Source organism: Eschscholzia californica, unplaced genomic scaffold, assembly GCF_041429995.1.
Source record: "Eschscholzia californica isolate CP2 unplaced genomic scaffold, dmEscCali1.0.p SCAF_2, whole genome shotgun sequence".
Classification (NCBI taxonomy): Eukaryota; Viridiplantae; Streptophyta; class Magnoliopsida; order Ranunculales; family Papaveraceae; genus Eschscholzia; species Eschscholzia californica.
The window spans coordinates 4,678,755-4,905,391 of record NW_028238309.1 but is presented as its reverse complement, the minus strand read 5'-3'; the positions used below and the strand labels follow the sequence as shown (position 1 = coordinate 4,905,391).

The window sequence follows — 226,637 nt, the reverse complement described above, 5'->3', positions numbered from 1 at the left end:
GAACTTGAATTAAGGCTGATAGTAGCTCCAGATGTATCTGTAAGGAGAGCCGATAATTTTCCGATCTCTGAATTCTTGATAGGACGAGAAAAGTGAAAGTTTCGTACATCATCACTGAAACGATCCCCTAAATTTTCTTCAATGGTTGCATATTTTTTCTTTGTTGCTCTCCATAGAATGGGAAATCTAGATTTGAAAAGGTCCAATTATCAAACCAAAAACTAATCTTGTCTCCTCTGTTAATCTCTTACTTGGTGTTTTTCTGAATTTCTGGAATCATAGTGATGGCTTTCCATAGACCTTTATGCTTTGATGTTTTCTGTTCTTGAGGGAACCAAGAAGATGGAATGCCCTTATACTTATCATCAATAACTTTTCTCCATAGGTTTAGGGGCTCATTATCATATCTCCACACCCATTTGCCATCCATTTTATTTTGGTCCTAATTAATAAATCGGACCCCTTAGCGAATAATTTGACTAATTTGCTGACTTTTTAAGTGTAAAAAGTGGCATAAATTTCCGTACACGCGTAAAAGAAACTGTAATTAGCTTCTCATTTAACTGTACTTAGCTTCTCATTTATGCTATTTGTAACAACAAAATAATTTGGGTTATTTCCCTAATGGCCCCCTACTTTGTGACCAGCTTCCCGCCTGGCCCCCTACTTTACAAGAAATACCCATATGGCCCCCTTCCGTTATAACACCGTTACTCTCTCTCTTCCATTTCTTTTCTCTCTCCTCCAACATGTTTTCTCTCTCTGCCACCTCGTTAAAACCTGCCAACTCATCATCTTCTCCGGGAAGGTCGCCGGCCGACCAATTTCCGGCCGGCGACCTTTAAACCTAAAAAAAAAAAACAATTTTTTTTTTTTTTTCATCTCTCCTCTCTCTCTCTCTCTAAAAATTTTTTTTTTTTTTTTCACCTCCCTCTCTCTCTCTAAACTCCGGCGAAGGGGGTTACCCTTCGCCGGAGGACCTTTAAGGTCTGCCGGAACAGACCATGAAGGTCTGTTCCGGCAGACCTTGATCTGCTCGAGCAGATCTGGAAGGTCTGCTCGAGCAGACCTTCATGGTCTGTTCGAACAGACCATGAAGGTCTGTTCGAGCAGACCTTTAAGATCTGCCCGAGCAGACCTTGATCTGCTCGAACAGACCATGAAGGTCTGTTCGAGCAGATCAAGGTCTGCTCGGGCAGACCTTTAAGGTCTGCCGGAACAGACCATGATCTGTTCCGGCAGACCTTAAAGGTCCTCCGGCGAAGGGTAACCCCCTTCGCCGGAGTTTAGAGAGAGAGAGGGAGGTGAAAAAAAAAAAAAATTTTAGAGAGAGAGAGAGAGGAGAGATGAAAAAAAAAAAAATTGTTTTTTTTTTTTAGGTTTAAAGGTCGCCGGCCGGAAATTGGTCGGCCGGCGACCTTCCCGGAGAAGATGATGAGTTGGCAGGTTTTAACGAGGTGGCAGAGAGAGAAAACATGTTGGAGGAGAGAGAAAAGAAATGGAAGAGAGAGAGTAACGGTGTTATAACGGAAGGGGGCCATATGGGTATTTCTTGTAAAGTAGGGGGCCAGGCGGGAAGCTGGTCACAAAGTAGGGGGCCATTAGGGAAATAACCCAAATAATTTTAAGATGGATATGATGAGCCGACTCCACATAAGAGGTGCTGATGTGGGGATTTTAGGTGAAGCTTTTAGAAGTAATATGAGAAAAAGATATAGACAAGAGAAGGAGGAGGGTGAGGAAGAACAAGAACAGGGAAAGGGAGGAGGAGGAGGAGAATGAGGAGTAGGAGAGGAATAAGGTGGTGATTTTGTGGTGGTTAGAGTGATAGTGATGAGGGTGATGGTGATGGAGAAGAGAGACTAAACACAAACCTTTCAATTTTGGAGTTTAAGAAAATTACCGGCACATTTTTTCCCACCCAAATCCTTGTATGCTCCATAACCAAAAGAAAATTCCTCGAAGCCCCGACCTTAATTTATCATGAAGAACTTTTTTTGCATTTTTCTTATATACTTAATTACAAATTGAAAAAGATTAATCATTATGATGACTATGTCTCTAATGCTTTCTCCCTCTTATTTTCCACATCGAACTTGGATATTCCTTATCCCCTTACCGATTATCTCCCTATTGACCGACTTTTGTCTTTGCACAAGATTTTCTTAGCTTTCGTGCTTTCCACCACTTGACGCATTTCCTTTTGCAAAGCTATGACGTCCCCTCACTGGCATGAGGCCATGGATGAAGAAATCAAGCTTTGGAATATAATCATATTGAAGAGATACTCACCAAAAAGCTAATGTTGTGACCAATCAAGAGCCATCTCTTTCGCATTATAGGTTGGGGCATCCATCCAAATCTATTTTGATGCAACTCAAAAATGAAGACAAGATTCATTTCAACTCTGAATATATGGAAAAGGTTTGACAGTTTTGTCAACTTGCCAAAAGCAAGTGTCTTCCTTTTTCCAAATCTCCATGTAAAACAAATTCTCCACTGGAGCTCATTCACTAAAACATTTGAGGTCCTGTTACTACTTCTTCTGGTATTAGATATTATCTTCTTTTTATAGATGATTACAACAACTTGATGTGTCAAATGTTTTCCTTCATGGAGTATTAAAAGAGAAAGTGTCTCTACAAAAATAAAAACTAATTCCGACGGCACTAAACCGTCGAAAAAAAAAAGAAAACTCCGTCTTAAAATAGGTACTCTAACGTTTGTTACCTGTCAAAAAGATCGTCAGAAATAAAGACGTGGAAATACTCCGTCTCTCTGCCTTCTGACGATCAGAGTGAAAATCATAGTTATTAGTAAATAGGTACTCGGAGAGCTAATTAGAATCTTTCTACTAATGCTATTTCCGACGACATATATAAATATAATCGTCGGAGAAACTATTTCCCACATAAAACGATAAATGAACATCTTATTGAACAAATGGCTTCCTCAAATGGCTTCCTCAAATGAGGTATACACATTTTTCCTGAAAATAAATGAACATCTTATTGAACAAATCATTTCCATTTAAAATAGTATAGCACTAGTACTTATTACAAAGCCTACTATTACTACTGAATTAGAAATTAATTCAAATTAGTACCATAGTGTTATAAATATTAGATTTATGGTGGATGACCACCACCAATTGTAACTCTCACCACCATAGGTTTTCCACCATTACTTTGTATTCAAGCTCCATTATTGTGTGCATATTGGATGTGTAACTCATCTAGCTAAATGTCTATATAAAGAGGTTACTTGCTAATGAAGAAGATGGATCAAACAATGTATCATAGTACTCAATATACCAATGTACCAAAGTAGAGAAATTCTCTACAAACATATGAATGCAATTCTAGTTCTTCTTGTCTACAATCTCTTGGTTAATATATTTCCATTCTCTTTCTTCTTCCCTCCTTTATTTTTCACAACACGTTATCAACACGTTATCAACACGTTATCAGCACGAATTGCTCTATGATCAAAGGGAGGAAGAAATTATCCACCACCTTGAGCAAAACATAAACAAATAAATATTGGTAAGATTGATCAATTCTTATTGGTAAGTCAAAAGGTATTTGGATATGGCCAGCGCTTTGGGGAAAGCTAAAAAGTTTCCGGGGTGTGAAGACTTGGTCAAAAATTGGTCAAATTTGTTTGACAATTTTATTTAGGGGAAAGCAAAATAGCTTCTCCACCTCACCTCTCTCTATCTCCACCTCACTTTTCTCTCTCCACCTCACCTCTATCTTCTCCGATTAGGTCGCCGGCCGGAAAATTTTCCGGCCGGCGACCATTAAAATTTTTTTTTTTTTTCACTCTATCTCTCTCTAAACTCCGGCGAAGGGGTTTCCCTTCGCCGGAGTCCCGGTCTGTTCTTCAACAGACCGATCTGGCCTGTTGAAGAACAGACCAGATCGGGTCTGTTGAAGAACAGACCAGATCGGGTCTGTTGAAGAACAGACCAGATCGGTCTGTTCTTCAACAGACCGGAAGTGGTCTGTTCTTCAACAGATCCGGCGACCGGACTGGTCTGTTCTTCAACAGACCACTTCCGGTCTGTTGAAGAACAGACCAGTTCCGGTCTGTTCTTCAACAGAGCGGAACTCCGGCGAAGGGAAACCCCTTCGCCGGAGTTTCTAGAGAGAGAGAGAGAGTGAAAATTTTTTTTTTTTTTTTTTTTTAATGGTCGCCGGCCGGAAAATTTCCCGGCCGGCGACCAAATCGGAGAAGACAAAGAGGTGAGGTGAGGTGGAGAGAGAGTGAGGTGAGGTGGAGATAGATTGAGGTGAGGTGGAGTGTTTTTTTTTATTTCCCCTTAAAATTTATTTCCCCGGAAAATCTCTAAAATTATACATATTCCCTTTAAAATTTCACACCCCGGAAACTATTTAGCTTTCCCCAAAGCGCTGGCCTTGGATATTTCTTTGTTGTATATTCAACTTTTCTTATTATTCCTATCTAACCATAACCATTGATTTTATGCTTGTTGAGACATAATAAACTATATCAAAAGGATATGAGAATTACATAGATGATAATGACTAAAGGGTTAATATTGCAAACTAATATGAATGTAAATCCAATTCATTCTATGGTAAGGTCAAGGTAAGTTTTGTCTTCGAAAATAAATTAGTATTACTCCTATATCTAATGTTTCATTTTGCATGAATATATCGTAATGATGAAAATGTTGGTATTGATCAGTTAATGAAGATTTTTCCTAAGAGGATATTTGATCATCAAAATTTCGTTAAGATCAAATTGAAACATCTATTTGTATATGAGATTACCAAACCTGAAGTTTGGTGTATATACTTCTTCTAATCTAGACAATTCTAAAATAATTGCTAGAATAAGAAAAAAAAAGAAAAATCTCAAAGGTTTATCCCTTATGAGTTGGTAAATTGTCACCAAAAAGGGTACACCCTTTGGAAAACAAATTTATATGTGCATTCCTGAAGAATGACAAATGCTAATTTTTCAGTATTGAAATTATTTTCCTTTGATTATGAAAGGATTATAATTAAACGGTGATAAGAAAAATCCTACACCAAGTTCATATTGGAAATATAGTAACAAAATTGAGAATCTCATTTTACTATACCAACATATACTCTGATTAAATTTGAAAAAGTTCTTCATGGTGAAAGACAACTACTTTTTGTGAAATTCTTTTAACGAGAATATAATATCACAATTTTGGTTGTACTTGTATTTCAATAAAATTTTCATCAAGTGGTGATAATATTTTCTTCCGCGTCTTTGGACGACGATGAGTTTTAAATTCTTGGAAAATAAAAATTGTTGAATATTTGATTTCATATTACACCTGAAGATGTAATACACAAAGAAAGTGACGATGGATTTTAATAGAAAAAATCGCATGAAGATGACATCTCACATGTGATCAATCACACCTGAAGTTGTTATTAGAACAAATTGCTCACACCTGAAGTTGTGATCAGATAACAATTTTGGTCCAACAGATCATATGATATAAAAATATAAATCAAAATTTGCCTGAAGCAATTGACTCTCTTTCCATCTTTGTCACAACCTTGAAGTATGTGCGCACATGACGTATGATTTTTATTATCAAATAAGATGAAAATCTATCGACATTAGGGGGAGGAAGTCCTATAGTTAATGTCATAAAATACTTGAAAGTTGTCCAGTTTCCCTCATTTAGAATCGATAAACGGAGAATTTACTACCTCCAAATATCAATATCTTTTGGAGCGTAATATGCTCGTATACGGATAAAGGTCATGAAAAATGATCAGAGCTAATCAAAGTAGCATATACTCCTAGATACTGGAGAAATAATTTTATTAAAGAATCCTCCTGAAGAGGCTATAAAATTATAAACAAATGTGAATCATATTCCTAATAAAATCTTCAGATAAGGATATGTCTAGAAAGATACATCAATCTTTTACATTGCCACATATATGAGGTCATCGAACTATGTACGTTGTGAGAATTTGAGAAATCAAATAAATCATTTCAGACGATATATTTCTGAAAAGTATCTATTGAGAGCATATTGATTCAGAATTAGTAATTTGTCAACTTTTGATGAGGTACTTCATTACATGTGGATTTTTCTTACAAAATAATTAAGTCTTCGGACATGAAGTTGAAGCACCAACCAAGAATTACCCTGAAGGTAATAAATTAGACATATGTAAGAAATGTCATTTAGTCTATAAAGGATTTGAAGTCCACTTATAAAATTTCAATATGAATTACAAATCCTCGAATTATATTATGAAGTATTTATAAATCCTATTGTGTCTCCTGAAGAGTTTATCAAAGTTTGACAGTAGAGTAACGAAAAAGATTATTCGAGTAACGAAAATCTTGAAAATGAATATATTTTGAATTACTCAAAGGCTATAAGCTTCAAAGCAACTCATATTGTCTTAACTTATCATATGTCATGAAAATTCAGGTCTTGAAGTACCTAATATAGTACAAACAATACATTATGTGTGTTGTAATGTGGTTTTAGAAAACAACCATCATTCATATATAAAATGTCAATCGCGTTGTACTTTTTTTCCTTCGTCAAGGTTTTGTCCCATCGGGTTTTCCTTGTCAAGGTTTTAACGAGGCAACTATGCATATTGAAAATCGTTATAATTTGTTTAAAAGTTGTAGTCTTTTTTCCTTCGTTCAGGTTGTGTCCCGTTGGATTTTCCTGACAAGGTTTTGGCGAGACAACTAGTCATCGAATGATGAGTTTAACACCTATTATGTGTGTGAGGTGGATTGTGCACAAAATTTATAATACACATTGAAATGTGATTAGTACATTTATTTTTTAAAAAAAATATTATAATTATCTTATCGGTGTATATGACAAATACGAATCACTTAAAAAGTGAGTTCAACTGAAATCCTTGGAGGATTTAACAAACTTCAATCTTAAGTGTGCATAAACTTTGAAGCATTATATGGATGCAACATGAAATGTCAAATGGTACTTATTATATTTTTGTGTATATATGTCAAAAGGAAGCTGACAATAGAAGGTTGAACAACACCCTCAACCTTCATGAGGGGGAGCAGGTTTATGAAAACACTGCATACTATATTTTCACACTGTACTCTTTTTTCTTCGTTAAGATTTTTTTCCCACAGGGTTTTTCTTAACAAGGTTTTAATGAGGCAGCTTATGTGGACATCCAATATGAACAGATAGATAGAATTTGTACTCTTTTTCCTTCACTATGGTTTTGTCCCATTGGGTTTTCCTAGTAAGGTTTTAATGAAGCAATTTTTGATGCAGTGAAAAATATGGTTTATGTTCCTAAATAAAATCCCCTGAAGAAGATATGTCTGAAAAGAGACAATGACTCTTAATGTGATACAACACTTGAAAATGATCAGCTTTTCTCACTTGAAATCAAAATATAGAGAATTTGCTATCTGCAAAATATTAATAGTTTTCAAAGCGTAATATGCTCATATAAGAAAAAAAAAAGATCATGGAAAATGATCAGAGCTAATCAAAGTAGCATATACTCGTAGATAGTGGAGAAATAATTTTATTAAAGAATCCTTCTGAAGAGGCTATAAAATTATAAGCAAATGTGAACCATATTCCTAATAAAATCTTCAGATAAGGATATGTCTAGAAAGATACATCAATCTTTTACTTAGACACATATATGAGATCATTCTACTATTTTGTTGTGAAAATTTGAAAAATCAAATAAATCATTTCAGACAATGTATTTCTAAATATAATATTGATCCGGAATTACTCTAAGTAATATTGGTCAACTTTTGACGAGATACTTCATTACTTGTGGATTTTCTTACAAAATAATTAAGTTTTCAGACATGAAGTCGAAGCACCAATTAAGAATTACCCCGAAGGTAATAAAGTAGACATGTGTAAGAAATGTCCTTTAGTCTATAAAGGATTTGACGTCCACTTATAAAATTTCAATATGAATTGCAAATCTCCGAATTATATTATGAAGTATTTATAGATCCTATTGTGACTCCTGAAGATTTTATCAAAGTTTGACAGTAGAGTATTGAAAAAGATTATTCGAGTAAAGAAAATCTTGAAAATGAACATATTCTGAAATACCAAACGGCTATAAGCTTCAAAGCAACTCATATTGTCTTAACTTATCATATGTCATGAAAATTCAGGTCCTGAAGTACCTAATATAGTTCAGACAATACATTACGTCTGTTGAAATGTGGTTTTAGAAAACAACCATCATTCATATATAAAATGTCAATCGCGTTGTACTCTTTTTCCTTCGTTAAGGTTTTGTCCCATTGAGTTTTCTTTGTCAAGGTTTTAACGAGACAACTATGCGTATTGAAAATTGTTATAATATGTTTAAAAGTTGTAGTCTTTTTTCCTTTGTTCAGGTTTTGTCCCGTTGGATTTTCCTGACAAGGTTTTGGCGAGACAACTAGTCATCGAATGATGAGTTTAACACCTATTATGTGTGTGGGTGGATTGTGAATGAAATTTATAATGCACATTGAAATGTGATTAGTACATTGATTTCACAAAATATTATAATTATCTTATCGATGTATATGACAAATACGAATCACTTAAAAAGTGAGTTCAACTGAAATCCCTGGAGGATTTAACAAACTTCAATCTTAAGTGTGCATAAACTTTGAAGCATTATATGGATGCAACATGGAATGTCAAATGATACTTATTATATTTTTGTGTATACATGTCAAAAGGAAGCTGACAATAGAAGGTTGAACAACGCCCTCAACCTTCATGAGGGGAGCAAGTTTATGAAAACACTGCATACTATATTTTCACACTGTACTCTTTTTCCTTCGTTAAGATTTTTTTTCCCACGGGGTTTTTCTTAACAAGGTTTTAATGAGGCAGATTATGTGTACATAAAAGATGTGCATGAACTAAGAATTTGTACTTTTTTTCCTTCACTATGGTTTTGTCCCATTGAGTTTTCCTAGTAAGGTTTTAATGAGACAATTTCTGATGTGGTGGACATCCAGGGGGAGTGTTATAAATATTAGATTTATGGTGGATGACCACCACCAATTGTAACTCCCACCACCATAGGTTTTCCACCATTACTTTGTATTCAAGCTCCATTATTGTGTGCCTATTGGATGTGTAACTCATCTAGCTAAATGTCTATATAAAGAGGTTACTTGCTAATGAAGAAGATGGATCAAACAATGTATCATAGTACTCAATATACCAATGTACCAAAGTAGAGAAATTCTCTACAAACATATGAATGCAATTCTAGTTCTTCTTGTCTACAATCTCTTGGTTAATATATTTCCATTCTCTTTCTTCTTCCCTCCTTTATTTTTCACAACACATAGTTATTATTTTTTTACTCAATACACCCCATAATTATATATTAATTGGGTATTATCATTGAGGGCACTCTGGGGGAGGTTTACTAAAATCAGGTTTACAATAGTCATAAATAATGTACCCCTTAGCTTTTTGATATGCCATTTCTTGATCAGGATTAAGTTCCTTATACTTGTCTCTATTCCACCAAAGTTTTGAAGAGGAACAAAGTTGAGGATTATTTGAATTGAAAGTAGAAAGAGAACATCCATCAATATTGAACCCTCTAAAGTTAGCTGTGAATGGTGCATGATGCCAATCAATCTGTCCTGCCCAACTCTCTGCATTCCATATACTTGCCTCAATTTGCATTGGTTTTGTTGGGTAGTCTACACCAATATTTGTTTTGTTCTTGTAAACCCTAATTGGGGTATTGTCCACATAAAACCTGCATACCCGACAACATATATACAAATGGTAAGAGTTGTGGATTTGAATAATGTATTTCGAAATAAACATAGTTTATGCATACATAGTTTCTCATGAGACTAGAGGATTGTTTGCAGATTGGCCACGAGTTGTTGGCATAGTCAATCTATGACCAATCCGCTACACGAGTCACAACGCTCTCATATGAGAGGTGTGTATGTACGAACTTGTCAGTTGTCTATATATAAAAGTTGCAGAGTTACCACAAGTTGTTGTTAGAATCAATCAGTTGTCAGTCTGCATCACAAGCCACAACCCTCTCATGTGAGAGGGATGTATACACAATTGAGTTTCTCTACGTAAATACGTGTCTGTCGTCTGTACACAGATACCTGTCGGTCGCCTCTAAGTAGATATGTGTTGGAGAGAGAGGTAGTAATATGAGTTTTAGTATTCTTACACAATTTGATATGGGTTCCAAAGGATTTTATATGAATGATAATCTTCAGTAGGATCAAACCAAAGAGCCAATGATTGTTCTCTGCCTCCTACTCCATTTACAAAAACATTTGTTTGAAGTGTGTTTGGGAACCCTTCTTTATTACCCAAAAACTCAAAATCCATGATCATCTCCATGTGATGTTAGCTGCATGCATACATGCATGATGTTACACTACAAAAAAAAGGCATATTCGGGACGGCTAAAAACCGTCCCAAAAAGGGCAAAACCGTCCCCAATGGAGTACTGGGGACAGATTTTTTCTGTCCCAGAAAGCGGCGTCCCAAATACTATTTGGGACAGTTGTGCCGACGGATGGCTTCTGCCCCAAATATTTTTCCGGGACGTTTTCTTTCTGTCCCTATGTTAGCGATTATTAGGGACACTAATTAGCTGTCCCTAAAAGTTTAGCGAGAATTTCCTTCCATTCGCATTTGGGACAGTTAATATCTGTCCCTAAAAATTTGACAGGAATTTCTGTTGTATGTTTTTGGGACAATTAATAGGCGTCCCTGTAAGATAGGTGGTAGTTTTCTATTTCTTGTATCTAATACAATTAATACCCAAACTTACAAATTTGGTGGGAGTCATCCTGTTCATAATTAGTGGCACAAAAGAGAATTTTCCTTCTGACAATTTAAAAAACACAAATTTACATGAACATTTTTAGACAAGTCCCTCGACGAAATTCACAACCCACGGAAAAAAGTTCAACTAAAATAAGAGAATAGACTAATAACTATTTCACATGAAGATAAAATTCTATTAAAAATAAGCTACCCTAACTTCATCAACCCATCTTTTTTTTCATGTTGTAGGGGAAAACATAGAAACACCATTAACATATCATCATCTTAGCAATGCTCCATCCTATCTCCTGCGTCACAGACAAAAAATAGAAGATAACGAAAACTATTAGTTTATTACCTTTTTCAAAATTCAGGGCGCGGCAAATATACAAACATGCCATAACTTCTATAAAATTGTTATAGCAAAATATTCACACAAAAAATTCTCTTAAAAGCTATTGCTTCATAATTAGTTCGTGATTCCTACTCCAGTAATCTAACGAACATATCATCACAGTTCTTTTGTGTTGCATTAAGAAGAGAGTTCTTTTACATAACAATGACATCTTATTGAACAGGAAGCTGGCCTCTAGACAACGCAGTAGTTCTTATTATATCAACTACGTAAACAGGGATAGCAAGTAATTTAGATGATGGATCATGTGTTTGTTCAATTGTGGACCCTCTAAATCACTCATTTAGCAACAGGGGTAGCAAGTAGCTGCAACCCCTTGGGCTGCTGCGATGCAGCAGCAACTACTGTAACCCCATGACCTGCTACAACGCAACAACATTTACTTTTGGAGTCTCAAAGTGTCTTAGTCCATTACTTGCTATATTGATGGATACAATAAAATGTCACTCCCATCTCTAATCAATGTAACTAGAAATAGCTAAACAATGAACAGTAAATGTTATGTGTACCGAGGGTTGCGTTCAAAGTTAATGTAAGCTACAATAGCATCCTTCTCAAGAAAAGGTTCTCCTAACATTCACCAAAGATCAGTTTAGGTTTTCGTTATAATCAAGATACCATCATCTAATCTACCTATTGGTATGTGAGTGTAGTGTCTGTTTTCTAGAGACAAATTTGTTTGGATGTCCTTCAATTCATTCGAGACTTGAACAAAATGCAAACTAAAGAAGAATACGGTCATTGAGTTAAGAGCTAGATGTAGACACATGTAGCTGTAAAAGGATTACATAGGTCATTAATATTAGTTGACATGATACTACATACCGAATCCTATTCCTATTAAGTACGTATCTCCCCATCACGAAGCTGTCTAAAATAAGCCCTCGTCTCGTCTAATTAAATTCATTATGTTAGTACAAAACTATATATTAGAGAAAAACAAATAGTAATTCTCACTTCAATGGCGTGTTTTGCGAAGTTCTTTGATCCATCAGCTATGGTCCCTACCCAATCGAATTTTGTTCCGCCCCTTCCATTCTTATAAGTAGTTTGCTCTTCATTCTCAGCCATCTACAGTGAAAAGGATTAAGGATGCAAACAAAAAAAATTAAGAAAAGATAAAATTAGATATCTAATAAGCATCAATACAACACTATACAGTAAAGTATAAATGTTGCTCCAAATAGCATCTCTAGTGCCAGAATTGTAAGTACTGATTAACATAAAAGTTACAACCTGCTTCTAGCTAGCTAACATGCTTAAATTCAACCTCTAGATGTTGTTTGAATTGGCTCGGCTGTCAGTAATTCTAAACAACAGAGATTTAGTAATCTTACCAACAACAGATCTCAATGAATTAATATCATATACTCTTAATTGATTAATATAAAGAAGAAGAACAAAAACAACAACAAACCTGGTTGTGGTTTTGCTGCAATTATCCTAGTCCTTGAACAATCAGAGTTATATAAACTCTCAAACTGATATTTGCAGCCAAATCAAGTTATATAAACTCTTAATTTGAAGAGAAAGATGAAGACTATGAAGAAAAACAAACCTGGTAACAACCGCGTTATATAATCTCAGAAACTGAATCTGTTTGCTGCAAAATCAAATTAAGGTTTGAGGTTATAAACTCTTAATTGCTAATTCGACAGTGATTTTTTTTTTTTGCATATATTAGCAGGCTAAGGGACCCAAAACCCAATAAGAGTACAAGGACTTGTACAAAAAAAAAATGAGACTAATCTATCCAAACAAACACAAAGTTTCCAAAAAACTAAATTATAAGCTATAAACCAACCCTGTTTACATAGCCAAATAACATTAGTACCCACGATACAACTATAAGAAAGTAACATGAAAAACTCATAAATCATGTATTACTTTAATTCAAGAGACCCCGACTTTATTATCATCTATTAATTTCTACAATTCCATAATGAATTCATGCGGCAGCAATTCTTCAACTCCACTAGTTGGTCTTGTTCTAACCAAGTAGTCATCAACCTTTTTGATCTCTTTATATACATAAATAATGGAAACAAAAGAAACCATCAACTGCTTTGTGAACTTACATAAAAACAAAGAATTCCATGGAGGTGCAACCTCAAGGTTAATCAACAAGTCACTAACCTGCTTTGAATCACTGTTTATTATAACTTGTGTCATAATAACCTTTTGAGCAAGTAAAAGTCCTAAATCCACACCTTGCATTTAAAGATACAAAACAACAAGTATCCATGTATAAAGATAAACACTAATTTTATCAACAACCAGCCATGTCCAACAATTACCACGTTTCTTGGAAAGTCCCGAAGATCGAAATACAACATATATATATATATATATATATATATAAGATTTCAACATAATCAGAACAAGAAAATGAATTTGTCGAAGAAAACAAACAAATAATTTTACCTTTGCACTGAAGTAGCAGCTAAGGAAGCCATAAACTCTTAACAACAACAAACCCTAATATATTAATGTCATAAACTATTAATTTATTAATTTGATGAAGAAAAAAAAGAACAACAAACTTGGGGTGGTTCTGCTGCAAAATTCTGGTCTTGGAACAATCAAATTGAATAAACTTGATTCAAAATCGAATTAGGTTTATGTGATAAGCACTTAGTTGCTTAAATTGAAGAAGAAGAAGATGAATATGAAGAAGAACAATAACCTGACTGTAGTTTTGCAAGAAAAATTGGAATAGTGGAAGAATCTGAGTTTGTTAAACACTGAAACTGAAATGATTTTCTGCAGAACCTAACTAGGGTTTCGTGTTACTCCAAAAATTCTTGATTGATTTATTTGAAGAAGAGGATGAAGAAGAAAAACATACCTGGTGGTGCAAACCGCACTATGATGCCGCCAGAAAAACCCTAGAAGTAGAAGATAAACAAAGAACCCCAAGAGAGGGATCGAACAAGAGGAAGACAACAAACGTAACCCTAACGAGTAGAACAAGAAGCCACTGGTTCTCTGTTGTGCTAGAGGGGAGAGAGGAAAAGAGGAGAGAAAAAAGATGAAAATTAAAAGAGGGTAGTTTTTTTAGATCCCAAAAAAAAAAAAGCGAAGTTTTTTCTTTTTGATAATAATAAGAGGGAAGTTAGTTTCAACAAAAAAAAATAAGAGGGAAGTTGTGTTTTTGTTTGCGCCATTGGCCGAAATTTTGCGCCACTTTTCAATTGTCCCTATTGAAATTTTATTAGGGACAAATAGTAAAAAATGGTCCCTATCATAAATATATTAGGGACAGACGTAAAATTGTATGTCCCTATTGACCGTTTTTTTTGTAGTGTTATTAACAACTATATGCATAGATCATCCAAAAACATGATGAAAAAGAGAAACATGAAATAATATAAACACTCACATAAAAAGCTGCAATAACTCCTATAGAATTCATATTAGTTAACTTCATCCTAAAACGGAAGGATCCTGAACTATAACTCAATTTTGATCCAAACCCAGACCCTATACACAAATTTGAATGCACAAAATAATTACAAATGGTGTAATAGTTTACACCTTAGACAAAGAAAAAGTGTTTTAACTAAAAATAAATAAATAAACCTATACCATATTTACGTGTAGTGGGTAATGGTGTGAGTACATTTTTTAATTAATGATTCGCGAGAAATAATAAATAAAAAGAAAAAGTAAGACCATTCTGTTTCGCCAAAAGACCCACACCCAAGTTAGTATAGTTGTGTAATTCGACCCAACTTGATACTAGAGATTTAGTATACAGGTGTTGATTTATAAATAATAACAGATACAAAATTCAATTCTGATTGGTATACGTAAGAGTAGAGACATGACCGACTAGTTGAAATACCTCCAATAATTTGCCACCAATAAAAATTTAGTAAATTCAATTTAGCTAATGTAAAAATAAAGAAATAGTCATTAATGTTATTAACCAGAGGATTCATCCATGGAAAGTTGGACAGTTTTTCCTTGATTAAAAGTTGAAATATGACTATCTCCCCAAGTAATTGCATAATTATCAAGAAAACTACTACAATAGTAGTTCCCATTCCTTGTAACTCCATATGTAATTGCAAAAGCCCTATTATAACTAAACACAAACACAAGTAGTGAGAAAAAATAACAAGATAAGGAACCCATTTGTGAATCACAAAAACATATATATTGATATCTTTAGGGTTCCCAAATGATGACATTGTATAAATGGTATTTATATGTAGAAAATGATGAGTTTGATGAATATTTTAATAATGAAGAAGCCCACACTTACATGCATGAAGAGTATAACCTGTGGAGCAAGAAGTGTGACCTCAGTTTTCATTTATTTTGGCAACCTCTTCTTAGCCTTTTTGAAGTTGAGCCATGCAATGGAAGTTACCATGAAACTGATGAGGGAACAAGCAACTATGCAAGGTTATCTTTTTTTTTCCTTTCCTTCTTTTAAGGGTTGTCTCCTTTCACAATCTCATAAAAGAATTTTACCAAAATTTTAGAATATGGTCACTACCAAAATTTGGTGCCCACTACCATCTAGTTTGGTGGTTGGACACCCCCTCTTTATACTTTGAGGTTTTAAGTTCGAATCTCATTGAAGTAAAAATCTATTATGTATGAGTTCGGGTATAAACTTTTAACCAAAAAAAAAAAGAGTTTGGGTATATATAAGACATAAGTAAGAGTAAATGGGTATATTATTCGGATTGGAATGGGCGAAAGAACAAAATCTCAAGTCAATTATCATTGAAAGCGACAATATCAATCTGATCAAGCACATCAACAATAAAAAGCATTCAGTCCAATGGCAATCTCTGATCCACATCCGGAAAAGTCGTGAAATCAGAAGGAATTTCGAGGTGGTTCAATTCAAATATACTAGGAGAGAACTCAATCTGCAAGCAGACAAGTTAGCTAAATGGGCTAGAAAGAAAAATAGAAATAAAAAGTGGAAAAATGTTCCTTGTATTTTAGTTGATAAATATTGTAATAACGTTTTTATTAATTAGTGAAAGGCTAGTTTCAACAAAAAAAAAAGAGTAAATGGGTTGTCATCTCATGCCCCGTACACTACAAAAAAAAAAAAGGTTATTGCCGACGCCCCATACCGACAGAAGAGAAACGGTCGGCAGTAAAGATAGTGACGACGGTTTTGCAACTACTCGTCGGCAGTAGTTGGTTTATGCTAGAAGTCGTCTGCATAGGTCATTCCGTGAACCGCCCGTGTTTTCCAGCTTGCCGACGTTATTTATTTCCGTCGGCATAAAAAAAATCCACGAAAATTTGGCGCGTCGAATTTCAATAACCCGTCGGCTAATGATTTGACTCAAATATCATTTTTTGGCGGAAAAAAATACGCGTTGTGGGGGGAATTTCCGCGAAATCTTATTCCGACGGCGTTTTGAGATCCGTCGGTGATGTTTTGATCATGGTCGACGGTTTTTTTTCTTTTTCGTCGGTAGGAGCCCCACATAAGTCGTCCCCCTTTTTTCCCCTTCCATCGGCAGGAGCCCCACATAAGTCGGGCCAAATTTGGCCGACGACTTTTCTTATTTAGTTATAGTAGTCTAGATCGTTTTAAGTGTTAAAATTCACGTTTTGTTCCAACTCTTCACTGCTTGTATGCTGGCTTTGGGGCCCTTGCCCCATCAGATTGGAATTAGAGATAGATTAAGAGAGGGAGGAAATTTGTTATACTTTCAATCTAATGGAATAGTTTTGTGGCTTGTACAACACTTTATATTTGTCCAGCGCCCTAATTTAGGTCTTGCGATTACGATTTTGTTAGTCAAATTAAATAGTAAATAATTTGTTCGGTTGCTTCTTTGTGCAGGTCAGTTGGTGTTTCAGAGAAGAAGGATTGATAAGATACTTGTTGAAGATCTGATTTTTTTTCAAGCTCCTTGTTTTCTAAACTAGTTTTGCAATTTTGAATCTTCAAACTTTTCATAGTTTTCTTTTCATTAGACAATGGGTATTATGAAAAATATGATTTTTTTTTTTGTTGAAGAATGAAAAATATGACTTGTTCTTCAATGTGTATTACAAATTTTGATAGTTATGCAGGTTATTATTCATTATGAAAAATATGTCTTTATGGATTACCTTGTGCAGCAACGGGTATAAAAAATATATTTTTAAAAAATTCTTTAACTATTGCCTACGGAGACCAAACCGTCGGAACAATCAATACGTGTTTTAGTAAGGCCCATGCCGTCGGCATAGGTCAATAAATTCGCGGGAAATGGGGTTCCATGGAAATTATCTTTCTTACTGCCGACGGATATAAATTTATATCTATAAATTTATAGGAACCGTCGGCAAAAACTACCGATGACAAATTTCAGTCGAGACATTCGTCGCGACATGTTCTCCCGACGCCTCTACTGCTGACATTTTTCATGTCGTCGGTAAGAACTTCTCCCGACGGAATTTATCAAATACCGACGCTTTATTACCGTGGGCAATATTCTCGATTTTTGTAGTGATACGATGATGGCCTTAAGAGTTATATATGACACTTAGGAATTAATCCACAGTTTTCCTCATAATGAATGAACATCTTATCAAACAAATCATTTTCATTTAAAATAGTAAAGTACTAGTAAGTATTACAAAAGCCTAGTATTATTGGTGAATTAGGAATTAATCCAAATTACTAGCATAGTTATTATTTTTTTACTTAATACACCCATAATTATATCTTAATTGGGTATTATTATTATTCAGGGCATTCTGGGGGAGGTGTATACGCATCAGGGTCAGGGGTACAATAGTCATAAATAATGTAATTTTGCTTAACTCTTTCATATGCCATTTCTTGATCATGATCAAGTTCCCTATACTTGTCTCTGTTCCACCAAAGTTTTGAAGAGGAACAAAGTTGAGGATTGTTTGAATTGAAAGTAGAGAGAGAACATCCATCAATATTGAACCCTCTAAAGCTAGCTTTGAATGGTGCAGAATTCCAATCAATCTCTCCAGTTCCCCAATGGTCTCCATCCCATAGACTTGCCTCAATATGCATTGGTTTTGTTGGGTAGTCTATACCAATATTTCTTTTGTTCTTGTAAACCCTAATTGGTGTTTTGTCCACAAAAAACCTGCATACCCAATAACATATATATATTTAAGGTAAGAGTTGTCAATTTGAATATTCTATTTAGAAATAAACAAAGTTTGTGTATACATAGTTTCTCATGAGATGAGATGAGAGGATTGTCTGCAGATTGGGGACGGGTTGTTGACCAACCCGCTACTAATCCTTTGTACGTGTGTATATATATCAGCTATCTGTATAAAGATGTGTCGGTCGTCTGTAAGTAGATAGATGTCAACCGGTTGTACTGTTTGTACATAGATACATGTCCGTCGTCATATAGATGTGGGAGACGAGGTGATAATACGAGTTTTAGTATTCTTACACAATTTGATACGGGTTCCAAAGGATCTTATAAGAATGATAATCAGCACTAGGATCAAACCACAGACGTATGATTTGTTCTCTTCCTCCTACTCCATTTACAACAATATTTGTTTGAATAGTAATTGGCCACTCTTCATTATTAGCACCACCCAAGAACTCAAAATCAAGCTCATCATTATCATCTCCATGTGATGCTAGCTACATACATAACGATCGCCTATTTATGACATCAAAACATGATGAAAAGAAAAAACATGAAATAATACAAGTACTCACATAAAAAGCTGTAACAACTCCTGTAGAATTCCCACCAGGTACCTTAATCCTAAAACGGACCGATCCTGAACTATAAGCCAATTTTGATCCGAACCCAGACCCCACTATACACAAATTTGAATGCATAAAATAATTTCAAATGGTGTAAGAGTTTAAGCCTTGAACAAAGTGAAATTATTTTAAGTAAAAAAAAAAACTTATCATATATTTATGTGTGGTGGGGAATGGTGTGAGCCAGGGCCGAGCCAGTATTTTAAATTAGACCGTGCTAGCCTAAAATTACTATAGAGTGTATTTTTTGTTACAATATATCCACTTGCAAACTTCAATTTAGGAGCAACTTTATAGTGAAAAATTGTACATTTGCCTATCACGATGAAAACATATCTCAACTTTCTAACTCAATTCAAACCTAATATTGGCATGTCCGTACGTGTTTTAGATGATAGGACCGTAAAAATCCAACTTATGTGCACAACAAATAAAAAATTTAAGAAAAATTAATAAATTAAAGTTAGCTAATGTAAAAATAAAGAAAGAGTAATTAATGTAATTAACCAGTGGATTTATCCAGGGAAAGTTGGACAGTTCTTCCTTGATTGAAAGTAGAAATATGATCATCTCCCCAAGTAATTGCATAATTATCAAGAAAACTACCACAGTAGTAGTTCCCTGCAATCTTACTAACTCCATATCTAATAGCAAATGCCCTATTATAACTAAACACAAAAACAAGAAGTGAGAATAAAGGACAAGAACGAGATAAGGAACCCATTTATGAAACACAATAACATAAATATTGATTTCTTTAGGGTTTCCCAAATGATTACATGGTAATGGTATTTGTATATAGAACATGATGAGTTTGATGAATATTTTAATAATGAAGAAGCCCATACTTACATGAATGAAGAGTATAAACTGTGGAGCAAGAAGTGTGTGTAAATTTATAATTCTATATATTTTTTCGCATGCCTCTTTTTTTGCCACTACCTTTTTGTTTCCCATGACTACCGTGGCCATCCATTTTTGTTTTGGTCGTAATAAATTGGATCCGTTTGCGAATAATTTGACTAATTTGCTGATGTTTTAAGTGTAAAACGTAGTATAAATTTCCGTACGCGCCTAAAAAAAACTATACTCGCTTCTCACTTATGTTATTTGTAACAACAAAATAATTTTACGATCGATATGAGCCGACTCCACATAAGAGGTGCTCATGTGAGGTGAAGCTTTTGAAAGTAATACGAGACAAGAGGAGGAGGAGGAGGAGGAGGAGGAGGAGGGAAAGAGAGGAGGAGTGATGGAGACCATCAAGATGGGCCTCACGGCCGAACTAGTTAGAGGGCCTCATGGCCGAGCCCATTAGGTTAGAGTCTAGGAGTTTCCATGTTTTAATATTTCCTACTAAGTCTAGGTTTAGAAGTTTCTATGTTTGAGTATCTTTGATATTTAGGAATCCTAATTTGAGTCTATCTAGAAGTTTCTAAGTTCCTATAAAAGGAAGTCAGGTCTGTCCTTGTTATTCAGATCAGAGAATATTATGAATGAAGTTTATTGTTAATCAAGTTTATCGTTTATTATTAATCAAGTTTATCGTTTTATTGCTTTTATCGTTATTTCATCAGTTTTATTTCGTTAGTTTAGTTTAATAACAATGGTGGATTCCATTACTTTTACGCTTCCGCGACAATCTACATCAGCTGGTATTCAGAGCTTTAAGAATCTGGGAACAGATAATTTTTTTTTAAATACTTCTCATCTTGAATGTTGGAATAATCTTCCGCGTTTAGGTTGGGATCCTTTAAGAGATGCACAACAACTCTATGTTGATCGAAAAGATCAAAACAAAATTAATGTCGATTCCAAAATTCCTATGTTTGATTATCAATATCATATAGATTTTTGGATTCAACAGATGGAAGATTGGTTTATAAACCAAGAAGTCCATGACGAAGATAAGGTTTTTGTCATCGAACAACACTTGTCTAAAAGAGTCTATGAAAAATTCAACGAGATGCAATGGAGACTCATTGGTCAAGGAAAAAAATTCGTCGACTATTGGACTACATTGAAAAACATCTTTAGATATGTTTTTCTTCCTTTAGATGAAATCTTTTCATATGTGGAGACAAAGATTGAATCCAGTAGACAGTTCTCGAATGTTATTTCGGTCACCGTGTTCGATGGTATTGAAGAAGAAGTTCTTGACAAAAAGAATAAAATTTTCTCAACGACGGAGGAAAAAGAAGAACAAAGTGAATTATCCTCTTTTAGCTTGAAAAGGTCAGTTCATTCTAGTTTAGATTTGATTAAGCCATATTCGAGTTTGGTTTATAAGCAACACGAAGATGAACGTGGGAAGATCGTTCAAGTGAAGAAATTCAAGGTTGATTTTTCAATAAAGTTTTATGTGGTGTTTGTGATCTTCTTCATCAAATTAAAAGATGACGGGAGATGTTGCAATTTGTTGGAAGTTTCTTTCCTACATTTATTTTTGCAAGATTCTTTGCAGTATGAGATTGAAGCTAGTGATTTCGTCCAAGTGGGTGTCCTTCAACCCCAATGCACTATTCGCTCGAAGTGGGAATTAAGGATTGCATTGTTGAGTCTCACTTGAGGGCAAGTTCGTTCTCGGTCGGGGAGTATGATGGAGACCATCAAGATGGGCCTCACGGCCGAACTAGTTAGAGGGCCTCATGGCCGAGCCCATTAGGTTAGAGTCTAGGAGTTTCCATGTTTTAATATTTCCTACTAAGTCTAGGTTTAGAAGTTTCTATGTTTGAGTATCTTTGATATTTAGGAATCCTAATTTGAGTCTATCTAGAAGTTTCTAAGTTCCTATAAAAGGAAGTCAGGTCTGTCCTTGTTATTCAGATCAGAAAATATTATGAATGAAGTTTATTGTTAATCAAGTTTATCGTTTATTATTAATCAAGTTTATCGTTTTATTGCTTTTATCGTTATTTCATCAGTTTTATTTCGTTAGTTTAGTTTAATAACAATGGTGGATTCCATTACTTTTACGCTTCCGCGACAATCTACATCAAGGAGGATGAGGAGTAGGAGAGGAATAAGGTGGTGGTGTAGTGGTGGTTAGAGTGATAGTGACGACGGTGATGGTGTGGAAAAGAGAGACTAAACACAAACCTTTCAATTTTCGAGTTTAAGAAAATTACTGGCACATTTTTTTCCCACTCAAATCCTTGTGTGCTCCATAACCAAAAGAAAATTCCTCGAAGCCCTGAATTTAATTTATCATGAAAAAATTTTCTTGCGTTTTTCTTATATACTTACAAATCAAAAAAGATTAATCATTATTTTATTTTTATTTTTTTTATCCATCGGAAACATTTCCATCCATAAGTGATAAAATCACGATGTGCATGGACGATAATTGTTATTTCTCTCCTATGAAAACTTCACGAGAGTTGCATACCTTTAAATGCACAAGTGCCTCATGAAGGGAAAGAAATTGGACTAGACACAGATGCAAAGGATCCTAAAGATCCGAGAAACTAACCCCTGAAGGGTTGACAAAAGGATCCTAAAGATCCGACTAAAAAGACCCTGAAGGCCGACTAAAGAAAATTACAGTATTAAGAAAAATAAAAAAAGAAAGAACCGCCGATGCTATCACCGGAAAACCGCCTTCATCGCCGGAAAACCGCTGCCACCACCGGATAACCGCCGCCACCACAGAAAAACCGCCACCAGTGCAAACACCCACCGTCCCGACGAAGAGGCCACTCTGTGTCATCACAATTATCGTAGATCTGAATTTTCCCCCAAAATAACAAACGAATTGTGAGTCGTTAGCCATGAATACCGACTGACTGTCAATCATTTAGTCTGAATCAACTCAGAACTTAGACCTTTTCCCTTGAGTTTTAGTATAATGACTCGGTGATGAACGAGGATGAGAAGTTTAATTCGAAAATGGCGGTGAATCTATCTTATTTGCCTTTCCTAACAACAACAAATTTTCCTCATTCTTCTTCTGCTTTTGATCAGAAACCTAAATTCCAAAACTATATAATTCAAGAAAACCTATTTTTTGGAATTAGTGTTACACAATGATATTTGAATTGAACAGGAATTAGGTTTAAGGATCGCCGTCTCCGATCGTTAACAAAATATATAGAACAAGAAAGAAAAGGATCTAAATACTATATATTATTAGAACAAAGAAAAAGAGGAATCCGGCGAAGGGAAGACCCTTCGCCGGAGAAGCCAACTAGAAGATAAACTCAACAAAGAAACGGTTAGGGCAGGAGAGGGAGAGAAAGAGGGAAGCAGTTGAGAGAGGCTTCACATTATTAATCATTATTAGTATAACTAATTTATTTAAGGGTGCTTCTAAAGGCACCTGGCCAAAAGGCTGTTAGCATCCAAAAAATTTGTTGACTCGCGTAAATGACTTTTGACCGATTTCTCTATAAGCACCAATTTTTAATGTGGGTGACGTTCACCTTCATTTGCTTACTAAAATTTTCTTGTTATATATCCAACTGTCATTATTCACCAAAACAAAAATTATTTAATCTCAACCGCACATCATCTAACTCTATCAAACTCAAACCACACACCACTTAACTTAACCACGGGTAATTATTTTAAGCCCACCTTATCCTCTCTCGATCGTCTCTCTCCCGAACAAGGAAAACACCTCTCTCTCTAAAAACTTTCTCCTTTTGATCTAAAAGCTTCCGTCAATGGCGACTCCATAGATCTTGCTTTCTCTCTCTAGAATTATCAGCCCATGTAATTGTAGTAGATCGTTTTTTGACTTGACTTTTAGTTGTAGTAGTAGCTGGTGGTGGTGGTGGGGGGGGGGAGAAGAAGAAGCTGGTTTTAATGGCGTACTCATTTCCTGAAGAGGTATTAAACATCTATTTTCGTTTGTTCAATCAGATAAAGATCGAAACTCAATTTCTCTAGTGTGTAAATCTTGGTATGCGATTGAGAGATGGTGTAGAAAGAAGATCTTTATTGGAAAACTTATGCTGTTAACCCTAGAAATTTAATTGGAAGGTTTTCTGATGTTCGATCTATTTTTCATCATTTGAGAATTCCTGGTCGGCATCATCTCCCTGATCCGAACCCTCAATCGATAATCTTGACAAGTACATACCCATATGATTATCTTGACCAACATCCTCATCCCCATAATAATTTGCATCATCAATTTCACCATTAGAAGAATTTGACATCTTTGTTCTCTGTGTATTGAAATACTCACAGATTGACCAATCCGTAAGTATGTGAAGAGAAACGGATTAGCCAATCCGTGAGTATGTGAAGAGTAAGGGATTGGCTAATCCATGACTTAATAGAAATGGGTGGATTGGTCCAGTCCGTTTTAGGGCATCGTTTTTTTGTTCGAAATTCTGGTTGGATTTTGTGAGAGATGGACGGTGCCAACATAGTTGGACAGTGCTAATAGAGAAAGGAGCGGTGCCAACATAGTTGGACGGTGCTCAACGTAGTTGGAGCGGTGCTAATAGAGAATGGTTAGGGTTAACTCCACTTCACCGGTGCCAACATAGTTGGACGGTGCTAATAGAGAAAGGAGCGGTTGAGCTTGATGCTAACAGAGATGGATGCTGACAACTATTTAGCCTGGTGCCTTTAGGAGCACCCTTTATTTAATCCTTAAATAAAATGCTGTAACAACTCCTGCAGAATCCTTGTTTGGTAATTTAATCCTCAAATGAAAAAACCGTGAACAGATAACAACTTTCATCCGAACCCAACCCCAATAATACCCAAGTATTTAGCAATAACCGCAATTAGTAAAACTAACCCATTTGTAACTATAATTACTATTGAAATTCATTTGTCATTCAAGTATGACCGCGGATGTGGCTCAGGTTGTTAAGGAGCCCCTTTTCTCTGTTTTCATGAAGCCAGTGTCTTCAAATAGTGTGGTTGGTACGAGCCCTTGGTCCTGTGGGTATGGAAGGAAAGTAGTGCAGAGGGGTGGAGTTCGAAATAGGGAAGCCCTTCTTTAACCGGTCAGGCGAGAGCTTTTACCCATTCATTCATTTGTTAATGTGTTAGGATTTCATGCTAGTTATGGTTTTCTTATGTATATAAATTTGAGACGGGTAGATGTCCATATGCCCACGATGAAAGTCTAAACAACAAATCATATTATTTAACCAAGTTATTATAGGAATGATTTCCTTTATGCAATTACCATATATTGTCATTACTCTCCTTTCGTTTGCATATTTATACATTATTTTATTTGTAAAAACGACAAGATATAAGGTGAGCTAAATAAACCCTGATTAGAAACATAAAATAGGGTTCGAGCCTAAAACATTTGTACTCAATTACACTAGGAGGTTTAAGGGGGGATAGGGGCATAGGCTTCCTCAAATGAGCTATACACATTTTTCCTGAAAATAAATGAACATCTTATTGAACAAATCATTTCCATTTAAAATAGCACTAGTAATTATTACAAAGCCTACTATTACTACCAGTGAATTGGAAATTAATCCAAATTAGTACCATAGTTATTATTCTTTTACTTAATCCACCCCATAATTATATATTAATTGGGTATTATCATTGAGGGCACTCTGGGGGAGGTGTATACACACCAGGGCTACAATAGTCAGAAAAAATGTACCCCTTAGCTTTTTGATATGCCCTTTCTTGATCAGGATTGAGTTCCTTATACTTGTCTCTATTCCACCAAAGTTTTGAAGAGGAACAAAGTTGAGGATTGTTTGAATTGTAAGTAGAAAGAGAACATCCATCAATATTGAACCCTCTAAAGCTAGCTTTGAATGGTACAGAATTCCAATCAATATGTCCTGCCCAATCTGCATTCCATATACTTGCCTCAATTTGCATTGGTTTAGTTGGGTAGTCTACACCAATATTTGTTTTGTTCTTGAAAACCCTAATTGGTGTATTGTCCACAAATAACCTGCATACCCAATAACATATATATTTAAGGTAAAAGTTGTCCATATGAACATTCTATTTGGAAATAAACAAAGTTTATGTATACATTGTTTCTCATGAGATGAGAGGATTGTTTGCAGATTGGGGACAGGTTGTTGGCATGGTCAATCCATGACCAACCCGCTACTAATTGTCACAAACTCATGTTAGGTTAATCCCACATTGGTTGTGGAAGGGGCATGGTGTGTGTTAATAAGTGCGGGAGAAGTCTTACCTCTTGAGTTAGCTTTTGGGGTAAGAGAGGCCCATGACCACCCAACAACCCACTCATATGTGAGTGTGTGTATGTACAAGTTTGTCAGTTGGCATAGTCAATCCGTGACCACAATTTGTTATTGCACGAGTCAATCAGTTGTTAGTCTGCCACACAAACCACAATTCTCTCATGTGAGAAGGATGTATACACGATCGAGTTCATGAGTCAGTCGTCCGTACATGTGTGTGTGTATATATATATATGTCGGTCATCTGTACGTAGTTAGTAGTCAACCGTCTGTACTGTTTGTATATAGATACATGTCGGTCCTCATATATATAGATGTGTTGGAGACGAAGTGATAGTATGAGTTTTAGTATTCTTACACAATTTGATATGGGTTCCAAAGGATCTTATAAGAATGATAATCAGCACTAGGATCAAACCACAGATCCATGACTTGTTCTCTTCTTCCTACTCCATTTACAAAAATATTTGTTAGAAGTGTAATTGGCGTCCCTTCATTATTAGCATTACCCAAGAACTCAAAATCAATCTCATCATGATCATCTCCATGTGATGTTAGCTGCATGCATAGTGCATGATGTCATTACCAATATCCATAGATCATCGATCTAACAATCATCGATTTATGACATTAAAACATGATGAAAAGGAGAAACATGGAATAATACAAGTACTCACATAAAAGGCTGTAACAACTCCTGAAGAATTCCGACCAGGTATCTTAATCCTAAAACGGAAGGATCCCGAACTATAAGCCAATTTTGATCCAAACCCAGACCCTATACACAAATTTGAATGCACAAAATAATTTCAAAGGGTGTAAGAGTTTACGCCTTAAATAAAGTGAAATATATTAACTAAATAAAAGAAAAACAAGCTTATTCGTATGTTTATGTGTGGTGGGTAATGGTGTGAGTAAGGGCGGAGCCAGGACTCTAAATTAGACTCTGCTAACCTAAAATTACTAGAGTGTATTTCTTTTCTTTTTTTTCTTACAATAGATATCAACTTGCAAACTTCAATTTAGGAGCAATTTTATAGTAAAAAATTGTTCATTTTCCTACCACGGTGAAAACATATCTCAACTTCCTAACTCAATTTACATCCAAAATTGACATGTCAGCACGTGTTTTAGATGATGGGACCGTAAAATCCAACTTAATTATGTGTACAACAAATAAAGAATTTAAGAAAATTTAATAAATTAAAAGTTGTTGATGTAAAAAAAAAAGAGTAGTAATTAATGTAATTAACCAGAGGATTCATCCAAAGAAAGTTGGACAGTGTTTCCTTGATTAAAAGTAGAAATATGACTATCCCCCCAAGTAATTGCATAATTATCAAGAAAACTACTGCAGTAGTAGTTCCCATTCCTAGTAACTCCATATGTAATTGCGAATGCCTTATTATAACTAAACACAAAAACAAGAAGTGAGAATAAAAAACAAGACAAGGAACCCATTTATGAAATACAAGAACAGGTATATTAATTTCTTTAGGTTTCCCAAATGATCACATTGTATAAATGGTATTTATACGTAGAAGATGATGAGTTAGATGAATATTTTAATTATGAAGAAGCCCATACTTACATGCATGAAGAGTATAACCTGTGGAGCAAAAAGTGTGTGAATTTTATAATTCTATATAATTTTTCCTCTACTTTCAAACTGCATGTCTATTTTTTTTGGGGGAATACTTCTTTGTTTCCCATGACTACCTTGGCCATCCATATTTTTTTTTTAATTGTTCAGCGTGCCATCCATTTTTTATTTTGATCCTAGTAAACTAGATCAGTTAACGTGAAATTGTGAAGGAATCAGGGAACAAGCAACTATGCAAGATTATCTGTTTTTTCCTTTCCTTCTAGTTGTCTCCTTTCACATTCTCATAAAAGAGTTTTACCAAAATTTTAGAATATAATCATTTCCTTTGAGGTGGTTGCATCACGAAATATTGTTTTGGTGCCCACTACCAATTGGTTTGGTGGTCGGATACCCGCTCTTCATACTAGAGGTTCTAAGTTCGAATTCTATGGAAGTAAATAAATAAGACAAAAGTAAGAGTAAATGTGTTGTCATGCCTCATATGATGATGGCCTTAAGAATTATATATGACCCTCAGGGTCTAAAATGTCTGTGAGATCGATGGTAAGTTATTGAGCTTAGTTACATATAGCACTTGGGTCTAAAATGTTTTTGAGATGGTAGGTATTGAGCTTATTCAATTTATAATGTAATATGTTCATTATGATAGTTATTTAAGCTCATCAAATCTAAGAAGTAATATGTTCGATTTCGTAAAAAAAAAATGGATTTCATAGTTTATTGATTTTGGGTTATTAAAGTATAAATAATGTAGTTGGTACCGTAGTTTAGTTAGGTTTTAGACAACCTCGGGTAAGAGTTTAAATTTGGAGGGGGCAATTTTTAAAACTATAAATTTTAAGAGTTTAAAGTTTTAATTTTTTCAAGTATAAATTTTTAAAAGTATAAATTTTTCAAGTACAAATTTTTAAAAAGTATAATTTTAAAAGTATAATGTTTTTAAAAGTTTTAAAAGTATACATTTTTTTAAAGTATAAATTTTTTTTAAAGTTTAAAGTATAAATTTTTTTAAAGTTTAAATTTTCAATGTTTTAAAATTTTTAAAGTTTAAAGTTGGTTATTAAAGTATAAATTGTTTTTTTTTAAGTTTAAATTTTTTTAGTTGGGTTATTAAGTAATAAAAAAAAATTAAGTTATTTCGACAAACATAAATACGAGGTCATGACTTTATATTCTTTTGAGTTTGGGCATAAACTAATGTTGACTGCACCTTTGAATTTAACTAACTGCCCATATAATTAATTACATTAATTTTTAGCATTTCCCCTTAAAATCTTAAAATCTGTTTAGGTTAATTAAACGGACAAAGAAGAACACATCAGTTGATTCTTCCATTAAGGTTCACTAATTGAATTCATTTTTAATTTTGATTTCAAAGCATTAACTTGGGTTTCTATTAAAGTAACTTATTAAGATTATTAAGAAGTTAAAGCTTCAAATGTATTACTCATAATGGCTGATAAAGTCTATAATTCTGTATTTTCAATCCAACACCATCCTTGTTTTACAAATTTTAGGTTATCTTAATATGGGTTTTTTTAATTTCTTATTTGTATTTCTGTAACTCCTGAATTGATTGTCTTGTTAATGTGTGTTAGAGAGAGATAGAGATCTAGGTTACCCAAAGAAGTAACACCAACTAAGAACGGATGCAAAAAAAATGAGGTGTTTAGAGAGAGAAATAGAAATGAATAATAGGGGAGGTAAAAAGAGTAATAGCTTACTCAGGATTCTTAGGGTAAAGAAGCTAGGGCTTCCTTATGTCTTGGCATCTTGCTCCATTTTCTTTCTTGTTGGATTCTTAGGATCCTTCCACTTATCTCAAGTTAAAGTCACGCTTACTCTTATCTATTTAAATGAGTATTTTTGAGGTTTTTTCGTGCGATCAATGCATATAAATGTGTGCTCGTCTTTGTTTATGTTCTTTTTTTCGGTGTTGAATCGTTCATTTGCTTTTGCAGTATCTTAATTCTCATCAGAAAACGAGACTACTCGGATCGGTTGATGACGACAAAGAATGGGTATCATATGGAGAGACTGGAGATTCGTTTGTCTCTTCAATCCCATTTCAGGTGCTTCTTTGGCCATCTCTTAAGAATTAATCTAGTCTAGTTCTATCCGAAATGAGTTAATGATTACAAGCGGGAATGTGCTAAAAATTTGGTTGCTTTCTACGTCGAAAATGCAGGTTTTGAGTTGGAAACCTCTCACACTATATTTTCCGCAATTTGCTACTGAAGAACAATGTAGAACTATAATTGGTGTTGCAAAGCCAAGAATTGAACCATCTATGTTGGTTTTACGAGAGGGAGAAACTGTTGAAAACACCAAGAATGTAAGAACAAGGTATTTCTTTCCAGGTCTTATAAATTTGTAAGAACGTAGAGCTATTAATTGGAAACAGTGACCAATTTCTTGATAGTCCAAAACACATGTCTCAGGGCTCGGGGGAATTGTCTGGTTGGGTAGATGTATGATTTGTTCTAATAGTATCTTTGATTTACTTCTAAAAGTTTTTTTTTGTTCGTTTGGTGATGGTTTTTTATTTGAAATTGTCAACGGGTGAATGGGCCCGACCCCGTTTGGTGATGGTTGATCCTTGTTTACTAATGTATTTTCAGTTCAGGCGCATTTATTAAACCATCTGCGGATAAAACTGGAACGCTGAGCCTTATCGAACAAAAGATTGCAAGGGCTACAAGGATTTCATGGAAACATGGCGAGGTAATATTTTCCACGTTTTTCTTCTCTAGACATTCGTGTTCTTTTATAATCTTTCATCAAGTAATGCCCTTGTTAGATGCCTTCTTAAATCATCTTCAGTTTGTTCATGTTCCGTTCGTCTTTTTATATAAATTTGTTGATATGTGATATTTCATTCCTTCGACGGTGCTATTTGCCACTGTAAACCGTAACTTTGACCTTAGAGCTAAAATGAACATTGATGAATTGTTCATTGACGTTGTAATCTAATCAATTTAACAACTTCAGTGTTTTATCGTATTAGTCATTGTAAAACCTATCTTTACTCCGTTTACTTTGTGTATTGAATGTGTAATAACTTTTACTCCTGCTTTTTAAGTTTTTATACGAATTTTCGTTTACAAGAATTATTAGCTCACAACTAATGTACTTTTTCCGCATCTATGTGATTAACAAAATTTATTTATACTTAGTTTCTTATCTGTGAATCGACCATTATTTCGAGCGTACTTCGCAATAGATTGAGTAGGGTAAATGTTGCATGTTGCAGGAATTGTATGTCATCCGATACAAGGTAGGGCAGAGGTTTCTTTCTCATTATGATGCTTTCAGCCTCGAAGATATGGCCGACCGAAAGAGTCAAAGGGTAAAATTCTAAGCAATAACAATATTGGCGCATTGCTTCTTCTTTCTTATTCGAAATTGATATTAACACATTTCACGTTTTCACTGATATTTTATTTTCTTAATATCAGAACTTCCTGAATAAAAAGTTTAAGTTATATGTCGTAAGGTCGTGAAACTGTCGAATAATAGCAAAAGCTCGCACATTTAAAATCTCAAATATTTCAGAATGTTTTTTTGATTCGACTAGTAATCGGAAGAAAACATTGTTAATTAGTCTCAACAATTTCTGGTGTTTAGATCTATTATCTTTAGTTTCTCTCTGTTTTACTAATCTTCAAAGATGATATAATTATATGTGAAAAACATTTATCCAGATAGCTTCATTTTTGTTATATTTATCGGATGTCGAGGAAGGAGGAGAAACCGTCTTCCCTTTTGAGGTAAGATAGTAGGCCAAACTTGTACCGATGTATGTTATGATTATACTGATTTTGTGGTCATATTGAATTTGTGACCATATTGAATTTGCAGAATGGATTGAATATGAACTCTAATTATGATTTTGAGAAATGCATTGGTCTCAAAGTGAAACCGCGCAAAGGCGATGCCCTCTTATTTTATTCTACGTTCCCGAATGGAACAAGAGATGAGGTAATTAATCTTCTTTATATTTTTTGTTGGTAACTAGGTTCTTTCTAAATTAGTTCATTACATTTTTTTCTCATTATTTGAATCTGACTCGTCTACTCATCTAAATTTGAATCGTCTAACTCATATGGCTCCGAAATTGGCCAAAGTCAGTTATTTAGACGAGTGAGACACCATAAGTCACATAAAAATGAAGAATCGAAACAGATTTCATATCTAACTTGGGAAAAATTACGCACTGCCTAAGATGGACTTTTATCCATAACCAATTTTCCATATCATATGTAACACTTTCGCCTTCGGTAAAACTACCAAAGGCCATATCGCTCTATAGTCATAGTGATGCTCTTATTCAAACGCTTCAACCATTTCTGCTTCAACCATTTCTGAGCACCTCAAACTTCAGTTCATTTAATCATTCCTGTTTGAAACTTATTCTGTTTTGTGTTGTTTTCCAGATGTCTCTACATGGGAGTTGTCCAGTGATTAAAGGAGAGAAATGGGTAGCTACGAAGTGGATCAGAGATCAAGAACATATAGATTATGTTTTCGACTTGTTCTAGTCGTATACTTTGGTGTTTCCAAAATGATAATAAAACCCACACTGAAATGGTATGAAATTAGTGATGTTTGTTAGATTATATTCTCATCAACCATCTACAACCGTCACAAACCACCACCGTAGTAACGTGAATCTAAATAATGCAAAAGTAACCAATCATTATAATAGTGTGTTCAGAAATGAGACTGATATTGATTGATTTTGTCTCTAAATTACTTGATTGATAGTTCAAAGAGAGATATGATTACAAATTTACCTGGATTACAATTTGTTCAAAACAAAAAAGGATCACAGTATCCTTTTTGGGTTATTTTATTTTTTGCCGCTCGTTTCTGACTTGTGTTTATTCTTTATGTCCTCGTTATAACTTCAAGATTGGGCTTCTTTTGCTATTTTTCTCAAAGTTGCATTTAATGGATGATATTTTCTTTTGTTTGTATCCTATCGTTTCCTTCGTCTTTATCTGAAAAGTGGTTAGTTATGTACGGGTGGTTGCAGTTTAACCCACTGTCGACGACTACATCGATATTTTTTTTCTTCTTCTACTACCACCACCACAACAAGCAGTTGGTCGGCACGACCACTACACTGTATTTCTTCCTCTCGTTCTCTATCTTCCGCTTTCTCTCTCGTCCTATCTACTGGGGCTGAAATTGCAAATGCTGATAATGCATTATAATAATTATGTTATTTTGTTCTTCAACTTGAAAACAAAAATCATTTTCCTTTTTAAATATTTTTTGTTTCTCGTATAATATGTTATGACTAAAATTTAATAGTATGAACAAGCAGAATACAATATAGTTGTTAAATGAATGTCAGCAAAAGCGGTTTTAATGGGCCTAAGGTTAGCTAAAAACCATTCACAAAGAAGAGTCGTGATAGAAGGACATTCGAGCTCGATTATAACAGCTTGTCAATCGAAGAATACTAGTATTCCTTGGCAAACTCGAAATATAATCAATGATATACATAATGAAGCACAATTGTTTGATAAGGTGGAATTTTCTACCATCCCTAGAGAGCACAATGAGATTCCTCATTATCTAGTTAAGGAGGCTTTCGTACTTAACCTTTGTAAGTAGTGGGAGGAATTCAATCCCCCACAATGCATTGTAAGAGTGTTAGAATTTGAGCTAATATCAAACGTAGCTGAAAATTTGAATGAATAAAGAAGGCTAAAGCCGATTTTATAACAAAAAATTTCTCAAATAGCCCCTAACTTTGTGATCAGCTTCCTGCCTAGCCCCTAACTTTATCAAATATTCCCATATGACCTCTTTTTTCAATTACCATTAGCACACCGTTAACTAGTCATCACCTTCTTTCCTCCATCTCATCTTCTCGCTCTACTACCTCATCTTCTCGCCACCTCATCGTCTTCACCAGAGAGAGAAGATGAGATGGAGGAGAGAAGGTGATGACTAGTTAACGGTGTGCTAACGGTAACTGAAAAAAATACCATATGAGAATATTTGATAAAGTTAGGGGCTAGGCAGGAAGCTGGTCACAAAGTTAGTGGCTATTTGGGAAATAAAAAATCGAAAACATTTAGTATATGAGCAAACAAAAGTTTAAGAAATTACGTGTAGTTTCGTCACGAATCACGCGTGTGTTTCACTAAATAAAAAAGACAATTAGTGGTTGGGAAGTTTTATAAGGCCTCCCCAATTTTGTTAAAAGGCCTCCCCATGAACCATTTTCGATTTCTAAATTATCACTGAGGGAAGGCTTTTTAACAAAAATGAGGGGCCCTATAAAATCTCCCTTACTGGTTAACGCCATTTGATTTAGCGGTGAAATCCTAATATCACTAAATAAACGTGGGTCCATGTCAAATTAACCCTTTTTCTTTTTATATTAGGGTTTTCCTTGAGTAAGATAGACGATTACACAGACGAGTCAATCAACCGTCAAATCAACTCTACTATTTCTGGCGGGAATTAAATCTTCTCGGACTTCAAGTCTTTATCCAATATAGTTTACGATTAAACGCTTTGATTTCTCCCCCTCTCTCTCTCTCTTTGAAACTCCACTGTCTTTTCAAATTATAGAGAGAGAAAATTTTAAAATACCGAGAGTAAAAGTTGTAAAACCCTAAAATTTTTCTTATAACTTCTCACTAAACCCTACTTTTAAGCTTCAAATATGTCTGGAAGTGTTAAGAAGGAGGAAGATAAGAAGTCAGCTGATCAACCCTCGCCTTTTGTTAATCTCAAGGTTAAAGCAAACAATGTAAGATCATCTCTCTCTTTCTCTCTCTAGATTCTGTTTATTTCCCTCACTAAAATATATAATTGCCAAGAAACATTCCTAAATACACTTGTTAAATTTCAAGATTAGTTGATTATCACAAAGATAAAAAGTAGTATTTGATATTCATGACCTAATTAAGTTCACCATTACTGGTAATCACATTTCACTAGAGTTCTTCTCTAGTTAGTTCCACATTGGTTCTTGTGAGAATAGTCCCACCTTGGAAATGTGCACTCTAACAGAGAAGAATAGAATGGCTAGATCATCCCACTCATTGCCGATTGATTTTGTGTCAGTCGAAAAAGAAAAAGAACATGTGTTAGGCTAAAAAAGACGTCCCGTGTGAGGAGGCGTGTGAGAATAGTCCCACATTGGGATCAGGCAGTCTAACAAACAAGAATACATTGTTGGGGTGTGCTACGATGACAAAATTCTTGACTTCATGAACAAAATTCTTGACTTGATGAAAGACAGTTTGACTTTAATCTCTGTAATGTCTAGGTCCCCTCCACTCATTGCCACTTGATTTTGAGTTAATAGTTTTATTGTTATGTTTAGTGAACTTTTTTTTCTCTCTATAGGATGATAGTGAGACATACTTCAGGCTAAGGCGCAATACCCAGTTGAAGAAGCTTATGAATGCATACTGTGAGCGCAAATCCGTCGAATTGAACACCTTTGTTTTCTTATTTGATGGCCACCAAATCCATCCAAAACAGACCGCTGACGAGGTAAATATTTCGTTATCAATCTTCTTTCTTGAAGAGCCATTATTTACTGTTTCAATCGAAAAACTTCAAATCTTCAGTAAAAGATGAACCTATGAGAAAACATAAGTACCCTCATGTCAATCTCATATTGTCTGGTTTTATTTTTTTCTTTGGATCTGACTCGCTTCAGTATGACTTACTTGGATTTGAATGTCCGAGTCTATGTTGGTTTGCTTGTCGCACGATCGTCTTTTCAGTTATTTTAGCTAATGGGTTATTTGCTCAGACTTATTGTCTGACTTAGATTGACCCAAAACCATCATGAATTATCCATTCAGACGAATTAGACAATAGCATTCTGAAAGACTCTTGTGAACTGAGATCTTGACTCAGATCCTAAGAAACATGACTGTTTTCCCTTGGATATTCATCGTTCTGATCCTAAGAAAGTACTCTATTCATCTGGGTGATTCACTTCAACTTTCTATAAATACATACATATATGCACATTTTGGAGTTTTGATCTCAATGTGATGATTTTCGTTTAATTAGTGCAGCTCGAACTGGAGGATGGAGATGAAATTGATGCCATGCTTCACCAGGATGGAGGTGGCTGGGTATATGCCATACTCTAAAGATAAAACTACGAATATTAGAAATGAGAACGAGAGGTGCAGTGAGATGTTTCTGAGGTTTATTTACTAGAATTTGCCTTATTAAATATGACAACAAAGAAACAATTGGGATAAATATGATGACTTATGAACTCAGTAATTAGTATCAAGTTTAGATTGTTGCAAATCTTCCTTTAGTTCATCGATTAGTTTGATCGATTGTTTTCTTTCATTAAACAAACAACCAAAAAATCTAAGTACCTGCTCCTCAACAATACAAATTCCTATTCGCCCTTTTCTACTCGTAAAAGATGATAAATTTCAAGCTGGTAACTGAAGCTTCTCATTGTTCTTCCAGCAGCATTCAGAGTAAGAGAAGAAAGTTTCAAGTTCAAACAAAAATTGGGTAAGTTTTTAGTTCTTTTGATTGAGTATGATCGTGTTCGTACCTATGGAAGTAATAATAAAAGAAATCAGCATATAATAATGTTTGAACAAGGCCAGATACCTAAGCTGCAAAAACAGAGCAATCAGAAAGGATCAAAGTCCTATATCAGTAATCAATTTGTATGAAAATACGAGTGATTTAGAGTTTGGCGTATACTTATCCAATGGACAAAGTGTTGTTCGGTGAAGTAACGATAAATCCAGTTGAGAATATAGAAAGCTCGGCAAGCACTGCATAAATCAGATCAAAGAAAAAATAATATGAAAAAGAGTATCTTCGTCTAAACTTAAGATATTGAGTGGTTGATCTTAGATAATACCAAACATATACCCAAGAATGGCAAAAGTAGTTTACCCGAGAAGAAAGACATATTGTCCTGTCAAGTTATCGATATTTCTTGTCCTCTGCAAAACACAAGCTGTGGAAGTATTGCAACAGCCTCCAAGTATAAAGAAAATGTCCACATTACCTACTCCAATTAGCGTGTTGCACAAATCAATTAATCGAAACGAGAAAAGAACAAAAGATAGAAGGGCTATATGAATTTGTCATATTCTAGTGAGAATAATAAACACTGAATCACTGATACTAACAGATACTCCGGTAATAAGTTATTAGTGAAAGCAAGATTCATATATACCTCCTTGAAGGCGAACCTCTCATTGATAACAAGGGCCAATAGAAGGCATGGAATTACAAGAAATGAATAGCAGAAGGTGTCTTGTTCTTTATCATATGATCTATGAACAATCTGTAGTGAAGGTAACTTCCTAATCATTGTTTTAACTTTTTCAAGTACTTAACCCTTATTAAAAGTGAAGTATATGTTTAGTTGAGTAGACAAACCATGTAGTTCAGTCAATGGGCTTGACTACAAAGGTTATCGTGGAAGATCCCTCTGTTCGAATCTTGCCTCTCCAATCTTGATGATATTAGCAGATTTAGGAGAATTGGTTATAATTTGTTTGCCTCTATGACTATATATCTAACATGGAACCGGGTAGTATTGTTTGATGTCCATTTGATGTAGTTGGTATTTCATTGCCAGTAACTATATAGATGTAACTAGAATACATTTTATTTACATGCAGTACTATAATGTCTAATTTACTGTATGGTAAACTTTAACACTCTTGGTTACCTTGTGCAGCTAATCTTCTACACATATTCAGCTTTATAACTTTTCACTCAGCCACAAAGTAAGAGTGTAAGACTACATGCAGTTGCTTCAAGCGAATCAAGCCAACAACAATGACTACTTGTAGCTAATCTTAAATTTTGTATGTTGAGTACATACTAAAACTTTATACTTTGTAAACTTTGGATATCTATTGTTTCTCTTTTTTGAAAGAAAATGCATTAAACTTTAGAGTCTATTACAATAAACAAAGTAGAAAAACAAAATTACAACAAACCAAGTAGGAAAAACAAAGTCGTCTATTTTGCAGTGGACGCGGTTAAGCCTTTGAACATCATCTTAGACATTGATATCTACATTTTCTTTTGTTGATGTGATTTTGTGATGATGTATTTTAACTCGAATAATTTGTTTTTTTTTTTATTTCTAGATTACGCAACTCTCTGAAACATATCTACTCTTTTGGGTTTAATCTGTTTCAGAAAGGTAGACAAATCATGTAATTTTTTTTTGGATGATGATTTTTGTAACATAAAGAATAGTTTGATGTTTTTATTTCTTGATTATGTAACTCTTGGAACAGATCTACTCAATGAGTCAGAGAAATGTTTTTATTTCGGGCACGTCTCAAGTTCAATTGCTCCATTGATGAAAGAGAGAAACTCTTTTAGTTATGTAACTTTTGTTATTAATATTATAATTGTGTAATATTTTGTTAAACATATAATTATAAATGAAATTAAGTTGGTTATTGTTTATTGTTTTATTTTTCTTTAAAAAACCCGAGCCCGTTCCGCCTGTGTCGCCGAAGCCCGACCATGCTGGCGGGCACGGACGGGCTACGGGCATCACAATGGGTCAAGTGTGGCCCCGATCTGCCTGAAGGTCTATAGTGGGCGTCAAATTCTCGTGTCCGATGCGCCCGAGAGCGGCTTAAAAGAGCCCGCGGGCGTCCGAGCCCGACTTAATCCCACCCCTAAATAGGGGTACCTAAAGTATATGGAGCGCCTTTTGTAGTGCCCCCACCTAAATAGTGGGTGTAAATAGCATTGGTCTTTATAGGACCCTCTTTTAATTCCCTAAACCCTACGCCCCACTTTGCCACTTACCTTTTTTTTTCTTCTCAAGCAGCAGCCATGAGTATAGAGAGGGAATGAGAGTTTAAGGGTTCCAGAGAGAGAAAGGCTAAGAAGGAAGAGAAGAAGTAGGGCTTGGAGTTTAGAGCTTGGTGATTGTTTTCTTTGTTGTTCTTCACTTGGGCCTTGATTAGCTTGGGATCTAAGGTAGATTTCTATCTCTCTAGGGCTTGAATAGCCATTTTTATAGATAAACCTAGACATACTAGATGAAACTACAAACCCTAGATTTTAGTATTACTTGAACGTAGATTAGGGTTCTTGACACAAATATATATATATACTAGAAGTAGTAGATTTATATTCCTACAAACTTATTTTTAGGTCACTTTGAATCTCATCTATGTGTTAGATTTTGAGGATATTTGCTATAATGACCTACTTGATGAACCATACAATCTACATTTACACTTTCATGCTAGATTCATGTATTACAATGATATTTAGGGCTAAACCTCTTTATTTGCCATGATTTTAGTATATAACTCTTATATTAGATGCCTCTCACTATTGGACAATACTCTTTATATAGATACATGAACATGTGCTAGAAGTCAACGTGATATGCGAATTTTAGGCTATTATCATCATTGATTCATTACTTGCAAACATTATAAATATGCTAACGAATATGATTTTGATTTATGTATGTTGTGGTGTGATGCTATTATATGTGTGTGATGTGATGGAGTTGGTGGAGAGTTGTGAGAGTTTTGTGGTTGGTTCGACCCTCTCTACCGGATGTGATATTGGTATGGAGCGTATGGGGTCGGCGCTAACACAATGGATGACCTTGTGGACCACACTCTCATACAACGTGGATACCAACTTGTCATATTGCTTTTGGTTGTTTATTACAAATGGTGTGATATTATGTATGTGTGACGTGATGGAGTTGGTGAAGGGTTGTAAGAGTTTTGTGGTTGGTTCGACCCTCTCTACCGGATGTGATATAGGTATGGAGCGTATGGGGTCGGCGCTAACACAATGGATGACCTTGTGGACCACACTCTTACATAAGGTGGACACCAACTCGTCATGTCGCTTTTTGTTGTTTGTTGCATTGTGGTACACTTTATTTCTAATGGTCACAACTCGGATACTATACTTGGACATCTTTACATGATATGTGGTTGTCTATTTGTTTTGGTAGCTCTTGAAACTGTCTATTGGGGCTTTAGAGGTTTCGAAATCTACTTGTTGGGGTCTGACCCAACCTTTTATTTTTCAGGACAAGGAAATCGGGAAGTGCCACCTGCTTGAGTCATAGTTAGCCTTGGAAGAGTTTCTTTAGTGGTTTTTCTTTCTTTCTTTAGGTAGTTATTTGGAGTTGTATCTCCTACATACTTGGTGTTATTTATGTTTTATCTTGTCCGACATTTGTGTCGATGATTTAGAGACATCCTGTGAGTTTTGAGAAACTTGGTAAAGTTTCAGTAGTTGATTTATTGTTACTTTTTGAGCTTCATGTTCGATACTATTTGTCTCCTTGATGAGTATATCGTATATGTTTACTGTTCTGCGAAGAAATGATTTAAGTTTAGGTTTTTATGGCGGCCGACGTGGAAATCTGGATTTGGGGTGTTACACCTTTAGACCTTCACTTTTGATAGCGGAGATTCTCTCACGGTTTTTCTTGATAAGATGACGACAGCAGGGCCAGTCCTAATATTTTGGAGGCCTGAAGCGAGTTATCAGAATGTGGCCTCTTTAGGTTTTTCATGATTTTTATACAAACGTATATTTACAAGATTTTTTCGGTTGCAATGGAGATTATCTATTATTGATCTCAAGTGACGATATTTTGATTGCCATTTTAGAGTCCTAATAAATCTTATAATGTATCTAACGATAACTAATTGCACTTTTGTACTTATGTCAAATTGAGTAGGCCAAGTCGATCCACCCAATTCTCGCAGTAAAAAATTTCTCAGAGGTAATGAAGGTTGAATCTCTTATTTTGGACTAGTTAGCCTATTTCGAACGGTTACTCTGATGAATTGTCTGTTTCTTTTACTCAGGTGTCTTCTAAGGAGTTGAGCACGAAAAACGGATTAAAATCGAGAGAAAGACGTGTAACACAGTATTTCAGTCATTTGGTGGTAAGAATATTGTGAAAATTTTGTCCAATTTTGATGCTCGGATGAAAGCAGAGTCCAAGATGAACCCAACGGTGAAAACGGGAGTCAAATCAGGTTCCGAATGAGGAAGTTAGTCCAAGTCAAAGAGCAGAGTCAATGAGGGTTGATCAAATCAGCTAGCCGACACGTGGCACACAATCTGACGATTACTTGAATTATTTTGGTACATTGGAAGGCACGAGTTGGTCACATTCGGCATCTATTCTGGACGCTACTTCCGTGTCACACGGTGCAAGATAAGGCCGTAGCCTACGAAAGATCTAACGGTTTCCGATACACGTGAGCGATGAAAGACATAAATTGATTGGGTTCGAGGCACACGCTGAACAATTAAAAAAAAAAAGAAAAAAATAGATTGGGTCCTAGATTGAGAGAATATATTTCTTCTTGATCCACTCAGCTGGCAGATTGAGAGAATATATTTCTAACGAGATAGAAGGAAAGAATAAACAGAGAGAGAAAAGAGATTAACTGAAAGATAATATTTTCAAAACAGAGAAGGAATTACAGCTCGATTAGCTATATATTTTGGAGAGAGGTCGAGATTTAGAGAGGGAATCGGGAGATGAAGAGAAATTATCTTCTCTATTGGGCCCCAGTCATCTCATGGGCCAAATCAACTCTAGTCTTTCTGGCGGGAATTAGATCTTTCTTCAAATCTTTATCCAATATAAAGTAGTAGTTTATAAAACCCTAACTTCTGAATAAACCCTACTTTTAAGCTTCAAATATGGCTCCAAGGGTTAGTAAGAAGGCTTCAAATATGTCTGCAAGGGTTCCTAAAAAGGAGGAATATGAGGAAGAAGATATTAAGCCGGTTATTATTCCTCTCAAAGTTAAACCAAACAATGTAAGATCATCTCTCTCTATCTCTCTCTAGATTTTGTTCATTTCTAGTGCAGTTGATTTTCACAATGATAAAAAGTATTTTATATTATTATTTTTTGTTTTTTTTTTAACCTAAGTTAAAGAACCAATCAAATGGACCTAAAGCGCAACAATACACTCAACAACACACTCAACAATACACTCAACAATACACTCAAGGGCCTCAATCATCATCACATATTAATCTCAAAGCTAATGCAAACAATGTAAGATCATCTCTCTCTCTCTCTCTAGATATTGTTGTACACAAGATCGGCTAGTTTAAGTGATTTATGTTTGATGTTTACTTAGAAATATCCAATGACAATATGAGATTGTTATTAAATTTTTTTTTTATGTACTTTATAAGAATGGTGAACGATAATTTGTTAGCATATATTGAGAAAAATATATTTGATATAATTGATAAAGAGATTACTGTGCAATTATTTCAGAAGATAAAAACTCGTCATGAACAACTATAGGTATGAGTATATGAATATGATTTTATTTTCGCTATTGTTTTATTGCTTTTAAAATGTGCCCACACAGAGTATAATTCCTGGCGTCGCCACTGGACCCGCTTTCGCCACTGGACCCGCTTTCGCCACTGAACCCGCTTTCGCCACTGAACCCGCTTTCGCCACTGAACCCGCTTTCGCCACTGAACCCGCTGAAGACACTGAACCCGCTGAAGACACTGAACCCGCTGAAGCCACTGAAGACACTGAACCCGCTGAAGCCACTGAAGAGCCTCAATCGTCTTCTTTTATTAATCTCAAGGTTAAAGCAAACAATGTAAGATCATCTCTCTCTCTCTATATATATATATATATTATGTTCAATTCTAGTGTTAGTTGATTATCGCATAGATAAAAAGTATTTTTTTTTATTTTTATTTTTTGAACCAAAGGAACCTAAAGCGCAACAACACACTGAAGAACCTAAAGTCTAACTATCTTATTTTATTTATATTTTTATACTTTAATAACCCAAATTCAATAAACATAGAATCGAACTTATGACTTCTGGGAATTTGGAGTTTAGGTGTTGGATATTCATGACCTAATTAAGTTCACCATTACTAGTAATCACATTTCAATACAGTTCTCCTCTAGTTAGTTTCTTGTTGGCTCTATTATTTTGTTTAGTGAACTCTCTGTCTCTTTGTATATATATAGGATCGAAGTGAGATAAACTTCAGGATAAGGCGTAATACTAAGTTGATTAAGCTTATGAATGCATACTGTGAGCAAAAATCTATCGGATTGAACACCTTCGTTTTCTTATTTGATGGCCGCCAAATCCATCCAAAACATACCCCCAACGAGGTAAATCTTTTGTTTTCAATCTTATTTCTTGAAGAGCCATTATTTACTCCTTCCGTCTCGAAACTTCAAATCTTCAGTAAAAGGTGAACCTATGAGAAAATACAAGTATCCTCAGGGTCAAAATCTCATATTGTTTGATTCTTTATTTTCTCATTGTTTGGATCTGACTCGCTTTAGTATGACTTATTTGGATTTGAATTGTCTGAGTCCATCTTAGTTTGTTAGTGGCACGATCGTCTTTTCCAGTTATTTTAGATAATGGGTTCTTTGTGTCAGACTTATTGTCTGACTTAAATTGACCCAAAAACCATCATGAGTCATCCATTCAGACAAGTTAGACAAAAGCATTTTCAAGGACTCTTGTGGACTTAGATCAAACATGACTATTTTCCCTTGGATATTCATCCTTCTGGTCCTAAGAAAGTACTCTATTCACTTGGATTCACTTTAACTTTCTACAAATAGAAAGACATACACATTTTCCAAGTTTTGATTTCAATTTGATGGTTTTCGATTAACGGGTGCAGCTCGAAATGGAAGATGGAGATGAAATTGATGCTATGCTTCACATGCATGGAGGTGGCTGGGTATATTCCATACTCTTAAACCAAAAGTATGAATATTAGAAATGAGAACGAGAGGTAGAGTTAGATGTTTATGAGGTCTATTTACTAGAATTTGCATTGTTTGAATAGCACAACAAAGAAACAATTAGGATAAGTATGATGATTTAAGAACTTGACAATTAGTATTAAGTTGAGATTGTTTACAAATCTTCCTTTAATCCATCGATTGGTTTGATCGATTGTTTTCTTTCATTAAACAAACAATCAAAAAATCTAAGTACCTGCTCCTCAACGATACAAATTCCTATTCGCCCTTTTCTACCCGTAAAAGATGATAAATTTCAGGCTGGTAATTGAAGCTTCTCATTGTTCTTCCAGCTGCATTCAGAGTAAGAGAAGTAAGTTTCAAGTTTAAACAAAAACTGGGTAAGTTTTTAGTTCTTTTGACTGAGTATGATCTTGTTCGTACCTATGGAGGTAATAATAAAAGAAATCAGCATATAGTAATGTTTGAACAAGGCCAGATACCCAAGCTGCAAAAACAGAGCAATCATAAAGAATCAAAATCCTATCTTAGTAATTAATTTGTATGAAATTATGAGTGATTTAGAGTTTGGGGTGTACTTATCCAATGGACGAAGTGTTGTTCGATGAAGTAACGATAAATCCAGTTGAGAATATATAAAGCTCGGTAGCCACTGGCATAAATGAGAAGGAATTTTTTATGAAAAAGAATGTCTTTGTCCGAATTTAGGATATTGAGTGGTTTATCTAGATAATACCAAGCATATAACCGAAGAATGGCACATGTAATTTACCCGAGAAGAAAGACATATTGTCCTGTCAAGTTATCGATATTTCTTGTCCTCTGCAACAACACAAGCTGTGGAAGTATTGCAACAGCCTCCAAGTATAAAGAAAATGTCCACATTACCTGCTCCAATTAGCGTGTTGCACAAATCAACTAAACGAAACGCGAAAAAGGAAAGAACAAAAGATAGAAGGGCTAATGAATGTGTCATATTCTAGTGAGAATAATAAACACTGATACTAACAGATACGTATTAAGTTATGAGTGGAAGCAAGATTCGTATATACCTCCTTGAAGGTGAACCTCTCATTGATAACAAGGGCCAATAGAAGGCATGGAATTACAAGAAATAAATGGCGGAAGGTGTCCTGTTCTTTATCATATGATCTACGAACAATCTTATGGCTTCTCATGTACCAGACTATTGAGAATGAGCTACCCAGGAATATCAACTTCATAAGAGTATTATAAACTGAGATAAAATTGGTAAAAATGTCCAGATACCGAGTAGCAAAAACTAGAGCATAGAGTTCTTGAGTTTTCAAAGAAACTCCTGCATACAAAAGAAAAAGATCAGTGGTTTCAATCCCATACACTCACGACAGTTAATAAAAAAGCTAACATGTTTTTTCCATTCAAAACTTGTTAGGTCCTCCCTCCTTCCTGAGAATGCATTTGAGATTTTCCTATGATATCTACGAGGCCTTTCTCTATCGAAAATATGTTTTACCCCGACTCTAATAACATTTTCTATCCAAGGAAGATACTGGTGCGAAAGAGATCATAACTATTTTTCGTGGCACTATGGTCTACGGGCAAGTCCTTAAAGAACTTCATAGCCTTCAACTAATTCACTATAAAGACCTCCTGCGGTCCTGCCTAGTAAAATGCTACTCTCGGGACCTGGTTTTATGTGGCAAAGTACTGTCGATTATTAATTTGTTATACTGTGGTTTCCTACTCACTGCTAGGCTTTGTGAAAGCGAACATTGATGTCCATCCCAGGCAGCCCATCCGACGAAGCAATCTTGGATGCGCTGTGCTTGGATGCACTAGTATTCCACATGCTAGCGATGAGATGAAAACCGCCCCCGTTCAGTGGTTCACGTGCCACCACAATGGGAATGGCATCGAAAGAGTGACCGGAACGTGTCCCTGACTATCTCTCTCGAAATAAATCATTTCAAGGATACAATGAGAAAGATGATTTAGCTAACTCGAACGAAATAAGCTCTCTATTCTGTACTAAATCTTGTTCAAATTTTTCTTCTTCCTCTCAATGCTAGTTTTGCTAACCCCATACCCTAAATTAAAACTAGCATACAAGATGTCTAATCACATATGGTGATCATCAAGCGAAGAAAATCGGATTCAAGCTCGTGTTTATCCAACATAAAGAAGTTCAATTTGCTCAAACAAGAACAAAAATAATATAAGAAAATTTTCAAAACCAACAAAATCCTCAATCTCATAAACCAATAAATGGATGATTTTGCAGGTTCCATATCGTCAATCAGTCACCAGAATCACAAATTTCATACAAATTCGACATATCCCAAACACAAAAAAGCACAAAATTTTGCCCTAATCATAAAATTAGCTACCCTTTAGAGAGAGAGAGGGTACCAGCACAGGATTTAATGGTATGAATCTTGAGAAGCAGAACAAGAACACTAGCGAGATGAGTCATGTCCCCAGCTAATCTGAATATATTCATCTTTGAATGTTGTTTAGTTGAATCAATTCAATCAAAATTAAAACAAATTATGAAATGGGGAATTAACAGATCGATGAAAAACAAAATTGAAAATGAAATCGTATATTAGATCTTCTTATTCAATTTGTTTTTCAAATACGATCTGTTCTTCGATCAATTGATCAGATTTTTGAAATGTTTATTTAGGGCTTCTTTTTCCTCCTACAGAGAGAAGGTAAATTGGTTCGAACCTTCGAATGACATGTCTGATAGAATCTCATAACGATTGCTGACGTGGATTGTGGATGTGTCCACGTGGATGACGATAAAAGAGTTGACCAAATGAAGATTAGATACCAGTTTAAACGTGGGTGAACGGGTGATAATTGGTTATCTTGTTAACGAATATGGACTGACGTGGTCACTCTCTCGAATAAGTGAGCCCACCATAGGTTTTTTTGGCCACTGTTTGTGGAAATCAACCAAGTTTCACGGGCAGCAATAAGTTTTGGGTGGAAACAAACTTTTATTTGTTTCTTCCAAACATCACCTATTCAATTTTTATCTTTTCTTCTTCTCCTCTACCTCAACTAAAACTCCGACAATCTCCACCGGATTCCGGCAACTTCTGCCATTAACGCCGGCGACCCTCTCTCTCTCTTCATCCTTTCTCCCTCTCTTTATCTTCTTCCCTTTCTCCTTTCCCTCTCTCTCTCCTCTCTCTCTCTATCTCTTCTGCCAAAACGAAAATCCCATCTTATACTGAAGATGAAGAAAACGAAAATCTTGTTGAATCTGAGGTTGCTAGGAAACTCCCATCCTATAATGCTCCCTGAATCTATAATGAAAGATATTCCTACATGTTGTGAAGAAGATAATGATCTAGGGTTTCCAAAATCTCAGAAGATTATTGATAGGGAAGATGATTATAAGAGGAGAAGATTGAATCGCGTCATTTCTCCTGATAGGTATGATGCTTTTGCTATGTGGGGTCAAACTCCTGATGTTTCTGTTAGGACTCATGCTGATGTTATGAAGGAGAAGGGTTTTGGGAGAAAGGGATGAAGAGAGATGATGAAGTCGCCGGCAACATCCGACCGGCGACTTTCTGCCGGCGACTTCTGAGGTGCGTTTGGCTTGCATTTTTTTTATTTTGTACTGTCTTCCCCGAAAAATTTGCTGCTTTCCCAAAGCGATGGTCTTTCATACAAATATTACAAAACGTATACTCAACTCACCTATGAGACTCTCACTTGAACCGCATGTGAGAGAAACCCTTGTTTTTCTCTCCTCTCACATCTCCAGTCACGTGGAGAGAGAAATCTTTGTTTCTCTCACATGCGGTTCAAGTGAGAGTCCCAGAAGGCGGGTTGTGTAGCCTTGTTACAAATATTAGTTGATTTTCTGCAAACAATTGTCGGTCTTCCAATAAATAGTTGTTGCTTTCTAAAATTGTTGTTTGTTTTCTACAAATTGTTGTCTGTTTTAAAGAATTAGATATGTTTTGAGTTATGATGATGTTTTCGATCTATTATGAATCTTGATGAAGCTTTAGTAATTTTTTATCACTTTGATATATATTTGATGTTTTCATATTATGTTTGTGATGTTTTGTAAATCATATATGTTTTCCAACCATCTATTTGTTCGATAGAAACAATTGTTTGTTCGATAAATATTGTTGTTTGTTCGATGCAAACACTTGTTTCCTCTATAGAACTAGCTGGTTGTTTGATGGACACAGTTGTTTGCTCTATAGAAACAATTGTTTGTTCGGTAGATACAGTTGTGCTCGACGGAAACTATTATTTACTTAATGCAAACTGTTGGGCCAATAAGACAAACAGGTAACCTGGGAAAGGAATGAAAATGAAAAATGAGAAAAACAATAAACAATCAGCAGTTTGTGTAAGACAAAACCATCGGTTTGTTAAGTAGTTTGTTCAAGACAAAACCAGTCTTAAATATGTATCATATATCACCAAAATAAATTAAATATTGAAGCAACAAGCAATTGTTTATTTACAACATGAAACAAACCACTATTTATTTTCACCAAACATCGACATGTTTCAGTAACAAAATCGAGCAAACTAATGTTTGTTTCAACAAAAAATGAAATTATGACGCATATATATAGGACACAAATGAAAGCAAACTTGAAGACGAAGCAGCTTAGACTTATAAACAGAATTCACCATTTTTTTTTTTTGTTATTCTTCACAATTTCTGCACATGAAATTTTTCGCCACTATGAAAACAGTGGTTTGATTTATTGCCATTACCAATCTTTTTTTGGTCTAATATGTCACATATTCTTCATCAAGTAGATTGTTAGCATTTATCTAATCAAGTTAGGTTTAAGCTTAAAATGATAGAAAGTGGACTCATATGAAACAACTTCGTATAATACCAATTTTATTTGTTTTCTTTGATTGCACAAATTGATGAAAAACTACAAATACAAAAAGTAAAGCTGAATCTAAAGTGGGTCAATATGTGTGGATTTCTTATTTCCTGTGCTAAATTGGCACGCTTGTGAATCTATAATATAACCACACTACTTTCATAACTTGTTAATTGTTATGTTTAAGCTTGTGGTACCCAACTTTTGGTGATGCTAGTCATATGTTTTCGGGTACTTCACTACATTATTAGAAAATTAACCATGTTAGCTAGTAATGTATCCTCCGGTAATGGTTAAAGCAGATTTCTAATAAATTGTCGTATCATAACTTCGATATGAACCACAAAATCACGTGAAAAAAGAGTTGAAATAAAATTACATAAATTTTGAACTACATGAAATGTGATAGTGTAAATCGTATTAGTAATGTGTCCTGCAATTATTTAAATTTTTAAACTCAAACAAAAAACGGATGCTAAGTTTAGCTCAAAACTACATGTACTCTTTCAGAACACCTCGAATCTTATTAAATTTGACGAGACCAGACATTTGTAACGTGAACTTTGAATACTCCTTCAAAAGGAAGTGGTGGTCTCACACAAGAGGCTCATCCCCCACTTTCATTCAAGATCGAAAATGCACATTCCATTGTTGGTGTGTGTATCACGTGCACATGATTAATAATATTAAAAGCTAAAGTGGACTAATTTTTTTTATAGCTCACAAGCTACCTAACTTAAGATGAGACATAGGAATTGCAATAACGGTCCATCTACCGAATTCAGAGAAAGATGTGACAAAAGACAAAGACAAGCCATGTTTTTGTATCTACCTACCTAAACATTTATGAACCCCTTCACATGATCCCCTTCACTCATTCAATTATCTTAACCACATATATCCCTCACTTACCCACATATCTTATTACTAACCTTACAATTTCATGAATATATATCCTAACAATTGTAGTTTTGTGTAGCTAACCTATATGGGAATTCAATAATAGTTTGTGTGTCATGTGACAATTAGGTGGGAGTTTGCTTGCCTTAGGAAGATGAATAATTTGGTTTTGTGAGACCTTGTTTTGCCTTATGAATCGAAATAATACTAATAAGTTCTTTATATACTATGTCGTATAACAAAAAACAACAAAAGTAAATACGGAGAATATAATTATTTAGTTCTACAACATGTAAACGACTTGTCTAATTATTGACTTTTTTTTTTTTTGATGAAAGTCTAATTATTGACTTGATGTTTTATGAATGTGAGACAAGTCTTTTTTTTTTTTTTTTTTGTTGAAAATGTGAGACAAGTCTTAGAAAAACAAAAAAAATTATTGAAATGACTGTAAAGTACGATTGAATATTGACCTAATAATTGTATTTTACTAGACTCCAACGATATCTAACAAATTTGATATATGCTATTTGATCCGAAAATATAATCGATCGCGGGCTGAAGGATGATGTGACAGACACCTACTGGACATATCATTTTCTATCTCTCCGTGAAGCTTGCACAATAGGTGTTGTCCACATCAGCCTTCGCTCTATAATAAGTCTTATTTTTCGGGCGAAACAACATTTTTCAACCTATTTTGGGTCACTATTTTCTTGGGATTTTATTAGTAAAAGCTTTTTTCAAATTAGAAATGTCCTTGTGAAAGTGATACCAAAAAAAAGACTAGACAAATACAATAGAAGAAATAGATTAGTGGATAATCCCATAAACAAGTGAGTTAAAGTGGATAATCCCATAAACAACTGATCTAAAGCAGTTCATTTCTTTAATGGGTTTCTCTCTCTAAAAAAGAAACAAAAGTGGGGAAGAAAACCAAAAGAATAAAGAAACACACAGAAGAACATAGAAAAGAAAGCGAAAACTACTTGCCCATATTTGTGCTTTATTGCACATTTATCAAGTACTAATCTCATTAACGGATAGTTTGATAGCTATGTGATTTATTTCTCTCTCCTTCTTTCCTTGCTTCTTCTTCTTCATCATCATCAGTTCCAGAGACCAAATGGATAATAATCCCAACGACTATAAGTAAGTTTGAACTTAGTTTTGAGGATTTGGGTCTGTGTTATTTCTCTGTTTTGGTTATTAGTTGGTCTGATTAGATAGTTAGATACCATAGTTTGGGTATACTTAATATGTTTCATTTGGGTTTTGTGGAATTTGATTTGGGTTTTTTTTTGGATGAAGTATTGATTAAGTGAGATGGGTTTTGGTTAATTTGAGTTTTGGGTTTTAGGGCAATGACTTAAGTGAGTATTTAGTACTGGTTCTAGTCTTGATGAATCCTTGGGTAAAGTTCTTCTAATTTCAGTTAGGGCAATGGTCATTATACTGCATTAATGATTGATTTTTCTCTAAGAACTTTTTGTGTTCTTGTTTTGTTATTAAAGGCTTGATTAACTTAGGTTTATTCTCTTTGTTTAACTTTCTTGTTATGATACTGTTCAATCTTTTGTTGTTATCTTAGTGATTAATTTGTCTTTGTCTTGTCATTTAGTCATACTTTTTGTTTTTAACTATTTTCATTTGTACTATTAATGAACTAATACTATAAAATTTAGGGTTGAATATGAGATTAGTAGACCTAAGTTTCTTTTGTACTTGTGGAATGATTAACTTTTATATCAAACTTTTTGTGATTTGATTTAGTTTTTTAGTGTTATTGATGATTTGTACTACCATGAAACATTGTTTTTTAACTTAAAATTTGTTTGTGGAAAATGGGTATTAGTGAGCTTTGTGAATGGAACGACGATTATTATCTTCGGAAGGATTCCGATCTTGGTAAGTTATGTTGCTCTTTTGTTAGTTTAGTAAGATGTAGTGGAGTGACAGTCTCTAATGAGCATTAGGCCATTTTTTTTGCTTTATATAGGGATCTCAAATTGTCTATGGAGCGGAGTAGTAGACCAAAATGAAGATGAGTTCCGCTACATGTTTGAAGAACAAACCCCTATTAAGTCATATGAAGACTCGCCTTACAGCGTTGCCGATAGTGGGCGTGCGTCTCTCTCTCTCTCTCGCTTTGCATTCCTTGTTTCACGATGTTGTTGAAAATATAGTACACTCTATTTTATTCAATTTCAGGAAGCATTAGCAAACAAATGGTAGAGTATAGGGAGTCTTATACTCAAGTAAAGAGGAGGCGGATGCTACAGTTCGACAATGTCAAAGACCTGCGTCTTAGCAATGAACCGACCTCGTTACCGCTCATGAAACCAAAGGTTTGTAACTAGGAATGGTAGTGTCCGATGCTTGACCTACGATATGATACTTTTTGCTTTCGAAATTGAGGTCTGTCAATTCATTTTGTTTAGATTTTCCTCAAAATTTTTAAAGAAGTATTGATGGATGGTCATTCAGGACAACGAGGAAGAGATGGAAGAAGTTTTGCCAGAAAAGCAGAAGTTTATTTCGGGATACCTAGGTTGGTCTCTTTCCGAATGAATACATAGTTATAAACTGATTATTTTATAGGTCCTTGGCTTTATTATTCTAATTATATTTTCTACAATAGAAGAAAGATATGTCTCCTGCAACGAAAGTTTGGATCAGTCGTCTGACTTGTGGCTTTCCACTTGCTTTAATGATGGAATGCATTTCAACTCCAATGATACGTAAGCTCCCCTATTATCTATATGTATGTATTAGTACACTTTTAGTGTTCAGTCACCTTAAACCGATTATTCCTATAAATTGATTTGCAGGAGTATTTCTGGGGTTGTCGAGGATCAAATCGACATTCCAGGTGTGTGGAGTTGTATTTTTTCGTTAATGTATTGTTGTATGGTCCTCTTTATTCGAAATTAAACCCCATTTCATATATCTTCTATCTAGAATATCTTAATGTCCCACCCGAGACACAACCTGACATGGCGCAACAATGTATAGCTCCACCGACTCTTAAAATTTCCAAAGGTATTATCCATTATCAATCTTCTACGGGTATTCCACTCTATTTTTCGTCAACCGTCGAGTATATTTTTGACAAACTTAGGTAGTAAACTTTACATGCCTTTAGGTAGGAAATCTTACATGAAGACTCCAACAAAGATTACTTCTTCGGTTGTCTATCCTTTTGCCCTCATTAAACCATGTGGTGTTGATGGAGATGTGACCCTGAAAGAAATAAACGAGCGGATTTGTACTCCACCTTCGTCAAAATCAAAGCTTAATAAGGATGAAGAAGCTTCTCCTTCTTATCCTACTTCAGCTTTTTCTGGGAAACCTGTCGTCGTTAAAACTAAGATCCGCACTGAAGGAGGTAAAGGCAGCATTACAATCATGAGAACCAAAGGTTGAAGATATACTTCCTTGTATCTTCTTTCTCTCTCTGTCACTTTTTTGTGGGGTTTTGGTAGTTGGTTGATTTTTGTTCGATGGGTAAGTTTTGTTGTGATTAGCTTAATACCAATGTGTTTATATTTCAAGTTCATAGAGTTAGTGCCTTCTCAATGAAACTAGAAAAAGGATCTTGATGTCTAAATGATCCTCTTGTTCTTGTGTTTAGTGTATGTACTCTACCCGTATGTGTTTAATGTGAATAGTTTGTTTCCTTAATGCCTTAGTTTTTATTTTCCTTCGTCCTAACTTAGAATCTTATATAGGTTCATAACATTTGTTTACTTACCGGTCAGTCGTAAGTACTTAAAACTTGGAAATGTTGCTCGAGTAATAGCGCCATTATTTGAAAATTTGGCTTGCATATCTTGAATGGACGCTCTCAGGGAAGAAATCAAATACGATCAATTTTCCGTTGTGGAGAAAATAATTTCGATGTTTCTGTATGCGTTCATACTGATTGTATATCGTATATGGGTACTATTTGAAACTGTTGTCTTTGGCAAGTTATCAAGTAGAAAAAGTTTATACCTAGCCAATTTTGTATAGATACAGGTCCAAGATGGCAAGATCAAACTGGTGAAGAAGCTAAAAAGTATAGAGTTTTGTAGTTCTCTTGAATAGTTTAGTATTTTGTGTTTCTTATCTCTCTCCAGACAGAGTGGACTTTCCATGTCTGTTTTTCTTGTTGCCCCCTTTTTGCTTTAGCTTTTGGCTTTTGAAAATGAACTAATCTTCCCAACAGAGAGAATGACAGTTTTTACTTGGTTGGGGGAGAGGTAAGGCAGGAAGTTCTAAAGGTGCGTCCCCTTATTGCGGAAGGCGCCACCAGGTACCCCATTAAGTCTAATGTACCCGAAGAAGAGAAGACCGTGATTGACTTTTTCTCCAATGAAAATGGAAATGAAGACGAGAGGTTATTTGAGAGAAAGAGAGAGGGAGAGATTTCAAAGATAGACAAGAAAGATTAATCTCTTTGCCGACCACCATTATAGATATCTCTTCTGCCAACTAACAATAGAGAGGATATATTTTTTTACTCACTCGTATACTCGTATTGTCCCTTTTTTTCTTAAAAGACAAACCTCCTCGTACGCTTCAAAGCCTTTGAGGAGTAGAGTGAAGGGCGACAACCCCTGAACCCTTCCTAAAAAAAAGGGCTCTTCAGTGCTCGTTGTTCCATCAGGTTCAAACCCACATTTCAGAATGTTTCTAGAAGCGACAAACTTGAAATGTTGAGCTACATCATTTCTTGTGGTTTGGATTCTGTGGTGAGCAGTTTTAAAGGCCCCTATAAGTGTTATAGGCGGCTTCCTCAAGGCAAATTTGGTAAGGAGTAAAGGAAGGAGGCGCCAACAACACTTATGAGAGGCCGTTATAAAATTTCCCTTCTCCAATTTCTCTGCCTCTAAAATTGAAGATGAATACGAAGAAAGATAATGAAGCTAGAGAGAATGATTAATCAAGGATAGTTTTGGAAATTTAAAAAAATATTTAACAGGCAGTAGACGAATTGTTAAAGAAGTGATCAAATATAAATTTAGGTAAAACAAGGGGGCCAAACAGTAAACTAGTCATAAAGTAGTTGTTAATCAAGAATCAACCCTTATCATTTGGGTGATGATATTGATATCAGGTCCACAAACTGGTGTAAAATAGGTGTAAAGAAAAAAAACCATAACCGAATAGTTTATCAAATGGTACGAAAGTAACACGAATCCCGAGGAAATCTAACAAAAAAGTCAGGGAAATCCAATGGTCATTTGTGGCGCGAAGAAGCAACATAAAGAAAACCATTGATCTTTAGCTGTATCATCTTTCTCTCTCCTCTGTCACACTGTTCTTCTCTTCAAATCGATCTCTCAATTTCCCCAATTCGTAACTTCCGGTAACGATTGGAAGATTTTATTGAACATCACGATCGCCGGTGACTCTCCGATCTGAAAAAGTTCAAGTGGATTAACAAAACAAAGATCTGAATATCTGATGTTTCATTTGCTATCTTGATTATCTCGGTGAGAAAATTATCAAGTTGTGATCTTATTCTTGTTGACGAACTCAAGATATTGCCTTGAATTTCTTCTATAGAGGTTTTAATTATGAGAATCCATGACGGAATCTTGAAAGAGAAGTTTTGATTTTAGTTATATGCAGTGTTTGATAGGATTTGAAGGTCTGGCGATTGAGTTTCTAGTTTCTAGGGTTTTAATGTGGTCTGATGAACGAATTGGTGAAGGATTGATTGATTAAGTGTTCAGTTAAGGGGGGTTTGGGAGGAGGATTATTGGAAAAGTTAGGAAGCACTGGGGGCGAATCAGTCTCGTCAGAGCCCTGCAGAGGCGGGCTTGGGATTCTGGTTCTTTCTCCGCCCTAATGCTCGTCGGAAACCTCTTACGCTTGAATTCTTACCTCAGATGGATTTTGTAAGTAGGCACGCCACTTCTTCTTCTTCTTCTTCTGAAAACCAGACTTCTTCTAATCCATCATCATCATCGGTTGCTTCTAATTATCCAACCGAAGAACTTGAGTACTTGGCTAGGTATTTAGTAATCAAGCATTCTTGGCGTGGTCGGTATAAAAGAATTTTATGCATTTCTAATGTTTCGATTATTACTTTGGATCCATCAACACTATCTATTACCAATTCATATGATGTTGGAACCGATTATGAAGGGGCAGCTCCGATTTTAGGTCGAGATGAAAGTTCTCAGGAGTTCACCATTAATGTTCGAACTGATGGTCGTGGAAAGTTTAAAGCTTTTAAGTTCTCATCTAAGTTCAGAGCAAGTATATTGACTGAACTTTATAGAATTAGATGGAATAGAGTTAGTCCTGTTGCAGAATTTCCCATACTTCATCTCCGTCGAAGGAATTCGGAGTGGCTTCCTTTTGTAAGTTGTTATACCTTTTGCTTATTCGACTTCTTTTTACATATAATAGAAATTTATGCAGATTTTCATGTTAGTAAGCACAAAAACTGAGCTCCCAACTAAACCTTTATTTGATGAATCAATAATTACTTGGGTATAGGAAAACCTATTCAATGGCTTCTCTTATTATCTCATGTTTTTTTTAATGAAGTGATTTAATGTTTAATATAACCATCACCACCCATTGAGGTGGTTCGTGTGCACTGTGCATTGGACTGTTTCATAATGTACTTTATGGGACAAGGTTTATTGCAGATTCAGTCTTTCAACTCCTAAAAATCACATTGCCTCGTTTACTATGCCGCAAAAGTTCCCGACTACTCCTTAGGGGTAACCGGCTAGTCGTAAATCTCATTTTGTCGGCGAAACTAGTTATGCTCACCTTCCTAGGTTGTCAAACCGAATTTCGGAATGGTGTCCAACTTACTCGCTAGATGTCTAAAGTAATCACCGACTGGGTGCTACCTATATTGTATTAGGCGAGAGGCGAGGCGAGACAACAAGGCTACCAACTCGCCTAGGCGAGCACCTCATGACGACCTTCAATTTTCCTTCTTTTTCTTTTACTTATATCATTCCTAGAACTAATTGGAAGAAGAATAAGGAGAAGAAGAAAAGAAGAAGATGAGAGTAAGAAGAAGAGAAAAGCTTAAGAACAAGAGAATAATAACAGAAGAGTAAGAGAAGAGGATGAAAATAAGAACAAAAGATTGAAAAGATGTAGAAAATAACAAAAAGACTAAGAAAAATAAGAAAAGTTTCCGTGGGGTATTGTTTCTCTCTCCTCTTGGTCGAAATAGTAAAAAATGGGATTTTCATCTTGTTAAACCCTAAAACTTCAATTGGTTGGGCCCTGAACAGGTGAGTTAGTAAAATTTCAATAGTTTGGGCCCTAAACTGTTGAGGTTATGGTTAAAACATTTATTTGCAGCGGCCTCCTCGCCTCAGGTCGACTAAGGCACTCCCTCGTCGACCTGATTGCCTATGCACAACCTAGGGAAACCATGGAGGCTCGCATCAAGGCGAGTCAAGCCCTCTCCCAACCTTGCACCTTGGTTGCTTAGGCGCCCCTTTGACAAACATAGGATACTAAACTCTATTTCATGCTGTACTCTTTTATTAGTATAAATATATAAATATTCGTCGTAATTGAATACTTGAATAGTAGTTATCAGAATTGTAAATTAGTAGATGCACGTGGATGGTGGAGTGGATTCGAAGCAAACCACCTTACGGAATATAATTTATTGTTTATAACTTTTAGCATTGGATAGAATTGTTGAATGGTCGATGAACTGATCAGGAAGAGTTAGACTGGATATTTAGTGCAGTTATGTGGTAATGATATAAAATAATTTGTTATACTAGAGATGACTTGTTCCGTGTCATTACTCTGGCAACACTTCATTATAATGAATTGAGATATTTGTAATATAATTGTTGATAAGCTTATATACGTTGCTAGGAGCAGTTATGGCTAGTAGTCGACTAGTTCCTCATAGTTGCTAGTCCTTGGTTGATAGCATCCTGTTCCGACTTTTATGCCTTAGCTTGTATTCTTGTCCATAAATTCTGAGCCGACAGTAGAGGCTTAATTAGATGCCACACCTTCTAACAAAATACTCGTAAGCTGGATAATATTTACTTCTTTACCTATATATATGCATATTGTGACGCAAACCATTCAACTATAAAGATTATACATGGGAAAAAGTAAACGAAAAAAAGATTACACATATTTCCTAGCTTCTAGACTCGGGAAATGAGCTTAACTTGATTTTGAACTAGTTCAATAAACCCCAGCCAGATGTGAAGGCTGTATGTGAATGCTTATATGACCTTTACCACCTTATCATTTGTTGTTTTACTTTCAGTTAAAAGCATTTTGGTTTAATGGGGACTTTGTTCTCTATACAGAAATTGAAAGTTACTGCTGTTGGAGTTGAACTTTTTGAATTACAATCTGGAGATCTCCGCTGGTGCTTAGATTTTAGAGACATGAATTCGCCTGCCATAATTCTTCTAGGTGATGGCTATGGGAAGAAAGGTATGGATCACGGAGGTTTCGTTCTTTCCCCTTTGTATGGAAGGAAGTCCAAAGCTTTTCAAGCCGCACCTGGAACCACAAACAGCGCTATAATATCATGTTTGGTTAGTCATCTGGAACTGTAGATAGCTCGCGTTGATACAATTTTTTGCTTTTTGCAAAATCCCTTTAAGGGGCACGTTCTTACTGTTTTCGTATATGTTTAAATTTCAGAAGTATCTGTTTTTTTTCTGTACATTCAGATTATACATCTTATTATCTTTCCATTTCTCCTCCCTTTTTGGCCCACCTTCTAGACTAAAACTGCAAAATCCACGGTTGGGGTGTCATTATCAGTGGACAGTTCTCAGTCACTTACTGCTGCAGAGTACATCAAGCAAAGGGGTACGTGTTTTCTGTTTTTTCTGCATAGTTATTCTTATATCCCGTATACGTATAATCACTGATAGCTTAGTCTAGTGGTGATATATGATGTTGTTCCATGGCAAGTTGCCATCAGTTTTTTTTTAGTTGCATCAAAACCCTGTATTTGTTGATTTCCCTTTGTTCTCTCATAGTTGTATGTACCTCAATGCTGTTTGTTTGCCCCTTAATTGAGAAAAACTAAAATGATACTGATAAATTAGCCGATGGAAGTATTAAATAGCATAGAGCCAGACTTTCAGTATTGCTTGCGTGCTGCATTTGTCCATAAAAATCAGTTGTTCAAAATTCTCGCGCCCTTTTACTTTCTTTACAATTTCTGTGTTATTTTACTTTCTTTACATAATAATGCTTCTAATAATTATTTCTGTGGTTCTTTCTTTACAATTTCTGCGTTATTGAATTTATGATCTTTACTTATTAAATATTGTAAAATTGCAGGAAGAATAATTTAGTCCCATCTTATTTTTAGCCTGTAGGTCTTTGCCCATGTGTAAATTGTAATAATAACTTGATCCGGACATAAAATTTCTTATGAACATTATCTTCCTAATTATTGTGGTTGTGTCACAAGCAATGTTTAAAAAGGTGCATAAGATGCGCACGCCTCGACGCCAAGTATAGGTGTACCTCATCAGAACTTACACCTCGGTTTTGTTGTAACTTCTTATGCTTTTCATTAACTTCTAAAGGTAGTCAAAAGGGTAGATATGACAAAAAACATTCGTATTAACTTTACTATGAAAAATTAATTTTCTGTAGTACTACAAACAAGTTTAATAAAATATACTATTAATAGAATACTATATTAGAATATAGGAAATTGAAGATACGCCTCGAGGCACTACCTCGCACTATCAGAGAAAACCTGATTGAGGCGTAAAAACACTTCTTTAGACATTGTTCACGAGATGGGATCATTGACTACAACACTTTGTCTGGTGTTTGTGTAGGTCCTCTCACTTGCGATCTCAAGCTTTTTATACCTGTGATATAGGAATATGCCATTGCTGATGGTGCACATTTTTTCTGTCTCACATTCTCATATATGTGGGCCTCTAACACAAGTGACACGACTAAAACTAGTAGGACTAGTTTAATTTCCTATCCCGAATACAGTTTTCATAAAAATTCAACAACTGCCACCTGAATCGTGGTAAGTTGGCTAGGAACTAACATGATAAACTTTATGTGTCAACATATGGGGATTGGCGAATACTTGAACCAAGGTTGGCGTTTTCATTTTGAGTAAGGCCATCTTAGTTAAGAATAATGACAGCTGCCGTCAGCTGAATTAGTTACCGAAACTTCAATGGATTTTAAAAGGTTAGAACCAACAGATTCTAACCCAGTTTTCGTGAATGCAGCCAGAATTTTGATTATAATTTCTAGTTTCTGTTGGCAATTGGATGTTTAACTGGTTATGGCCTCAATAGCACAAGTACTTCCATCAGAAGTGCACATAATTTGGAAATTCTTTTTCAAAAGAAAGAGTTTTTTTTTTTATCATGATGTTGTAATTTTTTTTTTTGAAGAAATGAATTAATATTGAGAAAGGCAAAAAAAATTACAAAACGGCGAGGCCTAACGATCTGGCAAGAGGAACCGGACCCCTCCTGACAACCCGGCTACTGTCTACTAACCAGATCCAGGGGTAGGGTCCGGTCAAAAAAGGGAAAAAGAAACAATTACAACAAAGCCAAAAAACTGTCCCATGTTTCCACCATGCTATTGAACGTATAAGTTTTGGCCCACCCGTAGAATTCTCTGATAGAATGGGAATAGTATGGGAATAGAAACTGTTCTATAAATGATAGAATTCTCTTTACTACCGTTATATCTGTATCTCTTTCTGTACCAATAATCCTCTTCACTGCAATATGCAGCGAAGGAGGCAGTTGGAGCGGAAGAAACGCCATGTGGAGTGTGGTCAGTTACACGATTGCGGTCTGCTGCTCATGGAACAGCTAATGTGGCACCGTTGAGTTTGATAATTGGGCATAATGGCGGACTTGGGGAACAAGGTGATTTTAAATATCGTCAATTAATTCTTACGAAGGCATCACTCGTTGAAAGACGGCCGGAGAACTATGAGGTAAACAAATGATTGTATGAATTTTACTTCCCAGCGCAAACCTGGTTGCATGAGTTCAATATAAACCACATTATATCTAGAGTTTAGACTAAACAACTGAATCCTATTACTGTCCAATCCTTAGTTCCTACCAATGCTTGGCTGTGGAGTTCAATGGTATATTATTCTAAGGGTCTTGTTGGTGTGTTCTGCTGTGATTATCTTTTTGTGCCCTGACATTATTATATTTGTACTGTTGCAATAGTTTCTTTATCTCGTAGAAATAGTCAGAGGGTTAATATCTGCATCAACTATTTGTTACTGGTTAGCGTGTTCACCTTGCCCCAACGTGGTCCAGTGACTTACATCTCTACTAAATTGCAAGACCTTCCAGCACTAGTCTACAGTCTGAAATACAAACCAACTAAATAGTTTCATGGCTTGAATTGAATTAATTTGAAACATGGCCCAATGCACATTCTAGCCGTTCTTTATTTTTTCATGCTATGGAGGTTAGTCTTGCTCTCACAATTCCATTGCCATTGGGAACATAAGGTGCTAAACTTGCAAAATATTGCAATTCATTTGGAACCTGTATCTATGCTTCCATGTTTCTTACTCCAAATAGTTCCGAATGATTTCTTGATAAGTATCATGTCTGAGGATCCTTGTTGGATGACTGCAGGCTGTGATTGTACGCCCTCTATCTGCTGTAAGTTCTCTGGTTCGTTTCGCCGAGGAGCCACAGATGTTTGCAATTGAATTCAACGACGGTTGCCCCATTCATGTAAGCTTTCTGTATACTTAAATTTATATCATGTTTCTGTGAGGGGGATGGAGTGGTGTACCACGAGAGGGATTTTCTAACTTATACAATTACAATTTCAGGTTTATACTTGCACATCTCGCGATAGCTTACTTGCTGCAGTTCGGGATGTTTTACAAACGGAAGTAGGGAGATATGTTCTCTTTTGACGTTGGTTGATTTGTTACTTGTATTATAGGATTTAGGTCGTGACCATGTAGTCTCAGTTTTTAAACGTATTCTTTTCCTTTGCCGTTTATAATAGATAGGTCAGTTGTATACCTTTCTGATTTAATATACTGCAGGGTCAGTGTCCAATTCCAGTATTGCCAAGATTGACCATGCCTGGTCATCGTATTGACCCCCCTTGTGGCAGAGTCTACCTCCAACTTAAGCAGCTTCCTGTTGTACCACAACATGCTGTAGCTGACATGGAAAGTGCGTCCATGCATTTGAAACATCTAGCTGCTGCTGCCAAAGATGCCGTTGCTGAAGGAGGTTCTATTCCAGGGTCAAGGGCTAAACTATGGCGTAGAATAAGGGAATTCAATGCATGTTTACCTTATAGTGGAGTGCCTCCTACCATAGAAGTAGCTGAAGTGACATTGATGGCTTTAATTACGATGCTTCCAGCAACTCCAAATCTTCCTCCAGAGTCGCCTCCACCGCCATCTCCATCACCAAAAGCAGCTGCAACAGTTATGGGCTTTATTTCCTGCTTACGTAGGCTGCTCTCTTCAAGAAGTGCAGCTTCACATGTAATGTCATTTCCTGCCGCTGTTGGAAGAATAATGGGTTTGCTGAGGAATGGCTCAGAAGGTGTAGCAGCTGAAACAGCAGAACTTGTAGCTGTACTTATTGGCGGGGGTCCTGGTGACTTCAATTCACTGATGGACTCAAAAGGGGAACATCATGCAACAATTATGCATACAAAGTCTGTGTTATTTGCACATAACAACTATGTTACCATCCTTGTCAACAGGCTGAGACCTATGTCCGTGTCACCTTTATTATCAATGTCTCTTGTGGAAGTTCTGGAGGCTATGCTTTGTGACCCCCACGGGGAGACTACTCAATATACAACCTTTGTTGAATTACTAAGACAAGTGGCTGGTCTGCGGCGTCGTTTGTTCTCATTATTTGGGCATCCTGCTGAAAGTATAAGAGAAACAGTAGCTGTTATAATGCGTACAATTGCCGAAGAAGATGCAATTGCAGCAGAATCCATGCGCGACGCTGCTTTACGTGATGGTGCTCTCTTGAGACACTTATTGCATGCCTTTTTCCTTCCTGCTGGTGAGAGGCGTGAAGTTAGTCGTCAGCTTGTTGCCCTTTGGGCAGATTCATATCAACCTGCCCTTGATTTATTATCTCGAGTTCTTCCTCCCGGGCTTGTTGCCTATTTGCACACACGGTTTGATGGAAATTTACCTGAAGATGAACGGAGTCAACCTAATCAAGAAGCTCCTTCAATGAGGAGAAAACAGAGACGCATACTTCAACAGAGGAAAGGCCGGCCTATGAGAGCCGCAGCGTTTCCAGAACATCTTTCACCTTCTGCTAATAATGTTGAAGTGCATGAGTTAAGCACGGAAGGTGTTGGTGCTTTTAGAGGATCAGACAACTACCAGAGATCAGCTATAGAGCCCACTTCTGGGCAGGTTCCAGTTGTTCACCTATCGCGGCCTGCAGCAGTTGGTAACTCAACAAATGATTCTTCTTCAGCAGCTTTTCAACAAACTGATCATTTGGTTTCTGTGACTTCTGTCGATGCTCCGTCAGTGTCTATTTCCGAAGGACCAGATTCAGACACTCCAGCTTCTATTGATTTTGATGCCAGTATGGTTGGTTCCACAGGTTTGGGTCTTCCTGCTCCTGCTCAGGTCGTTGTGGAGAACACACCCGTGGGATCTGGCAGGTTATTGTGCAACTGGCCTGAATTTTGGCGAGCTTTTAGTCTAGATCACAATCGTGCAGACTTAATATGGAATGAGCGTACCCGGCAAGAATTAAGAGAATCTTTACAAGCTGAGGTTCATAAACTAGATGTTGAAAAGGAACGTACCGAAGATATTGGACCGAGAGGTACTTCAGCTGATGTTACAAATGGGCAAGAAAGTGTACCTCAGATTTCGTGGAACTACACTGAATTTTCAGTTGGCTACCCCAGCTTATCCAGAGAAGTTTGTGTAGGTCAATATTATCTTCGTTTGCTGCTTGAGAGTGGCAGTAGTGGGCGTGCACATGATTTTCCATTACGTGACCCGGTTGCATTCTTTAGAGCACTATATCATCGGTTTTTATGTGATGCTGACATAGGACTTACAGTGGATGGTGCTGTTCCTGATGAACTGGGTGCATCTGATGATTGGTGTGATATGGGAAGGTTGGATGGTTTTGGCGGAGGTGGAGGTTCTTCAGTTAGAGAGCTGTGTGCAAGGGCAATGACAATTGTATATGAGCAGCATTACAAAACAATAGGCCCTTTTGATGGTACTGCTCACATCACAGTTTTGTTAGATAGGACTGATGACAGAGCTCTAAGGCACCGCCTACTTCTTCTACTAAAGGTATTACTCGAGAACTTCCGAAAATCTAAGTTACCTTTTCTCCTTTTTGCACATTTCCTTGGTTTGCATGCTATTATCACAACTATTCTATTTGTTTGCCAGAGGAAACATACTGAAAAATATATCGGGACAAGCTACGTCATTTAGAAAAATTGTGTACAATCGTGTAAAATCATGTAGTCCAGGGTTGATCTGCTAGGAAGGAGAACTGTTGGAGAATTTTCTTTTCCATGTTGAAGTAAGGATAGACATATTAGATGCTTTATTGTCTAGACTTCGATTCACGAGATAGTGAAAAAACAGATAAGCTCACCAACAAGCTGCGTTGCATGGATACATCTTAATATTTTCTCCTAAAGGTTACTTGGATACTTTTTGTCACTTCAGTGGGGTTCAATAAGAGAGTTTGTATCTACTCCCTCCAACCCATTTTGTTTGACCTTTTGGGAAATTCAACTTATTAAGGGGAATTATTGTTGACAACAATAAGTACTTTCAAAAATGTCCATGTTGAATTTAGAGTGTTTCATTAAATACAACATTGGTAGAAGTGTAGAACCAATTGAAACCTTTTTCTTGGCATTGAAAATGAAGGGTAATTTTGGAAATGTTATAATACTAATAATTAAATGAATTTTATATAAAAAAATGGACAACATTTTGGGACATCCATAAAAGGAAAAACACCCAAACGAAATAGTACAGAGGGAGTATATCTTTTGGTGCACGATGTAGCAATAGTCGATCATTTATAGGTCGTGAAAATGTTGCATACAGAATTCGAAATGCATTAGGTATTTAACAACTTGTATCTACAACGAAATGATAGGCTATTCTAATATAGTCTCCGTATGACCAAAATATGTTTCTTTTTTTCTCAGGGCCCTTATATTGCCAAAATATATCTATCAATTATCACGTCTCTTGTACTTGTTATTGTAGACTTTCTTTTTTTAATCCAAGTTCACTTCTTAGCTTTTATATTCAAGATGATCTGTTGGTTTTTTCCTCTTTAATTTATTTATGGATTTGGATTGGGTTATGAGGATTTAGCCATTGGATTTGCATGGGATACAATTATATTCATGTGACATTGAGGAAACACTGTATAGTTGCTCTTAGTTTTTCCTTTGTTGCAAATCCCACTTTGTTCATAACCGAAGTTTGTATGTTTTGTTTGAAGATGAACTAGCATATGGTTTTTGGCACATGCAGGCCTTAATGAAGATTTTGCCAAATGTAGAGGCTTGTGTCTTGGTTGGTGGTTGTGTATTAGCTGTTGATCTTCTTACGGTAGCGCATGAAGCTTCTGAAAGGACGTCCATTCCTTTGCAATCTAATCTCATTGCTGCGACTGCTTTCATGGAGCCTCTCAAGGAGTGGATGTATATTGACAAAGAAGGTGCACAAGTTGGACCGATGGAGAAGGATGCTATTAGGAGGTCCTGGTCTAAGAAAGTTATTGATTGGGCGACCAAGTGTTGGGCTTCAGGGATGGTTGACTGGAAGAGATTGCGTGACATTCGAGAACTTCGTTGGGCATTGGCTCTTCGTGTTCCTGTTCTAACTTCATCTCAGGTATTTTATTTTAAATTCATGAAATTTAAGTGGCATTTGGTTTGTGAGATGGGAAACAAATTATTGTTCTGAACACACAGGGAGAAAATAGAGTTTGAATTGTATTTCATGGTTATTTTAAGAAGGAGATTTTGCATTCAATCTTGAATTCGACAATCGGCATAATGTATAACAACAGAAAATAACTTATCTTTGGTGTTTGGTAAACTTGCATCTTTCATTTAACATTAAGTAATTTAAAAACGGTTGGTAGATGTAATAACGAAAGATTACTAAAATATTGTGAGTAGTGAGAACAACTGTACGCCTACTCTTTTGAGTTGTATGATGTTTCTTATTTATCTTGATATGATTATTTTATTTTCAAACCTGTATAGTGGTATCCTGAAGAGTCAAATTCATTTGTAGGTTGTTGTCACACGTCTCAAGACATCATTCTGTAATTATAGTGGGGAATTATATCAATTATAATTAACATGAAGTATGTAGACTGTCATAACCTGCTAGAATTTCTTTTCTTTGTGGGTTTTGTTGGATGTATGAGTTGGTCCAAAACTACAGTTGCTGAAACTCAATTAATGTTACCTATGTTGTCAATGATTCTCAGACGGCTATGATTCTCTTCTTTGCTACTTTATAGTGTTATAAAATACTTTCAAACTTAAAGATACATTGTGTGTTTAGGTTGGGGAGGCTGCATTGTCTGTATTGCACAGCATGGTATCTGCACATTCTGATCTAGATGATGCTGGGGAGATAGTAACCCCAACTCCAAGAGTAAAACGAATTCTGTCAAGTCCTCGTTGCCTCCCACATGTTTCACAGGTAATGTTCAGGTTTCAGAAGGTGTGATACTGGATTAATATATCGGGTCAAATCTAAGTATCTAACATAGAACTACATATTGTTATTACTATTCCAGTTTATATTATCAATAATATGTTGTGCGAGCAACATAAGTTTGTACTGTCTGCCTGCCTGCCTATATTATATCCTATTTTTCCTAGTGGAAACTTAAAGTTTCCTGCTAATTTTAAGTTACACATGTATTGAACTTAAATAAAAAGAAAAGCATGGGGAGTATGATTTTCTGTTGTCTGTAACTACCTTTCTTATTATGCAAAAAAAAAAAACTACCTTTCTTAATTTCTTTGTTCATTCAATGGTAAATAAAAGAGATCCTTGTGCAGTTGGCCCTTTTTGATTTTCATTTTGCACCGTTAATATGAGATGATACTAGCGCTGGAAATGGTGGATTCTATATGAAGTTAAGCTAGTTTTGTGATCCATTCCGGCTCGGACTCACATCATTTGATGTTTTCAGTTCGCTCAACTTGCTACCAAGACATGTACAATCAATCAAGGCAATTGATGGTTAATGTGATCAGACTCTGCTCTGATAACTTTGGTTTTTAAGCACATAATTCTTTGATACACATTGAGCTTATCTTTTATGTTAGTGAGATTTTGCAGTTCCAAGTTCCAACTCTCTCTTACGACTTACCAAAGCTTTTCTTATAAAAACGTACAGGCTCTGCTTACTGGGGAGCCAAGTGTTGTTGAAGGAGCTGCCGCTTTGCTGAAGTCTGTTGTAACAAGAAACCCCAAGGCAATGGTTCGACTTTATAGTACAGGTGCATTTTACTTTTCTTTGGCATATCCTGGGTCCAACCTCCTCTCAATTGCTCAACTTTTCGCTGCAACACATGTCCATCAAGCATTTCATGGTGGGGAAGAGGCGTCAGTTTCCTCTTCTCTTCCTTTGGCAAAGCGTAGTGTCTTGGGTGGGCTTCTTCCTGAATCTCTGTTGTATGTGTTGGAGCGGAGTGGTCCTGTTGCATTTGCCGCAGCTATGGTTTCTGACTCTGATACCCCAGAAATAATCTGGACCCACAAAATGCGAGCGGAACATTTGATCTGTCAGGTAATTCGGAATATCACATTCATCTGATCTGTCAGGTATCTTTTAATTTTGTTGTAAGTTCCTCTTGTTTGCCGATATCATTTACCCTGGGATTCTATTGAGGAGATCACCTTTTCTACCAGGTTCTGCAACATCTTGGAGATTTCCCTCAGAAACTGTCCCAGCATTGCCATGTGTTGTACGATTATGCTCCAATGCCACCAGTGACTTATCCGGAGCTCAGAGATGAAATGTGGTGTCATCGATACTACCTTCGTAACTTATGTGATGAGATACGATTTCCTAATTGGCCAATTGTTGAACATGTTGAGTTTTTACAGTCACTGTTAGCAATGTGGCGTGAAGAGATAACTCGAAGACCCATGGACCTTTCTGAAGAGGAAGCTTGCAAAATACTTGAGATATCCCTCGATGATGTATCAGGTGAGAATGCAGATAGGAGGAAGTCTGCAGAGATGGATGGTGAGATCACATCCAAGCAGATTGAGAATATTGACGAGGAAAAGCTTAAGCGCCAATACAGGAAGCTTGCTATGAAGTACCATCCTGACAAAAACCCTGAAGGAAGGGAGAAGTTTCTTGCTGTACAGAAGGCATACGAGCGACTGCAGGTATAAATTAGCCAGTGTGCTTCAAACTGGTCTCTGAGAATTTTTATAATTTGCTTATGGGTGGGAGCATGTCTTTCAGTAATCTCATTACAAGAAACAACACCCATTGGAGACTTTAATCAACAATTTTGGTCATCCTAAAGATTCACATGAATTCACGAGCTTGTAGCTTGTCTAAGAGAACTATATAGCTATCGTGATTTCTAGATGGGGTTGAGGGTTATCTTATCTTACCTTTATAGTTAGAACTAGATCTTCATTTTTCCTTGAAGTAGTCTAAACTTGTTCCAACCAAGAAGAAACTCTATGCGTCCTACTTATACAAGAGTTGTTTTCGGATGTCAATGCAGTAATGCTTGTTAATGCAGTTTTTCTTGATCTTACAATGAAAACTAGGTTATGTGCATTTATTCGGTGTGTTAGGATTATATGGTGTATATATATTCATATACATTTGCGAACTTCCAACACCTATTGAAGTAAACTGCTTTGCTAAAACGCTAATAGAACCTTTAGGATACGATGCATATTTTAAAAAATTTCCAGCATGGAATTGCTAAGAAACTAATATGATGAATCACCTCACTGTCACAGCTTTGCTGTATCCGTAGTCTTTTATGGCACACCTTTAAGTTCTGAAATGATTCCAGGGTTCATCTATGTATAATCTTTATAGTATAGGTTATGCCTATACCCATACAATTACTGTCAATTGCAGACATTTTTTTGTGGCTTGCGTGTCAGAGCACAGTGAAGCAAACACATGCTTGTGTGCTCAGTCTTTTCACAGTTTTCCTCCTGAGAAATTACTTTTTAACTTTGAAGTAGTTTTGCTGAATGATAACCCACTGGCACACCATTTCAGGCCACTATGCAAGGATTGCAAGGCCCACAAACTTGGAGGTTGTTGCTTTTACTGAAGGGACAATGCATACTATATCGCCGATATGGGAGTATCTTGGAGCCCTTTAAATATGCAGGCTACCCAATGCTGCTAAATGCCATCACCGTGGACAAGGATGAAAATAACTTTCTTTCCTCTGATAGAGCACCTCTTCTTGTCGCTGCATCAGAGCTCACATGGTTGACGTAATGCCCCCACCAGCATTCTTTTAGTTCATTAAATGTTATGCTTCTCAAATAGATATTAATGACCCTCATACAATCTATGCACTTTTCTTATTTTAGGTGTGCATCCTCTTCATTAAATGGCGAAGAATTAGTGAGAGATGACGGGATTCCACTTCTTGCTACTCTTCTCTCTCGTTGCATGTGTGTAGTTCAGCCAACTACTCCTGCAAGTGAAAATTCTGCTGTCATTGTTACAAACGTTATGCGTACATTTGCAGTTTTAAGTCAGGTTGAGGCTGCCAGGATTGAGATGCTGAAGTTTGGGGGACTAGTTGAGGATATTGTGCACTCCACTGAACTTGAACTTGTGCCTGCAGCTGTTGATGCCGCTCTACAGACTGCTAGTCATGTTTCTGTACAATCTGACTTGCAAGATGCTTTGCTTAAGGCTGGTGTCTTATGGTACGAGACTCTCTCTAAAGTTGCTATTTGTCGAACAACTTACATTTATCCTTTCGTGATCTGTAAAATCAAGTAGTACCTATAATTGTTGCTGCTTTATGCTGTTGAGTTCGTAGCTTGTTCAAATATTTTCATCCTCCTTTTCTACTAGCACTTAGATGCTGGTATCCAACCTCATCTGTAGTTTTTCTGGAGCCCGACCTTGTCCTGCTTTCTGGCTGATAGTCTTTTTGAAGGTTATCATTTCAACAGTCAAGAGATCCCATTTTTCAGTCGCAAAATGATAGCTTGGAGTGAATGGTGAGAAGGACAAGACCAAATAATCTTTCAATCTAAACAGTCTTTCTAGATTTGATGCTTCAGATTGGATAATTCTTTTTTTTTTCAACGATCTCCTCAGAATTGAGAAGTTACTTCGCTGAAAAGTATGATTTGTTTCACCATCATATGGGTCTAATATCCTCACGTAACTTGGGGATTCTAACTACATGAGCAGTTGGAACAAACCCCAGTATAGCACGGTCCTGCTCACTTCACACAAAACAAACACTTAGATATTTTTTGTCTAAAGATAAACAGATAGATATCGGTGTATGGGATCTTTAGATACTTAATTATGACCGCCATAGTCTAATCTCAATATGAACAAAAGTTTGTTTGATTTGCAGGTACCTTTTACCTCTGTTACTTCAGTATGACTCAACTGCTGAAGATGCTGATGTTACGGAGGCACATGGTGTTGGTACAAGTGTCCAGATTGCTAGAAATTTGCATGCTGTTCGTGCCTCGCAAGCTCTGTCCCGTCTTAGTGGTTATTGCACTGATGGAATTTCAGCGCCGCATAATCAACCTGCAGCTGACTCCATCAAAGCTTTACTTACACCGAAGCTTGCTAATATGTTAAAAGACCAATCACCGAAGGACCTTCTGTCTTGCTTGAACACAAACTTGGAGACCCCAGAGGTAAATTACCAAGCTTTCACTTGTTGTATGGTTCTTTTTAGCATACATTCACTATTTATTAGTAATATCAAATTAGCTGATTGTCATTTTTGTAAATTCGCCTGCATTAACTGATGTAATAGTACATGATACTTACATATGATTTTACATTGGCAATGACCAAACTCTGCTTTTTAAGAAATATTCAATATTTCAATCAGTGCAGCTTTATCAGTGTTTGTTGTTCGTAGATTTTTGTAATTTGTCTCTAGTTCTTAAAAGAAGCTAAGACGTTATTGGCAGCATTTTTTTAGAAGCCCGGATGGTTTTTTCATTCTCAAAAGAATGTAACCTGCACAACTTTTAGAGTATCACTAGTCAATATGTGAGTGTGGTTTGACCTAAAGCGCACAAACTAGTTCGACCAATAATAGTCTTGCTGTTATTATCTTTCATTCTTGGTGATTCCTAAAATGAAGCTTCCATAAGTTTCTAGAATGAGCATTGTAAGTGGGAAAATGACATCATTAATTACATTGTTACAGATACTTTTCTACATATGGACTTATTATTCTCAGCATATGTACCTTCATCCCTTCTTAAATGTTCATTGTTGTTTTACTGCTGAATAACACAGATTATTTGGAACTCTTCAACCCGAGCAGAACTGCTAAAATTTGTGGATCAGCAACGTGCAAGCCAGGGCCCTGATGGTTCCTATGACTTGAAAGAGTCCCATGCTTTTGCATACCAATCACTATCAAAAGAGCTCCATGTGGGAAATGTTTACCTGAGAGTATATAATGACCAACCTGACTATGAAATCAGCAATCCAGAGGCTTTTGGCCTTGCTCTTGTTGATTTTATATCAGGACTAGTTCATAATCAAATTTCTGTAGATGTGGATGTTCAGAACAAAGCAAGTGTCAGTGAAATGTCTGTAGAGTCAGCCGAACCTCAAAATGACTCAGTTGATGGTCCAATTCATAAAGAAAGCTCTGATCCTGATTCATCAGCAGTTAATGATGAAGAAGTAACTAGCAAAGAGGATCAAGAACTGATCAAGAACCTTCAAATTGGGCTGACTTCTCTTAAGGTAAGTTATTAACATTGCGGTGGCGTAGTTTTTATTTCATTTTTTCTGAAACTTCATTTTATTTTTTAATTGCAGAATTTGCTGACAAGCAACCCAAGTTTAGCCGCAATATTTTCTAGTAAAGAACAGCTGGTTCCTCTCTTCGAATGTTTTTCCGTGACGGTTGCATCAACTAGCAATATTCCTCAACTTTGTCTCAGTATACTTTCTCTCTTGACCATGTATGCCCCGTGCCTTGAGGCTATGGTTGCAGATAGTACAAGTCTTCTCCTTCTACTACAAATGCTGCATGGGTCTCCTACTTGCCGGGAGGGGGCTCTTCATGTTCTTTATGCCTTGGCAAGTACACCAGAACTTGCGTGGGCTGCTGCCAAGCATGGTGGGGTCGTATATATCCTTGAACTTCTTTTGCCTTTACAAGGTGAAACATCTTTACCTGTCCTCTTCATTTGTCTCTTTCTTGTTTGAGAAAGGCGACTGGTTATTGCCTTCTAAAATGTTTTTCTGCAGAAGAAATTCCTTTGCAACAAAGAGCGGCAGCTGCATCTTTGTTGGGAAAGCTCGTTGTTCAGCCAATGCATGGGCCTAGGGTGGCAATAACACTCGCAAGGTTTCTTCCAGATGGTCTGGTAGCCGCTATCAGGGATGGACCTGGTGAAGCTGTGATAGCTGCTCTTGAACAGACAACAGAAACACCAGAACTTGTGTGGACAACAGCAATGGCGACTTCTTTATCTGCTCAGATAGCAACTATGGCATCAGAGCTCTATCGTGAACAGATGATAGGACGAGTTGTTGATTGGGATGTACCTGAACAAGCACCAGGTCAACAGGAAATGAGAGATGAGCCTCAGGTTGGAGGAATTTATGTTAGGCTATTCCTCAAAGACCCTAAATTTCCACTAAGAAATCCAAAAAGATTCTTGGAAGGACTGCTAGATCAGTATGTTTCATCTGTTGCTGCCACTCATTACGATATGCAAGTTGTTGATCCTGAGCTCCCTTTGCTTCTATCTGCCGCATTAGTTTCCTTGCTGCGAGTACACCCTGCACTTGCAGATCATGTCGGATTTCTTGGATATGTTCCGAAACTTGTAGCTGCAATGGCTTATGAAGGTAGACGAGAGACAATGTCTTCCGGGGATTTAAAGGATGGCAACCATGTGGATGAGGTTCATGAAGCAGATGATGGACAAAATCAACCTACTTCACAAACCCCACAAGAACGTGTTCGTCTTAGTTGTCTGCGAGTCTTACATCAACTTGCAGCGAGCACGACTTGTGCCGAAGCTATGGCTGCAACTAGTGTGGGCACCCCTCAGGTATAATAAGATATCTTCTTTTGATTGTCTTATTTTACTTTAGTTTTTATGTAATAGTGTAATATTTACCGTAATTTTTTGGCCATTGCCTGGTTTATGTGATCATATTTCAAGAACAAGTTCACTGGCTCATATCATGCTTAGAAATGTGATCTAGAATAGCTTACGCTTTACAGATATCATCATTAACTGCTTTATGTGTATTTGTTGATTTTCCTCTCTTTCTCATAACTTTTGACTTGCTGGCAGGTTGTTCCCTTGCTAATGAAAGCGATAGGATGGCAAGGTGGAAGTATACTAGCTCTAGAGACTCTAAAACGTGTTGTTGTTGCTGGAAATCGAGCTAGGGATGCACTTGTTGCACAAGGACTAAAGTTAGTATTTTATTTTGTATAGACCACTCATCAGATGAAATTCTTGATTTGCTCTTTTCACCAACAAACAACTTTATGATTTTATGTCTAATCCTATAAGATTTCATGGTAGTGTTAGCTTTAGATATACAAAAAGCTAAAATATTACAGATGGTCTGTAGTCCACATCTGTGTTAGTAATAAAATAACCATGTCTTGAGCAACACAAAGTACTGCTTAAAACAGGATTGGCTACACATAGCACGTTTTCTTCTTGTTGTTGGTGGCGTTCTGCATTATAAAGTACTAGTGTGTTTCAGAGCGGAATGAAACAAACTATTTTCTCAGAGATGGTTACTAGATTATATGATATTCCCTATCTGAATGTCTAAATGATTCTTCACTTCAACTAAACACGGTATAATACTTGGATGATTGTAGGGTTGGTCTGGTTGAAGTACTTCTTGGCCTTCTTGACTGGAGGGCTGGAGGAAGGAGTGGACTTTGTGCTCAGATGAAGTGGAATGAGTCCGAAGCTTCTGTTGGACGAGTTCTTGCAATTGAGGTACTTACGGGTTACTCATTTTATAACTCTGCATATAATCTGATAGACCTAAATTCATATAATTGAAGTTTCAAAATTAGTACATCTTAAAGTAAACTCCTCGTATATTACAATTTTGTACTTCGCTTAGGTAACCTTTGCTCGAAAGTATTAACAATTTAATGATGCGCAAGCAAGTCTGAATTAATCGTTAGAACTATACGGGTTCCACAAATGCCGTATTTATCAGGGAACAAATTTTACAGACCATATTTTAGTCGAAAGATGCCAGGTCTAATTAATGAGATGAAAAAATGGTCCTACTGATTAACTAATTGAAGCCATATCATCTTAAAAATATATAAAGAAACATATGATCTTAGTGCCGAAATGAAGGCATTCTTAATCTTCCGGCACATTTAGATGTTCTTAGGTTACAATCTTGACTATATTGATGAAACTGAAGTATTACTACTTCAACTGGATCCCATTTCATTTCTCTGACTCAAAGTAACCAAATGGTCACATTCTAACTATGGAATTTGATGAAACTGAAGTACCACCAGACTAGCTTGATCTTTTCCATCTCTTTTGTACCTCAATCTGCTGATATACTTCAATCATTTGAGCAGGTGTTGCATGCATTTGCAACAGAGGGAGCCCATTGTACTAAAGTCCGTGAAATATTGAATTCTTCTGAAGTAAGTTCTTCCCTTTTTCCCTAATTTTGTTTTTTACCGAACTCTTGTGCATCTTTAGATATTCTTGAACCATCTACATCTGAAATATAACAACACATTAGTGTTCCGAGTTATATCCCTTTCATATTCCACCTTTTCTTCTCTTCCTTTAGCAGAAATGTCCTGTTGTTTAGTTCTCTCGCTCTCTCTCTCTCTCTCTCTCTCTCTCTCTTAAAAATTCCATCTTCTTTTGCAGGTTTGGAGTGCTTATAAAGACCAAAAGCACGATCTCTTCCTTCCTTCAAATGCTCAATCAGCTGCTGCTGGAGTGGCTGGTCTAATTGAGAATTCTTCGTCGAGAATCACTTACTCTCTTACAGCTCCACCACCACCACCACAACCCACCCTCGTGAGACTTCCGAGCAATGTTCCAACTACTAGTTATCCAACTCCAGAGACAAACCTGAGAAGAGACCAAATGCTATAAACTGGAATCCCTAGTTTTACCATCACTTTGTTTGTATAGTATTAAGTAATACTGTACAGTTTCATTCCCTATTTTCCCCCTTTCTCTTTCATTTGTTATTGGATACCTTTCTTTCTTTCTGTTTTACATTCTTTGTTTTGCTTTTTCATTAGCTCTTCTCACAGTAAAAACTGTTGAAATACCAAACAGAAGAAGATTATATAGAGTTGTAATGGTGTAAAGTTTAAAAGATGAAAGATTTTGTGTATTCATTTGATCTAAACCTTTATTCTGTTTCCCGAAAAATAATTGATTGTTTTGTTTGGGGTTTCTTACTAATTCATGATTGAATAAAATGAATTAACTTTTCTTTGGTTCATAAGGGAAGGACAGTTGATGTGAGTATGTGACCGGTGTGCGGGGCCTGTGACGGAGAATTCGGACTGGCCGGGGATGCCAGGCAAAGGAACACCCCAAGCCCAAAGACCATATTGTAGCAATGATTAGGATTATGAAATAGCTTCCCACGAGCACTAAATTACTTTCTAATTCCCAACTCCCAACCCAGTAGTAGACCGACTTAAATCCCTCCTTAGTATTTTTAGAAACAAAATAGTTTCTATTTTACTTCATCAAAAAAAAAAATAGTTTCTATTTTCCAACACAACACAGTAGAGATCAATAAAGACTATAAATACCCAATTATTACAATTCTCTCATTCATTCTCAATCAAAATACCCAATTGTTACCCATTAGTTTTAGTATACAAACATTACAAATTGTTACACAGTGGAGATCAGAGAATTAGATTATCATCTTAACACAGGTAAGATCAATAAACACTACAAATACTTTTAGTATATAATACATTATATATAGTATGTTTTTGATATCTTTTTAAACAAATTTCTCTTTGTTGTGAAAATAAGTATAAAACGAACTTGTGGAGAAATTTTCTAAGTAGATCAATATTGTTATCGACATAAGGGAATTCAATTATGAGATTTTTAATTATTTAGTTATATGGTTTGTAATGATCTAGTAATTGCACACAGACAGTCTTCCAAAACGCTTTTTGAGTTTTATTTTGGATTACTTTCAACACAATAAAAACTTTCAACAAAAAAAAAAACACAATAAAAAAAAAAGTTTTAATTTGGACTATACACCTGTGACCCCAACACAAGAAAAATATGCCAAATTTAATGGTATAAATTATATCAGAAAAAATAATGGTAAACTTAATTCCAAAACTTAGATCAATATTGTTATCGACATAAGGGAATTCAATTATGAGATTTTTAATTATTTAGTTATATGGTTTGTAATGATCTAGTAATTGCACACAGACAGTCTTCCAAAACGCTTTTTGAGTTTTATTTTGGATTACTTTCAACACAATAAAAACTTTCAACAAAAAAAAAACACAATAAAAAAAAAAGTTTTAATTTGGACTATACACCTGTGACCCCAACACAAGAAAAATATGCCAAATTTAATGGTATAAATTATATCAGAAAAAATAATGGTAAACTTAATTCCAAAACTTTTTTTGGTGGAAACTTCAATTATTTTAGAAACTGAAGCATGCCTATCCAGATAACAAATGTTGTTCCCTCTGGTACGAATTCGTTTTGCAACAAAAAAAAAAGTACGAAATTGATAATTAGGAAAAATATCCTACAGTTATAACCATGACGTTTTTGTTTTAGGAACTGTATTTATTTTGTTGCATTAATTTCAATTTAGCCTCTAATTTGTGGCACACTAGAAAGTTTGGCCCCCGTTTATTTGTAGTGTTCTAATTTGGTACCGCAAACCATGATTATATGTTACTCAATGTTAATAGTTAATAGTTTTGTTTATCATTTTACCCTTTATTTCAAAGGTTTTCACCTCTGTCATTTCTGCGATTGTTACCAACAATAGTCAGATTGTCATTGTTGTTCGTGACAATAGTCAGATTGTCATTTCTGCGAAATATAATTTGTGACAATAGTCAGATTGTCATCTCTGTCATTTTACCCTTTTAACAAAAAAAAGTTTGTCTCTTCTTCATCTTATATTATATTTGAAGCTTCATTTATATTCATTTTTTTTTAGTTTTACTCACTTTGTCCATCACCTTATGATGTCTTAACCATAGTTTTTTTCATTTTTCTAGTTCAGCTCGAATAAAGATTTAAGACTAGTTCATAGTGTTCAAGTGAAGATTTACTTATCGATCGCTCGATTGACAAGATGTTCGTGTCAAGAATGCATCATCAAAACGTTTCCCAGCATGACGGATTACTGCCAAAAGCTACATTCCCTGGTCAATCGTGTTCAACATTTTGCAATGGATATGCTTTTAATACTAGCACTTCTTCATTTGGAAATTTCCAACCTCAAAGGTACATAAATATTTCTAGCCAGAGAGGGGGAGAGATTTTTATGTAGTTATTGTTTTTGTTCTCATTGTTCTAACATGACTAGTCTGACTTATAGTCATTTCATATTATTTGGTTAGGAGAAGTACTCAAAGGTACATAAATATTTCTAGCCAGAGAGGGAGAGAGATTTTTATGTTAAATTCTTAACCGAATTCGTTTTTAGTTAGGAGTAGTACTATAGTCATTTCATATTATTTGGAACAATGGATCAAACTCATTTTATATCTCACTCAAATAATCCCAAGTGTAGTCCGAGTCGACTATCATACGAATAAGACAAAAACAAACATAAGTCGATCCATTCATATCTCTGAGTTAGATTTCAAATCAGATGAGTATGATTTTATTAATACTTAAAGCTAGTTACTAACATTTCTACATAATAATTGTAAAAATAACAGTGAGAAGAAGAAGTTATTGAAGCTAAATTCAGGATCAGCTTACCTTCCAAAAGACAACAAAAGCAAACCTCAAGGAGAAGACGCACATTTCATAAGCAAAAATGGTTGTACCGTTGGCATAGCGGATGGTGTTGGTGGTTGGAGCAAACAAGGAATTGATTCGGGAGAGTATTCGCGAGGTTTAATGAAGAATGCACGTAGTGCAGTAGAAAGATATGAAAACCAAGCTGGTTGTGTGTTAGATCTTCAGAGTGTTCTTACTGAAGCTTACTGGAAAACTACAGCTCAAGGATCTTCAACAGCTTGTATTATAACCCTAACCGATCAACAGGTACTTTATATACATTATACAATACTAGATTTCCATTATAATTTTTATTTTGGCTTAAAAACCTATATTAATATTATGGTGAGAATAAACGTGGGATTATGTGTTGTTTTTTGGACAATAAACCCAAAAATTGTTTGTCTTTCTATGTAAAATAGAATATTGAACTTTAGAAATCGATTACTTTGAATTTTTTGGCAATTTTAGTAATGATGTTGTGCTAGTTTAAAATATTTGTCAAGAATTAGCATCCTACAATAAGTATTGTATACAGAACAAAATATATCAGAACTCAAAAAAACTAAAAGGTCATACAGATAGATTCATTTTAACTTTTAAGACCCCTAATATTGTAAACATAAAGATGACGTTAGACAAACACTTAAAACAAAAAAAATCTTCTATTATTATGTGTTCAGTATGATTAAGTTGTTTAGAATTCAACAGTTCCCACATAACAAAGTTTAATAAGTTAACAAAGTTTAAAGTTTGAATTTTGACAAAATTACTTTAGTTTTTATCTGTGCATGAGTTAGTTACTGTCTAATTTAATGAAGTTTTAATCACTTAATGCCCAAACCAAATAAGAAATGTATGGATAGACCATTTTATCATGCCAACATGCCGTTTCATCGTGTAGCTTTTGTTCATTGCTTTCTTTTGGTATTTGCAATGTTCATATGATTAACATAATTTATGGTTTCAGTGTTTGACAGCCGTGAATATTGGAGATAGCGGTTTCATAGTAATAAGAGACGGGGTTACAATTTATCGTTCACCAAAGCAACAACGCGGGTTTAACTGTCCCTATCAGCTAGGTTATCACAAGATGTCTGATCGACCGTGTTCAGCTCAAAAACTGACGATTGAAGTTAAAGATGGAGATGTAATAGTCGCTGGAACAGATGGATTATTTGACAACATGTTTGAAAGTGAAATAGAAGAAACAGTGAATCGAGGCAAGGAATCAGGAAAAGAAGAGCCAAGGGAGTTAGCTGAGTGTATAGCGGAGCTGGCTTTATATAATTCATTCGACACTTACGCTCGAACTCCCTTCCAGATTGAGTCTGAAAAGTTCGGAAAGAATCATCGTGGAGGAAAGGTTGACGATATCACTGTTATTGTTTCGTGCGTAGTTGGCAACAACTAACATTAATCAACTTCAATTCGAAAAAAGACAATCGGACAAACGGAAGACGAAGATTAGGTGCCGAGTTCTGACAAGTCATGTGTATATGGTAATGTAAAAATGGATTAGTGTAATTAGAACTACGTGATGCTTGATCCCTCATACGGGTAGTAACAACGCTCTATTTGGGTACGTAGGCAGCCGCTTAATTTATAGAGGTTCAGCATCAAATATTAAAATAACATTTACCTCTACGTATTCAGTTAACGAAAAAGATGTTTGGACGTAGAAACTCAAGAAGTTGACCTTAGATTTTTTATCTGAATTGTCTAACTCAAACACTGTTATATTGCTATTCCGAAAAAATCCAACAATAGCTAGAGTTTTACTTTTGATGCTTCATCATGTGAGTAGAGGAATATTCTACATTTGACCATTACAGTCTGCTTTTGGTGAGTTATTTCCCAATTCTTACTTAAATCTTTGTCATTAGTTTATATTGAAGATATGATTAGATTAGATTAGTTCTGAAGTTCTTCAACATGGACACGAAAACCAGTTTTTAAAGGAGCTCATTGGTTTCGAATCTTATGATGTAAAGTATAATTTAGATAATTGAGTTGAAATGGAGTAAAAATTTAAGAGCTGAACTTTTTTTGTGCATCATTTGATCTATACCAATAAGTGAAGTGGTTTTGTTAAGCCAATGTATTCATTAATCTTGTTGTTAGCTTCATTTCTTCCCCCACTCTGTAAGTGTTTGTACAAAGTAAGCTTTAGTTTCAATGGCGCGGACGATTACAGACTCCTTTCGTGAGTCTAGTGTGACTTGTGCTGTAATATGTGTACATATATGTTCAAGGTTTACATCAGTATCTAATTTCATTTTGCGTATTGAATGTTGCATTTCCGATCACTGCCACTTGAACCTAGCTGTTGGTATAAGTAGTGTGTAAGAATATGAGGTAATGCTTAAAAAAATGAATGGTCACTGAGGTCGAATTTTGTATCAAGAGTGGAAAGCGGTTCCGAAGGATCAATAATGGAGTTTGGTGCCCGTGAGGGCTGAGGGCATCATAAATCACTAGTTGTTTGAGTTCGGGTCGCGCTGGCCCGCAAGGTACACCAACACGGCCCAAAATTTAACCTACCGGAACTACACGGAAAATGCTTGGCGTGTCGGGTCCATGGGACTGAAGCCCAATGTCATCTTTGTTCATGTCAACTTCGTTGATACGGAGGGATTTGGCACGCGATGACCACGAAGTTGGCACAACGCAACCATTGTGTTGCGAAGCGAGGTCTTTTCCGACTAAACACAACAAGATTTCCACCCCTAGGTATCACATTTTGAAGGATGATTGATTTCTCCTAAATAGAGAATCTCTAACACAGAGGTGGGCAAGTTTGCCATCTTCTTTCCCTTAGAATTAGAATTAGAATTTCCAATTCTATTCGTAATGTAGTATCTGTTATCAAGTTTTCATGACAGTGTATGAGCTTATTATAAGTTGCATGTATTTGGGGAAACAAAAGAAATCTCTTGCGTGAAAACATTTTTTTTTTCCAATCCCTTTCGACCACTTCTTTTGCTTATGGGGGCAAAGGTCGTCCATGACCATTCAGGAAAAAAATTCAGAGCAGCACCACCACCTCCTACACAACCACCATTTCTATCATCACTCATCGGACGAATGGAGGGGGTGGGTAGGGCGGAACCAAGATTCCATGCTAGAGAGGGCAAGCCGAAAGTATTACCAAGCAAAATCTAGATTTTCTCTAGCAATTGGCAAGTTAATTAAGGTCAATTAGTCTTTTTGAAACCAAAAGGAATTAAAAGGTGAAAATGGGGCCGGCCGTGAGAGTTGAACGCAAATCTCTGTGTTGGAATCACATGCACTCAACCACAGGAGCTAAAGTAATTGTAGTGCTCCATAGGTAGTTTCACACAAATATGTGGAGATCAGGCCGGGCAACTGCCCAGCCTGGGCGGAACTATAGGGGTCTAGCAAAATCATCCTAGAGAGTTCAGACCCCCGACTAAGGATTTTGAAACTCTACATCGAGGGTCTTGCGTCCGGTTGTCCACGAAATAACTCTTGGTTGACTGACCACGAGATGTTTCATACCCGACCGACTATAAGACATCTCGTGGTCGGTCAACAACGAGACATTTCGTGGCCGACCAACCGCACAAGATCTCGGGGTCGTACGCAACAACATTCGTTATTTCTTCTTCTCACAACACCACCGCAAGGGACCATACTCAATAGTTATACCCTCTCGACTGAGACGTAACTCGGTAAGAAGCTCTTCTCGTAGCATCGCGGCAAGGGATCAAAGCCAATAGTTATACCCCACTAAGTGAGATGTAAGAAGCTTGATTACTCTCATCTCTGATTTCATCATATTTGTTTTCGTATTTAAAATCTGAATTTGGTCACTATATTACGTATAACCATGTTTGTTTTTCGTGCCTAATGCAACCTGAACTCTGGAACTAAGCAACAATAATGATAGTTTACCCCACCCTTAGCTCGGTAGAATCTCTGTCGACTTAGGTGGATGGGCGAAATTTATAGAGAACAATACATCTCTTTATTTCTAAGTTCTACTCGTACACCTAAGTCAGTTGCAATTCTGCCGCCCTTAGGCGTGGGACAGACTATCATTTTTGTTTAACATTTATAATAATAGTAACTCAAATTAACTCAAAAATCTGTTTGAATTTGTATTGAGAAAACCAAAGGTCTCTCTTCCATTTTAGTTTAATTTTCTTTGCCGTTGTAGAAGTAATTGTTAATTTTGTAGTCATCTAACTTGTGGAAGACTAGGGTTTCGGCTGAAGATGAGAAGAGATGAGATTAGGGCAAACAGGTTTAGAAAAGGGTTTTTATATGGTCAACTAAAATCCTTCTTCTAATCTTCCCAGTCAAGTCAATAGTTGGACCGAGACCATGCTCCAAGACTAAGTCAACAAGATTAGACTGACTTCCATTGTGTCTAAAGGCACCTGTGTGAAAACAAGAAACAAAGTTAGTTAAACTTGTTAGCTTTCGGTTATTTCTGTTTTTAGGTTTTTAGGTTTTCTGTTATAGCTAACTAACTACAACTCTCTTAATTCTCCTATATAAGGATATTTGTAAACCAAAAAGTATTATTGAAATAAAATAGAGTTGAGAGCTTCTTCTTACATGGTATCAGTTAGGTGTTTTAAGATCCATAGCTAGGTTTTCTGCTCATCAACTCAAGAACATTCAGTCCACAATCTCGCAAAACAACCAACAAAGATCAAAATTCAGTTAAAAAGGATCAATACTCAAAGATTATATCAAATTCAGACAACAAAGATCAAAATTAGATAACAAAGATCAATATCAAGTTTCAAGATCAAAAGTGCTAAGTGATAAAGAATCACTTACTGTTTTTTCAGACTTCTCTCCATCATCTCCTGGTTCTTTAATCATCCATTCAATTTTCTAATCATGGCAGCCTCAAATCAAGGTAATCTTCCACCAATCTCTTCTGTTACTAACTTTATAACAGAAAAACTAGATGATAGCAATTATCTAATGTGGAAAGACCAAGTTGAAACTATGCTTGGAACCTATGATCTATTAGGGTTTGTTAATGGTACTATAGAAGAACCACCTCAACTTAGATATGTAAATGGTATAGAACAAGTAAACTCTGAATTCCAAGTATGGAGATCAAAAGAGAGTTTTGTTAGGTAATACCTTAAGAGTACTCTCTCAAAATCTGTTTACTATGATACATATGGGCTAAAAACAGCAAAGGAAATATGGGAATACCTTGATCTTACCAACAATGAAGGTCTAGAATCAAAAAAGGACCAACTTAGAAGAAAATTACAGACAATCAAGAAAGGAACTGCATCTATTGCTGAATATCTCAGAGAATTAAAGTTAATTGATGATTCTTTAACTTCAGTAAATGATAAAATTAGTGAATCTGAGCTAGTCAGACTAGCTATTCATGGTTTAAACTCTGACTATGATCAATTTGTCATTGCTATAAGAGCAAACAATGAGCAATTGACTTTAGCCCATCTAAAATCTAGATTAATCCAACATGAACAGTGGTTATTACAAAAAGAAACTGAACAGGAGGCATATTATGTTAAGAGACAGTATCCAAAGCCACATCAAAGACAATTAAATAAACCCTCACCATCTTATTATAAAAATCAAGCTTATGCAAAGAGAGATGGGTCTCCTACAAAGGGTCAATCTTCAGTAAACAATCAACTAAAAGGTCAAAAGGCTGAGGACTTTGATTTCTCTTCAGTCCCATGTGGTCTGTGTAAAAGATGGGGACATACTCCTAGTGTTTGTTATTTTAGATACAAACCAAATAGAAGCTACCCAACTTATCATACTGAATCCCAATGTCCACAAGATGATATTGAAGTAGTTCATCATGAAGAAGATATCACAAACATGAAATCATACTCTTATATGGAAGAAGGCATGCTAGAATGCAATAATGCTGTACTAGTACCATATGAAAACAGTGATGAATATGATGAATTTCATGAGTGTCATACTGCTGTAGTGATTACAGATTTAGATGATGAAGTTTATTATGAATGCAACCCAGAACAGGAACAGTGCTTTGTTACTACAGATTCTACTTCTATATCAAAAAAGGATAGTTCTTGGTTGGCTGATACAGGAGCTAGTAGCCATATGACTCATAGTGAAGACAATCTTACACTAATTTAACCATATAATGGTTCTGATGCTGTTATGGTAGGCAGTGGGAAGTTTTTACCTATTTCTAGCACAGGTACATCAACACTTTCAACTTCAACTCATAATTTTGAGCTTAGTAAAGTTCTTTGTGTACCTAATCTTAAAAGGAACTTGCTATCAATTTCAAAATTCACAAAAGATAATTCATGTTCAGTTGAGTTTCTACCATGGGGTTATAATATAAAAGACATTCATTCAAAGCAAATCCTAGCAGAAGGGCCTGTCAAAAACAATTTGTATCCTATAGAAGTACATAATGCTATGTTACAAAATAGACATAAGGTTGCTTATCTATCTCAGACATCTTCAAACTATGATATTTGGCATGCAAGATTGGGACATTCTAATAGTGCAGTTATCAAGCAACTTCATGAGGAGCATAAAATCATTCTAAGTACTAAGATAGACAAGACTTTTTGTAAGTCATGTGAATTGGGTAAAAGCAAGTGTCTACCCTTTGAATCTTCTTCTTCTACTACCAATACTCCTCTATATTTGATTCATTGTGACATTTGGGGACCAGCCCCTGTCACCACTCCAAATGGTGCAAGGTATTATATATTATTTCTAGATGATTTCAGCAGGTATAGCTGGATTTATGCAATGAAACTAAGGTCTGATAGTATGAAGTGTTTTAGTCATTTCAAAGCAACAAATGAATATCTTCTCAAGGAGAAGATTGTCTATTTTCAGTCAGATGGTGCATCAGAACTCAAAAAGGGAGAATTTAGAGAATTCTTAGACAAAAGTGGTATTCTTTTCAGATGTTCCTGCCCATATACTCCTCAACATAATGGAAAAGCTGAAAGGAAGCATAGACACATCACAGAACTTGGTAATACACTATCTTTTCACTGTTCTTTACCAAAACATCTATGGTTTGATGCTTTTAGTACTGCAGTCTATATAATCAATAGAATACCCACCAAAACTTTACAAGGCAACACCCCATATGACACACTATTTCATCATTCTCCTGATTATTCATTCCTCAAAGTTTTTGGCTGTGCTTGTTACCCACACCTTGGAGAACTCAGAAAAGATAAACTCAGTCCCAAGAGTGTACAATGTGTTTTCTTGGGCTATAGTAATGAACATAAGGGGTATAGATGTTATGATCCTTTAACAAAAAGGCTTTATATGTCTAGACATGTCACATTTGAGGAAGACAACTTTCCCTATGTCAACCTCATTGATAAACAGTCTAGTGGTGATCAGAATACACAGCCACATATCTCATTACCCCTACCTTCTATTAATCATGTTCTAGACAGTCCAACTGAATTAGGGACACCTAGTATAAATACTAGTACACCAGCTAATTCAGTATCAAGGCTTTTGGCTAGTGATGAGGGCATTGCTAATGTTTCCACTAGTACACCAGCAACATCACTAGGAACATCTCATCCTCCACCATCTAGAACAATCACAACAAGAGGTAGAAATGGGATTATCAAAAGGAAAGATCTACCCAATGATTTTGTAGCTCATTATTCATCCTCTCACACTTTAGATGTTGCTTATTTATCCATATTACAACTACCAACTGAGCCAACATCTTATAAGGAGGCAGCTAAGCATACTGCCTGGGTTCAGGCCATGAATGAAGAGTACCAAGCCTTACTTGACAATCAAACATGGTCTTTAGTACCTTATCACAACAAAATGAATGTACTTGGGTGCAAGTGGGTCTTTAAGTTGAAACAAAAGAGTGATGGTACAATTGAAAGGTTTAAAGCAAGACTTGTAGCAAAAGGATTTCATCAACAAGAGGGTGTTGATTATGATGAGACCTTCAGTCCAGTTGTGAAAGCAAATACTATAAGATTGGTACTCACTATAGCAATTTCAAAAGCATGGAATATCAAACAACTTGATGTATCAAATGTTTTTTTACATGGAGTTTTAGAAGAAGATGTATATATAATTCAGCCACCAGGGTTTATCAAACCAGGAACAGACAACCTTGTTTGTCATCTACACAAAGCCCTCTATGGTCTTAAACAGGCACCTAGGGCCTGGTTCAACAAATTTACAACCTTTCTATTGTCATATGGTTTCCAAAAGAGCAAATCAGATCACTCAATGTTTGTTCTTCATCATCCATCATCAACAATGATTCTGTTGTTATATGTGGATGATATAATTCTCACAGGGAATTCAATGTCTCAGATAACATCTCTTATCAAGGACTTAAGCAGTAACTTCAAGATGAAAGACCTGGGTCCTTTATCTTATTTTTTAGGCATTGAAGTCATCACAAATCAGAGGCAACTATTTCTTACACAGAACAAGTACACTTTGCAGGTAATACAAAAAGCAAAGCTTTTGGACTCTAAACCATCTAAATTACCAGTTTCTAGTGGTAAAAGGGTTTCAATCACAGAAGGAGAAGATCTCTCAAATCCCACTGAGTATATGAGTCTAGTTGGAGCATTACAGTATCTAACACTCACTAGACCAGATATATCATTTGCAGTTAATTATGCAGCCCAATTCATGCATAAACCAACAACAGTACACTTGGTTGTGGTCAAAAAGATTCTAAGGTATCTCAAGGGTTCAATAGGGTCTAGAATAACCCTCTCTGCAGGTGAGTTAACTAGGTTTACAGCCTACTCTGACTCAGATTGGGCTGGTTGCCCAGATTCAAGGAAATCAACAGGGGGCTATTGTATATTTCTTGGTTCAAATCTAATATCATGGAGTTCGAAGAAACAAGCAACAGTAGCCAAGTCATCAACAGAAGCCGAATATAAATCACTTTCAAACACTGCTACAGAGTTAGTTTGGTTGTCTTACCTCATGGAAGAGCTTCGATTTCCACTAACTCGTCCATTTCATCTCTTCTGTGATAATATCTCTGCCAAATATCTTGCTTCGAACCCTATTTTCCATGCGAGGACCAAGCATATCGAAGTGGACTTCCATTATATACGAGATCTGGTTTCTAATGGTTCGGTTATGGTGAATCATGTCTCCACCACAGATCAAATAGCAGATATATTCACCAAAGGGTTACCAGAAGACTTGTTTAAGAAGTTTCGAGACAAACTGATGGTGTTTCATCCCTCAACACCATCGGTTTGAGGGGGGCTGTGGAAGACCAGGGTTTCGGCTGAAGATGAGAAGAGATGAGATTAGGGCAAACAGGTTTAGAAAAGGGTTTTTATATGGTCAACTAAAACCCTTCTTCTAATCTTCCCAGTCAAGTCAATAGTTGGACCGAGACCATGCTCCAAGACTAAGTCAACAAGATTAGACTGACTTCCATTGTGTCTAAAGGCACCTGTGTGAAAACAAGAAACAAAGTTAGTTAAACTTGTTAGCTTTCGGTTATTTCTGTTTTTAGGTTTTTAGGTTTTCTGTTATAGCTAACTAACTACAACTCTCTTAATTCTCCTATATAAGGATATTTGTAAACCAAAAAGTATTATTGAAATAAATAGAGTTGAGAGCTTCTTCTTACATAACTCAAAACCAATTGGCAATGAGTGGAGCGGACCTATACATTACACTAGTTACCCTTTCTCCCATGTGCGACTATTCTCACACGTCCCCTCAAGTGTGACGTGCTTAGCCTAGTACGTGACATAACCTCATTTTTGACATAACCTCATTTGTGCGACGATTCAGACTTATCTGAGGATGGGTTCTTGTTTGAATCGTCCTATCACTTACAATGTCAACCATTTAAGCTCTCAAATCACTCTAACTCCTGACGATTATGTGGTTCAAACCCGTCTGAATAGGGGTCGTCGCCCGTGGTGGAGAATTTTTCCACTTAGGCCCAGCATAGCACGTCGGGCACGGGAACACAAAACGGTCTGAGCCCAAATACCATCTTGTATTACTGATGACGAATAGTCTCCAACCTGGACTAGATTGTAAAAACTAAAGGCATACAATTTGAATTCTATAACTCACAGGGTGCCAAGTTGGAATAACCCACTAAAAACTTTCTAAATTCTAGTTTTGACAGTTTGGACTTAGATCCCTTCTTAATACTACTATAATTATAAAACTCAAAATTTGAGGGATAATAGAAAATTAGGTCCAAAGTTGAATAATATTGTGAAAAAAATATTCATTTTGTTAATTTTACCCCCAAAAATGAAATTTTCAGCCCAAATCAGCGTCAAAAAATATTTTTGAACAAATCTTAGTTTGCTCTCAACAATTTTGTAAATTTCTGAACAAATTTGTTTTGCTCAAAAATTATTTCACATTTTGTCTTTTGCATTTGACATACACAAGCTGACACTAATAATTTGGCTAAAGCATTTTCCGATTTGTCTTGTGAAGAAAGAAATGGTTTCCGCTTTTTTGTTTTCCTTTCGACAGAAATATTTAGACTTTTAAGCATTTTTTGATTTGTCTTTTGCAAAAATTAAAATGTTATATATATTATCCTTTGTATTTGACAAACCCATTAACATACACATAATATTTTGGGTAATGCATTATATATGTTGTTAACAACATAAATATATATGTTGTCAACATTTTATAACAAGTCGGGACATTATTACACATGTTGCAATTGTGTCGTCAACAATTTATATTCTCTCAAAAATAAAGAATATTTATATATGTTGTCAACTTCTGAGGGTAAAAATGGAATTATGAAAAAATATGGTTGTCCTGTCGACAACATAACTATATATGTCGTCAACATTTTGAAAAGTGTTTAAAAAATGGTTTTTTTTTTGCAATATTATTTTTGAGTTGGTTTTTTTCCTACTAGGCCTAGATTTTGGGTTTTCATACATTGTTTATATTTAGAAACTAAATGTTTCTAATTCTAGATTTCAGGAATTTTAAGTCTCTATTTGTTACTTAAAGCTCTCATTACATTGTTACAATTCTCTCTTCATTTTCAACCGAAATACCCAATTGTTATCCATTGATTAAGTGCTTCATAAAACTTCATCAGAGATATATCATAAGCAGGTAAGATCGATAAACACTGAACTTTACATTGAATATTAACACCTCGGAACGTTTAACACTTTGGCTTATGGGTTTGTAATAATATTGTAATTGCACAAGTCTTCCGAAAAAAAATTGAGGGCTTGAGTTTACCATTAATTTTTCCCATATAACTTATACATAGATATCAAGGAATCATGGCTATTAGAGTTGAGTATCATGACCCTCAAAATTGTTATAATTTCTTCCTGTGATTTCTAAATCACAAACAAATTCTGCATTTTTTTTAGAAACTCAAGCGTATCTTTCCACATAAAGATTGCTGTTCCACAAGTCTGAATTTAGTAATTAAGAACAGTAACCTACAGTGTCAAACTAGAAAGTTTGGCCCCTGTTTGGTACTGAAGACCATGATTATGTTAGTCAACTTTAATAATTGGTTTCTTTCTTGTTTTACCCTTTATTTGGGAGGATTTTGATGTATATTTTTGCTGACTTTCAAGAAAAAACACTCTTCTGTCTCTCACCACCATCACGGTCCACGGGTTTGCTAACCATTATCATTAGCCTTTTTGAGGACTTTGTTTGTTTGTAATCATTTTATTCCGTTCAGAAAAGAAATTTGGGTAAACATGTAACGGGACTTTTAGTAGTAACTTTCTTTCTATCAGAGAAAGAACTTAGGCAGAGTATGTAACCCTACTAGTAGAAGTCGACACTTGACATGTACTGATCACGAAGGATCACATTTGTTTTTTGAGAAACCGACTACAATCTACGCTAGGAGTTACAAGACATTGATACATCATGAAGATGTGATGAGCACGATAACCGCCTAAATTAACTTACAATGAAGGATCACATTCTATAATGGTGTTTAGTGCACGAGATAACATCAAAGGTCGTGTTGGCCTGCAAGCCATGCCAAGACGGTCCAGATTCTTGTCAGACCAAAACAACACGGGATGTGCTAAGTGTTCTGGGCCCGTGGCGGAAAATTTCGCCACTTATGCCTCACATCGGAGTTGTTTAATCCGGTTGGGTCGGCCCAACCCAAGAGAAAATGGATTGAACCAGGGTACGGGTGGGGCCCAACCAACCTTGGTTCAAATTGTTTCCGACCATGGTGGCCGAGAAAAACGTATATCCTGGTCCGACCTGGGACAGAGACCAGCCTGCTAAACCCTAGACCGGGCTAGGTTGTTCCAGTGTACTAGACACAAATTTCAATTTTTCTTTAGAAACTTACTCAACAAACATGTTATATTAAAGAGAGATGCTAGAATCACAAAAGATTTTGACAAAAAAAAGTTCCCAGCTGATGTGGCGGTTGTGATTTTCATCTCTCAACGGCATAGATTTGGTCAAAGTTTGAAACCACACCCGCCACATCAGCTGGGAACTTGTTTTTGTCAAAATCTTTTGTAACTTTATCATTTCCCTATATTAAAATCTAACTTGGTGAAAATTGATATGACAAATAAGTTCGAAATTTTCCCAAAACAACTACCAACGTAACGACAGAGCCAACATAATTTGATTAGATCAACAACATGATTTCAAAACATTCTCAACTTTGTATTTGCTACCTATGAGTTATTAATAGTTTTTTTTTAACAATTTTAGTTATATCTTTAATTTAAAAATATAAAATATAGAATTTGATACTATTTTTATTCACAATAACTAAAAAGAATTGAGACGGACAGGTTGCCCGTGTTTGCCTCAAACCGGACTCACCACCGGGTCAGATCAGATTGATCCGTTGGGCTCAAAATTAAGCCCCAACTTGAGTCTGGGACTACCAGAGTTGCCTTGGTTCCATATGAGACAGGCTGCCCGCAAATGGCCCAGGTCCGAGCCAGTCCCGAGTCAGCCTGATCCAATAAGCAACATTAAGGGGCACGCAGTGCTGGGCACAAGAACATGGACCGGCCAAGCCCATAGGCCATCTTGTATACTGATTATAAAATAGTCTGCCACCCCAAGTACACTAGATCATAAAATAGAAATGTTTCTAATTCTCAACCCAGTAGAGTTCAAGGTATTTAAGACACTTCTTAACACATAAATCTCTCATTACTTACAATTCTCTCTCCATTAGTAACGAAAAATACCCAATTAATACCCCTCTACTAAGTGCTTCCAAACTTGATTAGATCATTAACCTAAACAGGTAAGCAAATATTTACTAGTATATGTTTTTTTTTTGTTGAAATATATTATATGTTCTTGATAAACTTAAAAAAATCCAAACAAGTAGTTTTTTGAGAAAATTGAAGTTAAGTAGTTTTTTGAGAAAACAAGTTAATTACTAACAACAATATCCTACCAGGACCATCCAATATGATTATGTAAGTCAACCTTAATAGTTGATATTTTCTTTTTTCGTTTTACCTTTTATTTCAAAAGGTCTTCATCTCTGTCTTTTCGGAGAATGTCGTCAGCAACAGTTATTTTGATCTTTTTCGTTTCACTCACTTTGTCGTCGTCTTATACACTTTATACTGTGTTAACAATATTTTTTCATTTTGACAGTTCTGCTCAAATAAAGATTTTAATATTAGTTCAGAGTGTTCAAGTGAAGATTTAATTATCGATCGACAATATGTTCGCGTCAAGAATGCATCATCAAAAAGTTTCTCAGCAAGACGGGTTACTGCGAAAAGCAATATACAATGGACAATCACGTTCGTCATTTTTCAATGGATATGCTCTTACTACTAGCACTTCCTCACATCGAAATTTCCAACCTCAAAGGTATATAAATATTTCTAGCTACAGAGAGGGCGAGAAATTTTATCTAGTACTTGTTATTGTTTTCATTGTTCTAATCGTCTGATTTGTCTGAATCTTAAATTATTCATCGAATTTGTTTTATATCTCACTCAAATAATCCCAAATGTAGTCTGAGTTGACTATCATACGAATCAGACAAAAACAAACATAAGTCGATCTATTCATATCTCGATTAGATTTCAAATCTGATATGGTTTTATTAATACTTAAAAAGCTAATTCCTAACATTTCTACCTGATGATTGTCAAAACAGTGACAAAAAGAGGAAGTTATTGAAGCTAAACTCAGGATCAGCTTATCTTCCAAAAGACAACAAAAGTAAACCTCAAGGAGAAGACGCACATTTCATAAGCAAGAATGGTTGTACCGTTGGCATAGCAGATGGTGTTGGTGGTTGGAGCAAACAAGGAATTGATTCGGGAGAGTATTCTCGAGGTTTAATGAAAAATGCATGTAAAGCAGTCGAAAGATATGAAAACCAAAATGGCGGTGTGTTAGATCTTGAGAGTGTTCTTAGTGAAGCTTACTGGAAAACTACAGCTCAAGGATCTTCAACTGCCTGTATTATAACCCTAACCGATCAACAGGTACTTTATATATACAATACTAGATTTCCATTATAATTTTTAGTTTGACTTAAAAACCTATATTAATATTATGGTGGACTAAAGGTGAGATTATATGTTGCTTTTCAGACCATAAACCCAAAAATTGCTTGTCTTTCCATGTAAAATAGAATATTGGACTTTAGTAATGATGTTGTGCTAGGTTAAAATATTTGTCAACAATTAGCATCCTAAAGTACTATATACAGGACAAAATATCTCAGAACTCGAAAAAACTAAAAGGTCATACAGATAGATACATTTTAACTTTAAGTCCCCTGACATGGCAAACATAAAGACGTCGTTGGACAAACACTTCCCACATAACAAAGTTTAATAAGTTAACAAAGTTTAAGGTTTGAATTTTGACAAAATTACTTTAGCTTTTATCTGTGCATGAGTTAGTTACTATCTAATTAAATGAAACTTTAATCACTTAATGCCCGAACCAAATAAGAAATGTGTGGATAGACCATTTTTTTTTTCTATGATAAGTGTGGATAGACCATTTTATCATGCGAAAATGCCGTTTCATAGTGTAGATTTTGTTCATTGCTTTCTTTTGTTATTTGTAATGATTCATATTATTAACATATATAATTTATGGTTTCAGTGTTTGACAGCAGTGAATATTGGAGATAGCGGTTTCATAGTAATAAGAGACGGGGTTACAATTTATCGTTCGCCAAAGCAACAACGAGGGTTTAACTGCCCCTATCAGCTAGGTTATCACAAGATGTGTGATCGACCGTGTTCAGCTCAAAAACTGACGATTGAAGTTAAAGATGGAGATGTAATAGTGGCTGGAACGGATGGATTATTTGACAACATGTTTGAAACTGAGATAGAAGAATCATTGAAACGAGGCAAGGAATCGGGAAAAGAAGAGCCAAGGGAGTTAGCTGAGTGTATAGCTGAGCTCGCGTTATACAATTCATTCGACACTTACGCTCGAACTCCCTTCCAGATTGAGTCTGAAAAGTTCGGAAAGAATCATCGTGGAGGAAAGGTTGACGATATCACTGTTGTTGTTTCATGTGTAGTTGGCAACAACTAACCCTTATTCAACTTCAATTCGAAAGAAGACAATCGAACAAACAGAAGACGTGGATTAGGTGTCGAGTCATGACAAGTCATGTGTGTGTGGTATTGTGAGAATGGATTAGTGTAATTAGAACTACGTGATGCTTGATCCCTCGTACAAGTAGCAACAACGCTCTATTTTGGTACGTAGGCAGCCGCTTAGTTTATAGAGGTTCAGCATCAATTACTAAAATAAAATTGGCATGTACGTATTCAGTTAACGAAAAAGCTGTTTGGACCTAGAAACTCAAAAACTTGACCTAGAATTTTAATCAGAATCGTCTAAATCAAATAGTGTTACATTGTTATTGTGTGTATAGGAAATCTTCTAAGATGACCATTATAGTCTGCTTTCTGTGAGTAATTTCCTAGTTCTTAATTAAATCTCTGTCATTAGATTAAATTGAAGAATGAAGATTACAGTCAGATTACATTAGTTTCAATGATCTTCAATATCCACACAAAAACCAGTTTATAAAGGATTTTATTGCTTTCGAATCTTATGATGTAAAATTTAATTGAGATATATAGAGTAGAAATTGAGTAAAATTTTAAGAGCTGAAAAAATTTTGTGCATCATTTGATCTATACCAAATTACCAATAAGTGAAGTGGTTTTGTTAAGCCAATGTATTCATTAATCTTGTTCTTAGCTTCATTTCTTCTCCCACTCAGTAAGAACGTGTACAAAGTAAGCTGAAGTTTCAGTAGCGGACGACTCCTTTCGATTCATGCTTTAATATGTGCACTTAATAGGTGTACGACTTATATATATATATAAAGTTTTCATCTATTTCTAATTTTATTTTACCTATTGAATATTGCATTTCCCATTATTGCCACTTGACTTAATGGTTTGTGTAAGAATAGAAACACAAAGACTTGTAGCGACGGTCTAAACTCGTCGCTAATGTATCAAACGTCGTTAAAACGATTTAACAGAAGTTGTCCGTCGCTATTAAACAGAAATGATAGTACCCTCAATAGGCGGCGGGTTAGAAAACCGTCGGTAATAGTTTTAATAATTGTATTTTTGAAGGAAACGTAGCTACTGTTTACTTACGACACTGAAAAGCGTCGGTAACTAATTCTTATATTTTAAAATCTAGATGTTACTAGGAACTGCACTGACCCTATAATTTGAGTTCAAACGACCTATCCAAAACATTATAGATCTTCAAAATACTATAATATCATTCATAAATCTATTCTGACACAACATTTGAAGTATCTATATTTGAAAAAGGAAGAAGCATTCACTATTCATCACATTTAAATATCATCAAAACATCCATTCTTCTTCTTACAGTTCAAATACGTACTATCCAGTTGCTATTGCACCACTTTTTAGTCCCTCATTCGCTACAAAAAAGTATATGACGATTAAAATTCTAAAATTGAACAAAAACTATTAAAACTAAACACAAACTTGGACTTTATTCATTAGATTATAGAAAAAAAAATTAGTGTGCAACAATATGATGTATTGCTTAAAAGGAAGAATAGTTATGAAGGAGAATTTCTTGCTCATCAACAAGGAATCACAAACCTAGGGGTGGGTGAGTTTGCTAACTCATTTCTCTTCGAAACGTCTATCAAATAATATGGGAAAACATTTAATGTCTACCATTTCTATTTTTTACTCAACTAAACAATGAAGTTATGTAATTTGATTAGACCTATTTGAAACAAATTGAAAAAATGTGGCCCTATTCCACATATAATAAGGCATGTATGGCTGATACCTACATTACAATGATGGTTCGGGTTCAAATGTGTAATTGAATTTGACTGCGGCTTTGGAGAAAAATTACGTTATTGGGTACAAAATTTTTGAGTGAAATTGTTTTTTGGTTCCCTAAACTCCCACCGTCTCTTCTCATCTTCACACTACCATCATTTCTCTGTTTCCACCTCTCTCTCTCTCTCTCTCTCTCTCTCTCTCTCTCTCTCTCTCTCTCTCTCTCTCTCTCTTCCTACCTCTCTCTCTCTCTTTATCGATTCCGGGGAAGGGGGTCCTCTTCGGCAGATCAACTACTTGTTTAAGAGATTTCCCTCAAAATGCGTTCTGGCTTGAGGGAAAACCCTCAAACTAGATTGACTCTTGGCAAAAGGATCCTCCCCTACGCCAAAACATATAGAGAGAGGGGGGAGGAGAGAGATGGATGGCGAGAGATATGGGGAATAAGAAAGAGAAAGAAAAATATGAAGGAGAAGAGAGGAGGAAAGAAAAGAAGATCAGAATTTTTATGGCAACTATAATTATGAAACATTTTCAGAAATTGGAATCATCAGACTTGATAAATATGGTGCCATGAAGAAAGCAACCCCACACCCAAATTTTTGTAATCTCGAATCTCTTTTTGCTTTCCTCAAAGATACGGCCATTAGAGCAAATTCATCAAGGGTCAAGAAAAACCCTCTAGGAATGTTTATGGCAAAATCGTCCTGGAGAGTTTCAGACCCTCCATTAAGAGTTTTGAAACTCGCTCCACAGTCCACACTAGCTAGTTCTTCTGGCATCCCTATTTGGTTTGCTCTTAGAAAAGAAAAGGGGATATAAAAACATGGGTGGAAATATCCAACCCTACCTATTTGTAAATTGTATTTGGTAGAACGGTAGTTGACGAACCTAAAAACGACCTGCCTTGTTCCGTTTCTGTGACGGCACCACCTCGACGGCCCGGAGCAGCCAATTATCACCCTCTGATCAAAGATGTTTGAAACACTCTCTCTAAGATCTGATCGTGTTTGTTTTGCTTAGGTTTTCAACGTCTGAATCTGATATTCTCTCTCTTAATAGGCATCTGAATGAGAAAAACTGTTCTTTGTTTTTCAATTGTGATTTAGGGCTTCAATTCTTTCTTAGAAGCATTTTTTCAACTCAAAATTTAGTACTTTTTTTGAAATTGGTTGTTTTCTTGAGCTATTATTCTCTTCTTTCAATTCACAATTCTATTTCAATTTTACCAGAAATTCAGAAATTTGGTCAAGATCAGAAGGAGGGTTATTGCCAGAAAGGTATTCTTTTCATTTCTTTCCTTGAAAGTTCTTTAACTTTTTAGTTTTGGGGTTTGTATATTAGGGTTTAATATTTAATCCAAATCAAATTATTCTTGGGTTAGGATTTCAATTCATATCAACAGCATAATTTTCCAGATTGATGGAGTTCATCTCAAACTTATGAGAAAATTTTCACTATGCTTAGTTATTGCTATATAAAGTCAGGGAGTGTGGGTTTCTGTTATAGACTCTATATTTATCGATCTTTCGTGTGGAAGCTTATACGAAATAATTAGTCATATTCCTTGGTAGTTAGGTTTATTAGATCTCATTATATTCATGTTGGTACACAATCAATTTTCAACCATAATATGATTTAGAGTTTAATAACTTATTAGTCTTTGCCTGAATTTATGAGTGTAAATGGATACTACCGAAATGAATATCACATTATGTTAATTTATATATTTCTGGAGCCATTTTCAAACCTCGAGACAGATTTCAGATCTGGCGTAGAGAAAAAACAAACACTACTGTTAGTCTGATATGCCGAATTGGGTTGGCTTAGCTTCGGATTGCGAGACAGTTTTTGTTTTGTTTATTAGAGTTTTTGGTTCAAGATATCAGGTTTTGGATATTTATGTTTTTGGTTTGTTGATTGTTAGACAGGGGTAGTTGAGTGCCATAGTTATTAATGTTCGAAAATTGTTACTCACCCTCATCTCCGTCTCTGGAGAAAAAGAAGATAAAACAGCATGGAACCTACTAATCCTCAACCCCACCAAACAAGTCTACCACCTGGTTTTGGTTTTTTTCTCTCTGCATCTGAAACTGAAAGAAAACGGAGGAGCATTGTTTTCTACCGAATCTCTGTCCTCGTCATTACATTCTCAGCCTACGCTGCTTTTCACGCTTCTCGGAAACCTCCTAGCATTGTTAAGAGCGTTCTTATAACTCACGAAATTGACAAAAATGAAGATACCATTTCCGATCGTGCTTCTGCTTCTGGTTGGGCTCCATTTGATGGAGAGAGTGGGCCTCACAGGTTAGGAGAATTAGATCTTGCTTTTCTTTCTACTTATGCCGTAGGTATGTATTTTGCTGGACATGTCGGTGATCGGATGGATCTTCGTGTATTCCTCACCGTTGGGATGTTCTTAAGTGGGGTATCTACTATCTTCTTTGGCCTTGGTTATTGGTGGCAGATTCATAGCCTAGGGTTTTACATGCTCATTCAGATTGTTAACGGATTGTTTCAGTCGATTGGATGGCCTTGTGTTGTCTCCGTAATAGGGAATTGGTTTGGTAAATCCAAGAGAGGATTGATAATGGGGGTTTGGAATTCCCAAACTTCGGTTGGTAACATCTTAGGTTCCGTCTTGGCATCGTCGGTGTTGGAATTTGGTTGGGGATGGTCTTTCGTTATTCCAGGAGTATTCGTCATTGTGGTTGGGGTTTTTGTTTTCATGTTCTTGGTAGTGAGTCCTGAAGTTGCGGGCTTTGAAGAATCTCCTGAGCCTGCCAATGGGGAGATTGAATTGAGCTATCAGGAAGTCGAAAGTAGTAGCTTCGTTATTGACTCCGACGATGAAACTTCAGTGAAAGGTCAAGAAAAAGAAGAGGAAACAAAGATCCATCTCCAAACTAATAAAATAAGTCGGGAGAGAGACGAAGAAGTAGAAAATGATGAAGTGGGTCTTGTTAAATCTCAATCTTCATCAGATTCAGAAGAGGTGGTAGCAGTTGGATTTATCGAGGCATGGAGATTACCTGGTGTGGCAGCCTATTCCTTCTGTCTCTTCTTTACCAAGCTCGTGGCTTACACTTTTCTCTACTGGTTGCCCTTCTATATAAGACACACATCTGTTGCTGGTAAACATCTATCTCACAAAACGGCTGGAATACTTTCATCTGTTTACGATGTTGGGGGAGTTTTCGGTGGAATTTTAGCAGGCTATTTATCTGATAAAATCGAAGCTCGTGCTGTAACTTCTATCATGTTCTTGTTTTTCTCAATTCCTGTGATTATTTTCTATCGAGTTTATGGAAGCATCTCCATGTTCTTCACTGTTAGTTTGATGTTTCTATCTGGATTGCTCGTGAATGGCCCGTATTCTCTTATAACAACAGCTGTTTCTGCAGATTTGGGTACACAAAACACAAAAAATGGAGGAAATTCTCGAGCTTTGGCAACTGTTACTGCCATTATAGATGGTACTGGTTCTGTTGGGGCAGCTCTTGGTCCACTATTAACCGGGTACATCTCAACTAGGGGATGGAACTCTGTGTTTGTGATGCTGATCTTTGCTATTATAGCTGCAGGTCTATTCTTGATTCAATTAGCAAAAGCCGAAGTGATCAGTAAGATGAACGAGAAAAAATGGTTTTGGAACAGAATAAGTGGATAAGAGCTACTATATATACAGTTCCCCAACGGACTGAAACAGCCCGGAAACGGCCCATGGTTTGGCCCAACACGGCATGAGAAATAGACGGAACTACAAAATGATCACCATAGATTACAGATATTATATGTATTCATTCTTCGATGTTTAAGAAAAGGGGAAGAGCACCATTGGAGTTAATGTTTACTAGTCGGATTGAATATAGAAAAGTCGAGAGGTGTACAAAGCTATATTGTGGTAGCTGAGTGATTTTCAATTTTAGACATTAGGAATTTCATAGTACTGAAAGAATATAAGTGTGTATTCTTTGTATACTACTTCAATTTTCATTGTTACACACTGTGCAAACTTTAAAGGAAATTGTTACACTAAACTTTTAGAATCGATTGATTTTCTGATTGTGAAGTGATTGTATTGGGGGTTTGAATATGTTATTAGAGAATTGGTGGTTTCCCCATTCTCTTCTTGAAACTGTTTTATCAAGTGAAATTTTAATATGCATGGTTTAGACTCTTTTTCACAACTGTGATAGACATGGACGGCCCCTTTTTAGAAAGAAAAAAAGTGGGTTGGATTTATGTCATCACTCTGACCTAGATACTCACTTTGAGATTTGTTTTTCTTCCAAACGATAACATTCTAATCCTGGTTTCTCGCGCGGAAAATTCAGACTTTCTTTTTGATGCTGCGATCACATAAAAACATAAACTTGGAGGCTCAATAGCGGATAGATATATATGTTACTGAAGTTCTGCCTTCTTGGCCATGGAAATGGGGATTATTTTTTCACCCGACCCATTTATGCTGCATATGGGTCAAATATATTGTGTCACCAACACCAATTTTATTTCCCCATTCATCTCTCATGTGTTCGTATGAGAGGATGCTCAAGAGAGTGAGACCTTTTCTCCTTGATGAGATACAAGAGTTTAAGGGGAGTGTTCTTCTCTCAAGAAGTCTGAAAGCTTGAAACTTTAGGGTTTACTTGAAGAGGGTTGTACTTAAAATAGAAGGTAAGAGCCTCAAATTAGGTTAATTTGATACTTTAGCTTAATGAAATGACTATTTTTTAACCAACTGGGTTTTGGGTGAATCTCATAAATCATTTTGATTGTGTCTGTTTAGTGTTTAATATTTGCATCTATGTGTTTACCTTGAATCTAGAGATGGGAGTTGTGAATCTGAAATTAGGGCAAGCTATTGAGACTTTTGCCCAACTATTGGCATAATTCTGCTAACTTGAACTCTGATTTAGGCAAACACATTATGGGTAGGTACTAACCTTAGGACTCTGTTCATTCTTGAGGAAACTTATATTGGAAATGGGTTTTCCATTTCAAGACATTAAGCATTTTCATTTTTTACTTAGAAATGTTATAATTTCATTTGTTAAAACCCTTGAAATGGGTACCTTGTGCATTTTGTGTTTTGACATTGTTCTGATAATTCTTTTTTCATTTTTGTTTCCCATCAGTATCAGCTATAATCAGGAAATGGAGTGGATATTTACCTACCCTAGTTGTCATCTTGAAGAAAAAGAAAAGAGAAGAGAACAGAGAAGTAAGACCGACCAAAGCAATCAACTTATATCATTCTCTTCGACTGTGAATGAAATGAAGTACGTAGAAGAACAAGAAGAAAAAAAGAGGTATTTGTCTGATCAATTTAGTAGTTCAGATTCTTCTATACAATTAGTATATCCTCGAGATGTGATATACGAGATCTTAACTAGAGTTTCTCTTAATCAACTCCTTTGTCAATGTCCCTTGTTGAGTAAGGATTTACGTTGTCTCACTTATGGTTCCAACTTGAAGCACTTGCATTCTCAAAGGACTCCAACTCTTTATGGCTATTTGATTGAACTTCGCTCAAATTGGACTGACTTGGATTCTTATAGTACTCGTTTTGACTTCATCACCTCAAATAATCAGTCACAATCTACATCAACAATCCTAAATCGGGGCTGTCTCGATTTCTTTGAAGATCCCAATAACAACGGCTACCACTTTAAGATTGTCTCCTTGTCTTCTCCTCATGGCCTTTTTTGTTGTTTGGCTTACCATCCTGATTACGACTGTATGTGTTCGCCTGGATCTTATTTTGTTTGCAAGCCAGCAACAGGAGAATTTCAAATGATTCCATTACCTAGATCTAACCAAAATTGCTATGGTGTGAAGGTTGCCATAGTTGTTTTACGGTGTGATCCGTTACATTATATTATTTTTCGCTTCTCTTCGAGATCTCGGTTCGATATGTTTGACTCAAAGAAATGGAAATGGACGACATTGAAGACTACTATTGATAATTCATCGTTACCTAAATGTCATCCATATATTGAAGATACTGCGATTTTAGTTCATGGAACCATTAACTGGTTAACTAAAGAAGGACAAATATGTTCAATGAATGTCCTTGAACGTACTTGGAAGGTTATTAATATACCGGAAGAAGAAGGACTACTCGAGCTGAAATATCTTCCTTCGGGTAAAATGAATTATAAATTGGTTGAATGTGAAGGAGAGTTGGGATTAATGAGTTTATCGGTAATCAGGAGATGGTTAGAACTATGGGTGGTGAAGAATACAGAGAATGTAATGTGGCAGAAAATTTACAGGGTTAGTTTTGAACCGATTTATCACAACAAGAAGATTTATGTTACTGAACTACTTGATCTTTATACGACTGGTATTGTGTTGATGAAGATTAATGGTGAAATAATATGGTTTGATTGTAATACCGGAAGATATTCAGTTGCTAAAAAGGTGGGCCCTGGGTTCAAACGAGTTCATAAAATCCACTCCGACTTTGTTCCTTGTAATATAATGAAGATGTCTGAAGAAGGTAAATATGGAAAAGAAAATCGAAGTTAACTTATCTGAACAGACTTGTTATGCAACAGAGGTTGGTTAAATAAAGAGATAATAAGGTTCTCGGGTTGCTGTAGTGGTGGACTCTCAATTTGGAAATCCCCTCTGATTTCGTCATTGAGCTAGAAAGACCAGCAAAAACGAAGGGATGAGACAGGACGGATCATGCGATCCCATATTCCCATCAATGTTTGCGTCCTTCGATTCTGCCTACCTGTTGTATTATATATATTTAGTTGACGTAGAGTCGGAAGTTCCGTTACTCGTTGCCCTGTGTTGTTGCTACTGTTTTCCCCTGTAAATAAAGTGACAGTTTTGATGTTTCATCTTTGACGGCAGGAAATCTACTGAAAATCTCAACATATCTACAATTTCACATTGAAGATTAGAATCAGACCTGTGTATTTCATATCATATGTGTTTTTTGTTTTTGGTGAAATATCATATATGTGTTTCTTTGGAGAATTTAATGGCTGAATTTGAATCAAAAACTGGTTTGAACCACTAATCCATGATTATCAGTTTGTATTCATTGTTCATCAGAGCTTAACACTTGTCTGTTTTTGTTGGCCGAGTTAGGCATCGAACTTGGCAATGAGAGGAAGAGATTTAGATATAAACAGAAATTTTATTTGGTTTTCGAGTTGAGTAGATAAGAATCATCAGAAGCACAAATTACGACAAAACACATAAATTGGTAGATCAGAATCATCAGAAGCATAAATTACGACAATGTCCTTAAACTTTGTACCTAGGGTCTGACTATAAAATAGGTGAACTTTTGACTTTAATAGCATTTCAGAAGCTATATATATTGTGAATATTCAGATTTAGACAAGTTCACAAAACACGCTTCTTCGATTTTTTGATTTTTTTGGAAATTGACTAAGAACTACAGATAGTCATTACGTTGACATTGATACATCAAAGATGTGATAAACATGATAACTGTCGAATTCAAACTTCTACAAAGAACAAGCCTATAGCCCAATTAAACTATGACCTAAAGGCCAACTAAACTATGGCCTAAAGTCAAGCAACATTATTTATACCTAAATAACCCAAGTTCAATAAATCATAAAAACACGCTTTGATTTTGATTGAAGTGACTTTACGGAAAAATATAAAAGATATAGGCGTATAGAAATATGTCTAAAGTGAGAGATAGAGAGAGAGTTTTGAATTATAACAAAACTATTTTCTTCACAACTGCGTGTTTTTTGTTGCGATGAAGACAATTTTTTTTTTTTTCAATAAACAATTAAATTACGAAAAGTTCTAATAAAAGCAAACAATCACCTATACAAAACAGATTTATGTATTTCAATTGGTGAGACCAGTTCAATATCAAGAATTCAAAACCTAACCTATTAGGGCGATTCCAATGTGTAGGGGGTTGGGGCTCCCAATTTGAATTTGGGAGCCCCAGCCCCTTGCCTCCAACCCGGGAGCCCCGAGGCTGGGCTCCCGGGCTCCCAACCCCCGAAATACGGCCGTTGGGAGTTCCAACGGCCTTATTTGGGGTGGATCCCCTAGAAAGAGGATCCACCCCACTTTATTTTATTTTTTTAAATGATTTTTTTTAAATTTTGTTATTATTTTAAATACTTCTTTTTTAAGTATTTTTCTCTGATTTTTTTTTGCGTTTTTCTTTTTGAAATTATATCTCTCGAATAATATCACATTTTAATTCGTAGTCGAAATCTAATAAGTCATAGTTAAAATTTAAACCCACATACTTCCCGCACGTATATTATTTTGATTTGAGAACCCGACGTTGGAATTGAGAAAAGTCCTGGAGCTCGAAAAATTCTGGACAGGGCCGGCCCTAGTATATCGGGGGCCCCAAACGAAACCAAAAATTGGGGCCCCCCTACAATGGATATTAGAAAAAATTAAGTAAAATTTACGATACAAATGGTAGGAATCGAACCCTTAACCTTTTATTTAAGATCTAAACCCTTTACCACCAAGCTACAACTTAAATTGTGTTTGAAATTGATTTAAAATATAATTAGTTTTTCGAAAATTACATACGAAATATGAAACATGAGGCCCTTGATTATTTGGGGCCCAAAGCGACCGCTTTGGTGGCTTTGATCACGGGCCACCCCTGATTCTGGGAGCAATTGGGAGCCCGAGACCCACAGTGGAGTTGCCCTTACTGTCTCAAACTTTCTCTTCCTTACATATTACTGTCTCAAATTTTCTCTTTCTAGATCTCAACCCATACTCAAAGCACTTTCAAGCCTTCTCATCATCTACGAGTCTTCTCAATGTAAATCTGGTCTATCTAGCAATATCGGGTTGGGTTAAAATCAATCCGACCCAGTTACAACCTATGTTTGTAATTGGGTCAAAACCCACATTTAACTTCTCAACTAAGGAATAAGGCTTATTAAAGCGTATCTCTTTTCTGAAACCTGAAAGCTTGAAATGTTTAGGGTGTAGTTGAAGACGGATGATTCTAACAAGATTAAGGGTAAGAACCTCGAATTAAGTTTAAAGATCATTCTTTGATTTAATTTGAATCTTTATTAACCTCATTTTGGGCGAATCGTTTAAATAATTTATAACCTTGTTTCATTTTGTTTATCTTGCATTTGTGTTGTTTTATCTCAACAGATTTGTGTTAGCTTTGAGATTAATATTTTTGCACGCTAACTGTTTGATAAAAATACTAGTAAATGATAATTCAGACAAGTATATATGGGTCATTATATTGCCAACATGTGAACTCTGATTTACGCATATTGTGATAGTCCCACGTCGCTTACGACTTAGGAGACCATCCCAAGTTTCGGTTACAGGTGTAAGTTCAGGCTCGTGGAGCCTGCACCGACGACAAAAATCACGTACCTGTTGGATTTTGGCCCGTGTGTGAAAAGCAGAGCCAATATCGATAACTGTTGTGACTTGGATTGTCGCAGAAATGCGGTATGAAGAATTTTTGTTGAATATGAATGAGTAATGCGAAAAGGAAGTTGGGAATAAACTAGTTATTGACTTTGTTCCAGAATTTACAATTCGTCTTGTATCGAGAAAAGCTAAGGTAACTGGCACTTAGATAAGTAAAGAAGACATTTTGGTTACTTAAAAATATTGAAAAGGAAGTGACATTTATGTACTCTTTTCTTCTCTGTTTTACAGCAACCATAATCAAGATCTTGAATGATGGAGTCTATGCTTGAAGGTGCTGGTCATGGTCCTGAGGAACAAGAGGGTAGAACAAAACAAAGTGAAACAAGTCAACGCGATCCACTCATATCATGCTCTTCGACTGACAAGAAAAAGAAGAACATAGAAGACGAAGACAAAGAGAGGTATTTGTCTGATCATCAATCTAGTAATACAGATTCTTCTGTGAGACTAGAACTTCCTCGAGAAATAATATACGAGATCTTAACAAGAGTTTCTCTTAATCAACTCGTATGCCAATTTCCCTTGTTGTCTAAGGAATTACGTTCTCTCACGTGCGGTTCAAACTTGAAGCACTTGCACTCTCAAACTACTCCAACTCTTTATGGTTATGTGATTGAAATGATGTCACAGTTTCTTGTTGCTCCGACAACTTATAGTACTTGTTTTGATTTCATCTCTTTAAGTAATAATCAGTCACCATCTACATCAAAAATTCGAACTTTAAATTTCTTTCCAGATTTCAGTAACAATCTTTACCATTTTCTAATTGTCTCTTCATCTTCTCCTCATGGTCTTTTCTGTTGTATGGCGTACTTAAGGGAAAGCGGTATGTGCTATCCTAAATGTTATTGCATTTGCAAGCCAGCCACAGGAGAATTTCAAATGATCCCTGTACCTAGTTCAAACACAAACTGTTTTTATAGCAAGATCGTCATAGATGTTATTCGGTGTAGTCCGCTACATTACAAGATTTTTCGCTTCTCGCCGATATACAGGCAAGATATTGTTGGGCTAGATATGTTCGACTCACAGAGAGGGAAGTGGGCAACTTTGGAGACTACTGCTAATTATTCCTCATTGCCCATGTGCAATGCATATTTAGGAGAGACTGGAGTTATAGTTCGTGGAGCCATTAACTGGTTAACGGAAAACGGAGGACAAATATGTTCGCTTAACATTCGTGAATATACTTGGAAGGTTCTTGATACCCCGAAAGATGACGAACTACAAGATATGATCGATTCAGTCGGTGGCGTGAAGAATAAATTGGTAGAATGTGAAGGAGAGTTGGGATTAATGATATTATCATCAAGTCGAAGATGGTTAGAACTATGGGTTTTACAGAATGCCGAGAATGTAACGTGGAAGAAGAATTACCGTGTTAGCTTAGAACCAGTTATTCAGAACAGAAATATTTGTCTAACTAATATACTTGATTATTATACAACAGACATTGTGTTGATGAATATTAATGACGATATAATATGGTTTGATTGTAAGAGCGGAAGTTATTCGGTTGCTAAAAAGAATGTGGGCCCTTATTTTTGGCGAGTTCATAAAATCCACTCTGATTTTGTTCCATGTAATATGACGAGTGTGTAACTTGTGCCCCTAGGACAGGAGCAGTATTTTCAATATTCGAGAATGTGTATTTTTCTCTTTTGGATTGATATTGTAAATTGACAGCCGCTTCAGTCGAGTGTTATGATGCACTATTGTACAATATAATCTATTGTAGTTAAATAAGTTTTCTTGTTATACATTGATATGTCATCGAGCATTTACATTTAGAAATCATTCCAAGATAACAACAAAACCATGACATGCAGAATGTTCATTTTGTTCGACAAAGTCTTACTTGGATTTAGATATAATATTATTGGCGACTACGTCACTGTTCTCCATAAGATTATATGACTGGAGACTGGAGTGATGGTAAGAATAAGAAAATTCAGACATACTCTAGGCAGAAATTTCATTTAGTTTGCCGTGATTTAAGTTTAGTAGATCAGAATCATCATACGCACAAATTACGACAATGTACATAAAATTTCTGTCTAGAGTCTTGACTAGAAAAAAAAGGTGAACTTTGGATTTAATAGCATTTCAGGAGCTAGATATATTGTGAATTAGATGAATTCACAAAATACACTTTGATTTTGATTGGAACATCGTGAGTGAAAGAGATAGTTTTGAATTATAACAAAACTATTTTCTTTGCCACTGTTTTTTTTGTTAGGCGAACAACTAAATTACGAAAGTTCTAATAGAAGTAAACAATCACCCAAATAAAAGAGATTTATGTATTTCGTTTGGTGAGACCTATTCAATGTATATAAAATTTTTGTCTAGAGTCTTGACTAGAAAAAAAAAGGTGAACTTTGGATTTAATAGCATTTCAGGAGCTAGATATATTGTGAATTAGATGAATTCACAAAATACACTTTGATTTTGATTGGAACATCGTGAGTGAAAGAGATAGTTTTGAATTATAACAAAACTATTTTCTTTGCCACTGTTTTTTTTTTGTTAGGGCGAACAACTAAATTACGAAAGTTCTAATAGAAGTAAACAATCACCCAAATAAAAGAGATTTATGTATTTCGTTTGGTGAGACCTATTCAATGACAAACATCGACGAGATAATTTTATTATGTATGAAAAGTTTAGTATTTGCAGCTCATTAAAATCTTACATTCTACAGTCCTAACTTTCTCTTTTTAAAATCGAAAATAGGGTACCCGAGTACCCTCCTTTGTATTGATAACAACCTTTTATAATACTACGGCAAACATAAGTAAATAGGTTTTTTCAACAAAAGAAAAAGTGTCAATACTTGGTTGCCCAAATCAAACGTCTGACAGTGTTGATATAAGCTCCAAAATTATGGAGGTTCTAAGTTCAAATCTCAAAAGTGGAGGAATTTGAGTTATTAAAGGTGCCGATAATGATGAGTTCGTTAGAACTCAATTATTTGTCTTCAAATTTCGTTTGTTAGTTGTTAGTTTGATATATACTAATAAAGTTAAGGGTTTTTCAAGAATAGCACAAAGATGTGAAGAAGTCAACAATTATGGAAATCAATGCATTATTTCGTACACGAGAGATGAGTTTGGTGCAATTAAATATGATGGAGGGTTGTTTAACAACGAAGGCGTTTTCAAGGGGGGCATTTTACATGGCCTTAAAATGGAAAATAGGAAAATACAAAGGAGCCACGTGAATACTACTTACCTGTTTGCAAAAGGGGTAAGTAGGAATTAAAGGTCAAAGTAGGTTGTAGTGGGAAGTAGGAATTAAAGGTCAAAGTAGGTTGTAGTGGGAAGTGGGTCCTACCATATCTTTTTGATTTTATCAAATCAAATTTTATTTTTTTTTGTTGAGAAAACAGAAAAAGAGCCAAAGAAAACAAAAAAAAACTCCTAAACCGAAAGAAAAGCCTCCCGAAAAGCCTGTTCCGACAGCCACATCCAATTGCCTTCATGCATTCGGCCCCATTTTGCTAACTGATCCGCCCTCGTGTTCCTCTCTCTCGGGATGAAAGAGAAGCCTACTTCACCGACTTCATCTGCTAGCTGTTTAATATTAATCATAAGATTCTCCGATTGCCAGTAGACTGTCGATTGTTGGTTATTTATGCGCCTTATAATATTGAGGTTATCACTTTTGATACGGATGTAGTGTATATTGTTGTGTTTAGCCCACTCCAACGCCTTTATGATAGCCCAACATTCACATTCTTCGGCATTTTGCCCCTTGACCATATAAGCTGCTGCTGCCCTAAACGTTGACTGTTCATCTTGCATGAAACAACCAACTCCAACATTTTCCGTTACATCCGTGAACGAGGCATCAACTTGTATCTGAACAAATGAGGTTGAGATGTGGCTCGACTGTTCACTTACTTGCACCTCCTCATTGACACGACCGATACTGATAAGCCTGGGGGAGCCTCTAATCCTGGTAATCATCATCTCATGAGTCGTGTTAGATTGGGCTAGACATTTCTCACACCTAGCCTTCCAAATATGCCACAGTACTGTTGAGAAAAGAACCTGTGTGTCTGCATCTACTTCCTTCCAAGAAATAATCCAATCCTGCAAACTGTTTATATTTTCTGAAATGATGTTAAATAAAAACCATACAGAATTAGCAAATTCACAATGTTAGCAAATTCACAATGTAGCAGCACATGTATCATGGTTTCCCTGTCATTACAATAACCACAGTTATAAATTTCTCCAATGAATTTACCGATTTTGTCTCGCACTGGGAGGCTATTAGTACAGCATTTCCAGACGAATAGTTTTATTCTCGGTATAACAGGCAGATCCCATATAAATTTCCATTCCTTCGTCTCATTTTGGTTACTCGCAGCTCGTAAGAAGTTATACATGGATTTGATTGTAAAGTTACCTGTTTTAGTTAAAGACCATCTAGCAGTGTCCACCCGGTGTGCCTGTAAATTAATACTCAGAATTGCATTACATATGTTAGTATTAAAATATTGAGATAAAATATTCGTATTCCAATGGTTATGGGTATTATCAATCAATTTGATAAGTGTAAATCTATTACTCCCTCCGACTCATTTTGTTTAGTTGTTATTCCTTTTATGGATCTTCAAAAATGTTTGGTTACTTTCCTTTTATAACATTCATTTAATTATTAAAATGATGAAACTTCCAAGACTACCCTTTAGTATGAGTACCATTCAAAGGTTCTAATTGGTTCTACACCTCTACCAATGTTATATTTAATGAAATACTCTATATTAAATGAGGGTAGTTTAGGAAAAGTCTTTATATTTGTCAACAATAAATATCATTCCTTAATAAGTTGAATTCCCCAAAACTACAAACAAAATGGGACGGAGGGAGTAGTTGCTATCCCTGTTTGACTTAATTTGGAGGACTCAAAATCATACGAGAAAGCCCATTTGACGGGACAAAAGAGGAATAAAATGGAATTAGTTGAAAATCCTACAGGACCGAACCCTACTTGCTTATAAAGGGTGTTGGATCAACAGAGAAATGGGGGAGAAAAACAGGAAGCTATTGCAAACTAGGAACGAATTTGGAGAGGAGTTTTTGAGCCATTTGACAGTAGCCGAGTTGGAATATCAAAGGGGACAACAACTATAATTTTGAAGGTGGACGAAAATCAACACCGAAGCATCATATGGGTGACATCTTTTTCTTTCTTTTTTTATTCAACTACTTTGATTATTGTAATGGATTGCTAGACTCTTCACCTAGAGTGAAAGATGAAACCATGAATACAAATAAATAATATTTTATTATAATGATTCTCTTAAGTACGTGCTTTATTGTTTGAAAATATTAAATTCTGTTATTCTTTCACATGATACATTCTTCATCATTTATTCTTCTGGTTTGATTTATCATATTTAGATTTTAATCTTTAATGGTTCATAGTTATTGGTTGATAAATAATAGTTGAGATGTTATTGTTTATTTTTAAACGGGTTTAATTCTTAGGTGACTCCGGCGACCTAATCGGAGAAGATAGAGGTGAGGTGGAGAGAGAGTGAGGTGAGGTTGAGAGAGAGAGAGCTGAGGTGGAGAAGTATTTTGCTTTCCCCCTAAATAAAATTGTCAAACAAAATTGACTAATTTTTGACTAAGTCTTCACACTCCGGAAACTATTTAGCTTTTCCCAAAGCGCTGGCCATCTAAATTTGACTCTTCTCACACGGATTTGAGCATTATCGGGTTGAATTAAAAATCGATCCGACCCGTTTACGTTGTAATTGGGTTAAAATCCACCCGACCCATTTACATTAACTTCTTAACTAAGGAATACTAGTCTTATTAAGTCGTACTATCTCTTCACTCAAACCTAAAAAATTGAAATTTTTAGGGTTTAGTTGGAGACAGATGGTACTAACAGGATAAAGGGTAAGAACCTCGAATTAAGTTTAAAATCCATTTTATATTTTGGGCGAATCATAGGAATAACTTAAAACTTTATTTCATTTTGTTTATCTTGTATTTATTTATGTTGTTTTATATCTCAATAGATTTGTGTTAGCTTTGATTGCTTAGAGATTAATATTTGTGCACGCTAACTGAACAGGAACCATAATCAAGATCTTGAATGATGGAGTCTATGCTTGAAGGTGCTGGTCATGGTCCTGAGGAACAAGAGGGTAGAAGAAAACAAAGTGAAACAAGTCAAAGCTATCAACTCATATCTTGCTCTTCGACTGTCAAGAAAAAGAAGAACATAGAAGACAAAGAGAGGTATTTGTCTAATCATCAATCTAGTAATAAAGATTCTTCTGTGAGACTAGAACTTCCTCGAGAAATAATATATGAGATCTTAACAAGAGTTTCTCTTAATCAACTCGTATGTCAATTTCCCTTGTTGTCTAAGGAATTACGTTCTCTTACTTGTGGTTCAAACTTAAAGCACTTGCACTCTCGAACCACTCCAACTCTATATGGTTATGTGATTGAAATGTTGTCAGAACATATGGCTAGTTCGATTCCTTATAGTACTTCTTTTGACTTCATCTCCTTCAATAATAATCAGTCACCATCTACATCAAAAATTCGAACATTAAATTTCTTGCCAGATTCCAGTAACCATCTTTACCATTTTCAAATTGTCTCTTCATCTTCTCCTCATGGTCTTTTCTGTTGTATGGCATACCGTCATGGCTACCAGTGGAGGTGCGAGCCTGAATATTATTGCATTTGCAAGCCAGCCACAGGAGAATCCCAGATGATCCCTGTACCTAGTTCAAACACAAACTCTTTTTATAGCAAGATCGTCATAGATGTTATTCGGTGTAGTCCGCTACATTACAAGATTTTTCGCTTCTCGCCGATACACAGTCAAGATATTGTTGGGGTAGATAATTTCAGACAAGATATTGTTGGGCTAGATATGTTCGACTCACAGAGAGGGAAGTGGGCAACTTTGGAGACTACTGCTAACTATTCCTCACTCCCTCGGTGGAATGCGTATTTAGGAGAGACTGGAGTTATAGTTCATGGAGCCATTAACTGGTTAACGGAAAACGTAGGACAAATATGTTCGCTTAACATTCGTGAATATACTTGGAAGGTTCTTGATACCCCGAAAGATGAAGAACTACAAGATATGATCGATTCAGTCGGTGGCGTGAAGAATAAATTGGTAGAATGTGAAGGAGAGTTGGGATTAATGATATTATCATCAAGTCGAAGATGGTTAGAACTATGGGTTTTACAGAATGCCGAGAATGTAACGTGGAAGAAGAATTACCGTGTTAGCTTGGAACCAATTTTCCAAAACTGGAATGTTTGTCTGACTAATGTACTTGATTATTATACAACAGACATTGTGTTGATGAAGATTAATGACGATATAATATGGTTTGATTGTAAGAGCGGAAGTTATTCAGTTGCCAAAAAGAATGTGGGCCGTTATTTCTGGCGAGTTCATAAAATCCACTCTGATTTTGTTCCATGTAATATTTCTTTTTTGTTAAGATTGTTCCATGTAATATGACGAGTGTTTAACCTGTGCCCCTAAGACAGGAACAGTATTTTCGATATTCAAGAATGTGTATTTTTCTCTTTTGGATTGATATTGTAAATTGACAGTCGCTTCAGTCGAGTTTGTTATGATGCACTATTGTACAATATAATCTATTGTGGTTAAATAAGTTTTCTTGTTATACATTGATATGTCATCGAGCATTTACGTTTGGAAATCATCCCAAGATAGTAACAGAACCATGACTTGCGGAATGTTCATTTTGTCCGAGAGTCTTACTTGTTAACTAAGGTGTAACCCGTGCCCTCTTAGGCCACATATAGTATTTTTGAACAATATTTTAGATTGTACACATTTTTCTCTTTCGGATTGATGTTGTAATAGCATTTATGTTGTATCGATAACTGTTGTGACTTGGATGGTCACATAAACAAGGTATAAATAATTTTTGGTTGAAAGTGAATGGGTAATGTGACAGGCAGTTGGAAATAAACTACTCCTTGTATCGAGAAAGAATTTAGTTATCTGTATCTAGGCCTATATAGTATATGTATTTGTGTTTGAGATACTATGTATTAAGCAAGAAATGAGTTGAGAATGTATTAGTAATCCACATCTTGAATTATGGAGTCTATGCTTAAAGACACTGGTCATGGTCCTGAGGAACAAGAGAGTAGTAGAAAACGAAAGCAGTCAAAGCGATCAACTCATATCATGCTCTTCTGCGAGACTAGAACTTCCTCGAGATATAATATATGAGATCTTACCAAGAGTTTCTCTTAATCAACTGATATGTCAACTTCCCTTGTTGTCTAAGGAATTACGTTCTCTCGCTTGTGGTTCAAACTTGAAGCACTTGCACTCTCGAACCACTCCAACTCTTTATGGTTATGTGATTGAAACGAGGAGACATTCTGGGGTTGGTTCGACATCCTATCCTAGTTCTTTTGACTTCATCTCCTTAACTAACCTGTCACCATCTAGATCGAACCTTTGAATTTTAAATTTCTTGCCCGATTGCAGCAACAATTTTTACCATTTACGAATTGTCTCTTCATCTTCTCCTCATGGTCTCTTTTGTTGTTTGGCGTACCGTCCTGACTACTATAGTATGTGCAGACCTGAATATTATTGCATTTGCAAGCCAGCCACAGGAGAATACCAAATGCTCCCTGTACCTAGTTCTAACCTAAACTGTTATCATTGCAAGATCGTCGTACATGTTATTCGGTGTAGTCCGCTACATTACAAGATTTTTCGCTTCTCTTCTGTAGACAGGCTAGATATGTGCAGCCTAGATGTATTCGATTCACAGAGAGGGAAGTGGGCAACTTTGGAGACTACTGCTAATTATTTCTCATTGCCTAAGAGTCGTCCATATTTTGAAAATAATGGGGTTATAGTTCATGGAGCCCTTAACTGGTTAACGGAAGAAGCACAAATATGTTCGCTTGACATTCATAAATATACTTGGAAGGTTCTTCACACCCCAAAAGATGAACAACAAGATATGATCAATTCAAACGGTAGTATGACTAATAAACTGGTGGAATGTGAAGGAGAGTTGGGATTTATGTGCGTATCGTCAAATAGGAGATGGTTAGAACTATGGGCATTGAAGAATGCAGAGAATGTATTGTGGAAGAAGAATTACCGTGTTAGCTTGGAACCAATTTTTCAGGACAGAATTTATCGTTATACTGAAGTACTTGATTATTATATGACAGACATTGTATTGATGATGGTTGGTGACGATATAATATGGTTTGATACCAAGAATAGAAGTTATACAGTTGCTAAAAAGAAGGTCGACTGTCGTTCTGGACAAGTCCATAAAATCCACTCTGATTTTGTTTCTTGTAATATGGTAAGGAAGATGATTTAAGGTAGAAAGGCAAGAACTTGACCTAGAAAATCAAATGCAGCAGGATCCGTCCTTTCCTCTTGGTACTTGGATGGATATATATATTTTCTTCGAATTTTATGTTTACTTTTTCTACAGTTATTGCGGACCGGCCAATACCTATTTCAGGTTGCTGCTAATGTTGCAAGAACTTATTTGTGATGTGGGAAGTAGTATATTTCAAAAGACTTTGATTATATATTTGATCTTCGCTCGTATGTTAAGTTGAAGATTATATCATACAAAGGTGATACGGGGACTCCCTAAACCCTACTCCCAAGTGTACTCCCTCTCACATGAGGAAGGCCATTTAGTCTTTTCACATTTTTTTGTCAGATTGAAAAGACCAAAATACCCTCCCATGTGAAGGGGAGTACACTTGGGAGTATGGTTAGGGAGTCCCCAAATCATTTTTGTATATCATATTTGTCTTGTGAGAAGTATTATATATATAAATAAATAAATTTATTTTTGTGTTATTGCTCTTGGTGGTTAGTTTCGCGTACGATGCATATATGTCATCTTGAATGGTGACTAGAGAAATCCATTTGGAGAAAAAAACGTAATTCATTAGTTTTCTACAGTAGTTTTTTAAAACTTGGATTGGGTGAAAAATCCACCCACCCAATTACATTGTACTGTATATGGGTCAATTTATATGACCTTCATTTTTCAAGTCTAGTTTTACACGGGGCTAAATAGAGTGAACTTTTCTTTGGGAGTGATAAAGGGGATTTTCTTTTATGAGTACTTCTTTTTTTTCTTTTGTACTTTTGCCCCCTAATCATCGTCATGTCAAGTCTCTCTTTCTCATGTTTTCTCTCACTCTTATGGTTTATCTTTCTCTCTCTTACGGTCTCGCTCTCTCTCTCTCTCTAATTGTCTCTCTATCTCTCTCTTACTGGTTCTCTCTCTCACTGTCAATCTCTCTCTCCCTCTATTTTTCTCTCTTATATACACACAACACGTGGCGAAGAAAAATGTTCTCTTTATCGAAACAAAACCTCAAAGAGGTTTATGCCATAAGCCTTCTCCCTTCCGTCTCAAATGAAGGGGATTCCGTCGAAGGGAAAACTTCCTTTCGCTGGAACTGTGAAAGGAAGTCAAATAAAGAGATAAAAATAGTGGGAGAGATTAGCGTCAGATAGAGATAAGAGAGAAGAGAGAAGAGAGAAAAGAGGTGGTAGACTAGTGGTGGTCAATGGATGGAATGGTGGTGGTCGTCGCAAGTTTTGTTGGTGAAGGTGATAGGATGAAGATTAGCGTTAAAAAAATAAATGTACCTCATTCAATCTTGATTGACTAAATCTTTGTCTCAGAGATTTATTAGATGCCCCAAAGCCTCCACCATACTGAATACTGATTCCGTTTTTGTACTTATTAGGCTTTGTAAGTCAACAATCAAATAACCACAAAAAAGTTACATTTGATCGGTGATACCTGTTCCACAACGAACAATAACGCGACAATTTCACTAGGAGTGAAGAACAAGATTCTCATGGGTTTCAATCTTCGTAACTCACTTAAAACCTATATGCTTCTAACTATCTCCAAACCCAAAGATAAGTTACCTAGATATCTTCATTTACACTTTTTTTTAAATAGACTACATTGTCAGCAAAAAGATATTATTACATCGATACGATGTGATAAGCACGATAACTGTTGAATTACTATTGAATTAAAATTTAGTTGTAACAACTTTTTATAAGACTAAAACGACCTAAGTAAATAGATTGCGTGAAATTATGGGCTGGAAACAGTCAATCGGTGACAAATAAGTTTGGACGTGGGCTCATATTGAAGTAATTCTCAGCACTTGTCGGGTTAAGTTAAATCCACCCGATCCATTTACATTGTATATGGGTCAAAATTCACCCGACCCATTTACATTGTTTTCTAAACGAAGTAATAAGAACAACACCTTCGGATTATTTTGTGAAACCTAAAAGCTTAAAATCTTAGGGTTTAGTTGAAGACGGATGAAACTAACAGGATAAGAGGTAAGAAAGAAGTACAGATTAAGTTTAAAAGCCAGTCTTTGATTCAGTTAAATCTCTATTAACCTCAGTTTGGGCGAATTGTTTAAATAATTTAAATCCTTGTTTTATTTTGTTTATCTTGAATAGATGTGATTAACTTTCATTGTTCAGAGATTAATATTTATGCACGCTAACTGTTTGATAAAAATACCGAATGAAGATTTAATTGTTTGGGAACTTGACAATAGGCCACCTATTGAAAATCTAGACAAGTTTGGAGGTGGTCATATTTTTCCAACATGTGAACTCTGATTTAGGTTCAATGTGATAGTTCTGCATTTCTTAGGGTAACGCCCGAATCATGGGTTATAGGTACCTTTTCAAGTTTAGTAAGCGTCGACGCCTTTTGTGTGGGCTTATGTAGCCTGCTCCGATAACAAAAATCCCCGTGCCTAATGGACTTAGGAGCGAGTGTCAAAAGCAGAGCAATATAAGTAATTGGTGTGACTTGGGTCGTCACACAAACTCGGTATGGGTAGTTTACCAACTTGAGCACTCTACCCACTTTGAAGATTTTTAGTTGAACATGAATAGGTAATTTGCGAGAAAAAGAAAATTGTTGAAAATAAACTAGTTATTAACTTTGTTTCAGAATTTACAATTTGTCTTGTATCGATGAAAGCTAAGGTAACTGGCACTTAGTCATGCATTCTGTTGTTAGAGAAAGAATTTAGAAATCTCTATCTAGGCCTATACAATGGAAGTTAAGACACATCTATTTGGAATGTATTGGTAATGAAGACATTACAGTTACTTCAAAAACAACTGAACAAGAAGTGACATTTATGTAGTCCTTTCTTCTTTGTTTTACAGCAACCACATAATCCAGATCTTGAATGATGGAGTCTATGCTTAAAGACAATGGTTATGGTCCTGATGAACAAGAGAGTAGAAGAAAACGAAGTGAAATCAGTCAAAGCGATCAACTCATACCATGCTCTTCGGCTGTCACGAAAAAGAAGAACATAGAAGACGGAGAAGACCAAGAAAGGTATTTGTCTAATCAATCTAGTAATACAGATTCTTCTGCGAGAATAGTACTTCCTCGAGAAATGATATATGAGATCTTACATAAAGTTTCTCTTAATCAACTCATTTGTCAACTTCCCTTGTTGTGTAAGGAATTACGCTCTTTCGCTTGTGGTTCAAATTTGAAGCACTTGCACTCTCAAACGACTCCAACTCTTTATGGTTATATGGTTCACACGCTGACACATTTTGTGGCTGATGTTCCTTCTTGTAGAACTTCTTTTGACTTCATCTCCTTCAATAACCAGTCACCATCTACATCAAAAATTCGAACTTTAAATTTCTCTCCAGATTGTAGTAACCATCTTTACCTTCTTCAAATTGTCTCTCCATCTTCTCCTCATGGTCTCTTTTGTTGTTTGGTATTCAATGCTGATTACAGTATGTGCAATCCTGAATGTTATTGCATTTGCAAGCCAGCCACAGGAGAATTCCAAATGATCCCTCTACCTAATTCTAACCTAAACTCTCTTTCCAGCAAGATCGTCATAGATGTTGTTCGGTGTAGTCCGCTACATTACAAGATTTTTCGCTTCTCTTCTTTATACGGGCCAGATATGTTCGACTCGCAGAGAGGGAAGTGGACAACTTTGGAGACTACTGCTGATTATTTGTCATTGCCTAAGAATCATCAATATCTCGACGATACTGCAGTTATAGTTCATGGAGCCATTAACTGGTTAACGGGAGAAGGACAAATATGTTCGCTTAAATTTCGTGAATATACTTGGAAGGTTATTGATATTCCGAAAGATGAAGAACTACAGGATATGTTCGATCGGTTTGGTGACAGTGTGAAGAATAAATTGGTAGAATGTGAAGGAGAGTTGGGATTAATGATTTTATCATCAAGACGGAGATGGTTAGAACTATGGGTTTTAAAGAATCTCGAGAATGTAATGTGGAAGAAGAATTACCGTGTTAGCTTAGAACCAGTTTTTCAGAGCAAGAAGATTTCTTTTATTAAAGTACTTGATTATTATACAACAGACATTGTCTTGATGATGATCGGTGACGATATTATATGGTTTGATTGGAAGAATGGAAGTTATTCAGTTGCTGAAAGGGACGTGAACTCTCGTTTTGGGCGAGTTTATAAAATCCACTCTGATTTTATTCCTTGTAATATGACAAGGAATATTGATCCTGAGTTAGAAAGCGAAGCAAGTTGAAGGAAGGAAAGGGGTATACGATTTCATCGGCATTTTGATCCTTCAATGATGCTACTTGGAGTTTATAAGTAAAAAGTATTCCAATAGCCTTCAGTCATATATTTGATGTTCGCGCATATATTAAGCTGAAGATTGCATCATATCTGTGGTGTGAGAACTGAGAAGTATTATATATTTGTTATTACTCTTGGCAGCTAGTTTCTACATTCAGAGTAAGGGATCTTTATTGCAGATAGACTGGAGCCCTAAGCCATGGGTTTATCATGGTTTGTTGGAATGGAGTTTGATCGACCAAAGCAGATTACAATGTTTCAGCTAATGTTGTCGTGGTCTCATTATGTCAGGAAGAGGCAATGTCGGCAATTTAAGAACAAAGTAGGAGCGAACTTTGAGAGACAGATATTTCCTTTATAGGTTCCATATTTACAGTCGCGATAATGCAACTTAGATTAGTTATATTTTGAACAAAGTATATCCAAGTATATTCAATTTCTGATGAAATAATTTCTTTTGGTAATATTTATTAAAGATATAAATAATAAATTTGTTGGGATGTAGGTCTCTTTAGTATGTTGTTGAGTTTTAGGCCCTTTCATTCGCAGTTTAATTTAGGCGGTTATCGTGATTATCACATCTTGAGGATGTAATGACTACGTAGATCATAGTCCATATTAAAAAAAAGAAAAAAAGTTAAAGGTCGTTTCCTTTTCGACCCTTTAGTTTGTGACCAACCTCTTTTTGGTCTCTCAATTTTCATAAATTTAAAAAGGGTTAACCCTGTTTTGGTTCCCAATTTTTGACCAACTCACTGTTTTGACCTCCATATTTGTCTGGCAGTTCGATTTTTCCTCCAAGGGCAAAAAAATTTCAACTTTTTCTGTAATCACCCTTGGGGGCCAAAATGAAATTAATTTCAATTTTTTTTAACAAACATAAACACCACCTCATCTCTCCCTCTCTCTTTTCATCCCTTCTCTCCTCCACTCCATCTGTCTCGCCACCTCATCGTCATCACCGGCTAAGGACGCCGACTGACCAATTTTTTAGCCGACGACTTTCAAACATAAAAATTCCTCTTCCTTCTCCTGCTTCCTCTTTCTTCTTCTCTCTCTCTTCTTCTCATTTTCTTTCTTCCTCTCTCTTCTCACGCTCTTTCTCTCTCTCTTTTCTGGTCGGCGAAGGGGGATGCCCTTCCCCCGGTTGTCTATTTGGTTTTTCCAAATCTAGTAGATCTGAGTTTTCTCAGACTGACGGTCGGCGAAGGGCTCCCTTTTGGGCACCCAGAAGAGAGAAAGAGAGTAAGAAGAGAGAGGAGGAAAGAGAAGCACATAGAAGAAGAAGAATAAATTTTTATTTTTTGATGTTTAAATGTCGTCTACCGGAAAATTGGTCGATTAACGCTCTTCGACAGTGAGGAAGCAGAAGAAGAAAAGATTTTTATGTTTTGATGTTTAAATGTCGTCTACCGGAAAATTGGTCAATCGACGCCCTTCGACAGTAAAGACGATGAAGTGGCGAGCGAGATGAAGTGGAGGAGAGGGGATAAAATGGAAGAGAGAGGTGATGATATGGAAGAGATGTTTAAATGTCATCTACCGGAAAATTGGTCGATCGACGCCCTTCGACAGTGAGGACGATGGAGTGGCGAGCAAGATGAAGTGGATGAGAGGGGATAAAATGGAAGAGAGAGGTGATGATATGGAAGAGAGAGCCAAAAAATTGGTCAATCGGCGCCCTTCGACAGTAAGGACGATGAAGTGGCGAGCGAGATGAAGTGGCGAGCGAGATGAAGTATATGAGAGGGGATAAAATGGAAGAGAAAGATGATGATATGGAAGAGAGAGGGAGAGATGAGGTGGCGTTTAATCATTTGATGAGTCCACCGTTTCAAGACTCATTTCTACCTTAATTTAATCAACGACAAGAAGTAGATGATTTATAATGGCACCAACGATGATATAACGATGGAGGAAATTATAGTTGGAGAAATGCAAGTGAAGAAGATTTAGAAGGGCATAAAAAAACTAAAAATTGTAACAACGATGTCTCCTCCAAATCTTTATCGTCACCGTGGATTCTAATCGAAGATCTGATTCAATTTATCGTCTTTTTGATTTCTCGCATAACTTGTAATCGGTCCATCTCTGTCTCTATCATAATTAGGGTATATCCCGTGCCCCAGGGCACGAATAATTGTAATAATCAAATGTGAGGAAATTCTAATCCAGAGCTTCTAGAGTCGCCCCATAGTATTGTTTTAGGCGCTCTCTCCAGACATGTTACCTGACTTTCCATATTTAATATTGCTATATTTTAGATACCCTAACTTTTTGATATTAATTTATTTTGTTTCCTTTTCTTAAATTAGTTATTTTATTAAGAAAAATTTTAACTTTTTTTAATCTTTGAAATATCTTTTATTTCTCTTTTTTCTTAAATTAGTTATTTTTTTTTTCGAAGGACACGGTAAATTTTTTTTTCAAATAAGTTATTTTTTTTTGAGAAGGACTATATTATAAATTTTGAGAAGGGTTTCTAGACAATATCTTTTTATTAAAAAAGGGTGTTTGTCCTAGTCATCGTTTTCCCCTTCTATTTTATTATATAGATTTTCAATTTTTTTAATGGAATTCGTGAATTAACCGATGTGTTTGATCAGTTTTGTCCCTCGAGGAGTTTGGTTAACAGTTTAAGTTGTGGCTTTTGGAGCCCTAATGGGGATTGTTTTCCTTCTCTAAAAAAAAAGGTTATTTCTCTCTTACTTTCTCTGGGGAATAGATAAATACGAACTAGTTTTACAAGAAGGGTAATAATTATGGAAACAAAAAAGTTAATTATTAACTTTCCCGACGATTTAAAAAAATGAACTAATCTTGAATTTACGTAAAATGATGGGGGCAAAAGAAATTGATCACAAACTAGACAACGAGAAAAGAAATAACCTTATTATTAATAACATACTCTTATTTTTCAAGAATTAAAGTCGTGTATCAATAGAAATAGAATTGAGAAAATGAAACTGGTCACAAAAGAGGGGTCGAAAAAGGAAATAACTCATATAGTCAAGGCGTATCTCTTTTCTGAAACCTAAAAGATTGAAAGTTTAGGGTTTAGTTGAAGACGGATGATACTAACAGGATAAAGGGTAAGAACCTGGAATTAAGTTTAAAAACCATTGTTTGATTTAATTTAATATCTATTAACCTCATTTTGTTCGAATCGTTTAAATAATCTAAACCCTTGTTTTAGTTTGTTTATCTTGCATTGATGTTGTTGTATCTCAATGGATGTTTATCAACTTTCATTGTTCAGAGATTTATTTTATGCACGCGCTAGCCGTTTGATAAAAATACTTAATGAAGATTTAATTGTTTGGGAGGAATTTGGCAACCTGAACTTTAGGCAACCTATTGAAAACCTAGACAAGTGTGGTCATATTTTGCCAACATGTGAACTTTGATTTAGGCCCAATATGATAGTTCGGCACGGCTTAGGATAGCGTCGCTATCTTGGAATATAGGTGTCATTTCAAGTTTAGTAAGCGTGCGAGGCCTTTTGGGTGGGCTCTGGAGCCTGCACCGAGAACAAATATCCCGTGCTATACCCACTCTGAAGATTTTATGTTGAAAATGAACGGGCGATTTGGCGCGTAAAAGAAAATTGTTGAAGATAAACTAGTTATTGACTTTGTTCCAGAATTTACAATTCGTCTTGTATCGAGAAAAGCTAAGGTAACTAGCAATTAGTTGAGTAATCTGTTGTTAGAGAAAGAATTTAGTAATCTCTGTCTAGGCCTATATGTATAAGAAATGAGTTGAGGAAGTTCTAGTATTCAAGACATTTTAGTTACTTCAAAAAATTTGAACCGGAAGTGACATTTATGTACTCGTTCGTCTTTGTTTTACAGCTACCATAAATCAAGATCTTGAATAATGGAATCTATGCTTAAAGGTGCTGGTAGTGGTCCTGAGGAACAAGAGACTAGAAGAAAAAGAAGTGAAATCATTCAAACCATATCATGCTCTTCGACTGTCAAGAGAAAGAAGAACATAGAAGACAAAGAGAGGTATTTGTCTAATCAATCTAGTAATAAAGATTCTTCTGTGAGACTAGAACTTCCTCGAGAAATAATATATGAGATCTTACCAAGAGTTTCTCTTAATCAACTCGTATGTCAACTTCCCTTGTTGTGTAAGGAATTACGTTCTCTCACTCGCGGTTCAAACTTGAAGCACTTGCACTCTCAATCGACTCCAACTCTTTATGGTTATGTGATTGAAATGATGACACATTTTGTGGCTGATTTGACATCTTATAGTACTTCTTTTGACTTCATCTCCTTAAGTAACCAGTCACCATCTACATCAAAAATTCGAACTTTAAATTTCTTTCCAGATTCCAGTAACTATCTATACCATTTTCGAATTGTTTCTTCATCTTCTCCTCATGGTCTCTTTTGTTGTTTGGTATACGATACTGTCAACACTAGTACGTGTGATCCTGAATATTATTGCATTTGCAAGCCAGCTACAGGAGAATTCCAAATGATCCCTGTACCTACTAGTTATAACACAAACTGTCGTTTTACCAAGATCGTCATAGATGTTATTCGGTGTAGTCCGCTACATTACAAGATTTTTCGCTTCGATCCGATATGCAGGATAGATATATTCGGGCTAGAACTACATGTGTTCGACTCACAGAGAGGGAAGTGGGCAACTTTTCAGATTACAAATAAATCGCTGCCTACGAATCCAGAATATTTCGAAGATACTGGGGTTATAGTTCATGGAACCATTAACTGGTTAACGGAAGCAGGACAAATATGTTCGCTTAACATTCGTGAATTTACTTGGAAGGTTCTTGACACCCCAAAAGATGAAGAACTACGAGATATGATCGATTCATTCGGTGGTGTGAAGAATAAATTGGTAGAATGTGAAGGAGAGTTGGGATTAATGATATTATCATCAAGTCGAAGATGGTTAGAACTATGGGTTTTACAGAATGCAGAGAATGTAACGTGGAAGAAGAATTACCGTGTTAGCTTAGAACCAGTTATTCAGAACAGAAATATTTGTTTTACTGAAGTGCTTGATTATTATACGACCGACATTGTGTTGATGAAGATTGATGACGATATAATATGGTTTGATTGGAAGAGGGGAAGCTATTCAGTTGCTAAAAAGAAGGTCGACCCTCGTTTTGGGCGAGTTCACAAAATCCACTCTGATTTTACTCCTTGTAATATGACAAGGAAGCTGATCCGAGGTAGAAGCCAATCAATCAAGTTGAAGGAATGGAAGGAGTATAAGTTTTGATCGACATTTTGATCCTTCAGTGATGCTACTTGAAGTTTATATTGCAATTATAGTAAGTAGAATATTTCAAAAGACTTCAGTTATATATTTGATTTTCGCTCGTATATTAAGCTGAAGATTAAATCATACCTGTGATTTTCGCTCGTATATATACTTTTGTTATTACTCTTGGCAGCTAGTTTCTGCATTAAGACTAAGGTTTTTATTTCCTATGGTTATTGCAGACAGACGCGAACCCTAAGCCATGGGTTTGTCATGGTTTCTTGGTATGGAGTTTGATCGGCCGAAACAGATTACAAGATTCCAGCTAATGTTGTCGGAGTCTCATTACGATTGGAAGAGGCAATGTCGGTGTTTAAGAACGGAGTAGGGGCGAACTTAGATTAGATTTATAGTTTTCTTTTCGTAGTATTATTAGTTATGTTGACTCTTATTTTTCAAGAATTGAAGATACTTATCTGAATAAAATTGAGAATGAATGGTTTTATGACCTTCATGGCATGTTCAAAAGAAATTGTCAATGGTAAATTAGTGTTTTACTACTTTTTAAGAACATGAATTGGGTCGAAAATCTACTTGACCCATCTACATAACCTTCATTTTTGAAGTCTAGTTTTTGAAGGTGCTCAATAGATTGAACATTTCGCTAGGAGTGATAAAAGGGAATTTCTTATATGAAATTCTAGGGTTTAGAAGCTAAGAACTTCAAATTAGTTTGAAAACCATTCTTTGATTTAATGAAAGTCATTGCAGATGTTATGTGTTTGATTCTATTATATATGCATCTATTAAATTTTGGGCCAAGTATGGGTATAATTGTGTTAACCCTATATGTCATTTAGGGAGAGAGTGATAGTCCCCCATCGTCTCGAAAATTTTTCATCATTTGGGAGCTATAAGTGTGAGCTCAAGTTTAATAATCGTCCAGGTCTTCTGGAGTGGGATCATAGAGCCTCTGCAAACAAAACAAATGTGTTAGGTTTTGTTCTAGGTGATAAAAACAAGGATAATATCGATTATTGATGGGGTTTTAGGTCGTCATGTCCTACCTCAACCTCGACCGCCTTGTGTAAGAAAAACAAATAGAATAATCATCTGTTAGAAAAAGAATCTAATTATCTCATCTAAACCTATATATCTATCTATGTTTAAAATACTTATGTTTCAAGGAAGAAATGAATTGAGAAATTTCTACTGAACAAGACACTTCTTTCTTAGAACTAAAAGAGAAAAAAATTTGAAACAAGAGTGAAATTGTTTTGCTAATTTTTTTTTTTTTTTTTCTAATTTTTATTTCACGACAACCATTGTCAAAATTATGATGGAGTATATACTCAAAGACGCTAGTGTGATCATGAAGTAAAAGAAAACGAAAAAAAAACGTAGACTATTGTTCATCAATTCGTTGTTGTTAAAGTTGACAAAAGATTTGAGGGGTAAAAACGCGAAAAAATAGACTAAAATGGAAGCGGGTCATCTTAAAGGGTCCTTTCAGTGTGTTTATCATCTTTGGAGGACCAAGATAGAATTATTTTGGCCCAAACAGCCTTATATTGTGACATTGTGTCAGCTACCATCATACTGAAGAGAGTGATCTTTTCTCTCTTGAGTGGTACAAAGTGGATTCCTTTTATGAAACCCAAAAGCTTGAAATTTTAGGGTTTGGTTGAAGATGAGTTTATACACAACCATAAAAGGTAAGAACTTTGAATCACTCTCCAGCTTAAATTTCTTTTTCTGCTTGTTGGGTTTCTGGTGAATCATTTAATTTGTTGTCATTGTGGGTGTTTAGTGTTTCAGTTTGTTTCATATGTTTATCTAGGTCTTGATCTTGCATTCATAGTATCTAACTGTTTGATGAAAATACTGAGTGAAGATTAGTGAGGGGACTTGGGAACCTAAACTCAGGGCAAGTATGGGCACAGTTTTGCTACCCTGAACTCTTATTTAGGCAAACAAAGTATGATTCATTACCAATCTGAACAAAAGGGAAGTGCTGAAAACCTAGTTGAGTGAAAAATACGTACTAAATAAGGCATTTAGTTACTTCTCTTTTAAACAAAAGAATTTTGAACAAAAAGTGACATTTTTGTGCTAATCTTTTTGTTCTTTGTTTCATAGCCATAATCAAGATAGTGATAGAGTTTTTACTTAAATTCGTTGGTCGTGATCTTGAAGAACAAGAAAATGGAAGAAAACAAATAAGCGGAATTAGTCAAAGCGATCAACTTAAGTTATGCTCTACGACTATGAAGAAAACGAAGAACATAGAAGAAGACAAAGAAGAAGAAGAGGAAGATCAAGAGAGGTATTTGTCTGATCGATCTAGCATTACAAGTTCTCGTATGAATGTAGTGCTACCCTGTGAAATGTTATACGAGATCTTAACAAGAGTTTCTCTTCATCAACTTGTTGGTCAATTTCCATTTTTGAGTAAAGAACTACGCCATCTAACTCATGATTCCAAGCTGAGGCATTTGCACTCTCAAAGGACTCCAACTCTTTATGGTTATTTAATTGAAACGTGGTCGCCCAGGGGTCATGATGACTTCTTCTCCTTCTCAAATAACCAGTTACCATCTTCGTCTTCAATTCGAAATATGGGTTGTTTTGATCTCTGTCCAGACCGCATGTACGCCGCCTACAAATTTAGAATTGTTTCTGCATCTTTTCCTCATGGTCTTTTTTGTTGTTTGGCTTACGTTGCTGTTGGTCACCGTGGTACGTGGGAACCTAAATCTTATTGCATATGCAAGCCCACCACAAGAGAATTTCAAATGATCCCGTTATCCAGTTTTAACTATGCCCGCTGTTTTAACACCCAGATTGCTCTAGTTGTTATACGGTGTAATCCATTACATTACAAGATTTTCCGCTTCTCTTCAGAATCAAGATTTCATATGTTCGACTCAAAGAAATGGAGGTGGACAACTTTGAAGGCTGCTATTGATTATAGATTGTTGCCAAAGTTTGATATATATAATGAGGATAATGGGGTTTTACTTCATGGATCCCTTAACTGGTTAACTAAAAATAGACAGTTATGTTCAATGAATGTCCATGAATGTGCTTGGAGGATTATTCAAGTGCCCAAAGATGAAGAACAACAGAAGATGACTAACCTTGAATTGCGTGGTCTGAATAAGTTGGTAGACTGTGAAGGAGAGTTGGGATTATTGCGTATATCAAGTAAGAGATGGTTAGAACTATGGGTGTTGAAGGATACAGAGTATATAACTTGGGAGAAGATTTATCGTGTCAGTTTAGAACCGATTTTGGGCGACAAAAAGGTATTTGTTATAGAAGTACTTGATTATTATATGACAGACATTGTGTTGATGAAGATTGATGACGAGATAATATGGTTTGATATCAAGAATGGAAGTTATTCAGTTGCTAAAAAGGTAAGCGCAGGCTCCGGTCGAGTTCATAAAATACACTCTGATTTTGTTCCTTGTAATTTGAGGAGATGCCTGCAGGTACAACATAACCCTAAGTAGTATTATTTATGAGGTTGCAAATTCAAATCCTAATCCGAATGGTATGTAAGAGTTTGTGATTTATATCTCATTATAATAACGCAAATTAGGTGGGAAGACCGACAATGAATTATATTGTAAAACTGTTGTAATTTAGTTGTATGAATAGTTTTTTTTCCGTAAAGATGGATGAGGGTTGCGTTTTAGATCTTGGCATTATATATAAAGGCGGTGTTTGTTTTTTGTTTGAATATGACTTGTCTGGAATGGACTTGGTTTTTTTTTTATTGGTCACGGGTACAATAGTAACTTAAGAATATTTTCTTCTTTTATATAAGCCTCAAATTGATGTAACAAAGTCCACCACCCTTTGGTGTAATGGATGGACACCCCTCTTAAGACCATGAGGTCGTGGGATCGAGTCTCGGTGGAAACAGTTGCCATCTAGATTTATCCTATTATGTAACAAAACAATATAACAACAACAAATAAACATTCTCGAATGGACTTGGTCATAACTTAAAAATACTTTTTTCTAACTGACTGCTAATTCAGACTTACTTTATATTGGACTCAAATGGATCTAAAATCAGACCAAGTCAACTATTCCGATGACGATAAATAAATATGATGGAATTATGTTTGTTTTATAATTTGTGCATTTATAAATCAAACTATAAGGGTGGTGTCGTCGCAGGAGTTTGTCATCTCGTGAAACAGTTGTTTCGTCTCTCGCGCATAACAGGCCGGGCCATTTCGTTTCTCTCGCGTATAACGGGTTGTTATATAATTTGTGCAATTATATGTCAAACTATAATGGCGGTGCTGTGGCAGGAGTTTGTCATCTCGTGAAAGCAACCGTTTCTTCTCTCGTGCATAACGGGTCGGGTGAAACGTACTTGGGAACCCAAAATACCCAGCACGGCACGGTCCTCATCTCGTGAAAAGCGGCCGTTTCGTCTCTCGTGTATAACGGGCCGGGTGAAACGTACTTGGGAACCCTAAATTCCCAGCACGGCTCGCCCCATCCCATCAGCCACCTCTACTAATATTCGGAACGGCTCGTCAGCCACCACTACCTATATATAGCCATCTACTTAAACCTTCGTGTTTCATGCTCAAGAGAGCTAAACTTTCCTTCTCGAGTAACAAAAGGGTGATTCCTCCTGTGAAACCTTACACCTTCAAATTTTAGGGTTTAGTGCAAGAGGGATATACTAAAGAATAAAAAAGTAAAAAACTCATTATTATTTGTTAAAAACCGTTCTTTGCTATAATGAAATCTCTATTTGTGAATGTTTAATGTTTTCTTTATGGTGTGTTTGGATGGCGAAATCATGAATCCGCGGATTCATAAATCCAAGTAACATTTTTTTTGTTTGTTTGGTAACTAATAAGAATCCTATAATTTATTATTGTTTGAGTATTTTCAAACACGTCTTTAAAAAAATTATTGAATCAACCTTGTTCTCGAAACTTGTTTTTTCAAATATCGTTCCACTCAAGAACTCTCCATTTTCTTCGTAATTTTTTTTTCGAGAAACGTTTTTTTAACTTTTTTCGTATACATTTTTTTTTCAAAAATAGTTTTTCCCGAAAGAAGTTTTTTTTCTCAAAAAAAAAATTCCCCATTTTTTTTTCCAAAAACCATTTTTTTCGGTAACTGAACTTTCATGATGCCTATTTTTTTAGAAAAACAATTTTTTGAAGAAAAAAATTTATTTGTGGTGGAAAAAAATTATTTTTAGGGAAAAAAATGATTTTTGGGAAAAAATGATTTTCGGCAAAAAAAGATTTTTGAAAAAATAATATGTTAAACATAATTATTTTGTAGAAGAAAATATTTTTTGTTGATTTAAGTTTGAAATTTAAGTTTATTAGTCCAAAATCTTAGCAAATCTTAAGGGGTAGGATGGGATTTTGGTCAAATACAAATTTTGAAATTAGGAATCCTTAGGATTCAGGAATCCTATGAGTCTTGGTAGCCAAATAGACCAAGGATTCATGATTCCTACCAAATTCCACTTTTGATAGGAATCCTACTTAGAAATCCTGCAACCAAACACACCATTAGTGTTTTTCTTGAATCTATGTTGTTGTTTGGGTAGACTTGAGTTAACTCCATTACTTAGGGTTCAACCAAAGGTGTTAACATTTATGCACAACTGTTTGATAGTCCAACATTGCATGGTAGAGAGTTGGGAGTCTGGGCGATAGGTATTAGCGTTCAAGCTTAGTAAGTGACTACTGAGTGCTGACTAAGCGTCGGTGTCTTTTAGGCGGGCTCATGTAGCCTCCGCCTAGAGCAAAATATTGGTATTTACCAACCTGAGCACTCTTTTGAGAGGTAATATATGTATCCGTGTCTCGAACCCGAGACATAGAGGGTGGAAACTAACTTGGTAACTACTCCAGCCTAGGTTGGAGAGCTGAGCACTCTGCCCACACTAAAAAAAAAACTTGTATTGAAATTTGAATACTAAATGCGTAGTTTGGGAAAAAGGTGAAAAGTTGAAAAGCTAACTTGTTATCTAGATGATCTAAAACTAGTTAGGAAATATACAATACATCTTGTATTGAGAAAAATCGAAGGTTACGGCCTACTAGCATTTAGTTGAGTTTTCTTGTTAGATAAATACTGTTGTAATCTCTATCTAGGCCTATATATGTGTGTGTGTGTGTAATATTTTCAAGCAAGAAGTCGGTGGAAAGTTGTCGTAGATAAGACCTTTTTAGTTACATAAGAAAAGAATTTTGAACAAGGGGTGACATTTTTTTGCTAAATCTTTTCTTCTTTGTTTCATAGAAACCATTATCAAGATAGACATGGAGTCTTTACTTAAAGGCACTGTAAGAGGCAGTTTCTAAAAATTGAAGAGGAGGTTTAAGAGGCAGCTATAGGCAGTTTCCAAAAATTGGGATGGTTTCCAATTTTTTGGCTCAATAGGCAGTTTCCAATTTTTTGGCTTATAATATATATAAATAGGGGTTGAGTGCTTTGTAATCAACACACCAACACAAGCAACAACAACTCTTCTTTAGAGAGAGCTAAAGAGAAGAGCAAGTGAGAGAGAAATTTTTTGTTCATAGTTTTTGAGCGGTGTTAAATTTCTCGGTCGTCGAAGATTTAGTATAGAAGGTTAATTCTATACGGTACCATCTTGGGACGAACTTGCGGATTGTGTTAGTCGTCTTCATCTATCCTTCAATAAAGATTTCTTGTTCGCCCGAGGACGTAGGCTTTAACGCCGAACCTCGTTAAATTCTGTTCGCATATTTGATTTTGACTTAGCTTTTCGATTAATCTTCATAATCGGATCAATTTATAGGATAGGTTCGATAGCTTCCGCGACTAAAAGTTATAACAATTGGTACCAGAGCCTTGTTGAGATTGAACGAAGAGAAGATGAGATCGAGAAGTGGTACGGTCAAAGCAGGGAAATATGAGATAGAGAAGTTCAATGGGAAAAACGATTTTTCTTATTGGCGGTTGCAGATGAAGAATCTGCTAATCTCGCAGAAATTACACAAGACGTTGACGGGAAAGAAACCAGGAGATATGTCAGATGAGGATTGGGAGGAGTTAGATCTCGAAGCACGGGCCACCATTATGTTGTGTCTTGAGAGGGACGTGGCGTTCCTAGTAGACGAAGAAACAACGGCGGCGGGTGTGTGGTTAAAGCTAGAAAGCAGTTTCATGACGAAAACTTTAACGAATCGAGTCTACTTAAAATCCAAATTATTCACATGTAGAATGGAAGAGGGTTCTTCTATTCAGGAATATGTGAATAGGTTTGACAGGATTATCTCAGATTTGAAGGATATTGATGTTAAGGTTGAGGATGAGGACCAAGCCCTCATATTGTTACTTTCATTACCTAAATCCTATGAAAACCTTGTTCAAACTTTGATGCTTGTTGGTGATAGTCTAAGCATGGAAGAGACGAGAAATTCGCTATTAGCGGATGACCTTCGTAAGGTTGCTACTAGCAGTATGGCGTCGGGTGGAGTAGACAAGGATCAAGCACAAGGGTTGTTTGTAACGAGGGGGAGGAGTAATGAAAGGGGAAAGGGAAAGGGCGGGAAATCTAGATCCAAATCTAGAGGCTCTTTCAAGAAAACGTGCTTTAGTTGTGGTGAGCTTGGCCACTTTAAAGCGGCTTGTCCAAAGAGAAAGTTGAAGCAAAAGAACGAAGGCTACAAGGAGAAACAAGAGATGCAAGAGGCGGGATATGTGTCAGAAGAGGCGGACGAATGTTTCTCGGTGACAGAGGTGTCTGAGAAGATCTTCGATAAGTGGATGCTTGATTCAGGGGCGTCACACCATATGTGCCCAAATAGGGAGTTGTTTACTACCTATAGGAGTATAGATGGCGGTACAGTTATACTGGGTGATGATAGTATATGTAAAACTGTGGGACTCGGAACAATACGGATCAAGATGCACGATGGAGTGGTGAGAACATTGACGGACGTAAGACACATACCCGATTTGCGGAAAAATCTAATTTCCCTTGGTGTGTTGGAGCGGAACGGCTGTAAGATAATTATAGAAAATGGCTCCATAAAAGTCGTTAAGGGTTCTTTGGTGGTAATGAGAGGTACTCGTTACGGTAATTTATACAAACTTTTGGGGACAACAATTACGGGAGATGTAGCAGTAGGAATCAGTGGAAGGGATCCAACGGCTAGTACGAGGCTTTGGCATATGCGCCTTGGGCATATGTCAGAAAAGGATCTATCTTTGATGTGCGGGAAAGGCTTGTTGAAGGACATGAAGAAGCCTTGCATGGAGTTTTGTGAGCATTGTGTGTTCGGGAAGGCACACAGGGTGACGTTCTCTACAAGCAAGCACAGGAGCAAAGAGGTATTAGACTACGTACACACCGATGTCTGGGGACCGGCAAAGTTACCTTCCAAGGGTGGTTCCAGGTATTTTGTTACATTCGTTGATGATCATTCGAGATTTGTCTGGCTTTATTTTCTGAAGCATAAGAATGAGGTATGCAACACATTCCTGGTGTGGAAAGCAATGGTTGAGAACAAAACTGGTCGAAAGCTGAAGACGTTAAGGTCGGATAATGGGACCGAGTACACGGATGGGGCATTCAAGGAGTTTTGTAATCAGGAAGGCATTGTGAGGCACTGGACAGTAGTAAACACACCTCAGCAGAATGGAGTCGCAGAGAGATTGAACCGTACACTACTTGAGAAGGCTAGATGTATGCGCTCCAATTCGGGACTAGGCGTAGAGTGGTGGGCAGAATCTGTTGCTACAGCTTGTTATATTGTGAACAGGTCTCCACATTCTTCTTTAGATGACGGCATACCTTACGAGATGTGGTCAGGTGAACATGCAGATTACGGGAGACTTAAGGTTTTCGGTTGTACGGCCTATTACCATGTTAAAGGTAACAAACTTGACAATAGAGCAAAGAAGGCAATTTTCTTAGGATATGCTACAGGAGTCAAGGGTTATCGGTTATGGTGTACGGAAGACAAGAAGTTTGTAATCAGCAGAGATGTGGTGTTTGATGAGTCATCTATTGTAGCTATGGCGGAAGCTACGGTGCCTAGTTGTGGTGATGTTGGGTCTACTGAAGCTCAAGTAGTGGAAGTAGAAGCCGAAGACCAACGGGTTTCTAGGAATCATGATCAGGTGGAGCATCAGGATAATACTCAGGATGAGGAAATTGATGAACCCGATCATGAGGAGGTTCAAGGGCAAGGTACACAAGTTTTACAACAACAACAGCAGGATGTTTCGGTACACACTAGGCCGAAACGGTTATATAAGCCGGTACAGAGGTTAGGGTCAGACAAACCTCTTAGGCATTATGGGCAGGCAAATCTTGTTGAATATGCACTCTCAGTGGAAGACGACGAGCCGGTCACCTTCAAACAAGCTATTACCGCGGAGGAAAGAGAGAGTTGGTTGGTTGCTATGCAAGAAGAGATGGAGTCTCTTCACAAGAACAAGACATGGGAGGTTGTCCCATTGCCCGAAGGTAAGTCTGTTATTGGTTGTAAATGGGTGTACAAGAAGAAAGAGGATTCTTCCCAGATCAAGGGTACAAGGTATAAGGCAAGACTAGTGGCCAAGGGTTATGCACAGAAAGAAGGGGTCGACTACAATGAGATTTTCTCACCGGTCGTGAAACATACTTCTATTCGGGTGCTATTGAGTATTGTTGCTCACAGGGATCTTGAGCTGGAACAACTCGATGTTAAAACCGCCTTCTTGCACGGAGATTTGGAAGAAGAAATTTATATGGCTCAACCTGAGGGATACAAGGTTGAGGGCAAAGAAAATCAAGTATGTCGTTTGAGGAAATCTCTTTACGGATTGAAACAATCCCCTCGCCAATGGTACAAACGATTTGATTTTTTCATGCTAAAGCATGGTTTTCGCAGAAGTGACTATGATTGTTGTGTATACATCAAGAAGCTTCGCGAAGGTGACTTTATTTATCTCCTTTTGTATGTGGATGACATGCTTATTGCTTCTCGAAGCATGGTGGAGATAAATAAGTTGAAATCTCAACTCAGTCAAGAGTTTGAGATGAAAGACATGGACGCTGCAAAGAATATACTGGGAATGGAGATTAAGAGAGAGCGGTCAAGTAAGAAACTGTACTTGAATCAGAAAGGTTACATCGAACGAGTAGTTTCTCGATTCGGGATGCAGAATGCGAAGGCGGTGTCAACACCTTTGGCACCACACTTCAGGCTCTCGGGAAAACAATCTCCCACTACTACGGTGGAGAAGGATCATATGGATCGTATACCGTATGCTAGTGCAGTTGGCAGTTTGATGTACGCTATGGTGTGTACTCGTCCAGACATTTCACAGGCAGTCAGTGTGGTTAGTAGGTTTATGGAAAACCCGGGGAAGACACATTGGGAAGCTGTGAAGTGGGTCTTGAGGTACTTGAAGGGTACTGTTGATACGGGTTTGTGCTTTGGTGGAGACACATGTCAGGTAAGCGGTTATGTTGACTCAGATTATGCTGGCGATCTAGATAGAAGACGATCTACTACTGGTTATGTATTTAGGGTACATGGTGCTCCAGTTAGTTGGCGATCGATGTTACAATCTACAGTTGCGTTATCTACTACGGAGGCCGAGTATATGGCTATGGCCGAGGGAGTGAAGGAAGCATTGTGGTTGTGGGGTCTTCTGGATGATCTAGGGATTAAGCATGAGTGCGTGGATGTATGGTGTGATAGTCAAAGTGCGATCCACTTGGCGAAGAATCAGGTCCATCATGCTCGTACTAAGCATATCGATGTCAGGTATCACTTTGTACGAGATGTCATAGAGGAAGGTGATGTTTCTCTCATGAAGGTACACACAGATGAGAATCCCGCGGACATGTTGACTAAAGTGGTGACGTGTAGCAAGTTTCAGCATTGTCTGGAATTGCTGCAAATCGGCTCGTGTTAAGTTGCCCGAAAGGGCGTAATGGCGACAAGGTTTTCTTTATGTGAAGGGTTGGTAGAACTACGGTAGGCTTGATCCTATAAAAGGGTACGTAGGCAGCCATGGACATATGGTGCAGTCGGATGAAGTTACAAGAAGCAGATATATCTTACAAGGAGTATCCTCGTGTTCGTCCAAAATTTGAAGTATATCAAATTGTGTACGAGGTGGAGAATTGTAAGAGGCAGTTTCTAAAAATTGAAGAGGAGGTTTAAGAGGCAGCTATAGGCAGTTTCCAAAAATTGGGATGGTTTCCAATTTTTTGGCTCAATAGGCAGTTTCCAATTTTTTGGCTTATAATATATATAAATAGGGGTTGAGTGCTTTGTAATCAACACACCAACACAAGCAACAACAACTCTTCTTTAGAGAGAGCTAAAGAGAGAGAGCAAGTGAGAGAAATTTTTTGTTCATAGTTTTTGAGCGGTGTTAAATTTCTCGGTCGTCGAAGATTTAGTATAGAAGGTTAATTCTATACGGTACCATCTTGGGACGAACTTGCGGATTGTGTTAGTCGTCTTCATCTATCCTTCAATAAAGATTTCTTGTTCGCCCGAGGACGTAGGCTTTAACGCCGAACCTCGTTAAATTCTGTTCGCATATTTGATTTTGACTTAGCTTTTCGATTAATCTTCATAATCGGATCAATTTATAGGATAGGTTCGATAGCTTCCGCGACTAAAAGTTATAACAGGCACTGGTCGTGATTCTAAAAAACAAGCAAATAAAAGAAAACACAGAAGTTGAAATAATCGAAGTGATCAACTTATATCATGTTGTTCGATTGTGAAGAAAAAGAACATTGAAGACCAAGAGAGGTTTTTGTCTAATCAATCTAGTAATGCAGATTCTTCTGTGAGACTAGAACTTCCTCGAGAAATGATATATGAGATCTTACCAAGAGTTTCTCTAAATCAACTGACATGTAAACTTCCCTTGTTGTGTAAGGAGTTACGTTCTCTCGCTTGCAGTTCAAACTTCAAGCACTTGCACTCTCAAACGACTCCAACTCTTTATGGTTATGTGATTGAAATATTGTTGCCTTTTCAGGATGATTGGACTTATAGTACTTCTTTTGACTTCATCTCCTTTAACAACCATTCACCATCTACGTCAACAATTCGAACATTAAATTTCCTTCCAGATCGCAGGAACAATCATTACCGTATTCGAATTGTCACTTCGTCTTCTCCTCATGGTCTCTTTTGTTGTTTGGCGTACCCCACTGACTCTGATACAAGCAATCCTAAATATTGCATTTGCAAGCTAGCCACAGGAGAATTTCAAATGATCCCATTACCTAGTTCTAACCTTTACTGTCATTGTAGCGAGATCGCCATAGTTGTTATCAGGTGTAGTCCATTACATTGCAAAATAATCCGTTTCTCTTCCATGTACGGGTTAGATACGTTCGACTCATGTAAATGGCAGTGGACAACTTTGAAGACAACTACTGACTATTTCACATTGCCTACGGGTCTTCCATGTTTGGAAGATACTGGTGTTATAGTTCATGAAACCATTAATTGGTTAACTGTAGAAGGACAAATATGTTCGCTGAACATCCACGAATATACTTGGAAGGTTATTGATAAACCTCTACACAATATGATTGATTCAGTCGGTAGTGTGAAGAATAAACTTGTAGAATGTGAAGGGGAGTTGGGATTTATGTGCTTATCGTCAAGTAGGAGATGGTTAGAACTATGGGTATTGAAGAATGCCGAGAATGTAATGTGGAAGAAGAGTTACCGTGTTAATTTAGAGCCGATTTTTCAAAACAGAAGAAATTTTATCACTGAAGTACTTGATTATTATATGACCGAAATTGTGTTGATGAAGATTGATGAGGAGATAATATGGTTTGATATCAAGAATAGAAGTTATTCAGTTGCTAAAAGTAAGGTGGACTCTCGTTTTGGACGACTTCATAAAATCCACTCTGATTTTGTTCCTTGTAATATGATAAGGAAGATGATTCAAGGTAAAAAGTCAAGAGCTTGACCTAGAAAACGCAGCAGGTTCCGTGGCAATGCTACGTCCATGCCAGTTCACATGTCGTGGGTGATCATGGTCCGTCAGTCCGTGCCTAAGCAGATTGGCGGTGGTGCTAGCTTCTAGTTCGACACGGCCTGTTCCTAAGCTACGTCATGTTCAAAATTATATGCCTGTCTATCAAGAAACTCACTTTGTACTTCAACAACATAATCAATATCCAATATATAGTTGAAAATGGGTTATCAGAACTAACAAGAACCGAGTCGACCCAAGAAGAGAAGAAGAAGAAGAAGAAGAAGAAGAAAAAGAAGAAGAAAGCCATGACATCCATGATTACGCCTGAAGAAAGCGGAGGACCAAAAGCTAAGGTGTAGTAGGTGAAGGGATCATCACTTGAATTTTCTATCAGCTTCTCTTCTTGCTCTGCGTTCTCTTGAGCTCAAAGATGTCTTGAATCCCCTGTTTTCCGATTCCTCCAAGTTTTTAAAAGATTTCTGCAATTCATTACAAATCATTAATCTTCCAAGTGATTTTCACAGTACAAACATGATATAAGATAGATAGACAAAGAGAGTAGTACATCACGAATTTCGGAGAAGCTGACAGCATAGAATGTGAGAGCAGCGGCAGCAATTATACCCACAATTGGTAGTCCTATCATCTGCAAAGTAGTAGACTCCATTTTCACTTTTCTCCTTCTTTTTCTCTTCTGTAATTGTAAAAGCTTTGTTCCCAGCTAGAAATGTGAGGCCATTATCCATTTATGATGATTGGTTATGCATATCCAAGAAAACTATACTTTCTTTCTAATGGTCTGTTTGGTTCGTGTGAAAATATCTGACGGAGAAAACTAATTTTTTTTTCTCAAGGGAAAATAAGAAGAACTCAAAATTTGTTGTTTGGTTGGGTTGTTGGGATATTACTCTCACCTTTTTCATTGTGGTTGTCCTTAAGGAAATCTACTTTCTTTGTGCTGCATTTGACAACCCTTAAAATCGACACTGGAAATTAGGAATTGCCTTCGTTTTGATCAAATAAGCTACCTTGACAACGGTTGCAGGGATCGAATGCTAGTATATTGTCCTTCATACGAGTTGACAATCCTCCAAAATGGCAACGTTAGAATATAGACTAAAATCTCAGTCTGATCGAGTAAGCCTCTTTGGTTCAACTTCAAGGTTCTTGAAGTTGTCTGTTGTTGTTTTTTAGTCGATTTACGGTTCAAAATTCAGGACTCCAAACTGATATTAGGTATGTTTTGGTATGATTTAGCGTTGGAAGCTTTTTGTTAACAAACTATTTTTTTTTTTACTTTTACTTTTCTACTTATATACATTTTAGACCCATTCTTTCGGTCGATGTTTAGGGAAAATAAGAAAAACTTTCAAGTTATAAAAAATTTAGAGTAAAAAATCAGACACTACTCATTTATCCTCGTCTCCCTCCCCACCACCACCGAGGCACCGACCACCACCATTTCTTACTTTCTCTCACTTACTTCCCCCATCTCTTTTTCTCTATATTCACTCTTTGTCTAGGGTAGGGGAGAGGAACCTTTCACTGGTACTTCCTCTAATTAACCAAACGAATCACCCTCTGCCCTCCGTCAGATTAAACCACTCAAGAAATTTTGTCTTCCAAACAAAGATATCTTCGTTTAGTTTTATCTGACGTTCCAACAGAGACAATTTGTTGATGAGAGGGGGATTAGGCAAAAAAAGAAATTAAAGGTCATGACAATGACAATTTGTTGGCGATCCTTACTTCTGAAGGAAAAGTATTGGTGGTGGAGGTCCTCGGGGGAAACAGAGACGAAAAATATTTTCCGAACTTTTGTATTTTTTGAGTAAAATCAGAATCTTCATTCATACAAAGGAATTCAATCCAGTACATTACATGGTTTGAGACTTTTGACTCCTTTGAGTACAACATGGATTTACTAAAGTAAATTACAACAAGAAACTTACAAAAGTAAAGACACCATGAAGTGAAATAAATACACTATTACAAAAATAAAAGACGTCACAAATAAATAGATCTTAAAGATCATAAATGAGATCCGAACTTTTGTAATTAAGAACACATCCTTCCTTTACCCAAAAATAGGGGTCATTCCAGTCAAGAGTATATGGGGGGCTATTTTGGCGAAAAGGTCATATGAGCCAAAACATCTAGGGAGCAGGGCAAACCCGCTACACTCATCCTCCTTTATGTTCTATACACCCTAAAAGTCTAAAACAGACTGCCTCTCTCTCTCTTTTTTCGTCAATGCAAAAAAGTAAGTTTCCTAAGGGAGATTGACTCTAAATGTTACGATAGAATTACGAAACCTGTAAATGGTTTAATCTGTCTCATTGACTCCGAAGACGATTATGCTGTTCGTATATACAATTTAAGTACCGGAGAAATATCACCATGGTTTGAATCATCATTGTTAGACGGAAAAAAATTGTCAATGGCATACATAACTATAGGTTGCCTTACTCAGATGTAGATTCCGACTATGAATTTGGTTTTGATCCTGTCAGTAATGAACACAAAGTGCTCTGTCTGGAAGATGTCCTTGTCATTTGAAGATCCCAGGTTTATCATTTGTGAGGTTTTGACTCTAAGGGGGTGCCAAGTTATTGATAATACATCTTGGAGAAGGATCGATGAGGTTCCACCCTGTGAACTATCTGGTAATTCTGTTTATGTAAATGGTGTTATTTACTGGGGGACTAGTGATCTTACGTGTCGTTACTGGAGACGTACTAATCGTCTTATATGCTTAGTGGCATTTGATGTAGGAAGTGAGAAGTCGCGGCTTTGGGGAATAAAGAAAATTCTCCGGGGAATTCGGATATTTTCGAAAATTCTCTAGGGAATATAATTTTATGGGGAATGCAAATTAAATTTTTTTGAAAGTTCTCCTCCATCTCATCTCTTCTCTCTGCCACTTCATCTTCTCGCCACCTCATCATCTTCTCCGGCGAAAGTTGCCGGCCGGAAAATCCGGCCGGCGACCTTCAAAAAAAATTTTTTTTTTTTTTTTTTTCTCTCTTCCTCTCTCTCTCTCTAATACTCCGGCGAAGGTCTCCCTTCGCCGGAGGGTTAGAGAGAGAGAGAGAGAGGAAGAGAGAGAAATTTTTTTTTTTTTTTTTTTTATGTTTGGAGGTCGCCGGCCGGAAAACTGGTCGGCCGGCGACCTCCGACGGAGAAGATGATGAGGTGGCGAGAGCATCTTCTAAAATTAAAAGCCCCTTAGCAATAAAAAATAAACATAAAAGTCAATATTATTTGACTAGTTTTAAGAAAATTCTTTATTCCCTGGAGAATTTTCTTTATTCCCCAAAGCCGCGGCCTTAGAGCAATCACACTCCCTGATTTCATCCTTGATCAGTGTCTATATCAATGCACAACACCTTATAATATCCATCAATATTATTTTTTTTTGGAATCAAACTTCATTTAAAGGCCCAAAGGCTAATGAGAATTACATCATGAAGTTGAAAAACAAAGACACAACCAATACAGACAAAACAAGTCAAAGTATGCCCACTTGGGGTGCCTTTAGAGTTGCCTGGACCAACTAGTGGGCTGCTGACTGATACAGACACCACGCCCATCTATGGGTGGTTTACTAACCACTGCTTCTTCCACTTTCTTTTCTTCTCGTCGTCGTCAACCGTCGCCAACAACCTTCGCCGTCAATTGTCGCCGTCAGCTATCAACTGTCGGCGTGTAAATCGAGTCCCCGTCTCCCTTAATGGAAAAGTACGAACTCCTTGTATTGTGGTTGTTCCTTGCCAATTATGAGTTCCTTTCTAGCATTGTCGGTGGTTTCTTCCATTAATTGCAGCACCTTGAGTCTCCTACTACAAATGTTATGAAGAGAACCAAAAATCACATCGTGTATAGTTAACGGATTAAAACTTCATGGGATGAATTTTGGGCTATGACTGGTTCCGGTGCATCGGTGGAGAGAGTTGTAAGTTGGTGAAGAAACTCCCATGATTTTCCATGGCCAAACACTCGATCTTGAAGACGAAAAAAACATCAAAAAATCCTAAAAGATCAACAAAATAGGCCCTAAAAGACCAACAAACAAACAACCTTTATTAGAAACGGAAAGGGAATCCGGCGAAGGAAAGACCCTTCGCCGGAGAAACAAAAACCTATTTAGATCTGTGTTGTTGGGTTATGGGGAGAGAGAGAGAGGGAGCGGTTTCTGGAAAATGATTTCACAATGTCGGTAAAGAATTTTCCATCATACTTCCATCAATATTATTATACTAGTACTTATCAACATGTTCAATTATTAGAAGTGGATGGGTGTTTAGCCATGTTAGTAAGAATCAAAGAATGTGTGTTCAACATGTATATATATGAAGATGATTATAAGGAGGCGTACACTGATAGTAGTAGCATTTCTTCACACAACAACGGAAGATGGAGTGAAATGAGTAGTATCACATTGCCTTCGAATTTGGGTGTGAATCATTGGGTTTACTTTCTTAGGATCAGATGACAAGATTGTATTAACCCACTGTGATGGATGGAACTTTGGTAAAGAAAAGAAGAAGTGTGTGCTTTTTTATTGTTACAATTGGAAGACGGGTACTTGGACAGAGTTTGACGTTGATGGATCAATTCCCTCCTCAATTCCATCAATATTATTATACTAGTACTTATCAACATGTTCAATTATTAGAAGTGGATGGGTGTTTAGCCACGTTAATAAGAATCAAAGAATGTGTGTTCAACATGTATATATATGAAGATGATTACAAAGAGGCGTCTACTGATAGTAGTAGTAGCAATTTTTCACGCAACAACGGAAGATGGAGTCAAATGAGTAGTATCACGTTGCCTTGGAATTTGGATGCGGATCATTGGGTTTACTTTCATACTTTCGTTGGATCAGATGACAAGATTGTATTAACCTACTCTGATAGACGACACTGTGGTCAAGAAGAGGGGGAGGAGAAATGTGTGTCTTTTTATTGTTACAATTGGAAGAAAGGTACTTGGACAGAGTTTGACGTAAATAGGGGTGTGCAAAAATAGAGCGAACCAATCAAACCAAACCGATCCAGTCGGTTTTCAAACCAAACCAAACAACGAATGGTTTGGTACGGTTGTAGATTTCCAAAAACCAACCGGTTTGGTTCGGTAAGTGGATGTAATTTTTAGGAACCATTAAAACCATACCGAACCAGTCAAGTTCAATTAATATATATAGTTATATATTTACATAACTGTTTCTAAAATATATCTATCATATCTTTATAATTTCATACAAATACATATTTTTCGTCAAATTCTCGCAAAAAACAAGAATAACTACTACCCAAATAAAACAACAACACTACTACAATACGATGTTACTAGTAAATATTAGATTAAAACAATTCATGTATCATTAATGTTACTATTTTTTTTTGTTGAAATGTATCATTAATGTTACAGCTAGTACTATAAGATTAAAACAATTCATGTATCACTAGTGTTACTAGCTACTATATAATATTCCAGTCGGTGGCTTGCACATGTCTTTAATGTTTCAAATTTTTTTGACGTATTATGTTAGTTTGATTGTTTCTCCAGGGTTTTAAGGAGTGTTGTCTTGATTTTATACGTCAATGTATGAAGAAGTAACTCGATTCGCCGATTTTCATGAAGAACAAATTGTTTTTGTGTATGGTTTGGTATCCAGTAGTATCCAAACCGCTTATGATGGTTTGGTTAGTAACCGAACCAAACCATGAGCGATTTGGTAACGGTTTGAAAAATCACTAACCAAACCATGAGTGGTTTGGTAACGGATGCCACAAAAATACCGGATACCGAACCAACGAACACCCCTAGACATAAATAGATCAATCCCTTCCTCAATTCCACATATATGCTCCGAAATTTTTTTTACTACTTTCTCGGAGAACCTTTTGGCCCTAAACAATCACAATGGTCTCTCTCCTGGTAGTATTGTAGATATGGGTCAACTTCACTCTCTCTGGAAAAGTAAGTTTGCCTCCATGTATATACATACCTATATTTATGGTAGTACCTGGTTAAGTTTTTCGAATGAGAAAACTGGACTAGTAGATGTCAGAGGATTGGTATTTTATTATTTGCCACTAAGAAGCTCTCTCTCTGTTTCATTGAAGAATAACAATATTCTGTTTCTATTTTATGTGCCCTTGAGCTTAAAGAATAAATATTCACGGAAATTTTCTCACCTTTTCGAACTTCGAGCGTAAGGAATAAAAATACTCTGTTTCTATTTCATATGTCCATCTTGGCAGGTACGATGCAATCTTTTTTGAATTTGACTTCTGAAAATGCATTCGCCCTCTCTTTCTTGAGCTGAAAATGTGGGAAGCCGCAGGAATTATACCCACGACTAGTAATCATATATCGTCGGCAACATCGTCAACTCCATTTACAGTTTTACCATATCCATATTATATCTTCTCCGTCTTTTGGATAACTAATTATTTGTTCTTTTAGTCATGGAAATGAGCAGTTTGGGCACCCAACAACTATCAACACTATATGTTCTTTTAGTCGAACGATAGATCTCTAGGACAAGCAAGACTGAACACAGTAGGTGAAATAATATTTTCAGTGTAATCCATTATATTATAAGTTCTTTCGCTTTTCTTCTGTATTACCATTTCATATGTTTGACTCAAAGAAGTGGGAATGGACAACTATATATCGACACTATTGCGATAATTCGTCGTTGCCCAAGTGTTATCTAGGTTTGGAGTATAATGGAGTCTTATTTCGTGAAAAAGACAATTCGTGCTAATCAACAATTTATGTCGAAATACTATGATTTTCCAAGTTAGAGACTAAAGGAATCCCAAGACTCTTCTCTGTATTATTTCATCTTCTCCATTGTTGGAGTGGTTGTGAGAACTTTGGGGGGATTTTTAGAGAAGGATATCGAACTGTACAAGCAAGGTAGTGGTTCACATATGGCAGCCCTGGTCTGTTTTAGGGTTACGCTTTGCACGGCAAGACGTGTCTCGGCGTCTGTCGTGAAGGACCGATGACTAAATAGTTCGAAACATTTTCTTTGTTCACAGTTTGAGTTGTTTCCAGTGCTCCATGGACAGAATTTTATGTAATAACACATTTGCCTCGTCGAAGTCTAAAATCTACAGCTTATTAAGTCAGACATCACGAGTAAGTTCACATATCTCAGTGACATAATATGGTAGTTGATTGACTGAAACACAAGAAACAACGACGTATGGTTGGCACATCGTGTTGTCTTCACGGACTTATGCCTAACACTTCATGTTGTTTTCGCGAACGACACCACCATTTCCAAACCACTAAAATAATGAATGGAATTCGGAAGTTAATAAATACTTTTTACCCTCAGCTAGATTTTTGATGTTGGAAAGTTGGTAGAGCCTTGTAATAGAGCACAAATTCTAATTGGAGTTGGACTTATGATATACATCACATTCCCACTGGATCGAGAACCTTTATGGTTGTTTTGTTGGTTATAGGTTGAACGTAGGTTCGTCCACTCTTGCATCATTGGGAGATAATAACTTCCTAAGTTTGTTATTAGTTAGTTGTGGGTTAATTAGAGAGAGAACAAAGTTTGTTAAAGAGTGTGGTACTCTTTCTCTTTAAATACTCATGTAATCTCTTTCATTTGAACTTAATGAGAATCAAATACACTGTGGTATCAGAGCTAGATCACGCTCTCCTCTGAAATCTTCTCTTTCTTCCTCTCTCTTTAACTCGTCTCTTCTCTACTTTCTCTTTCTAAAACTTTTCTTCTTTATCTTCATCGTTTCTTCTGATTCTTCTTTGATTATTCTATCTTTTTTTTGTAACTATTCTTTGATATGGATCATCCTAAAATCACTTCGTTAGCTGTCAATTTTATGAGAAATGTAATTCCAAACAAGCTTCAAAGTAATAATTATCTAGCTTGGAGGTCACTGTTCTTGACGATTCTGAAAAAAAAAATACAAAGTGTTAGATCTAATCGATGGATCAAGTCCTCAACTAGAACAATTCCTAGATGATGAGAAAAAGGAAACTAATCCAGATTATATCGATTGGACTGAAGAAGACCAGACTTTGTTAATTTGAATTAATTCAACTTTGTCTGATACAGTGATTCCTTATGTCGTTGGTAATAGTTCTTCAGAAGAGTTGCGGCAAAATCTTGAAGATTCTTTTGCTCCAGCTTCCACTTCTCACATCTTTCAACTTCAAGAAAATATTCGTGATCTGGAAAAGGATAATGAAAAGATGTCTGAATTTCTTACAAAAGTGAAGAAAATTTCAGACTCTCTTGTTGTCGCTAGAAGTCCAACTTCTAGTGTTGAGTTAGCCGTGAGTATTTTGAGAGCTCTTCCCTCTGAGTATGATTCCTTTTCGGTTGCTATTAGGTCAAGAAGACCTCCAGTTTCAGTGACTGAACTTTAGAATCTGTTCATTAGTAAAGAAATCACTAATTTAGAAAAGACAAAAGAGGTATGTTCTTAATATTAAGGGTTAATTCCGTTTTGGCCCTCAATTTGTGATCAACTCACCCTTTTGGCTCTCATAAGTGTCTGGGAGTTCGATTTGACTCCCAAAAATACTTTTCGGTCAGTTATTACACCAGCAAGCTCTGACTAATATTTTGTATTCCTGATTTACCCCTCTAACTCAATAAAACCAATTCTGTAGATGTCAAATCAATTGACCCTATCTATATAAAAAAAATATTTAATTAACCCTGATCGTTACTCTATTTCTTTCTCCCAATGCACTTTCTTAGGTATTTCGAGATTTTTTTTTTCTTTCATCTCTTGCAAACTTCTTTATTCAAAGAAATTTATGAACAAATTCATTAGCTAACATTATGATTGACATTTAGAGCGTCTTCGGGACTTTTAATTTATTTATTTTGTCCATCTTGACCTTCTTCATGATCCATATTCTTCACCTTCTTTCTCTCTCTTCCTCTGTTCTCTCAAGACTCTCCACTTCAACAACTTTAAAACCCCAAAAAGAGTTAATTCAATCCAAAGTGACTTTTTTTTCATAACAGAAGGAAAACCTATCATAGAAATGACTTACCATGGCTTAGTAAACACAATATGTAGATAGATCAGTAGCCTATAAGAAATCCCTATTTGGGTACTTTTTCGAAGACCAACCTTACAACCAGGATTATTCTCATAGTGCACCTTTTTCAACAAACCATAGTACACCTTTTTCAACAATGATTCTTTATTATCATAATAATCAACCACATATCCCAATCTAACAACCGATTCCAATCTAACAACTAGTTCATGAAGGGTTGCTAAATTGTTGATCTTCTCTCTTTTTCTATTCCCTCTTCTCTCTTTCTAAAGTTTCCACTTTCTCAAAAGGCAAAGAGCTAGAGAGGGAGAGAGATCATATAAGAAAACAACACAACAATAAAACAAAATTGCTTCTTTAGATCATAAATCCACTTCACGAAAATTTAAAAAGAAATTTGAGTAATTTTCTTAGTGAAGAAAAAAAATAAAAGAGTAGAGAGAAAAAAAATCTTGAAATGGAGAACAAAGTGTCTTGGGGGAAGGAAATATGGATAATAATTCGGGTGAATTGATTTGACATATGAGGATTTGGTTTTGATTTAGTCAGGGGTTGATTAGGGATACAAAATATTGGGTCAAAGCATACTATGTAATAACTAACCAAAAAGTACTCTTTGGGGGCAAATCGAACTCCCGGACACTTATGGGTGCCAAAACGGTGAGTTGGTCACAAATTGGGGGCCAAAACAGAACTAACCATTCAATAATCCTCAAGTCCAACAACCTTTTAATCGATTCAATTGATTTCGATCCAATAATAGCAATTCCACTAATCAATATGTGAATCGAAACAAAGGATCAAAAAATTACAATAATTCTTCTTCTCAAGGAAAGAATTTTACTCCCAATCATTTTTTCCAAGTCTCATATGAAATATGACTCAAAGTTGGAATTTATTCGACTAATACTTTTTTTTTAATGAGATTCGACTAATACTTAGAATAACTTTTTTTTTATTCTCTCATTGTTGGACTCGCGGAGATTGCTTATTTGAGGTAATTCGGGTTCATTTCAATCCGAAAATTCAGGTTTAGACGAGTCAGACCACATCCATTTATACATCCACAAAAAGCATTACATGGGCATATTACAAGATTATTATTTTATTTTTTTTAATTGGTAAGCGTGTGCCTCGAACCCTTGACCTCTAAGTTGGAAGACTTACCTCTTACCACTTGAGCCAAGGGTTGTTGGCATATTACAAGATTATTCCTAAATGACCCATGTAATATGACTAACCCGTTGGGGCAATGCTTCATCAAAAAAAAAAAACCGTTGGGGCAATTTTATTTTATTTCAATTATTCTTTTCTTTTGCTTATTTATTTGAGTTATTTTCTTTTCGGGCCCTATTTTGTCACTAACTTCTTTTTCGATCCCCTATTTTTCGTAAATTCAAGTTTGCCCCCTTTTGTTAAAACCGTCAATAACTCTAATGGTTAATATTTTGCTACCAAGATTACCTTTCTTATAAAATAATCTTATAAACTCAAAATTAGCCTCCTTTTAGATACAGATTCATTATCAAATAATTTCAACTTTGTTAGAATAAATTTGGCCCCCTTTGTTAGAAGATTTTTTTTGGTCCAAATGTCGCCAAAAATTTGACCGGTCTGCGACTTTTGTCGGAGAAGATGATGAGGTGGCGAGAGTGATGAAGTGACGAGGTTGGAGAAACTGACAAGATTCCCCTGCCTCCCGGAGTCCCGATTGCACCAGAAGTAAAATCTAGATCTAACGGGTCAGACAGGTTGGAGACTAACAGCTAAGGAGAACAAAGTATCCCCAATTACAACAATGAGAATCATCGTTGGTAGCCAAAATCAGTTGAGGTTGCTGTGTGACTACGTGATTTTATTCGTACCGGATGGGTCTGTGAATCTCGTCCCAACTGTTGAAATCAGTGGTACGTAAATTCTTCTTATAATTGGGGAAATTGTACTTTGGAGTCGAAACCTCATTCCACAAACTATTGACTCATAAACAGTAATACTATATGATTCACCAACTCGACAAGATCGAAACTGCAATGGTTGGTCGCAAATGAGGAATGGAGTTAGGTCTAAATGTAATCTCGATGAGACCCCAACTCAGCAGAAATTGAGCTGAAAATATTCCTGAACATTGATGGTGCGTTTGGTTGCAGGATTCATGAATCCACAGATTCATGACTCCTTGGGATTCATGATTCCACAGATTTATGAATCCAAATGGTTTCTTTTGGTTTGTTTGGTAACCAATAAGAATTCTAGGATTCTTGATTCCTTCATTTAAAATCCTTTGGTTTGTTTGTCTATTATATTTGGATTCTTGCAAAATAAGATTCTAATTAAAATAATAGCCTTCAAATTCATGAATAATATCCCAAAAACAAAATCTCATCCAAATATTGTCTCTAGGTAACTGAAATTTCATAAAACCTATTTTTTTCACGAAAAATTCAAAAATAGTTATTTCTTTCTACAAAATAATTATTTTAAAAATATGTATTTTTTTCTAAAATCATTATTTTTCAAAAAAAATTATTTTTTTCAATAAATAGTTATTCCTTCTACAAAATAATTATTTTTCAAAAATCATTATTCTTCAAAAATAGTGATTTAAAAAAAATAATGATTTTGGAAAACAAAAAATAATGATTTTGGAAAAACAATAATGATTTTTGAAAAAAAAGGATTTTAAAAAAAATAATGATTTTGAAAAAAAAAAAGTAATGATTTTTAAAAAAAAACAATGATTTTTGAAAAAAAAAATTGAAAAAAGTAATGATTTTTAAAATAATAATTATTTTGTAGAAGGGAAATAATTTTTTGTTGATTTTAAGTTTGAAATTTAGGTTTATTAATCCAAAATCCTAGCAAATCCTAGGGAGTAGGGTGGGATTTTAGTCCAATACAAATTTTGGAATTAGGAATCCTTAGGATTCAAGAGTCTTAGGATTCTTGGTAGCCAAACAGATCAAGGATTCATGATTCTTACCAAATCTCACTTTTGGTAGGAATCCTGCAACCCAACACACCATGAAGTTATTTTTTTGATGAAATTCTTGAACATTGAAGTTGGTAATCAGAATACATCATCTTTCATAGACAATTGCTACTCAAATAATGGGGTAGGCTTCACTGGCAATAAAAAGGGAACTTGGAAAGCAAAATAATGCCAAAATTTAATCCGTATAAATTGAAAGATCCAACTTGCAAAAAAACGGCTTTCAGTTCTGATGCTAAGTACACCACAAGTTCAAGTTTTTAAATGTAAACACAATGGCATTACGCTAAATCCACAATGGCAGTATGCAACCCTAGGAAAAGACTAAGAGAACAACATAGAACTAACACCAGATACAGATACACATGAAGCAAAGGTAAGATGCAGGTACCGTGTTTTGCACTGACCAGATACACATCAAGGTTTGTACTCAAAGGGCCAGAGGGGGTTGAGGTTGCTCATCGACTGAGGACGCTCCAGCCTTGACTTCTCTTAAGAACGCTTCAACCGCACTGGACCGCTTCCTCTGATTTTTCCTCATACGCTTAACAACATAAAAGAAACATAATTGAATTTATGGCATTATAAAGTTAATATGAAGTAAGAAAATACACATGGAACAAGATTTGTACCTCCTTGACCTCGTCGATGCCCAATTTCTGTAATACTTTCAAGTTGTTTCGCTTTGAAATGCTACAAAGAAATTGGAAAATTTAAGCATAGAATACTTGCAAGACACAAAGAAATTGGAAAATTTAATTTATGCCATTATAAAGTTAATATGAAGTAAGAAAATACAGTTGAAACAAGATTTGTACCTCCTTGGCCTCTTCGATATCCAATTTCTGTAATGCTTTCAACGCTTCAACCGCACTGGACCACTTCCTCTGACTTTTCCTCATATTCTTAACATAAAAGAAGCTGAAGTGAATTTATGGCATTATAAAGTTATTATGAAGTAAGAAAATACATTTGGAACAAGATTTGTACCTCCTTGACTTCATCGAGATCCAATTTCTGTAATGCTTTCAAGTTGTTTCGCTTTGAAATGCTACAAATATTAATTTGACCCCCCGTTCTCTGCACTAGGGTTCCTTCATCATTAGGTCTGGGCACACTAGCTAAGACCATAGCCTCATTAACAATTTCAATCAAGTCACTTATCAATTTCGGGTTTATAGCCTGCTTTTTCAAAAGACTTTCTGTAATTTTACCACCACATCCACTGAAAATATATCCTCGTCAATGCGAAAGAATTTACGGTCACCTATCAGATTTTTAACTCCAAACAATTTAAGCTCATCATCTTCCAACCCGCCCATGGCGATAAGACCTTCTAGAAACTTCTTGGGGTCTGGATTCTGATATTTTGGTTGACCCCAAAATTTCTATATAAACTCGGCAGCATCCTCAATTGTGATCGATGGAAGTCCAAGATCTCTACGCCTATCATTCTACAGAAATATTTAAAATAAAGTATTAAGAATCAACATAGAGGAGTATAACATATATGACTACAAGAGTAAATTAGTGACCTCTTCTCGAGCTTCTAACACAGCATCCTTCGTTGCCCCTTTTCTGCCTGCACATGAGTTTTACATCTGGTGGGCAAGATCTCAAATTACCCATCTTCTCGTCTTTCACATTTTCCTAGTAAACATTATTTCATTTAACCTTGGTCACAAGTCCGTCGATGGCAAGGATTAGCTCATCTTCTGTCACTCCAACTTTAACTTTCTTTAACCTTGGTCGCAAGTTCGTCAATGTAAGGATTAGCTCATCTTCTGTCACTCCTTTGACTTTCTTTTTATGTTTCAACAGTATCAATGTCGTACCCTCTGAATCATCAATATATCATCAAGAATTGAACAAAAAATTATCAGCGGCTCTTGGTTTCATCAATCAATTAAGTTGTAAAATTTAATCCAGCACAAAATACTTACAAGAAGAAATTATCAGTGGTTTTTCGTTTCGTCAATCAATTTTATCGTAGCTTGCTTTCTTCTGGTTTTGTTGATCCAAGATTGAAAGTAGAGAAATTTGAAAAATCTAAGAATCAAATAAAAAAAGCAGTATCAAACATGTAATAATCAAGAATAGATTACTTACAGTGGGATAATGGAGAGAAACCTTAGCTCGGTTTCTTCTGGTTTCGTTGATCCAAGATTGGAAACAGAGAAATTGGAAAATCTAAGCATCAAAAACAAAAAAGCAGTATCAAACAAGTAATAATCAAGAATAGATTACTTACGATGGGAGAATTGCGAGAAACCCTATCTCGGTTTCTTCTTGTTTCGTTGATCCAAGATTGAAAACAGAGAAATTGGAAAATCTAAGCATCAAATCAAAAAAAGCAGTATCAAACAAGAAATAATCAAGAATTGATTATCGGACAATGGCGAGAAACCCAGCTCGATTTTTTTTCTGGTTTGGTTGATCAAGATTGGAAACGGGGAAATTGGAAAATCTAAGCATCAAATAAAAAAAAAGCAGTATCAAACGAGTAATAATCAAGAATAAATTACTTACAGTGGGACAATGAGAAACATTAGCTCGGTGTCTTCTGATTTCGTTGATCCAAGATTGGAAAGAGAGAAATTGGAAAATCTAAGCATCAAAATAAAAGAAGTAGCATCAAGCAAGAAATAATCAAGAATAAATTAGTTACCGTGGGAGAATAAACCCACGCTACAAAAATACCAAAATTGTCCATAATCTAAATAAACCCATAGGCCAAATGTCCTTTAGTGTAAAGGATGAAATTTTCCAATTTCTTTTAACCTTGGCCTCAAGTCCGTCAATGAGAAGGATTAGCTCATCTTCCGTCACTCTTAAATCATCAATATCCATATTTCCAATCTATAAATCAATATATCATCAAGAATCAGCGGCTCTTGGTTTCGCCAATCAATTAAACTGTAAAATTTAATCCAACACAGAATACCTACAAGAAGAAATTATCAATGACTTTTCGTTTCGTCAATCAATTTTATCGTAGCTCGATTTCTTCTGATTTTGTTGATCCAAGATTGGAAACAGAGAAATTTGAAAATCTAAACATCAAATAAAAAAACAATATCAAACAAGTAATAATCAAGAATAAATACTAAAGCTGGACGACAAATAGAAGCTCTAGATCATCGAGCCCTCCAATGAAAATTCATCATCTATCATTATAGGGGACGACTATCATCATCTACTTAAATGTTCAATTTTTTAAATATAAAAATGTTTATATAATTTATTGTATTTTAATAATATTTATTTAATAAATATTAATCTATTAAATGCTTATTAGTAAAGTTTTTTATATAAATAAATTTAAATAATTTTTTTTTGACAAATGTTTATTCAATAAAGCTTTTTGAATAAATTTATTTATAAATGTGTATATTGATAACTTTTTAATAAATGTTTATTTAAAAATATATTACTAAGATATTGATAATAAATTTTTATTTATGAGATCGTTCAAGATTGTTTAACAAATAGTTAATAATGGAAATCTCTTATATCTAAATTACAGTTAGTTTTTCATTTGAAAAACAATTATTAAACAATGTTTATTTTGGGTTAAGTTTTAATATAATTATTATCTACTTAAATGTTCAATTTTTTAAATATAAAAAATGTTTATATGATTTATTGTATTTTAATAATATTTAGTTAATAAATGTTAATCTATTAAATGCTTACTAGTAGAGTTATTTATATAAAAAAAAAAAATTAATAACATTTTTTTGACAAATGCTTATTTAATAGGGTTATTTCCCTAATGGCCCCCTACTTTGTGACCAGCTTCCCGCCTGGCCCCCTACTTTACAAGAAATACCCATATGGCCCCCTTCCGTTATAACACCGTCACTCTCTCTCCTCCATCATGTTTTCTCTCTCTGCCAACTCACGCCACATCACCTGTTACGCCACCTCATCACCTTCTCCGGCAGAGGTCGCCGGCCGGCCAAATTTCCGGCCGGCGACCTTCAATTTTTTTTCTCTCTCTAAAAAAAATTTTTTTTTTTTTTTTATTTCTTCTCACATCTCTCTCTCTCTCTCAACTCCGGCGAAGGGGGTTTCCCTTCGCCGGAGCTGTTCGTGATGAACAGACCTGGTATGTTCATCACGAACAGACCTGGTATGTTCATCACGAACAGCTCCGGCGAAGAGAAACCCCCTTCGTCGGAGTTTAGAGAGAGAGAGAGATGTGAGAAGAAATAAAAATAAATAAAAAAAAAAATTTTTTTAGAGAGAGAAAAAAATTTGAAGGTCGCCGGCCAGAAATTTGGCCGGCCGGCGACCTCTGCCGGAGAAGGTTATGAGGTGGCGTAACAGGTGATGTGGCGTGAGTTGGCAGAGAGAGAAAACATGATGGAGGAGAGAGAGTGACGGTGTTATAACGGAAGGGGGCCATATGGGTATTTCTTGTAAAGTAGGGGGCCAGGCGGGAAGCTGGTCACAAAGTAGGGGGCCATTAGGGAAATAACCCTATTTAATAAAACTTTTTTAATAAACATTTATTTATTAATGTGTATGTTAATAAAAAAAAATTCATAAATGTTTATTTACTAATATTACTAAGATAGAAGAATAAAACAGTCAATAATGCTAGTCGATTAGGTTGGAGTGTTAGAGAGAGAAAATTATTTAGATGAATCAATTTGGGTTTTGCCGGGATGTTGGACTGAAAACTTAAAAACATTATGGTGACACTTTAAACGCAATTAGACTAAACATATAGTGTCAGTGTCCTCCTCATCTTACGTCTACCAATTAATTGGTGGTCCCCTAAACAAAGCATCTTGTATTATCTTTTTCTTTGTTCCATTAGATTGTTATTTTATTTTATTTTCCACCAAGATTCAAAAATTTATATTTATAAATTTCTATTCTTAAAATTAAATTTCGTACATGTGCCGAAAATGTTGATTACGAATTTTTATTTCCATATAAGAATTACATTATATTTTCTTTACATGATGATCTATTTCGCTATTTTACTAAAGAACTCGACCAATTTTTCTCATGTGAGAAGAAATTTTTTTATCTCTTATTAATCATAAATTGTAATTTGTAAAAGAAAATTACCTGTAATTTGACTTACAGATCATAAGAAAAGAAACATCAAAATACTATTTACATTGATGACCTATACAAACTACTCACTCCGTCTCAAATGAAGAGTCCCATATTATTTTAAAAAAATTCTTCTCCCACGTTTACCCTTATTTATTTGATAACTTTTTTTGAAGTAATTCAAAAATTACAATTTTCATTCTACAAATATATGTAACTGTTTATTGCTAAATTAATTTCTCACTTGGTTGCAACTAAATTCGTAGTTGGTGAGTCAATCAAATTTGGCCATTAACAATTTAGAATAATTAGATTAATCTAAAAAAATAGATTTGTTTATTGAAAAAGCCAGTTTTTCTATTAGAAAGTATCATCAAATGTCTTAATTAACTTAAGTAATGCACCCTATATTGGAAATATTAAAGAAAGGGTATTCATGGAAAAGTAAGAGATTTTATAAGATATATTAAGAATGAGACTTTTAACTAGGGACAGCTAAAAAATGAATCGTGGACTTAATTTGGGACGGAGGGAGTAATACAAAAGATTTGTAGTCTAAAACACTACTCCTAGACCCAATTTTAGTCCACCATAATCCTAATATGGAATATTAAGTCAAAATATTAATTTAAATGGAACTCTAGTGCAAATGGTTTCATCTCTATAGAAAACACAAATATCTAGGTTTCATATATAATCATAATAACCATAATGACCTTATATATAAGACAATACTCTATTTTGAATATCAATTCCCAAAATTCTATTTTCTTTTTATCTCTCATTTTCTTTCTACAACCTCCTCACAATAACAGAAATTCTTTATGTTCTCTCTCTAAAACCGAACCCCTTCTTCATAATTTCAGAAATCATTATTCTTTCTCATTTCTAAAGCTCCGAATCTTCTTCCCGTCTATTTCATCAACTGTATCCACCATCGTTTATCAATAATTGGAAGTCCATCATCAAATCGTCAGGTTCGTTTTCATTAGGAGAACACCAGCTGCTTGTAATGGTTAAATCTTAAGATTCATCTTTTTGTTTATTGTTCTACGTCATCATCTCATGATTTTCATTGTAATCGGCTTCATCAACTTCGTGTTAACTTTTTAATCGGCTTCCTCTTTAAACATCTTCATGATTTCATTATTATAAATTTTCTCTCTCTAAGATTCATTATCCAACGAGCTCAACATGGTTAAATCCGTAGTTACTTTCATTATTTTCGATTATGTTGTCATTATTTCCATGTATTTTGTTAATATTCATTAGTGTTAGGTTTTAGATTTTGATAGATTAAATAACTGATTTCATTATTTCGATCTAAATTTTCTGATCTAGATGAAGATTTATGTACCATTCAATTATAACAAAATATAAGTTATAAATCATTTAAGAAACATTATGTGTATTTTATAATATAACTCATATTATTTGACAAAATAAAAAGCGTTTTATTAAAACATAACTCATTTTGTTATTCAAAACGCGATGAATTTTACTAAACATTATACATACTTTACCATATTTTTATTGTGTTTATTCTCTAAATGATACATAATGTTGACTATTCTCAACAATTTTCATATTTCAGCATATAATTATCGTTCTTACATTTACAAAACAAAAATGTCTTCCAATTACAGAGAATTGTTCATGAATTATACATTATTTTTTGAATTGTTTAGCGTGTGTCTTGAACCCTTGACCTCTAGGAGGAAGATTATACCTCTTACCACTCCCACCAAGGGTTGTTGGCAAATTATACATTATTTATGAATAAGAAAAACATTATCTCTAGTGGGCATATCATATTTTATCTACCTGAACACATTTAAGAAAAATACTAAAAAAGTTATTAATCTATTATTGTTACATAGGTAGACTATTATATCTTCACAACTATCAGAGTCATTCAACTACCAGATCCGACATGCTGGGGTACTTCCAATTACAACGATGTTGGATGCAATTCTTATGCATATAATGGAGATGATGAACTTCAATCGCGAACTAAATCAAGAACCACCTACTTCAATAAATTTATTTTTTTGTTCACTTTCTTCATCAACAACTCTATCACTTACCTTTGTCAAATGAATAACGTTACTGAATATATTCTGTGTGGCCAGCGCTTTGGGGAAAGCTAAATAGTTTCCGGGGTGTGAAGTTTTGGGTGGAAACAAAAAAAAAATTAGATTTTTTTATTTCCCCCAAACAACCAAACCCTTTTCATCTTCTTCTTCCTTTCTCCGGCAACTCCACCATCTCCGACGACTACACCATTTCCGGCGAACTTTTTTTTTTTCTCCATCTCCGGCGAAGGGGAGGAGCCCCTTCGCCGGAAGTCTGGTTTGAAGAACAAACCAGATCTCGTCTGGTTTGTTCTTCAAACCAGATCCCGTCTGGTTTGAAGAACAAACCAGACGAGATCTGGTTTGTTTCTTCAAACCAGATCCCGTCTGGTTTGGAGAAACAAACCAGACGAGGTCTGGTTTGAAGAACAAACCAGATCTCGTCTGGTTTGTTCTTCAACCAGACGAGCTCCGGCGAAGGGGAGGAGCCCCTTCGCCGGAGACATTGAGAAGAAAGAGAGGGAGAAGAGAGAGAAGAAAGAGAAAGAGAAGAAAGAGAAAGAGAAGGGAGAGAAGATGATGAAGTCGCCGGCAACATCCAGCCGGCGACTTTTTTCCGGCGACATTAAAGGAGTGTTTGGTTTAACTTTTTTTTGTTTTCCACCGTCTTCCCCGGAAACTTTAATGCTTTCCCCAAAACAGCGGCCATTCTGTGTAAAATGTAAAATATCTAATAAATAACATATTTTTTTATATACTGTATTAAACAAAAACATTACCATAATGTATTTTGTGTCAAGCAATATACATTATTTAAAATGGACTGTATATTTAGGTGAAAAAAATTCAATCAATATGTGTTATTTCTAATAAAAATCATGTACCGACTCCATCAATAAATACATTTCCTGGTTCAAGACCAACTAAATCTTTCTCTATTCCATCAATCTCCTGCAGATACATAAACAAGTTAACTTGTTATGCATTATTCGAAATTTTATATAAATTACTAGTATTAAATACACTGTATAAAAATCAGAAATCCATTTTTCTTTATAAACTTTCATTCTTACAAACAACATATATGAAAAATAAGAACAAAAAAACTAAATCTGAAAACCCTAAAAAACTTCATTATACATAACACGTTTTTGTTTACAAAAAATGCAAAATCTGTTGAAGAACATAAACCCTAAACCCCAAAAACCGAAAAAAAATCCAAAATAACTTTGAAAATCTTGAACAAACTCACTGATTTGTGGAGTTTTTAGAGTTTCGGTCGATCGATTTTTCGAAAAGAGAAAAAGAGTGATTTTGTTTCTGATTTTCGAAAGTTAGAGAGAGAAAGTAAAAAAAGAATTTTTTTCTTTTCTTTTTCGTAGCATGAATCGCCGTTTATAAGGTGTTGTTTTGATTTGAGGTCCGGGTCCCACGAAATTAGACGAGATTTGGGATCTAGATGGACATGGTTTTATCTAAATGAGGGTGTTAGGGTCCAAAATGAAAAATGACTAAAAACCTTTTTTCTGAGAAGATTGGACCCTAATCATTTTTTTAACTTTATTTTGGACCTAAAATCCATGGAAACCTCCTCTGTTTTTTATGTAATAAGTAATTAAAAAATAATCAACTTAAACGTATTCTTTTATCTCTAAATGAATTCGTTGTGTATAGTATAATTTATGAAATCTTGTGGACGAAATTTCTAATATTTTACAATGTCGATACATTTCAACAAATTAATTCCATAGAAAACATTTTACTAGACATCCAACCTTTAAAAAAAAAATAGACTCTTGACATATTCCAGTAAGATATAGAGTCCAGAATACATTCAACAAAAATTATATCTAAAATAGTAGTATTACTTTTTAATTAAAGACATTAGTTGCCAAACTTGTTTTCAAAAATTTATTTGACCTTTTAAATTTCTTTTCCAAACTAATATCTTCGCCATACGTGATTTCCAAGTTGAAAAATTAATTATATGAAGTTGAAAAGCTTTGTATGAAAGTTCATTTATCATGTTCAACCGTTAAATCTTCACCAAAAAAAATGTTTCAACGGTTCAAACTTCAAAGTTCAAACCTCCATTAATAGGGTACTTTTGTTGCAAAAGCTAATCATGCTTTCATTAATCTCCACTTTAGATTTGACCAAAAATAGTAACTTAAAAGAAAATTTGTTTACTATTTTGAGTGGTTGGTTAGTAGAGGTTCATATTTTGTATAGCTCATAGATTACCTATGATAGTTACTTTTTTTTTTGTTGAGCTCCCACAGGGTCCTGTTTGGGGGAGTGCGGGCAGGCATGCGGGAATCCACGTGAGTGGCACTGGTTTGATCCACAAAGTCTGCAAATTCTTTTTTTTTCTTCGTGTTGATGACATTATCATTGCTAAATTATTCTTTGTTTCCTCAGTTGCACTTTTTTTAGTCGTTTTCTTATTTTGGGTAAGTTTCTTTCGTCCTTTGAAGTGCTTTTCAAATATAGAAATCTAAAAATTGTAATTTTTTTTCGAAAACATGTAAATATATTGAAAATCATAATACAAAAGATCCATATTTAAAAACTCGTCATTAGATTCTAACCTATACTTTGAATAAAGAAACAATGTCTTTTACAAAGAAATTATACCTTGTTCGATTTTTGTTTGTGATATTTTTATTCTTTAAAAGGCCCAAATTTAAAATTCGCACGGGACCCCTAAATTCTCAGACACTGCCCTGAGCTCCGATGATAGTTACTTGACATCATGACTTTTGTGATCTTTAAATTTGGATGTTTATTAGGTTAGCATCTTAAACGTAGTGGGTCTTTTTAAGTAGAAGAACTCAGGGGTAAAGGTCATGAGCCCTATATAAAAAAAAAAAGGTCACGAGCCCTATGCGTATAAGTGGGATAGGACCCATACTGCCGAACAACTCCAAGAAATATATAAGGATCTGGGAAATGGTGAAGATTCTACTGAAGATGCCAATTTGGTGTCAATATCGGGAAGAATTGTTGCACGGAGAGCATTCAGAAAGCTTGCTTTTTTTACTCTAAGAGATGATTCTGAGGCAATTCAGTTGTGAGCTATTTGGGAAATAACCCTTTTAGTTATATAGACACTTAAAATATAGTTTTAGTTTCTTCATAAGTAAAAAAGTCAAAAAGTTAGTTTGGTAACTTAATTTACTTTTGATAATTTTCTTTTTCTTTCTCATTGAGATAATTGATTTTAATTTGAATTTATTTATGATTTCCACGATTACTCTTGTATACGAAGTAGTGATGATATTGGTAGTAGTGGCGATGGTTGAGGTTTGATGGTGGTGGTGGTAGAGAGATATGATGGTGGCAGCGGTGGTGGTGGAGGTATGATGTTGGTGGTGGAAGTACGGTGGTGGTGATGGTGGAAATACGATGGTGGTGGTGGTGGATAAGGTATGTGAGTGATAGTGACGGAGTTATGGTGGTGGTGGTACGGTGATGGTCAGTACCGGCCCAGACTTTTGGGGGGGGCCCTAGGCGAATGTATCGACGGGATCCTCCACTTTAAGTAAAAAAGAATATCAAATTTGACATTTTTTTTGATAAAATTTATAGTAGTGATGTGAAATCTATTGAACCTAAATACTAGGCTAACTAGACCAAATTAAAACTCGCAAGTGCACGAACCGTATGTGAATATGGCAAGTACTACGAGGTCGATCCCATGGAGACTTGTTTGGAATTAAACCTAAACCTAAAATTAACTAACAAACTAGGAAAGTGGACAATTGATTTTAGAGAAGATATTTGGAAAACTAAAAATTGAAACTTAGAAAACAAAATAAAGTTGTGAGGAAAACTATAAGTTGGTAAATCTAGGATATTGGAATTCACCACTAACAATCATATTCGAATTTAATATCTAATTCAAACTATTATCCCTCTTTTGATAACTCAAAAATTGTTAGAAATCAATCTTCAATTTTCGGAAAATAAGACAATTAAACACTTCAATAATGATCAAAATCCATAACCCACTTCACTTAAAATATATATTACAATTCAAATCCAAGTTGTTAGTTTATTAGACTAACCGAAGAACGATTAATTTAAAAACATTAAGCACATAAAAAGAGATAATAAAATAAATATGATATTAGGGTTCAAATACTCATGTTAGGGTTTCATCCTCTATCCTAGTGGAAGAGTTAGAAACCCATGGATATTAAATACATGATTCAATTAATAATAAACAAGTAAAGGAAAAGAGTGAAGAAGATAAAACCGAATTAATGTTGATGAAGCCCGTTACTCACGTCTTTCTTCAAAACTTGTCTTCAATTGTAGTTCAAGAATCTCCCAAAATTTTACTCCAAAAGAAGCTAATAAATCTCTTGTATTACTCCTCTAAAGTTGCACTCAATGTTGGTGGTGGAGGTGTGTTTATTGTATTGGCTCGGTCCTCTTTTTATAATATCTCAATAGATATAAATTTGGAAACAATTAAAAGAATTGGAAAGCATAGATGTTAGGAAACCCATTTATTTGGAAACCCAAAATTAAGAAACCCATGGATATTCAGGAAACACCACCGCCTATAATCAGTGGGTTCTCATTTGTGGACGATGACGTCATGCTGACGTCATCGTCACTTTTAATTTTATTCTCACATGGCCAGCAATGCCATTTCTATTGAATTCAAATTTAAGTCCCTCGAAATCCAAAATTGCCCCTTATAATCTGGCTGACTGCAAAATCCTCCTATATCAACTTTGAACTATTCCTTGAATCTTCCATACAATCCAAAACCAAATATATATTTTTGCCAACTTCGTCCAATTAATAGCTTCCTTGTATTTTTTAGAGTTCCTGCAAGAACCATGTAACTTTAAATATTTATACGTAAAGACTATAAAGTAAAACTCCAAAAATAGAGTACTTTACGTACTCATCAAGTAGTTAAAATAATAGATGAAACGGGTACTACTTACATACCGTTCTTCTTGTATTTTTGATGCAAAATCACTAATCACATTGGTGTAGTCAATATTCTCAGCTAATTCATGTTCAATAGATAACAAAACTAATCCATTTATTCTTTCTTGAGAAATGGTAGATCGCGAGTAAGATGTGATTAACTTCAACTTTGGAAAACTTATCTCCACAGAAGTCATAGTAACCGGAATGGTCAAAAGAATTCTATAAGTGATCCACGCATTCAGACACTCTTCCATCAATTTTAATACTCTAACACTTCAATTGGTATTTTAGCATTCTCTGCCAAACCCCTCTTTAAAGCATCTTGTTCAGAATACAAATCATTTTCACCAATTTCGGCGTGTTGTCTATCCTTAAAAAAAACTTTCTAAATTGGTGTAACAGACCTTTAAACTCTCATTGTCTAACTTCTTTAAATTAAATAAAAATCTAAAAATATTTGCATATACATGAGACGGTTCAAACCTTATTTTAATAGATGAAATAGTTTTTTGTTTTTTATTAAGGTGCCTTTTGGGCCTTCGTTAATTAGGTTGTTATTAACAATTTAGCTTAAATTAATTTTAGTAGATTTCTGTAAGCTTTGTTATTTGGTATCTACATTTTACTTTCAATGTCTATTTAAAAAAAAAATTATCTAAAAATGATGTAAGTTGTGGGGGTCGAACCCTTGACCGTAGATTTACTAATCGACAAGTCTACCAACTCTACTACCCAAACAAATTTGGTATATATGTGCAAAAAATGATACAGACTATATTAATACTATTTATACATAAAATGTTTTATAAAATGGGGCCCTCTAAATTTGGGGGGCCTAGGCGATGGTGGTAAAGGTGGCGGATAAGATATGTAGGTGGTAATGATGGAGGTATGGTAGTAATGATGAAGGTACCATGGTGGTGGTGAAGGTACCGCGGTGGTGGTGAAGGTACGGTGGTGGTGGTGGTGGTAGTGGTGGTGGAGCTACAAGGTGGTTGTTGTCGAGGTGTATGGTGGTGGTAGTTGAGATAGGGTGGTGGGGGAAGTGCAATGCTTGTTGTGGTGGTGGTGAGGGTAGAATGGTATGGTAGAAGCTTAGTTGTGGTAGTGGAGCGGAGATAGACAAAAAAATTTCGTCAAGAAAAATTCATGCATGTCTAAAAAAAAGTTACTTTACTTTGAAGTCACAAGCTAAAAATTTTAACTTAAAAAAGAAGTCAAATGTACCAATTGCCATGTGATGCCATTCCATGCTTGACTGTTTTCTTCAATGAACATTGTGGTTGCTGATTTTAGTGCGTTGGCGCAGATTGTTTCAGAGATACGAAGGTCAGTTGAATCTTTTGGCTTTATCGAAGTGGAAACTCCAGTCCTACAGGTTACACTTTCTCTTATGCCTAATTCCTAGCATTTACTCTCTTATGTGATAGAATATCTATTCAAGCCTGTCAATGGATATCCGAATATTCGACATCTGATCCGCATTCGAATTTTAAAAAAAATATTTGAAATTTCGGATGCGGATTCGGATATTCCTTATCGGATATCGGATACCGGATACGGATACACTTATATTCGATCCGATTAATATCCGTATCCGATAAATAATATAAAAAATTAATAAAAATTTAAATTTATTCATAATAATATATAAAATGTATTGTTGAGATTTATTATTTAGATCTCATGGTTAAAAATTTAAAGAAAAAATTTCAAATTTTGTTAAAGTTTCGGATATCGGATATTGATTTCTTATATCCGTCGGATAAGTATCAGATTCGGATAGCTTATCGGATACGGATATTCGGATAGCTTATCGGATACGGATATGCCTATATCCGATCTGATAAGCTACCGTTTACAGGCCTACCACCATACACCACGACGGTAACGAGACCTTGTTACGATAGTATAACATTAAAAGGATTTGTGATGGTTCAATTCAAGGTACCAAATCGATAGTGGTTTAAAGGTTCCGGCTCACTCTGATATTGGCTACAAAAACTAGATGTTAGCAATTTTTGGGAGATATGCTCCATCTTGAATCTATTTACTATTAACTATTAACTATTTAGATGTTAAATTCCTAAAGAAGTGCAATTCAACTCCCAATTAGTAAAGATTTCAGGATCACTTTTTGGTGATTAGAAAATTTAGCTATGGCAGTTTGAATGGTGCGATTGCACACATAGAACCTTTGAGTTTATAACAATGATTTAGCTCGAAAACTCCCCTTTTACGTGATTCACAATGTACCAGAGAAGTGGTTAGGTATAAAGATCGAGTAATTGAAACTTCAAATACTAAAAGTTTCTTGAACTCGATATCCATTTGTCGCATCAAGACCCTTTTTGGAAGGCAAGGAGAGGAAATTGCTTACATTTTATTTTGATCAACCAGGGAGCAGCTGGTGGAGCAGAGGCGAGACCCTTTATTACATTATCATAATTCCCTAGGAAGGGGTCTTTACTTGAGAATTGCAACTGAGCTCCATTTGGAGAGAACGATGGCGAGGATTCACATATTTTTCCTTGTATTCTCTAACAAGGGATTCTTAAAAATCGGATATTTCTTCTGTAGTTAATTTTTGAAATTTTGTTTTAGTAAGAAACAAAATTCTCGTGTATGCTTTAGTTTCTATTGCTAACCAAGTCGTGTTGGATTTTGAACCAATTCAAGTTCAATTACGTAATGAATAAAATACCACCTGCTCGTGGGTTGGAGGGTTTGAAAAAGTGTATGAAATCGGTCTAATTTTCAGAAATGAAGGCATTTCAACTTGTCATTATTTTGAGTTTACCACAATCGAGGTATTACCCTGTCTCTACATCTTATCTATGATAGCTATGAGTTTCTCCTATGAGGCATATTCAGACTATGAGAGCATGATGAACATGGCAGAGGATATCGTTGTCCGATGTGCTCTTGCAGTTCAAGGGAAGCTTACTATTCATCAAGTTGTTATTTTTGTGTTGAAAACCTCACAGATGTGCTGACTCCCAAAGAACTCTATCCGCAGATTGTTATTTTAGATTTCAAAATTTTGTTGCCGAAGTTCTTTTCACATACCACTTCAAATGCTCTGGTTTCTTAGAAGTGCTGAAATTGTTTGACGAGAGCTCCAATGCCCATATAGAAGCTAATGGAAACTCATATTTACTTCCAAGGTGTCGAAATATGTCTAGAAAAACCTTGGAGAAGGGAAAGCATGCACAATCTTGTCAAAGAATCAACTGGAATCGACTTCAGTGAGTCTGAGAATGTATATATTTTTTTTACTTCAGTGTGTCGAAATATGTCTACAAATACCTCATCTAAAGGATAAGAGTACTTATTTACGCACATTTTTCAATGTGCCAGAACTAGAATAGTTAGTTACTAGAACTCTTCTCAGCTTTAGTTCTTGTGAGAATGCAGGTCTTTGAGACTGTTGTAGAACGGACTGATGTAGGACAGAATTGGGAAGTTGGAAATAAGGAAGAAAATAGCTTGATTATATTATAGATATAAGAAATAACGCACTAGTATCACACCAGTACAAACTAGGAATCACTCCTAGAGCCCTTAGGCATCACACCTTTGGGGTATTTGCATCACACAAACACATAAAGCTTAACTAGCTGCTGGAATACTCTCTGTCTCCCCCAAACAGCAGAATTACATGCCTTATATAGGCCTAAACCCCACCTTTGCCATCTTTACTTGTAGACTATTGAACTTCTAAACTCCTAGAGCACTAAAAGACCTTATAAAGGACATTTAAGACATTAAAGAGACACTATAAGACATTAAAGACATTAAAGACATTAAAGAGACACTAGATGACATTAAAGACATTAAAGACACTTAACCATCCTAATACTTAGAAACTAGTAGAATCTCCACAAAGACATGTGGATCAGGCCCGCATTATTCAAGGTTCTAAGTGGGCCATTCATGCAAGACACGCCAAATCAGAATTTGGGTCTGGCAATCCTTCATTTGACGTCTCCCATATGCCTTACACAGTTGCTGCCATTCATCTCTATCAATTCTCCCGGGCTTGAGAAAACTCGACCCCGACGAGTTAAATGCATAAAATTTCTCATCAAGGTCCTGGTCAAGTACTTTGGACTCATCATCTCTATCAATTCTCCCGGGTTTGACATTGACATTGTAGAAGAAGCAGGTGGGGCTGTGAAAGCAGTAATTAAAAATTTTACTGCCATTGTGACTAATCATACCTTGGAAATTCGTTTCTATTGGGCTGGGAAAGGGACAACAGCTATACCTTCTAGAGGCACGTATGGTCCACTCATTTCAGCTATTGCTGTTACTCCTGATTTCAAAGATCGTTCCGGGGATAAGAAGATACCTAGAGGTGCAATAATTGGAATTGTTGCTTCAGCAGTAGTCTGTCTTATCTTAATGATTTTGGGTGTTCTTTGGTGGAAGGAATGTCGAAAAGATGCAATGAATGAAGGACGCATATACAAGTTGGGCGAAAATCCCATACCAACACGTGTTAGGCGTGACACTCTATGCCTTGCCTGCCCGAGCTATGTTGTATCACGGTCCCTCTTATTCTAATATACTAACGCTGTTAGGTCTGTAGCACTACAGTTGACTATTGTTGACCAGTGAGAAGTAAGGTGTATAGGGAATTCAACCAAAGAGAACGAAAAAACTGATTGATTTGTGAGGATGACAATATTTTATTCTTAATGGATAGACCTAAGGGGATTGGATTTAAGCGCCGGTTCCTTCACCCTAAGGCAAATTAAAGCTGCCACAAACAACTTCGATATGGAAAACAAAATTGGAGAAGGCGGTTTTGGACCTGTTTATAAGGGGCGTCTATCAGGTGGTAAAATAATCGCAGTGAAACAACTTTCTTCCAAATCCAAACAAGGAAATCGCGAGTTTGTGAATGAGATAGGAATGATTTCTGCTATACAACATCCTAATCTAGTAAAGCTTTATGGATGTTGTACCGAAGGAAATCAATTGTTGGTTATATATGAATACATGGAAAACAATAGCCTTGCACGCGCCTTATTCAGTCCAGAAGAATCGGGTCTGGACTTGGATTGGAGTACAAGGCATAAGATTTGTGTTGGAATAGCAAGAGGATTGGCTTATCTCCATGAAGAATCAAGACTAAAGATTGTTCATAGAGACATAAAAGGAACCAATATACTTCTTGATAAAGATCTTAACCCTAAGATATCTGATTTGGGTCTGGCAATCCTTCATTTGACGTCTCCCATATGCCTTACACAGTTGCTGCCATTCATCTCTATCAATTCTCCCGGGCTTGAGAAAACTCGACCCCGACGAGTTAAATGCATAAAATTTCTCATCAAGGTCCTGGTCAAGTACTTTGGACTCATCATCTCTATCAATTCTCCCGGGTTTGATAAAGCTCGACTCTGGCGAGTTAAATGCGTAAAGGTCTTCGTCAAGTACTTTGAACTCATCATATCTAATCCTTGTATAGTCAGTAAGTGGGTGCCCCTTCCAATTAATCCAATATCCTTGACGGTAATCCACCTCGATAGAAACACTTTGATGAGCAACAATGTCTTTAGTTTCTTCGTTTTCCACTGTTAGAGATGTGGTAACGAGTCCAACAACAGATACATGGGAACTATTTTCTTCCTCCTCTAGGTCATTATACTCATAGATTCCATAATCAAATAAAGTTTCATTTTCTAGAGCTTTCTCTTCATTATTTCCGGCTTGCTCATCTCCTTTTGTAGTTTGAGGATGTTTAGCAAGATGGTGTGTTCGAGTTTCCATCTTAGCTAGTCTGGTTTGCACGTCTTTGAGTCGTTCTGTAATTTCAAAAATGATATCGTCTCGTTCATTCTCAGTTAATCTTCTCCTAAGTCCGGATCTAGTTGCCATCATGTAACCTCGTTCTGATACCAAACTGATGTAGGACAGAATTGGGAAGTTGGAAATAAGGAAGAAAATAGCTTGATTATATTATAGATATAAGAAATAACGCACTAGTATCACACCAGTACAAACTAGGAATCACTCCTAGAGCCCTTAGGCATCACACCTTTGGGGTATTTGCATCACACAAACACATAAAGCTTAACTAGCTGCTGGAATACTCTCTGTCTCCCCCAAACAGCAGAATTACATGCCTTATATAGGCCTAAACCCCACCTTTGCCATCTTTACTTGTAGACTATTGAACTTCTAAACTCCTAGAGCACTAAAAGACCTTATAAAGGACATTTAAGACATTAAAGAGACACTATAAGACATTAAAGACATTAAAGACATTAAAGAGACACTAGATGACATTAAAGACATTAAAGACACTTAACCATCCTAATACTTAGAAACTAGTAGAATCTCCACAAAGACATGTGGATCAGGCCCGCATTATTCAAGGTTCTAAGTGGGCCATTCATGCAAGACACGCCAAATCAGAATTTGGGTCTGGCAATCCTTCATTTGACGTCTCCCATATGCCTTACACAGTTGCTGCCATTCATCTCTATCACGGACCCTTGGATCTGATGATTCCTCTTAGTGGACCACGAACCATATGGATCAAGTAAGCGCATAACCTTATGGATCATGGATCTTTGTGTGTTAACGGCAGAGGGAACGCTTAGTAAAGCAAGTAAAACAGCATAATGAGAAGAAAGAAGAAAGTAAAGAACATAATGAGAAATGATGATGAGTTCTACGAAGTGACTAGAGGAAGATTTTCTAACAGCCTCGGAGTATGGAATGCCACCACCCAAATAAAATGGCTTGGATTAGGCCAACAGATTGGGTAGTCGAAGGGAACTTGGACTGGACCTAATCCATGTTGGCCTTGAAAATAACGGATTAGACAGTCTGAATATCCTTAGACTATCCCAATCCGTGGGGCGCAATGGGCGCGAAGAGAGAGACTCAAAAGTAGAAAAGAAGGGGAACCTAACTTTCACTTGCTAGACTATTTTTTCCTTTTTGTATCTTGTCTCTTAAAGTCTTGGTCTTCCAGATTGATAGTGTTGATTGTTCTACCAAAGGAAATGAACTAAGTAACATTCAAGTTTGGTTTAATGTTGGTAGTAACTTAAGACAGGGGATGGGTCTAAGTTATACATCTGAAAAGTTTCGTCGTTCATATTCATCAACCCTCAAGCACAAAGCAGTAACTAGAGATCATAGTGACAAATAAAATACCAATCCTTGACATGTACTACTCAAATTTTCTCCTTTAATAAACTTAACCAAGTACTAACATAACCATAGGTAGATGTCTAAACTAAAAAGAAGGCAACTTACTTTTCGAGAGAGAGTGAAGCTAATCCATTAGCTGCTAGGAGAGAGAGCATTGTGATTGTTAAGGGGCAAAAGATTCTCTGAGAAGGTAGTAAAATAACTTTCAGAAAGGATTTGTGGAATTGAGGAGGGAATTGATCCATTAACGTCAAACTCTGTCCAAGTACCCGTCTTCCAATTGTAACAATAAAAAAACACACACTTCTTCTTTTCTTTACCAAAGTTCCCTCCATCAGAGTGGGTTAATATAATCTTGTCATCTGATCCAACGAAAGTATGAAAGTAAACCCAATGATCCGCACCCAAATTCCAAGGCAATGTGATACTACTACTCATTTGGCTCCATCTTCCGTTGTTGCGTGAAGAGTGGCTACTACTACTATCAGTAGACGCCTCTTTGTAATCATCTTCATATATATACATGTTGAACACACAATCTTTGATTCTTATTAACATGGCTAAACACCCATCCACTTCTAATAATTGAACATGTTGATAATTATTACTATAATAATAATGGATATCGGAAGCTGCTGGGCAGTTATCTAGACACTGATCAAGGATGAAATCAGGGAGTGTGATTGCTCTGAACTTCTCGCTTCCTACATCAAATGCCACTAAGCATATAGGACGACAATTATTTCCAAACTTTCCAAGCCTAAGACCAAAAGTGGTCCAATAAATAACACCATTCACATAAACAGAATCACCCGATAAGTCACAAGGTGGAAGCTCGTTGATCCTTCTCCAAGACGTATTATTATTACCTTGGCACCCTCTAAAGGTCAAAACCTCACAAATAGTAAGCATGAGATCTGGACATGCAACTGAAGAGGTCAGGTCCCACACACAGAGCACTTTGTATTCACTAGTGGCAGGATCAAAACCAAATTCGTAATTGGGCTCGAAATATGAGTAAGGCATCCTATAGTTAGACATGCCATTGACAGTTTTTCTTTCGCCTAACAATGATGATTCAAACCATGGGGACATTTCTCCGGTACTTAAATTGTATATACGAACAGCAAAATTGTATCTGGAGTCAATGAGACAGATTAAACCATTTACAGATTTCGTAATTTTATTATAAAATTCATAGTCAATCTCCCTTACGGTGTCAACCACAACTTTTGTGCGGCTTTTGTCTTCAAACAACAAGTCGGCTGTAACATGGTATTCCTTGTCAGGCCAACTTTCTTCACAACAATAAAAATTGTCTTCAGGCCAGTAAGGTGTATCATCATCATCGTATTCCTCCTGGTGAGGGCAAGGGTCTATGTCATAACTTAATTCTGCATAGCTGCTTGTCTCACTTGGAATTGGTCCAGGAACAACAATCAATAGACGGGTGGGAGAGCGTGTTTTAGAAAGGGTAAAGTGTGAATGGATAAAGTGTTTATCATGCTGAATTGTGGAACACCACTGCTTAGAAACACTCTTGAAACGGATAAGGGATTTGACAGGGAGTCTGGTTAGTATCTCACTTACTAGTAACGAATCAATAACACTAGTTTGGAGTTGGATTGCTCTTAAATCATCCACCATTATCAGATGATGATGATGGTGATAAAGGTGTTGTTGGGGGGATATTGCTTCTAAGAAAAACACTGTTAAAGAATTTCACCAGAGTATGATTTGTTGGTATCTCACTTACTAACAAATCATCATTGTTATTATAAACAAGATTAGAAGTTTCTTATGAAAGATTACAAATCATACTCTTTTGCCTTTGCGCGCGGGAGGAGGAGGAGGAGGAGGAGCGAGCGAGACCGAGAGCGAGAGAGAGAGCGAGAGAGGGAGGCGCTCTGTTTATTCTTCTACAGAATGAAGGGAAGTTTGATAGAGAGGGGCGTTTTTGTTAAAAGGGCCTACCTAGTACTCACCCTCATTTTTTGGGTTTTTCCTTATAAGCACTCCTTCTAAATGTTATCCAAAATATCAAAAAACCGCTTTCATCATCGGAAAACCGTTTTCATCACCGGAAAACCGTCTTCATCGCCGGAAAACCATCTTCATCGCCGGAAAACCGCTGTCATTCCCGGAGAACCGCCACCACAGAAAAACCGCCTCCATTGCAAGCACCCACTGTCCCGACGAAGAGGCCATCATGTGTCATCCACAAAATCACCATCTTCTCATACCACTAACCATTCCCCACCAACACCATGAAACCCTCCACCACCACCATTAATCACAATCCCATGCTTCACCACCACACCACCACCAACACCACCACACCACCATCACCCGACACCCCTCATAGCCCTCGCCACCACCACTAAACCTACTCGAAAACTAGTAGATCTAGTCCTAAATCAGTCGCACCACCACCGCACCACCACCTCACCATCCCCACCATCAAAACCATCACCATTACTAGACTCCACCACAGAAACCACACTACCACCACCACATCCCAACACAAAACACCACCAAATCATATCATATATCGCACCACCACCATCCCATCACGAACCGGTTTTACTGTATAAGAAAGAGAGAGAGGAGAGAAAGAGGAAGAGAGAAGCAATAAAGAACCATAAAGGGTTCCCGCGAAGGGATGACCCTTCGCCGGAGGAATCAAACTAGATTTGGGAGACGGTTTTTCAGGAAGATAGAGAAAGAGAGGAGAGAATGATATTGATGGAGTTTGCATTGGTTTAAAAGTGGACTTCCTCTACAGAAGAAAAAGTCTTGGTCGTAAACTATGAGTTATTCCGACCATTTGATGCAAAATAATGTGAGTCGTCGGCGCTAGAACTAACAGTAATGAAAAATTGACAGTAACATCCGTTAGTATCCGTTAATTAATAATAATAATAATATGAACAAGGATTATAAGTAGATACCACTTCGTGATGATTGACTATCTTTTCCATTTTCGAATTACATTGTTGTCAGTGTCACTTGTTAGAATGTTAATTGGAGAGATGCTCTTTACTGAGAACACTTTGAGTGGTTAGTAGATGTCCATAGTTTGTATAGCTCGTAGGGGACCGATGATAGTTACTTGATATCATGACTTTTGTGATCTTTAAATTTGGTGGTTTATCAGTTTAGCATCTTAAACTTAACGGGTTTTCTAGGTAGAAGAACTAAGGGGTAAAGGTCATGAGCCCTATGCCTATAAGTGGGATAGGACCCATACGGCCAATCAGCTCCAAGAAATATACAAGGATCTGGGAAATGGTGAGCTGGAAGAATTGTTGCACGAAGAGCATTCGGAAAGCTTGCTTTTTTGACACTAAGAGATGATTCTGGGACAAATCAGATGTGTTTGTTTCTCAAACTTGCGTCTTTGCTAATCTTTTGAGTTTGTAAGAGGTTCTTATACTAAACCCACATCTTGTTTCTCTCCGAAGATATTCTATTTGTGTCATGTTTGTGTTTTTCTCAGTATTGCCTGTATTATTATACTCCCTTGAGCCTCAAATTCTGTTTCTAGCAAAAACTAAAATGATAATTTGAAACTTCATACTGCAAATTTTAACGTGATATTCAAAATTTATAGAAATTGCTAATCTTTCTAGAACCCGTAAACAATGATCTAGCTCATTATAACCATTTTTTTACTTGTAATGTCCAAGTCCCTGTTGTAATTCTTGTTAACATCAGAATGTGTCTGCTTCAGTAGGATAATATTATGAGGATCTTGATGCTTTAGGGTTCTTTATTCTTTTTGTTGTGGGCTTATGCTGATTTTACAATTCCTGGTTATAGCTTTACTGTGAGAAGGAAAGGCTTCTTGAAGAGCAATTTGATCAATCAAAGACAGCTTGTGGATATTAGTGATATTTTAGGTGCAAATGGTTCAATTAAGAGGACTGAGAAAGGCGATAGCTAACCATCTTTAGTTCTGTTAGCCATTTATTCCTGTCAAAGAATCAACTGGAATCGACTTCAGTGAGTTTGGGAATGTCGTATTTATACTTCGAAACTCATCAGGCTATATCTGCTAAATCTCCTCTTTTATTGATTCATAGTTTTGTCATTCGACATTGACAACTTTTCTGTTTGAGATTCAATACCTCGTCTAAAGGATAAATGTACTTATTTACTCACATTTTTCAATGTGCCTGAACTCTTCTCAGCTTTAGTTCTTGTGAGAATGCGGGTCTTTGAGACTGTTGTAGAACCGACCCTTCTGCAACCGACCTCTAGCTAAACCAGACAGATGGTAAATATGGTCTACACAAAGATTTAACTTTCAAGTTAATTCTTTCATCTAAATTTTCATTAGATAAATAAAGTAAGCATTTCTTATAGCAATTTCAAGAACGGATTCCTTTGATGTTCAAAAGACAACAGGTATAGCTATACCGGAACAATGAAATAGACATACTGGGAACGAAGTTAGTACACCAAAGGTGACCTATTCCAGTCCGTTATCTTAGTTCTTTGTTACACACATGAACATGGTAGATGGGGCTGTGGTGAGATCTATGATAAACTTCTTGTGTGCAGTCTTACATAAGAAAGTACTACAAGTTTCCATATTCATGAGCAATTTAATTGTTCAAATTTGTATAAACCTAGATAAGTACCAACCCAGGATCCCTTCTTCAAACAATAACTGTTCTTGGTGATACATGATCCTGAATGAGTTATTATGCTTTCTAGCAAGCCACTATGGTGAAATCGGTAGACACGCTGCTCTTAAGAAGCAGTGCTAGAGCATCTGGGTTCGAGTCCGAGTGGCGGCATCTTCTAAAAGAGATACGATTGGATTATGATAGTTTATCGTATGAGAAGCTGTGAAATAACAGCCAAGATGGACATAAGAAATACAAAAGAATATTGTTATTCTGCAAGCTCAAAATCTGAAAAGAGAGATAAATTTATGTTCATATAAATTCAGTCTATACCGCAAAAGCAAGAGTTGGTAACATACGGAACTATGTATAAACTATATCAGACTTTTCATCTCCATTACCCATTTCAATTTTAATATCCAGAGCCGTAGCATTAAAGGTGTGGGAACATAAGAAATAAGCAGAGCTGAAAAATAAAGATCTTCTCGAATCCATAGAAACAGAAGGAGAGAGAGCTTCTTGTAGACATACATACATATATTAATGTTGGTAGTAACTTAAGACAGGGGATGGGTCTGAGTTATACATCTGAAAAGTTTCGCCGTTCATATTCATCAACCCTCAAGCACAAAGCAGTAACTAGAGATCATAGTGACAAATAAAATACCAATCCTTGACATCTACTACTCAAATTTTCTCCTTAATTAAACTTAACCAAGTACTTATATAACCATAGGTAGATGTATAAACTAAAAAGAAAGCAACTTACTTTTCGAGAGAGAGTGAAGCTAATCCATTAGCTGCTAGGAGAGAGAGCATTGTGATTGTTAAGGGGCAAAAGGTTCTCTGAGAAAGTAGTAAAATAACTTTCAGAAAGGATTTGTGGAATTGAGGAGGGAATTGATCCATTAACGTCAAACTCTGTCCAAGTACCCGTCTTCCAATTGTAACAATAAAAAAACATACACTTCTTCTTTTCATTACCAAAGTTCCCTCCATCAGAGTGGGTTAATATAATCTTGTCATCTGATCCAACGAAAGTATGAAAGTAAACCCAATGACCCGCACCCAAATTCCAAGGCAACGTGATACTACTACTCATTTGGCTCCATCTTCCGTTGTTGCGTGAAGAATGGCTACTACTACTATCAGTAGACGCCTCTTTGTAATCATCTTCATATATATACATGTTGAACACACAATCTTTGATTCTTATTAACATGGCTAAACACCCATCCACTTCTAATAATTGAACATGTTGATAATTATTACTATAATAATAATGGATAGCGGAAGCTGCTGGGCAGTTATCTAGACACTGATCAAGGATGAAATCAGGGAGTGTGATTGCTCTGAACTTCTCGCTTCCTACATCAAATGCCACTAAGCATATAGGACGACAATTATTTCCAAACTTTCCAAACCTAAGACCAAAAGTGGTCCAATAAATAACACCATTCACATAAACAGAATCACCCGATAAGTCACAAGGTGGAAGCTCGTTGATCCTTCTCCAAGACGTATTATTATTACCTTGGCACCCTCTAAAGGTCAAAACCTCACAAATAGTAAGCATGAGATCTGCACATGCATCTGAAGAGGTCAGGTCCCACACACAGAGCACTTTGTATTCACTAGTGGCAGGATCAAAACCAAATTCGTAATTGGGCTCGAAATATGAGTAAGGCATCCTATAGTTAGACATGCCATTGACAATTTTTCTTTCGCCTAACAATGATGATTCAAACCATGGGGACATTTCTCCGGTACTTAAATTGTATATACGAACAGCAAAATTGTATCTGGAGTCAATGAGACAGATTAAACCATTTACAGATTTCGTAATTTTATTATAAAATTCATAGTCAATCTCCCTTACGGTGTCAACCACAACTTTTGTGCGGCTTTTGTCTTCAAACAACAAGTCGGCTGTAACATGGTATTCCTTGTCAGGCCAACTTTCTTCACAACAATAAAAATTGTCTTCAGGCCAGTAAGGTGTATCATCATCGTATTCCTCCTGGTGAGGGCAAGGGTCTATGTCATAACTTAATTCTGCATAGCTGCTTGTCTCACTTGGAATTGGTCCAGGAACAACAATCAATAGACGGGTGGGAGAGCGTGTTTTAGAAAGGGTAAAGTGTGAATGGATAAAGTGTTTATCATGCTGAATTGTGGAACACCACTGCTTAGAAACACTCTTGAAACGGAAAAGGGATTTGACTGGGAGTCTGGTTAGTATCTCACTTACTAGTAACGAATCAATAACACTAGTTTGGAGTTGGATTGCTCTGAACTTGTCACTTCCTACACCTGGAAGAATACTATTAATACCAATCCACCTAAAATCATTCACATAAACGGAATTATTATCCATTATCAGCTGATACGGAAGCACGAGTTCATTGATCGTTCTCCGTCTTTTATTACCTTTGCACCCTCTAAAGGTCAAAACCTCAAAAGTACAATACATGATTGTACCAGTATCATCATCATCATGTTTCTTGATGTTCAAACGGCAGACCAATTTGTCTTCATTAGTGGTGGTGGGTAGATGATCAAAACCTAGTTGATAGTTAGTACAATACTTAGGCGGCCAACTTATGGCTTTGTTTTTTGATAAGGATGATGATGATAAAGGTGTTGTTGGGGGGATATTGCTTCTAAGAAAAACACTGTTAAAGAATTTCACCAGGAGATTTGTTGGTATCTCACATACCAAATCATCATTGCTATTACAAATCAGGTAAGAAGGATCATGTACCAGTCTGATAAACCTTCCAACCTCCTTGTTGAGATTTAATTCAGCAACTTTCATCCCGCTGAATGATGATGATTCCCAGTAGTAGCAGCTTTAGTACTAGTAGTATCCGGCTGAGAAAAAAACAGGTAAGAAATCATTAAAATTTCATGATTTTAATCAAGACAAACTTTAATTAACAGAAAGATTAGAAATTTCTTATGAAAGTTGTACTAATCAAATTAAATATAAATCATGGGGAAATTGTAGAAAGACATACTCTTTCATAAGAAATTTCATGATTTTAACCAAGACAAACTTTAAACATCAACGATCTCATCACGACTTAATTAACAAAAAGATTAGAAATTTCTTATGAAAGTTGTACTAATCAAATAAAATATAAATCATTGGGAAATTGTGTAGGAAGACATACCCTTTTGCCTTAGCGAGCCGGACAGAGAGAGAGAGAGAGAGAGAGAGAGAGAGAGAGAGAGAATGGCGTTCTGCTTGTTCTTCGATAAAATGAATGTGAAGGAAGACAAGGGGTAGCGTTTGCCCTACCACCCACTGGATGAGATTTGTACTAGGGTTATTCCATATTCGCCCCTATATTATGACCGACTCACCAAAACTAACCCCGTGTGCTGCAACCCCGGTCTTGCCCCTAACATTTTTCACTTAGGATCTTTAGTGGGGGTCTTTTGTTTGAGTCGGTTCCAAGTCAATTTTTGTCCCTTCATGAGGCACTTTATATTCGAAAGCTCTATGAACTTTACTTATATAACTCTCATGAAGTTGAGGAGAGAAATAACAATTATCATCCTTGTATCATTGTGATGTTTATCACTTATTAATGGATATGCTTCCCTTGGATTCAAAAAAAAAAAAAACATCTTTCAGACAAACCGTAGAATTTAGTAACCCAACCCAATAACTCTTTTGCCTGTGTCTCAGAAGAAATGAATTACAACCTATTTAACCTTTAGTACTATAAAAGCTAAGGGTGCTTCTAAAGGCACCGGACCAACTATAAGCGGGTGGTCATCTCATTGACTCGGGTCAATGACTATTGATCCAAGATCTATGTAAGCACCTGATCAACTAACATGGGTGAAATTCACCTCCATTTTCTTATATCTTCTCCCCTTCCAATTTCTAGGGTTTTCTACCATTTGCGTCAATCGGCTCTATTTCTCGATTATCTCTCAGTTCTTTGATTCAGAGCTCACTACAGCGCATCTGACCTAGAATTTGAAGGTTTTGATTTCTTAAAAAAGATTAGTTTGAGAGCTCCAATCAAATAAACTAGGTTTGATTTTTAAAGTCTAAATTCGATCGAACCAAATCGGAAGTCGAAGGATACTTCAACATGGTCTCACCAAACTTATGTTTTACGTCTTTTTTAAGATTTACAGTGAATTCGACAGACTTGTCTCGATGTCCCTGCAGAAATTCGACTTGGTTCCACCGAATTGATCTCGTAGTTTAATTTAGTGGAGTTCAAATCTATTAGATCGTGTCGAACTTTGTTAACGGAATTCAACACGAGCCAACCGAATACACTCCAGTAAACTTTTTTACTTATTGGTGTTAAATTCAGTGACTATGTCAAAATGGATACGATATTTTGGCTCGAAGTCACTAAATTGAACTCTAGTAATTAAGAGAGGCTACTAGAGTAGATTTGGATGGGTTGGTGTGGAATTATGTTAAGTTCGGTTTGGTCAACCTGGAAGTTAAACGCCAATTTTGTTGAACCAGACCGAATTTTCCGTCGTGCTCCACAATTTTTTTCTTCATAAAACCAAAAAATCATTCATCAAGCGTGTAGTAATGTGTTTGGGAATGTTTGTATACTTCTTTGGAGACTGAATCATGTTCATAAATTGAAGTTTTTGAAATTTTTTTTTTGGCAGTTCCCAATATTTTTAGATCTTTCTTCATCCAAGATTGTTTGCAACAAAGAAGATACTTCTTGGCGTCACAGTTCGGGGACAACAACAACAAAATGACATGGTGTTCAATTCAGTGTCTAAGTTGTTTTTAAAATTTGTCAGTGAGGGGTGCTAAGAGATTTGAGCTTTGGAGAGATTTAGGGTTAAGAGGGAAAACTAACAAATACGGGTGATAGAACCCTCAAAATAGATTTTTTATACTCATTGAAAAAGAGACCCCGATAACCAAATAATTTTTGTGTTTAGGGTCCAAAAATCAACACCTAATCCCACATTTAATCCTCTCTAGATAAAGACCTATCTATCAAGTCGGTCGAGCTTCCTACTTGCTCTCTCTATCTAGAATTACGAACCTATAAATGGTTTAATCTGTCTCATTGACTCCGAAAGTGATTATGTTGTTCGTATATAGTACAATTTAAGTACCGGAGAAATATCACTGTGGTTTGAATCATCAATGTTAGATGAAAAGAAAATTGCTAATGGCGTACATAGTTGTAGGCTGAATAACTCAGATGTAGAGTCCAAATACGAATTTGGTTTTGATCCCACCGCTAATGATGCCCTTGTCACTTGAAGATCCCAGGTTTACTATTTGTGAGGTTTTGACTCTTTTTATTTATTTTTTTGACAAGAAAGAAGTCTATAAAACTCAAATCAAAGTTACAGAGTAACCCCCCAAAAAATAAAAAAGACAAAACCGGACTAAACTTATAACTTAGTTAACAACGACATCAAAGCATAATTATAAGAACTTGGTGGGGTAAAAGCGGAGGATCGATGAAGTTCCACCCTGTGAACTATCGGGTAACTCTGTTTATGAAAATGGTGTTATTTACTGGGGGACTAGTGTTCTTATGTGTCTTTATTGGGGACGTACTAATCTTCCATTATGCTTACTGGCATTCGATGTAGGAAGCGAGAAGTTTAGAGCAATTACACTCCATGATTTCATCCTTGGTCAGTGTCTAGATAAATGCATAGCACCTTCTGACGTCCATCAATATTATAGAAGAACCGAGGAACATGTTCAATTATTATAAGGGGATGGGCATTTAGCCATGTTAGTAAGAATCAAAGAATGTGCGTGGAACATGTATATATATGAAGATGATTACAAGGAGACGTATATTGATAGTATTAGCATTTCTTCACGCAACAACAGAAGATGGAGCGATATATTTCCTTATGAACATATTTTTCTATAAAATAATTTTAAAAAAATATTATTTTCCTAAAATATTTTTTGAGAAAAGTTGTACGACAAAAAATGGAAAGACGGTTACGAAAAAAAAGTTTATGAAGAAAACTGAGGATTTTCAAAGAAAACAATATTTTTTTCGAAGAAAATAATATCTGAAAAAATAAAAACAGTTTTGAGAACACGAATTTCGAGAAAAGAGTTTTTGTTAAAGAAGCATTTAAAAACCTCAAATAATAATAAATCCTAAGATTCTTATTAGTACCAAACAAGAAAAATTACTTGACTCATGAATCCGTGGAATCATAAATCCCAAAGACTCGTGAATTCATGAATCAGATTCACGATTCCGTCGTCCACTTGGACTCGCAAGAATTGCTTATTTAGGTTCATTTGAGTCTAAAAATTAGGGTTTAGACGAGTCCAGCCCACATACATTTTATTCAACCACAAAAAGCACTACATGGTTGCCCAAGGGGTAACATAAACTATGAAAACACTTTACTCGTAAAGAGAGGACGTAATAAACCACAACGGCGTTAGCCAAGAGGGATCTACACTCTAATATCCCTTTTGGCGCGGTAGATCCCTTTTGGCTAACGCCGTCGAGATAGAATGTGGCGAGACAATTTATTTATCGCGGGCGACTACATCATTGGTGACTTTTAATTTAAGAGTTTCAACCCCATCCCACTAGATGTTGATTTTACCATATCTCTTGGTGGAGGTTTGGTAAAAGGATCCGCTAGATTTTGATTTTATCTCATAAATGTAATTGAAATAATTTCATCTTGAATTAATTATTTTACACACTCATGTCGTAGACTAATAATGTCTAGACTTGCCACTATATACTCCACTATATGCACGTGCTTATATGGTTTGACTATCACAAAATATTGAAACAGGTGGAATTGATTTTTCTTTCGTAATACCTTCATGCGCCCCAAATGAGTCTACTTTGTCGAATGGTTGGTCATCTTGTTTCAAATTTGGGTGCACTACAAACAAGAAGAATAACTAAAGAAACTAATTGAATTTCACTCATTGTTAGTTAGCTTTCACATTCTATTATGATTCATTGATTATTTTTTTCATATATCCCTTAGCGAATGAGGTGGAAACAACGTTAATACGTTATACAATGGATGTTAAGAATGTTAGGCTCTGACTCATTAATACATCATTACCATGCTTATTTTTTATTAGTGGTAACATAAAGTTTAGCTTAAGTATATATCAAATGAAGGAGATGTAAATTACAACCAAGAATTGTATATTGGGATATATGATCGGGTATTTTGTGCCCAGGTTCTGGTGATATCTCGGATAGTTTATAACATCCATCTTGTGACGCCTAATGTTTAGCCATTATTAAAATTGTCATCTCTTCTAATATCTAAGTCCAAACTCGGTTTTGTTCATCTTAACGGCTCAAAGTGACCCACCCAAAATGTCTAGGTCTCGTAATTTACTAAGTACGAGCGTACACCTATAGCTCAAGCTCCTCACCCTCTCTCGAGTAATGTGGAACTATTACAATTGCCCACCTTTAGCTACGAGCCGTCTTCAGCTTTAATAATACGTGTGACACCAAGTCATATTAATTAGGGCAGCGCTTTGGGGAAATCAAAATAATTTTCGGGGTGTAAAGACTTTGTCAAAAACTAGTCAACTTCAGTTGACCAGTATATTTTCTAAATGTTAGGGGGAAAACAAATCTTTTGACCATTTCTTCTCCATTCCGTTGTCGGAATCCGGCTACCACTATCATTACCGAAATCCGGCCATCACCATCATCACCAAAATCCGGCCACCACCATCATCACCCAAATCCGACCACCACCATCTTCACTACAACGGATCAAATGGTGATTAAAATTCAAAAACCCAAACGAAAAATCAAATCTCAGTTATGGGTTTTCTTTTCTTTTCCTCCCCATACAAGAAAAATTTATGATTCTTCTTCAAACCCTTTAATGAAAATACTAATTCCTTCACTCTCACTGTTTCCTTCCCCTTTAATTAGGGTTAGGGTTTTCTTGTTTTCATTCAATCTGTGATCTATTGCCCCAATGGATTTTATCGGATTGGAAGCAATTGAAGGACTTAGATGGTCTTGGATTTCATGGCCAACTTCAAAATCAGAAGTTTCATCACTGGTAATTCCATTAAGTGTTCTTTATACTCCATTAATGAAATTCAATGATCTTCCTTTACTCTTTATGATCCATTATTCTGTAATCGATGTGGAGCTATTTTGAATTCTTATGCTCGTGTTGAATACCAATCTAGGTTATGGGTTTGCTCATTTTGTTCTCAAAAAAATCCATTTCCTAGGGCTTAGAATTGGGGAAAATAATATTCCTGCTGAACAAAGCAAGATCATCTTCTTTCTCCTGCTTGAACAAGTACACCGTGAAAGAGAGATTGATCTTAGACATTTCTAGGGTTAGCGTTTAATCCTCAATTGATTTAATATATTGTGTAATTCATATAGATTACCCAACTCCATAAAAAAAATAGGGTTTTTTAGGCCAAGACCCCCATTTATTTAGCTATATTAGGGAGACACCCCTAAAAACATTTTCGTTTAGGCGTTAACCCCCAAAGCTCATTTTCCGTTCAAATCGCCGTGAAGTAGTGGTCGTGCGAATCACATGCTCGCCTACTGACCAGAATACCCCCGTCCTGATTTTTAGTATATGACCCCCCATTTATTTAGCTATATTAGGACTACACCCCGACCAAATTACCACTTGGAGCTTCACAACCACCTATTTCTCAAGTATCTTCTTCTTCTCAACCATCAACTTCACAACCTATAGTATCTTCTTCTTCTTTTGGAATAAGTGATGCTTCCAATATTAAAATTTTCACTATAAAATAAAGATTTTTCTTCAGTTTGTGGATATGTTGAATCTAAGCAAATGGGTTGTGGTTTCAATTTGAAGTTCACCAATTTCTTGTTTTTGCTCTTCTTCATGGTCAACTTGGATTCTGTTTTTTGCTCTGAATCTTGGTTAGTTGTTGAACGACAATCTGAAAACCGATTAACATGGATGAATTTGTTCCTCGGTTTCTTTTTCTTTGATTGCTTCTCCTTCTTCTTCTTCTTTAATTTCTTCTACTTCTATTCTAGATTTCAATTATTCTCTAGCAAAATCTTCTAAGATTTCATCTTTTCTTCGAAACCCATGTCTAAGAAATGGATACCAACTCCTTAAAACATGACTAAAAGATTCAAAATCAGATTTTTGTGAGAAAAAATTATAAAACAAAGACTTTTGAAACCAATTACATCATTTTTGGGTACAACTACTACTAGTTGTTCTTCCATTCTTTGTTGGGTTCTGTTTGGTGGATATTATAACTTGAACTGGACCCATACAAGTAATTTTTGGTTACAACTACCTCGGACTAGTAAAGACACGATCCACCCTATCATCGGAGTACAAGTAACACCTCGGCCAGAGTCACTTGCTGATTGACTCTAGCTCGGGGAGAGTATGACCCAATCTATAGTCGAACCTCAGACTTATGAGACAAAGAACGTAACAAGGGCGAGCCAATCAGAGTCACTCGTAGATTGGATCTAGCTCTGGCCTCTGGCTAGGGTGCATGACCCATCCTATGGGCGAACCTCGGAGTTAGTGGTTCGACATGTAACTAGGGTGATTCAACCGATCGTGAGATGGAAAGGTATTGGCTCGGGATAAACTATTCAAATGGACAAAGTATTTTGGTTGGGGGGTGTAGTCCTAATATAGCTAAATAAATGGGGGTCATATACTAAAAATCAGGACGGGGGTATTTTGGTCAGAGATCGAGCATGTGATTCGCACGACCACTACTTCACGGCTATTTAAACGGAAAACGAACTTTGGAGGTTAACGCCTAAACGAAAATATTTTTAGGGGTGTGCCCCTAATATAGCTAAATAAATGGGGATCATTCTCTAAAAAACCCAAAAAAATATCTAATTTGATTATGTATCTTTAGGTTAATGAATCACAATGATGATGGTTGTGATAGCAGATGATGGTGGGAAATGGTGGTTGGAGTTGAAGATGATGAAGAAGAAAAAGAGGAACGAGCAATGTTTGATTTCCCCTTAAAATTTGTTTCCCCGGAAAATTTGAAAAATTTCACATATTTCCTTTAAAATTTCAAACCCCAAAAACTATTTTGCTTTCCCCAAAGCGCTAGCCCATTAATTATTGTTATTGTTGCCCCTTTAGACACCAAGACCTAAAGCTTGACATATGTGGGACCATTACAATGTCGATCATATGTTACTATCATCAGATTCGATAATCCACAAGAAACAAGCTTTCAATTCCCTCATCACTCAGATTAAGAATAAACTTGTCAAATGGCAAACTCATCTTCTCTCGCAAGCTGGCCGTTCGGTAGTCATCTCAACTATCGCAGCGGCTGTTCCCCGATACCAAATGCAGTGCTTTGCCCTTCCTAAAGGCATTAGTGACAGCATTGAGTCCATTTAGAGGACTTTTTGGTGGGGAAAATCCAAAACCTTTCACACCATAAACTGGTTGTAAACCTCGTAATCAGGGTGGACTAGGTCTGCGCCTTCCTCAGCTCGATAATCAAGCTTTCCTGCATAAGCTCAATTGGCGCATTGTTAAAAATCCGGAAGCTATTTGGGTTCAAGTTCTCAAAGGTAAATACTTTCATAACTCTCCCCAACCAACCCCGCCTAAGAATCATCATTCGTGGACTTGGAAATCTATTTCCAAATACCATCATAATCTTGACAACCTTATTTTTTGGAATATTAATAAAGGTGAGCATATCCATATTTGGTCTGACTATTGCATACCTAATCATCCACCTCCAATCACTAATGAAAGAGGATACACTATCGAGATGGTTTCTCAACTCATTACAAATGGTACATGGAACACTAATTTAATTAACATGTGTTTTAACAATGATATTTGCAGATCGATTCTTAGCATCAACCTTAATCCTAACGAAGATGATAATGCCATATGGACACTGACCAAGTCAGGTAATTTCTCTCTCAAATCCATGTATAACTTTCTTAGAAACCAAACTATCTATAATAATCATGCTCAGATGGACTGGTTCTTTATATGGAACATGAATACCATTCCTCGGATTAAATTATTCCTTTGGAAATGTTGCACCAATAGCCTACCAGTTAGAGCTAAGATTGGAAAATTCATTGGCGATAATTACTCATGTGTTAATTGCAATGAAGAGGAGACTCTTGATCATGTAATGCTGCATTGCTCCTTTGCTAAAGCAGTATGGTTCCATTTTAATATTAGAACGGACACGATCATTACTACCACCCAGTGGATCCAACATTGGAAATCGCTAGATGAGAATAATATCAACCTTTATGCAAAAATCTTATGGTTCCTGTGGAAAGCCAGATGCGAGAACTGTTTTACTACGAATAAACAAAACCCTTTACAGATTATAGAGAGGATTATGAACACCTCCACGACACCTCTCAAAACCGAATCCAGTACAATCAAGAAAGGTAAGGAAAAAACCATTACTCAAACATGGAGACCTCCATCGACACCATATATGAAGATTAATGTGGATGCTTCTTTTATAAATATTAAAGAACCGGCGGGAATTGGATACATCATCCGTGATGCAGAGGCTAATTACATAATAGCGGTAGCAGACACAGTTCGAGGACAACATGCGGAAGAATGCGAAAGCTTAGCAATATTATCCAGTCTTAAAGAGGCATTGCAACTCCAAATTCAGTATGTGCACATAGAGAGCGATAATCAAGCTATAATCTTAGCGCTTAATGGCAAGGGAGGAAATCTGCACTGGCAAACTCAGAGTATCATTCATCAGATTAACGACATCAAAGATAGCTTTACAGGCACTATATTTACGCATATATCTCGCAATTGTAACACTTATGCTGATGCATTAGCTAAATGGGGACGTACCCATGGCCAAAAGAGAATATGGCAAGACGTTCTTTCTTTATTTTCGGATTTCTAGTAAGTTGTAATAGTCTTTTTTTAATGCTAGTTTATTTCATAAAAAAAAAAGATTCCATAATCCACAAACCTCTTCCATGCGTTGGATATCGGGCTTTCTAACTTTTTATCCCACCCTAGGTCAAATACTACACAGTGTAGTGGAAGTGTAATAATAATAATGACGCCTTTTGGACGAAAACCCACTTATCTCTCCTTTGTCCTCAAATCTGTAGTCTCTTCTTTATCCTCAGAAACAAAAAGTATCAGAAATGGAAGCCTTAAGGGCGTGGAGATTATCTTCATACCCATTCAAACACTTCATCCAATTCACCTCCACAACCACCAAAATCACAACTACTAGGTCCACTCATTTCCGCCGCCGGTGCTGCTCTACCACCTCTTCTCCTTCCACCACTCTCGCCATCCCATCAACCACCAAGATTTCCGGCCGGAATAGTAACAGAAGGTCGTCTCCTTCCACCTCTGATAGAGATTCAATTCGTGCTATTCGTCTCAAAAAGGTACTCAAATATAGTAAAACACAATTGACTAAATTTGTTTTATTTAATTCATTGTTAACTACAAATTGAGAATATTTTTGAAACCATGACAACAATGCCCATAAAGTGTTTGATCCAGTTTTATGTCACCTTTATGTAAAACCTAATCCAGAGATCAAGATTTAAAAAAGGAAAACGAAAACCCATGATTCCAAATCATACAAAGCAACCATTTCATACAAAGCAACCATAGAGTTTTAAGGAACTCGAATAGGGTTTTCGAATTTCGATAACACTTCACTAAATTTGAGCAGACTATAGAGTTTTAAGGAACTTGAATTTAGATAACACTTTCTTCTTATGGCTATCTTTACTGTTTTCGAATTACACTTGTTAGAATGTTAATTGGGGAGATGCTCTTTACTGAGAACACTTTGAGTGGTTAGTAGATGTCCATATTTTGTATAGCTCGTAGGTTACCGATGATATCATGATTTTTGTGATCTTTAAATTTTGGGGTTTATTATTAGTTTAGCATCTAAAACTTAGTGGGTTTTTCTAGGCAGAAGAACTAAGGGGTAAAGGTCATGAGCCCTATGCGTATAAGTGGGATAGGACCCATACTGCCAATCAGCTTCAAGAAATATATAAGGATCTGGGAAATGGTGAAGAGTCTACTGATGATGCCAATTTGGTGTCAATAGCTGGAAGAATTGTTGCACGAAGAGCATTCGGAAAGCTTGCTTTTTTGACACTAAGAGATGATTCTGGAACAATTTAGGTGTGTTTATTTCTCAAACTTGGCTCTTTTCAGTTTCTCAGAGATGCTGAGACTAATCAAACGGTACTTTTTAGCTATGCCTTGTTTATCTCGGAAGATATTCTATTTGTGTCATGTTTATGTGTTTCTAATTCTATCTGTGTTTCTCAGCATTGCTTGTTTTATTATCCTCCTTTGAGCCCCAGTTTCTGTTTCTGGCAGAAACTCAAATGATGTTTTGAAACTTCAAAGTCTTTTTGAAAGATTAAATATGACACTATACTGCAAATTTTTACGTGACAGCCATATTGAAATTTCAAATCTTTCTAGAACCTGTAAACAATGATCTAGCTCATTTTAACCACGTTTCCACTTGTAATGTCCAGGTGCTTATTGCAATTCTTATTAACATTAGAATTTAGAATATCACTTTTCCAGTAGGATAATTTTATAGGGATCTTGAAGCGTTAGGGTGTCACTTATATAGCTGCAATGGTCCTTTTTTATTTTTGTTGTTGCGGGCTTTTTCTGATTTTACAATTCCTGGTTATAGCTTTACTGTGAGAAAGAAAGGCTTCTTGAAGAGCAATTTGATCAATTAAAGACACTTGTGGATATTGGTGATATTTTAGGTGCAAATGGCTCAATTAAGAGGACCGAAAAAGGTAAAATCTAACCCGTCTTCGGTTCTATTAGCAATTTACAATATATTTGGCATATATAAGCTTATAAGAAAATCCTAAAATATTTATCTTTAATCTTTATAATCTATTCTTTTCTTTGTGATAGTGAATATGAAAGTCAATTTTATGTCTTTCAGCTCTTGTTTAACATCTGAAATAGTGAAATTGAATACATTAACTATCATCATTTTCCTTTGCCGTTAACATGAGGTGAATGTGCTGTTTGGGTTAATTGCAAATTTATTTATTTTGGATCAGGAGAGCTATCTGTGTGCATCAATTCCTTTGCTGTTCTTACAAAATCACTTCTCCCATTACCCGATAAATTTCATGGTCTAACAGATATAGATAAGCGTTATCGCCAACGGTGAGTCACAACCCAAATACTGTTAGAACACATGGTTGTTTTTATTAGTCTTGCTTCTCCAAGCCATGCTGAAGAAATAGAGGGGAGGAAAACAAGGAGCAAAAAAAAAAAACAAGTACTTTGACAATTTTCTGAAACTTGATTTGTGCTTCCATGAATCTCTTTTCATTTTATAAGTACAAGAGTCTATGCTAACATTCTCTGAAGTATTGTCTCACTTTCTAAATCTAGCACATTATGACGCACTATGTTTATTCTTAGGTACGTAGATATGATCGCAAATCCTGAGGTAGCTGACATATTCCGTGCGAGAGCAAAGGTGAGAAGTAGTTAACCTTCCTTGACTTTCCTGGTGGATTTTGGCGAAATTAAATCGATTTATATATACTTTTGTGCTGCTTGTGGTGGAGTATATTCATATTATATTTATTACTATACAGTTTTAGAGTTCATAACTTCACCAATTAGCCTAAGTTTCTTACTAACTTTTCTCTTTTAACAAGTGAAGAACGTTTATATTTCCCATTCTAGCTGATAGTTTAGTTTGGATCAACTTTAATGAACTCATACAATTAAAAGGCACTGTTGGTGGAAGCCATCACCATACTACATTGTTAAGATATGTGTACACCATGGAAGAGGTGAAGAGCAAAGAAGAACTAGCTCACTGGCCACTTATTTTGCTGCATCTAAGTCAATGTCATCCACTGATAATAAAAAAGAACTACAAAATAAATGTATGCGAAAAAGGTGAAACTTATATGAAATAAAAAAAAAATATTAAATTAAGTGCTGATTGCAAAAACCTGTCGCAAAATCATCAGAGTTCCACTGATCCTCATGGTTTGGTTATGCGACTAGTTGATGCAATCAGTTAGATGGATAAGCACTCCTTAGACGTATCTAGTCGTCAGATCTCTGAATAGGGCAATGGAGTTCTTAGTTGTTCGTTGTTGTACTGATCTAAGTAATCCTTGTTACTTGATTCCTTTCTTATTTTGGTTATATGGACACTTAAAATATAGTTTTAGGTTCTTCACACTATAGGTGTACTAAGTACTATCAACTATCCTATAAATATACCGATTGCCAACTGGTGCCATTACACGATTCGCTGTTTTCTTCAGTTAACATTATGTGCTAATTCTAGTGTGATGACACAGATTGTTTCAGAGAGACGAAAGGCAGTTGAATCTTTTGGCTTTATCGAAGTGGAAACTCCAGTCCTACAGGTTACACTTTCTCTTATGCTTAATTCCTAGCATTACTATCTTATGTGATAAAATATCTATTGTTGTTGATTGTTCATTCCTGAAAGAGTATGGTAACTAGACCTTGTTACGATATTATAATATTAAAAGGATCTGTTATGGTTCATTTTAAGGTACCAGATCAATAGTGGTTTGATGGTTCATGCTTGCTCTTATATTGGCTACAAAAACTAAATGTCAGCAATTTCTGGGAGATATGCTCCATCTTGAATCAATATACTATTTAGATGTTTAGATGTTAAATTCCTAAAGAAGTGCAAATCAACTCCCAATTAGTTAGGATTTCAGGATCACTTTTTGGTTATTTGAAAATTTAGCCATGGCAATTTAAATGGTGCGATTGCACAAACCTTTGAGTTTATAACAATGATTTAGCTCGAAAACTCCACTTTTACGTGATTGATAATGTACCAGAGAAGTGGTTAGGTATAAAGATCGAGTAATTTTAATACCGTTTGAAACTTAAAGTACTAAAAGTTTCCTGAACTTGATATCCATTTGTTGCATCAAGAACCTTTTTGGAGGCCAAGGAGAGGAAATTGCTTACATTTTATTTTATCAACCAGGGAGCAGCTGGTGGAGCAGAGGCTAGACCCTTTATTACATATCATAATTCCCTAGGAAGGGATCTTTACTTGAGAATTGCAACCGAGCTCCACTTGAAGAGAATGATGGTGAGGATTCACATATTTTTCCTTGTATTCTTTAGCATGGAATTTTTACCAATCTGATATTTCTTCTGCAGTTACTTTTTGAACTTCTATTTAGTAAGAAACAAAGATTCTCGTGTATGTTTTCGTTTCTGTTGCTAACTAATTTGTGTTGGATTTTTAACCAATTCAAGTTTAATAATGTTTGGTAACTGAGCGTGTAATGAATAAAATACCACCTGCTTGTAGGTTGGAGGGTTTGAAAAAGTGTATGAAATCGGTCGAATTTTCAGAAATGAAGGCATTTCAACTCGTCATAATCCTGAATTTACCACAATTGAGGTATTTCCCTGTTTCTTTTACATCTTAACTATGACAGCTATAAGTTTCTCCTATTTTACATGATACAAAACTTTTGATAACAGTCATTAACTTTTAGATGTATGAAGCATATTCAGACTATCAGAGCATGATGAACATGGCAGAGGAAATTATTGTCCGATGTGCTCTTGCGGTTCAAGGGAAGCTTACTGTTCATTACCAGGTCAAATCCTTGACTAATTTCCTATCATGGAGTTGTTTTGAGTAGTAAACCCCAAAAATGAATCGACTCCTGACGAACTCTGTTTGCAGATTATGATTTTAGATCTCAAATTTTGTTGCCGAAGTTCTTTTCACATACCACTTCAAATGTTTTGGTTTGTTGAAATTGTTTGACAAGAGCTCCAATGCTCCATAGAAGCTGATGGGCACTCATATGTACTTGCAGAATGTCGAAATATGTCTAGAAAAACCTTGGAGAAGGGAAAGCATGCACAATCTTGTCAGAGAATCAACTGGAATCGACTTCAGTGAGTTTGGCAATGATGTCGAAGCTGCTAAAGTAGCTGCCATTAAAGCACTTGGGTTGGAAAGCAAGGATAAGTCTTCTATTGAAGCATGTCCATCGGTTGGCAACGTTCTTAATGAGGTTAACTATACTTTGAGCTTGAATTTGATAGTAACTTTTAATACTTTCTTACCGTTATGATTTCTTCTAGGATTTCCACTCTGGTGTTAATTTAGTGATCAGAGTAAAAGTTATCTATGAATGGATTAAAATATTTTCTTGAATTCAAAACTCATCAGGCTTTATTTGCTAAATCTCTTCTTGTGTTGATTCACAGTTTTTGTCATTGTTTCAACATTGACTACTTTGTTCAGTTTGATATTCAACACCTCATCTAAACGATAAATGTACTTATTTACTTGCATTTTTCCATGTGCCTGAGGTAGAATAGTTAGTTACCGGAACTCTTCTCAGCTTTAGTTCTTGTGATGATGCAGGTCTTTGAGACTGTTGTAGAACCAACTCTTCTGCAACCCACATTTGTTTTAGACTATCCAATTGAGATCTCACCTCTAGCTAAACCACACAGAAGGTAAATAAGGTCTCCACAAAGATTTATCTTTCGAGTTAATTATTTGATCTCAATTTTCATTAGATAAATAAAGTATTATTTATTATTAGCGATTTCAAGAATAGAGAACCCCTTGCTTCCTTACTGCTAAAAGTTTATCGAAATAAAGATGATTAAAGTTCAAATATGTGAGCTTTAGGTAGGAACGAGATCTAAAATAATTCCGGATTTTCTTTTTCGTTATTTTTTCTGTAAAGAATTTATCCCTAGCTTTGTTTGGTCTCCATTAAACTGAAAAAGGGCATAAAAAGGTCTAAGGAATTTAGTCATATAACGAAATGAGCTGCATTTGCGTATAAAATGTGATGAGTGCCCTTCTCTCTCATAATCCACATGGGGGTGCACTACAATTAAGGTTCTTTTTTTTTGTATCCTCTTTGTTTCAGGAAGCCAGGCTTGACTGAAAGATTTGAGTTATTTGTTTGTGGTCGTGAACTAGCCAATGCATTCTCGGAGTTGACCGACCCTATGGATCAGGTAAATCACGTAACCTTATGGATTTATGGATCTTTGCGGTCAGATACTTAAAAAAAATGTATGAAACAAAATAATGAAATTAGTACTCACAAAAGCTGGGTTTTCCTCTCCTTCGATATTAGTTCTTTGTTACCCGCATGAACATGGTAGATGGGCTTATGCTGCTCCATGATGATGAACCTCTTGTGTACAGTCTGACATAAGAAAGTTCTACAAGCTTCCCTATTTCATTATCAATTTGTTTTCTTCACCTAACTAATTGTTCAAATTTCTATTAACCTTGACGAGTTCCTACCCAAGTTCTCTTCTTTAAACAAAAAGGTTCTTGGTGATGCAGGATCCTTTTGTGGGTTATGGTAGTTGTTAATTGTTATACGTGACACCGAACTCCAAATCCCTTATTATGTTACTTATGGGCATGTTTATGTTTTAATGCCAGAGAGAACGCTTAGTAAAGCAAGTAAAACAGCATAATGAGAAGAAAGAAGCAAGTAAAGAACAATCCAATCCTGTAGAAGAAAAAGAAAAGAGAAATGATGATGACTTCTACGAAGTGACTCTAGACGAAGATTTTCTAACAGCCTTGGAGTATGGAATGCCACCAACTTCAGGAATGGTATGAAACTGTTAATTTGTGCTCTTTTATGTTTATTTGTTCATCGTTTCACACACGCGCACAGGCACACACACATGCACCCACATATATGTATTTATGTTGAAAGTGCTCTGAATATGGGTAGATATCGAACCCGGTTGGTGAGCCGAACCCCCCCCCCCCCCCCCCCCCCCCATTTTTCCCCAACCCATTTACTTATGTTTGCCCTAATCTTATAAAGGGTGGTTGTCAATGTAAAGGGTGTATCAGATAGTCGGTTTCAAGGAGAGGGTAAAGAGGTGGTTGAGTGCTGGGGTTCTATAGTTAGCTAACAAGTGCTAAAACCCTTGTAAAATCTCTGTAATCTCGTTCTTTCATATTGAAAATCATCACGCCATTATTCGTCGTGGAGTTGGTCTCACCAACCGAACCACGTAAATGTCTTATGAGAATCGTCGTGGAATAGGTCTCACCAACCGAACCCTGTAAACCCCTTGTGTTTGTTTGATGTTTACTTCCATTATTGTTTGTTTCTGGTTTGCTTATTATGAACGAAAGATATGCAGAAGAATTGGATCGCAAGTCACCATTGATCTTCTTCAAGTTCAGTTGATTATTTGGAGACAAGGATTTCATCATTTCCTGCACAGAGGGTTATATGATATTAGGTTTTCCCAGGGAGAGAGTTCTCCGTGTCGAATATCTCTGAACTCTCGTGCAATATTCTTCTCCCGTAGTACTTCTTTTCTTTTTTTCGAACAGAATAATGTTTTACACCCAAAGTTAATCTAAATAATCTTATTTTTCTTTTGGTAATGTGTTCGAGGATTTACTTGAGAAACTTTAATTTCCAAGATTATTCTGGTTTCCATGTGTTTTTAGGTTTTTCTCTTCCCAATTCTCTAAACAATTCCCATAGATCAATGGAGGACAGCAAGAACCTTAACCATCTTAATACATATATTGCGTCAAAGAAAAACGGACGAGGCGTGCGCCTCGACGCACGACTCGAGGCATACGTGTGATAGTCACATTTCGTGAAGTAGTTAACATGCCAGAGCATGCCAAGATCCAGGCGTACGCCTCGACGCACGACTGGAAGCATAAGTGTGATAGTCACATTTGGCGAAGTAGTTAACGTGCCAGAGCATGCCAAGATCCCAAAAACTCAGCTACGACATCCACCCTTGGCATGGCTTACCTGACACAACCTCTAAGAAATGAGAGTACTACAAAACGAGCAGTCCAACACTATAGCCAGAGTGAAGTCTTTCACTTTGCTTTGTTAAAACCCCTGATGAGCTTCCAAAATTATGTGGGCCAGCCTTTCACAATCCGTGGTGTGGCAGCCTAACTGGGTAGCGAGGGTAGAAGTCAAAACTGCTACGGCGCAGCTAGCTGTGGCTGGTTGGCAGCTCCCATTTACATATGGTCCGTGCAGTTCTGCTAGCGCCAACAAACGGGCCATGACGTGCTGTTTCCTGAGCAACGAAGTTTCAATGTAAAATAAATTCTGTGAAACCAAACTAAGAACAATTTACTGCCAAAAAAATTATTTTACTCAATATCAACCTTCAGCCATGTCACTGACACAGCAATTATCTAACACCGCAATGGGAAAGGAAAAAAAAGGTACATGAGAAAAAATATAAAAGAGCCGAGGCTGCCTCACTAGATGAACGCTAGATATGAGTAGTTCATCTCCAAAGTGGATCGACTTTTTGTCCTCCCCATTTTATCGCGACGAGTATTTAAAGTAATCACATTTGGGAAACCTTGCCATCAAGCATAAGGCTGTTCTTACAATTTTCTACTACATCGTCTGGTGGCTGAAATAGAAAGCCTAGTTGCAGAAAACAGAGCAGTGGGGGAAATTCTGGTGTGTCTAGTTTTTGTAATCTGGGTTGTCCCTGAGTCCAAGCTTAGAAAGAACAAGGCAGTAGGAATCCCAATCTGTTCTTCGAAGATATCTAAGCAATTTCTTCCTTCTCTGCACCATTGCTTGAAGACCCTTTCGGGAGTGCTTATCCTGCATAAACCATCAGTACAGTATTTTTTGTTACCAGTATTTTCTAGAGAAGACGAAATCAAAAAGAAGGATTCAACTAGTTTCAGCAATAACTCTCTCCAGTTGAAATCTAAATGTCAGCAATTTCTGGGAGATATGCTCCATCTTGAATCAATATACTATTTAGATGTTTAGATGTTAAATTCCTAAAGAAGTGCAAATCAACTCCCAATTGGTTAGGATTTCAGGATCACTTTTTGGTTATTAGAAAATTTAGCCATGGCAATTTAAATGGTGCGATTGCACAAACCTTTGAGTTTATAACAATGATTTAGCTCGAAAACTCCACTTTTACGTGATTGATAATGTACCAGAGAAGTGGTTAGGTATAAAGATTGAGTAATTTTAATATCGTTTGGAACTTCAAATACTAAAAGTTCCTTGAACTTGATATCCATTTGTCGCATCAAGAACCTTTTTGGTGGGCAAGGAGAGGAAATCGCTTACATTTTATTTTGATCAACCAGGGAGCAGCTGGTGGAGCAGAGGCTAGACCCTTTATTACATATCATAATTCCCTAGGAAGGGATCTTTACTTGAGAATTGCAACCGAGCTCCACTTGAAGAGAATGATGGTGAGGATTCACATATTTTTCCTTGTATTCTTTAGCATGGAATTTTTACCAATCTGATATTTCTTCTGCAGTTACTTTTTGAACTTCTATTTAGTAAGAAACAAAGATTCTCGTGTATGTTTTCGTTTCTGTTGCTAACTAATTTGTGTTGGATTTTTAACCAATTCAAGTTTAATTGTGTTTGGTAACTGAGCGTGTAATGAATAAAATACCACCTGCTTGTAGGTTGGAGGGTTTGAAAAAGTGTATGAAATCGGTCGAATTTTCAGAAATGAAGGCATTTTAACTCGTCATAATCCTGAATTTACCACAATTGAGGTATTTCCCTGTTTCTTTTACATCTTAACTATGACAGCTATAAGTTTCTCCTATTTCACATGATACAAAACTTTTGATAACAGTCATTAACTTTTAGATGTATGAAGCATTTTCGGACTATCAGAGCATGATGAACATGGCAGAGGAAATTATTGTCCGATGTGATCTTGTCGTTCAAGGGAAGCTTATCGTTCATTAAGTTGTTATTTTTGTGTTGAAAACCTCATAAATGTGCCGACTCCTGAAGAACTTTGTCCGCAGATTATGATTTTAGATTTCAAAATTTTGTTGTCGAAGTTCTTTTCACGTACCCCTTCAAATGTTCTGGTTTCTGAGAAGTGTTGAAATTGTTTGACAAAAGCTCCAATGCTCCATATGGAAGCTAATGGAAACTCATATTTACTTGAAGGGTGTCGAAATTTGTCTAGAAAACCCTTGGAGAAGGGAAAGCATGTACAATCTTGTCAAAGAATCAACTGGAATCGACTTCAAATCAGTGAGTTTGGGACTGTTTTTTTTGTACTTGGGAACTCATCAAGGTTATATCTGCTAAATCTCCTCTTTTATTGATACACAGTTTTGTCATTGTATATTTTGACAACTTCTAGTCAATAGAAATTCTAACAATTGTTTCTAACCAAAAAAGTCATTCCCATATTTATTTGTGGTGGTGAACCATCCAATGCATTCTCATAGTTGACCGACCCTATGGATCAAGTAAGCACGTAATAACCTTACGTATTTGTTGGTCTTTGCATTCAGATACTTGTAAAAAGAATAAACTGGGAATGAAGTTAGTACACCAGAAGTGGGCTTTTCCCGTCCATTATTTTTGGTTCTTTGTTACAGACGTGAACATGGAAGATGGGTTTCGAGCGATCTATGATAAACTTGTTGTGTACATTAGACAAGAAAGTTCCACTAGGTTCAAATTTCTCTTATTGTGTACATTACACAAGAAAAGTTCCACAAATGTCCATATTCATTAGCTACTTCAGATTTTTTTCACCTCGTTCAAATCTCTCTTAACCTGTTTGAGTACCAAGACAATAACTGTTGATACAGGAGAGTTTTGTGGGTTGTTGATCGTTATATACGAAATGACAAGACGAAGATTTTCCAACGGCGGGATTGGTGATTGACATGCTAGTTATGCTTCATACAAATTCAGCCAGTATTCGTGATGTTACGCAGGGAATTGTACCCATAGCTAGATGATGCTCCCTATTGCACCCATGGCTAGATGACACAATAACGCATATCATATCCCCTACAAGTCATAATTTTGAACATACGAAGCATTAAAGCAATTGAATCATACGGAAGCATATAAAATTGTTTAACCTCAGTCATTGAGGATTCAAATTCTTGTTCAAAATACAACTAAAATTCAAGTTTTTAAATGCCCCATAGAGGAAGCATATGAAATTGTTTAACCTCAGTCATTGAGGCTTCGAATTCTAGTAATATACCTAAAGTTCAAGTATTTAATTGCCCCCTAGTGCTGGTAAAGAAATACATTTTTCATTTCGAAGATCCCGCTCCCGAAGATCCCGCTCCCGAAGATCCCGCTCCTTCAGACAATCCCAAGGCTTTTAGTACATTAGGAGCCCTCTTCCTCGTCAGCTTCCTCATATCCTTTAAAACAAGAAATTGATTTAAGTACCTATAAGGTTAACATAAAATATATTAAAAGTATTAAAGTTTATACCTTCTTGATATTTTCAATATCATCTTGGAATAATTTACTCTTTTTGTTGTTTTTCGAAATGCTATGGATTTCGATGGGACCTCCAGTTGGTGGGGATGCAAAACCTTTAGGATTTGGTAAAGCGTTGGCAATTACCATTATCTCCTTAATTAACTCTTTAGTATCCTCTATACTTGTATACTTGGTATATTTCTCAGATATAAAGTGATTCTTTGCTTCATTGAATCCAGATCCAGCAAAATACATAATATTTTTGATACGGGAGAAACTTCGCCCTTTGGTGGGTGAGTTCGTAACGGTATACATCTTTATCTCACCATCTTCAAATCCCCCCAATACCATCCACGCCACTCCAAACTTTTCCTTAGTTTTACTATTATATTTATCATCAGCCAACTTGTTATACATAAACATAGCTGTCTCCTCGATAGTCAGTTGTGGGCCGCCAACTTCTACACGATTTTGATTCTATAAAAACAAATCAAATAGAACAGAACGTGCATAAACATCTTTAAGTAAAAACATGATCAGTAGGAAAGTTACAAAATTTACCTCCCGCCTAGTATCATACATAAGATCCCGACAGGCAAATGCTTTGCCAGAACCTAAACATATAAGTGGAGCCTGTGGTGAGAATGTTAGATCCACAATTTTTTCTGTAGAGAAAGTTGTCCCACTTGGTCGGGTTGCAAGGCCATCCGCGGCAACAATTAGTTCATCTTCTGTAAATGCACCCGGACCCCTCTTTCTATGTTTCAGCATTACCAGTGTTGTCGCGTCGGATACAAAATCATGACAAATGACATCTTCCATCTGTAACCAATCAATTATTAAACAAAAATAGCAACCAAACTGGGCACAAGCACAAACTGGGCACACATGCATCAAGTAACCAAGTAAACATCAAGCACAAACTGGGCGCAGATGCATCAAGTAACCAAGTAATAACCTACTGACTCAGAGAAATTATCATTGGTAGTAATGACTCTAATCCCTGCCACACCTAGCATTGGTCAAATGATATCAGAAATTATCATTCAATCTGATATCAGTGACTGTTTAATTGATGTCAAGAAGTGTACAAAATTGCACCGTTAATTTCAGAGAAATAATCCTAGTACAGTGTAATTTATAGTTATGGCACCGTTACTTTCAGAGAAAAAAAGAAATGGAGATAAAGATGTGATCATTTTTAAGAGTGTCAAATACTTGTTGTCCAAGAGAAAACAAAAACCCTAGATCTAACATGAACAAAAATCTAAAGCAATATTATTTGGGTTTATAAGTTCTACTACCATGAACAAAAAGTAAATAAGGAACAAGCTGTACAATGTAATTTATAGTTATGACACTGTTACTTCCAGAGAAAAACAGAAATGGAGATAAAGATGTGATCATTTTTAAGAGTGTCAAATACTTGTTGTCCGAGAGAAAATAAAAACCCTAGATGTAACATGAACAAAAATCTAAAGCAATATTATTTGGGTTTAGAAGTTCTACTACCATGAACAAAAAGTAAAGAAGGAACAAGATACCTTAGTTTTGCAGAAGAAGAGGAAGTTGAAGTGAGAGAAATGAAGAGAAAGAAATGAAGAAACATATCTGATATCATCTCTCTCCCCCTCTGGTCTCGAACGTTGTGTTGCTGGTTTCGGCTAAAAAACAAGTACTGAATACAGGATGAAGAAGAGGAAAGAAATTTAAATCCCATTTCTACTTCTGTAGTCTGCCTCTCTTTCCCTCTCTTTCTCTTTCTTTCTTAAAGTAGACGGTTGGTGGTGACATAAGAGAATAAGTGAGAGGGTTTTTATAAGGTGAGGAGGGGTAGTCAAATAAAATGTCTGATATTCTACAATGTCGATACATTTAAACAAATTAAGTCCGTTGAAAACATTAAACCAGATCTAGGAGAAATAAAAACATTTTAAAAAAATAAAACAGACCTAACTAAGTATGAGAGAGAGGATGATCCCTCAAACACATCTCTCCACAGATCTACAAGAAGGCATCCGGCGAGATATGAAGAGAGAGAAATAGAGACAGAGATCTGATATCATCTCTCTCTCTCTCTCTCGATTTCTCTCCCTCTGATCTCGAAAAAGGAAGAGGTGTTGCTGATTTTGGCTAAACAAGTACTGAATCCATGATGATGAACAGAAAAAAAGATGAAATCCCATTTCTACTTCTGGAGACTGCCTCTCTTTTCTCTCTCTCTTTCTTAAAGTAGACGGATGGTGGTGACATAATAGAAAAGAGAAAGAGTGAGAGGGTTTTTATAACGTGGGGGGAAGTCAGACCCTAAATCCAACGGATAACATATAGTGTTCTCATCGTCCACCAACCCAAAAGAGATAAGGCCCATTTATTCAATCCTTATCTCACCGTTACACCCATCCCTCGTCTACTTGTAATTAATTTTCAGTTCATATTATTCCTGTGTATATTTCTCAATAACAAAAAGACAAGGGATTTTTGAGCTAGGGGTCCAAAAAGTGGGGGGTAAACCCAAAAAAAATCCACTCTTGCCCAAAAATTAGTTGCAGGTCCAAATGTCAGATTTTTTTTTTTTATCCCCCTCTTGCCCTTGGACAGGACATGCTGACGTTTTCTTGAAAAAAAAAAATGTCTGGTAAATAAAATAATTTACCAGTATACGAAAAATTCAAAGTTTCAAAATTTTTTGAAAATTTGAAAACGAAATTTCAAATTCCCGCCCAGCAAACCATCTCTTCCCGGTAAATAAAATAATTTCCCTTACACAAAAAATTCCAATTTTCAAATTTTTTTGAAATTTTCAAACGAAATCTTTTTTTCGAAATTTTCAAATTTTTAAACGAAATTTCAAATTCCCGGCCAAAATTTCAAATTCCCGGGCAAATTTTGAAATTTTTTTGAAAATTTTAAATTCCCGCCCAGCAAAAGTGTCTAGTACAGAAAAAAATTTCCAGTAAATAAAATAATTTCCCGGTCTCAAATTTTTTTTTTCGAACTTTTGAAATTTTCAAACGAAATTTCAAATTCCCGCCCAAATTTTTTTTACGAAATTTCAAATTCCCGCCCAAAATTTCAAAATTTTTTGAAAATTTTAAATTTCCGGGCAAATTTTGAAATTTTTTTGAAAATTTTAAATTCCCGCCCAGCAAAAGTGTCTAGTACAGAAAAAAATTTCCAGTAAATAAAATAATTTCCAGGTCACAAATTTTTTTTTCGAAGTTTTGAAATTTTCAAACGAAATTTCAAATTCCCGCCCAAATTTTCAAATGTTTTTACGAAATTTCAAATTCCCGCCCAGCAAAAATGTCTAGTACAGAAAAAAATTTCCAGTAAATAAAATAATTTCCCGAAAATTTCCAGTAAATAAAATAATTTCCCGCCCAAATTTTGTAATTTCCAGTAAATAAAATAATCTCCCGAAAATTTCAAATTTCCAGTAAATAAAATAATTTTCAGAAAAAAAAATCGTTTCCCGAGAATTTTCGATGGCAATTTTGTAATTTTCGATGGCATGAACGGTAAATACTTTATTTTCTAAGGGCCCTTTACGTAATTTTGACCCCCAAACTGACACATTGGACCTCCCTTTCATTTTTAGGCAACTTTGGGTGAAATTTTCATTTTGGCCCCCTTTTTGGACCAATGGCTCAATCCCTCAAAGACAAGCTTCTCGAAAAAAAAAAAGAAAAATATTTCTCAAAATAAAAACAATGAAGAAATCAGAGATCAAACTTTGTTTTTAGTGAGAGTTTTCTACATTTTTTTTTGTTTAAGAGAAAATTTTCTTATTCATTTTTATTTTTGATTTGTTCGAGTCTTTAATAGATAGGTGCTTCGATTCTATTTTTTTCACTCCTTAGCAAGATAGATGAAATTTGAGGTTTGATGTTTATAGAATCACCTAAATTACCCGAGCAAATTGTATTATTGAAATTTGGGCCTTGAATTGAGTACTTCCAGTTATTGAATTGTTAAAACCTAATTGGGTTCTTCACAATTTTCGTCTCTGGACTCTCTAGGTTCTTTTGTTAAACCAATTTTAATGGAGCTTTACCATTTAAACAGTTTCTAATAACTGTGATGTGTTCAACTTTTAGTAAATCACCAATCTTATCACTGGATCAGGTGTATCCCCCTTAATTTGACTTTTAGGGTTTACATATAATGTTTAATCTTGTTTTCAGATCTTTCTTTCTATATGTTCAAGACTTCTATTAAAAAAAAATATATTTTACAGATGGGAAGTTACCGTATGTTTTTTTTGGTAAAGGTCCGGAACTTTTGGTCTCCCGCAACTCATTTGGGGTTTTTCTTGCTCCATTTCCAATATTTATCTCCAAATCACTTGAATCAGGTGTGCCCCTCTGAATCTCACTTTTATGAATATAGTTAATGTTTAATCTCATTTACGGATCTTCGTCTCTGTAATTTGAGGATTTATAGTTGAAAAGTTTATTCTTAACCAGGTAATCATCCCTTTATCCCTCTCCACCATATGCTACGTTATTGAATTTTCTCATTTTTCTTTTAAAATTTGCTTCATCTTATACGATACAAATTGATTATTCTCTTTACATTTTTCATTAGGGTTTCCACCGCAGTTCTTAATAGAGTCGTGCTTGTATTTTGCATAGTTTCTCATATCTATATATTCATTGCCCTGCCTATTTTATATTTTCGTTCATCACGGATTTACAGGTATGTAATTCTAACAAGGGAATATGCAGAGAAAGGTTAGTTGTTCCAAGAACAAAACCCTATATTTCCTTCGTAACCAATCGAACTAATGAAATTGTTATATCTTGGAACAGTAAAACTTCCAATACAGATTCAAGTGCACATGAACCTGGAACTTTTAATACAGCTACTGTTGATATATAATCTGATTACTTTTGTGCTACAGTAATCACTTTCAAACAACCAGGTACATATTCATAATTAGAATAAAAAATTTTAAACTTTTCAATCACTTTTGGCCATTATTTTGTTGCAGAACCAGTAAGATAAATTGATGTTCTTCCAAGTTTTCGGATTTAAGGTTCACAAGATACTCTGTTTTTAATGGTTCATTATGTTCGTTTTTTTAGCTGAATCTTTGTGATTCTTGTTATTAGGTAATGATTCGAGCACTTTTAGTATCTAATTCATGTTATGGTTATTCACTCAATAATCTCTGCTTGTATTTGCTTAATTATTTTTTTTTTCTTCTATTTCAGAGGAAGGGGCGTCCTTAGGTTTTAATTTGACGCGGGTTTTCAAACCAATTTGACAAGCGGACGGGTACCAGGTACTAACGGATGTACGGGGTAGCGGTTGGTTTTCGGGCTTTCGGGAAGCGGGTAGCGTTCGGGCGGGTATAACAGGTCGGGACTCGGGTAGGAGGCCTTACTCGTGTCCCGCCCACGACCGACCGATTTTTCGGGTCGGGTACACCCGATTCGGGTGTTACTCGGGCGTCAGGTCATCTCGGACCGATCGGTTAGGGCGGGGTTTCGGATTTTCGGACCGTTTTCCCCGCCCCATGTGTATGCATCGGACTCGAACAAGTCAGTAGATTTTCTTTTTATGGTTTAATAAAGTATTTGATTGGACTTGGGTGTTTTTTTTAGTAAATCTATACTTTCCGATTCCTTCTTGTGCACCCAATGAGTCCATTTTGTCCAATGTTCAATCATCTTGTTTCAAATTTACACAAAAGAAACAAGTTGAAATTGTTTCACTCATTGTTAGTTAGCTTTCGCATTATCATTGATTTAACTGTATTATGATTCATTAATCATCTTTTTACGAATCTCTTAGCAAATAAAGAGGAGACAAGGTTAATATGTTATACTACATTGGATGTCAAGAATGTTAGCTCGGATTCATTAATACATTATTACAATGCTTATTTTCTATTAAGTGGTAACATAAAGTTTAGCTTAAGTAGTTCAACAAAAAAAAAAGTTTTGCTTGAGTATATATCAAATGACGGAGATGTAAATTACAGCCAAGAGTTGTACATGGGGGTATATGATCGGGTATTTTGTGCACGGACAGGACTGTTGGCGCATTTTTTCAATATTTTTTATAAGTTGTAACACCAACTCTCTCACCCGCTCTCCAGGCTTTTCCCAATTTCAAATCTCTATATAAACTTTATTTCTTAACAACTTTCTATAGGGAAATACTAAATGTACAAAGAACCTTTGACAAGATTCTTGACAAAATGCTTAGTGAACGGTCCCGATCAAAGTCAAACTTTGAAAAACTTTGATTAACCTTTGTCTTTTAGTGAAAATTAGTCATTAAGTCAAGAATTTTGTCAAGGACTTTGTACATGTAGCACTCCCGTTTTCTATATTCATCTATCTTTTCAAACTCTAATTTTTGTAAAATCCTATATAAATTATGGGACTTTTATTTGGTTAGGACAATATGGGGAAACACGATTGGTTAAGGTTTTTATCAATGACTTATTATAACGTTTTATATGTAATTATTTTAAATTTTCGCTTATTACTTCGCTTCTATTTTTTTACCTTAAATTTGTATAAAAGGGCTTGATTGAAATTTTGCTCTGGGCTCCAAAATTGTCAGCCACGACCCTGTATCCGGACTAGGGCGAGATCTCGGATCTATAATACCCATCTTGTGAAGCCTAATGTTTTAACAGTTGTTAAAATTGTCATGTCTTATGATATCTAAAGCCAAACTTAATATGTATAAGGTTTTGCTCGTGTCAAAGGCCCAAAGTGGCCCACCCAAGAGGTCTCGTAATTTACTGAGTACGAGCGTACACTTATAGCTCAAGCTCTTCACCGAGTAATGTGGAACTATTACAATCGCCCACCTGTAGCGACGAGCAGTCCTCAACTCTAATATCATGTGTGACACCAAGTCATAGTAGTTATCGTTATTGTTCCCACTTTAGAGACCAAGACTCAAGCCTAACGTGTTGATTTTTTTTTTACGAAAACTCCATGAACCTACTCAAAATGTCCCGCCACTCAAAAAACATATACGTACACTTTAGTTCAGACTCAAGATTTTGAGCATTGTGAGACCATTACAATGTCGAGCATGTGTTACCATCATCAAATTCGATAATCCAGAAACCTCTGCGGGCTTTGAACGTGTTAGATATCGGCCTTTCCTACTTTTTATTCCCCTAGGTCAACTATTATAATTTTTTCACAACTTGGTAGGACATGTATAGGAGGCCGACTATTCAAAGAGATGGAGTGATAATCCCACAACCCGGTGTAATGGAAGTGTAATAATAATAATGCCTTTTGGACGAAAACCCACTTATCTCTCCTTCGTCCTCAAATCTGTAGTCTCTTCTTTATCCTCAGAAACAAAAAGTATCAGAAATGGAAGCCTTAAGGGCGTGGAGATTATCTTCATACCCATTCAAACACTTCATCCAATTCACCTCCACAACCACCAAAATCACAACTACTAGGTCCACTCATTTCCGCCGCCGGTGCTGCTCTACCACCTCTTCTCCTTCCACCACTCTCGCCATCGCATCAACCACCAAGATTTCCGGCCGGAATAGTAACAGAAGGTCGTCTCCTTCCACCTCTGATAGAGATTCAATTCGTGCTATTCGTCTCAAAAAGGTACTCAAATATAGTAAAACACAATTGACTAAATTTGTTTTATTTAATTCATTGTTAACTACAAATTGAGAATATTTTTGAAACCATGACAACAATGCCCATAAAGTGTTTGATCCAGTTCCTGACCCAACCACTTAGTTTAGTGTCACCTTTATGTAAAACCTAATCCAGAAATTAAGATTTAAAAAAGAAAACCCAAAATCCATGATTCCAAATCATACAAACAACCATATCATACGAAGCAACCATAGAGTTTTAAGGAACTCAAATGGGGTTTTCGAATTTAAATAACACTTCACTAAATTTGAGCAGACTATAGAGTTTTAAGGAACTTGAATTTAGATAACACTTTCTTCTTATGGCTATCTTTCTAGGTAGAAGAACTAAGGGGTAAAGGTCATGAGCCCTATGCATATAAGTGGGATAGGACCCATACCGCCAATCAGCTCCAAGAAATATATAAGGATCTGGGAAATGGTGAAGAGTCTACTGAAGATGCCAATTTGGTGTCAATAGCTGGAAGAATTGTTGCACGAAGAGCATTCGGAAAGCTTGCTTTTTTGACACTAAGAGATGATTCTGGGACAATTCAGGTGTGTTTATTTCTCAAACTTTTCTCTTTGCTAATCTTTGATACTAATCAAACTGTACTTTTTAGCTATGTCTTGTTTCTCTTGGAAGATATTCTATTTGTGTCATGTTTATGTGTTTCTAATTCTATCTGTGTTTCTCAGCATTGCCTTTTTATTATCCTCCTTTGAGCCTCAGTTTCTGCTTCTAGCAAAAACTAAAATGATGTTTTGAAACTTCAAAGTCTTTTTGAAAGATTAAATATGACACCATAGTGCAAATTTTTACGTGACAACCATATAGAAATTTCAAATCTTTCTAGAACCTGTAAACAATGATCTAGCTCATTTTTAACCACGTATCTACTTCTAATGTCCAGGTGCTTATTGCAATTCTTATTAACATTAGAATATCGCTTTTGCAGTAGGATAATTTTATAAGGATCTTGAAGCGTTAGGGTGTCACTTATATAGCTGCAATGCTCCTTTTTTTTTTCTGTTGTGGGCTTATGCTGATTTTACAATTCCTGGTTATAGCTTTACTGTGAGAAGGAAAGGCTTCTTGAAGAGCAATTTGATCAATTAAAGACACTTGTGGATATTGGTGATATTTTAGGTGCAAATGGCTCAATTAAGAGGACCGAAAAAGGTAATATCTAACCTGTCTTTAGTTCTGTTAGCAATTTACCATATTTTTGGCATATCTAAGCTTATAAGAAAATCCTAAACTATTTATCTTTATAATTTGTTCTTTTCTTTTTGATAGTGAATATGAAAGTCAATTTTATGTCTTTCAGCTCTTGTTTGACATCTGAAATAGTGAAATTTAATACATTAAGTATCATCATTTTCCTTTGTCGTTAACATGATGGTGAATGTGGTGTTTGGATTAATTGCAAATTTATTTATTGTGTTTCAGGAGAGCTATCTGTGTGCATCAATTCCTTTGCTATTCTTACAAAATCACTTCTCCCGTTGCCGGATAAATTTCATGGTCTAACTGATGTAGATAAGCGTTATCGCCAACGGTGAGTCACAGTCCAAATACTGTTAGAACACATGGTTGTTTTTATTAGTCTTGCTTCTCCAAGCCATGCTGAGAAAATAGAGGGGAGGAAAACAAAAAGAAGTGAAGAAACAAGTACTTTAACAATGTTCTGAAACTTGATTTGTGCTTCCATGAATCTCTTTTCATCTTACCAGTACAAGATTCTATGCTAACGTTCGCTGAAGTATTGTCTCATTTTCTAAATCTAGCACATTATGACGTACTATGTTTATTCTTAGGTACGTAGATATGATCGCAAATCCTGAGGTAGCTGACATATTCCGCGCGAGAGCAAAGGTGAGAAGTAGTTAACCTTTCCTTGAAATTTAAAATTTTTCCTGGTGGATTTCGGCGAAATTAAATCAATTTTTATATACTTTTCTGCTGCTTGTGGTGGAGAATATTCATATTATATTTATTATACAGTTTTAGAGTTCATAACTTCACCAATTAGCCACGTTTCTTACTTCCTTTTCTTTTTTAATAAGTGAAGAACATTTAAATTTCCCAATCTAGCTGATAGTTTTGTTTGGTTCAACTTTAATGAACTCATACAATTAAAATGCACTGTTGGTGGAAGCCATCACCATACTATATTCGTAAGATACGTGTACATCATGGAAGAGGTGAAGAGCAAAGAAGAACTAGCTCACTGACCACTTATTTGGCTGCATCTAAGTCAATGCCTTTCACTGATAATAAAAAGAACTACAAATTAAATGTATGCGGGAAAGGTGAAACTTATATGAAATATAAAAAAATATTAGACAAGTGCTAATTGCAAAAACCTGTCACAAAATCATTAGAGTTCCACTGATCCTCATTGCTTGGTTATGCGACTAGTTGATGCAATCAGTTAGATGGATAAGCACTCCTTAGACGTATCTAGTCGTCAAATCTCTGAGTAGGACAATGGACTTCTTAGTTGTTCGTTATTTTACTGATCTAAGTAATCCTTTCTTATTTTGGTTATATGGACACTTAAAATATAGTTTTAGGTTCTTCACACTACAGATGTACTAACTACTATCAACTATCCTATAAATGTACCAATTTCCATGTGGTGCCTGCCATTACACACTTCACTGTTTTCTTCAGTTAATATTATCTGCTAATTCTAGTGCGATGACACAGATTGTTTCAGAGATACGAAAGACAGTTGAATCTTTTGGCTTTATCGAAGTGGAAACTCCAGTCCTACAGGTTACACTTTCTCTTATGCTTGATTCCTAGAATTTACTCTCTTATGTGATAGAATATCTACTGTTGTTGATTGTTCATTCCTGAAAGAGTATGGTAACGAGACCTTGTTACGATATTATAACATTAAAAGGATCTGTTATGGTTCAATTCAAGGTACCAGATCAATAGTGGTTTGATGGTTTCTGCTTGCTCTGATATTGGCTACAAAAACTAGATGTTAGCTTTCTGGGAGATATGCTCCATCTTGAATCTATTTAATATTTAGATGTTCAATTCCTAAAGAAATGCAAATCAACTCCCAATTAGTTAAGATTTCAGGATCACTTTTTGGTGATCAGAAAATTTAGCCATTGCAATTTAAATGGTGCGACTCCTCACATAAAAGCGCCTTTGAGTTTATAACAATGATTTAGCTCGAAAACTCCACTTTTACGTGATTGGTAATGTACCAGCGAAGTGGTTAGGTATAAAGATTGAGTAATTTTAATACCGTTTGAAACTTCAAATATTAAAAGTTTCTTGAACTTGATATCCATTTGTCGCATCAAGAACCTTTTTGGAGGCCAAGGAGAGGAAATTGCTTACATTTTATTTTATCAACCAGGGAGCAGCTGGTGGAGCAGAGGCGAGACCCTTTATTACATATCATAATTCCCTAGGAAGGGATCTTTACTTGAGAATTGCAACCGAGCTCCACTTGAAGAGAATGATGGTGAGAATTCACATATTTTTCCTTGTATTGTCTAGCATGGAATTCTTACCAATCTGATATGTTTTCTGCAGTTAATTTTTGAACTTCTATTTAGCAAGGAAGGAAATTTCGAAAAATTTCGGTCGACATGACCGAAATATTTCGGTTTTTCAACCAACCGAAGTAAAAACACACATACATGATTTTCGTGTAAGATTTCGTCCAAAAAAATCGAGATTTCGACCGAAATCTATGGAAATTTCAAAATAGTTCAGAGATTTTGAAAGATTAAAGAAAAACCTGGTTAATTCATCGTTTTTTTCTTGTTTTCTTCATCGTATGCTCTTGATTTCTTCTTCTTATCTTCTTGATTTCTATGATTTCATATTTTAAGGTGATTTTAGAGGTGAAGAAGAAGAAAACTGGATTAGGGTTTCAGATGGGGAAGAAGGAGAAGGGTTACGGCTGCTGAAGAAGAAAAGGATTAGGGTTTTAAATTTATAAGTCTAAAAGCCCCTCTAGAAACTGTTATTGGCACCCACTTTCTCACTGTCCCTAAGCCTTCGAGGGTGCCAGTAAGACTTTGTACGGGTGCTTTAGAAATTTTATACTAATTATTATTTAACCCCTGAAAAAATTCTGATATGAATATAACCCCTCCAATTAACAGAATGGTTAAAATTTAAGAACATTTACCCCCTAAACTAACTATTTCTGGGTTATTAGGGGTGAATAAGTGATATTAGCCCTCTAACTTCTATTTTATTGCATATTAGGCCTCCAAGATACCAACCTTTCATGCTAAACAAACTTTAATAAAGATAATAAAATTTCGACAGATTTGCAAGATTTCCACACAGAGCGAAACGTTTCCACGAAACGTTTCCACTTTTGGACCGGCCGAAATTTCCACCGAAACCGAAGTTTCATTCCTTGCTATTTAGTAAGAAACAAAGATTCTCGTGTATGTTTTCGTTTCTGTTGCTAACTAATTCGTGTTGGATTTTGAACCAATTCAAGTTTAATTATGTTTGGTAACTGAACCTGTAACGAATAAAATATCACCTGCTTGTAGGTTGGAGGGTTTGAAAAAGTGTATGAAATCGGTCGAATTTTCAGAAATGAAGGCATTTCAACTCGTCATAATCCTGAATTTACCACAATCGAGGTATATCCCTGTTTCGGTTACATCTTAACTATGCCAGCTATAAGTTTCTCCTATTTCACATGATACAAAACTTTCGATAACAGTCATTAACTTTTAGATGTATGAAGCATATTCAGACTATCAGAGCATGATGAACATGGCAGAGGAAATTATTGTCCGATGTGCTCTTGCGGTTCAAGGGAAGCTTGCTGTTCATTACCAGGTCAAATCCTTGACTAATTTCCTATCATCAAGTTGTTAATTTTGTGAAAACCTCACAAATTTGCCGACTCCTGAAGAACTCTGTCCGCAGATTATGATTTTAGATCTCAAATTTTGTTGCCAAAGTTCTTTTCATGTACCACTTCAAATGCTCTGGTTTCTTAGAAGTGCTGAAATTGTTTGACAAGAGCTCCATATAGAAGCTAATGGAAACTCATATTTACTTGCAGGGTGTCGAAATATGTCTAGAAAAACCTTGGAGAAGGGAAAGCATGCACAATCTTGTCAAAGAATCAACTGGAATCGACTTCAATGAGTTTGGCAATGATGTCGAAGCTGCTAAAGTAGCTGCCATTAAAACACTTGGATTAGAAAGCAAGGATAAGTCTTCTATTGAAGCATGTCCATCTGTTGGCAACGTTCTTAATGAGGTTAACTATACTTTGCGCTTGAATTCGATTGTAACTTTTAATACTTTCTTACCGTCATGATCTCTTCTAGGATTTTCTCTCTAGTGTTAATTTTAGTGATCAGAGATGAGTAAAAGTTATCTATGAATAGAATAAAATATATATTTTTTATACTTCGAAACTCATCAGGCTATATTTGCTAAATCTCCTCTTTTATTGATTCACAGTTTTTGTCATTGTTTCAACATTGACAACTTTTAGTTTGAGATTCAATACCTCATCTAGACGATAAATGTACTTATTTACTCACATTTTTCCATGTGCCTGAACTAGAATAGTTAGTTACGGAACTCTTCTCAGCTTTGGTTCTTGTGATGATGCAGGTCTTTGAGACTGTTGTAGAACCGACTCTTCTGCAACCCACATTTGTTTTAGACTATCCAATTGAGATCTCACCTCTAGCTAAACCACACAGAAGGTAAATAAGGTCTCCACAAAGATTTATTCTTGAAGTTAATTCTTTCATCTCAATTTTCATTAGATAAATAAAGTAATCATTTCTTATAGCAATTTCAAGAACGGATTCCTTTGATGATCAAAAGTGACCACATACAGGCATAGCTATACCGGAATGATGAAATAGAGAACCCCTTCTTTACTGCTAAAAGTAAATCGAAATAAAGATGATAAAAGTTCAAATATGTTAGATTTAGGTAGGAACCCGATCTAAAATAATTCTTATGTTTCTCTTTCGTTCCTTTTTTTTCTGGAATTACTTTATTCCTAGTTTTGTTTGATCTCCATTAAACTAATAGGCCATATAAAAGGTCGAAGGAACTTAGTCTTTTTTTTTTTTGAATTGTTCAGCGTGTGCCTCGAACCCTTGACCTCTAGGTGGAAGATTATACTTCTTACCACTCCAACCAAGGGTTGTTGGCTCGAAGGAACTTAGTCATTAACAAAATGAGCTGCATTTGCATATAAAATTTGATGAATGCCCTACTCTTTCATAGTCCACATGGGGGTGCACTACAACTAAGGTTCTTGCCTTTGGTATCTGATGATTCCTCTTCGTTTCAGGAAGCCAGGGTTGACTGAAAGATTTGAGTTATTTGTTTGTGGTCGTGAACTAGCCAATGCATTCTCGGAGTTGACCGACCCTATGGATCAAGTAAGCACATAACCTTACGGATTTATGGATCTTTGCATTCAGAATTTTAGATACTTGTATAAAACTTTTACGAGACAAATTGGGAATGAAGTTAGTACACAAAAGGTGGGCTTTCCCGTCCATTATTTAGTTCTTTGTTACCCACATGAACATGGTAGATGTGATCTATGATAAACTCTTGTGTACAGTCTTACATAAGAAAGTTCCACAAGCTTCCATATTCATTAGCAATTTTAGGTTTTTTCACCTAACTAATTGTTCAAATTTCTATTAACCTGGATGAGTACCGACCACGTTTCCTTCTTCAAACAATAATTGTTCTTGGTGATGCAGGGTCCTTTTGTGGGTTATGGTAGTTAATCATTATATGTGAAACTGAACTTCAATTCCACTAACCTGTTTCTCATGAGCGTGTTTATGTGTTAATGGCAGAGGGAACGCTTAGTAAAGCAAGTGAAACAGCATAATGAGAAGAAAGAAGCAAGTAAAGAACAGAATGATCATGTGGAAGAGAAAGAAATGAGAAATGATGATGACTTCTATGAAGTGACTCTAGACGAAGATTTTCTAACAGCCTTGGAATATGGAATGCCACCAGCTTCAGGAATGGTATGGAACTATGAATTAATTGGTATATTTTTTATATGTATCTGTTCATCCTTTCACACATACACACATATATGTATATATGTATGTTCTTCTCGGACAGACTAACAATTGAAAATAAATTGACAGGGATTGGGGATTGACAGGCTAGTGATGCTTCTGACAAATTCAGCCAGTATTCGAGATGTTATTGCATTTCCTGTTCTCAAAATTCAGCAATAGCATTCTAATTTTATGAACAAAGGATACGCAGAAGAATTGGATCCAAGTCACCATTGATGTTCTTCAATTTCTGTTGATTATTTGGAGGTGAGGATTTCATCATCTCTTGCACAGAGGGTTACTTGTTTTTGGGTTTTTCAGGGAGAGTTCCCGATATCAAACATCTCTGAACTCTATGATGCAAAATTCTTCTCCTGTATTACTTCTCTTCATTTTTTGAAACAGAATAATGTTTTACACCAGTAGTTAATTTAAATAATCTTATGTTCTTTCGGTAATATGTTTGCGGATTTACTTGAGAAACTTGAATTTCCGAGATTGGTCTGTTTTCCATGTTTGTTTTAGGTTCTTCTCTTCCCCATCCTTTAAACAAAGCCATAGATCAACCAAGGACAGACGGAACCTAACCATCTTAAAGCACAAACCTGGCTGACTAAAGAATCTCTACTTACATTGCTTGGGAAAGGGAGTAGGGTTAATGTTGAAAAAAATGCTGAAATGGTTCAGCAGTTAGATGCTCTTATGGTTGCTTGTTATTGAAACACAGACTGGGTAGAGAACTGTTATAACACTACAGAATCACTGCTGCAGTAGAATCTGTGCAGACACGACCCTTGTGAGAGCCAAGTTTGGCACAGTAATTGACGTGCAGGAGCGTGCCAGCACCCCCAAAGACTTGGCTAACCCTTGGCGTGGTTTACCTGCCAGAGCCTCTTGAGAGATGAGATTACTGCAAAACAAAGACTCAGCTAAACCCTTGCCGTGGTTTACCTGCCAGAGCCTCTTAAGTGATGATATTAGTGCAAAAGGAGTGCTGTGGTACTATAGCCAGAGAACAAATGTCTGAAATTGGGGGGGTAGAGGGCCTCTTCACGGTCTGTGGTGTGGCAACCTATCCGGGTTAGGTGGCTAGAAGTCAAACACTGTTGTCACCCACTTATTTCTGGCTGATTGGCAGCTCCGGTCCATGCTACTATGCTAGCACCAACAAACAGGCCATGACGTGCTGTCTCGTGAGCCACTAAGTTTCAATCCAAAACAAATTTTGTAAAACCTAAGAACAAAGAACAGAATTTACTCCAAAAAATTTATTGAACTCAATATCAATTTCAGGCATTCTCACTCAGACAGCAATTAACCTAACACCAAAAAGGGAAAGGAAAAAAAAAAAGTACATGAGAAAAAATACAAAAGAGCCGAGACTCCCTCGCTAGAGGAGCGCTGGATACTACATCCTGACCTGAGTAGTTCATCTCCAAAGTGGATTGATTCTTGTCCTCCCCATTTTATCTTGACGAATATTTAAAGTAATCACCTTTAAATGCAACAGTATGGGGAAACCTTGCCATCAAGCATAAGACTGTTCTTACAACTTTCTACTACATTGTCTGGTGGCTGAAATAGAAAGCCTATTTGCAGAAAACAGAGCAGTGGGGGGGATTCTGGTGTCTAGTTTTTGTAATCTGGGTTGTCCCTAAGTCCAAGCTTAGAAAGAACGAGGCAGTAGGAATCCCAATCTGTTCTCCGAAGATATTTGAGCAATTTCTTCCTTCTCTGCACCATTGCTTGAAGACCCTTTCGAGAGTGCTTATCCTGCATAACCATCAGTACAATATTTTTTGTTATTTCGACAACGAGAGATCAAACTTAAAAATAATCTTCTTTCAGGTTCTAAAATGGCTAACTGCACAGGGCGACGACTAGAGAAGACGAAGTCGAATAGAAGGCTTCAACTAGTTTCAGCAATAACTCTCTTCAACTGAAATTGTTCCTACAACCGATGCTGTAATAGTCTAATCCTTAACTTTAATTTCTATCTTAAGAACTCTGTCTAGCTGATAGAAACCGAGAAAAATCACAAACCTCAGTCATTTCCCTGCCAATCCGAAATCATCTGTGGCAACTTGGAACCGAGTATTACTATTAAAAGGCAGTCATGGACAGTCCCCATTTTGATTTCTACCATATTCATGATCTTGCCTTATCAGTAACCTATAAGTGGCCTAACTCCTAAGGAACAATTAAACAATTATGTTTCACCAAAAGTTGATTCAAGTACAAGAGTAGCAACATTATACATTTCAACACGCAGAATTCACAAGGTAACTGATCCAGTAGAAACTAGAAAAAAAAAAAAAAAAAAAAAAGTTCGCCTTCAGAGAAAGTATATTAAGGTTTAGGAGTTACCTTTTTGTGTAAAACAGATGATAGATGCTTGATCTTGGTCGTGAGTTGTGCCACTGCAAAACAATGAGACATATCATGACCATAGTAAATAAAGAAGTTTAAAAATAGTATATATTACTACAAAATTCCAATATATATAAGAAGACCATGTTAAAGGAAGTTCAAATACCGAATGCCTAAGAGTAGGGACCTCAGACCAAAACTCATTTCAAACTATCTTGTTTATTGAAATTTCAAATCCATTTTCTTGTCTACCATAACACTGACTCTTGTAGAACAAGTGAAGTAGTACTTACTACCAAATTAACAAGGCAGCAAGCCAAAGTCTAAGGACCATTGCTGCATAAAATGATTCCATGAAAAAAAATAGTATTATTTCAGATGGCCACTTATATTCGACTTTTCTGATCTTCATCCTCCATTTTATCTCTATAAATGCTCATTGTAGCCATACGAGGGCCCCGAAGCCACTATTACCCGCCCATTTAATAGCCATCAAACACATTAAAGAACACAATGTCGTCTGCTAGAGTTTCGGGTGAGAAACATATAACCAAATGAAGCTTGCATAATCATACTCTTAAGTTCTTGGATGTAATCATTACTCAAGTTCTGAAATTTTGACTCCATAGTTGCAAGAGTAGCTTTCAAAAACTATCTCCTAATGAATTGAGTGCTTATTTGATATACTGAATGTTTTAATTCTGATAACATACGTGAAACAGCAGATGTTGTCGGTAAAAACCGAAAGCAAAGAGTGGAATTAGATGAAAGAAGCTATATTTTACCTTGAACACGTGATGATCCACAATCGGATTCTGACATCTTAAATTCTTCTCGCACTTTTGTTAGCTCCAACTTCAGCTTCTCCTCCGAAGACATGTTATCCGGGTGGAAATACTGCATAAACATCCCACATGATTTAAATATTTATTTGAAAGCTAAACATAAACTGTGAGTACACACGTATATATCTATCTTAAACAGAAAACTGAGCTTGATTGGCTCTAAATTTCTAAATGCAAGATAGTAAACAAATTTCACTTTAAATCAAAATCAATTAGCAAAGATTAAGCAATCACTAGCCTTTTCAACTAAATCCTCCTTTGGTGGATGCATCATAAAGCTTGGAGTTCCTCCTAGATTTGCCAATAGATCAAGCCTGTACATTGCTAAAAAAAACTTGCAATAAGTAAGAAATATTAATAATCATAAGGGTTTTTCATTTTTCAACAAGATGAGAAACTAGAATATAATCAAATTATAAGTTCAATTTGAATAACTAAGTAAGCAACCAAATCCATTCAAAAAACCCATGAACCCATAAAAGCTAAAACGATTTCTAAACAGTGAAGACAGAGATTTACTTGACGTTTTCTTCGCCTTTTCGTCCGTTGACATCCGCATTAAGCTTTCTCTCAGATCCTTAAACCTAAGTCCTCCAATCTTCGAATCCATCTCTTTCTCCTCCATTTCTCTTAACTTTCTAAGTCTGTCATTTAATTCCTCCAAAGAGAATCCCTTTCTATTATCAATAGGTCTAAGTTTAACAAGCTTTTCCCCCAATTCTCCATAAGTATACATTTTCACAAACTCTGTGTTCATAGCTGGAGTCTCGGATTCCGATTTCTGCCCTAATTCTTTACCAAAAACAGAAGATGGTAATACTTCTGATCCACCCAAAACAACTGATTGTTGATGCCCTAATTCTGATCCATCAGGTCTCATCTTTAAGCTATCTCTATATGATTTAAGTGAGTAAGGATCTATAGTTCTATTGTTTCCTCTATCTTGTCCTCCTCCTCTGAATCTATCATTTTGTGATTGATTTCTAGCTGAAGATCTAAGTTGTCTTAAACTTTCACGAATGGAATCAAATGAAAGTTTCCCACTTCCAATTGTTCCTCCTACACCACCACCACTGTTTCCTCTTTCATCTTTTTTCTCAATCACATTTCTCTTGTAAAGTTCTTGAAATGAGATTGTTTGTGTAGGTTTCTGATCAGGTGGTGGTGGTGTAGAGGATCTCCGGCGAAATTCAGCTAGATTCTTGCGGATTTCATCCAAGGAAGAAGAAGATGAATTTGATGGTTTTACTGAAGAAAATGAAGGAAATTCTCTTGGAGGAGAAGGAGAACCCCTTCTAGGATATGGCGGATTTTGTTTCAGACTTGCTTTAACGTCGCTGAAATACGATGATGAAGATGACGACGATGATGGAGAAGGAGTAGTAGATTCCTTCTTGTTGTCACCACCATTAGAATCAGATTGAGAAGAAAATGATGATGAGAATAGCTGTATAAATCTAGGGTTTTGAAGAGTTCGTCGTCTGGTTTGCAGTTGCAGAGCCATGCTAAATTTTCGAAACCCTAGAGGTTTAGGGACGAAGGACTGCTATACGAAACAAACTGGTTCGAAAAATTTACCCGGGAACGAGAACCTATTAATTTGGCTTATTTTGGTTCCGGTACTCAAATTGGTGGAACCAAAAACCATGATAATAACGGTTCCAACTGTAGGTCAATTTGTTTTTCTGAACGTATATACAATGTTTTGAACTTTTTTTTTTTTTTTTTTGATGAGAACAATGTTTTGAACTTATGCAGGGTGTGTATATAGTTCGTTAGTTGCAGACTTGGGTAGACGTCATGGTGGGTTGCTTCCGCTTGGTTTTGGGTCGATTTGTATATGTTTGTTATGAGCCATGACAGGTTACAGGTACGACCGGTTCGATTTACAGAGGAGATGTTGCCGAATTTTCGGCTCTTCTGTAGGTTGCCGGGGCGTGGTCGTGCTACATAGAACACGGGGCGTCACAAGTGGCGTGATTTGGGAAAATAAAAAAATTATTCGGAAAAGAAAATTTTAAAGGGAAGATATGAAATTTGACGAATTTTTCGTGCAAAATTTTAAAAGGAAACAAATCATCTTCTTTTGTCTCATCTCTTACCACTAACTCCGATCACCACCACTAACTCCGGTCATCACTTCTAATTCCGGCCACCACCAATGGTGGTGATGGTGGTTGAAGGTGGTGGAATGAGTAGAACAAAGATTATAAAAAAAAAAAGAAATTGAAGGTCAATGGCAATGGTCGTTTGCCGGCGACCTTTGCCGGAGAGGATAAAAATGGTGGTAGAGTTGTGGAGAATAAAAAAGAAAGCAAAAATACTCTACTCAAAATGGTTTTCCTCTAACGATTAAAAAAAATGAGTCAACTAAAGTTGACCAATTTTTTGAAAAGTCTTTGCACTCCGGATACTTTTTTTATTTCCCAAAATCACACACCTTTGTTATACATCTTTCTAAAATACGGAGAGGTCATATATTCGAGTTTTATGAACATTTACCTTAAAATTTTCAGTGTAATTTGTAAGTGCTTGTCAAATGAAGTAGCAGGTAGTTCTTCGACAACTTTGAAGTTGGTTTCTATAGTTTTTACGAGTTTATTTATCTTTTTGATGTAACATATATATTATCTTACATTGTTATGGTCTCATATGAGAAATTTTTGTATGACAGATAGATCTCAATTTTATAGCCTTGAGAATTTAAGGGTTGCCTTAGGGTGGCTTGTAGGAGTAAAGGATATCTTACTAAATTTAATTACTTTGGCGAACATTAAAAGATGGAGTACAATAATTTCATAACGGGAGATGCTAGAGTGTCCAGTTTTTAGCCCATTAAATTGCCCAGCTGATGTGGAATCACTAAAAGACAAGAGGTTTTCAAAGTTTGACTACGGTGGGGACCGCTTTTATTTCTAAATAAGGAAAGTTGGGCAATTTAATGGGCAAAATTGCTGGGCACTCTATCATTTCCCTTTCATAACACCACTAGCTACCATATGATAGAAATTACAAGTACATATTGGGGAGAATGAAAATTAATTGGTTGCAAATACACTAACTAATCGAACTACCAGTACTATTTTTTTTCTCAAAATTAAGGAGGAGAAACTGATATTGATGTTGGAAATTACTCATCGTGAAGGAATCAATTTCAGCAGCAGCGCAGTGGTGATGGTGGTGGTAGTGAAAATATGGTGGAGGTGGAAGTTTTAGACATGGCTTGTAGTGCTAGCTAGTGGTGGGAGAGAAGGTGATGAACAAGGTGGTGGAGAAGAAGAGGATGGGTAATTAATCGTAGAGGTGGAGATGAAGGTGGTGGTGTGGTGGTGGTGGCGAAGGGACCAATGGCAGTGAAGGGACTACATGTGGTGGTGAAGGGACTAATGGTGGTGGTGAGGGGACTAATGGTGGTAATGAAGGGATCCGTGATGGTGGTGGTGAAGGGACTAATGGTGGTAATGAAGGGATCTGCGATGGTGGTGGTGAAGGGACTAATGGTGGTAATGAAGGTACTCGTTGTGGTGGGGGTGAAAGGACTAAAGGTGGAAGTGGAGATGAAGGGACTCGTCGTGGTGGTGGAGGTGAAGGGACTAAAGGTGGTAGTGAAGGGACTCTTCGTGGTGGTGGAGGTGAAGGGACTAATGGTGGTAGTGAAGGTACCCGTCGTGGTGGTGGTGGTGAAGGGACTAAAGGCGGTAATGAAGGTACTCGTCGTGGTGGTGGCGGTGAAGGGACTAAAGGCGGTAATGAAGGTGCTCGTTTCGGTGGTGGCGGTGAAGGGACTAAAGGCGGTAATGAAGGTACTCGTTGTGGTGGTGGCGGTGAAGGGACTAAAGGTGGTAACGAAGGTACTCGTCGTGGTGGTGGTGGTGAAGAGACTAAAGGTGGTAGCGAAGGGACTCGCCGTCGTGGTGGTGGTGGTGAAGGGACTAACGGAGGAAAACGTGGTGACGAAGGTCGATCATGGTGGCGGGAAAGTGGTGGTCGGGTGGGGAGAAAAGGATTTTTGGGAGGAAACCATCTACCATGTCTTCTTTGGAAGTGGTGGTGTTGTTGTTTATCATGAGGACTTGTTCTTGCTTCCCCTGTTTGGATCATTAGAGTGATCAAAACAAACATAATTATCAAACCCAATCTCAAACCAACAGAGGAACTACCCATCTTCTCTCTTCCTAGACCTCTCTACTTCACCCTCTCTCTCTCTCTCTCTCTTCTCTGTCTCTAGAATTCTTTGTGTAGATTTGTTGTGGTTCTTGGGGAGAAGAAGGATGAAGTAAGTATTATTTATGGGTAGTGAAATTGAAGTGTCTTTCAACTACTATTATTACCCACCATGCACCAGTGTTTAGCCTAGTAAAATGTGCCCATTGGCCAGTTGAAATTTCAGTCTTCATAACTACTCCTTCCATATCTGCCTCATTTATTATCATTTCCCCTCTTTAGGGTTTGCAACTTTGGGTTCAACCCTTTTTTCAATGCATATGTTGCTCTGTAAAACCCATAAAAGTGTGTGGAATCTCATTGTTGACTCTGCTATTTTTTTTATTCTCACATGCATCATGCATAGTCTTAAAATCAAATTTGTAGTAAGATGTTACATCTAACAAAATGTGATATACCAATGAGAAATTGTTATATACAGGGAAATCTCTCCATCAAAATGGACAAATTTTTGCTCAAGCAAACGTATATTGACACTTTCAACAAAAAAAAAAACGTATATTGACGCTTGATTTCCACTTTTTAGGTCTGGGGTTTGATACACGAATGTTATATTACCTTTCTAAAAAAAACTAATAACAACCGTAACCACATTAGAATTAAAAAAATGAGAACGAGTAACTAAGGGAAGTAACCATATTTGTGTGAGGTATATTTTAACGATTATAATGTAGCTAAACTGTAGACCATGATGACCTGCGTTTACTTACTACCCTAGGTTATAATCTAATGTTGGTGAGACTGTCTCTACGTGAATTCTATATTTAGCGCATGTGCAAGTTTTTCTCTTCGGTTATGTCACATTTCAGACTTGTCTCAATCTCTTTATAATCCGGTGCTTTTTTCCCATGTACTTAGGGAAGCTAATGTAACTTCCGATACTTTAGCTCAATCTTCTTTTATTAGAGTTCTGGAATGCTAGTGTTCGCTTTTTTTTTTTTTTTTTGTTGAAGTAGTGTTCACTTACTCATATACATGACTCACTTTTTGTTTATGCATAGCGATAAAAAATTGTTAAGGACCAAGAAATTGCAGACAGATTCTAGGTAGATATTCAATGTATTTCATTAAGAAAAAGGTAGATATTCAATGTGGTTTCCCTTGATTGGAGCATAAGGAAATGCACATCATTAAAGTTCCGATCATAGGAAGTCACATTGTATTTCTACCTTTCGAATCACTGAAATCTCAATAATAAGAAGTTGCATCGAATTTTTGTTTAAAATTTGTCCATAATTCTTGTTCCCTGACACTACTCCATTGCAGAGCCTTTATTCGTCGAGAAACTCATATAGAAGGGTCTATCCTTATAAAGTGGTTTTCATTTATTAAGTATGGACCAACAATTTTAATATCTTGGGTCCGACTCTCCTTATCAGTCCTCTGATATATGTAAAAAATAATAATTTTAATATGTTTGTCTTTATACTTAGGGGGTAGTGGATTGGGACATTGGTCTGGGGCATTCAAATCCACACATTTCAGAATCCTGAAATGTCTGAGGCATTCAAATCCAGACATTGAAAGCCCCGAAATGTCTGAGGCATTCAAATCTAGACATTTACAAATCCCGAATGTCTGTGGCATTCAATTATAGACAAAATGTCTGCGGACTTTGGTAGATTTCATAGTTTGATGGATTTTGTGAAGGATTTGGGACAAATTTGGAGCCAAAATGTCTTTACAAAAACAAGAGACATTTGAAGTCCATCATGTGATCAAATAACAATAATAATATTAAAGTGATAAATGACCACCAAATGTCCATCAATGTCCACAAATATTAACAGATGTCTACGAAAGTCAAAAAATATATTTTTGAAATGTTAGTACAAATATATTATAATATTAAAATAATAAATGTCTACCAAATGTCAATCAATGTCCACAAATATTCACATATGTCTACGAAAGTCGAAAAATATATTTTTGAAATGTTAGTATAAATATATTATTTCATGTGATTAAACAATAATCATAATATTAAAATAATAAGAGTGAATTCCTATATGGACCCCTACTTTGTGACCAACTTCCTTTATGACCCATTTTTTTCGTAAATTCAAATATGACCCCCTATTTTCAAGTAAATGTCATTACTACCCTTCTTAATTCTAAATTTAAAACATTAAAAAAAAATTATTTCCACCTCACCCCTCTCTCTCTCCACCTCATCTCTCCCTATACCTCACCCATCTCTCTCTCTCTCCAATTCACCTCTATCTCTCTCCAACTCACCTCTCTCTCTCTCCAACTCACCTCTTTCTTCTCCGGCTAGGTCGCCGGCCGGAAAATTTTCCGGCCGGCGACCTTCAAACCTAAAAAAAAATCTCTCTCCTCTCCCTCTCTCTAAAACTTTTTTTAAAAAAAATCTCTCCACTCTCTCTCTAAAAACTTCAGCGAAGGGGGTTTCCCTTCGCCGGAGGATCTGTTCACGAACAGATCTGCTATTCACGAACAGTAGATCCGGCGAAGGGAAACTCCTTCGCCGGAATTTTTTAGAGAGTGGAGAGATTTTTTTTTAAAAAAAAAATTAGAGAGAGAGAGGAGAGAGAAATTTTTTTTTAGGTTTTTGAAGGTCGCCCGACCAAGAGAATTATTTTTTTAGGTTTGAAGGTCGCCGGCCGAAAATTTTTCCGGCAGGCGACCTTGCCGGAGAAGAAAGAGGTGAGTTGGAGAGAGAGAGGTGAATTGGAGGGAGAGAGAGGGGTGAGGTGGAAATAACTTTTTTTTAATGTTTTAAATTTAGAATTAAGAAGGGTAGTAATGACATTTACTTGAAAATAGGGGGCCATATTTGAATTTACGAAAAAAAGGGCCATAAAGGAAGTTGGTCACAAAGTAGGGGCCCATATAAGAATTAACTCAAATAATTAATGTCTACCAAATGTTCATCAATGTCCACAAATATTCACAGATGTCTACGAAAGTCGAAAAATATATTTTTGATAATATGCATTACATATTTTGTCAATGGACTCAAGATCTTGAAATGTCCAAATGTGCCCAAAACATTTTGTCTATGGATCAAATATCTTGAAATGTCTATAAAGACATTTTGTCTACAAACTCAATGTCTTGAAAATGTCTATGAAGACATGTTGTCTATAATAAGTCATCTGAAATGTCGTGAAATGTCTACGGACATTTTGTTTAAGAAGTGCCCATAAGAATTTGGAAATCCAAAACAAGAATGTGTTTGGAAGTCCCAAACTTGTGAACTCAATTGCCACCCACCAAGTCTAGAGATAAGACTGCGTTGCTTCAGAGTTCAGAGTAACTCACATCTAATCATGGCTTCCTCAGCCACCGCCACCTTATTTAGTGGCACCACCATCTCCTCCGCATATCGCCGGCAACCCGAAACGAGACCCATATCAGTAAATCAACAACCCATCTCGAATCAATCCGACCCATCTCTCTCTTCTTCTTCTTCTTCTTCATCATCATCATCAACTGCCATAAGACCCATATCAGTGTCAGAGAAGAATAGCTTCAACAGAAACGATAGAGATAAACAGAAAGAGAAAGAATCTAGAGAGAGAAAAGAAGAAGTAAATAAGAAGATAGCTTCTAAAAAAGCCATATCTGTAATACTAAGAAGAGAAGCAACTAAAGCTATAATAGAGAAGAAAGGAGGACCTACTAATTCTAAAAAACTCTTGCCAAGAACTGTTCTTGAAGCTCTCCATGAAAGAATCTCTGCTTTGAGATGGGAATCTGCTCTTAAGGTATATATCTCTTTGTTTCTTCATTTTTTTTTGGGGTTTTCTGAAATTTCAATGACCCTTTTTGAAATTTGATTCAATTGTAGCTCAATTTTACTTATTTGACATTTTTTCAATAATGGGTTGTCTTCATTGTTCTATTTTATGACCTAAAAGTTGGATTTTTAGACTAACAGAATGCAGTTTTTGCCATGTTGATGAATCTAGTTTGCATTTTGAATGCCATAATTTGACTACTAGAGACATTTAGGAATTGAAATTTGGGTTTTGAATAGTCCCAATAGGCTGACATTGGGGAAGAATCACTACACTCTACACATATAGGTCAATCCTATTCCACTAGTACCAATAGGCTGACATTGGGGAAGAATCACTAGTCATAGGATTCTATGACACGAAATTTTTGTTACGATTTACCCCTTTTTGTCATCCGGATCAGACTAACAATAACAATTGGGTCGACAAAGTTCCATCTTATTTGTACTTTTAATGGTCATAGAACCAAAGAAGACGGTAGAAGTGACTCAATTGCTGGAAATAGGAAGCGTTGAGGACAAAGAAGTTGTTGGACTACCTTTCGATCTAGTAACAACACAATTGGCATTAAGGAAAGGTCTCTTGCATGTATCGATGGTTGTTTTTCTAATGATTTGGAATGTGGGTAGAGAAAATAGTATGTATCACTTAATCTGGTCTGGGGTTTTGGTATCTTGTGTCTGAATAAGAAACATCTGCTGTCACGGGTTTTTAGATATCGATCTTATATCTGAAGGTCCTTAAAGTGTATTCTTTGAGTAATTCGGTAAACGTATATGCTATCCACATTGATCTAAATCAGTATGATGAACTTTTATATGCATGAGTTGTAGCAAAGTAATCAATCGTGGTATCTAGGCTTTAGCATATTTTCATGTTTTGGTAATTGAAACTGGAAACTGCAGATGGCATGAAAGTACTTCATAGACCCGTAGTGCTTTACTTGCATCTATATTGAAATAGGGTCTTCAAAGAAACCATTCGGCTTGTCTTTTGCGAAATCGCTCGAACAACGAGTCTTTTGTCACCTTTTAAAACATTTCATAGATAAATTTCTATAGTACAAAAACAAAGTTGTTTTTCTTTCTTATTGTCATTGAATATGGGTATTGTATATGGCCATATAGTGCTTGTAGGACCTGTCAAATTGTTCTAATCTTTTCCAGTACTATACTACTACGGGTGAAGCTGATTATCGAATCTTCTTTTATAATCTGATCTTGGGATTTTCGTATTTTAGGTATTCGAACTACTACGTGAGCAGATTTGGTACAGACCAAATCCGGGGATTTACATAAAGCTCATAGTCATGCTTGGAAAATGCAAGAAACCTGAAAAAGCCCACGACCTTTTCCAAATGATGATCGATGAAGGTTGCATTGTGAATCACGAATCCTATACTGCACTTGTTTCCACGTACAGTAGGAGTGGCCACTTCGATCAAGCTTTTTCTCTCCTCGATCAAATGAAGAATACACCTGGTTGTAAACCGGATGTTTTCACTTACTCGATCCTCATAAAATCGTGTCTCCAAGTCTTCGCCTTGGATCGAGTTCAAACTCTGCTCTCTGATATGGCAGTCAATGGAATCAAGCCCAACACTATCACATACAACACTCTCATCGATGCATATGGGAAAGCAGGCAGGTATTCATCAACATATCTCTTTCTTTCCTCGTAATTTGTTGAGCATGTTAGGTGATGTTTAACTTTGTGGCCTGGATATAATCTTAAAAACTGCCAAAAATCTGAATGTCGGCTTCGACCCATTCTCCTGTTGGTCTTGGTTGAAGTGCATGGCAAAAACTTTTAGGCTTGGGCAGTTGGGCTCCATATGCAAACCTTACTCTAGGGAGCTGAAGCTTGAAATAAATATACGGATCCTTTTGCCCTAGGGAATTTTTGACATTGTCTCCATGCAGATGTTTTCCGTGAAATTTATACATTTTCATGGTCATTATGAAAGGTTTAGCGAAATGGAATCAACACTAATGAAAATGCTTCAAGAACAAGAATGTGAGCCTGATGTTTGGACCATGAACTCTACTCTCAGAGCTTTTGGTGCTAGTGGACAGATCGAAACAATGGAAACATGTTATGAGAAGTTTCAAAGTGCGGGTATTCGTCCAACCATCAAAACATTCAACATACTTCTAGATTCGTACGGAAAAGCAGGAAGTTACGAGAAAATGAGTGCAGTAATGGAGTACATGCAAAAATACTACTTCTCGTGGACACTCGTAACATACAATGTTGTCATAGATGCATTTGGAAGAGCCGGAGATTTAAAACAAATGGAATATTTGTTTAGAATGATGAGATCTGAGAGAATTAAGCCGAATTGTGTCACACTTTGCTCACTCGTAAGAGCATATGGAAGAGCAGGATCGAAGGACAAGATAGGAGGTGTTTTAAGGTTCATCGAGAACTCGGATGTGATGTTAGATACTGTGTTTTTTAATTGTCTGATTGACGCTTATGGGAGGTTAGGATGTTTGGCAGAGATGAAAGAAGTGTTGGAGATGATGGAAAAAAGAGGGTGTAGACCTGATAAGATTACATATAGTACTATGATCAAAGCTTATACTAGTAATGGTGTTCATAGTCGGGCGAAGGAGCTTCAAGGCGATCTTCAGGATATCATCGGGAGACGTAATGTGAATAGATCGGAGATCGTCACCGAGCCTGATTTTCGATAAGTTTGTAATCTTGAATGTAGATTGTATGGTTATTTATATGTTTTGCCTTTAAGGTGGAAATGATTAAAGAAAATCAATTGCATTTTGTGGCCTCTATATCTCTCTTTTTCTTTTTTCTTTTTTCTTTTTTCTTTTTTCTTGTTGGATAATTTGACACAGACCCGGGAATATTTGGTGTTCGCCCACATTTTCAAAATATGGTTGTTTTAGAACCCCAATTGTATTTCCATTAAACTCCTGTTAAGTTGCGTATGTGCCAATGGCACGTGTCATACTTGAGAAATGATCCTTCATCGACCGCCGCTATCTCGATCTTCATCACCATCACGCCCTCTTCGTCTAAGTAGGTGGCGATGGTAGTGGTGGTGAAGGAGAAGGTCAAGATGGTGAGTGGTGGTCGGCCAAGGGAAAGATGAAGTTGAAGAAGGTAAAAATGGTGGGTGGTGGTGGGCAGAGGAAAAGATATAGTAGTGGTCGATGGTGAAGAAGAAATTAAATTTGAGTTAGAATTGTTGGTATAAAGAGGGATAAAGTTAAGATTGGCGCTCACACTACCTCCTAAGTGAGATTTAACGGAGTTCAACAAAAAAAAAAGTGAGATTTAACGAAAAAAATATAGGTAGTGGTCTAAACCAGTCATATTTTGGAAATATGGGCGATTGCTAAACATTACTAATAGTTGGTTTCTGTGGCATATAAACGGTTTTTTATCAAAAAACCATGAGCTAACGTAGAAGTCGGTAAATAAAGTATGTGCTTACAATACCGCAAAATTTTGGAATTCGGGTTAATTTTAACATTGATTACCACAAATTTACACGTATGACGTAAAATTCATAAGCTCCCACTAATTTCCAGAGGTCGTCTATATAAAGAACTCAAGCCTAACAAATTTAGGCATCTACTATTAACCAATATCAACAAAAAAAAAAAAAATCTAATGAAATCTATTTGAATCAAGAAACCTAATTATTTAGGATATTAACCCTCTCTGGTCTATTCTCCTATGATAATGAAGGTCTTTATTCTAAACACCAAGAAGAAAACTCATATACAATTGTAGGTCAGGATGTGCACCCCATCTACCAAATACAAGCTTTTTTTTATGTGTAAATAAACAAGGAGTGGCCTTCATATAATTGCCCTACTATATTTTTAAATGATATAAGGTACAGAATTGACCTCCAAATTAATCATTAACACTAAATAAAATCTAGATTTGGTTTGAAGCACATGGGAATCGGGCAACTCTGATATCTAGAACCCGATTAACGTGGTGGACCTAATCTATATGGACTTTACAATAGTAGGTGATTGTGTACTTGTTGTTGGAGCGTAGAAATTAGATATGACTATAGTTCGTTTTTAAAGAGATTGTCGCTTCTAGCTAGTTCAGTAGATAAGATGATTGAGCTCCAACTCACTCAAGAGACCCTATCTAGTGATGGTTGTCCCCAACATGGGTTTATATATGTCGGTATGCAACACGACTCTGTCGTATGTTACACCACCCATTTATGTGTTAGTTATTATTTTTCGAAATCCTTGAATTCTAAGAGAGGTACCAAAATGAGACCACTAATTAAAGACTCTTTAAAGACTTCATTAAGTTGCTTTAGACACTTTGATATCAAGTACTGAAGTAGTTACAAAAAGAAGGATTGATAGCAAATATTAGCACCCAAAAGTCTTGGGTCTCACCAAATAAGCTCAAGTCTTTAGCAAGTTCTTTACTTTTATAGCAACTTGACACCAAAAGGCTTATTTGTCTACCCAAAATTGGTCCCTTGTCACTTTTTAATGTATAGTGACGACTTCTTTAAAGAAATATTCTATCCTAGAATAAGAATTGCATATTTTGTTGATTTATGGTTACACTTCAAGGTTTATATAGTAGGTTTAGGATAAAAATGATACATCAAATTATTTAAATTTGTTAGTATAGTTCTCTCTCAATTCTACGGTTAATGGGTTATCTTGTTAGCATCTTGGTAGTCTCACTGCCCGCAAAATTGTAGTTTCTCTCACTTTTGTGTTGATTATATTTACGAGAACATCGTTATCTCTAAATGTCTTCTCGACTTAATAGCATAGTTGCCAATGTGTTTGTAACTCAAAGTGACATTTTTAAGAAAAAATCAAATTTATGAAAAATGAAAAGAAGATGCAAAAAGAATAAGAAAAAAGCAGACAACAACAGAAGGACCAATAGGCCCAACCAGGGAAGATCATTTGTCATAAATTTATTTGTCATCTTATTGTTGGTTCTTTTATTCTTGGCCATTTTCCTCCCAAAGTTAATATACTAGTAAAAGAATTTCAATAGTTCAACAAAACAAAAAAATAGTAAAAGAATTTCAATTTAATGAGTCCAATGATTAGTTGTG

The 226,637-nt window shown here is 36.0% G+C and overlaps 25 protein-coding genes, 6 long non-coding RNA genes and 5 pseudogenes across 47 annotated transcripts; 21 read left to right on the top strand and 15 right to left on the bottom strand.

The window, feature by feature from the left end:
• Window positions 1-2,912: 2,912 nt before the first annotated feature.
• Window positions 2,913-15,436, top strand: LOC147555503 (uncharacterized). The gene is made up of 3 exons (XR_015234886.1): window positions 2,913-3,110; window positions 9,367-10,436; window positions 14,558-15,436. It is a non-coding gene; the product is annotated as an uncharacterized LOC147555503 (long non-coding RNA).
• Window positions 9,373-15,392, bottom strand: LOC147555504 (xyloglucan endotransglucosylase/hydrolase protein 2-like; annotated as a pseudogene). Its single transcript, XR_015234884.1, has 4 exons — window positions 15,185-15,392; window positions 14,635-14,735; window positions 10,230-10,415; window positions 9,373-9,788 (listed from the first exon to the last, which is right to left on the bottom strand). The product of XR_015234884.1 is annotated as a xyloglucan endotransglucosylase/hydrolase protein 2-like (transcript).
• On the bottom strand, window positions 10,906-14,321 carry LOC147555505 (uncharacterized). The gene is made up of 6 exons (XR_015234885.1): window positions 14,101-14,321; window positions 12,811-12,855; window positions 12,670-12,733; window positions 12,489-12,561; window positions 12,210-12,323; window positions 10,906-11,145 (listed from the first exon to the last, which is right to left on the bottom strand). It is a non-coding gene; the product is annotated as an uncharacterized LOC147555505 (long non-coding RNA).
• A 2,373-nt stretch (window positions 15,437-17,809) lies between the features above and the next one.
• LOC147555502 (xyloglucan endotransglucosylase/hydrolase protein 2-like) lies at window positions 17,810-19,833 on the bottom strand. The gene is made up of 4 exons (XM_086663114.1): window positions 19,507-19,833; window positions 18,949-19,052; window positions 18,671-18,870; window positions 17,810-18,349 (listed from the first exon to the last, which is right to left on the bottom strand). The coding sequence occupies exons 1-4, from the start codon at window positions 19,721-19,723 to the stop codon at window positions 17,968-17,970; spliced, it is 903 nt and encodes a 300-aa protein (XP_086519240.1). The 5' UTR covers window positions 19,724-19,833; the 3' UTR covers window positions 17,810-17,967.
• A 5,544-nt stretch (window positions 19,834-25,377) lies between these two features.
• LOC147555501 (putative xyloglucan endotransglucosylase/hydrolase protein 1) lies at window positions 25,378-27,729 on the bottom strand. The gene is made up of 4 exons (XM_086663116.1): window positions 27,410-27,729; window positions 26,834-26,934; window positions 26,515-26,714; window positions 25,378-25,894 (listed from the first exon to the last, which is right to left on the bottom strand). Exons 1-4 carry the CDS (start codon window positions 27,615-27,617, stop codon window positions 25,528-25,530), a joined length of 876 nt encoding a protein of 291 aa, XP_086519242.1. The 5' UTR covers window positions 27,618-27,729; the 3' UTR covers window positions 25,378-25,527.
• Window positions 27,730-28,287: 558 nt separating this feature from the next.
• LOC147555500 (putative prolyl 4-hydroxylase 9) lies at window positions 28,288-32,303 on the top strand. The gene is made up of 8 exons (XM_086658494.1): window positions 28,288-28,305; window positions 29,724-29,834; window positions 29,951-30,108; window positions 30,384-30,486; window positions 31,016-31,111; window positions 31,467-31,532; window positions 31,624-31,743; window positions 32,199-32,303. Exons 1-8 carry the CDS (start codon window positions 28,288-28,290, stop codon window positions 32,301-32,303), a joined length of 777 nt encoding a protein of 258 aa, XP_086514620.1.
• Window positions 32,304-34,189: 1,886 nt separating this feature from the next.
• LOC147555499 (small ubiquitin-related modifier 1-like) lies at window positions 34,190-36,069 on the top strand. Its single transcript, XM_086663119.1, has 3 exons — window positions 34,190-34,537; window positions 35,140-35,289; window positions 35,826-36,069. Exons 1-3 carry the CDS (start codon window positions 34,451-34,453, stop codon window positions 35,901-35,903), a joined length of 315 nt encoding a protein of 104 aa, XP_086519245.1. The 5' UTR covers window positions 34,190-34,450; the 3' UTR covers window positions 35,904-36,069.
• A 68-nt stretch (window positions 36,070-36,137) lies between these two features.
• On the bottom strand, window positions 36,138-37,108 carry LOC147555498 (ER lumen protein-retaining receptor-like; annotated as a pseudogene).
• A 4,225-nt stretch (window positions 37,109-41,333) lies between these two features.
• On the top strand, window positions 41,334-43,746 carry LOC147555497 (uncharacterized). Its single transcript, XM_086663117.1, has 5 exons — window positions 41,334-41,595; window positions 41,711-41,839; window positions 42,165-42,410; window positions 42,794-42,943; window positions 43,471-43,746. Exons 1-5 carry the CDS (start codon window positions 41,476-41,478, stop codon window positions 43,567-43,569), a joined length of 744 nt encoding a protein of 247 aa, XP_086519243.1. The 5' UTR covers window positions 41,334-41,475; the 3' UTR covers window positions 43,570-43,746.
• LOC147555496 (ER lumen protein-retaining receptor-like) lies at window positions 43,670-47,144 on the bottom strand. Its single transcript, XM_086663118.1, has 6 exons — window positions 45,947-47,144; window positions 44,608-44,873; window positions 44,328-44,443; window positions 44,134-44,207; window positions 43,979-44,042; window positions 43,670-43,887 (listed from the first exon to the last, which is right to left on the bottom strand). The coding sequence occupies exons 1-6, from the start codon at window positions 46,035-46,037 to the stop codon at window positions 43,851-43,853; spliced, it is 648 nt and encodes a 215-aa protein (XP_086519244.1). The 5' UTR covers window positions 46,038-47,144; the 3' UTR covers window positions 43,670-43,850.
• A 2,963-nt stretch (window positions 47,145-50,107) lies between these two features.
• On the top strand, window positions 50,108-53,007 carry LOC147555495 (protein XRI1-like). The gene is made up of 9 exons (XM_086663945.1): window positions 50,108-50,475; window positions 51,179-51,231; window positions 51,323-51,448; window positions 51,535-51,671; window positions 51,811-51,874; window positions 51,965-52,064; window positions 52,155-52,195; window positions 52,285-52,365; window positions 52,469-53,007. Exons 1-9 carry the CDS (start codon window positions 50,450-50,452, stop codon window positions 52,747-52,749), a joined length of 909 nt encoding a protein of 302 aa, XP_086520071.1. The 5' UTR covers window positions 50,108-50,449; the 3' UTR covers window positions 52,750-53,007.
• A 1,451-nt stretch (window positions 53,008-54,458) lies between these two features.
• On the top strand, window positions 54,459-74,992 carry GRV2 (DNAJ heat shock N-terminal domain-containing protein). Of its 2 annotated transcripts, none has more exons than XM_086663110.1 (21): window positions 54,459-55,679; window positions 57,636-57,869; window positions 58,062-58,149; window positions 60,075-60,283; window positions 60,948-61,049; window positions 61,151-61,213; window positions 61,373-63,637; window positions 64,853-65,215; window positions 65,900-66,040; window positions 66,747-67,139; window positions 67,262-67,750; window positions 68,616-68,839; window positions 68,939-69,283; window positions 69,952-70,246; window positions 70,863-71,321; window positions 71,397-71,742; window positions 71,835-72,643; window positions 72,893-73,017; window positions 73,438-73,561; window positions 74,173-74,241; window positions 74,477-74,992. In XM_086663110.1, the coding sequence occupies exons 1-21, from the start codon at window positions 55,203-55,205 to the stop codon at window positions 74,705-74,707; spliced, it is 7,851 nt and encodes a 2,616-aa protein (XP_086519236.1). In that variant the 5' UTR covers window positions 54,459-55,202; the 3' UTR covers window positions 74,708-74,992. The 2 variants fall into 2 exon arrangements, with proteins under 2 accessions (XP_086519236.1, XP_086519235.1); XM_086663109.1 differs by having other exon boundaries at window positions 71,832-72,643.
• A 1,951-nt stretch (window positions 74,993-76,943) lies between these two features.
• Window positions 76,944-78,998, top strand: LOC147555493 (putative protein phosphatase 2C 80 pseudogene; annotated as a pseudogene).
• A 12,309-nt stretch (window positions 78,999-91,307) lies between these two features.
• On the top strand, window positions 91,308-93,145 carry LOC147555492 (putative protein phosphatase 2C 55 pseudogene; annotated as a pseudogene).
• A 2,356-nt stretch (window positions 93,146-95,501) lies between these two features.
• G3PP5 (Major facilitator superfamily protein) lies at window positions 95,502-98,951 on the top strand. Of its 2 annotated transcripts, XM_086663105.1 has the most exons (3): window positions 95,781-95,888; window positions 96,144-96,191; window positions 96,839-98,951. In XM_086663105.1, the coding sequence occupies exon 3, from the start codon at window positions 96,929-96,931 to the stop codon at window positions 98,579-98,581; it is 1,653 nt and encodes a 550-aa protein (XP_086519231.1). In that variant the 5' UTR covers window positions 95,781-95,888; window positions 96,144-96,191; window positions 96,839-96,928; the 3' UTR covers window positions 98,582-98,951. The 2 variants fall into 2 exon arrangements, with proteins under 2 accessions (XP_086519230.1, XP_086519231.1); XM_086663104.1 differs by having other exon boundaries at window positions 95,502-96,191; window positions 96,843-98,951.
• An 87-nt stretch (window positions 98,952-99,038) lies between these two features.
• LOC147555490 (F-box protein At5g49610-like) lies at window positions 99,039-101,807 on the top strand. Of its 2 annotated transcripts, none has more exons than XM_086663106.1 (2): window positions 99,039-99,591; window positions 100,053-101,807. In XM_086663106.1, the coding sequence occupies exon 2, from the start codon at window positions 100,072-100,074 to the stop codon at window positions 101,446-101,448; it is 1,377 nt and encodes a 458-aa protein (XP_086519232.1). In that variant the 5' UTR covers window positions 99,039-99,591; window positions 100,053-100,071; the 3' UTR covers window positions 101,449-101,807. The 2 variants fall into 2 exon arrangements, with proteins under 2 accessions (XP_086519232.1, XP_086519233.1); XM_086663107.1 differs by having other exon boundaries at window positions 99,387-99,591; window positions 100,069-101,807.
• A 1,765-nt stretch (window positions 101,808-103,572) lies between these two features.
• On the top strand, window positions 103,573-106,127 carry LOC147555489 (F-box protein At5g49610-like). 6 transcript variants are annotated; one of them, XM_086663103.1, is made up of 4 exons: window positions 103,663-103,927; window positions 104,376-104,497; window positions 104,596-104,768; window positions 105,363-106,127. In XM_086663103.1, exons 3-4 carry the CDS (start codon window positions 104,617-104,619, stop codon window positions 105,967-105,969), a joined length of 759 nt encoding a protein of 252 aa, XP_086519229.1. In that variant the 5' UTR covers window positions 103,663-103,927; window positions 104,376-104,497; window positions 104,596-104,616; the 3' UTR covers window positions 105,970-106,127. The 6 variants fall into 6 exon arrangements, with proteins under 6 accessions (XP_086519224.1, XP_086519225.1, XP_086519227.1 ...); XM_086663100.1 differs by having other exon boundaries at window positions 103,857-103,927; window positions 105,186-106,127; XM_086663099.1 differs by having other exon boundaries at window positions 103,633-103,927; window positions 104,596-106,127.
• A 1,662-nt stretch (window positions 106,128-107,789) lies between these two features.
• Window positions 107,790-108,763, bottom strand: LOC147555488 (uncharacterized). The gene is made up of 2 exons (XM_086658493.1): window positions 108,622-108,763; window positions 107,790-108,484 (listed from the first exon to the last, which is right to left on the bottom strand). Exons 1-2 carry the CDS (start codon window positions 108,761-108,763, stop codon window positions 107,790-107,792), a joined length of 837 nt encoding a protein of 278 aa, XP_086514619.1.
• A 1,379-nt stretch (window positions 108,764-110,142) lies between these two features.
• On the top strand, window positions 110,143-112,059 carry LOC147555487 (uncharacterized). The gene is made up of 2 exons (XM_086663097.1): window positions 110,143-110,288; window positions 110,467-112,059. The coding sequence occupies exon 2, from the start codon at window positions 110,488-110,490 to the stop codon at window positions 111,886-111,888; it is 1,401 nt and encodes a 466-aa protein (XP_086519223.1). The 5' UTR covers window positions 110,143-110,288; window positions 110,467-110,487; the 3' UTR covers window positions 111,889-112,059.
• A 3,539-nt stretch (window positions 112,060-115,598) lies between these two features.
• On the top strand, window positions 115,599-118,592 carry LOC147555486 (uncharacterized). 2 transcript variants are annotated; one of them, XM_086663096.1, is made up of 3 exons: window positions 115,720-115,782; window positions 116,635-116,812; window positions 116,943-118,592. In XM_086663096.1, exons 2-3 carry the CDS (start codon window positions 116,756-116,758, stop codon window positions 118,020-118,022), a joined length of 1,137 nt encoding a protein of 378 aa, XP_086519222.1. In that variant the 5' UTR covers window positions 115,720-115,782; window positions 116,635-116,755; the 3' UTR covers window positions 118,023-118,592. The 2 variants fall into 2 exon arrangements, with proteins under 2 accessions (XP_086519221.1, XP_086519222.1); XM_086663095.1 differs by having other exon boundaries at window positions 115,599-115,782; window positions 116,635-118,592.
• Window positions 118,593-120,917: 2,325 nt separating this feature from the next.
• LOC147555485 (F-box protein At5g49610-like) lies at window positions 120,918-123,857 on the top strand. Of its 2 annotated transcripts, XM_086663093.1 has the most exons (3): window positions 120,918-121,167; window positions 121,930-123,395; window positions 123,568-123,857. In XM_086663093.1, the coding sequence occupies exon 2, from the start codon at window positions 121,955-121,957 to the stop codon at window positions 123,341-123,343; it is 1,389 nt and encodes a 462-aa protein (XP_086519219.1). In that variant the 5' UTR covers window positions 120,918-121,167; window positions 121,930-121,954; the 3' UTR covers window positions 123,344-123,395; window positions 123,568-123,857. The 2 variants fall into 2 exon arrangements, with proteins under 2 accessions (XP_086519219.1, XP_086519220.1); XM_086663094.1 differs by lacking the exon at window positions 120,918-121,167 and having other exon boundaries at window positions 121,776-123,395.
• A 1,060-nt stretch (window positions 123,858-124,917) lies between these two features.
• LOC147555484 (F-box protein At5g49610-like) lies at window positions 124,918-127,006 on the top strand. The gene is made up of 2 exons (XM_086663227.1): window positions 124,918-125,040; window positions 125,465-127,006. The coding sequence occupies exons 1-2, from the start codon at window positions 125,016-125,018 to the stop codon at window positions 126,841-126,843; spliced, it is 1,404 nt and encodes a 467-aa protein (XP_086519353.1). The 5' UTR covers window positions 124,918-125,015; the 3' UTR covers window positions 126,844-127,006.
• Window positions 127,007-129,628: 2,622 nt separating this feature from the next.
• LOC147555482 (uncharacterized) lies at window positions 129,629-137,084 on the top strand. Its single transcript, XM_086663225.1, has 2 exons — window positions 129,629-129,667; window positions 135,000-137,084. Exon 2 carries the CDS (start codon window positions 135,185-135,187, stop codon window positions 136,307-136,309), a length of 1,125 nt encoding a protein of 374 aa, XP_086519351.1. The 5' UTR covers window positions 129,629-129,667; window positions 135,000-135,184; the 3' UTR covers window positions 136,310-137,084.
• LOC147555483 (uncharacterized) lies at window positions 136,494-137,065 on the bottom strand. Its single transcript, XM_086663226.1, has 2 exons — window positions 136,884-137,065; window positions 136,494-136,797 (listed from the first exon to the last, which is right to left on the bottom strand). The coding sequence occupies exons 1-2, from the start codon at window positions 136,983-136,985 to the stop codon at window positions 136,693-136,695; spliced, it is 207 nt and encodes a 68-aa protein (XP_086519352.1). The 5' UTR covers window positions 136,986-137,065; the 3' UTR covers window positions 136,494-136,692.
• A 9,415-nt stretch (window positions 137,085-146,499) lies between the features above and the next one.
• LOC147555481 (uncharacterized) lies at window positions 146,500-149,078 on the bottom strand. Its single transcript, XR_015235178.1, has 2 exons — window positions 149,018-149,078; window positions 146,500-148,929 (listed from the first exon to the last, which is right to left on the bottom strand). It is a non-coding gene; the product is annotated as an uncharacterized LOC147555481 (long non-coding RNA).
• A 125-nt stretch (window positions 149,079-149,203) lies between these two features.
• Window positions 149,204-150,223, bottom strand: LOC147555480 (uncharacterized). Its single transcript, XR_015235177.1, has 3 exons — window positions 149,921-150,223; window positions 149,376-149,839; window positions 149,204-149,290 (listed from the first exon to the last, which is right to left on the bottom strand). It is a non-coding gene; the product is annotated as an uncharacterized LOC147555480 (long non-coding RNA).
• Window positions 150,224-167,584: 17,361 nt separating this feature from the next.
• LOC147555479 (F-box/kelch-repeat protein At3g06240-like) lies at window positions 167,585-169,602 on the bottom strand. Its single transcript, XM_086663089.1, has one exon. The coding sequence runs from the start codon at window positions 169,310-169,312 to the stop codon at window positions 167,798-167,800; it is 1,515 nt and encodes a 504-aa protein (XP_086519215.1). The 5' UTR covers window positions 169,313-169,602; the 3' UTR covers window positions 167,585-167,797.
• A 2,116-nt stretch (window positions 169,603-171,718) lies between these two features.
• Window positions 171,719-175,716, bottom strand: LOC147555478 (uncharacterized). 4 transcript variants are annotated; one of them, XM_086663088.1, is made up of 3 exons: window positions 175,476-175,594; window positions 173,069-175,173; window positions 171,719-171,955 (listed from the first exon to the last, which is right to left on the bottom strand). In XM_086663088.1, exon 2 carries the CDS (start codon window positions 175,115-175,117, stop codon window positions 173,096-173,098), a length of 2,022 nt encoding a protein of 673 aa, XP_086519214.1. In that variant the 5' UTR covers window positions 175,118-175,173; window positions 175,476-175,594; the 3' UTR covers window positions 171,719-171,955; window positions 173,069-173,095. The 4 variants fall into 4 exon arrangements, with proteins under 4 accessions (XP_086519214.1, XP_086519212.1, XP_086519213.1 ...); XM_086663086.1 differs by lacking the exon at window positions 171,719-171,955 and adding an exon at window positions 172,009-172,519 and having other exon boundaries at window positions 175,476-175,627; XM_086663087.1 differs by lacking the exon at window positions 171,719-171,955 and adding an exon at window positions 172,009-172,474.
• Window positions 175,717-183,784: 8,068 nt separating this feature from the next.
• On the top strand, window positions 183,785-184,222 carry LOC147555477 (uncharacterized). Its single transcript, XM_086658492.1, has one exon. The coding sequence runs from the start codon at window positions 183,785-183,787 to the stop codon at window positions 184,220-184,222; it is 438 nt and encodes a 145-aa protein (XP_086514618.1).
• A 153-nt stretch (window positions 184,223-184,375) lies between these two features.
• Window positions 184,376-191,782, top strand: LOC147555476 (lysine--tRNA ligase, chloroplastic/mitochondrial-like; annotated as a pseudogene). Its single transcript, XR_015234879.1, has 14 exons — window positions 184,376-184,724; window positions 185,266-185,484; window positions 186,017-186,128; window positions 186,405-186,513; window positions 186,775-186,832; window positions 187,677-187,745; window positions 188,351-188,458; window positions 188,684-188,776; window positions 188,874-188,978; window positions 189,204-189,404; window positions 189,761-189,855; window positions 190,281-190,371; window positions 190,811-191,005; window positions 191,433-191,782. The product of XR_015234879.1 is annotated as a lysine--tRNA ligase, chloroplastic/mitochondrial-like (transcript).
• A 1,719-nt stretch (window positions 191,783-193,501) lies between these two features.
• Window positions 193,502-194,554, top strand: LOC147555475 (uncharacterized). Its single transcript, XR_015234880.1, has 2 exons — window positions 193,502-193,609; window positions 193,835-194,554. It is a non-coding gene; the product is annotated as an uncharacterized LOC147555475 (long non-coding RNA).
• Window positions 194,555-195,245: 691 nt separating this feature from the next.
• LOC147555474 (uncharacterized) lies at window positions 195,246-197,880 on the bottom strand. 2 transcript variants are annotated; one of them, XM_086663080.1, is made up of 4 exons: window positions 197,174-197,880; window positions 196,191-196,451; window positions 195,639-196,106; window positions 195,246-195,565 (listed from the first exon to the last, which is right to left on the bottom strand). In XM_086663080.1, exons 2-4 carry the CDS (start codon window positions 196,449-196,451, stop codon window positions 195,452-195,454), a joined length of 843 nt encoding a protein of 280 aa, XP_086519206.1. In that variant the 5' UTR covers window positions 197,174-197,880; the 3' UTR covers window positions 195,246-195,451. The 2 variants fall into 2 exon arrangements, with proteins under 2 accessions (XP_086519206.1, XP_086519207.1); XM_086663081.1 differs by having other exon boundaries at window positions 196,191-196,929; window positions 197,139-197,724.
• Window positions 197,881-202,784: 4,904 nt separating this feature from the next.
• OVA5 (Lysyl-tRNA synthetase, class II) lies at window positions 202,785-210,806 on the top strand. Its single transcript, XM_086663078.1, has 14 exons — window positions 202,785-203,239; window positions 203,614-203,832; window positions 204,346-204,457; window positions 204,728-204,836; window positions 205,096-205,153; window positions 205,991-206,059; window positions 206,664-206,771; window positions 207,826-207,918; window positions 208,016-208,120; window positions 208,350-208,550; window positions 208,913-209,007; window positions 209,610-209,700; window positions 210,133-210,309; window positions 210,436-210,806. Exons 1-14 carry the CDS (start codon window positions 202,988-202,990, stop codon window positions 210,526-210,528), a joined length of 1,782 nt encoding a protein of 593 aa, XP_086519204.1. The 5' UTR covers window positions 202,785-202,987; the 3' UTR covers window positions 210,529-210,806.
• A 795-nt stretch (window positions 210,807-211,601) lies between these two features.
• LOC147555472 (S15/NS1, RNA-binding protein) lies at window positions 211,602-215,188 on the bottom strand. The gene is made up of 5 exons (XM_086663079.1): window positions 214,083-215,188; window positions 213,802-213,887; window positions 213,504-213,615; window positions 212,716-212,768; window positions 211,602-212,121 (listed from the first exon to the last, which is right to left on the bottom strand). Exons 1-5 carry the CDS (start codon window positions 215,065-215,067, stop codon window positions 211,978-211,980), a joined length of 1,380 nt encoding a protein of 459 aa, XP_086519205.1. The 5' UTR covers window positions 215,068-215,188; the 3' UTR covers window positions 211,602-211,977.
• A 1,156-nt stretch (window positions 215,189-216,344) lies between these two features.
• LOC147555471 (uncharacterized) lies at window positions 216,345-217,933 on the bottom strand. The gene is made up of 2 exons (XR_015234878.1): window positions 216,550-217,933; window positions 216,345-216,374 (listed from the first exon to the last, which is right to left on the bottom strand). It is a non-coding gene; the product is annotated as an uncharacterized LOC147555471 (long non-coding RNA).
• A 3,016-nt stretch (window positions 217,934-220,949) lies between these two features.
• On the top strand, window positions 220,950-224,346 carry LOC147555470 (Pentatricopeptide repeat (PPR) superfamily protein). The gene is made up of 3 exons (XM_086663077.1): window positions 220,950-221,518; window positions 222,792-223,198; window positions 223,518-224,346. The coding sequence occupies exons 1-3, from the start codon at window positions 221,081-221,083 to the stop codon at window positions 224,248-224,250; spliced, it is 1,578 nt and encodes a 525-aa protein (XP_086519203.1). The 5' UTR covers window positions 220,950-221,080; the 3' UTR covers window positions 224,251-224,346.
• The last annotated feature ends 2,291 nt before the right edge of the window (window positions 224,347-226,637 follow it).

What these genes read in the sequence shown, in the direction of transcription:
- LOC147555502 (XM_086663114.1), bottom strand. Translation starts at nt 19,723, where the DNA reads ATGGGTTCCTTATCTCGTTCTTGTCCTTTATTCTCACTTCTTGTTTTT. An exon ending in TTCCCTGGATAAATCCACTG is followed by an intron (nt 19,053 to 19,506) that starts GTTAATTACATT and finishes ATTTGTGTATAG; the next exon opens with TGGGGTCTGGGTTCGGATCA. An exon ending in GAGTTGTTACAGCTTTTTAT is followed by an intron (nt 18,871 to 18,948) that starts GTGAGTACTTGT and finishes TTATGTATGTAG; the next exon opens with CTAGCATCACATGGAGATGA.
- LOC147555501 (XM_086663116.1), bottom strand. Translation starts at nt 27,617, where the DNA reads ATGGGTTCCTTGTCTTGTTTTTTATTCTCACTTCTTGTTTTTGTGTTT. An exon ending in TTCTTTGGATGAATCCTCTG is followed by an intron (nt 26,935 to 27,409) that starts GTTAATTACATT and finishes ATTTGTGTATAG; the next exon opens with GGTCTGGGTTTGGATCAAAA. An exon ending in GAGTTGTTACAGCCTTTTAT is followed by an intron (nt 26,715 to 26,833) that starts GTGAGTACTTGT and finishes CTATGCATGCAG; the next exon opens with CTAACATCACATGGAGATGA.
- LOC147555500 (XM_086658494.1), top strand. An exon ending in AAACCGTCTTCCCTTTTGAG is followed by an intron (nt 31,533 to 31,623) that starts GTAAGATAGTAG and finishes TTGAATTTGCAG; the next exon opens with AATGGATTGAATATGAACTC. An exon ending in CGAATGGAACAAGAGATGAG is followed by an intron (nt 31,744 to 32,198) that starts GTAATTAATCTT and finishes GTTGTTTTCCAG; the next exon opens with ATGTCTCTACATGGGAGTTG.
- LOC147555499 (XM_086663119.1), top strand. Translation starts at nt 34,451, where the DNA reads ATGTCTGGAAGTGTTAAGAAGGAGGAAGATAAGAAGTCAGCTGATCAA. An exon ending in TCAAGGTTAAAGCAAACAAT is followed by an intron (nt 34,538 to 35,139) that starts GTAAGATCATCT and finishes TTCTCTCTATAG; the next exon opens with GATGATAGTGAGACATACTT. An exon ending in CAAAACAGACCGCTGACGAG is followed by an intron (nt 35,290 to 35,825) that starts GTAAATATTTCG and finishes TAATTAGTGCAG; the next exon opens with CTCGAACTGGAGGATGGAGA.
- LOC147555497 (XM_086663117.1), top strand. Translation starts at nt 41,476, where the DNA reads ATGGCTCCAAGGGTTAGTAAGAAGGCTTCAAATATGTCTGCAAGGGTT. An exon ending in TCAAAGTTAAACCAAACAAT is followed by an intron (nt 41,596 to 41,710) that starts GTAAGATCATCT and finishes TTTTAACCTAAG; the next exon opens with TTAAAGAACCAATCAAATGG. An exon ending in TCAAAGCTAATGCAAACAAT is followed by an intron (nt 41,840 to 42,164) that starts GTAAGATCATCT and finishes GTGCCCACACAG; the next exon opens with AGTATAATTCCTGGCGTCGC.
- LOC147555496 (XM_086663118.1), bottom strand. Translation starts at nt 46,037, where the DNA reads ATGAATATATTCAGATTAGCTGGGGACATGACTCATCTCGCTAGTGTT. An exon ending in ACACTTCGTCCATTGGATAA is followed by an intron (nt 44,043 to 44,133) that starts GTACACCCCAAA and finishes CTGTTTTTGCAG; the next exon opens with CTTGGGTATCTGGCCTTGTT. An exon ending in TTTTATTATTACCTCCATAG is followed by an intron (nt 43,888 to 43,978) that starts GTACGAACAAGA and finishes CTCTGAATGCAG; the next exon opens with CTGGAAGAACAATGAGAAGC.
- LOC147555495 (XM_086663945.1), top strand. Translation starts at nt 50,450, where the DNA reads ATGGATAATAATCCCAACGACTATAA. An exon ending in CAGCGTTGCCGATAGTGGGC is followed by an intron (nt 51,449 to 51,534) that starts GTGCGTCTCTCT and finishes ATTCAATTTCAG; the next exon opens with GAAGCATTAGCAAACAAATG. An exon ending in TACCGCTCATGAAACCAAAG is followed by an intron (nt 51,672 to 51,810) that starts GTTTGTAACTAG and finishes ATGGTCATTCAG; the next exon opens with GACAACGAGGAAGAGATGGA.
- GRV2 (XM_086663109.1), top strand. Translation starts at nt 55,203, where the DNA reads ATGGATTTTGTAAGTAGGCACGCCACTTCTTCTTCTTCTTCTTCTGAA. An exon ending in GCCTACTTCTTCTACTAAAG is followed by an intron (nt 63,638 to 64,852) that starts GTATTACTCGAG and finishes TGGCACATGCAG; the next exon opens with GCCTTAATGAAGATTTTGCC. An exon ending in CTTAAGGCTGGTGTCTTATG is followed by an intron (nt 69,284 to 69,951) that starts GTACGAGACTCT and finishes TTTGATTTGCAG; the next exon opens with GTACCTTTTACCTCTGTTAC.
- G3PP5 (XM_086663104.1), top strand. Translation starts at nt 96,929, where the DNA reads ATGGAACCTACTAATCCTCAACCCCACCAAACAAGTCTACCACCTGGT.
- LOC147555490 (XM_086663106.1), top strand. Translation starts at nt 100,072, where the DNA reads ATGGAGTGGATATTTACCTACCCTAGTTGTCATCTTGAAGAAAAAGAA.
- LOC147555489 (XM_086663098.1), top strand. Translation starts at nt 104,617, where the DNA reads ATGATGGAGTCTATGCTTGAAGGTGCTGGTCATGGTCCTGAGGAACAA.
- LOC147555488 (XM_086658493.1), bottom strand. Translation starts at nt 108,763, where the DNA reads ATGTATAACTTCTTACGAGCTGCGAGTAACCAAAATGAGACGAAGGAA. An exon ending in CCCAGTGCGAGACAAAATCG is followed by an intron (nt 108,485 to 108,621) that starts GTAAATTCATTG and finishes ACATCATTTCAG; the next exon opens with AAAATATAAACAGTTTGCAG.
- LOC147555487 (XM_086663097.1), top strand. Translation starts at nt 110,488, where the DNA reads ATGATGGAGTCTATGCTTGAAGGTGCTGGTCATGGTCCTGAGGAACAA.
- LOC147555486 (XM_086663095.1), top strand. Translation starts at nt 116,658, where the DNA reads ATGATGGAGTCTATGCTTAAAGACAATGGTTATGGTCCTGATGAACAA.
- LOC147555485 (XM_086663093.1), top strand. Translation starts at nt 121,955, where the DNA reads ATGGAATCTATGCTTAAAGGTGCTGGTAGTGGTCCTGAGGAACAAGAG.
- LOC147555484 (XM_086663227.1), top strand. Translation starts at nt 125,016, where the DNA reads ATGAGTTTATACACAACCATAAAAG. An exon ending in TTTATACACAACCATAAAAG is followed by an intron (nt 125,041 to 125,464) that starts GTAAGAACTTTG and finishes TTTGTTTCATAG; the next exon opens with CCATAATCAAGATAGTGATA.
- LOC147555482 (XM_086663225.1), top strand. Translation starts at nt 135,185, where the DNA reads ATGATATATGAGATCTTACCAAGAGTTTCTCTAAATCAACTGACATGT.
- LOC147555483 (XM_086663226.1), bottom strand. Translation starts at nt 136,985, where the DNA reads ATGGAGTCTACTACTTTGCAGATGATAGGACTACCAATTGTGGGTATA. An exon ending in GCTTCTCCGAAATTCGTGAT is followed by an intron (nt 136,798 to 136,883) that starts GTACTACTCTCT and finishes AATGAATTGCAG; the next exon opens with AAATCTTTTAAAAACTTGGA.
- LOC147555479 (XM_086663089.1), bottom strand. Translation starts at nt 169,312, where the DNA reads ATGGTGGATGATTTAAGAGCAATCCAACTCCAAACTAGTGTTATTGAT.
- LOC147555478 (XM_086663085.1), bottom strand. Translation starts at nt 175,117, where the DNA reads ATGAAAGTTGCTGAATTAAATCTCAACAAGGAGGTTGGAAGGTTTATC.
- LOC147555477 (XM_086658492.1), top strand. Translation starts at nt 183,785, where the DNA reads ATGAAGATTAATGTGGATGCTTCTTTTATAAATATTAAAGAACCGGCG.
- LOC147555474 (XM_086663081.1), bottom strand. Translation starts at nt 196,523, where the DNA reads ATGCATGTGTGCCCAGTTTGTGCTTGTGCCCAGTTTGGTTGCTATTTT. An exon ending in TGTATGATACTAGGCGGGAG is followed by an intron (nt 196,107 to 196,190) that starts GTAAATTTTGTA and finishes TTGTTTTTATAG; the next exon opens with AATCAAAATCGTGTAGAAGT. An exon ending in ATATTGAAAATATCAAGAAG is followed by an intron (nt 195,566 to 195,638) that starts GTATAAACTTTA and finishes CTTGTTTTAAAG; the next exon opens with GATATGAGGAAGCTGACGAG.
- OVA5 (XM_086663078.1), top strand. Translation starts at nt 202,988, where the DNA reads ATGGAAGCCTTAAGGGCGTGGAGATTATCTTCATACCCATTCAAACAC. An exon ending in ATGATTCTGGGACAATTCAG is followed by an intron (nt 203,833 to 204,345) that starts GTGTGTTTATTT and finishes TCCTGGTTATAG; the next exon opens with CTTTACTGTGAGAAGGAAAG. An exon ending in TATTCCGCGCGAGAGCAAAG is followed by an intron (nt 205,154 to 205,990) that starts GTGAGAAGTAGT and finishes GCGATGACACAG; the next exon opens with ATTGTTTCAGAGATACGAAA.
- LOC147555472 (XM_086663079.1), bottom strand. Translation starts at nt 215,067, where the DNA reads ATGGCTCTGCAACTGCAAACCAGACGACGAACTCTTCAAAACCCTAGA. An exon ending in AGGAGGATTTAGTTGAAAAG is followed by an intron (nt 213,616 to 213,801) that starts GCTAGTGATTGC and finishes ATGTTTATGCAG; the next exon opens with TATTTCCACCCGGATAACAT. An exon ending in CATCTGTTTTACACAAAAAG is followed by an intron (nt 212,122 to 212,715) that starts GTAACTCCTAAA and finishes ATGGTTATGCAG; the next exon opens with GATAAGCACTCTCGAAAGGG.
- LOC147555470 (XM_086663077.1), top strand. Translation starts at nt 221,081, where the DNA reads ATGGCTTCCTCAGCCACCGCCACCTTATTTAGTGGCACCACCATCTCC. An exon ending in GATGGGAATCTGCTCTTAAG is followed by an intron (nt 221,519 to 222,791) that starts GTATATATCTCT and finishes TTCGTATTTTAG; the next exon opens with GTATTCGAACTACTACGTGA. An exon ending in GCATATGGGAAAGCAGGCAG is followed by an intron (nt 223,199 to 223,517) that starts GTATTCATCAAC and finishes TCATTATGAAAG; the next exon opens with GTTTAGCGAAATGGAATCAA.